We start from the raw sequence: 288,358 nt of genomic DNA on the forward strand, positions 1-288,358 counted from the left end.
CACAGCTACGGAGAGTCAGTCCTGGGATACTGGGAAGGATTTGTGACTGCAGAGCTGCGGACCAGAAATTTATTTGGAAACGGAGTAAAAACAGATGAGCTAGTATCTCAATAAATGCTTTCAATCCTCTGAGAAATAGCTAAGCTCTTTTAAAGGTTATAACCAAATATATGAACATTACTAACCTTGATCAGCCTTTTGGAATTGAGCACATACTATGACTGAAAACTCAGGGTGGCATCCATGCAACCAGAATTATCCCAGCTTTCAATTAACTGCATTCATTTGGAAATTATCTTTTACTTTCAAAACTCATTTGGCTATGCAGTGCCTAAACTAAAGCTTAGAGACTGTGAAAATTAATCAACAGAAATTTCATTTAAAATGGAGTGGAGAGGCCGGAAGAGAAAGTTCTCACGCACATGCCACTCAATGCGCACTACAGACCCCAACAGAAAGAGATGTACCTTGCGTCTTCAACAGGAAGTGATACCACTTTCTACCACAGCAGAAGGAAGAAATTCCTCCTTGTCCAGCAACAGCTCAGCCAATGAGAGACTGCCATAACTCAGCCAATGAAAAGCCGCTACACTTTGAACTCCCAGTCTGCTCCAATGGACTCTTTGTTTACAACAGCACCCCCCACCCCCCCCCCACACACACCCCCTCACCCCACCTCCCACCCCGCCAACTTCTTGAAGGAAGTTTCTCTCCTTTGTTTCTCCAGATTTGCTCGTGGTTGCACTTCTTTGCAGTTAATAAACCCATTCTACTGGTAAAATAACTATTTGTTTTAGGTAAACATTATTCGGTGGCACATACAGGCATCCAGACAAGAACCCCAACAACTCTGAGTTTGGAGGGTAAATAGGTGCGGTACCCACAGAGCCCACTGAGCTCACTGCTTCCTCCTTGACTCTGGAGTTTGAAGTAAGTTTTCTCCTGGATCTTGAGCTCTGCTCTCTTTGCATCTTGAACCTCTCTGGGCCTCATTCCGGACCTGTGCTTTCTATTAAAGGCTTTTGCCATTTGTGCAAGTATTCGTTTGGCCTTTGGTCTGATTCCTCTTGGACAGGGGCTATTCCTACTGGAACTATGCCGTTCAGCCTTTGGCCTGACTTCTTTGGAATCGGGCTGTTCCTGTTGGCACGGTGCTAGCCTTCGGTCCACTTCCTTTGGAGCTGGGCTGTTCCCACGGGCACTGTAGAGGCCTTTGGTTTGATTCCTCTTGGAACTGGCTATTCTGTTGCAACTGTGCTGGTATTTGGCCTATCGGCTATTTAGGAATTTTTCTTTTGCTGTAGAGAAAATGGGATCTCGGTCATCAAAATGTTTTAAAGGCAGATTGCTTCAGAGACCCCAGCTGGTTTTATGTTTACAGACCGTGGTCCCTCCTCATGCACATTTCTAAATAAATGGATTGACTTAACCAAAAATAATTTAGAACACCCATGGCCATTATGGGGAACTTTTGAACTCCCCAAAGTTACTTTCCTTAAAACCAAAGTGGACAGCCATAGCTTTGAAATTGCCCAAACTGAATGGAACACCTATTTTGATGGGTATTTTGAAGCTTCCAAACATTACCAGGAGTCTAATATTGCCTCTCTGCAAAATGAAATTTTAAGATTAACTGAGGCAAACAAACAATTACAGACAAAATGGCTTCCAAATCACCTCATTCCCCTCCCCCATCTCCTTTGTCTCTGGACGGGCATGCTGGGCAGCCACCTCGTGCTCTGGCTCCGCCTCTGGCGTCATCTTCCTCCTTCCCTTTAGTACCGCCTACGCCTCGTCTATACCCTGTGTTTTCCCATTCTAATTCTCTCATCGAATTTCCCTTTTTCCCTTCACTCTCTCATCCTCTGAACCTATCAGAACCTGCTCCTTTGAAGTGAAGTCCTTGGAGGATCAAAACAAACTCAAATCTCTTATGTTCCCTGCACTAAGGCCAAATTCTGAGCCATAGTTAGAGTGTTTCCTAAAGCAACTGAGGACCCCTATCAGTTTGCTGAAGGATTTAATATAGTTACTCAAACTTACCAACCTGGTTTTTCAGACCTGTATCAGCTACTCCACACGCTTGTTGGTGAGGGTCAAGTCAAACATTGGAGGAAACTGGCCTGATGGGAAAATATTGAAAGAGAGTTAGAAAAACAAACCCCTAACTTTTGGCAAGAGGCTAGACCACTCACTGGGAAACTCGACCAAGCAATTACAGTAGCTTTTCCTAAACCTGTTGATAGGAACAAAATTCAGGCTTGCACACAAAAATCTGATAAACCTGTTTATACTGCTATAATCAACTTCAGATTGTTTTCAAAGAAAATTCTGGTCTTCCTTCAGATTTTAAATCTACTTATGTAGGTTTTAACTTTATTAATGGACTGAACCGGGACCTTTCTCTTGTAGTTAAAACGACTAGAGTGGGATGGAAAACTGTGTCTACTCCGGATTTAGCTAATTTTGCAAATGAGCTTCTTGCACCCTAGATGAGTCACCTAAAAGAAAGACTGCCGACAGTCTTAATCTTCACCTTCAGCAAATGAGGTTCCCTACACAAAACCAAAAACTTCCTGGTTTCTGCTAGTGTTGCAAAAAACCATGACCTTGGAAAAGAGATTGTTACCAACTTAAGCACTTCAGGCTCCTTCAGCCCTCTTACCGGCCTTTCCAATGTCCTCCAAATTACCAGTGACAGGGCTCTGAGGAACTACAGGGGCTCTTCCCAATCCTCCCTCTCAGTCTGCTCAGAGAAACAATTCTCCAGATTGGGAATGAACCTCCTACTGTCCTAATTGATCCTGGAGCCCCCTTCTTGGTGCTCAAGCCCACTACTGTAAAGCAGCATTTGCACTGGAGTACCAGAACAGTTCAAATACTGGGCATCTCTAGTAAACCTCAAAAGCTTCCTGTCTCTGAACCTCCTCGCTTTTATTTAGGCCCTTTGAGAGACACATACCCTTTTCTCCTTGCTCTTCCACCCCTATTCATTAACTAGGCTGAAACTTCTTAGAAAAATATCATGCTGGTATCTCTTACTCCCAAAAGGGGGAAATAATTCTAGAATTTGACAGTAACACTCAAAATAGCCAACCAAGTGAATTAAATGACCCTTCAACATCTTTTATTTGGTCTGTCTCTGATGGTAATACACTGATCCCTTGCCCCTATTGAATTAACTACCACCCTTCTTATGGGCAAAATCTTCAACTGATTTTGGTAAAATTCACAGCGCACCTCTCACCAAGATTCAAATCGATCTTTCAAACCCTCTCCCCAGAATTAATCAATGCTTTGTAAGTAAAGAAGCCCTTCAAGGTATAAAGCCCATAATAGGGGATTACAAGGTTCAGGGCCTCATCGTCCCTTGTACCGTCCCTGTAATGCTCCTATTTTACCTGTGAGAAAAGGCAACGGCCAAGGGTGGAGGTTTGTCCCGGACCTCCGAGCAGTAACAACATGGTTATCCCTCAACAGCCTGTTGTTCCTAACCGTCATACGCCACTAACGTCCATTCCCACTGAAAGTCATTTCTTTACTGCAATTGATTTATGCAGTTCATTCTTCAGTATTCCAGCTGAAGAAGTTCGTCAGTACCTTTTGCTTTCACTTGGGAAGGAAAACAATTCACCTGGACAGTAATCTTTCTTATTTCTCACAAACCCTGAAAGCTGATCCGGGTGATATAAAGTTTCCTACGGGCTCTACTTTGTTGCAATATGTGGACGATTTGCTTCTTTGCTCTCCCTCCCAAGCCTCCTCGCAGGAAGACAGCATCCGCTTGCTAAAGTTTTTAGCCTTAAAGGGATGCAAGATCACCAAGGAAAAACGGCAGTTTATGCAAACCCAGGGTTGATATTTAGGGTGTCTGATTATCAGAACAAGGGATACAGCTAGATCCAGATGGGCTTTATGACTTCCTGAGTTTCCCAAAAGCCCAAATTGTGTCAACTGCGAGGTTTTCTTGGGCTAGATTATTCTTCTTGAAAATGGATTCTAAATTTCTTTCTTATGACCAAGCCTCTGTATGTTTTATTAAAGAACAGCAACCTTGACCCAATTTTCTGGGAACAGCAGGAAGTTGTAGCCTTTAAAGCCTTAAAGGAGGGCTAATGAACTCCCCTGCCCTTGGGCATTCCAATTATCAGCTTCCCTTTTTCCTTCTTGTGTATGAAAAGGAAGGGAATGCCCTGGGGGACCACCATCAACTCTTAGGGTATTATAGCCAGCAACTGGCATCTGTGACACAAGGATACCCGCCCCCCTTGCCCTAGAGGCTTTCCTGCCACTGCCCTTTTGGTTAAGGTCACCGAGAAAATCATTGTGGGATCCACTTCAACCATCTTTGTACTTCATGCTAGAAGCCCTCCTGAATTGTCACCACACTCAACATTTGTCAGTCAGCCGCCTCACCTCCTGTGAAATCCTGTTGCTAACTGCTCCACACCTAACTCTTTCACACTGTAGTAACCTTAACCCTGCTACTCTTCTCACCTCCGTTGCCCACACAGCCCCTCATGGCTGCTTGACACCGGCTGATCGCTTCCCAGCCCCTCGTGATGATCCGCAGGGAACTCCTTTGAGTAACATCAGCTTAGCGTGGTTCACTGAAAGGGTAAATTTGGGGCCGGATGTGCAATATCGACACCCTTTCATGTAACCAAAGAGGCACCATTGCCTTTGGCTACTGCAGCCCAACAAACCAAATTAGATGTGTTCAACAGGCCTGCATCCCAACCAAAGGCAAAACTGCCAACATTTATACTGATAGTAGACAGCTTTCAAAGTGGCTCATGATTTTAGAATGTTGTGGAAGCAATGTGGCTTCCTTACATTCAGTGGAGAGAATATTAAAAATGGCCCTTATGTTCAGGAATTATCAGATGCTATATTTTACCTGCTGCTTTAGCTATTATTAAGATCCTGGGGCATTCTAAACACGACTCTCTGGAAGCTAAAGGAAATCACCTCACTGACACTTCCACAAAGAATGTTGCTCTTAAAGGAACCAATAGCAGCCAAACCTCTGTCGTGGTCCACAAGGATATTTCCTCCCGTGATAACTTAGGAAAACTGGCTAGAGAAGCCCAATAATCAGCCTCAGAAAAGGAAAAACAAAGTTGGGAATTCAACAGTTGTTGGTTTGATTAAAAAAAGAAAGTTCTAGATCAGGCCAAATAACAACCAGTCCTACCCAAGACTCTAAAATTCCCACTCCTAACCACTGTGCGTGCATCAAACCATTGGTCCACTGACAAAATTATAGTATTTGTGAATCAATGTTGGTGAGGAAATATTAATAAGGTCACAAAAAGCACCTACCTCACTTGTCCTACCTACGCAAAATACAATCCAGGGAAGCCTGTTCACACCTCACCCAGACATTTTAAATTGCCTAACGGGACGTTCAGGTCTTGGCAAATGGATTTCCTACAGTTGCTCTCATCTCATGGATGTCAACAGGTTTTAGTCACGGTCTGTATGATTTCTCACTGGACTGAAGCCTTCTCTTATAGGCAGGCTACTGCCTCTTCTGCGGCTAACATCTTTTTGGAAAAGATTATCCCCACCTGGGGACTCCTGTCAAACTTCATCGTGATTGAGGAACCCATTTTACTGGTCAGGTGCTCCAACAAGTCTGTGCTGTTTGGCCAGTTTTACACTTTCACTGCACTCACCACCCTCAATCTTCTGGTTTAGCTGAAATGCACTAACAGCATTAGTAAGATTCAACTGGCAAAATTTGTAGAGACCCTTAAATACCTTGGCCAAAAGCACTGCGGTTGTTCCTTCTAAATCTCAGATCCACTCACTTTGGAGCTCACAAACTCTCACCCTTTGAGATAGTCACAGGACACCCAATGCACCTGCCCCCTGCCTCTTTTGGTCTGCAGCTGATAAGAAGAGACATACTTCAATATTGCAAAGGCCTAATTGCTTCTATCAAAAAAACTACATTTTAGTACAGCAATCTTTTCACAGTACGCTCCAGGGAGATGAAAACCTTAATTATCATACCTTGCAACTTAGAGATTTCGTCTGTTGGAAAAGACATCTCCAGGAAGACTTTCTTCAACTTCTCTGGAAAGGCCCATCAGGTGCTGCTAACTAATCCTTGTGCCACCAGACTCCAGGGAATAGACTCTTGGATTCACATGACAGCATCTAAAGAAAGCACCAAATACTGACTGGACCTGCACGTGACCTGGTACCTTGGAGGTAAAGAATTCCAGGAATTGAAGCAGATGACATCTGATGACACAGCTTTCCCAAGATGTCCAGACCAGGCCTAACAGAAGGATACAGAATTAGATGGGAAATACCTGAGAGATCTCCCTCCTACTCCTCCTTGTACTACTCTCATTTGAGTAAGTGAGACTTCAATAGATTTCCAATCTGTTCACTTTCCCTCCAATGTGGACAAGACACCCAGGAAATGTCCTTCCTGGCATCAAGGAACAAAAGGCCACCAAATCTGGAAAAACTTGACTCTTCATCAGCAATGCTTTCAGAGAAAGATCTTGATCAAAAGAGAGAAATGTAAAAATTAATAAAAATAATAAACAGAAATTTCATTCAAAATAGGGTTGGGAGACCAGAAGAGAGAACTTTTGTGCATGTGCCACTCAACACAAGCTACAGATCCCAACAGGAAGAGACTGCCCCCAATAGGAAGTAACATTACTTACAACCCCAGCAGAAGGAAGGAAGAAATTCCTCTTTGCCCAACAACAGCTCAGCCAATGAAAGACTGCTATAACTCAGCCAATGAAAAGCCATTACACTTTGAACTCCCAGTCTCCTCCAATGGACTCTTTGTTTACAACAGCCCCTCCACCAACTTCATAGAAGAACATTTCTCTCCTTTGTTTCTCCAGACTTGCATGTAGTTCACCACAGATCGGGTGTCCTGAGTTGCAATTCTTTGCCATTCCTAAATAAATTCATTCTGCTGGTAAAATAACTGGCTGTTTATTTGTTATAGTCAACAAGACATTTCCCAAGGTTACTCATATAATAAAAAACTCTTGAGTCAAACCATGCCTGACTCCTGAGTCTAGACTCTTAATCATTTTGCAGTATTAACTTTCTATTAAAGAAATCTATTGTTTGTTCATTCAATCACTTCTTTTGATCAGAGAGCCAATGGAGGTTTTAAAGCATGATCAGACTTCTTTTTTAGAAAGTTCACTCTGGCAGTGGAGTGGAGATGACCTATGTGGAGGAAGACACTGGTGGCAGTGATGCAGTTCAGGGTGCTATTGCAGTATTCTGAGCAAGATATTCCAGTTATTTAGAAATCAAACTTAAAATACAGTTTTATAATAACTGTGGATGAAAAACTGAATAGTGAAGGCTGAGGGAGAAAGAGTTGTTGAGGATGACTCTGTCTTCTAGCTTGGACCCTGAGTGATGACATTGATGGAAGAGGAAATACAGGAAGATAAAAAGGCCAACAACAAGTTGATGAGGACAGTAGAGATGATGAATTCAGTTTGAGTTCCTCACTTTATTCAATTAGGTGTGCAGAGCTAAAGATAGCCTTAGGTAGGAGTCATGACCATATAGATAGAGGGTAAAGTCAAGAGAACAGGTGAAATCACTCAGGGAATGTTTATAGAGTTACAAGATTGTAAGATCAATAGCTGGAACCCTGTGAAACAGCAGCATTTAAGCCATGGGTACAAAAAGAGGAAGGGGCACAAGATACCCAGAAACAGAGTGCTGAGTGGTAAGAGAACTGTGGAGAGCTGTATTTAGGAAGCAAAGAAAGGATTTTCAAGAAGAAAATGATATAGGAAAGCCAAGCAAAAGAGGCCCAAATACAGATCTTTGGATTTAGCCATTAAAAAGCTATTACAACAGTATAAATTGAGTAGTGGAAGTCAAGGTCTTTGTAGAGTCATCAGAGCCTGTTTGGGATTAGGAGTAAACTACTTTCCTGGTGGAAGAAGGTTTTGGGAGTCTTATTATGACTTTTAAAAAGTATAGGCCAGGGAGGTTGATGTCAGTGACATGGTATAGTGAGCAGTTTTCTTTGTCTCTCCTCCTTCAAACTACAACTAATTGGACATTCATTGGTCAACAAAGGATATCCACACAGCGTCTCAGGACGCCTGAGAGACCCATGCTGCTATACATCAGAAGGTGGATGAACTTCCCTCTGGGAGGAGGTGGAGACAGATGAAAACGCTCTGACCCCCAGACAGTCTAGTACCTGCAAATGACTTTCTTCTAGCAGACACGCTCATAGCATCACCACGCACCAAGGGAGGGCCTGTGTGCACATGGCGGAGTGACAGTGGAAACAGGTGACTACAACCCTACCTAAGCCCCCCAAGATTGCCCCTAAGCCCAGTGGGAAAATCCACGCTCCCAGAGCAGCTACAGGGAAAGCCTCTATTTGGCATTAGCAGAGAGGCCCTGCCCAGCATTCAGAATGCTGGGAGGCTCTGGGTCAGGAGGATCCCAGGCAATGCAGCAGCCCACCAGCTGCCTCTGACTCATGGACTCCTGCTGTGGCCCTGAGGGGGCAAGGGAGACCAAGTGAGTCCATGTGAGTGGGCAGTGACAGGTTGGAGTCCCAGCAAGTGTGTTTCATGGGCCAGAGGGAAAATCCACAGTCCCACAGCAGCCACAGCAAAAGCATATGTGCAGTGTTAGTGGAGAGGCCCTGCCTGGCAATCACAAGGCTAGAAGGCCCTGAGGCAGAGGTAGGACAGCTGGGTGAGCTGACCACAGACTGCAGTAGATACCCATAGCTCCGCTGTGGCCCATAGTGGATAAGTGAGATCTTGCGGGCCCTGACAGTGACAGAGCTGCAATTCTAGGTGAACCTGCTCCTGGCTGCTGTGAAAGCCCATAATACCACGGCAGACCCTAAGGAGGGAGTGTGTCTAGGTGGTCTGTGGCAGTAGACACCAGCAACCTGAGGCCCTCTTGCTATTGTCCCCACAGCTGACAAGAGACCCCACAGGACCACTGTGACCACGAGGAGGGGCCCAGTTCTGGTCAGCAACAGCTTACAGGAATCCTGGTCAGTGCAGATTAAACAGCTCCCTCCCCCCAACTCCAGTAAAAGCAAGTGGCAGCAGTAACTAAACTCTATCTCTATGCGGAAGCACAAATCCATGCCATTAAGCAGTATGAAAAAATACATTAAATCTCTAGAACAGAAGGAAAATGACAAGTTCCCAGAGACACTGAAATCTATAACCTAAATGACAATGAATTTGAAATAGCCATCATTAAAAAACTCAATGAGTTTAAAGAGAATACAGACACACAACTCAACGAGTTCAGGAGCTATGTCACAAAAGAGCTTGATACTATAAAGAAGAAGTAATCAGAAATACTGGAGATGAAGAACACAGTGGAGGAGATTAAGAAAAATCTAGACTCTCTGAACAGTAGAGTCGATAATCTGGAGGACAGAATTAGCAATTTCAAGGACAGGAATATAGAAATGCTGCAGATAGAGGAGGAGAGAGAACTAAGACTAAAAAGAAATGAAGAAACTCTCCAAGAAATATCCGACTCAATTAGGAAATGCAACATAAGGATTATAGGTATCCCAGAAGGAGAAGAGAAGGAGAAGGAGGCAGTAAGCCTGTTCAAAGAAATAATGGCTGAGAATTTCCCACACCTTGGGAGAGAGATGGAACTCCATGTGACAGGAGCTAATTGATCTCCAAACTTTATCAATGTAAAAAGACCAACCCCAAGGCATATAGTAGTGAAGCTTGCAAAAGTCAATGATAAAGAGAAAATATTAAGGAGAGCAAGGCAGAAGAAACTAACCTACAAAGGAACTCCCATAAGGCTGTCAGAAGATTTCTCAGCAGATACCTTACAGGCTAGAAGAGAGTGGAATGATATATTCAAAACTCTGAAGGACAAAACTTGCAGCCAAGAATGCTCTATCCAATGAAAATATCCTTCAAATATGATGGAGAAATAAAAACTTTCCCAGATAAGCAAAAGTTAAGGGAGTTCATTGCCACAAGACCTCCTCTACAAGAAAAGCTCAGGAAAACCCTCATACCTGAAAAATCAAAAAAAGGAAAGGGGTTACAAAACCCAGAGCAAAGGAGATAAATAGAAAGACAAAATCAGAAAGCTGCGGCTCTCCATCAGAATAGGTTAGGAAAAGTTAAATATAACACTAAAGATAAAAGGAAGGGAAACACCAAGAATAAATATAATCTTGTCATTTTAACCACGAACTCACAACACAAGAAGGAAGAAAAAAAAATCTGACAATAACAACCTAGAAGGGGAAGAGGCAAGGGATGGAACGTCTTAATCTAAGGAAATAAGAGGCTATCAGAAAATGGACTATGTCATCTATGAGATGTTTTATACAAACCACATGGTAGCCACTAAAAAAATAACAAGAATAAAGACACAAATTACAAATAAGAAGAAAGCCAATATAGAAATCTACCTACCTGAATTAGTAGTCCCAAAATCATGGGACGAGAAACAAAGGAAATGCAAGAGAACTGGAAAACAAGTGACAAAATGGCAGCGTTAGGCCCCCCACATTTCAATAATCACTCTAAATGTAAATGGATTGAACTCTCCAATCAAAAGACACAGAGTGGCTAGATGGATTAAAGAACAAGACCCAACAATATGCTGCCTCCAGGAAACACACCTCAGCCCCAAAGACAAACACAGACTCAGAGTGAAGGGATGGAAGACGATACTCTAAGCTAATAATGAACATAAGGAAGCAGGTGTTGTCATGCTTACATAAGACAAAGTAGACTTCAAAGCAAAACAGATAAAGAAAGAGAAAGAGGGACAGTTTATAATGATAAAAGGGAAACTCCACCAAGATGACATAACACTTATATAGGCACCAACACAGGAGCACCAAAATTTGTAAAGGAACTATTAACAGAACTAAAAGGAGACATCAACAACAATACAATAATAGTAAGGGACCTCAACACCCCATTAACACCAATGGATAGATCATCCAGACAGAAAGTCAGCAAGGAAATTATAGAATTAAATGAAAAATTAGACCAGATGGACTTAATAGATATATATAGAACACTCCATCCAAAAACAGCAGGTTACACATTCTTCTCAAGTGTGCATGGGACATTTTCAAGGATAGACCGTATCTTGGGAAACAAAGCAAGCCTCAACAAATTCAAGAGGGTTGAAATAATATCAAGCATATTTTATGACCATAATGCTATGAAACTGGAAGTCAACTACAAGAAAAAGCTGGGAAAGGGGCAAAAATGTGGAGACTAAACAACATGCTACTGAACAAACAATGGATTATTGAAGAAATTAAAGAAGAAATCAAATATTATCTGGAGACAAGTGAAAATGAAAACATGCCATACCAACTCATTTGGGATGCAGCAGAAGCGGTCCTAAGAGGGAAATTCATTGCAATACAGGCTCACCTCAATAAACAAGAAAAATCTCAGATAAGCAGTCTCAAACAACACCTAACAGAATTAGAAAAAGAAGAACAAATAAAGCCCAAAGTCAGCAGAAGGATGGAAATAATAAAAATTAGAGCAGAAATAAATGATATTGAAACAAAAAAGACAGTGGAAAGGATCAATGAAACAAAGAGTTGGTTCTTCGAAAAAATAAACAAAATTGACAAACCCTTAACCAGACTCACTAAGAAAAAAAGAGAGAGGACTCAAATAAATAAAATTAGAAAAGAGAGAGGAGAAATCACAATGGATACCACAGAAATACAAAGGATCATAAGAGAATACTATGAAAAACTATATGCCAACAAATTGGACCACCTAGAAGAAATGGATAAATTCTTAGACTCTTACAACCTCCCAAAACTGAAGCAGGAAGAAATAGAGAATCTGAATAGACAAATCACAAGTAAAGAAATCGAAACAGTGATCAAAAACCTCCCCCAAAATAAAAGTCCAGCACCAGATGACTTATCTGGAGAATTCTACCAAACATTCAAAGAAGATTTAATACCTATCCTTCTCAAACTATTCCAGAAAATTGAGGAAGATGGAGCACTCCCTAGCACATTCTATGAAGCCAACATCACTCTGAATCCCAAAACCTCACAAAGCCAACACAAAGAAGGAAAACTACAGGCCAATATCACTGATGAACGTAGATGCAAAAATCCTCAACAAAATTTTGGCAAACTGAATACAGCAATACATCAAAAAGATTATACACCATGATCAAGTGGGATTTATACAAGGGACGCAGGGATGGTTCCACATCCACAAGTCAATCAACATGATACACTACATTAACAAGATGATAAACAAAAACCACGTGATCATCTCAATAGATGCAGAAAAAGCATTCAACAAGATCCAACATCCATTTATGATAAAAACTCTCAATAAAATGGGTATAGAAGGAAAGTACCTCAACATAATAAAGGCCATATATGACAAACCCACAGCCAACATCATACTCAATGGGCCAAAACTGAAAGCCATCCCTCTGAGAACAGGAACAAGACAAGAGTGTCCACTCTCACCACTCTTTTTCAACATAGTACTGGAGGTTTTGACCAGAGCAATTCAGCAGGAAAAAGAAATAAAAGGAATCCAAATAGGCAAAGAAGAAGTGACACTCTCGCTGTTTGCAGATGACATGATCTTATTTATAGAAAACCCCAGAGAATCCATAGGAAAACTATTAGAAATAATGAACAGCTAAAGCAAAGTTGCAGGGTATAAAATCAACATACATAAATCAATAGCATTTCTATACTCTAACAATGAACTAACAGAAAAAGAACTCAAGAACTCAATACCATTCACAATCACAACAAAAAGAATAAAATACCTTGGGGTAAATTTAACCAAGGAAGTGAAAGACCTATACAACGAAAACTACAAGACTTTCCTGAAAGAAATTGATGACAACATAAAGAGATGGAAAGACATTCCACACACATAGATTGGAAGAATAAACATAGTTAAAATGTCCATACTACCTAAAGCAATCTACAGATTCAATGCAATCCCAATCAGAACCCCAATGACATTCTTTCCAGAAATAGAACAAAGAATCCTAAAATTCATATGGGGCAACAAAAGACCCCAAATAGCTAAAGCAATCCTGAGAAAAAAGAACAAAGCTGGAGGCATCACAATCCCTGACTGCAAAATATACTACAAAGTAATCAAAGTATAGTAATCAAAACAGCATGGTACTGGTACAAAAACAGACACACAGATCAGTGGAAGAGAATTGAGAGCCTGGCAATAAAACCACACATCTATGGACAGATAATCTTCAACAGAGGAGCTAAGAACATACAATGGAGAAAAGAGTCTCTTCAATAAATGGTGTTGGGAAAACTTGACAGCCACATACAAAAGAATGAAGGTAGACCATTATCTTTTGCCACATACAAAAATTAACTCAAAATGGATTAAACACTTGAAGGTAAGACCTGAAACCATAAAAGTCCTAGAAGAAAATATCGGCAGTACACTCTTTGACATTGGTCTTAGAAGGATTTTTTTGAACACCATATATACTTGGGCTGGGGAAATGAAAGAAAAAATAAACAAATGGGACTTCCTCAGACTAAAGCGCTTCTGCACAGCAAAGGAAATTATGAACAAAATGGAAAGACAACCCTCCAACTGGGAGGAAATATTTGCAAATCATATATCTAACAAGGGATCAATATCCCAAATCTATAAAGAACTCACACAACTCAACAACAACAACAAAAAACAACTCGATCAAAAAATGGGCAGAGGATATGAACAGACATTTTTCTAAAGAAGATATAGGGATGGCCAACAGGCACACGAAAAGATGTTCAACATCACTAATCATCAGGGAAATGCAAATCAAAACTACAATGAGATATCACCTTATGCCTACTGGAATGGCTGTAATTACCAAGACAAAAAACAGCAATGTTGGACAGGATGTGGAGAAAAGGGAACCCTCCTACACCGATGGTGGGAATGCAAACTGGTACAGCCACTATGGAAAACAGTATGGAGATTTCTCAAAAAGTTAAAAATAGAAATACCATACAAGCCAGCTATTCTACTACTGGGTATTTATCCAAAAAACTTGAAATCAACAATTCAAAGAGACTTATGCATCCCTATGTTCATTGCAGTATTAGCCAAGATGTGGAAACAACCCACGTGCCCGTCGACTGACGAATGGATAAAGAAGATGTGATATATATACATATGTATACATACATATATATATATATATATATATATATATATATATATATATATATATATACAAGCGAATACTACTCAGCCACAAAAAAAGACAAAATTGTGCCATTTGCAACATGGATGGAACTTGAGGGTATTAGTTTAAGTGAAATAAGCCAGATAGACAAAGAGAAACACCGTATGACTTCACTCATATGTGGAAGATAAACAAACACCTGGACAAAAAGAACACATGAGAGGTTACCAGAGGGGAAGGGAGTTGGGGGGTGGACACAGGGGTTAAAGGGGCACACATATGTGGTGAGTGATGAATAAAATAATGAACAACTGAAATTTCACAATGTTATAAACTATTATGACATCAATAAAAAAAGAATACTTTTATTTTCATGTTGTACTATTTTAATACAGATTATTCAAATTCACATAAAATATGCCCACATTGTTTATATTAAATAACGTTACTTTATATATTAAATACTAAGTGGGCTTTTTAGAAGCTACTATTTGACAAATTTAACTGTGAATACATTTTTACTTGACCATGCTACTTTGTAAACAAGTTCTATACAAATGTAAAGTATACTAGTATTATCTTTAATCAAACATTAAAGTAATTTAATAGCATCTTACTATTTGATATACTTCTTTAAGAAGCTGATGGAATTTGTAAGGTGTTTGTGTCACTTTGAACTAATCTCCACTTTGAGCAGACCGCCTAGCCCAACCCGGTGCTTTATGTGAAGGGCATAAATTATTCTGTTTTACAGTTGAGACACTGGGTCTCTGAGAAAGTAAAGAAAACAACTTGAGTTATGGGCAAGTTGGAGATTAAATCAGACAAAGCATGGTTAGATTTCCGTGCTTCCAGGCCTATCCTTTCCTTCTTTGTTACACCAAGAATAGGCTGCCTCTATACTGATAACCAGCTCCACCAATTCCATGGAACTAATCACATTGTTTGAATTAAAAAAGAAAAAAGTCCTTGTTTTGCCATTTTCTTTTGTAGTAACTGGTAAGATAACAATCCTACAATATCTAGAACTAGAAGTATCTCTTACCCCAAAATTACAAATGCCAATGATAAATAATATATAATAGGTCAGTATTAACACATTAACAAAGTTAACATTGATGTTGGCTGGGAAAGAATGGCCACGAGAAGTATTGTCCAGCTGCAAACATCTCATAGTCACAGAAAATAGGAGGGTCTTTTTGAAGTTGGAAAGCCATTTAGTTTTGGAGGCCCCAGAGGAGTAGACTTTGACAACGGCAGCTGAAACAAAAGAAGAACAAAAACTTTTCATTCAGGACCCAATTCTGCAAAGACTGAATGCTAAGTGATTAGAGGGCATGTGACAGCCAAGTGGGTTTGAACAATGGAACAGAGTGCGGTGGTGAAGGGATTTCAGTTCGGAGCCAGGAAACCGAAGTCTCGAATTTTCTTTAAGGTCTTGCCGATGACTTGCAGGCTGACTTTACCCTGGTTATTTACGATCCCTCTTTCCCTGCACTGTTTCAATCTCTTTGTTTACAGAAGTAATTTGTAGCATGCTTTGTACCATACACGCTGAAGTAACAAAGTGTGGTAAAGAATGCTGCTCAGTCCTAGCTGGAGAGGGCAGCTAGGCTGGACCACCCAGAGAGAGCTCAGAACATGGGTGAATTTTTAAGAAGCAAGTATCTTCTTTCCCTGTTTTACGTTTCAGTGTGAAAAGCATTGCAAAGAACAGAAAAACAAAAATAATTGAAATTCATCCATAAATCCAGAAATCATCACTGTTCACGTTTGGTGTATTTCCTTTCAGTCTTGTGTGCTTGTGACACACTGTTGATACACACACTATTAAAAAGAAACAAATGTTCTTAGTAAATTATAATCATACTATATATAGTGCTTTGTAGCCTGCATTTTTCACTGAATAAATAATATCAATATTTTTTAAAATAATCTTTGAGGAGTTTTGGTGGCTCCCGTATTGTTCTATTGAATGTACTTAATATTACTTAACCAATCCCATCTTGTTAGATATTTATGTTATTTTCAACTTTTTGCCTTTAGAAAACACGCTGCACTAAAGACCTTTAAACATGAATCTTTGTAGCTAACTGATTACATGATTAAGATAAATTTTCAGTATTAAAATCACTGAGTAAAAGGATATGAACACTCAGGGCTTTTGATATGTATTCCCTAGTGGCTTTCCAGAAAGGTTATACTAAATTGCCATTTGTTCAGTATTGTATGAGTGTACATTTATCTGAAATTTTTTTCTTTCATCTTTAATATTTAATCATTTTTAAAAGAGTACTTTGCTTGTTTTAGTTTTTTTGATTATTAATGAGCAATCCTAATTGCATCTCTTATTTTTCAACATAGAGGACACAATCTACCATCTCATCAAAAGAATGTCTAGAAGAGCAAACTTTCAGCTTACGGTCAAGGAGAAAGTAGGAACTGAAAGTTCCAGAGGGTTCTCAGATATCTGCCAATAATCTAGAACAGGGATGGAAAACTTATGCAAATAAGTGGTGCCTTTGTTCTCCCCCTCTCCCTTCCCATTCATTGGCAAACATCACTAATTGACCATGGTACTGTTTTCTCAATGAGCCTAGATATACTCTCAGAGTTCTTCTCAATGCCAACTACTCTCATTCTGAGCTATCATCCTTCTTAACTGATGCTTAAGATGAAACCAATTTGCCTCCATGGGCCAGAATGTAGCCTACAATTCCACTGGAAAAGACAAAGGCAGGGAACCTACGATGTTACATGGCTGCTGGACTTTTCCTCTGCTCTATTCCTCCCCCAAATATAGATCATAGAAATGCAGTATTAGCCACACACAAATTTTCCTGCTGTATATACTCCATTAATACACACAATGCACTTGTGGAAGTTCTCACCCCCCTTTCCATTGTCCTCTTTAGTTTCCAGAACAGTACTCTTTGAATATACTCAATAAATACCTGTTAGCTGTCTAACAATGTAATTGTCAGGATTTTTCCTGGGTCTCTTCAAGCTCAGTATAAATTCATCCTCCAAAGTTTGTCTTCACTGTCCGATATTCAGTTATGCTTCTTCTCCCTTTCTATCCCTTTCTATTTTAATGTCCCTTTTTAATGCAGCTGTTACCATTCCCTAAAGAGACACCATTTCATGGGATCCTGGACAGCCATGTCCATTCAATAAGCATGTAAGAAGGTGACTGCTGTGTGGCATCTTTAGACATCAACAATACCATTCTTATGTAGACCATCCATCTTGGGGAAACGGTTCCCTTTTACTCTGCTGCAAAAGAAGGAAGCAGCTGGTGAAGAGTTGATAATAAGAGCCGTGCTTTCAATGAGCAGCAGGAAGGACCAGGCCAGAGGAAATGATGATGAATGACTAGTCAGCCTTTCCTAGAATGGAGCTTAGGTTGGCTCCCAGTCTCTGCATCTGTCCTCACCAACAGCTTGGGCCACTTGTGACCCATTCTGACCTTAGACAGGAAGGATTTTAAGATGTTCTAGTCCTGTTTGAGATTCAGTTCATTTGGCTCTAACCTCAGGCACAAGAATTGATCATGGAACTTCCTAAATATTCAATCAGTCATTCACTTATTCAACATTTTTGAGCACCTCTTATGTGCCAGACACAGTAGCAAACAAGACAGGCTTGATGACTGCCACAGGCAAGACAAGGAATAGCTTGGGAGGCTTTAGACAACCCACAATCTCCACTAGCCCCGCCGCCCTAAATAAAGTCCTAGTCCTTCTTATAACCAGATTGCCACTCCAATCCTCCCCTGTGGGAATTTTGGAGCCACCACTTGTCTGATCCCTGCCCTCATGGAACTTACATTAGTGGGTCAAAGCACCAGCAAGGAAGCAGCCAATGACAACCCAATACTACAAGTGCTCTGTTGCAGGCACTTACTCTTGCTGTGGACACTCAGGAAGGACATGGAACCCAACAGAAATGACATCCAAGATGAGACCTAAAGCATGATATGACTTAGGTAGCAAAAGAGGCAGAGGAAAGAGTCCCAGGCAGAGGATTCAGTATCTACAGGGGCCAGAGGAAAGAAAACACGACATAGTGTAGGAGCTGTTCATTTTGGAGGGTAGAATGTGAGTGGGGGAAGGGCAAGGGAAACGGTAAGTCACAAGATGTGAGGGTGGGGAAGTGGGCAGGGCCCAATGAGAGAGGGCTGTAAGCCACGGGGTTCAGATTCTATCCCGAAAGAAATGGGGGGCCAACACATTTGAAGCAAGCAAACGAACTGATTGGTTTGTGTTGAGAAAGACCACTCTTGGCCACAGGGTGGAGAATGGAGAGGAGAGAAGCAAAGCTCAAGGGGAGGGCTTCATGCAGGCTCCAGATGGTCAGGTGGCTGCAGCCAGGGTAGCGGCGACAGGAATGGGAAGGAGTGTGAGGGTTGTACAGTTCCTAGGGCTGCTGTAACAAGGTGCCGTGAACTGGGTGGCTCAAAATAACAGAAATGGATTACCTCACAGTTCTGGAGGCCGGGAGTTTGAAATCAAGGCGTTGGCAGGGCCGTGCTTCCTCTGACGCCTCTAGCAGAGAATGCTTCCTCGACTCTGCCAGCTTCCCTGGCTTGTAGATGCACTGCTGCTGTCACATGGCCCTCTCCTCGCTGCGAGTCTTCGCATCGTCTTCCTTCTGTGTGTGTCTGTCTCTGTGTCCAAACTTCCCCTTTCCACAAGAACACCAGCCATGTTGGATTAGGGCCCACCCTAATGACCTCATTTTAACTTGATTGCCTCTGTAAAGACCCTATTTCCAAAAAAGGTCACATTCTGAGCTACTGGGGATTAAGACTTCAACATATCTTTCTTGAGGGACACAATTCAGCCCTAACAGGGGTTTTCTTACTCCAAATCCCAGTCTCCACCTGAAGCCCTGTGTCAGATGGAGGCCTTGTTGCCTGGGCCTGAGCCCTCGTCCTCCAGGGTACAGCACCGCCTAGTTCATAACAGTCCTTCTTCCAAAGGCTAGACACTCGTCTCGGCCTGGGAAATGGAATCTTTGGGACTTTCCTACCATGCTGCTTGCCAGTTCAGCTCTCGGAATATTTTGTGTTCCTAAATTCCTCAGCTGAGGCTCTGTCCATCTTCCACAACATCCCATTCTCAGGATGCAACATTCCTGTTGCCGGTTGCCATGCCTGACTATCATCTGTCACCTATGTTGCAACCCACTAGATCAGTGTTTCTCAAAGTTGGTCTACGGGCCACCTGCAGCAGAATCATTCAGAAGTACTGTTAAAAATATTGTTTATGTTGACCCACCCAACCCCACTGAATCAGAACCTCTAGCTGTGGGGTCCAAGATTCCATGTTTCTTACCAACTGTCCTAGTGGTGTTCACGAACACTCAAATTTGAGGATCACTACTCCAGATCATGCCTTCTGCTTCCCTGGCTCTCCTGCCAGCTCCTGCTGGAGGGTCTGCCTCGCAGTGTTGGCACTATTTCTGCAGGAAGATCTCCTTCCAGGCTCTCCTCCCCTTCCACTCAGCCCCGCACTACCACGGTTAGACCAACCATTCTGAGCCACCAATTCAGATGTCACAGCCAGAGAGGGGAGACTAGTACTGAAATAAGCTATTCTTACGAAGAAAAACACAAGGGTCTGGATTTCACTTAGCCTAGTAAAGGTGTGTAATCACATTGTTGTCATCTGCCACCAGGTCGGCTTCGACTCTCCGTGACACTATGAATGAGAGATATCCACAAGGTCCTGTCCTCAACAGCCCTACTTAGCTTCTGTAGACTCATGCCTATGGCTTCCTTTATGGAATCAATTTATCTCATGTTTGGTCTTCCTCTGTTTTTAAAAAAAATTATTTTATTGAGGTCATATTGGTTTATAACATTGTGTAATTTCAGGTGTACATTATTTTATATCAGTTTCTGTATAGACTGTATCGTACTCACTCCCAATAGTCTAGTTTTTGTCCGTCACCATATATATGCTTCTCTTTACCCCTTTCACCATCCTCCCAACCCCCTACTCCTCTAGTAACCAATAATCTGTTCTCTTTATCCATGTGTTTGTTTATCTTCCACATATGAGTGAAATCATACAGTATTTGTCTTTCTCTGTCTGGCTTATTTTCCTTAACATAATACCCTCAAGGTCTATCCATGTTGTTGCAAATTGGACCATTTTGTCCTTTTTTACGGCTGAATAGTATTCCATTGTGTATATATACACCACATCTTTTTTATCCATTTTTCAGCCAATAGGCACTTGGGTTGCTTCCACATCTTGGCTATTGTGAATAATGCTGCAATGAACATAACAGTGCATAAATATTTCTTTTTTTTTTTTTTTGAGGAAGATTAGCCCTGAGTTAACTACTTACAATTCTCCTCTTTTTGCTGAGGAAGACTGGCCCTGAGCTAACATCCGTGCCCATCTTCCTCTACTTTATATGTGGGACGCCTACCACAGCATGGCTTTTGCCAAGCAGTGCCATGTCTGCACCTGGGATCCAAACCGGCAAACCCCGGGCCACTGAGAAGCGGAACATGCGAACTTAGCCACCACGCCACTAGGCCAGCCCCTGCATAAATCTTTTTCTGCTGCTTTCTACTTTTCCCAGCATTTCTGTCTTTTCCAGAAAATCCTGCCTTCTCGTGAGGTGCCTAAAGTAGAAGAGCCTTGGTTTTATCATTTTTGCTTCCAGCAATTAGATGAGAATAAAAGTATTTATTGAAGGGCTCTAAGAATATCCCCCAAAATTAAAAATCTGATAGATAAACTATCTACAACAGAGTCATCTAAAGATTAATCATATTAAACATATTTATATATGTACACAATGCATATATATATACCTTATCTGTATAGGTATAAAATGGATAGTAGAGGGAGGCTATCCATAGGCCTGATTGCTTCCTTCAAGCCCAAACACTCTTCTCTATTCTAGTCCAGAAAACATTGCCATTCTGAAAGTCCTCAATCACCTGATTTAAACTTTAGTTTAAAAGAGCAAGCCTATTTTATTCTGGTGCTTTTAAGGATTCAGACTTTTGGGGTTTGGCTCCAGTATAAATGAATTATACAATAGACGAAAGTATGTAAAGATATTAATTTTTAGAGCTCAGTTCACGAATGAATTCTTACAATTTTCTTTGAGAGATTGAACTTTCAATTCTATTTAACCACCAGAAAAGAGTGGGCATGGGGCCCAGCACAGAAACAGCCCTCCTGCGGGGACCGAATAAATATTTGATGATGTTGATCATATTCTCGCCCAAGGCTGAGAGATTCTCACCAACACAGGGACAGATGATCATCCCTTAAATGGCTTGTTCTTTTTTGTATATAAAATTCATGTCAGACTTTTACTTGTTAATAATACTGTACGTTATAATGACAGAGGAGTTTTCTATGCACCGATGCCTACCAGTTATTTGAAAATAAATCCTTCAGTATCTAGAACAAGGCTGAGAAACTCCAAAGCAAGGCACAGGTTGACAGAATGATCTCACTGAAGTAAAGAAAGATCTAAAGTGATCATTTAAATAGATTAAAGAAACTCATTTGGATTTCAGTGATATTTCCTGGATATTTCAATCAAATTGTGATATTATTCACTTCATTTGCTCATTTTATAAAGATGAAGCCGCCATAATTATACTAAGTTTAAAGGAAAAGATGCTTCCATTCAATTTTTACAATTCAGCAAATTTGCATTTCTAAGGAACACTTTTCTTGATTTTTTTTTTTTTCTGCCTTCTTGCAGGTATGTTCTTTAAATAGTTGACGCTAGGACAGAAGTGTTGTATAGTAACAGGCCAGGGATTTCACAGTAAAAAGCCAGGAGTGTTGACCCTCTGACACCTCCAGAGACCCGGCACATTTTCCCAGAGTCAGAGGAAGCTGTCTTTGCTGCCTCCTCATCTCCTTTCTGACCTCAGCCCTGCCACCTTCACAGCAGTCTCCGTACTGAGCTTCCCCGAGTTTTCCCCTGTTGTGTAAAGCCTCTTATTAAAATACCACTCAGGTTTCACATCACATCACCCTCACAAAGTACCCCGCAAAAGAAAGAATGCAAATGCTACCATTCTCATTTTCCCCACTCCACTTCTAAGTAGTTTCCTTAGCTACGAATTAAGAAAATTTAGCTGATTAAAGTAGCTCATATTAATCTTACGTTATAAAAGAGGAATATGTCAGGTTAAATGGGGAAAGAAAGAGAATGAAATAGGGTTCTCAGTGGCCCTCACCATGGCTGTCTACTTCTCCATGACAGATAAACAGGAGGAACAACTGGGCACCCCATCTTTGAAGGGGTGCCCCCCCTTCCTGCTTACTGCGTACCTTCTAATCCACTTTTCTCTGACAAGTTAATCTCAGCCCTTCAAATATGAAAACGCCGATGCTTTGATGATCCTATATGCAGACCTCAGAAAGAGTTACTCTTTCATCCACACCCACGAAGTGTTTCTTTTGAACCCCAAACAGAAGGTAAGGAGAAAGCTTTGATTTTTACTTCATTTTTCTTTTCTTTACACAGACTAATCTTTCTGTGTTTAGATACTGTAGGTAATTTGGGAATCCCAAACTATGTAAATGACCCCTCTCTACATTTCAGTTATACATAAATTAAACTACTTCCTCAAAAGACATTTTGGAAAGTAGAGGCCAGCTTTGAAAACGTGTGTCAGTTTTTTATTGAAAACAATTCAAAAGCAGCCCACGGCATGTCGTTAGTATTTGTTTTTCATGTGCAGCTATAAAAGAACCCATCGGGACAAACGTACAGGTGAGTTTTAAAAGGCCAGGGTGGTGGTATCTTTCAGTAGTTGTAGACATTATAAGTTTAAAAACTGTGAACTTGTGTCCTTTCCATTTCTTATTTCTTTTCCAGTGAGACATTGGGTTAAGTTCTAGTTTTTAAATGTATCTGAACCAATAGAAAAGAAAATTAAACAAAGGCCTAGGGTACTGGTTCCAGTCAAACTTTAACCTCCAAGACCAAAACCCGCTAAACTGTCTGAGCTGAGCATCAGAACAAGCTCAGTTTGGGGACAGCGCTGTGACACAGGGCAATAGCTGCGCCAATCACATCTGCAAAGCAGCATTTTGAGTGCAAGTCTGAATTACTATAGGAGGGAAAATTTATGGCATTTTTCTCCTCCATTTTGAGGCTTGTCAACAGTGCTTTACAATAGGGAAATACTACAACTGTCATCTAATAGCAGAATGCATTTGTACAGAAGGGACTATGGGCTTCATCGCGCAGATGACCAATTCAATACATAAGCATGTCAAGCTGATAAAAGGAGCATAGATCAAGGGGAACCCACAGCTAAGCACTAGAGAGACTATAAGTAGGAAGAGAGCCTAATGCAAATGCTGAATAAGGAATAACGTTTGAAGGCAAGCTGACTAGTGACAACAGTCCCACGACTATGCAATACTAGAGGTCTGCAGGAAAACTGGTATAGTAGTGGTTGTGATAGTTAGAATACAGCTCAAGGGACTATAACAAAGAGAGCCAAAAATACAGCCCCTTAAGTAAGACAGGCCTTTGTTTCTTTCATACATTGCTGCCCAGAGGTGGTTGAGCGTTCTGGGGCATGTAGGTGGCTCTGTTCCGAGGCCTGATGGGGAGCCCTGCCTCCTATTAAAGTGTTGCTCTCATCCTCATAATTGGAGGTGGCTCACTAGCACCAGACCGTGTGCTTGCTATCAGAAGCAAGGAATGAGAAAGTAGAGACAACCAACTTCTTTTTCAAGGACATGTCCCAGAAATTATATACATCACATATCTTCCCGCTAGATGCAAAGGAGTCTGGGAAAATCTAAGACTCAATGGCTTTTCCTGCTCGAAAGAGAATGGATACTGGAGTTCAATTAGAATTTTCCCTTAGTAGTTAAATGACAAGCTTCAGAACACATGTGTGTGTATCGTGTGCCGACACACTCTCATACACAAGCATTCTTCAGAGTAATTAGGGCTTATATGGAAGGCAATATTACTTAATGGGTAAGATAGATGAACGGTAAAGTTTGAGACCAGGGAGACCTGAGTTTGAATCCTGGCTCTATCATGGACTAGGTGTGTAGCTCTGCTAAACATTAATTTTCTTCCCTATAAGATGGAGATAATTCTTACCTCATAGAAATGTGACAAGGGGCAAATTAAATAATGTGTATTGTTGGATAATAAAGAATTTTTCTGGTCTTTGCCCTGGGTTCCTGACAGGGAGTTTCTAAAACCATCGGAATTTCCCAAGTGTCTTTGTTATTCATGAACCCTTTGGGTCACCCTTGAGTTTCTGCTAACAAGATCGAGATGGCTTAGGATAACGGCTGGTTATCAGAAAGACCAACTGTGTGATTAGAGGTTTGGGACCCTGGGCCATGTGATATCAGCCCAATCTCCTGACTCTTGGGGAGGAGGGTTGGCTGGAGATTGAGTTCAGTCACATGGCCAGTGATTCAATATGTATTGAAATCCCAATAAAAACTCTGGACACCAAAGCTCAGTGGAACTCCCAGTTGGTGAACACATTGACGCCAGGAGAGTGACACACACTGATTCCACATGGACAAGGCAAAGGAGCTCTGCATTTGGGACCCTCCCAGACCTTGTCCTATGTGTCTGTTCATTTGACTGGTCCTGATTTGTGTCCTTTATAACAAAATTTTAATAACAGGTATAGTGTTTTCCCCAAATCTGTGAGTTATCCTAGTGAATTATCAAACCTGCAGGAGTTGTGGGAACCCCCAAATCTGTAGCTAATCAGTCAGATATGTAGGTGGCATGGGGCCCTGCAAAGTGCAATTGGCATCTGAAGTGAGGGCAGTCTTGTGGAGGACCAAGCCCTTAACTGTGGGGTCTGTGCTGACTTTGGGTGGTTTGTCCCAGAATTGAATTGCAGTACACCAGTTCCTGTCAGAATATGTATAAAATGCTTAGATAGTACCTGGAATATGTGAGAGCTCAATAAAGGCTAAATGATACTATTGCTTTCAATTATTTTTATTTTTAGAGTTATCATTACTTGATTGAGTTACTGGAATCCTAGTGATGTTGAAATAATATTTAACTGCAATCCTTCTCAACAGAGTTAGTGTCTTCCCCAGTATGTGGCTATCTCCAAGCCCCTTTCTATGAATAGAAGGTTGAAATGAGGGCCTTGTGACCATCCCAAGTTAGTGAAGAAAACCAGTACACCACCAGGCCTTGCCTCAGATGTGCAACCAAGACCACCTTCAGGAGCACCCAGTTTCGAGGCTCCTGCATGAGAGCCACTTGTAAACTACACAAGCTTATGAGCCCATCAGAATTTGGAGTTATCTGAAGGAGGCAGAGTTTTATTCAAGCCAGAGGGGACCTCATGCCTATATTCCGAGGGCTGCCACCATGTAGAAGGGGGGATCCCAATTCACAAAGTCTGGCAGAGTCATGTGCTTTATGGCAAAGTGGAATTACCAAGATCCAGGCAAGATGGGGATGATTTTTTATATACGTTTAAGTGTGGTAGAAAAAAAATGTGACTTGCAGTTTGGCAGAATTGTGTTGAAATTTAGTTTTGCCACTAGCAACTATGTGATGTGGGGTAAATTTTTTAATTTCTCTGAATGTTTCCCTCTTATAAAAATGGAATAATAACGCATCACTCACGTGGTTTGGAGCAGAAGCAGTGAGATGGTGCATGTGTTCACCACAGCACCCAGCTCGTGGAAGCCACAGAGCGCGTGTGGGTGCCCATCTCTTCCTTTCCTGGGGCATAGCGGGAGGGAAATCCTTCCACTCACTTACTACTTAAAAAGCCCAGTGCAGAAAGCTTTCTAGGATCAGATTACCAGTTATTCTTTTCCTGAAAGGCAAGTCTTAAGTTACGGTTTTACTGTAAACATCTCCAAAACACTGCAGGCAGAAAGATCAAGGCGATTTGCAGTTCCTGAAAGGATTCATGATATCCCATGAAAGTTCGTGTTTCAAGGCTGATCTGCTGGTTGATGAGATTCTGTCATCAGGAGTTTTCTTTCTCCATGTGGCTTCTTAGAAGATAATCTGCCTTTCACAGTTTATTCCCCACAATTTGTCCCTTTGCACAGATAGTATTTTCCACCACTCTGGCATTTAGAGAACATTTCTATTCAGAATTTGCCATAAGGGATGGAACAGAACTCTTCCACTAATGAAGAATCTTTTCATTTAGACAGAGCTTTCATCTCTTCTCCATCTCTCCTCTCTCCCCGATGCTAAAATCCTGCCTGCCTATCTTGCCAAGGTAGACATGACTACAGAGTTCAAGGTCGCTTTCAACAGATGACTGTGTGGTGTCCCAGGGAGGCAGGATATCGATCCTCCAGAAGGAAGGTGCTTTTATTTTTATTTATTTATTTTTCTTTTTTGAGGAAGATTAGCCCTGAGCTAACATCTGCCGCCAATCCTCCTCTTTTTGCTGAGGAAGACTGGCCCTGAGCTCAGATCCGTGCCCATCTTCCTCCACTTTATATGTGGGAGGCCTGCCACGGCATGGCTTGCCAAGCAGTGCCATGTCCACACCAGGGATCCGAACCAGCAAAGCCGGGCCACCGAAGCGGAATGTGTGCACTTAACTGCTGTGCCACCGGGCCGGCTCCAGAAGGTGCTTTTATTTTATTTTATTTTATTTTTATTTTCATGAGGAAGACTGTCACTGAGCTAACATCTGTGCCAATCTTCCTCTACTTTATGTGGGCCACCGCCACAGTGTGGCTGGAGGAGCTGTGCGTAGGTCTGCACATGGATCCGAAACTGCAAACCCCAGGCCACCAAAGCAGAGTGTGGGAACTTAACCACTATGCCACCAGACCGGCCCCTAGAAGGAACGTACTTTTACAGTGCACGTGATCTATAAGTCATTGCACTTCAAAACATCATTAGACTAATACTAATTAACCAATAATTAAGTGTTTGTAATTAAGGATGTGGGCAAATATTAATTATAAAAATGTTCACCTCAGTGTTTTTCAGTATTTCTACTTCATAAAACAGTAATTCCTAAAAAAGTAGAAACAAAGTGCCCAACCCATAAAGAATTAGTTAACAGTTATGGAATTCTACATAATAGAACACTATTTAGCCATTAAAAATGAAGTTGTAGAAATACTTATTAAAGTTTATATATTAGCAATCTACATGTGCAAAAAAATTATAAAATTACGTATTGTACAGTTCCATTTTGGTAAAAAAAATTACATATTTATGTATTGTTTGTATACTATGAATATGTCAAGGAAAATGTCTATCACTAAAACCCAAGTAATAGAATTACAGGATTTTTATTTTCTTCTTTTTTCTTGAATATAGTCTCAGTTTTTCTATAATGAACAAGCATTACTGGCATACATTTTAAAAGTTATTGTTAAAATACTCATTTTCTGAACACAACACTGGGCTCAGTGAGACGTAAGGAAAGCATAACAAGGCTTCACAGTAAAAAGAGAGTTTATGTGCCAGAAGAGGCAGCAGACTGGAGCACCCAGCCTCAGCTGAACACTGGGATGCCTGCGTCCATAACAGACTCGCCTCTGCACGAGATAACCTTGGGCAAGCCATATCCCTTTTCTGCACGTCACTTTTTTTCCACATAGAAAGCATGGTGACATTCCACACCTTGATACCATATCACTGAGATTGGGTGCGTACCTTTCATGTGCTCGGGGTCACAGGAAAAACCCACACACTGTCAGCACTCTGGATTTCCATTCGTGATGCGAGCTATGGGTTTGTTGGAGTGTTTGTTTAGTATTTCTATTTATTTAGCTATTATTAGATTATGTTCTGGACACTTTTCCATGCATCATGGGGAGCGCGTCTCTGTGGGTCATCTGGGACTCATAATCATTTCCATCAGGAGCAGAGAAGCTGTTTTGCTTTTCGCTTCTCTGATAGGTTGGAGGAGATCTTTGATACGTCTCTGTATTGTTTGGTTTGCAGTGCAGGCTTTACTCAAGCGAAAAGTTCACCAAGAGCATGGCCTCTGACTGCAAAACTGGGTAATTCAGTAAAAGGGACATGAAGAGTTTTTAATGGCTTTTAGACAATGTGCGGTGGCCTGAAGAGAAAATAGATTGTAAAACAGAGAAATATCTTAAAGTTGTGCAGGTTGGTCTTTATAACTCTATGCGAGACTCTATGGTTCATACACTTGAATCTTTGCAGCGACTCATGATGTGGAAAATGCTCAGCTATGCATTTAAGACGAGCAGAGAGAAGGGGGATTGCTATCAATGTTTCTTCAAATTAAACTTAACAGGAAAATCTGAACTTGGGCGTTAAAATCAGGAGACATAACAATGTTGACAAGCCTGAAGATGAGTGTCTGAGACTCTCTTTCTGGCTAGCTCTATAGCATGCACACTTCTACATCTGGCAGAAAACCGGAGCACCCGAAATCTTCCTCTGAGCTTACAGATGACCAACGCCAGGTGGCTAATTATGATTCATTTTTGATTCCAATTTAACCATTAATTGAAGTAGGTATCTTGACTTACCATTCAGTGCAAGAAAAGCTCAAAAAAGAAAACGTGATACTCAATCCTGAAAAACTGCTGCCTGGTTCCATTACCGCCTTTACATCTATTGCTCACGGTCGCTATAGCAACTAGCATTGAAGATGCAAACACACAAAATCAAAGTCCTAGGCTGATGTGACAGCTCTCAAATGGCTTTGTTCCATGTCTAAGATTTCCCTGCCTGGTCTTGCATCACATTTCACCTCCAAAGCCTCGAGTGACTAACTTACTGCTTGGGAATGGGCAGGCTAGTGGGATAAGGGTGGGCTGGAGACAGGCTATGTTAGGGCCACCTGCCCTTTCAGAGAAAAAAGAGTAGACGTCCAGTGCAGTTAGTGAGACTCAGCCCCCTGTGTGTTCTGCTGGGAAAGAAAGAGGCTGGTCTGCGACAGCTGTTGCATTGTTATGAGCGATGCTTGCCCAGCCCCCTCCGGGAGCAAAGATGGGGTCAGGCCCTGCGTTGCCTGGCCACAAACTCACCATAGCCTTGCTTGGGCAGTGGGTGGGGTGGGAGTGTAGCTTCTAATTCTAGACCAAAAAAGGACAGATGATTTTTCAAATGTTGAGTTCAAAGCAAAGAAAGAGGAAGGGAGCCGAGCAGGAGAGGGAAGCTAAGCTAGAATTAATACTCTGACCATTTATGAAAAACAAATTGGGCCAGTGATTTTTATTTGGATTTAAATAAACATTTTGGTTTATTTCATCTATTTTTGTAGCAGACATGGGCAATGTGTAGAAACAGAAAAGTAGTAAATAGAAACTATTCCACTTGGGCATTTATAATTTCAACATATAGAGATGTTGACAATTATGTCCAAGCCTGGCCTTGTATGCTAAAAGCACAATTTTCTGGCGTTCCATTAATTAAGAAAAATTAGGCCATCTTCCAAACAGGGAAAATTGCAGACCCTAAAATATCCCTTTTGGAAAACTACATAAGTCATGACATCGCAGGGCTCATTAACCTTAGTTGGAATATTTTTATACACGTAAATCCTTAACTGAACGACAAACTAATAATTCTCAAGCATTTCTTTAAAGGGAGCTTAATATTTTGGTTGGCACATGTGCCCAGGGGAAGTATTACATTAATACTTGCTTTTTACACAGGTCCTTTTTTTATGTACTCAGAGTGCTTTATGGTGGATTAGATCTACAAATTGAAAAGAGAATGAATACATTTTAGCATTTATGACTTACTTTGTCAAAAGAACACTCTTAAGAAGCACAAAAATAAAGCCCTGTCTCAAGCCTGAAGGAAAGGTTAAATGACTAATGGCTTGAGAAAAATAAAGAAAGCTACAATATATTTAAGGTAATAATCCATTAATCAGATGTGGGAAAAATACACAATACTGCTTTGCTAATGAAGATTATAACTGTGTAATCTGGCCTTGGACCTGCTCAAATCAGGTTGGACCTAAATCCAATGATCTGGGGATAAAAATATAAAAAAGTATGATCCATGACACAAATGCTCCATTTTCTCAGGCCCCTGGGCTCAGTCACATCTGTTGGGCGAGTTCTCTGACACTGTTTAAGTGGAGAAATGGCTTGTGGAAAAGAGTTCTAGAATTTTCCCTATGTCTGAAGTGCTGCATATGACATTTAGGCCTGAAAAGTTCATTTGTTACTTTAGTTCCACTGTCAGTGCCCGTGTAAGGGGTGGCAAGGGGAGGGAGCTAGGAGTCCATTCTGTTTATCTTATCTGCCTTTTTAGCATTAAGCCCAAAAGAAAAGTGGCAGCAGTTAAAAAGGTACAGCTGCTGGAAATGCTTTTTATTTCGGTCAATTGGCAGACAAATATAATGTGATCTTTTAAGGTAAAGGGACAGATGCCATTCGATGCAGCCATTAGCAAAAGAAGGGAATGACTTATTGATTGCGATAGCTAAGCATAGTGCTGATAAACACAAAGCTGACATTTATGAGACATTATGCCCTGGGCAGTTCAGACGTTCAACAGGGTGGACACAGGGAACCAAGTCAGGGGTTTCAGTCTTGAGTGACTTAGTGAGGCTGCTTGCCTGGCTCTTTTGAAAACCTGGGTCCAAAAGCGCAGCAACCTTCTAAATGAAGAGTGCACAGTATAAATGCACAAAGGGCAGGCACAGGGAGTGGATGGGCTGCGGAGGGGCTCATCTCACTGGTGTGCCAAAAGTCCGTCCAAAGCCAGCGCCTCCCTGTGTTGATCTCCCAGGGACAGCCGAGAGTACAGGCTTAGGGAGACCAGAGAGATCTGATTCCAGATCATAGATGTGTGATCGATCTCGGGCAAATGACTTCATCTCTCTGAGCCTCAACTTCTCGTCTGTAAATCAATGGATTGTTTACAAAGTGCTTGCTTCACACATGCCAGGCACATATTAAGACTTCCCTCTCCCTCGTCAATCTCACTCCTTGCCATTGACTTCTCTGCTTTAACCACGTGGCAGTATGAAGGCTGTTCTTTTGCTTACCGATTCTTTCACTTGCTCAGCATTTTATTGGTTGTTGGTCTTTGGCTTTCCTACAACTGAAAAAGAACCATGAAGAAAGCAGAATGGTGTAGAGTTATTACAAGGATAAAAAGAAATAATGCATATGAAGTGCACGTTGGAGGTAGGCATTCACACATTCATTCTTTCCACAGACACTTGCTGTGTGTGACTGCGCCAGGAGTGGGAGCCAGACTTGTCCCCGGTCTATGTGGGTGACGTTGGAGTAACAGAAAGTGTTGGGGGAGGACGGGACACCAAAACCACTTCCAAAAAAGAGGCAATGCTTGAGTTGAATCTTGAAAGAAAAGAGGGAGGCAGCCAGATTGGGAGTTGGGGAGAGCGGGGAGGGTGTTCCAGAAAGGGGGGTTGGGGAAGGAAGAAGGGCCAGGGAAACACAGCACACCCAGAGCTCCCAGGGCACCTTTCAGTTTCCTTCTCCCAAACGTGAGCAGGCAGGGGTGCCACTCTCTGAGGACAGCTCCTAACATGAAAACGAAAGATGGGACCCCAAACTAAAAAAAGCAAGACAATACTTTGAGGAAATAAAAACAATGCAAGGAGAACTCTTTAAAAAAAAGTCATTATTAATATCATCATGGAGAGTAGAGAAAATATCATACCCATGAAATAAGAACAGAATGCTATAAAAATATTAAAGAACAAACAAACAAACAAAGCTTCTGGAAATGAAAATCTTGAAAGTAAGATCAAGGTAGTTGAGCTGTAGAGAAAAAACTAAGGAGATAAAATAATCTGACTTTTAAATGGACAAAGTCGAAGTCTGTTACCATGTTCTAGATGTCCATTTCCTCCAGAAAAGGCTACACACTAGAATTATTCCTCACAACCCAAAACAGCTGACTGTGAGATGGCTGATGACCCCCTAAGGATGAGGGTGCTCTGAGAAGAATGAACAGATTTAATTCTCATTCCTCCACCTAGAGAGGAAAATTGCTGTCTCCCATCCTGGAGCACAGTTGGTCACAAAATGTTGTGGCAAAAAGTGGTGAGACTGTTCCTGGTGTCTCATCTGTTAAAGAATCATTTTTCCAAGAGGATAAAATAATGGCTCTCATACAACTATCAAAGAAACACGTGAAAATTTTTAACTCACTAATAATAAAGGAACCAGTAAGACATTGTAATCGGCTCCAAAGAGAACTCAGAGTACCAAACACTTATAGCGAGGAAAGGAATGCTGAAATGAATTTGAAGGACAAAACTTGAAAGTGAATTTTATTTGCCTTAGCTTTTAATACCTGAGTCTGAAAAAAAGCTGTAAGGTGCATTGAAAATCTTAGTAATATTTGCTGAGTTTTGATGGCCTTGCTTTTTTTTGGTTTACTGATTAATGCCTTTGCCTCCAGCCTGAAGGGCTGTTCTTCCATTGCAATCTGCCTAGTTAGCAAACACTCTGTGCCTCAGCAGAGAAATTTTCTGTGCTCCATGTAGCCTTTATTGTAGCCTTTATTGTTTACACCCAAAACAGTTTCCTTACTTATGATAGAACTAGGGTTCTTTTTAATTGTGCTATATTCTGTGTTTATTTTTAAATGTTTTATTGCTACTTTGATTAAATAGGTAACCGAGTGCTGTTTCACAAACGCTGATGATCTCATCTTAGTCGAATATTCACATCTCCTCTGACAACTTTTTCGGTTTTTGTCTTTCCAGAAAGTGGGCTGGCCCTTGACAGAAGCATTAATTAGGTGAATTCTTCAGCGGCTTCTTTTTACATTCTAATTTCTATTTTTTCTGGTACCACACAGCCCCTTTCAAGGACCCAACACCAGGAAGTAGAACGTGGCCAAATGCAAAGGTCTTCCCTCAACTGGTAAAACCAAAGCTGAAGATGCTCCCTGCTCCTGACTCTTCTATCAGAACCCACCTGTTCCGTGTCTCCTTCCCCAGAATTCCTGTTGTCTTTTAATCTGATGAACTATTCCACGGTAGGGAATTAATCCTGTCCTTTCCCAGACATCATTGGAATTTTAGCAGAAGAAACATTGAGAGACATTTAAATTTTGGAGTCCATATTGAGGACTGTTTTGTTGGGCACTATGCTCTACCTAGATCACCAGACATGGTCAATTCCCAGACTCAGGGAGCTTATCTTCCATTAAATTAAGTCAATGTGGTAAGTGCTATAGTAAAGTTACATTAAAAAAAAGTCCCAGAAGCCCTCACCTTTATGTTCAATTAATTTTTAAGAACGGTGCCAAGATAATTCCGTGGGGCAAAGAGAGTCTTTTCAAGAAATAGTACTGGGACCACTGGGTATTCACACGTAAAAGAATGAAGCTGGACCTTCATCTCACACCATAAACAGAAATTAACGGAAAATGGATCAAAGATCTAAATGTAAGAGCAAACTATAAAACTCAGAAGACAGCGTAGGAATAAATCTTCCTTACCTGGGTTAAGCAATGGTTTCTTAGATATAATACCAACAGCACAAGCAACCAAAGAAAAAATGGACTTTATCAAAATTATTAAAAACTTTCATGCTTCAAAGGACACCATCAAGAAAGTGAAAAGACAACATCCAGAATGGGAGCAAATGTTTGCAAATCATGTATCTGACAAGAGACTTGCATCTAGAATATATAAAGAACTCTTGAATAGACTTTTCTCCAAAGAAGATATACAAATGACTAACAAGCACATGAAAAGATGTTCAATTTGCTTAGTCATTAGGGAAATGCAAGTCAAAATCACAATGACATACCTCATCATGCAAGCTGGGATGGTATAATTAAAAAGACAGACGACAACTGTTGGAGGATGTAGAAAAACTGGAACCTTCATACACTGCTAGTGGGAATGTAAAACGGTGCAGCCACTCTGGAAAACACTTTGGTAGTTCCTCAAAACATTAAACATAGACTTACCATGTGACCCAGAAATTCCACTCCTAGGTATATACCCAAGAGAATTGAAAACATATGTCCACACAAAAACCGTGTACATGAATGTTCATGCCAGCATGGTTCATAATAGGCAAAAAGTGGAAATTACCCAAATGTCCATCAACTGCTGAACAGATAAACAAAATGTGGCATATCTGTATAATGGAATATTATTTGGCCATAAAAAGGAATGAAGTATTGATACATGCCACAAAAACAAACCTGAAAAACATTATACTAAGTGAAAGAAATCAGTCACAAAAGACCACGGATTGTATGATTTCATTTATGTGAAATGTCCAGAAGAGCCAAAACCAGAGAAAAAAAGTGGATTAGTGGTTGCCAGGGGCTGCAAGGAATGGGGAGGGTACAGGGCTTCTTTTAGGGGGTCATGAAATGTTCTAAAATCAGATTGTGGTGATGATTGCATAACCCTGGGAATATTCTAAAAGTCACTGAACTGAACACTTTAAATGAGTGAATTTTATGGTATGTGAAATATATCAATATATCTGTGTATTAAAAACAAGTCTGAGAAAATGGAGTAAGCTTAAATGAGAAGGGAAAAGCTTTATGAAGAAAATGACATTTGATCCATGGATTAAAGGATGAAGAGTAGTTTTCCACACAGAGAAAGGTGAAAGGACTTTTCAGCCAGAGGGAAAAGCAAGGAATTGTGAACTCTCAGGTATTTGGGAAATATGTGGCCAGTGCGTGCCTTGAAAGACGTTAGTGGGAAACAAGACTGGAAGGTAAAAGGAGAGTTTGAATCAGCCAGAGTCTCAGCAGGAAAAAGAAAGAGCCCTCAAAAGCGAGTAATTAAGGAGAATGTGACGAAGAGATTGTCCACAGATGTGTGGGCGGAGTTAAAGGAACTCAGAAGGGAAAATGAAGCTCTCCTGGGACCAATAGCAGCAGGAAGTCATTATGATCCCTCAGCCTAAGGGAAAATGACCAGAACTCAGTGAGAGCTATGGCTATTGGAAAGAACCCAATCGATTTAGACTTTAGGTAGAGGAATGTGGTTACTGCCAAACCTTGGATGAAAGAAGCCCAGGGGGGAACATACTGTGACTTCTCTCTCTTCCCACCCTCCAGTCTCCTGTTAGCCAACCCAGAGGGCACAGAACACAGAACCTGTTGATATGGTACACACAGGTCAGCTTCTCAGGGCTCAGAGCTGGGCCAAGTGTGAAGAGTGAGTCTGGAGAGGAAGCAGCTCAGGGCCATATCATGAAAGATTTGTGTGCCTTGCCAAACAGTCTGGACTTAGTCCTATGACAGGAGGAAACCATACAACGGATTTAAGTAGGGAAGTGACTGCAGTGTGATGGTTTGGAGGGAGAGAGCCTAAAACTGGTTCTCAAAATGTGGTCCCCAGAGCAGCAGCATCCACATCACCTGGGAACTTGTCAGAAATGCAAATTCTTGGGTCCCCTCACAGACCTACTGAGTCAGAAATGATGAGAGTGGGGCCCAGCAATGTGTATTTCAACAAGCACCTTCAGGTGATTCTGATGTGTGCTGAAGGTGTGGAACCACCGGCCTGGAATCTTATCCCAGAATCAGATACTCAGCAGGATTACTGGAAAGTTGCAAATCACACCTGTTTTAAGTAAGAGTGTGGCTTCGCCCAAGCAGGGCCACTGCTAGGACTGTGCGGGTTGGCAGTGCACATTTCTGGAGGGCACCATTCAGATAGACCACCATGGCCCCGCTAACCGAGGACCTGAAGAGGGGAGGGAAATACTGAGGGCCCACACATTGACCTTACTAATGAGGATTTCCGGAGGTAAGCCTGAGCCTAACCGGAAGGAAGTATAATCTTATATACCAAGATGATGTAAATCTTCACTCCTAGAATAAACTGACATCTGTTGGAGGAGCACACTTTCTCCCTTTGGAAAAGGACTGTGTATGAACGATTGCTTGTCCTATGAAAGAACCAGACAGATTCTCTTCTGAAAGTAATCATAACTGGAAGCAATCTAAATATTCAAAAACAAGAGATTGGCTAAATAAATGATGGTACATCCTCAAAAGTAATACTATATGGTATTACATCAAATGTATGTATTACATTGATACATAATTGATGATTCATAAGAATATTTAATGTCATTTACATTTTTTAAATTACAATAGTATGTTCTATGGGATTCTACTTTTTTTAATTACATGACCATTATATATGTGTAGAAATAACCTGGAGGGATATACTTCAGAATATTAATAATTCTTATCTCTAGCTGGTAAAATTACATAGGTTTTACTTTCTTCTTTTAATTGTTTGTATCTTAACAATTTTTCATAGTGAACATGCATTTTCAGATAAGAAAAGTTACTTAAAAGAGAAGGCAGAAAATATAATGGAAATATGTTAATATTTAAATACTTAAAAATTTAAAAAATATGTACGTATAACTAAATGACCATAAGCGAAGTTAAAAGAGATGTCAAATTGGGAAGATATTTATAAATTATATGACAGTGGGTTAATACATAAAAGAATACCCCAATATAAAAATTGGCTAATGTCATAAACTGTGATTTTTAAAAGAAGAAATATGAATGTATTTTAAAAAAAGAAAAAAACATTTAACCTTGCCAGCAATCAAAGAAATGAAAAATGGAAACAAGGTCCACTCCTGCTTGTCTGATTGGCGAAGATTAAAATGAATAATTCAGAGTGTTGTGAGAGTGTAGAAAATGGATATTTTATCATGGTTTGGACAAGAATATAAATAGTCACAAAATTTTTAGATGGAAATTTCAAAATATGTTCTGAAAGCCTTAAAATACGGCCTTTGACCAGATAGAAATTTTCCCTGAGAAAATATTAACCAGATAATTGTATGTAAGTGTATGTTTAGCTAATAAACATTGAAAAGATGCTTAACCTCGCTACTAATCTGGGAAACTCAAATTAAAACAATATGCTATCTTTCATCCATGAGACTGTCAAAATTTAAGAACTTTTCCAACATCAAGCATTGTCAATATTCTGAAAATACAGATATATATTGTTGGTGGAAGCTAACTTGGTATACTCACTTTGAAGACAAATGGATGCTGAGTATTAAAAAAATACTATACTTACTTTGTGACCCAATGATTCTACTCTGTTATCTAACATAGAGAAAATGATACACATCCACAAAGAAAGATACATAAGGATGTGATGTTCACATACTATTTGCAATGAAAAAAAAAAAAAAAGAGGGGGAAGAGCCTAAATTTCCATACACAGGGGACAGATAAATAAGAGAGAGTGAAGTCATAATATGAAGGAATGAAGTAGAATTATGTATAACTACGTGGAACAGATGTCAAAACATATTGCTGAACGAGAAAAGTAAACTGCAGAATGATGTGCAAGACAATATTATTCATGTAAAAAACCACAAGATGTTACTGAATGTTTTTTGATACATATATTGTGTATATGTTTAGATTACAATATGCACCAAACTCATCATACTCATTTCCTCTTAGAGGAGGGAGGGACCAGATTAGAAGCTGGTAGCCAAAGGGAATTTTCATTTTACTTGGAACAGTCTTATCTTTTTTTTAAAAGAAGAATATTTGTATACTTTAAAAATATTTATATACGTGGAAAGGCTGGGAAATAATGTGTTGAAACAGTAATAGTAGTCACTTCTGAGTAGTGGGAAATGGGTGTTAGTTTCTGCTTTCTATGTTTTTATTTATTAAAAAAATTCAAGCTCTTCCCCAAAAGGGATGCACATAAAGAAACTTTATCATAGCTTTGCTAAAAAAAAAAAAAAAAAAAAAAAAGAAAGAAAGAAAAAAGAAGAAGGAGAAAGAAAGAAAAGAAAAAAAAATCTGAAAGGCTACATAGTGCATGATTCCAATTATATGTCATTCTCGAAAAGTTAAAACTATGAAGACAGTGAAAAGGTCAGTGGTTGCTAGGTGTTGGGGGAGGGAGGGATGAAGGGGAGGAGCATAGAGGACTTTTAGGGCAGTGAAATTACTGTCACACTATAATACTGGATAGATATTATTATACAGTTGTTCAAAGCTACAGAATGTACAACACCAAGTGTAAACCCGAATATAAACTGTGGACTTTGGTGATTATGATGTGTCAGTGTAGGTTCATCAATTGTGAGAAATGTACCACTCTGGTGAGGATGTTGATAATGGGAGACTATGTAAGTGTGGGGGCAAGGGGTACAGGGGAAATCTCTGTACCTGTCCCTCAATTTTGCTGTGAACCAAAAGCTGCTCTTAAAAAAAAAATAAAGTCTATTAAAAAGAAAGAACTTAACAGTTCCAACAGAGAGGGTTGATGAAATTATGATATGCTGTAGAATAAGCGTTAAAGAAGAAAATCATTAAAAACAATAATAATATGGAAGAAGACATTTTTAAATTTACAACAAAGTACAAGATTAAAGTTAAAAAAAGCTGGTGCAGGGGCTGGCCCCAGGGCCGAGTGGTTAAGTTCGTATGCTCCGCTGCAGGCAGCCCAGTGTTTCGTTGGTTCGAATGCTGGGTGCGGACATGGCACTGCTCATCAAACCACGCTGAGGCAGTGTCCCACATGCCACAACTAGAAGGACCCACAACGAAGAATATACAACTATGTACCGGGGGGCTTTGGGGAGGACAAGGAAAAAAATTAAATCTTTAAAAAAAAAAAAAAAAAAGCTGGTGCAAACAATTTATGTTGGAATCCATTTTGTGAAAAAGCAGCAAACACTTCTAAATGATAGATCTGTGGGGAACTTTCTTTTTGTTTATCTGTATTTTCACACTTATCTAAAGAGAGCCTTACTAATTAAGTAATAAAGTTGATAAAAGAAAAAAAAGTTTAGTAAGGATAGAGAGGAAAGATGAGTCACTCACATTCTTAGTATTACCCTAGGTGACATTTGATTCTTATTTAGCTTCTATACATCCCTTTTATTACCTTAAAAAAAAAAAACCACCTGTCCAGGGGCCGGCCTGGTGGCGTAGCAGTTAAGTGCACATGTTCTGCTTCAGCAGCCCAGGGTTCACTGGTTTGGATCCCAGGTGTGGACATGGCAAAAAGAGGAGGATTGGCAGCAGTTAGCTCAGGGCTAATCTTCCTCAAAAAAAGAGAAAAAGAAAGAAAAATAAATAAATAAAAATAAAAAAATAAAGTACAAAGAAATAGTGGAAAACAATTTTAATATATTTTATTTAACCAAATATGTCCAAAATATTGTTTCAATGTGTAATCAACATAAAACTTACTAATCAGATAATTTACATTCTTCTTTTCACACTGTCTTCAAAATCAGTGTGTATTTTACACTTAACAGCACATCTAAATTCAGACCAGCCATATTGCAACTGTTCGATAGACACACACAGCCAGCGGCTGTTGTAGGGGACAATGCAGGTCTAGAACGTTCCACTCCGGAGGGTGCTCCATGTGTACCAACGCTCGCATTTACTGAAGAGGGGACACTTCACTTTCTTGTTCTGTCTCCACCTTATAGTCAGAAATTGGTCAGAGGCAGGAAAGGGATGGGACAAACCATTCGTAAAGTTTTCAGGGAGCAAGGAGTCCTGCTTGTTATCATTCTGAGGTACTTAGGGACTGAAGAGGGTGCTTTGTCAAAAGCAGGCTTTTTTGTGATGCCTCAGAAGCATTCCCTGCATTCAAGGGAGTCTGATTTATGTCCTTGCACGCTCATCACCTATGTGATAGGCCTGGGCCTGGCTTTTTGCACAGTCTCTGCTGTGGTTTGGACCGAGAGGAATTCCCTAACCCACACTGTTTTTCCTATCTGGAACCACCGATAGATAATTCACTCTGCAAGGATTTCCTTCTGTCTCTGGCCCTCTAAAATGCCAAGGCTCTGCCTGCGAGGGAGTGTAACTGATAACAATAGCTTCCATCTCTCTGGCATTTGGACTTTGCAAAACAAGCTCAAAGGCGCTATCGTGCCTTATCCTCACTGCAGTTTGTTAGGACCGCTACTTTGATGAAGAATCCAAGTTTCTGAAAAATCAGTGATTTGGTGATTAGTCTCTGGCAAAGGTTTTTGAAGTTTAGCGGGCATAGGAATCTTTGAGGGTGTTGATTACTGCTGGTGGCAGGGCTTCCTGCCCCGAGGGTCAGGCCTTGTGCAAAGCATCATTTTTAACAAGCACTCCAGGTAATTCTGAGTCAGGTGGCCTGGCTCCTTACGGTTTAGAAATACCGCTGTCTTCCTAGAACCCAGGCTCACACACACAGAACTTCTCTCTCTGTGTCCTCAGCTGTCCCAGATTGGGAGGCAACAAAATAAATCACTTGCATTTTTCTATGAAATTATATTTCAAATGCTTTTTGCCCTTCAGAGGTTTCCCTTGGCAGCACGAAATTCTGGGTGTCTTTTTGGGAAAACAAGTTGCTGGACAGGGTTTGTTTGTTTGTTTGTTTGTTTCTTGAGGAAGACTAGCCCTGAGCTAACTGCTGCCAATCCTCCTCTTTTTGCTGAGGAAGACTGGCCCTGAGCTAACATCCCTGCCCATCTTCCTCTACTTTATATGTGGGATGCCTGCCACAGCATGGTTTGCCAAGCTGTGCTATATCTGCACCGGGGATCCAAACTGGCGAACCCCGGGCTGAAGCAGACATCCGCATTTTACCGCTGCGCCACTGCGTGGGCCCCTGTACTTTTTTAATGTGACTACTAGAACGTCTTAAAGTACATATGTGGTTCGTATTATATTTCTGTGAGACAGTGGCACTCTAGAATGAAAAAGCAAGCAGGTGCTGGATAGCAAAAAATATAAGCTAGACGTGGTTACTCTATTGCCTTTCAACCTGGCCCAAATAGAAGCACAGTTTCCATTTTAAAATGCCTCTCTCTGACCTTTGCTCAAATTGCGGAGATTTCTCCCCCTATCTCTGGTGAAGAGATATTCACTCATTTTTACTTTTTTTAATCACTCAGTTCCTCAAGGTTGGGGGCCATGTGGATTCTGTGTTTTTCGTGGCTCCACATCCACTATGAATGAGAAAGAAAGATTTACCCACAATGATCACCATCTGCGCAAACTCCCTTCTACTGTTTATACCTGATGGTGGTTCATCAACGTTTGCGATTGTTCATTACTGTTCAGGCTTATAAATGAACAACTATTGCTAATTGATGAGTATTTATTGCTAATGAGTAAAGGCAGACTGAGAGATGATAATAGAGAGTTCTGGTTACCTGAACAATAGATCAAAAGGCAATTCAAGCACCAAAAGACACCTGTTTTGTGTAAAGCGTAGGGGATTAGGTATACACACACACATCCCCACACACACATGCATGCACACACACATGCATGCACACACACAGTGTACCTCACACCACCCCTCTTCTATGGCCTGAAGCTTCACAGTTCCCATAAAAATCCCTCATGGGAAATGTGAAGCTTTTCAAGTATGAATCTGAAAAAATTGAGAGGATTGTAATGTTTAATCTGGAAACATTTGTTATTCTGGGGCTGCATGTACCAGTGGGCAATTACCAAAACAAGGATTAGCTCAAATCCAACTTTGGCCATTTCAGGAAAATCTGTGGGTCAAAGGGGGAAGTTTGTGAAAATCACAAACACACTTTAAAGGATTAAGCAATTTGCTGGCAGTGTGCTTCCGTGGGACCTGCCCCATTCCTTCCTATTCCAACAGTTTCCCCCAACTCTCCCTCTGCCTTGGTTCTTTGTACCTTTTTGTTTGTTTTTTAAATTTCATAATATACAATTAGAAATGACTTAAGTTTACAGGATCTGACCTGAAAAATTAAAATTATTCTGGAAAATTGGGGCTATTAGTCATTCACACATTTGTGTAAACTTGTTCAATGGCCCCTGAAACCAGCTACATTGGAAAAATGGAAGGATGGGCTATGACTGAGGGGAGAAAGGAGCCAATAATTTTTGGAACTTGGAGCACTTTAGGAATTCGGACAGACCTTTGAAGGTACCATAGCGGAGAATGCAGTGCCATGAGGGAACGGGAGCCTGATGAGAAGGGATACCAGATACTGAGAGAGAAGGCGTAAAGTGAGTCAAGCGGATGGATGTGGACAGACTTCACAGGTTCAGATTTTCCTAGGGCACCATCCATTAGCTCACGGGAAGGAAATGCTATGCCGTTTCCTCTCTTCCACCCTTCTTTATTCCTGCAAAGACTACCCCTTCCCCTTCAACTCAGACTTCAGGCTAACAAAATTAATGCTGTGCCTCAACTGTATTCTGGGGTGTATTTGCTTTTTTGGTCTAGCCTGGGAACATGATCACCATTTATAATATTGATTTTTTTTTTAAGAAAAAACAAATATTCTCTAGCCAACCAGATGAAATGGGCACAGAATGGACTTTGGGGACAAAATAATTAAGATATAAACTACCCATATAGTTTGGATAATAGCTTCATGCTTCTAATAAAGTTGTCTTTATTACTCTTGAGATGATTAACCTACGACCCCAGAATAAAGAACAGTCCTTTTTATGAAAACATTTCATTTCATGAAAAACTCTCTCCATTGTCTTTTTGAGATTATTTTTATCATTATTTTGCAAACTCATGAAAATGTTTTTAAGGACAGCATGTGCATGTGGGGCCCCGTTTGTTGTAAGCTGCTGTGTAGTCCTTCAGGCTCAGTGCTAGTGCAGGTCTTCCAGAATTCTCTCTGCATTCCCTCTGATACATCCAACAGCCAAGCTGATTTCCTTCTCTTTCTGCTTCAAAACCACTACCTGATGCTAACTCTATCCCCACATTCTTTTCTGTGTGAGAAAAATGCCAGCTCCCTGAACCCAGAGAGGAGCCGGGCTCTTCTCTTCTCAGGATCTGATGCCACACTTCTGCCCAAGTTGAACAAAACGACACATGCACCCCAATCCTAGAACCCAGCAGTAGAATGAAGTCACGAGAGAAACATACAGAGCACTGCATAGCAGTTAGTGGAGGGTTGTTCTCTTCAATTACAAATGCAGGGGGAGGAGGATGCCAGCAAATGTTCAAAAACGGGATCTGTCGGGGAAGCCCTAATCTGTAGCATTTGCAGATTTCCGTGATAGAACTCCTTCCACTACAACTGATTTTGAGCTCCCAACGTGATGTCACAGAAGTGGAGCTGGGGAGAGATGTGCAGCGGCACACCACGACACAGTGTTCCCACCATTCACTCGGGGGAACTTCAAGATCACAGATAAAGTAAAACGCAGTGACCATTAACAAGTGATGAGTTTTGAGTATTTATCATCTTTGTGGGTTTTTTTGTTTTTCCTTCTTTTTTCTCCCCAAATTCCCCCAGTACATAGTTGTATATTTTAGTTGTAGGTCCTTCTAGTTGTGGCATGGGGGACGCCACCTCAACGTGGCCTAATGAGCGGTGCCATGTCCGCGCCCAGGATCCGAACCCTGGGCCGCCGAAGCAGAGTGCGCAAACTTAACCACTCGGCCACGGGGCCAGCCCCATCTTTGTTTTTAATATAATGTATGTAACTGTAAGTTTATTTTTGATTTTTTTGCTTTTTCTCCCCAAATCCCCCCAGTAGATAGTTGTATATTTTTAGTTGTGGGTCCTTCTAGTTGCGGCATGTGGAACGCCGCCTCAACATGGCCTGATGAGCGGTGCCATGTCCGTGCCCAGGATCCAAACTGGGGAAACCCTGGGCTGCTGAAGCAGAGTGTGCGAACTTAACCACTCAGCCCTGGGGCCAGCCCCTAACTATGAGTTTGTATAAGTTAAATTTTAATATTAAGTGTGTTTAACAACTGGCTCACAAAATTCCTGAAATTTAACAATGGCTTTTTGTGAGGCAGTGCCATGGGGCTCCAGCATCCTATTGACATAGACCCACCTTGAGCAGGGGACTCTTCACCTGCATATTTTAAGAAGGGATGTGCCTAGTGAGAAGGCCTCCTGAAATGAAGGCTGTAGAGATCTGCCACTAATGCATTAGGGACACAATCAAACTTACTTAAAATCTTATGTTCCTCTCTGAGACGTCTGGGTTTTCTTTGGAGGTTCCCATCCTAGCATTGACCTTACTCAAAGCTACTCAACTTGCAAATTCTAGTGGACTTATAGCCACAAGTGGTAGAGCTTCCAGCATCGTTGACTTACATGCATAAGTCAAGGGAGATGACCCTGTTATTCAGGGCATAGTGGTTAAGTTCATATACTCTACTTCAGCGGCCTGGGGTTTGTGGGCCCAGATCCTGGGTGAGGACCTACACACTGCTCATCAAGCCATGCTGTGGCGGTGTCTCACACACAAAATAGAGGAGGATTGCCACAGATGTTAGCTCATTGGCAATCTTCCTCAAGCAAAAAGAGGAAGATTGGCAACAGATGTTAGCTCATGGCTGATTTTCCTCACCAGAAAAAAAAAAAGAAAAGTAACAGAGTTATATTTTACTTGCTTTAACTATGCTTAGATTTCAATAAGTATAATTTCCTAAAACAATAACATAAATCCCAGAGAAGAAGATCTGTCACTAGCAGAAAAGCAAAGCCAGAATTCCGATATCTCCTGTTCCCCTTTAACTGGGTGGCTAGTTTTCTGACAACCCAAAATATTATTTTAGGAGCTTGAGACACAGGGAGAGGGCACAGACAACCCGAGAGAAAAGGTTACAATCACAGTTTGGTGAAGAGAAAATACTCTCACAAAGATAATATGCCATGACATATTGTACTGGAGTGTGGCTTTCCATGAGAAATTCCACATCACAAGGTTCTCATGTAGTACAGGACTAAAGTCGCCCCTAATCTCCAAATCCAGAGTCTAAGTGCTCGCACGACCTGCTGGGAAATAAGGCTCTTACATAAATCCTGCACGCTGTAATATTTCAGCTACAATGGAGAATTTATCTGCCAGGATAATTCCCAAAAAGGAAAGCTACAAAACCCCAAAGAGTAAACAGAATCCTTTCTCTCCATAGCATGCCCAGCCTATCTTTTACTCGTAGACAAGGTTTTGCCACATGCTGACTGCCCATTTTAGGGTTAAAGAGCCCATGCAGAGATTTGATGTTTAAAGAGAGAAAGAAAATGAAAATTGTATGACACACTCAGTGGGGCATATTTTGAAAGCTAACTTGGGATGGTTTGTCTAAAACGTATGGCCAGGGAATTCTTACCAATGGAAGGTCCGTAGAGTCTTCATCTGAGAATTGCTGATCAAGAGTGACAGGACTGGGTACCTGGAGGCAAGGCTTCGGTCTTCAAAACCAGAGACAGCGTCAAGGCTTCCACAGAACACAGGAGGCACTCTGCATTTTCTGTTTCTGTTATTCTTGAGAAGTTTCGGGTTGCTATCTCCAGTCTTTAGATCCTATCTATATTTCCTAATCAGATGTTCAACTATTTTAAAACTTATGTGAGTGTAACATGCTGGTGTATAAACTGATGCTGAGATCAAGAAAGCCAGTTTTCTCTTATTTGGACTTACCTAGTGTTATGGGTTAAATCGTAATCCCCCCTCCCCCATATTCTTACATTGAAACCCTAGCCCCCAGTACCTTAGTGTGAACTTCTTTGGACACAGAGTCTTTACAGAGGGAGCTAAAGCTAAAGGGCAGGTCATTAGGTTGGGGCCCAATCCAAGATGACTGGTGTCTTTATAAAAATGAGGAATTTGGCCACAGAGACAGACATTTATAGAGGGAAGACGATGTGAAGAGACATGGGGAGGTAATGGTCTTCTCCAAGTCAAGGGGAGGAGCCTGGAACGGATCCTTCCTCATAGCCCTCAGAAGGAACCAACCCTGCCAACATCTTGATCTTGGATTTCTAGCCTCCAGAACTGTGAAGAGTAAATTTTTGCTTTTAAGCCCCCCAATCTGTGGTACTTTGTTCTGCATCCCCAGCAAATGAATACGCCTAGCACATCCTAGAGGGCCAGGTAACTAGCGACAACAGAAGGTGCTTCCCCTTGGACTTCATTGTTACCTGATGGTTCCCTCAACCACCCCATTAGCACTATTAGAATTTGTCTGAAACAGGGTAAGTTGTTTTCAGGACATGATTTAATTCTCTCAGAGAAGATACCAGACCTATGTGGGCTAACAGGAAACATCAACCATAACATCTACAAACAATAAAAACGAGTATCTGGGCAATTTGGCAACATGTATCAAAGTATTAAAAGCCTTTCTATCCTCCTATGCTGTATTTCTACTTCTAAAGACATGCTCATGGGTGAGCACAAAAATCAAACTAGGATGTACATCAGAATTATTGATAATGCCAAAACATTGGAAACGAATTATTCTACAGTAGATAGATTAAACTATAAATTATATAGGTTGATTAAATAAAAAATGGTCACCTTTGCATAATAAAATACCATGTAGCCATTAAAATGCAGATGGAAAAAATTTTGCTGACATAGAAATAAAATAAGCCAATTATAAAATAAAATGATGCCAAGTTTGAAAGAGAAGGAGGGCAGGGGGAAGAAATGTTAATGTTTCTCTCTGGTTTGTAGACTTACGGGGGGTTTTATTGCCTTAAGTAGCGGTATTATCTAAGTTTTCTACAAAGAACATGAATTTCTGTCATAATTAGGAAAAACCAAAAAACTTGGGTACCAGAATTCATAAAATAATTTCTTATGGGTACGATCTTGAGATAATTTGGTCTAATTTTTAATTTATAGAAATATTTTATTTTTGTATAATGCACATATATAAAAGCAGACAAATCATAAGTGTAAGGCATGGTGAATTTTCAAAGTGAAATACCCGTGTAAGCAGCACCCGGATGAAAAATGTGAACAATACCAGCAACGCAGAGGCTTCCTTCATGCTCTCTCCTATCACTATCCCCTGAAGGTAACTGCTCTTCACCATTAGTTTTACCTGTTTTTGAATTTTATGTAAATATAATCATACAATATATACTCTTTCACTCAATGTTGTTTTTGTAAGGTTCATCCATATTTTTACACGTAGACACAATTCATTCATTCTCATTGCTGGACGGCAGGAGTTGGCAAACTATGGCTCACAGGCCAGCCAAGTTTTTTTGTAAATAAAGTTTTACTGAAACACAGCCATGCTCATTCATTTACATCTGTGGCTCCTTTCTTGCTACAATGGCAGAGTTGAGTAGTAGTTGTAACAGAGATCTTACGGCCCACAAAGCCTAAAATATTTATTATGTAGCCCTTTACAGAAAAAGTGGGCCGACTCCTGCTATATACTGTTAATTATGCACCTATGCCACAACCTATTTATGCATTCTACTTTTTTTTTTTTTTTTTGCTGAGGAAGAGCTGCCCTGAGCTAACATCCTTGCCAATCTTCCTCTATTTCTTAGTATGTGGGCTGCCAGCACAGCATGGCTGCTGACAGAGCCGTGTAGATCCATGCTTGGGAACCAAACCCAGGCTGCCAAAGCAGAGTGTGCTGAACTTAACCACTAGGCCACCAGAGCTGGCCCTTATGCATTCTGCTTTTGATGGACAATTGGGTTGTTTCTAGTTTGAGGCTATTATGGGGTTGCCAGATTTATAAATAAAAATAGAGAATGCTCAGTTAAATTTGAATTTCAAACAAACGACAAAGAATATTTTTAGTGTAAGTATGTCCCAAATATTGTATGTCAACTCCAGGCTGAATAGTGTAGCTGTGAACATTCAAATACCAAAATTCAAGGATGCTCAAGTCCCTTTCATAAAATGGGGTAGTATTTGCATATAATCTACGCACATCCTCCCACATAGTTTAAATCATCTCTAGATCACTTACATGTAAGGTCAATGCCATGCAAATAGCTGTTATACTTTATTGTTTAGGGAATAATGACAAAAAAAAGTCTGTACGTGTTCAGGACAGACACAACCATTGTAGGTCTTTCAATCCACGGTTGGTTGAAGGCGTGGTTGTGGAACCCAAGGATACAGAGGGCTAACTGTAGTTGGCTCAGAATTCTGCAAAGTCCTCTCCTTTAGGCAAAAACCACATTTTACCATTAAGACCCTGACCTATTTACCAGCTTTAGCCGACACCTCCTGGGGTGGCTGCCAAGTTCACAACACTTTTTCCTCTCTGGGAAGACTCCCAGACACACAGGGATAGGACTGAGGGATCATATGTGAGCCACATGATCTTGTAATCTTTGCTATAGAAAGTGTCGGAAAACTTTCCTGTGTGTCAGAATCAGCTGGAGGATTTGTTAAGCTGGAGGACTGTGGAATGCAGCCCTGAAGGTTCTTTTCCAGTAAACCTGAGGGTGGGGCCCCAGCACTGGCATTTCTAACAAGCCCTCGGGTGATAATGCTGCTGCTGGTCTGGGGCCCACACTTTTGGAACCAGCGCTGTAGATAAGGAAGTCAGTGATAGTCACCTCGAGATAGGGCAATCTGCTTCGCTCAGGAGTCTGAAATTCAGAAGGAGGAGACCCAGTGACTGAGGGCTATGAGTGCAAAGCTCTGGAGAGAAGGGTCAAAACCCACCACTGTTTAGGTTCCCAGAGCTGGTCTGGTTCCTGCCTGTTATTAGGTGACGCCTTGGTCGTTTAATCCTTTTTTTTTAAGGGTTGGCACCTGGGTTAACAACTGATGCCAATCTTTTTTTTTTTTTTTTTCTGCTTTATCTCCCCAAAACCCCCTGTACTCAGTTGTATATCTTAGTTGCAGGTCCTTCTAGTTGTGGGATGTGGGACGCCGCCTCAACGTAGCCTGACGAGCGGTGCCATGTCCGCGCCCAGGATCCGAACCCTGGGCCGCCGTAGCGGAGCGCGCGAACTTAACAACTTGGCCATGGAGCCAGCCCCTCGTTTAATCCTTTGAGTAAATCCTATTATTTCTTTATTGTGCATAAACTGGCCACAGAAAGTTTCTGTTGCTTGCCCCTAAAAGAACTTGAACTAAATCATGAGGATATCAGTTAACTGTTCTACCACGAAAACAAAAACCATTCTAAGTAATTAAAACAGACATAGGGAGCCAGCCTGGTGGTGCAGCAGTAGGTTCGCACATTCCACTTGGGCAGCCTGGGGTTCACTTGTTCGGATCCTGGGTGAGGACATGGCACTGCTTGGCAAGCCATGCTGTGGCAGGCGTCCCACATATAAAGTAGAGGAAGATGGGTACGGATATTAGCTCAGGGCCAGCCTTCCTCAGCAAAAACAGAGGATTGGCAGCAGATGTTAGTTCAGGGCTAATCTTGCTCACACACACACAAAAAAACCAAAAAAAACCAGACATAGGACAGGGAATCGGTCACATGGGTGATAGAAGTTCTGAAAGCCAGGCAAGCAAGGAGAGCTTAGCAACAGCAGGAAGCCACCTCCACCCCTAGACTGGAGGGACAAAGGGAGAAGTTGGCGTTAACAGAAGCAGAGGTGACCGGGAAGAAGCTGGAACCACGACAGACCAGTCCAACAGGGGATGTGCTATTGCAGCTGCCAGAAACATCACCCAGTGCAACTCTGCCGGCTGCTCCCTTCCACCCCCCCAATCTCCCAGCAGCCTTTACGGGCTGGGAAGCTTGGGGAAGATCACCTGTGATACTGAGGACAGCTTGGGGCACTGCAAGGACAAGGTAGGGATCCGAAAACAAGCCAAGGACCAGCATGGTTCAATCTAGATTTCTCATTGTTTGTTCAAAGTACATTTTGCCTACTTACAAATTACTGAAATAATGCGTGCATGCTGTAAAATTTCTAATAGTTTCTTGTTAAGAATAAGATTTTTTTCTGTTTAAATAGGTTTTTATTAACTTGTTCCATAATTAGGGCTGACATTTGTAAGATAATCTTCAGGGAAAAATTGCAAATGATAAGAAGCACTAGCATTTGTATAGTTCTTTTCAATTTGAAATGTTTTTTGTGTATCTTAGCTAATTTAATCCTGAAAAACCTTGTGAAGTAGGTCTTACTGTTAGTCCTATTTTTAAGATAAGGAACTGAGGCTCAGAGAGAATAAGTAATATAGAACAAGCAAAGTCACATTGCTCAAAAGTGGGTGAAATGGCCTGATCCCAAACCTGGGCTCCACACACCTCAATTGTTGCAAAACACCAAGCTATTGTGTAAAACACATCCAAGGCTGCAAACTTAAATTCTTGCTCTGTGCATGTCTCATTTCCTCTCTTATCTAAACCCCAGTATCTAGAAGTACAGCTTTGTAACCAGAACTGAGAGAGGTTATTTTGAAAGATCAGCAAAATGCCCCATGGCTTCTTTCCCCTCCTCCACCTGTAGATGATCAATTAAGTCTGTTCTCTGCAGTCCCACAGTTCCTAATTAGTAGGCAAGGATTTGGGGACAAGACAAGGCCTTTCATAAGATCACTCCAGAAGAGCAGCAGTCGCTTAAAAAGGAAAGGAGAAAAAAAGTAAAGAAATCCTTTGAGAATATACATTAAGTTAGATGGAGTGGGTGTTTTTTTGTTTAAGATTTTATTTTTCCTTTTTCTCCCCAAAGCTACCCGGTACATAGTTGTGTATTTTCACTTGTGGGTCCTTCTAGTGTGACATGTGGGACACTGCCTCAGCGTGGCCTGATGAGCGGTGCCATATCTGCACTCAGGGTTTGAACCGGCAAAACCCTGGGCCGCTGAAGCGGAGCTTGCGAACTTAACCACTTGGCCATGGGGCCAGCCCCAAGTGGGTGTTATTGATGGCTTCTGAGACTACTTAGTTACCTAGAAAGAATTAAATACAAACACAATGAGCGTGTGTGTGTGCGTGCGTGCGTGCGTGTGTGTGTGTGTGTGAGAGAGAGAGAGAGAGAGAGAGAGATAGTGACAGGAAGAAAGAGAAAGAGAGAGTTCCCTTCTGTCTCCATAGGAGTTGTTACGCTTCCTCTGGTCCCAGGCCCACAGACTGTATTTCTGATGCTGAAGAGCCAACTTTGTGTGCCCTGGTTACCAATGAAACAGTGTGCAGCGATCAGTTCAAATCCGTCACACTTATAGCAAAATGCTTCCAAACACAATATCTTGCTTTTAATACTTATATCTATATCTACTTAATGGGAAGAACAGCTCACACATGCACATCCACACATTTCTGTGCTTATAGTCTATTGTGTATGATGTCCTTTACATATGGAAATGAGCCACGTAACATGACACATCCCTATAATATTAATTGCTATAAAGAATGGAATATTTTTTTTCCAGGCAGACTCTATCCCCTCCTTCATTGCTGAAGACCCAAGAGAACTTGCTGTAACGTGATTTGTCCTATAAAGTTACTCCTCCTCAATAATATACTTATATCTATAAGGATAAGCCCTGCCTTACAGAGAATCTCCACATCCAATGTGACGCAGTAAATTTCAGGCTCACTGATTACACTTCCATCTAAAAGCTTTACACAGTTGTAAAACTGGGAGAGCTTTTAGACTCATCTCAGGTCAAGTTTCTTTTTGAATATTTTTCTGCAATGAACTGCAATACATTAAACCTACCCATTAGCTAGAATATCACTGATTGTGATCTGATGGCCAATGGAACATTTGTATTGTCTGGGTTCCATTTAAGACAATATTTGGAATGGATGGAATAGCTCAGAACAGGAGAGCAATATTCAACGTCATCTTCCTTCGGTGGAGAAAAATGTGTCTGGTCTACAAGGAGTAAGCTTGTTAAAAGAAAGTCAGCATTAAGCACTAAAATCCCTCTCTCAGCAAAACAAAGCATCTCCCTCTTCCTTGAGATCCTCAACTAGTTCATGTATCATTCTCTTGAACCCAGGTTACTGTTGCACAATGAGGTGAGAAAATAAGAGCGACAGGAAGACTTCCACCAACAATTAGGTGGTGAGTTCTTTGAAATCTTCAGTCTTCTAGAGATTTTGCTAGTGGAAATAGGGGTGTGAACCGATCCTCATATGACTGAGACATCGAATGCATTATAATTTACTTTACAACTGGAGTAACTAGATGTATTGATTTTTTTCGTTTAAAAAGACCTGGAGATTTGCTCTCCATGTTAATTTTTCATAATATTTGGTATTCATTAAATAACGAAAAATGCCACGGAAAAATTTTACATATTAGAAATAAAATCTTCCAAAAGGTTCAGAATTCTACTACATACCTTTTTCTTACCTTTAAATACACATTTAGGTGTGTTAAGATCACATCAATTCTTGAACAGCACAGTGTTATGTGGTTTAGGTCATTTAAAAATATTTGAAGAGAAAGGTATGGAAAATGAAGAGAGAGCGTTGTGGACTTAAGAGTATGTGTATACACATATATGTCATTTATTAGAACTTTAGACAAAGATGTCTTCCCGGGAGTTGAGAGCGATGGGAGCGGGAAGCCTGCCGCAAGGAAGAACAAAAGCATGGCTGCGCGATAGCAGCGTCTCTGCAGCACCCCAAGCTCCCTGACGGAGGGCTGCGGCGACTGTCTAGTCTACTACACCGCGTTTTCACTAGTGACAGCCTCCGTTATTCTGTCAGCTCAGCCAACTAAGCTGCTCCCCGCGTTCTGGTTGGTCACCCGGACTCCGTTAACCGGGAGAAGGAAAGAGAAAACAGAAAGCTGATTTGTACCAAGTGGGACACTCGGGGATTTCCCTCCTTCGGGGTCGGCGTCGCCTCACCCTCGGGGACGTGGGGGAATTCCAGGACCGCGCTTAACCCAGAAACCAGCGCGTCCTATTAATTAGGTGCTATGCGTAGGGAAGGCAGTGAAAGGCTTAATCTTCTCTCTCCAGCTGCGGCCAAAAGAGCCGGGGTGGTCAGAACTGCCTGGCCGGTGCGCACTAGCCCTGGACCCCTCGCGGCCCTCAGAGCAAGAACCGGGCCGAGGGGAGGTCAAGTCAAAGGGCACGACCGCAGGGCGCCCCGCCCCCTCCCCGCTCTGTCCGCGGCTGGGCTTCCGAAAGACCACCGCTAACACTGCGAGGCTGGAGGGCGGGGAGGGGGAGGGCCCCGGCGGGGGCGGGACTAGGGGCGGGGACGAAGGGGCCGAGCATTACGTCGGGAAGGGTAGTTCCGCGAACGCCAGTAGCGTAGGTACCCAGGCTCCGCTTGAGAGATCGGGACTACACCTCCCAGGAGTCTGCGGGCTCGGTCGCGGGGTCCATGCGCAGTGGGCGCCACATTGTATCCTATCAGGCGAGGAGAGGGTGATGTCACCTGCGAGTTGGTAACCTACGAGCGGCTGTGAAGGAAACTGTTTAACCGGATCCCATTGTACCCGGAGCGCAGAGCCGCCTTTCCAGCATGCAGGGGCTGCTCAGGTAAGGGGGACGCGCCGCCTCGCCCGCCGCACTCATTCATTGAGTGGCACCGCGCGGTGGCGCGGGGGTGGGCGCGCTTCTTGGCACCGGCGCTGAGTTCCCGGCGCGCCCTCTCGCTGCCTCCCCGGAGCTCCCGGGCCAGTAGGTAAATATTAAACCCGTCCTTCAGGTTGGATCTGGGTGGGAACGGGACCTAGACAGCTCCCGGCTGCCAAGCTGGGTTTGGGAAAATGGCTGCAAGCGCCGCGCAAAGCAGGGCGAGCTCAGAGGAAGGCGCCTCCAAGGACAGGGGTCCCTCCCTCCTTTCTTTCTAAGACGCTCGGGTGCCGAGAGAGCCGGCGGGGTACCACTCGCCGCCTTGCTGCAGACACCCCGGGGCTGGGGCGCTGGGGGTCGTGGCCTCGGGTGGGAACTGCGGGCACTGCTGCTGTCGGGAGCTGCTGGCCCGGGAGCCTCCGAGAGGGAGAATCGTGGACTCGGAGGTGGCGACGAGGAAGGAGGGACTCGTTTACCCGCCAGCGTCGGAGCAGAACCCCCAACATCCTTGGCACCCTCACTTCAAGCCTCATTCGAAAGAAATGGGGTGACTATATTTCAGGCAAAGTTGGAAGCTAAAGATCTAAAAGAGAGAAGGGAAACCCGCGCTGCGGAAGGAGCAAGGTGTTGGTGGACAGCGGCGAGGGGAGGCTGTGCTGCCTTGGGACCGGGTTCAAGGCGTCGCAGAGCGCTCCTGCCTCCCGTCCCTCGGGCGAGGGCGCATTTGGGGCCCCTGCACTGATTGCTCCCTCGACAAAGAGCACCTGAGTTGGGGCGAAGCCTGGAGCCCTGGGATGGGAGGTGGTAAGGCCGTGCGGGGTGTTGAATAATCTGATGATAAGGCGCACTGTGGGGCAAGAGGGCTGGGTAATCGGGTTTTCTCAGCTGAGGCTGAAAATCCAGCTGCTTGTGATCCGCTTGCCCTCGGACTGGAGACGTGCGTGAGGCCCGAGAACTCTAATGTAAAGTCCTCTTTATTTCCTTTCACTGTCGCTAGCACCCTTATTCTTTCGCTTACTCACTCATTCATCAAACCCTGCTAGTGGCTCTGTTCTCAGGTTGCTCACAGCCTGAGGTTGGGGTGTTCTGTCTCTTGCCCCCATAAAATATTTTAGTGGGCCCGGGAATAGATGCTTAGACTCCATCCTCTACCTCCTCATCTCCACCCACGGGAGAGCCTCAAGAGCAAATGCCACCCGTGACCGTTTTGCTCCCATTGAGCTGGTAGTTTCTTGAGGCTGGGGAAGGACCTAGTGAATCGAGTGTAGTTTGTCTGCAAGATGAATCCCGTTGCCATGGCGACTCCTGCCGTCGGAATCTTAACTGCTCGCACTGCTGTTTCGATTCGATGTGGCTCTGCGGGCAGCTGGGAGGGCGTGGCCAGTGGGTGTGGTCAAGTGCTCGCCCTGGGCCCAGCTGCTCTCTCCTCTTTTCAGAGCCCAGAGGCTCTCTCCATTCTCTTGTAACTAGCTTGGACACAGTTCTTGGATCCCTTTCCTTCTCGCGTGTCCATTCCTGTCTCCCCGTCCCTCCCCAGAAATGATTGTTTGGAGCCTTTTTCCTGAGGCAAACTCTCAAAATTACAATTGAAAGATCTCCTTCCCTTTCAGGCTGGCTGCATCATCTTCCTAATAAAGTCTATTACAGCGTTGGAGGCGGCTTTCTCAAGGAGGGAGCTCGCCGCTATTCTGCAGGAAGAGAACTCCCCGGCCGCCAGTAACGGTCCTCAACTGGCACTCGGTGCAAGTCCCGGGAAGTTTTTAGGGACAAGTAAATGACTCAAATTGAATTCTGGTACACAAGGGATTACTGAAAGAAAATAAAATACATTAATACAGCGTATTTAAAACATACAAATTACATATGAATTTTAATTCAAATATCAAAAAAAAAGACTCAAATTTCAACTTGACCCTCTCTTGACACAAGATACTTAGCGTATGGTCAGTATGGTTCTCACAAAATCTGAAAGGCTGCCTAGAGGATGCAGGACCTTGAGAGTGAAGCCGGCTGCGCTGGGATCTAAGAGGCCTGGGTCCTGCTCTGGCTCTGTCATTACTGGCTACCCGTTCTGGGGTTAACCCTTTCCCTCTGGGGGACTTTGGTCATTGGTGACGTGGGAAGAGATATAGAGGGTTTCCTAAGGTTGATTCTAGGTATAAAAGTGTATATAAGACTAGGTATAAAAGACTCTGAAAGGACTTGTTCATTGTCTTTTATTTTTCTCAAAGAAATCTGAAGATAAGAGTTTAAACCCAGCTTCTGACACTGTGGCATTGGGTTCATGTCTCTGAGTCTTACTTGTATGGATGGCAAATAGCCTGGCTCTTGATGGCAATCCTTCAAAGTGGGCAAGGCAGTCGTATTACTGTTTATAACATTGTTTCTAATATTACCACTGTTATCCCAGTATTTGGACTTCTATTTATACTTTTGTGTAAGAATTAATTGTTTAGGTTTTGCCTTGTTATAGATTTTCAATGAATGCAGTTATTTGAAACTTAATTGCATTAAATATAATTGAATTACACAAATACTTTGTTTCTCTTCTGTTTTCATTTCAGACCAAGGTGGATTATCACAGATATTGCAGTTCAGGGAGGAAAAGTGGGTATTTATGAGCATCTATGCATGTGCATTTGTGTGCAGGTCAATGCCTAGGGATGCTGTGTACCAGGTGGTTGACATTCATCATCTCATTTTAAGCAGGTGATTATATCCCCACTAGGAAACAGGATCAGAAGTTGCACTCACTCTTTATGTTTGTCCTAGAACTTATCATTGACTGAAAATCTCCTTCAATTATCTGTTTACTTCTTGGCTTCCTATAATTCTGACACCATTTCCAATGTATGGAGTTTTTTCCCCACTCCCCTAAGGTCTTTGAGAGCAGGGTCTTTGTCTTGTCTATCCTTGTCTCTCCAGCATTTAAAGCAGTGTTTGGCCATTGGTAGGTATTTAATAAATATTTGTTGCATCAGTGTTAAGTTGTAGAGCCATAATTGGAGATCCAAGATCTATATTCTTTCTACCAATAGTTCTGTCATCAGTTGTAATATTCCTCTTAGCTTTCTGTCAAGCGGTTTCATCTCAGCATAAACCAAAACTCGTGTGTAGTATGTGACTTGTGTTTGAAAGAGAGAGATGTATTTCGTAATTATTTGCTTTTGGAATACATTCGCCCACATAGACTTTTTTTTCTAGAATTCTTAACACAATTCTTATTATCCCAAACCAGACATTTCTAGATTTCTCTCTATTGTACTATCCCTGGCCCAGATAACTTTCCCAGGAGGTGAATGACAGGAAAATAGGGAGAAAGACCAAGGCAAAGATGCGTAAGGCTTTTGTCAGGTCACCAGTGGCTCCCGAGGCCCCGTTTGGGTAGAAGAGCTGGACAATAGCTCTCTCATCTGGGCTGGAGTTGTTCTGTGAACAGCGTCCGTGGTTCCAGGCTGGCTGATGTGAGAGAGGAACGGGGGGAGACATTTGTCCAATATTTGTAGCATTCTGTTATAATCCAGTTATCATCCAGATTTTGTGGGTTTTCAGAAGTGTCAATGAGTGAGGAGGTGTGACCGTAAAGAGGGTGCGGTGGGTCGTGTCCTTGGGTGGTGCTTACAGAAGCTCTGTGAGTAGGTGCCAAGGAATTTGAATCCTGGCTTTCTTGCTTTGTGGACACGCTCTGGGTGTTAAGAATGCGAGTGTGTCTGTGTGTGGTTTTATTTGAGCCACTTTGTTTAAGAGGCTGCCTTTAGTGTTGGTATTATGGTCATCAGAACAAATAAGGTGTTTACAAACAAAACATAGTTAAGATCGAAAGTGTTTCATTTTGTAAATATTTTGGGGATGTTAAAGAGTGGCTTTGGCTTGAGAATCTTGAGGTCTTCTGTGAAATCACTTAAAAAGTTACAGCTGTTGGATCAGGGGAAACAAGCTTTTCCAACAAAGCTTGGTACCACTGAGAGCCTTAGTTGTTTGGTTCAGAAAATAATCATGGCTTGTCACTTCTGTGGGGCCCTCCTTGGCTTTGTGTTGTGCTCGTGGTATCTCCAAGTGTTAAATCTATCCTTGTATTGCAGGAAACAAGGCAACTTTGCCAACTTAGGTTAGCAAACTTGTTTAATGAAAATCCTTTTTTGTTTTGTGATTGATTTTTCTTCTTTGGATAAGGAACGTGGACTACTGTCACTTATTTTGGGATTACAATTTCTAACTTGGTAATGTAGGAAATCTTGTAAGTGAGCGTGTATCTTAAACACTCGCAACATCAGTTCTTGGTTTTCCCAAGAGCTCAGTTTAGAGACAACCGATAGCACAGGTGCTATTGAAGAAATCGGCAAGGAGGGCGGTTTCTGTATGTCGGCAGGAGGCTGGGGCTGAGGATACCTCCCTTGAAGTTACATTCGCTCAGCAACTGTCTTCTTGTGTAGATTGTGCTTAGAGTGGCTGAGAGCGGCTGATAGAGATTGGAATTGAAAGATGGATCTGCAGTGCCCTCCCCTTCCTCCAAACCACCACTTAGTACCCCCACTGAAAGAGGGCCGGATGAACATGAGCTGCAAGTTGATCTTGGTGACCTACATTCCACTCTAGCAGACTATTTCTGCCCCGGAAAAAGTGTTTACCTTTTATTTTCTGGTGTCCTTTCCACTGTCCCAGGATCAGAGAAGTGAGCATTTCAGAGTGAGTTTGCATTCGTAGCACATGTGTCTAAAAAGGAATTAAATGTTAAATCCTAGGAGCACAGCAGCAAGCGTACAGAGTGCCCGCCAGCCCCATTAATCCGAGGTTACCAAACACACCCTCAGCTTTGGTGAGCTTATTTTCCTTGTTGATGTTTAAGCGTGCCTGGTTTTCTTCCCTGTCTGTGACTCTGCAGTAGTGGCCTCCCTCACCCGGAAGGTGCACTCTTCTGACGTCTAAATTCTCGTGCTTTCAGATCCAGCTTGAGTACCATAGCTTCCAGGAAGCCTTCCCTGCCTGTCCTTCAGCTTTCACTGCCCCCTCTGCTCCTTCCTCCTGAGAGCCCTTAGCCGGACCTCGCAACTGACCCCTTACAGCTACTAGTCAAGGTATGGGAGGTGCTGACCTTTGGCCAGACCCCTCCTAATACTTTATATGGGCGTAACCATCGACTCCTCACAACAACTCTGTGAGGTGGGTACTACCATCACCGTTTTATAGCTGAGGAAACTGAGGCACGAAGAAGTTTAGGAACTTGCCTGGCTCAGGTCACATAGCTAGTCAGTGGCAGACCAGGTTAGGGACCCAGGCAGCCTAGTTCTTTACACCCTACACTATTGCCTTACCTCTAGTTTCTTACGTGTTACATTCTTTTCTCTCCACCGAGTTGGGAGAATCACAACCTCCTTTGCATCTCTTAATTCTGAAACAGTGCTGCGTCAGTAACTGCTGGATTGATTAAGAGTAAAAATGCTTCTTCATTTAATGGTTTCTTATAGATAGTCTGATTTTCTGGAACTGAAAGTGTTGCACAAGATTAAAAATGTTGCATTTGCGTGTTTGAATGATAACTCGAACTCCCTCCTTTTTGCTATGTGAACAATAAGCAAATTATTTGAAAGAGGAACGGCTCTTATATGCCATCTCTAAATTGATTTGGAGTCTGTCCAGCATGAGACCCTATTTGTTAACTGAGATCACTTTTGAGTAGGTTGAATCTTTTATCTGAAAAGCCCTTCTCCCTGGAGCGGGGCCACGGAAGCGTCCCTCAAGAGTTAAGAGGGCCCATAGCTTCTTAGCTTCCCTCCTCCCTGTTGTGTTTTAACATGAATTGTGAGAGCTCTTTTGAAAAGAAAATAATAAAATAATGAAAACTTGAGCAGTTGTCAAACATGTAATCTAATATTGGGTATCCTTAGATATCAAAATAAGCTTTTTTTTCCCCACCTCAAGAGAGAGATTTTTATTTATTTTTACAGTGGAGCAAATTTGGTGCCAAATATACAATTGCAATTCTTTTAAACCGTAGCCATGCTATTGTGAATTAAATGTGGAAAACTAGGGAAGCAAGTTCAATTTCTAATGTAGTTAGTGTCATTTCCTGACTTACGACAGATCTTTTCCTTTTGGCTTAAAACTGGATATTGTGCCACTTTGATAATATTTAATGAAGACAATTGACTCAAACACAAACCGTGTCATTTAGGGAAATAATAGGAAAGTTATGCCCTAACAGCATATCGTCAGGAAGGGAAAATGAAAACAAAAGTCTTGTTAGCCGTTAGACTACCCAAACATACTATTCATTCAACAGACATTGATTTCAGGAGCTTTTGTTTATTTTTTCCATTCATCTTGTTACACTTCCTATGTATGTCATTCACCTTTAGTAATAACTTGAGCTCTTTCTGCTCTATAAATTGCACCAGGATTTGAGTTGAAGGTTACTTGTGTTTCTGCCAGGTACGCAATTAGGGTCACCTATTAAACTGGTCTTTGTCCTTTTCATTTCTGAAAAAAATATCTTCTGTGCGATTAGCGAACTTTGCCCATCTGATGGACTTTCTGAATTTAGACTTCCAAAAGTACACAGCCCAGATCTGAGCTTTAGGCATTGTCTGCGCAATACAGATGCCCATCTTCTGTTTTCTGAGATGGGTTCTTATATTCTGGCCTGTTGGCTAAGCTCAGTTTTTTGGTGACATGCAAACCAGGTCGGGGTGTGGGTTAGCTTTGCCTTGTTTTGGAGCCGCAACTGCACGTGCAATTCTAGTTGCCCCCCTCTACCCCGCCTTTTTTTTTTTTTAACTCATCATGTTCTTGACCATAAAGGAGACTAGACAGTATGCTGTGAATATATCAGTGCATAGCCATCAACACTTGGGGCAAAAAGATGGTGCCATATTACAAAAGGAACTGATTTCAGACCTCGTGAGTTAGAGGCAAGGCTTTGTCAGCAGTTTGCCAAGGAACTACGTGCTTCTGACAGATGTCCTCCTGTGAAGAGTGGGTCGGGATTAGGGGCAGCTCCCTAAACTTTGCCAAAGCCCCATAGTCTTGGTCTTTTCCCTTCTTGGGGGTGTAACGGAAGCCATTGGTGTGTGTTTTGATGCCACATAAATCTTCTGCAGATTTGCACCCTAGAAGAAGGGTGAGGATGATGGTCAACGTCATTCAGCAAGTGAGTTACATTGTTCATATGTGTATAGGCTTAAATTTGTATTTGTTTCATAGAGATTTGGTAAAACTGAGCAGTGAAATGTCAAGACACAAGTTAAGTTAGTACCTGCAGTTCTGAGACAAGAGGGTTAGACTAGAGACCCTTCTAAATCCTGAGAATTTATTGCAAAACTTATTGTAAAAAGTTAAAGAAAATGAAATGGACAAATTAAACCATTTGAAGGACTGTGCTGCATTCTCTACTTTATTCTTGAAGCTTGGCGAAATTGTGTATACAGAAAATATCATATGGTTCTGTCCAAGGTCAATGATTCATTTTTTCTTGTTTAAAAAATGCATTTACAGTTACCCATGTTAGTGGTTGTTATTTGGTTTAGGATGTTGGTGGCAAAAGAAACAACAGTAACATTTCTCTTTGTTTCCCATTCTGCTTGTTTGTGGCAATCTTGTTTGCCTTAGAGCTACTCCCCCAGCTCCATTCTGCCTTGCTCAGCTCTCAGTGGTAATTCCAAGTCAGAGTCAGAGAGGATGTGGAATGAATGGTGCTGGAATTGAAGGTCATGGCTGAGACTGCATCATGTTCTCAGAAGGTTCAATGAAGGGCCTGCCATTAAGTTTTTGTACTTTTAAAAATCAAGAATAGAGAATTGAATTGGACTAGAAAACCTCTATGACCCATTTAGGGCTTGACATTCTGTGAGTAGGTGACACCTCCAGCTACAGAAGTTCCAGGAACCATGGCAAGATACTGCTTTGCCTGTGACTTTTTCTGCTAAGAGATTGATTTAAAATTAAAAACATATGTATTATTTTTAGTTTGACCCAATTTCTTTCAGGCTGTGACTGAAGCTGCCTTTCTTCCATACTCCGCCTTCTCCTGCTGTACTCCTTGGACTATAACCTGTGTCTGGAGGACCACTAAACTGCTTCCTTGCCACTTCTCTCACGCCTCTCTGTGGCAGAAGGAGGTTGTTCCCAGTCGGCCAGGTTGCATATGAGGGGAGCAATCACTGGCCTTACAGGGACGCATATCTTCCCCTTTAACCTCCTGATTTAGGATGGAGCAGCCGAGAGAGCACAGCTTACATTTTAATTCTCCCAAGCTCAGATTGTTTTTCCGATGAACAAGTTGGGGAAGTAGGTGGAGGGGAGGACAGAGGGAGTTATTGGATTTCACTTATCTTATCATTTGTTTCCCTCCGGATCGCCTTTGTTTATACTGTCTCTTCAGGCCAGGAATTCCTCCAGCAGAAAGCACGCATACACGTGGGGATGTTCAGATCCGGCTTCTTCCTTCTTGTGTTCCCTTTGCTGACTTGGCCTTCCTCTCTGCAGCCTGATCTGAAACGAGGGCTGGAGATATTTAACCTGCTTTTAATTCTTCCATTATGTGGAAAAGAGTTCTTAAGACAGTGACTTGGGGCAAACGTGTTAATGATTTTTCTAATGGGGAAGAAGGATGATGCTGAGTAGGTTTAAATTTAACATCCACTTGTAACCTGTTTATGTCGGTTGAGGGTTTAGTCACAATGTTTGATACCTTGAAAGGAATCCGTTTGCCTTTTGATTGCTCTTGCAATTGCACAGAGGAAAAACAAACACCAGTTGATTTTAGGTTCAGATGTGGCAACTCCTTCAAACTTACTGGACCTCTGTTTCCTCATCTGTGAAATCATGTGAAAATGCCAAAATTTTATGAGAACGATATCACCTTAAAATAACGACCTCGTTTATATGGCATTGTGTAGTATTGATGTACTATCCACTGGGTTCCCCTAGAATGGAGATTGTGAGGGGGAACTCTGTGTTTTTACTTTTAGAGCTTCCAGTGTTGGCCCCTGCTCTTGGCACAGTGTGCCTGAGACCCTGTTCTTGGCTGGAGCCAAAGATCTGATCTCTAGTCTCTTCTCCTTAACTGAACAGCTCTGGTCACATTCCCCAGTCTTGGGGCTCAGGAAGTTCTGTAGGATGTAAGGCATGAGGCTAGCCACAGTGTCTTTGGGGGATCATCCAGTTCTGTTTAAATTGATGATCGCTTTGAACCGGAGTTGGGCCACCGTTGACACACAGGATGGACGGAGCCAGCTGTTGTCTTTGGTTTGGCCGGCACAGTATTATTTTTAAAAATGGAATGATTTTAGTGAACATTTACATTCTGATTTGTCACAGACCTCACCACACACTGATGCCTTATCCACAGCCACTTTGTTTATGTGATATTTCCTTGCCTTCTTGGCCTTTGAGTTTGTTATCTGTATTTGAAACTAAATTATGATGAGAGCCTCTTCAGGCATTTATCCAGCAGTGGGCTGGCAAATACTCTAATCCAGGGTTCCTCAACCCTGTTGGCATTTTGGGTGGGATAGTTCATTGTGGGGAGCTGGGCTGTGCGCTGTAGGATGTTGGGCAGCATCCTTGGCCTGCACACACTAGATGCCAGTAGCACCCTTTTCCCAGTTGTAACAACCAAAAATGTCTCCAGACATTGCCAGATGTCCCCTGGGGAGCAAAATCGCCCTGGTTGAGAGCAAGCTGACAGATTTTGGATACCCTGAGAACTTTAAACATTGCACCAGGTTTGCCTATTCAGGGATAAATTGGGATTCATCTGGGAAACTGAGCCACCCTGCTGTTTTTATTTATTTGGGCAGTTGGTTAGAGCAAAGTAAAGGTCAGTGGATAAGACCTTTCGGGGTCACTTCTCCATTCTTCCATGACCACTGCCTAGGAGGCCTGCCACATTTTAAGGACATGTTCCTGGTCTCAACAGGGGACTCTGTGAGACACTGATGCTGGGTCAGGGCAAGCCCACCACAGCTAGTGGGTAAACAACTTTGAAGCCCGTGGCCTGTGTTGGTAGGTGAGTAATGTTATCTGTGGATAAGGAAGATGAGGCTTAGGGGAAAGTCACCTCTGTCATTATTGTCAAAGGCCAAAATGCTTAAAAAAGGGGGGAGGGCCTTCACCCTTTAAAAATGGCAACTTATCTCAAATCAGCTGTGTGGGAAGAGCTCTGAAAAGGATTAACAGAGTGATATTTTTTTTTTTTCTCTTTCCCACACAAGAATGTCTTTAAAACTTGACTCTCAAACTTGGGCTTTTGGCAACACTCAAACTTGCCTTGCTTTTCAGAAAAACATTGATACGATTTTCAGTAGACAAAGGGAGAATGTTGTGAAGTTTTAATTAGCCAACCCAAGCTCAGTTCTTGAGCGACTAATGCAAAGATAAATGCTTAGAGAAGCATGCAGCTTCAGTTAATATAAACCCAAGTCCCTTCGCAGAGGGTCAGGTGGGCCTTCTGGAGGGCTCCATGCTCTTCCTCAAGGCCGTGTGTTGGTTCTCCACCCTGGATGGGCATCAGAATTCCCCATGGTGGATTTAAAAAGGAGACACTTAGGGACTCTGATTCAGTAGATCTGGGGTTTGGGCCCCATCGCCAGGATTCTTCAAGCTCCACAGGTAATTCTGACATGTAGCCAGGACTGAAAACGAGTGGGAAAGCACAAGATCTTGCATTTGGGCAATGTGGTTAAGTTAAAGATGTGTGCTCGGCCTGGATGGATGGCTGGGTAAATGCCCAGCTTTGTTTGTAAAAATTTTGTGTCTTTTGGTATGAATATTTTTTTACTCCTCTAGAAATTTGAATTTGTAAAATCTTTTATATGTGGTGTAGTATGTATGGTCTAATACATGGAACCTAATGCTTCTCATAATCTTGAAGCTTTATTATATTTTGGCAGATTTTACCGAAAAACTTGGGGAAGTTATCCTCTCCTTTTCAAAATGCTTCCCTGGGAGGATCAATTTGCATATTAACCTATTGTTTAAAGAAAAGGAAACATAAACCACCCAATCACAAATTGCCAACACCATGTGTGCCCTTGAGATAAAGCGGGCGGCAGAGTAGTAGTAAATACTCTTACTAGCTTCCATTCTAGGAAAATCTAGATCCTAGAAAAGATCTGGATATTTCACAGCTAAGTTGAACTCAGTGAGTTTCCCATCAGGCTCTTCTCTGGCTTCACAAAGTGGGGTGAATTTCTTTGTTGTAAGTTTCCTTCCTTGCCCTGTGCCGCCCGCCATGGAGGCCACAAAGCCCCGGGGTTATAACTGCCAAAGGTGGGAAATAGAATAAAATGCCTCCTTTTACTTGGATTTTACTTAGAATTTCAGATCCAGATTTCTATCAAGCATAGCAGGGGCAAGGGAAGAACTAAGTTTTACGTGAAAATATTATACTGGACGTTTCATGGACTATCTCATAAGCCATGGAAGCACCATCTTAAAACATCATTCATTTGGCATGTGAAAAATGTTTTAATGTTGGATTTGAATGTTTCAGAATGCTATTTTAAATCCCACATTTTTAAATTTAAAATACAGAACTTTTGTTTTACTTAAATAAAGCTCAAATCATCTTTTCTCTTCAACTTCTGAAATAAACAAATTACGTTGTGCAATAGATGAAGAGTCTCCCCAGTGAAAGATTCTTCGCTTGCATTGGCAAGTAGTTTCATGTTTTGCTTATTTGGATCATGTCCATGTTTTCAAAGGAATGTTCACAGCATCAGTTATAGGAAGCAATACTCTATAATCCCAAATCACAGTTTTTCTAATATTTGTTGTGCCCTAGATCAAATCTTCCCTCAGTTCTTTTCTTCCCTAAATGCTGATTTTCAGTCTCAGATAGCCAATGTTATGTAGTATTAGAGGAAAATTTGTTAGCATAACATGATAATAGAGAAGAATGACAATTAAAAAGAAAGATAGAGGGGCCAGCCCTGTGGCCTAGTGGTTAAGTTTGGTGTGTTCCACTTTGGTGGCCCAGGTTCAGATCCTGGGTGCAGACCTACACCACTCGTTGGTGGCCATGCTGTGGTGGTGACCCACATACAAAATAGAGGAAGACTGGCACAGATGTTAGCTTAGGGCAAAAAAGTCTTCCTCAAGCAAAAACAAAGAGGAATATTGGCAACAGGTGTTAGTTTAGGGTGCATCTTCCTCAGCAAAAGAAAGAAAGAAGAAAGAAAGAATACAGGATTTCTTTTTAGGGGTGATGAAAATTCTAAAATTAGTGGTAATGGTTACATAGCTTGTAAATATACTAAAACCAATAAACTGTACATTTTAAATGGATGAATATTATACTATGTGAATTATACCTCAATAAAGCTGTGATTTCAAAAAAAGACATGCTAGGGGGCAGCTTGGTGGTGCAGAGGTTAAGTTTGTATGTTATGCTTTGCTGGCCCAGGGTTTGCCAGTTTGGATCCTGGGTGTGGACCTACGCACTGCTTGTTAAGCCATGCTGTGGCAGGTTGTCCTACATATAAAGTGGAGGAAGGTGGGCACGGATGTTAGCTCAGGGCCAGTCTTCCTCAGCAAAAAAGAGAGAGGATGATTGGCGGCAGCTGTTAGCTCAGGGCTAATCTTCCTCAGGAAAAAAAAAGGGCTAAGAAGAATCAGACTAAGTACAACCTTAGAAGCAAAATTTTAGCCCATAAGGACAATATCTATGACTTACTTTTCCATTTATTTTCTACATGCACATTTTAATTTTTCCTCTAAATAAATAGATATATAATATGGATAAAGAATAATTGTGGGGCGGGCCCCATGGCTGAGTGGTTGAGTTCGTGCGCTCTGCTTTGACGGCCCAGGGTTTTGCCAGTTTGAATTCCGGGCGCGCACATGGCACTGCTCATCAGGCCACGCTGAGGCGGTGTTCCACATGCCACAACTAGGAGGACCCACAACTAAAAATACACAACTATGTGCTGGGGGGATTTGGGGAGAAAAAAGCAGAAAAAAAAGAAGATTGGCAACAGTTGTTAGCTCAGGTGCCAATCTTTAAAAAAAAAATGAATAAATAATTGTGATAATTCCTTAATATTTATGGACCAGCTGAGACATGGGAGACTTTGTTATGAAGAAATTTTTGTTGTAATGGAATCAGGCTCGTATTTTTCTCATACCTCCTAATTGTGGACTAGGGCATTAAAGAATGGAAAGCTTCGCACTGTTTTATATCTACTGTGATCATAAACTAAGGTTTTGGTGATACATTTGGCTTAGTCACAATTTGCTTTAAACTTGTTCCATCTGATTATTTTGCAGGATTTTTTCTACTGTAGAAGCCTTCACCCTGTAAAGAGCACTCAAGTATGTAATCTTGCCTGTAAAGCTAACTGTGTCTGTGTTGGATCAGGAATATTTCATTTATAAGGGATTATGTAGCTCAAGGTTTCTCAAATTTGGATTCACGATCCTTTGAGAAACCCTGCATTAAAAGTTAAATTGCTGAATGTTTAGGTACTCATGTGGGCCAATGGGATCGTAAACTCATGCTGCAGAGGTCGGCATTGAGGTACTGCAGTGCTATTCGGGTATAAGATGCTTATCCAGGCATATTAGTTTTATGGCTGCGTAACGGATTACCACAAATTCAGCAGCTTAAAACCTCGCCAGGTCAGAAGTCTGGGTGTGTTGTGGCTGGGTTCTCTGCTCAGGGTCTCACCGAGCTAACACTCACCTGTCAGACCAGGCCGTAGTTCCCATCTGGGGCACAGGGGATTCTTCCAAACTCACTGGTTGTTGGCAGAACTTATTTCCTTGTGACTGTAGGTCTGACAACTGCTAGCTGTTGGCCAGGGACTGCCTTTAGCTCCTAGAGGCCACTCACGTTCCATGCCAGATGGCACACACTGGCAGTTCACAGCGTGGATGTTTGCTTTCTTCCAGGCTAGCTGGAGGACATGTCTCTGCCTCCCTTTTTTGTAATCAGCCAGAGAAAATACTAATTTTAAGTGCTCACCTGATTAGCTCAGGCCCACCCAGGATAATCTCCCTTTGACCATATGGTGTAACATCATTATCATCATATCCATAAGTTCCACTCACACTCAGGGGTAGGGAGGATAGTATGAGGGTCACTGTAATGAGAAGGTCACTTAAAGTTCTGCCTATCATATCAAGTGACCGAACTTATGCTGATATATTGTAGATGATTAAGTCGAAAATACAAAATAAAAAAATGGATGCCCCTCACAGTTAGGCTTCAGGACCCCCTCAGATTTATTGCTTTCCATGCCTACTTTTCTTATTTCATGTAGAGAGAAAATGAAGACTAAAAAGAAGTTATATCATTGAAAATTTCTTACACACACACACACTAATATGAGAATCCTCTGTATACACCCACAGCTTTACCAATTATCAGTTCATGACTAATCTTTCATTTCTACCCTTCACTATTTTCCATCAACTCTGGGATTATTTTAAAGCAAATTCTATAAATCACATAATTTCATCTGTAAATATTTTAGTATTTATGTCCAAAAATATCAGGACTCTCTTTAGAAATGTAACTAGATTGACATTATCATACCTAAAATAATTTAAATTCTGTCTTTAAAATCACCAAACATCCAGTCAGCTTTTAAATTTCCCTGTGACTTTTTAAAAAGTTTGACCAACTCAGGATTCAGATAAGTTTCATACATTGTGGCTTTTTATATGCCCCTTCCACCTCTTTAAATCCTGTGCAGTTTTTTCCCTTGCAGCTTACTTGTGAAAAGAGCTAGATTATTTGTCCTGTAGAATTTCCTACAGTCTGGACCTCATGGGACAGCATCTCTCTCTGTTTCCCGTAAATTAGTTAAAATGAAAATAATTGATACTGTGGACTAATCTGATCACTAGAGGTAGAAAAGCTTATTTGGTAAACAGAATATATAGATATAATTTACTAGATTCATGTGTGTATAGATATTTAGAAAAGTATTTGGGAGTAGAGCAAATATGTTAGGATTTTCAGATTCCTATTATTGAGAGCAGTCTAAGTGTTATATACTTACAGTGCATTATTTAGTTCAATTTAAATTCTTATAGAAAATATGCAGTATATAGATTCATTAAGTGATACTTGGAATTGTTTAGTTCTTTAGCCTAAGCATTTTTGTTAAATCAGATTTTAGCTTCCATAAAAGGAAAAACAAATTCTTTTTTTTCTCTTTGATTGTGGTTGTAATAGCTCATAATGTAGTCAAATTTCAGTTGTACGTTATTATTTGTCATACACCATATAAGTATGCCCCTTCACCCCTTGTGCCCACCCTTCACGCTCCTCCCCCAGTAACCACTAATTTGTTCTCTTTGTCTGTAAGTTTGTTTATATTCTGCACATGAGTGAACTCATACAGTGTTTGTCTTTCTCTGTCTGGCTTATTTTGCTTAACATAATGCCCTCAAAGTCCATCCATGTTGTCATGAATGGGACGATTTCGTCTCTTTTCATGGCTGAGTAGTATTCCATTGTATACATGTACCACATCTTCTTTATCCAGTCATCAGTCAATGGGTACTTGGGTTGCTTCCACATCTTGGCTATTGTGAATAATGCTGCAGTGAACTTAGGGGTGCATAAGTCTCTTTGAATTGTTGATTTCAAGTTCTTTAGGTGAATACCCAATAGTGGGATAGCTGGGTCATATGGTGTTTCTATTTTTAATTTTTTGAGAAATTGCCATACTGTTTTCCACAGTGGCTACACCAGTTTGCATTCCTGCCAGCAGTGTATGAGGGCTCCCTTTTCTCCACAACGTCTCCAACATTTGTTATTTTTTGTCTTAGTGATTATAGCCATTCTAATGGGCGTAAGATGATATCTTAGTGTAGTTTTGATTTGCATCTCCCTGATGATTAGTGATGTTGAGCATCTTTTCATGTGCCTATTGGTCATCTGTATATCTTCTTTGGAAAAATGTCTGTTCATATTCTCAGCCCACTTTTTGATTGGGTGGTTTGTCTTTTGTAGTTCATTTGTGTGAGTTCTTTATATATTATGGAGATTAACTCCTTATCAGATATATGATTTGTAAATATTTTCTCCCAGTTGGTAGGTTGTTTTTTCATCTTGATCTTGGTTTCCTTTGCCTTCCAGAAGCTGTTTAGTCTGATGAAGTACCACTTGGGAAAAACAGATTCTTAAGGAGGAAGTTATTTCAGTTTTGAGTTTTGGAAAATAACCAGATATTTTGTATTGTGAAGATTATGAAATGATTACTTTTTTATAGTAGGGCTTTGCTAGTTATTTCATATCTGTAGGCTCTCCAAAGACGTGTCCTTTGTCCTCAAAGAACAGGATGTATGTTTTAAGTCCTCACCATTAGAATATTCTATTTTAAAAAATGCAACATGTCAATCTTTAAAAAAAAAAAAAAACACAAAAATCGCAACTAGAAGGACCCACAACTAAAATATACAACTATGTACTGGGGGGATTTGGAGAAAAAGCAGAAAGGAAAAAAAATAAAGAAGATTGGCAACAATTGTTGGCTCAGGTGCCAACAATTTAAAAAAAAAAATGCAACACTTAATTTTGTTTTAAGAGAAGAATTTTATATGACTGCCATTGAAAGAAAGTAGAAGAGGTTACCTAATTTAAATTGTGTTTTGGAGGAAAAAATAGCATTGGGTTGAGATAAGTAAAAGCTTAATTAAGATCATAATAACTTAGAATAGGGGACACAGAGCTTTTTCTGTAAAAGCCAGATAGTAAATATTTTAGGCTCTGTAGGCCATGCTGTCCCTGTCAAGTATTCAGTTCTGCGGTTGTTGTAGGAAAAGCAGCCAGAGACCATATGTAAACAAATGGGTGTGGCAAGTTGGGAAGAACCGACATCTTGGCAATGTTGAGTCTTCCTGTTCATGAGCATGGAATCTCTCTCCATTTATTTAGTTCCTTGATTTTGTTCATCAGAGTTTTATAGTTTGCCTCATACAGATCTTGTACATTTAAAAAAAAATTTATAACTAAGTATTTCATTTTGGGGGATGCTAATGTAAATGGTATTGTGTTTTTAATTTCAAATTTGACTCGTTCATTGTTAGTATATTGGAAAGCAATTGACTGTTATATGTTCACCTTGTATCCTGCAACCTAGTTTTTTGTAGCTAGTCTTCATCAAGTTGAGGAAGTTCTTCTCTATTCCTAGTTTACTGAGAGTTTTTATCATGAATGGGCATTGGATTTTGTCAAGTGATTCTTCTGCGTCTATTGATATGGTCATATGATTTGCCTTCCTGGGATAAATCCCTTTGTTTGTGGCATATAATTCTTTTTATACATTGTTGGATTCAATTTGCTAATATTTTATTGAGGATTTTTGCATCTAAGTTCATGAGAGATGTTGGTCTATAGTTTTATTTTTTCCTAATGTCTTTTTCTTGTTTTGCTATTAGTGTAATTCTGGCCTCGTAGAATGAGTTAGGAAGTATTCCCTCTGCTTATATCCTCTGAAAGAGATTGTAAAGAATTGTAAAGATTGTAAAGAATCCTTAAATATTTGGTAGAATTCACCAGTGAACCCATCTGGACCTGGTGCTTTCTGTTTTAGAAGGTTATTAATTATTGAGCTTTCTGTTTTTATTAGTGTTATGGCCTGTATGCAGAAACTGATCTGTTTGTAGGTAGTTGATACTAAAGAATAATTTCCAAAGAGTTTAAAAATAAGATTCTCAAAATTATAAAATAAACATGTCAGCAGTTTTATTTAACTCATTATTTTGTTTTCTTTTTTTTTTTTTTAATAACAGCAAGGCATTTTGTAAATTCTTTTTTTTTTTTTTTAAAGATTGGCACCTGGGCTAATGACTGTTTCCAATCTTTTTTTCTTAAGGATTGGCACCTGGGCTAACAACTGTTGCCAATCTTTTTTTTTTTTTTCTGCTTTATCTCCCCAAACCCCCCAGTACATAGTTGTATATCTTAGTTGCAGGTCCTTCTAGTTGTGGGATGTGGGATGCTGCCTCAGTGTGGCCTGACGAGCAGTGCCGTGTCCGCGCCCAGGGTCCAAACCCTGGGCCACCACAGCGGAGCGTGCAAACTTAACCACTCGGCCACGGAGCCGGCCCCTAGAAAATTTTTTGATTATAGATTATCTACACTCTTTTGCATTCTCCCAATGAAATGTTGTCATAAGTGTTTTTCATGTTATTAAAACTTTTTTTATTGTGGTAAAAAACATAAAATTTACCATCTTAACCATTTTTAAGTGTACAGTTCATAGTGTTAAGTATATTTACGATGTTGTGAAACAAATCTCCAGAACCTTTTCATCTTGTAGAACTAAAACTATACTATTGAAATAATTCCCCTTTGCCCCCTCCTCCCAGCCCCTTGAAACCACTGTTCTAATCTCTTTATCTATGACTTTGACTACTTTAGATACCTTATATAAGTGAAATCATATAGCATTTGACCTTTTATGGCTGGCTTATTTCACTTAGCATCAGGTCCTGGAGGTTCATCCATTTTGTAGTGTGTGTCAGGATTTCCTTCCTTTTTAAAGCTGCATAGTATTCACTGTATGTATACTTCACGTTTTGTTTATCCTTTCACCCACTGATGGACATTTGGTTGCTTCCACCTCTTTGCTATTGTGACTAATGCTGCTGTGAACATGGGGGTGCAAATATCTCTTTGACACCATGCTTTCAGTTCTTTTGGATCTAGACCTAGAGGTGGGATATACCCAGAGGCTGCATCATATGTAGTTCTACTTTTAATATTTTGAGAAACTGCAATACTATTTTTCATAGCAACTGTACCATTTTACATTACCACCAACAAAAGTGCACATTGTTGCCAACATTTATTATTTTATTTTATTTTTTAAAGATTTTACTTATTTCCTTTTTCTCCCCAAAGACCCCCTATACATAGTTGTATATTCTTAGTTGTGGGTCCTTCTAGTTGCGGCATGTGGGACGCCGCCTCAGCATGGCCTGATGAGCGGTGCCATGTCCACGCCCAGGATTCAAACTGGCGAAACCCTGGGCTGCCAAAGCAGAGAGCAGGAACTTAACCACTTGGCCATGGGGCTGGCCCCATATTTTGTGTTTTTTTGATAGTAGCCATCCTAATGGGAGTGAGGTTATTAAAACTCTTAATAAACTTCTTAGATGGCTGCATTTATTTCCATTTTATGTGCAGTATAGGTAATCATTTTCTTAATGTTTTCCCATTAAAATTATTATGAACATCTTTTTCTTGTTTCAGATTATTTTCTTAGGATACGTTCTTAGAAATAAAATAAATGAGTCAGAGTATATAATTTTAAAGTTTTTTGTAAGTACTGCCAAATTATCCTCAAGAAAGGCTTTGCCACTTGACACTGTAACAGGGTATTAAAGCATCTTTCATTTCACCCGTATCTGTGTTGAGTATTATTATCTTACAATTATCTGTGATTGAACCACTGGCAAATGCTATGACATTGTATTTTAATTTGCATTTTAAAAATTTGTTAAATAGAACTTTTTTCTCCAGGCCATTTCCATTTTTCCCTTCTCAGATGGCCTGTTTGCCCATTTAAGTCTCAAAGTTTTACAGGTCATAAAAGAGATTAGTTAGCAATGCAAATATGAAGCTACCAGAACTTTTCATAAATATAGTAAACAATCATGAAAACCATTAGAAGGGAACTTACGAGATCTCCAGGGGTGTTTAAAATGACCTAAAATATTTCTCTGTGATTGAGGGTCTCTGTCTGCAGATTTGCATAATTAATTATCCTAATAAGTCCTTTCTTCATTATCTGGAGGGAAACTTTAGGTCAGTCAGCTCCTGTCATTTTATGACCAGTTTGCATTTCCTGGCGTGCCTCGGTGGCTTCTTGATGTGGCTTTTCCGCTGATAGTGAAATAGCTACAGAGAGGGCATTTCTGAAGGCGGAGAGAACAGGCAGATGATATATAGTTTTTCCATTGGCCCGAACATGTTTGGAAGACTAGGAGGTAGAACAATGAAATAATCCAAATATTATGAGGAGGGAGGCAGAAGTTTACATTAGAGTGGTTTATGTGATAAAAGAAATGTTATACCCAGTACTTTCTGTTTATAAATGATGTCTTAAAACAGATACTCAAATGTTTAGCTAAAATATTTAAAGCATTGCCTATACAGCCCCTACTATTACAAAAATGCCGTACGCATCACAGTCTGATTGTCTTCATGTCACTATGTCATAAGTCAGTATTGGGGGGGAAATGGGTTTTCTCCTACCTTAGTGCTTTAGGTTTTGTTCTAACTTAAACAGAATAATCCTCTTCCAAGCTAGAGAGAGAGGTTCATGTTTTGAAACTAATTTTAGATGGTTATGGTAACACAGTAATAGAATATAATGTAGTGTTTCCCACCACATTTTAGAGAAGACCACTATAATCATGGTTCTGTTCACTGTCTTTTTTTTTCTGGGACTCTGTTTTGAGGTGCTGCAGCTGTCTGTCTTCATTTAAGAAGTAACAAACAAACAAGACGAGAACACATCCTGTGGAGCTTTCTGGTGAGGCAGGTGGCGGCAGCTAGTCCCTGTGCCTTAGTTGAGGAGATGTGGTTCGACACAGGGGCGTAGTGGCTGTTACGAGAGGATTTCAGTGCAAAAGTGACCTTCTTCTTCCTGAGACATCAATTCATGTCTTCCCAGCCTGGAAGAACGGATATTTCTTCCTAGCTCATTTGTTAGTTCCTAGACAGCATTCACATCACAGGTGGTTTGGCTCATTATAAAATTGACTGATATAGCAGAATTTCAAAGAGTACCAAATGCCTTTCCGAGACTCAGATACTTCACACGTTCCATGGACAAATGACACCTCCAATGTAAAAGGGACCATCATATTTTTATCTTAATTTTCTATAATGTTTTCTTGACTTGAAATAGCAAAATCTTTTTAATGAAATGTCCTTAATATGAAACAGAATAGCGATTATAAAGCCTTTTATTCTGTGGCTGGTAAAGTTCTAGACTAAAAGTATTCAAACGTACTTTTCTTGTTAATGATAAGGACTTCCGTACTATTTTATGAATTTACCTAAAAAACTGATTTAAGAAATATAAAAGATTGTCATTTTCAGATTCAGCCATTCCCTTTTAATTCTTATTATAAAAGAGTTAAGTGGTATATATGACTGATGGATTCGTGTTTTATAACTTACTTTTTATGTAGGTTTCATTTTTTTTTAAAGGTGTTGGTCCTAAATGGTCCTACCGAGATTAGCAACAATTATTTGGTTTGTGTTTACTGAGATTCTCAAACATATAATTTATCTTGTTCTGTTCTGCTGAAAAAACACTTTTAATACCCAGGCTTGAAAATGACGAAGTATAGGTCTGTATTATAGCAATACTGCTATAATTTATTTAGAACAATTACCCAGTTGACAGGCATGAACTTTTTTGAAGTGGAATTTTTTTTTATAGTATTAGATGGAAAGCCCTTATATTATCAGTTGTCCCAAGGAGAACTAATACAAGTAATTAAGTCAAAATTTCAAACCACACATTATGGCTCATGTAGAAAACTCTCCAGTGAGGGAACACAGATTCTTTAGCCTGCTATCTACTTGCATGACTTTGGCCCACAATCTCTTGGGCTTCAGTTCCCTCCCATGTAAAATGGAGAGGTTTGGATTAGCTCACCTGTTCTGATGGATTTGTTGTCTCCAGTGGCTTCTAAAGGAGTCTAACATTCACTGTCTGAATTGACCCTGGAAGTTCTGCATCAGAAATTAGGATGACTCCTTAGACCTGGCAAAATGGAAATCTGGAATGAGTGATTCGCCTAATAATAAATTTAGTGGAATGACAGAATCAGAGTTAGAACTCAGCCCTCCACTAACCATCACATCTTAGATGATTGTCTGGCATAGCCCTGGATGTCAGATACGCGTGTCCCTCCCCCACTTCCTATTCCCTCCACAGCTGTGGCAGACAGTGTTTATCTAATGCTTATCTAAGGTGACATTTCTTTCCTACCCAGCCTGGACACGGCCTCAGAATCCTTCTAAAAGCAGCATTCTAATAGCCACAGCTAGTAGAAGGGAACCTAACTAGTTTGATATTGTAGGTAGTAGTGTCTTTAAAATAAAAAAGGGCACTGTCAGTTTTTTTAAAGAAGATTTACCTTTATTGTTTAATTCAAGTGGAATATTGTTGCTTTGTCTTTAGCAGTGGTTCCCAATGTGATGATTCCTTTTTAATTTTAAAAAAATTATAGATTCCCACATGCTCATGAATTCAAGTAGCACTTTAAATGCATTTCAGTTTTATTAATCACAGCATATAAATTCATTTGGAAAAATGGGCAGACATATCTATGTAAGACATTTACATCCTTATGAAAGAAGGACCCCCTGTAATACCTTTGCCACCTCCCCCCCCGCCCCCCCGCCCCCCCGCCCCCCAGCCCCACCTACCAAGAGTCAGGCATTAGAAACCATTACTCTATATACCACTCTGACTTTTTTTTGGTTTCAGTTTGAATTTTTTCAGTAAGATTGAGTTTTAGTTTTAAGAGATGTCATCAGTGGTTTTCATGGTATGTGCTGTTGTGTCCCGATTCCAGGAGGAGCCTCAGGGGAGAGCCCCACCCCCCAACCCCACACCCATTCCAGCTTTCACCAGCCTGTCTGCTTGGAAGTCTTCTATATACTGGGGTTCTCCATGAGAGAACCATCATTTGGATAAAGGGTTCACAAATTTAAAAAGCCCTGAAAACTCATGATACTCCCACTTTCCCATTTTTATACAGTGTTTCGGGGTTACCTTATTAGTTAACAGTGGAGCCAGGATGAAGACCTCGATTGTTTGGTTGCAGGCCACTCTTCACCCCCTACCCGAGCTGCTATTCACAGGACCAGTGGAGGATGTCAGCTCGCCAGCTGGGAGTCAGCACATACTTATATGGAAAGAAAAATTGTTTACATTGTAATACCAAGAGACTCAAATCTCTTTCCACCCTTGAATAAAAGTTTATGTGGTGTCCGTGTTTGCAAATGTTTGCCTCGTTTGGGTGTGGACTTCTCTCACTGCTTGGGGTGGGTGGAGGGATGGTGAAGCTTTTTTTTTAAAACTTAATTTTATTTTAAAACGGTAAAGAGTGATGCCGTGGGCAGAAGACTGTTTCATTTCCCTTTTCTCCCTGTGCTGTGCCACTTCCTATTGTGTTTGTGACATGCTCTGCTTTGTCAATTTAAGCACTGTCCTAGCAGAGTATCCGGTCTCTTTCCTGGATTTTGCTGTCTGATAAGACAACCTCAGGGCTCATTTCTCTGTGGTGGTCACCTATTGTCTGTATTAAATCAATATGCCATCAAGATACCCAAGTAGGATGCTTCATGTACCCTGTCTGGGCTACCTTTTTTTTGCCTGGGGTCTCAGCAAGAAGCCAGATATCCCTCCGAAGCTCGCTGTGATTTCTAGGACTTGCTCACGTTGGTTTACCTTGGGTGTCTGGGCCTGTGAGTGATCCAGGATAGGTGGAGGGATGTCTGGTGCCAGTTTGCGGAGGGTGCTGTGTAGACCTCAGGTCCATCCCTGGGTGTGGGGTGTTAAGTGTTTCCTGTTCAGATTCTTCCTCGTTGGCAGGGCCCAAGCAGTGCTGGCTGCCCCCACAGACCCCTGACAGGCTCTTGCTTCCTCACCTCCTCAGAAAGCTCATCTCCTAGTGTGGGGAGGCTTTTCTGTTAATGCCGAAAAGCCACACACTTCACTTCAGTCAATAGTTTCAACCTGCTTCTTTCTCACATATTTTAACAGATCTGATGATGGGAAACTGGAATGACTTTCTCTGGTCCAGCTCACTTTTTACTAAAGACGAAGAGCCAAAAGTTAGGAAATAAAAGGAAGAAAGAAAAAAAGAACATAGGAGAGTCTTACTTCAGAAAGCTGATTATTAGTGGGGCTGGCCTGGTGGCACAGCAGTTAAGTTCACACATTCTGCTTCCGTGGCCTGGGGTTCGTGGTTTGAATCCCGGGTGCGGACCTACACATCGCTTATTAGCCTGTCCCACATATAAAGTAGAGGAAGATGGACGGGGATGTTAGCTCAGGGCCAGTCTTCCTCAGTAAAAAGAGGAGGATTGGCAGCAGATGTTAGCTCAGGGCTAATCTTCCTCAAAAAAAAAAACAAAACTGATTATTAGACAATTGAGCAATAATTATCTGCCCTCTTTGACAAGAGCTATTTCCCTCTTATCCATCAGCCCTCCAGCAGACCTTGTTTTCTTTCAGAATGAATTAGGATGGCTAATTGCAAGTACTTTGTCCACCTGAGGAAAGACTGTATGGGAGCTTAGTTATCATAGCACATCACCAGCAACACTCTAGAGAAAGACTCACTGAGTCCCCTTCCAGGGGCAAATGTGGTGAGTAACAATGAGTTTGAAGGGCCCTTAAAGTATGTATGAACTTAATGTGCTTTGGTGGGAAATTTCCCTAATGGTAACTTGGTTTCCTTTCCATGGCAAATTAGAAACTGGGAGGTGTTAAAATGTACACCGCTCCTATCTGTGTCACTGGAATCGATTAACTTGCTGTAATCACAACCGGAGTAACTACCTGGTTTAAGTAAAAAGAACAGGAATGTAACCTCAAAGATTATTACCCAGAAGCTGTTTTAAAAGGGCATCCTTAGAAATCTGAGTAAGATCTGTAGTCGAGTTAACTGTGTATGTCCATGTCAATTTCCTAGTTTTGATAATGTGCCTTGTTATGTAAGATATTACAGTGGGGGAAGCAGGGGACTTTTCTGTACTTTTTTTGCAGTGTCTTATGAGTCTATGATTATGGCAAGATAAAAAATTTTAAAAAAAGATACCTGAGAAGAATAATTCTCACTCAGGGTGAGACATTGCAGGTCTGACTTCCTTTGCTCTGTTCTTCCCTGCCTCTCTCCCTCCTTCCCTTCTTTCCTTAGCTTTATTCACATACATTTCACATACGTAAAAGTCACCTATTTTAGAGTACAGCTCATTGTTTTTGTAATAATTCGTTGGCTTATTCACAGAGTTGTGCAACCATCACCACAATCTAATCCTAGAACATTTTCAACTCTTCAAAAAAGGTGCTCCATACCCATTAGCAGTCATCTGTGACCAGCACCCCCCGCCCCCGCCAATGCCTGGCAACCATGAATCTGCTTCCTGTCTACAGGGATTGGCCTATTCTGGATATTTAATATTAATAGAGTTAAACAATACATCAACAGCCTTTTGTGACTGGCTTCTTTCATTCAGTATAATATTTTGTTTTTTTTGGAGGAAGATTAGCCCTCAGCTAACTACTGCCAGTCCTCCTCTTTTTGCTGAGGAAGCCTGGCTCTGAGCTAACATCCGTGCCCATCTTCCTCTAGTTTATACGTGGGACGCCTACCACAGCATGGCTGCCAAGCAGTGCCATGTCTGCACCCGGGATCCGAACCAGCGAATCCCGGGCCGCCGAGAAGCGGAACATGCGAACTTAACCGCTGCGCCACCGGGCCAGCCCCCAGTATAATATTTTTAAAGGTTCATTCATGTCATAGTGTGTATCAGTATTCAATTCTTTTTTATTGCCAAATAGTATTCCATTTTATGGATATACTACATTTTGTTTATTCATGCATATTTAAGGTTGTTTCCACTTTTTGGTTATTATCAATAATGCTGGTGTCAACATTTGCGTACAAGTTTTTGTGTGAACATGTGTTTTCAGTTCTCTTGGGTAAATACCTAAGCGTGGAATTGCTGTGTCATATGGACAGTCTGTGTTTAACGTTCTGAGGAACTGCCAGACTGGTTTTCAAAGAGGCTGCACCATTTTATTCCCACCAGCAATGAATGAGGGTTCCAGTTTCTCCACATCTCGGGTGTTTTTTTTAAACACTGTGTTTTTGTTGTGTTTAGGAAATATTTCCTCATGTCTTGGTGGGTGTGGGAGCAGGGAGCTGAATGATGATTTTGGAGGAAATGAAACAAAATCAAATAAATTATTTTCAGATTGGCTCAGTATAGCTCTGGAAACCTTTCAGCCCTGATCCTACAATCCTTCCTGTTTGACTGGATATGACATTACCAGAATTTTACTTTCCTGGAGAAAAACGAAATATGCCTTTTCCTCAGCTAGATGTGGAGGGTTCAAGCAAAGATAAAGGACCCCTGAGTTACTGATAATTCCACGGGAATGGGTACTTGGTTTGTGCCTAGAACAGTTTCTCTAACATCGTTCTCTTGATGTTTCTCTGGGGCCGTTCTCCACCTAAGTGTAACATAAGAGCTGAATCAAGGTTTGTTTAGTCACTGCTTGGAAAAGAAACGGTGACTGGATACTGGTCAGCTGGCTGGGGGCTGCTGGCAGGCCTGCCACAGACCATGCTTTCTGCAGGCCACGGCCTCTCCGGCTTGTTAAAGGCCTGCACCAGGCAGTGGGGTTTCCATTTGCCCTGCCTGAGCGCAGGATAACAGGGCTTTCATAATCCCCCATGGCAGTGGGCAGGCAAGTCTGGAGGTCTTGGAAGTGGCCCAGGACACCAGGGGAAGGCATGATCCCAGCTCCTTGCCTTGCGTCGCCAGCTTGAGGAGTAGGCTAGGACGAGGGTTGGGGGTAGGTAGGGGAGGGAACACCAAGAAATGTTGTTTCTTAGTTCTGGTACATAGGTATGATAACTCCCACTGTCTTCTCTCCACTACTGTTTATTTTTGGTCATATATTGGCAATCAGATTATTTTGCCTGCAGAAACCACACTATAACAGAAAAGGCCTGCCTCTTATGACAACTTTATGAATGGTGTTTGCAAGTGTAGATTCTCTCCAGATTTTCCTTCACACACTCTCACACCTGCAGCGTGAGCCTCTGTCGCTCCCCTTGTGAGTGGGGCTCTGTAGACACAGGTAGGGTCAGAAGGTGAGTGCTGGTCCCTACGGCCTCTCCAGCCCTGTTTTAGCTGACTTCTCCTTTAGTGCTGTCTAGTCGTACCTCCTCTGACTTCCCAGAGTCTTTCTCTGAAATGCCTTACTTTAATCAGGAGAGGACCCCATATTTCTACCCTGTCTCCATTAAGAACTCCCCATCTCAGGCACATTGTATCAAAGTCAGTGTTATCTCTGTCAAATCAATATCTTCTGTTAAAGTGAGGTTAGAGGTGTGTATGGATAGCTGCCTATTTGTTACACCCGTGCAAATTGTCTACCCATTTTATTAAGCCTGTATTTCATAGATTAGGAAAATCAAGGATTTTTAAGTACATCCATTTCAAGGGTCAATTTCATATCACCATGAAGTACTGAAATCCTTTAAGATTAGAGTAACTGTTGGTGTGTTTTCTGTTGGCCAACCCGTTGTGTTGTTTCTCTAGTAAGTAATGTATTTGGCTTAATGATTTCAATTAGGACTCTAGAATTGAATTCTAAATATATATGTAAAACATACTTACTTCTTTTGACTTGTTTGAGGCCCAGCCATGCTTTGACCAAATTGAGAGTTCATAGTTCCTTCCCAACTTCCCCAAATGGGAATTTCCACAGTTTTCACTTTTGTTAAATGGAGTTTGATACACATTTGTTCATCTGGTATTGTGTTTGACCGGGTCTTGGGAGAAAGAGAACTGTCTGAAAACGCCAGTTCTCGCGTGGATAGGGGGTGGAAAGCTGCTCTTCCTAACCTGCATGCACCTTCTGTATGACTCACCTCAGTGGACTCAGAGAGGCAGCCTGTCTGACCTGCCAGCCTCAGGACCAGCTCCCTGTGAGTGTTTGTGACTGGTTTCTAAGGAGGTAAGGATTTGTCGAGCATCAGTCACCAGGACACCTCATACAGCTACCTTCAACCCGAGTCCTGGAAGTGGATTTATCCCACATACAGCTTACCCGTAGAAAATCGTCCTTTCAGCTCCTTGTGACATTTTCGCCTTTGATGGGCTCCTGATTTTATCCATGGTTTGTAACTGGAGTTATGAGTAAAAGTCTGAGATTTGATTCTTCTAAATAAACATGGACTGTGCTGTCCAGTATGGTAGCGACTAGCCCTGTGTGGCTATTTAGGTTATAATTAATTACAGTTAAATAAAAAATTCAGTTCCTCAGTCACCCTAGCCGCATTTAAGAGCCTCATTAGCTGCTTGGGGCTGGTGGCTGTTCTGTTGGACAGCGCAGAGAGGGAACGTGTCCGTAGTCAGAAAGCTGGCTGACTGTAGACTTCCCTTACGCCAGAAGGTCCAAGCAAGGCACCAATCACAGCAAAGCAAAAGCTTTGCTTAGGTGAATTCAGGTGCTGGAAAGTCGCTGCCGCCTGTCTCTAGTCAAAATGAGAAAAGCAAGTGGACCTGCCATTTGTCCTCTGGTTTTTCTCTGGGCACTGTCTCCTTGCTTCCTTGGTATAGTTTTCTTTCCAAAGGGGTGTGAATGTCCAGTAATCAGACTTGCTCATATTCAAATGCAAGTTAAATATTCTGAAACAGTATATAAATAAGTTATTATCTGCCCTCCCCTTCCATTAGAACCAATACTTCTAGTTCTCTGTCCAGAAGAAAGATGAAGGTAAATTAAAATTTTACCAAGATCCGATTCTCACTGTTGGCCTGTTTTGTAACAGCACACATATGTTTGAGTTTCATCTTATTTGGGCTTTGTGTTTTTAGGGGTTAGATTTCTTTTTGGTTTAAATGTATGTCTATTGGCTTTGAGTTCTTTGGAGATATTTTTAAGACTGGATATTTGTTAACTATATCCACCTTGAAATTTGAATTCACAAGTTATAAATTTGCAAAGAGAAGAATTTGGCACAAATCTCCCCTTCTCTCAGCCCTCCACGTGAGACTTGAAGTTGTTAATGCTTTTGTGTGACCTGATATCCTAGGGTTGAGACTGTATACAAGCCATATGACATAGGCACACAATGTGTTAGCTCTCCAGCAAGCTTCTAGTAAATGGACAGAGGAGTGGCAATTAACTGAAAGACCTTTCCTAGTCAATGTGAGCATTGTTTCTTTAATTTCCATTAATTTAAAAATTCTCAATGGCTTGACAGTATATAACTGTGTTCTTTCTAATGTTGGCATTTAGTGGTGATGGTGTCTACATCAAAGTTACATCTAAATTCCTCTCCAAACTCAGACCAAATGTGTGATGCTGAAAAGGAATTTAACACCCGCTACCCTGCCCCCCCCCCCCCATTACTACCCTATCTCCAGAAACTTTGTAGGTGAGGTTGTGTCTGTGTGTGTGTTTAATAATCTTTTCCTGAGGGCTGGAAAAACTTACTCCACAGCAATTAGCCAGTTCTTGGCATAATCCCCTGGGAAGACCATTGGCTGTGGTGAGTATCCTGGTTCTTATTCTGGGACAGGCAAGAGCACTTTTTTTTTTGCTGAGGAAGATTCGCCCTGAGCTAACATTCACTACCACTCTTCCCTTCTTTTTTTTGTATGTGGGCTGCTACCACAGCATGGCCACTGACAGATGAGTGGTGTAGGTCTGTGCCCAGGAACTGAACCCGGGCTGCCAAAGCAGAGCACGCTGAACTTAACCACTAGGCCTCTGGGGCTGGCCCACAAGAGCACTTTTTATTCTGGTTACAGAACTTCAAGAAGTAGCTTTTACATTCTCTCTTTCTTAGAGGACCACTCATATTTTTTGTTCTTTTGTTATGTTTCACACCTGCGTGTAATTGGTGGCACTTTTTGTTAGTCTATGGTAAATTTGTATTTGACTATTATATAACGCTTTTTCCTCCAAGAGTATAACCCAGGCTAAAGTCTAGAAAACTGGAATTTCTGCTCTGCAGAACCTAATCTTAAATCTAGTCAAGACTTCGTGCCAGTGTCTTTTCTATCTTCATGTACATATAGATGTATAATACTTGGTTTGAACATGAACTTGGCTGTTGTGTTCTGATTCAAGCAGCCCTTACTTACTCGGGCTTCTTGCTCTCAGGTTCCTGGTTTTTAGTATCCCTTTGGGGCCCTCTCCTTTGCCTCAGGAACTGCAGTGCCACATCTAGCCAAGCCTGTATTCATTCTTAACTGTGGCCCAACTTCTTGCTCCAAATGCATACATTTACCTTGTCTGAGTGCTAGCCATAGGTTGTGTTTGGACCCAAGAGTGGTTCCTGCTATGGATATAGCTGTTTGTTTTGAAAACAGAGATTTTCCAGAATGGCATCCATTGATGCCATTGACAAGACAAAAGTATTGTCTTGGCTTCAGTTCTTGATTTTAAGCATTTGACCCAAGTTTCAAGACCTCTCCTCCTGGGATTTTGTTTTACTAGCATCTTCTGGCAGGAGATAGAACGATCCGAGGAAGAGATCCATGAAAGTCGGGGAATTGATGGCTCTATTCTCTAGATGTCAAGGAACTTAACTGAATTTTAAGCTCCTGATCGTCAAGGGCAGTATATTTTACTGTATTAGCTATACTTAACCTATAAGTACTTAAACTGTAGTACTTAACCTCGAGCCATTCCTGATGGTCTAGTGCTTAAGATTCAGCACTCTCATGGCTGCAGCCTGGGTTTGCCTCCTGGTCAGGGAGCCACACCGTTCGTCTGTCAGTTGTCGTACTGTGGCCGCTGCATTGCTGTGATGCTGAAAGCTTTGCCATCAGACAGCAGGTGGAAGAGTCAACTCTGTGCCACTAACAACAACTTAATCTAGTCTGGTGTTTTAATTTTTATTAACAGTTAAAGGTGTTAAAATTGAATATTTCTATATTAAAAATGTTTACCTAGTTTTGAACAACGAACTGGCTTATTACATGGTTTCTTCATTAACCACACTCATTATTGCTTCCAATGAATGAATCTATTAGTGATAATTAATAGCTCTCATGATGAAGCCACAAAATGAATATGGTTAGTGAAGCAAAACTGACGAGAGCGTTTTCCGCCTAACACAAGGTAGGACTGGGCTTCCTCTTTCTTGGCCTGTGCTTTCTCCTCTTCCACCTCACTCCACACATTGGTTTAGCCCCATATCTTCCATTAGGCAGTGAGGACCTCCACGACTAGGTTCACTGTGGCTCCAGGGCTCTGGATTTGTCAGGATGGTGCAGTAGAGTGCTGGGTTTCACGGGCAGAGACCTTGATTTGAGCCTGTCCTGGGGCCAGCCTTGCTACTATTAGCTCTGTAATTCTGGGTAAGATTTGATTCAATTCTGTAAGATGGCATTATGATGCCTGGCTTCCCTGCCTACTTAGAGGGGGCTCGTGAAGATCAAAGGAGGAATAGTACGTGGAATCATTTGCACAGTACTGTAAAATGTAAGATCCTGCTATTAAAAAGAGTAGTAAATTGGGGCTGGCCCAGTGGCGTAGTGGTTAAGTTCACACACTCTGCAGCCCGGGCTCGCAGGTTCGGATCCTGGGCGCAGACCTAGCACGGCTTGTCAAGTCACGCTGTGGCAGCATCCCACATAAAATAGAGGAAGACTGGCACAGATGTTAGCTCAGTAACAATCTTCCTCAAGCAAAAAGAGGAAGATTGGCAACAGATGTTAGCTCAGGGCCAGTCTTCCTCACAAAACGAAACAAACAAACAAAAGTAATAAATTGCCTGTGTATATCTCTGGGTTGATATTTACATTCTTTGAACCCTCTTATTCATGTGTCAAGAAACTCAAGCCTTATGGCATTGGGGCAACTGGGAACAACTGCAAGGAATCCAATGGAACATATGTTCAAAATGTATTTTAGGGCCTGATGATGTTTTTTTTGCATTTGAATGATCAACTTGGTGCCTCCTGTTATTTTCAAGTAGTTTGAGAATGGAACTCAGGACAGTTTTTACTGGAGTCCATTTGGTAGCATGTCCCCTGGGACCTTTGCCTTGATGGAAGGGTTTTGAATTGATACCTCGTTCCTTGGTGTGCTGTTCTCTCTGCTGGCTTGGTTTGTGCTTCTGTAAGAGCATAGAGAAGGCATCAAGTAGCACCAAAGGGGATGTTTCTTTCTTCGTTTCCTTTTAGCTGATGCATCAGGATTATTTTGATTGCGAGCAAGAGAAATCAAACTTAAGCAAAATAATACAAATAATAATACCTGTAAAGAAAGCTGGGAAGCACAGGGGGCTCTGGAGATTTAGGATTCCAGGGAGAAAGTCTCCTTGGCCTATCTTGGGTCTTTGCTCAATACTTACACATTTTGTCAGGGTTGGAGAGAGGAGGAGCGTGACACCAAGAGGTGCAAGGAATGGGGGTGGGTTGTTCCCTGTAACATCAGTATGTTAGGCGGCAAAAACAACAGTAGATTTCAATAGGCTTCTCAGTTCTCTGAACCTTCAGGGGCAGCTTAACATTCTTCTGTCCAAGTATCTGCCAGCGTAGGTTAAGCCCCCTTTCCCTTTTACTAACGAGAAATAGGAGTTGAGAAAGATCGAAGAGAGAAGGATTATTATTGGATTGGGGGCATCTGTCCTGAAAACACAATATGAGGGCCCTTTCCTTGGGATCTGGGAATGGGCCGTGGTACTCAATAGCATTCCTCTATCATTTTAAAGGGTAGCGTGTGGCTGTGTAGACTGGCATTGCCCAACTCCAGTCACAGAAAGTGCAGTGTGAACGGTGCCTCCGGAGTTGTGAAAAGTCATGGTTTCTACTGTCCCGTATCTCTGTCTGTGTTTCTGTCAGATTCTCTTCCCACTTCTGTACTTTAAATAAAGTGTCCGGCACAGGTCTGTGGAATTTCTAGTAAAACAACTAACCACTGTTTTGAGCCAAAATATCCATTTGTCTGTAGTCAAACTAATTAATATATGGTATACCTTTAAAGTAATTTTCTTATGTTCTGATTTTAGCTTCTGATTCTTTATACAGACTCCCTTGCAAACACTGTTGCAAGTATTTCAGAAAGTGAACCACTGTACAGAAATGGGTTTACACGTGTGCAGGAAAGGGGTGGTGTAGGTTTCACTTCCTTCCTCTGTGGGAGGACAGTCTCTGGCACTCCATCACTGACCACCTATGTAGGTCACCTTGTTGTCCTCTTATCCTGTTTAAAACCCAGACGGCTAGCCGTGAGATGTGTTTGTGTGAAGGTCCCGAAGGACTTGTTTGGGATGGCCAGATATCAGAAGTGTGATTTGTAAGTTTAATTTGTTCCAACACTGAACATTCCTCCTGTGTTCATGCCATGCTGCATAAAGTAAGCAGAAAAACAGGAGCGTTCACGTGTGGGCCTGGATTTTCTCCATAGGTTATCTATGACCTCATTCTTGTGCCAGTTTTTCCAGTGACCCAGAGCAGACCTGGTGTTCCTGAGCGTGATTAGGAGAAGTTATTCATACTGTAAGTTCTTCCACTAAACTTGGCTCTTCTTGAGGGCAAGGATGGGATCTTGTTTATTGTCATAGCATCACTGCTGGGCACCCGACGGCACACCCAGGACTAATGAATGCCTGGTACTCACTGCTCCAAAGGCAGGCTGTCACAGTGGGGCACAATGACTTGGTGCTCAGTCATTGCCACCAACCTAAATCTTTGCCTTGTACTGAGATAACTGAGGCAGGACTGTTGTTCCTGTGGGACCAAAAGGACATCCACATTTGCCTCCTCTCTGCTCTTGTATAGTGAAATGTGATCCTTTGGTACTCCATTTTTTCTTTTTTGCACTACCGTTGTAGCTATATAATTTTGAATAGTGTAGCTAAAAGAAGGAAGACTGTCTTTTCTTCCTGCCTTTGGGGAAAAGGTTTACTTCAGCTGGGGGCAGCACGGAGCATAGAACCTGCTTTTTAGTAGATACCCCTAAAGTATTTTTTGAACAAGTGCTGGAATTACCACATATTTCAACCCACAAGTTGTTTTTTTTACCACTTTTTTTTCCAATCTTAATGGAAGGAAAAAAAGACTTTAGGTGGTGATAGTGAAATCTTTTAAATTTGTGGCATGATAGGAAAATGTAATCACAATGTCAACATTCTGTCATCCTCTATTCATCTTTATTTATGGAAAAAAAATAATTATAGTGGTTCTCACTGACACAATTCCAAGGATCTAGTGGTTTCCCATGACATAAGTTACGTATTAAGATGGTTTACCTAGAGATAATATCAGCTTCTCGTAGAATTTAGAAATGACATTCTTGCCCAGTATTGTCCCTGCCCCCATCCCCCCTCATAGGAGAAAACTAAAGGAAGGGGAAATTGCATTTTTACTCTTGGTTGAAAATGGTTCAGAGCATTACTTTACTTTTGATCATATCTGGAAATTCACTTAACTCAAACTGTTTTGTCTTCTCACACATTTTGAACGGATGCTAAAAGGAAAATACCTCTGTTGAAGCAGAAGGGTTATTTTTAGATTGCACTCCTATATTTGGGCTTCATTGCTCAGATTTTTCCCCCAGGGCCAGAGTCATATTTATGTGTGCTGTGCTTGATGGCTTTTCCTTGTTCTTCTCTCTACCCAGAACCACCTGGGGGCCAGCACACTGAGTACACATGTCCGTTTGTAATCTGAATAAATCGTGTGTCTTCCTTGCCTACTTTTTCCCTCAGCACTTCCCCCAAGTGTTGTAGATCCAAAGGTCACTTTGTTTTAGATTTACCTCTGGTTTCAAGTAATTTATTTCTACTGGTTACCAGTGGCAGTCTATTGATAGAACGAATACTCTATTTTCTTTTTTTTCCATGAGTTCTTAAACAAGTTAATCTTCCGTTGATTTTTTTCAAGTTATGTTACATTTAGAAAATGTTAGAGAAGTAGTATAATACATTTTTTTGATGAGGATTTGATTATGAATATTTCTATCTCTGATTAGCCAGCAAATATTGAAATGAAGAAGGATTTGGTGGGCTTATCTGGAAGATTCCTCCCAGAGTGTTTCCTCAGTGTATGCCATTTTACCCAACCTCACAGGTCAGCGGTGGATGTTATTGGTTTAGCGTGTTTACCAAGGACACTCCTGGCTTTCATTGAGCGAATGATGCTTTTTGTAGTTTTTTTTCCATTATGTTTGGAGGAGATCTTTCTGATGCCAGTGTATCCTTTAGCTTTTGATTTTTGTGAGTTTGATTTAGAAACTTCACATGGCTCTTAAAGGGAGGTAAAACCGGGAAAAGAAAACCATGCAAATAAGACTAAAAAGAAGACCCACATTTACTTGTAATCTGTCCCAGCCCTTTGTGTATTCATTCTGTTCTCAATTTTGTTTTTTTTTTTGCTGAGTAGGATTCACCCTACTTCTGCTCTCAATTTTGATGTAAATATAGTAGAACGATTTCTCCATTCATTTCCCTTCTAACAAATGGTCACTTTGTGTAGTCCTAAGTTCTAAAAACTTGGTAAGAGTAAATAAAATTATGTAAAACCTGTTTGATAAACTTTTTGGTCAAAATTCAAAGGAAGGAGGCTTAACCCCACCATGTGGGTCAGCTTCTATTCTAACAAGCCCTCAGAGACAGTGAAGCCAAGGCTCTGGATGGTGGCTTCCATCCTGATGGGTGGCCATGGCTACTCTCCTGCCTATAAATACCTCACTGGGTTGAAATCAATGCCAAATAAGTCGTGCCACCCATTTTAATATTTTATTAGTAGAATGTTTGAGATAGTGGAACCGCGATGGGATAAATTTATCACTGTCAGCTTAGTGGGGTAAACCTTAGTTGGTTTTAAATTTAAGGCTCATTATTAACTCTCTTCCCTTTGCAAATGGAATTTCAGCTGTGATGTAGATTAGGCAAACCATGTGACAAATCTGTTATTTCTCCGTGAAACGGTAGGTATCTGGGTGCTCCTCTTACTGCTTCCCTACAAATGGATCCCCCAGGTGGCCATAGTGGAACAACATAGCCTCTGTCAGCTGGAAGGCTGACTGGGGTAGCACAAAGACTAGCGTAACTGAAAGCAAACACTGTAGCCAAGTAGGGTGGTGGCGTGGTGGGAGTCGGGTGGACATGGGGGCTTAGAGGTCTTTTTCACAAGTTGGGGTCCCCTTACCCAGGGAGGCAGTGGTGTTCCACATGGTTACATGCAGCCTCTTCTTGAGCCTGTGTTTCTTTCTATCCACGCAAATTAAACGCTTAAAAAATAAACATATTAATTAAATTGACTAGAGACTTTTAAGTCATGTGAATTTAAGAAGCAGCATTCTGTAGCATCTGGGACTCCTTCTATCATGCTGTCATCAGAGTTAAAAGTTTTCTCTTGAACCAACCACTGTACATTTGCTGTCAGCATGTCTTTTGCTGGTTACAATGATGCAGAGGTTAAGACAGATCAAATTCAAATGTTTCTAGCAGGTAGGTAATGTAACTGAGCATGGGAAGGAAAGCAGCCATTCATTTTGCATCTTAAACACAAGAATATTCATTCCTGCTTGTCTCCCCTTTTTCTCCGAACATGTGGCATGCTGTCTTGTATTTTCCCACTTTTGCTAAAAACACAAGCCCAAGAATTATTTTACCTTCTTCCTAATACCTCCATAAGAAAAAAAAAGTACAAGCAATAATGATGAAAAATAGCAGCTGACTCCTAGCCTTGGTGTTGGAGAAAGAGTAGGGAGTGGTGGGACCATGGCAAACTGCATCAAATTGTTCCTGCTAAGGAACAAAAGTCCTGTGTTAATAGACTGTCCAACTATTTGGCAATTAATACAACTACGTTTTAAAACAGATTATTTCTTAAGGAGAGTGTTTGGTCTGGTGGTGAAGAGTTTGACTCTGGAGTCAGACAGCCAGCGTTCAAATCTCAGTTGTATCAGTTATTAGCTGTGTGACGTTGGGCAGTATACTTAATCTTTGAGCCTCAGATTCTTGCTGCAAAACAGTGCCAATAATAAAAACCATAACACAGGCCTGTAGTTAGAACTTGATGAGATAATCCATTAGAAGAACTCAGTGCCGGCATGTATTTAGTGCTTAGCCAATATTAGCTGCTATTATGTTATTAGTCAACACCAAATAGGTCTAAGAAAGCCTGATGGTGGACCACCAATGTGCAGCTTCCAATATGCAACTTCTGTTTAAGAGCACAGACTTGGGGGGCTGGCCCGGTGGCACAGTGGTTAAGTTCACACATTCTTTTTCAGCGGCCCGGGGTTTGCCAGTTGGGATCCTGGATGTGGACATGGCACTGCTTGTCAAGCCATGCTGTGGCAGGCATCCCACATATAAAGTAGAGGAAGATGGGCACGGATGTTAGCTCAGGGCCAGTCTTCCTCAGCAAAAAGAGGAGGATTGGCAGCAGATGTTAGCTCAGGGCTAATCTTCCTCAAAAAAAGAGAAAAAAGAGCGAACTTTGGTCTAGCTGGCTTTGAATCTGGGTGCTGCCGTTTACTCGCAGAGTATCTTTGGGTAAGCCATTTAACACTTCTGAGGCTTTATTTCTAATTAATCATAGATGTGGCAAAATAGTACCTACTTCTGGGTTTAATGAAGATTCAGTGAGGTAAGGCATGTGAAGTGATTGACACATTTGAGAAATATATTATTTATTGAGGACTTAGTAACGTGTCCACCAGCCTGAAGGCTGGTCCTATTTTATTCCCACTTTACAGGAGAGGAAACTGATTGCAAGTTGATTCTCCTGGGAAGTAGTACACTGGCTTTTCTCCAGCAGTGCTGCTGTTTGAAGACCGGCACTTCAGCCTGTTTCTCAACATTGTTCTTCTATAGCCTGCTCAAGTCTGGTTGTAAACATCCATCCTGTCCCCGCACAGTGTGCACCATGAGGAGAGCTCGTTCTGCAGGTCCATGCATCGTCAAGTCTTAGGGAAGGCCAGTCGGACGTCATACCTCCAGAAGATCTTGTAACTACTGAGTCTTCCTAAATTTCAGCTCTTTGCTGAGGGTTATGGTTTCATCAGAACACCTGCCTTGGCCTTTCTTCTAAATGCCCTTGATTTCTTATATTCCTGGATCTAAAAATGGAAAAGTCATCTTTTCAGATTTATAAATCCCCTAAAAATTGGAGGGGAAAGGGCATTAACAAGGGAGATTGATTTGGTGGTTGTTTACCAACATATTGAAATTCTCTCCCCTGGAACAGTCTTCCATTTCGTTTGGAGATGGTGAACTAAGCCATACAGTACATCTTAACAGGCTTTCAAGGAATATTGCATTTCGTCCAAACCAGCCAACTCTTTTGAAAGATTTCTAGTGGGACGTGCACACAGCTGGTACACAGAGGTGAAGGGGAGACAGACCTCACTTCATCAAGTGAATAGCCTAGTAGACTTAGGAAAATAGTCTTAATTATGCTTAATAATGGGAAATTCCCTTTCTAAGAAAAAAACAAATCCCATTTGAAAGGGTCACTTTATGTCTTTACAATGAGAAGGGTACTCAGTCTTTCTTTTGGGGGCCGGTAATTACTTCCTTAGTGGAAACTGTTTCTAACAAAGTGTTCTTTCGTGAGCTGCTAAGCATTTGAAGCTTCAGGTAATTTTCAGCAGATCAAAAGGAAAAAGTTTTCTATTTAGTAGTGTTTTTTAATAGCTATGGATCTGAAGACGGAAAATTTGTAGAATCATGATTCTGCTCATTGTTCATCACACATGGTCAGGCCCCTGCTGGCCCTTTGACCTTGCCTTGTGCCTCTTCCTCTTGTCCACTCCGCTTCAGGTACTTCAGTCGCCTTTTTGTTTCTTGAGCGGGTCCAGCATTCCTCCATTCAAGCCTTTGCTGTTCTCTCTGCGTGGAACAATCTTTCTGTAGAGTTTTACATGGCTGGCCTTGTCTCATCATTCAAATATCAGTTCCAGTGGCATCTTCTCAGATGTCACCTTCATGACTTTCTATCTTCTAAAGAATCGCTAACCCCTTCGGAATCTTGGCCACTCTCTCTAAATGCCCTGTTTTGTCTATCTGAAATGAGAGCAGTTATGTTTGTCTGTCTCCTCCCACTAGAGTACGACCTCTATTGAAGACGGGGCCTTGTCTTTCTGGTTCACTGATGGGTCTCCAGCACCTAGAACAGTCCCTAAAGGTGATCAGTATATGCGTGTTAAATGAATGAATGAATTTATTTTTAATAAAACTGTTTTTGAAAACATCCCCAAACACCTCTTGTTTCATGTACTTAATGTAGAGCCGGGGTCAGCAAATGTTTTCTATAAGCTGCTAGATAGTAAATGTTTTAGGTTTTGGGGGCCCCAACATCTCTGTGGCAGCTACTCAGAAAGCAGCCGTAGACAATGCGGAGGGCATGGCTGTGATGCGTTGAAACTTTATTTACAGAAACTGTTGGTGAGGGGAGAGGTGCCGCATTTGGCCTAAGGGCTGTAGTTTGCTCATCCCTAGTGTGGAGTCCATCAGTTTTAACCTGTACTTTCTGGAATATATGTGAAAAGGGTGGGATTTGAAGAGTAGCTGTCTTAATTGGAGGCTCAGTTCACTTGGTTTGCAACCAGGAGAATGTGAACATCGATTCCTGTTGGGGTGGAAGAGAATGTGTAGTGAAAATTATTTGTAGCTTGACAGTAACATTCCAAAAGAGAGACATCCCACTGCGGGTGGAATACACATTAGAGACTATTGGAACAGAAAAATTAAGTGCTGATCTAGAGTTGTAGTGGAAATACCAAGGAGAAATATTTATAGGAATTGAAAGTTGAAAAATTTTATTTTGACCCTCCCCCCCCAGCCAAGCTAAGCTAATATAGGATTTAGTTTAGGCTAAGACAGCACATTTAGGAAATGGAATGATCTGAAATTATGGGGCACTTTATCTGAAGAATAGTAAACTCAGGGATACCTATATGCCATTGGGCATACTTTTGAAAACTTGAATTTCTAGAACGTTTTGTACCAGGATTGATGCAGGCCTCTAGTAAGACACTACCATGGATCTGAGCTTTCCTAGTAGCCAAGGAAACTGGTAGTCCTTGGATCTTCTCCTGTCTTCCCACACCACTCCTGACAGCAGGACCAGCTGGTGAGTGGAAAGAGTCTCTGGTCTTGTTCCTTCAGTTATTTGAAGGGTCACAGATTCACAGATGGGGTGCCACAGAGTTTGCCTCTGGAGTTAGGTTTCTGCCTTTCCTCTTTGACTGAAAGAGTTAAAGAAAATGCAATCAAAGTTAACTTGTTCTACTAAGCAATTAGAATTAGACTGTACAAATCTTGATAAAATTCCAAGTAATGTTTAAAACAGCATCATTATAAACCAAAAACATTCATGTAAGTATTTTTTTTGTTTTACCTACCAATCAATTTTTTAAAGTTGTGGTGAAAAATACATTCATACAGGATTTTGAGAGTCATTTGCTAGGTTAGGCTCCCCACTTGTCAAGAATCTATTTAGAATTGCTCCTTGAGCCTTATTTAATTGCTGTGTCTTCAGATTAGTGAGTGACCTTGAGGAAGTCTTTTAATCTCTCAGAGCCTCAGTTTCCATAAAATGAAGATTATCTTTCAAGTCTCCTTTATGATTTGTGGTGATTTTTAGTTGAGCACGTATGCTAGCTCCAGTTTTGCTGGAAATGGGAAAATCAGTGAAGCCCAGAGATCCCTTTGAAGCTATTTGCATGCTTTTAGATGAGGTATTCATAACTTCCTTTTCCTTCAAAACTAAATGGTCTGTTTAGAATGACTTGGAGGATATAATTGACAGTGTTGAAGAGTAGGATATTGGTTCTTTGCGTTGCAGTCTTTTCATCAGTGGGTACGAAGGCTATTTAGAGAGAAATGTTGGAGGCACAAATAATTCGTGTTCTTAACATTTTGGCTCAGGTCCTAGTAAGATGAGTGTCTTGGATGTCTTTCATCACTTTTGTTGGTTTGTCTGTTTTATGAGATGTCTTTACGATCTTGTGAATGAAAGTGTGAGAGTCCAGCAGCACCCCTGTCCTCAGCTATATGGCTGTCACAGACCCAAATGGAATGCAGAGTCTCTCAGGATGTGTCTCTACAGGGAGCAGGCAGCTGGCTTTTGTAGCCCTTTCCTTTGCTCCACTAAGATATAACAGTTCTCTAAAGCCCCATTCATATTTCATCTTTTTCAAAATATTTCTGAGGTCATCCTCATTGGAAGTGCCCTCTGAACTCTTATGGTACTTAATACCTCTTTTGTGGCATTTGTATCTGTTGCTCTGTCTGTTGCTGTGTTCATGAGTCTCTCCTCTTGTAGACTGTGAGCTCCTTAATGACTGGAACCAAGTTAATTTCTTGTATTGTGTCCCACCCTATTGAGACAATCTTGGATATGGTTAGTTCGTCCTTCCTTTGTGTTCTCATGGCACATTTGCAGGTCAACCTCTCCCTCTTATTGACTTGACTTCTGAAAGGCACAGAGTATGAGTTGTTCAGTTTTGTATTCCTGATCCTTCACATATAGGCCCTGACAAATAGCTGCTTAATTCATGTTTAGATGAATGGAAGAGCAAGTAAAGCTGTAGTTGACCCAGTGAAACACTGGAATATCTACATTTGTATGATTTTTGCTGCTATAGACATCTCCTGGAAGTATGATGTATTGCCCTCTAAACCATCAAATGTGTTGATGACACATAGAAATCGTCTACTTCAAATATTATTTAAATGATGTTCTTCCATCAGAGCCTTTCAGCGAAAGAGCCTCAGGCTACTCTTCGTTAGAAGATTTTAGGATGCGCAGGCTGGCAATGCAGCATATTGTAAGAAGGACGGCTTGAATTCAAGTCTCCCCTCTGCTGCTTAGGAATGATTTGACCCTGTGGAGGTCACTTCAGCACTCAGAGATAGTTTCTCATCTGTAAAGTATGAATAAAAACAATATCTGATTGCCTGTGCCTCTCTCTTCTCCCAGGCTTATTGGGAAAATCAAATGATACCATGCATACACAAATACTTCCAAAACCATAAATCACCTTATGAAGGGAATATACTATTACGTGTTATGAAATAGGGTGACACCCTACGGTTTTAACACTTACATTTTTTGTGGTCATATAAAATAGATAATCCAAACTATAATTAGAACAGTTGGCTATTACCCAAACAGGGGCCTCAGGTTCCACCTGTTACACCCACATCCTGCAAAAAAAAAGGATAGGAATGCCCAGTTAAACACAGTTTCTTTATTGCCACGCTAGTTCTTTTTCTAGATGGAAAATGAATTTTATGCCCAGAGCACACACTACCTTTTATTCGCCATACTCTTGCCTGTTCCAGCTTCTCCATCCCCTTCTTTCTCACCCCCTCACTGGTCCGCATCTTTACCTGTGACACTTTCTTTTGCCGGCTCGATGGTAGAATTTTCAGATTCTTGAGACTTGTCTTAAATTTTGCCTTGTTGTATGCTCTTGCCCCCCACTATGCTCTTTGTATTCCTTTTCGTGCCACGTGGTCTCTCTCTCAAAATCTACTGCTGGGGACAGAGTTAGAGATGAATGGCTAAAATTTTGGATTGTGGCCTGTGTTTAAGAAAGGGGGCTGGTGGTGGTGTTTTCTGAATGCTCCCTACTTAGCAATGATGATGACTTTTATATTCAAGTAACTATGTCTTTTCAGCACCATACATATCAAAACTTGTGTTACTTCCCGGCTTCAAGGAATAAGTCCTCCATAGGTTTATTTAAGATTCCTGGATAGTCAATTTGGCAAAATTTGTGTCCAAAACAGGAACTCTTTGAGAGTTCATATTGATTTGTGAGCAGCAAAATCTTTAGAGCCTTGTCTAAAATGAGACGTTTGTGTTTGGATTTATGACTTGATTGTTAGGTTGACTGTTAGGTTGATTCTTAGAAAATAATAATGCAGGAGCTCGAAAGATAGGAGTTTCTGGTCTGAAAAGGTATGGTGTGTAGAAAGAGAGTGGGCTCTGGGATAAGACGGACAGAGTTTAAATCCTGGCTGACACGTCCTTGTTCTATGGATTTTCTTGGTATCTTTGTTGTTTTACTGTGATATCTGTTTCCCAGCATGACTATAAAAATTGGCTAAAATGGTGCTTCTTGATGCCCCACGTGATCTCTGACACTTGAGAGGCACTCAGTAAGTAGTAGCTTCCATCTCATTTAGTCAAGTGGAGCATGAGTCAGGGTTCTTTGCATTGTTAAGGGAAGTTCAAGGGGTATTTGGCTTGTGGTTCAGCTGGATCTCGTATTTAAATGGTGTCATTAAAGCCTCCTTATCTCCGCATTGCCTTAGTCCCTTCTCTCAGTTCTGCTTTTTTCTATGCTGGCTTCATTCTTGGGCAGTTTCCAACAAATGGTGGAAAAGGCAGCTGTTGTAAACTGCAGGTGTATACCATGAGGTCCTTATATCTTGGATTCCAGGAAAAAGAAAGCAGCTTTCTCATCTGTAGCGTGTGCCCACATAAAGACACCTGGTCTTCTTTGTGTTGTGCGCCCATCCCTGAATCAGTCATTCTATCCAGGGGCTGGAGTGCCCTGATTGGCCAAGCCAATGCCACGTGCCCACGTGTATGGATGGAGAGGCAGGACCACTTGGTTGACTACCCCGATAGAACCATATGGAGAAGAAGGCTAAGTAGTTCCCAAAGGTGTGTGAGGTAGGCAAATAGGTAAAAGACTTGTTCATTAGTGGTAGCGATCAGAGGTCGCAAAGACAGATACAGTGTACCCTGAAATTTTGTTCTCTGTGTGTGTGTGTGCCTGCGAGTGTGCTTTAAGGACTCCTTTGGTGCATTTTGGTTGTGTGTTATTTTAAACTAGAGTTCTTGAGGGGCTAGCTCAGTGGCGTAGTGGTTAAGTTTGTGCCCTCCACTTTGGTGGCCTGGGGTTTGGGGGTTTGGACCTGGGCACGGACTTACACACTGTTCATCAAGCTATGCTGTGGCAGCATCCCACAGACAAAATAGAGGAAGGTTGACACAGATGTTAGCTCAGGGCCAATCTTCCTCTCCAAAAAACCCCCCCAAAAATAAAAAACTAGAGTTCTTGAGCTGAAGCCCACGGTGAACTGTCGGGGATCTGGGAACTTCCTGAAATTGTATACAGCATTTTGTATATATGTATAGAAAAAATAGATTTTCTGAGTTAATGTTGTGCAAATGTGTTCTCCAATAAAGTTAATAGAGACTTTTTACTTTATAAAATTCTGCAAAAGCTTTGGCGTGTCCTCTGCAAAATGTTGGGAAAACGTTCGGAAAGGTCCTTTCACAACTGTTTCGGAAGATCAGCCGTAGATTCTCTTGGAGTTCTGCCACTTCCTATTTCTTCTAGTGGGACCTTTATCTTGAATGACATTTACCAAAAAGGAAAACATTCGTTTTTGAAATGTGGCTAAAATTATCTGTGTTTTGTAAGGTTTGAAGCAATTAATTTTGTGGGAGGTTTTGTGTTTGTAGTTGATAGCTTACCGATTATGGCGCATTCTGGTATGCACAGCTGCCAGGAGAAGCCAGCTGCTGACGTATTTCTTCTTGTTTCTCAGGCGTTGGAGCTGCTACAGTGTCCTGCCATTTTCTTCTCAGTTATAGAATCGTAGACAGAAGAGAGAATTCTGTTTCATCGAAGCCAATTCAAACATTGCAACCAGAAGGAAGGGCTTCCCTGCTTCCTCTAATTATATTCTTTAGCTTCTCAAAGATCAAAAGAATGGTTTACCCAGCAACGGGTAGAAACAATGGGGCTACTACACTCTCCTGTTTTTAGAGGATAAATCAGGTGGTTCTAGGTTTAGGAGTTTCTGCAGACTTTTATGCTATCCTAGGTCGAGAGCTTATTTCTTCAGGTTTCTTAAGTCACAGACTTTCCTTCCTCAAAATTAATTGTTTCCTCTGTGGGGATTTGACATGATGAGGATTAAATTGCTCAAATAAAGACAAGAACAGTGTGCTTCTAGAATGGATCCTCGGGTTCACTTCATTAGATATTAGAACTGGAAAGGATCTCGAAGATTCTTATCCTCCCTCTTTAAAGACAAACTGAGGCTCCAGCAGGCTGAGTAACTTAACCAGAGTCACAGAGCTACATCAGGAGCAGAGCTGGGATTAAGGTGTGGGTCTCCTTTCAAACTAGTGGTTTTTTCCCCAGCTATTCCCACATTTTTCTCAGGCAAAATTTTAACAAATTATCTCCAAAGCATTGTTTTCCTTATCACATAGCACAAATGTAAATGCCGAGGGCAAGAACCAAATTGGCCTTTTCCATCGTCATATGCCTAGTAGGAGCATTAATTAGTAGCAGTAATAGTAGTAATAATAATAATAGTAATAGCAGGAATAATCATCATCATCACGTCCATAAGAGCTTACCATGGCCAGATGTTATTCTTTGTCCTTTACATATATTTACTTATTTAATACAAACAACAACCCTATGGGCTGGGTACTATTATTATTTTCATTTTACAGATGAGGAAACTGAGGTTCAGACATATAGGGCCTAGAAATGTACATAGAAGGCACTTAGTAAATAATTGTTGAATCCTTAAAATTTCTAAAGTGCTTTCATAGTCATTATGTAACGTGATGACCCTTCAAGTGGGGGTATGATTCTGAGGAAATAGTAGCCCAGAGAGCTTAAGAGACTGAGGTTAGGAGGCTAGTCAGTGGCAGAGCGAGGAGCTACTTTGATCGTGACCTTCTGAACCTGTTAGTGTCATCAGTGGATTTCTACAGAAGCACATTCTAAAGGCCCGTGGCTGGGGAAACTCTGAGCCAGTGTCTGGTTTTATATTTACCCACAGGTTGGCCATTTCCAGCGTTCTTCATTGCTTTGCGTAGATCCAAATTTCTGTCTGGTATCAATTTCTTTCTGCCTGAAGGATTTCCTTTAAAGAGTGTTGGCCTTTGTTCTGCCACACAGTTGTTACTTGGGATCAATGAGCTCATTTTGAGGCCGCTTTTAAGCTTTTTCCAGAGTAGCCTGAGCCTAGGACCCTTTTAGAGACTCTGCCTGATGTTTTATGGAGTATGAGTTCTTTCTACTCAGGCTGGTGGGAATGCAGATTATCCCCAGCCCTGTGTGAACCCTAGGTCCACATGCAGAGCAGACTCAGCCGACAATGTGAGGGGACCCGTCTGTGGATTTCCAGAGTGCTAGTTGCCTCAGCCTCCCTGGACTTTTATCTCTTACTCCTCATCTCAGTAAGACCCCTGAACTTGGCTTGGGTTTCCTCGTCCTGCCTGGAGTAAGTTGGGTCAGTAGTGGAGCTCACCTCAAGAATTTCCCTCTTTCAGTTTCATGTATATTGTCCATTTTTCTTGTTATTTGTAGTAGGAAGGTAGTTCCTGTAGTAGTTAATCCTCCATGGATGGAAGTGGAAGTCCATGTCTTGTTTGAAGTTCCAAACATTAGCGTCCCAGGGGTAACTCTGTGTCACCTGTTTCTCAAGAACACAGACGTCACCCTCTGCTTCCTTTTACTTCCTCTCCTGGGTGCTCCATATTCAAGGGAATGTGGAAATTCCTGGTGAACTGAATTGCTTTTTGAAGCAAGCAGAATATTTGCTCTTGCCTGTTGAAAAAGAGGTGAAAAGCCGTTCACCCCCTCTCCTCACTCACGTCTGTCTGCTCACAGAGCTGGATAGAGTCTGTAACGTGGAGGGCTCATGCCAGGGCTCAGTCCCTGGGAAGGATCTGCGCAAGAACAAGGTGCACATGTGTTTTGTTCATCCTTGTGTCCCAAGACTGAACAGGGGAGTGGGGCACATTAGGTCCGTGGATGAACGAATGAATAAAAATGTATAAATTACCACACACACGGAATTGTGAATTTGGGATTCGTGTGTATGTGTGCGGGGAGGGGGTGATTCTTGATTGCCTGTGAATTGCACCAATGAAGAAAAACCAGTTTGACATGTATGTGGGGGATGTGTGTGTGTTCGTGTGTGTGTTTAGGTTGATTACTGTGGGCGTCTCAGTCCTGGTTGCTTTTCCAGTATGAGCAGGTATGGTTGTTAACCAGCATGCTTTTCCACAAAGGAGCTGGCTTTTCCCTTTTACGTGCCACCACCCAGTGAGGTGGGGCAGTGTTTATAAGAGGAGCCAGGAACCAGGTTAGCAAGAGCATTTGCCACAGCTTTGTTTACTGCTGAGGAAGAGGAGGGAGCCCTAAGGAAAACAGACCATCCTGGTTGATTATTCTTGTGGAATGCAAAGTGGTACCTGTAAGGTAAATGGGGATTTTAGGAGGAAAAACAAGAGATGTGGGGACAGGGGAAAGGTGATGGCACGGATGTAGAGATCACGGCTGAGTAAGAGTTCAGTGGTTCCTGTCATGTCTTCAGGTAGATTGAATGCTCCCTTGAAATGCAATGCCTAACTTTCTTGACTTTGTTATTTTGAGTTTTCTTTTACTGTTATACCACCTCTTATTTTGACCTTAATTTTCTTGTCTTTCTTTAAAAAATAGTGACCAATGTTTGCCTTTGTCTGTTGTGATCAGCTGTTGCGCTTCCGTGTGGTGCCCTCTTGTAAGTGATACTCTCCATTACTGTATTTGCGTGCTTATTGAAGGTTGGGTCAGAAGCCGTGAATGTAACAGGATCCACTGAGCTTTAGAGCTGGGCTTTAGGAAGCAGAACCGTGAGATTACTAAGCAGATTCGTTCCTTTTGGGTCAAACTTCCCAATGAATACCTAACAAAACTTCCTTAATTAGACGCTTTTAGTCTTTTACATAGTGTTGCTGGGGCTGCCTCCTGGAAAGTCGATGTCCTGAAGATAAAGATAGTGATATTTACTTCTGTAGCAAAAAATACAGTGGATTGGAGGGGATTCCAAATTGTACTATTTTGAAGAAAGTGAGCAGCTGTGCATTCTGTTGCTATGGTGATGAGATGGAATTGCATTGATATACAGTATTGTCTTTAGTAAATGGTTTGGTAGCTTCCCCTCCACTGCCCCACCTCTCCCATTCTAAATTAATCATGTTTAAAGGAAAAAAGTCTCTGCTCATATTGATGTTTTGCAGTTTAACAGATTGTTTTCATTTTGAGAACTAACAATTGTAGGGTTGGGTGTGGTGAAATGGAAAAGTGCAGAAATGAAAACATTCTGTAAACCAAGGTCAAAGTATATTCATTGACAGTGGACTGTGTTCCTAGGAGGACTAAATGGGACACTTAAGGACTCATTGCTTATTGCTTATCTCTGATTAACTGAGACAACAGATGGTTGTAAAGCACATTGAAAGTGCCTGGCATGTTGAAGAGAGCTGATAAATGAAAGTTAGTTAATTTTTTAAAAAGACTAGTTTACAAACAAATATTGCTAAACCTTTCTAAACTTTTAGAAACAGCTTGATAATTAAGGCAAAAAAATGTGGTCCAAGCCAATGTTAAAAAAAAAATCAGAATGAAAGGGACTAAGATGCAAGCAAGTTCCCTTCCTTCTCCAATCACCATTCTATTCTTCAGAAGGAGCCACTCTTCATGGGTTTTTATGTTATTTTATCACATGCTAGACAATTCTTTGTTTTCATAAGTATATCCTTTTCACATTTAGGATATACCATGTTTATTATGCAACTTGGACCTTTTATGTTATATACTTTAGACCTCTGAACATCAGAAAAGATGTCTCATTCTTTTTAGTGGCCGTATAGTATTTCAGTATACAGAGGTACCCTAAATCATTTAACCAGTCCTGTATCGATGGCTTCCCATATTTGGCCACTTGGTGACTTTTGGCTGTTTGACAATATTCCTTAGAATATGAAGTCCAAATATTAAGCTCAGTCCATCTGCTCCAGTCTTAGTAAATGAGTTGAAGTAACAATTTAAAACAGAGCTTTTCTTGTTATCTCATCTAGATCAAATTTTGCAAGAGAGGCAGTCTCTTCAGTGTCTAGTCTTCTTGATTACCCAATAAAGCAATTACTACTCTCACCTGATTACATAGAAGGTTACAGAGTTGGGTGGAGTGGGCACATTGGAGAGTGTCAGCTTCCCTTCACACTTCCCTTTGGATGACTGTGGAATGACTTTTTCTTTTTTTTTTTTTCGGCCTGGGCTTAAATTAAGTGTGTGGTGATCCATGTGTAGTCGTTAAAATTCAGTAAAGATCTTTCTTCACTATTTGTTTGCTTCTGCAGTTTCAGAACTGTTTGTTAAGCTATGTGAATAATTTCCCAAGGATATTTATCGTGTGGAGGGAAATCATCATTGAGAAAACATACTGTTTATTGTAGCTGCTGGTAACTTTTATTGATTGTCAGCTTTGTTTAATGAAAGAGATGATATTCATCCACTCAGCATATGTGTTCTTGTGTCCTTAGCATGTGCCCACCAGCTCTGACGACTTTCCTCCACCCCTTCTCCCATCTTCAAAGTCTGTGCATTGTTTTGATTGTGTATAAATTAGGCAGTTTTGAAGTGCATATTAAAGGGAAAACACTCTCTGTTTTCCTGAGAGCACGTGCCTCAACTTTCAACTTTCTCACAATATCTTTGTATGGCTTCTTAGCACCCAGAAATGACATCCTTATACAGTTCTTCCCAGGTCATACTGGGATTTCTGGAAGTGACTTGGAACTCAATTGCCAAAGGAGACTGTTAACTCAACAGGTATCAGAACAATTTCCTGGTGTCTCAGTATTTTCCCAAAGCTCGATAGACATATTGCAGAGATGCCAATTTGTTCAGAACTGGTCATCATTGTCCTATGAGCTGTGTGTACTTATGTTCTAGTATCTTGTAACAATCTCAGAAAAACCCATTTTCCTTTTCCTTTTCCAGTGGGCATTTACTTCCAAAGTAATGGTAACTTTATTTCACTGGGGCTGATACCAGCATACTGGTAATCATTTGGCAGTTCTCAGAATTATTGATTTCCTTTCCAGCTGTTTACAATGAATATTTAGTGATGTTTGAAGGAATCAGGTTTCAATTACATAAACTTTTGGGAGGTGTGGGCAGGAAATAATTAGAATCTTATCTCATAGGACTATTGTCAACATTGAGACCTCAATTTCACAAAATTCCTTGATAAAATCTTAACTTGGTCCTGGAAGGACCATTCTTGCCTCTTATAAATTCATACAATCACTGTGTTTTCACATGGTTCTATAAGCAGTGTGGCGACATTTTTATTGATTGATAAGGAGTCCCTGGCGTGTTGAAGAGGGTTGATAAATGGAATATTTCACCTTCTAAAGATGGAAACTCAGGAGCATGTACTTGAGAGAAAATTGCTGGAAACCAACTTTAAAGTTGTTGTAGCCAAACAGCCAGTGTCCAGGCAAGTATGGATTATGCATACTTTTTTTTGTGATGCCCTTATCATTTCTGATCCACAAGAGAAGTATAATTGAAACAGAGCGAAATAAAAGAAAAAAATAATAGAACTTCCCAACTTCTCTTCTTACTGGCGCCGTGACCATTTGAAGAACTTCCAACAGAATGGCTTTAGCAAACCAGAAATTCTCCAAAAATCGCTACTTGGGACATGTAGAATTTAAAACAAAACAAAATATTTTTGTAAAGTTTATCACCTTTGTCATCCCAATAGCTGGTGCCTGCGGCCTTGGGAATATTCTCCCTCTCTGTTTCATCAAGGTTACATCTAACATTACATTGAAGTTTTTAGATTTGTTGGTTGACATAGAACAACTTTTAAATGGGCCATTTTGGTGGGTCTACAAATCAATATAATATTGACAGTGAAGCAGTCGGCGTGGGTTTCAAGTATGCACAAAGTGAGCTGTAATTTTAAATAAAAGAATCATTACAGTGACTAATGGGTTATTCAGGTGCATACTTAGAGTTTTAATAGGGCTGTTGAGAAGGCTTGTAGACTTTCTAGTTTCAATAAAATACTGATATCTGCATGATGCACTTGTGAAAGTTCAGTATCCATGTGAAACTTCCTATAGGCTCCCAAAACTTGGATGCACGTGGAAATAATAGCCACCATTTATTGAGCATCTTCCATGTGCTGAGCATTTGGCTAAATACTTTAGCGACTTTACAGTTACTACTTCCAATTCTGGAAGGATTTCTGTGCATTCACGTATATAGGGGTGTGTGTGTGTCTAGCTACAAATACAGTTTTTAATTTTAACATAAATGGTGATACATATTTATTGTTATACAACTTGATTTCTTTCTTTCTTTTCTTTTTTCCTCTGAATATGTTAGATCTTTCCATGTCACTATCCATGGACCTAGCCCATTTTTTGAACCTGGGCATAGGTTTCTGTAGCACTAGTTCTCAGACTTAGCTACACATTGGAATCAGCTGCGGAGTTTGAAAAAATACCCATGCCTGGGCCCCTAACACCAGAGATTGTGATATAATTGGTATGGGATAAGGCCTGGGCATGGGAGTCTGAGAACCTGTGTTTTATACTTTGGGTGCACCTACATTTGTTAAAACATTTCCCTGTTGAAGGACACTTAGACATTCTCTATTATGAATAAGGAATCCTGTTTTCTTTCTGTTACAGCATTGTAGTGAACATCCTTGTTAATATATCTCTGTGCCTGTGTGTGAGGATATCTGTAGGTTAATCCCTCGATATGGAATCTAAGAATTTTTAGGTGTGGATTAAAGGGCCAGTCCATTAAAAACAACAATAGACACTGCAGGATGGCCCTCCGCTGAGCTGATACAATTGACTTTCCCATCCACAGCTTATTAGATTGCCCGTTGTGGGGCTGAGGTTTTTTTCTTTTTTCTGGTCTTCTCCGCCACCCCTTTTCTTTCATCCCCTCTCTCCCCCCAGTGTTAAAAATAAAAGTTTGTTCTGACTTTGGAGGGTTGTGTATCTAAGTGCTCATGGAGGTTCCCAACATGAAGGGAGACTGAGGAAATTCCATGTCAAAGTTTTATTTCTATAGGTCATTGTAGTGCAGTCTTTGGAAATTAGTTTTATAGGCTGCCCTGACAAAGCAATGCCTCCACTTCTAATCATTAGAGGGAGTGTGCCTCTCTCATCAAGGGCTGGGGCAGTGCTGACTGCAGAGCAGCACCACGAGAGCCACACAACGCCTGAAGCAGGTGGAGGCTGGAGTGCCTCTTTACCGCCTCTTTCTGCACCTGAGCTTGCATTCCGCCGAAGCTTCTACTGTCTTCCCATAAACCTCTCTTGAAGATTTATGATGTAAAATTTGTAGGTAGGATTTTTATGAAGGTCAGGGTGCTTCTTTTGAAGGGAGTTCCAGCTTTCATAATGTGACTCCATCATCTGTCCTTATTGTTTCTGGGTGGCTTCTTCCTGCTTCGTCATGAGCAGAACTCAATGGGAACAGCCCGAGCATAGGTGTGGTGCTGGCCTTGCCCAAAGTGAGCCCCTCTGAGCAGCCAGCGTTGTGGGGAGACTCAAAATCTAGTAAACAACTCACCACACTGTAATTTTAAACCCAGGAATCACTGTGTACTTAGCTTTCTATGAAGATTTTTTCCATTTTTAATGGCAAATGTTGGCTGTGTGCACACGTGTTCAGAATGATCTTTCTGAGGCAGAAGTGTGAAAGCCAGTGGCCCCAGGGGCTTGCAGTAGGTTTTCTGTCTTGGTGACCAATTCACACTTTCCTGGGCAGGCCAGATGCCTCTGATGTAAGAAGTAGAATCATAAGTAGATGAGATCAGTGACTGAGGAAAATGTGAAGGGGAATTGGGTCAGTCTCGCAAATGTCAGCGTCCTTGTAGTGACTAAGTTGGGTGTGCTGTGTGGTAGTTCTTGTATAAGTGGTTGGATTGAAATATTAAACCTGTTGAGTGTTTCAAAATATATGGGAAAGCGAAGATTTCTTTTAATCTGAGAGAATTTAATCTGAGATTAAATCTAATTTAATCTGAGAGAATTTAAACCCTGAGAGAATTTCCCACAGTTTGCAGCTAAGCTGACTAACCTGCAGAGCCCTGGATTTAGTGATGACAACGGCCTCACAGAGATTAACCAGCCTCATTCCAGGAATTTGTTCTGCTGATACACACAGGAATGTCAGAGAGAGGAATCTGGTTAACAGAATTCTAGCAAACAGTAGTTAACAAATATAAATCGCCCCTCCAACTTTTTAGTGTGGTTTTCACTTCCCTTTGTAATGTCCTTAAATCCATCAGACGTTTGGAGAGGACTTGAGGATGCTGAAGTCTTTCCTAAAGTCACCCCGGGAAAGAAGTGGTTGAGCTGGTATTTGAACCCGGGTCGCGACTCCACCATTGCCTGTATCATATTGTGTCTGTTCATCGGTTTTTCCCCAACTGAAAAGCAGAGACATTTGCTGTGAGAAAGACGGGGGTTTCTTAACAGTTACCAGAGAGCGAGGCTAATTTTAACCAAGAATGTTTGTTCTACGTGGTGTTTCATTTTCTCCTGTTGCAGTTGGATTAAAGTAATCTTGGTATAAGAGTGGTCAGAAGAACATGAAAAGAAGAAGGTAATTAGTGAGTTTTAAAATTTGCTTTCAGTAAACGTGAACATACAAAACCCCTAGGCGAGCTTGTATTTCTTTATTTTCAGTCTGGAGAACTGTAGTTTCCCTGGGATGCCAGCAGACGTTATTCTCTGGGTACAAATAAAAATTACATCTACTTGGCAATAAAATGCCTCGATGATAGAATGTAGTGGTAATATTTGAGAAGGAAGAAGATTGAACAGCATCTGGTATGTGGGCTGTGAGGGCGGTAGCTGTGCTCGCTTTTCCAGGGGACCACGTCTTATGGCCTCACTGAGGAGAGGGACTTAACCTAACCGTGAGGACGGTGGTGTGCGTGAATCCTTGGCCCAGCGTGCTTCCAGTTTAGCTTCTCTAACCCATACTGAACTTTGCTTGAAGATCTGGAAAACATAGTTGTTCAACCTAAGTATATATCTATTCAACCTTTTCTCTCTCAGGGTTTGCCAGAATTATTTCAGTTGTGAGAATTTTCAAATAAATGCGTAACAATATATTTCTTTTTAGGCAATGTCTTTTAACGTCATTTGCATTTTCTGTGTGGATGGCACCAAAGGGTTGGCAGCTTGTGAGGGAGATCTGAAATCTAAAGTATCTGAAGGTGGGCATTGCGGTGGGGAGACATTTTAAGAGGCACCACGTTTACCTGTAGTGGTGACGACTCTGACTACAGGCGTTACTGCAGTGGGGTCAGCAGAGGACCGGAGCAGATGGAGTGCAGGTGATTGCTGGTGTCTTGCAATGTACAACTGTTCTTTTCCAGTGACTGTGATGTCTTACTCTCTTATCCTTTGTGAAAGAGCTGCTGGGTGACTCAAGAAAGTTGCATTATTTTACATGTTTGTTTAAAGAACAAAACTTGGCCTCTTGGAAGAGTGAGAGCTTTGATGTGACAAAGCTGGCCATTGAGTCCTAGCTTCCTGTGTAACCCCGTCATTTAAATATGTCTTTGTACAATCTGAGTGGATCCCTTAAGAGGCAGTGAAGACAGAAACCCAAAGGGGGAAAATGATTTGCATTTCTTTCAGCTTCAGCTTAAAATTGTTTATTGTCTTAACTCAGACCAGCAACAGGTCAGCAGGCCCAAGGGCACAGGCGCTCTGGCAAGGCTCTGCTTTCTTTGGTGGGGAGCTCCAATGACACTTTAGGTTTGGCTCTTCTCCCAGATGATCGAGACGAGATGTCCTGGCTTCCAGACTGGTTTCTGTCACGTGAACAGCACAAATTTCCTAACTCGAGAACTGTGTTGTATTGGCTTTAAGGATTTATGCCCTAAACCCATGGTTAAAGTTTTGAGTCATGACAGAGCAGTCATTGCAAGTTTTTTAGGGTGAAATCTGGAGGTCTCCTCCTTTGCCCTTTCCCTGAGGAGGGGGTGTTTTCTGGGGGGAGTCTGACTTGGGCTTGGAGAAAGACTGTTAATTATGTGTTGGTTGAGGCCTGGTCTGGCTTGAGGGTGTGCTTGGGCTTCACTTGTTTCCTTCCTCTCTTATCTAGGGAGGAAGTGGGGAAGGAAGAGGCCTGGTTCTGGCTTCCACTTTGCCCACCCCCACCTACACTGATGCAGGGCGGACAGAGGAGGGAGTGGGCTTTGCTTCTGCTGGCCTGCTTTAGGCAGTGGAGCAGAAAGTGTTTTCAGAGTGCCAGCGGCTTTTTTGAATGTTTGGGTTTGGGTTTCCCCATCGATGGTGGGGTGCCCAGATTGTTCAGAAAAGTCACTGGGCTGAGAGGACTGACTGCTGGGTGAATTTCCAGGAGACACTCCAAGAAGTGCCCTATTAGAACATGCTTTGGGGACCAAGTGTGTGGGAAGGGCTGTCCCTCCACTGGACACACTCACTGAGAAACGCCCTTTCCGTTTCCTGGTGGAGAGGATGCTGAAACTTGCGGAGAAAACACATCCCCTTTCAAACGTTTCTCCTACAACCTTTAGGCTGTATCCCATGATTTTTTAAAGCTCCAAATAGTATTTGGCATCTGGTGTACTTGGGAAATGAAACCAGACATGAGGAATGTGAGAGGGGAGAGAGATGGCCAAGGAAAGATGCAAAGCAATTTTTTCCTTTCACATTCTTCTTGATAAGAGAATTTGGATTAGCATTATCGTGTTGTTGAAACCCAAATTGCATGTCAGGGCCCTTTGGAAAATTGCAGACTGTGGGGTAAACTGCAGCCCTGAAAACAATAGGCATGGCAATTAAAATGAGGGCTCTCCCAACCGTTCTCTTTAAAGTTACTCTCATGGTGTAAATTTTTTTTCTTGTTCCTCTTTTTATGCCTGTGACATTGTTTCAGAAATTCCAGGGACTATTTATAATAAACAATGACAGTATTTTAGTGTTGAAATTATAATTGGAGAATTCAATGTGAAATACTGTCTGTCTTGATTAAAATAATAGAAGTGGGGCACGCCGTGTGTGGTCCGCACTGCACTTTGCACTACGTGCAGAAACTCTCAGCTGTTCAACCCACTTGGTGGCTGGCAGGAACTCATTGTCTCTCCGTCTCTCCCTTCCTCCAGCATCTAAGCTGTTGTTTCCCCATAACCGCTTTGGTTAGAGAAAAACCTTGGAAACTTAGCCAGCGAGCTTCTCTCTCTGTCTTATAGAGGCAGAAGTCCCTGATGCCACGCGCTGAAATGATGTGTGTATCGTACACATCTATTTTGTCAACATGACCTTCAGGTTTCCCCATATATCAGGTACTATTGTGTGTTGCTTTGCGGAAAATAGACTTTACATATCACGTATATGTTGCAACTTGGTATTATCAAAGGAAGAGTGTTAGGGAGGGTTTTCTTGTGGACTATAAGTTGTTCTCCAATGTTTTTATCATCATGATGATCACCATCTATATTCTTTAAAATTTGGCCGTCATTTTTTTACTGTAACCACATTGAGAGTCTTGTTTGTTTTGTTGAAGAGCAGTACAAATGACTCTGACTTCCAGATAGGCCAGAGATGGATTAAATTTCTTACTCTTTGCTAAGCAAAATGCACCTGCTCCAGAATCTTAAGTAGCTTTTTAATTGCTTCCTTGTGCACAGCATAGCAATAGTCATCTGTAATGTTATAGATGGATTGCATTTTGGATGTCCCAGAAGTGACTTCTTTCCCTCTGCAACGATGCCAGAAGCTGAGATTAGAAGATGTGTTCTGGTTGGGGGCCCAGCTGTCATGCTGGAATTAGTCCTTTCCCTTAGGATGATCTGATTAAAAAGGGGCCAAGATGTGGAAACACAGGCCCCTGGTTTCAGTAACTTTGCATTCCCTCCTCATTGGACAGAAAGACCAACTTCACTGCTCCCTAAATATCCTCACTAGGCTGTGACCTCCCTGAATCTGTGGATTTTCTTTCTCTGCATCTCTAGCACCTAACACTGTGTCTGGCCTATTGAGGAATCTTGGCTATGATAGCTGAGTAAGTGAATACTTTCTTGGGCAAAGTGTTCACTGAATGTAGGGAATGGGGAAAAGTCTGAAAGATTCTATCAATGTGTCTATTCTAATGGAACTTACTTGAGGATGGGTATAAAAATCAGGCACCAGCTAGTTCAGCCAGAAGGAACCCCCTTCTCCAGGGAAGCTGCAGGTACCCAGAGGGTGAAGTCTGTGGGCAAGGCTACTGTCAGCATCCAAAAGCTTGACAAGTGACTCAGGAGCACTTGGCGACCTGATTGACTTCAAATGTTTGGGCAGTTGTGAAAAACAGATCTGCAGGCAACTGTGGGAAGAACACCCACTTACGTACCCCGAAGGTCAGAGATGAGACCATCTGGTCACTTAGGCATTTCTGCTTCGGCATTCAACAAATATTTATTGAGATTATACTGTGTGCCACGGACTGAATGAAACTTAGTCCCTGTCTTCAGGATCTCATGGTGTAGTGGAGGAAATGGACATGAGTTTACAAAAAATAACGCAGAGAAGCAAAAAAATATTCAACTATGTAGCTGGTGCTAGGGGTGTGGAAAGAAATGTGTGACCATCTCTGGGAAACTTAAGGCTCATGAAAGCAGCCGTATTTGAGCAGATCTTGAATGGTGAGTGGCAGATGGTCAGGTAAAGAAGGACAAGAGCACCCTGGGCTGAGAGGACTGCAGGATGTGGGCTCAGAAGTGTGATTCCTGTCAAGGTCTGGTGACTGTGTGCGCAAGTGTGAGGTGGGCACATGGGTGCGCAGTCTTCAGGGTGTTGGGAGATGAGGGTAGAAAATAGACAGGGGCCAGGCCGTGGAGGGTCTTGTAGTCCAGGCCAGAAAGTTGGACTGTATCCAGAAGACACTGCAGAGCTGAGTGACAGAATCAGATTTATGACGTGCTGAGAATAAATCCCAGACTCCTCACTCTGGCCTACAAGGCCCTGGGGTCTGGGCCCCTGTCCTCTGTAGCCTCGTCTCTCTCAACCTCCCGTTACTCACATTGCTCCAGCCGCACTGGTTTCCCTCCCTGACTCAAGCAGGCCAAGCTCGCCACCTGTTCTGGGCTTCTGCACACACTCCCGCTGCCTGGAGTCCTCTTCCCCGACACTTTGCAGGGCTAGTCCCATGGATCCATTAGGACTCAGCTTAAACGCCCCGTCTCTGGAGAGGCCTTCCCTGATCACACTGCCTGAAGTAGCTGTCCCCTCCCACCACCACTACCATCACCACCGTTTTCTTTCACTTTCTTCTGGCATCCCCTATAACACTAACCAAAATCAATAATTTTGTTTTAGTTGACTTGATTTTTTTCTGTCTTTTCCAGAGCAAATAAGCTCCCTACGGGTACACCGAAATGGGAATTTTCATCCCTCTTTCCTTAGTGCCTAGCACAGTGTTTGGCACATGGTCAGTAATCGATAAACATTTGACTTAGTGAATTAAGCGAATGAATGTGGACTAGAGCAGCTGATGGCGGCCTTCAACCCTTTGGCCAACATGGGCACACCATCTATTTTCGTATGGTCCAGGAGCTAAGAATGATTTTCACATTTTTAAGTGATAAAACAAAAAAGAATAATACTTTGTGACATGAGAAAGTTATATGAAATTCAAATTTTGGTGTTTATAAATAAAGTTTTATTGGCACACAGGCATCCATGTTCACAGATGTCTGTGACTGCTTTCGTGATAAAACAGCAGCGTTGAGGAGTTGTGACAGAGGCTTAGTAGCCCAGAAAGCCTAAGGTATTTACTATCGGGCCCTTTACAGAAAAGATCTGTCAACCCCTCGACTGGGGTATCAAGGTCAGGGAGAAGAGTAAGAAACTGTTGTAGTCGTTCAGATGAGAGATAGGGGAGGCTGAACGAAGGCTGTGGCCCTGAGGTTGGAGAGGGTGGGGACTGGATTCCAGCGGGATTAAGCAAGCAGGTCCCCTGACCTCTGCCAAGCTTCCCCGCCCCACTCCCAACCAATTAAGCTCCTCTGAATCAACATCTCTTTACCTTTACCAGCAAATCAAGTATCTCCCAAACTTCTCTCTGCCTAAGTGCCCTGCTGCCTCTCAAGTCTCCTAAGTCTCGCTGTGAAATGAGGATGATGGAATGAAATGATGGGTGTGAATGGGATTACTAAAATCATGCACACCGGCAGTTGTTGGAATCACTCATTAGTGAAGTGCTAGGGCGGTTAGGGGGGCTGGGCAGAGTGTCAACTGCCACTGAGGGGTCAAGTGGGATGCTTACTTTTGCTTCCTATTCTGTTCTATCTCTAGGGGACTAGGCTCTGAACACTGAAGTTCCAAATATGTGTATTAAAAATGGTTGCTTGTGGGGGCCGGCCCCATGGCCTAGTGGTTAAATTTGGCGTGTCTCGCTTTGGTGGCCCAGGTTCACAGGTTTGGATCCCAGGTGTGGACCTACACCACTCGTCAGCCATCCTGTGGTGGCAACGCACGTGTAAATAGAGGAAGATTGGCACAGATGTTAGCTCAGGGTGAATCTTCCTCACCAAAGAAAAAGAGATTGCTTGTTGGAGATCTCAAAGCTTTGCCATCGTCTACAGTTTAAGGATGGGTTTAATGGAAGACCTTGTATTTGGGGTTCCACGGAGGAGCCAGCGTCAAAACTTGGCCTATGGGCTTTACTGAGGCTTTTAAACACAAATCACCTGTCAAAGGCAATATTTTGTCTTTATTAAAATGGTTTCAATTAGGTTCTTAAATGTAATAGGCTCTGTCTCTTATTACTCATCTTAGAAACTAGACAAGACCTTCATATTCTTTTGTTTATAGAACTGTGGCGTTTTTTTTTAAGACTTGAAAGATACTTTCAACTGATTTTTTAGATCTTAACATGTCTTCTGCACCCCTCCTTGATACAGCCAGAATGTAATATAAGTTGGGTTTAAGTGAAGCAATTTGTAAAATGCAAAAGTAAAGCCATCGCTCTCTTTATTCGTTTCCCAAATACTTTGGTCATACTCCTATATGTGCACGGCACCAAGTGACACATGTTATGAGCACTTTTCCTCCTGGAGTTGACTCTTGAATGGGGGAAGGAAGACCCAGACCACAAATTACTGTAACTGTTGGCTGTGCCACATGGGGGTCCCAAAACGCTAAGAGGGCCCAGACCACATTCAGCTGGGTAGGTTAGCAAGACTGCCTGCGAGTGAGCTAGAAGGCTGAGCTTGGACCCAAGGACCTTCCAGGAGCTGGCCCGTGCCCCCATCTCCCAGCAGCCTGAACACTGCCTCCCTGTTAGACCTTGACAGTGGTCCCTGAACAGTCTCTCTTCACTTTCCTGATGGTCGAGTGACAGGATATGCAGGACGCTGGCCTGGCTACTGAGTGGGATATGGTTCCTGCCCTCAGGACACGCACTGGAGACAAACCTTAACGGTTATGTTTTAATGAGCTAAATCTTAACTCCCATCTGCTGGTGCACATCAGTGCTGTTGCTGCCTGCCCGTGCTGGTTAACAAAGTGTGCAAGAACTGTACACTTAGAGAAATTCCTACAGCAGTTTGACATTGCCGAGATGTTTGCACTGTATTTTACAAAAGTAGTTTATAACAGGTTGGAGGGAGAGCAACTTCACCACGGAGAGTTTGAGAAGCTGGTGTATAGATCACCATAACTTGGATGTTTTTGATAGGAACAGTTTTACATACACATTCCCCCCCCGTCATATAAACAAAAATCATATAAAGTGTTTTTTAAAATCTCATCTCATGTTATTAACTGTGAAAGTAGTATATCTTTATTGTGATAACAACTTGGAAAGTACAGAAGAGTTTTTCGTTTTTTCTTTTAAGTGATCCGTACGTCTGACATGAGCTAACTGCTGCTCACATTTTGGTGCATTTCTCTTGTCCTTTTTCCTGCTCATAGATGTAAATTTTTTCTTACATAAATGGGACATTGTACACATATTCTTTGTTTTATATATCATAAGTATTTGCATGTCATTAACATCTTTTACAAAGGACCGCTCAGGAGTCTGTCATCTAGTTGTGCCATGATTTATTTACCCTTTTCCTTTAGTCCTCTGTTACTAGCACTTGTTTTATGCCTTTGTTTGCTATTATAGTTAATGCTCTGAAAACTTTTGTTACAACGTCTTTGATAGTATCTCTGAATATTTCTTTAGAATGTATTTCCAGAAGTAGAAATACTTGGTCAAAAGATATGGCTATTTTAAGACTTTGATAAATTGCCCTTTAGAAATGTCAAAGCACATTTCAGCTACCACCAGCAGTGGGTCGGCTCCCCACACTGAGGACTCTCAGGATCAGTACTGTCAGCGTGGGGAGAATGTTGACAAAGACAAGGGCAGAAGGAATGAGTGGACCACTTGGATGGATGATGAGAGGAGAGAAGATGGTCATGGGGCATGGAAAATGGTCTGTTGGCTAAAGTATAGGATATTTTTAAGGAAATAGAAAAGACGAAAAAGTTGAGTTGGATCTGATTTGGTGGGACACTGAAAGCCAATTTAGAATGGTATTGGGGAGACTTTGTGGGTTCTGAGCAGGGAGATGAGTGCCCCAAGGCTCTGCTAGGGGAAGATGGTGGTATCCGCACAACCCATGTCATATCACCACTCATTCCCTATATGCTCCATGTCCCTTCCCACCTCCTGCCTTTGCTTGCACTGTTCCCTCTGCCTAAATGTCCTCTTTCCATAATCTATCAAAGCTCCACTCATCCATCAAAAACCATTCCCAGATTTTCTACTACGTACTTCTTGCTCCATTATGTAGAACTTACTGATGTGATATGCTGTATTACCTCTGTTATAACTATTTGGTGCACTGTTCTCTCCCACCGTATTGTAAGCTTCTAGTGACCCATTCTTTCTGTATCCTTAGGAGCTTACTGTTGTGCCTGGAATATAGTAGGTATTAATACACACTTGCCAAGGGAATTCCAAGTACTACATATGTCTCCTGTGACCTTGCACAAGTGCCCCCTAGGCCAGGAGATGTGTGCTTCAACATAATGGGATAGTGGATGTCTCAAATCATCATGTAGGGCTCCCTGAGGGCACCCTGCTGTTAACATTTCCCCTCCTTGCTCCTCCCAAAGACTTCCAGTTGCCAGCTTTCAGAGGCCACTATCCCTTAGAGTGAGTGGAGACCTTGACTCTGGAAGTGTTTGCAAATCATAGTTACTTATGAGAACTTTTACCTGAGTTTGCATCATTGTGTTAATTACAAAATCAAGAAATTTGTGACAGATTTTGGAATTGGATTCTCTGATTTGGAAGAGAGGCTGTAAGTTGTTGAGTTTTACTTTTAAAACTTAAGAACAAAACCGAAGTTCAAAGAAGACATCCATTTCCTCACTGTGCAGAACTAACCATTGTTATATGTGGGCACACTTGCTTCTAGTCTCTCTTCTGTGCGTATACTTTTATTTTTAATTGTATAAATAATATATGAATACATTGTTCTTTAGAATTATAAAATCTTACAGATAAAGCTTAAGGCTCCCTTGACTTTCATCCCCACCTCCCATAGTTTTAAGTTTTTTTGAAGTAAAGTCCTTGGTTTAAGTGAGATTTTATGTAGAAGTCCAATATCCCTCCAGTAAATATGTGAGCATCCCACGTCCATGTGTCCCATGTACTATCATGTGCTGGGGACAGCGATGAATAATGTATGTGGGGCCCCTGCCACCATGAAATAATCATATAGGATAATTTCAGACAGTGATGACTACCATGAAGAATGTCACACAGGGTGAAGGGATAGAGAGTGACTGGAGTGGGAAAGAGGACTGCTGCAGACACGCTTTTGGGGATGACCTCTCTGAGAAAGTGAAATTCAAGCTCAGGCCTTAATGAAGAGGAAAAATCAGCCATTCACAGATGTGGGCCAGAACATGCCAGTCAAGGACAAAGCTGATGCAAAGGCCCTGAGGTGGGAGCCGGCATGATCTGTGTAGCTGAAGTACAGTGACTGATACAAAGAGTGCTACATGCTGAGGTGGAGAGGCAGGTAGGGGCCAGATGGTGGAGACCCTTGGAAGCTGTTGGAGGGCCTTTGCATATTCTTGTAATTGCAGTGAGTAGCCACCGGAAGTTTCTATAAATAAGATTGATACCTAATATTTCAACATCCAAAACAGATAAAAGCAGAGCTGCTGGGTGGCTGGTCCGGTGGCGCAGCAGTTAAGTTCACATGTTCCGCTTCGGTGGCCTGGGGTTTGCGGTTTGGATCCCTGGTGCGGACATACACACTGCTTATCAAGCTATGCAGTGGCAGTCGTCCCACATATAAAGTAGAGGAAGATGGGCACAGATGTTACCTCAGGGCCAGTCTTCCTCAGCAAAAAGAGGAGGACTGGTGGCAGACATTAGCTCAGGGCTAATCTTCCTCAAAAAAAAAAAAACAAAACAAAAGCAGAGCTGCTGGAATTGAACCTGGAGTGAGAAGCTCAAATCAGCACATACTGAAAAATCTCTGATCTCTCCCCCATGTCCCATCTCACAGTAGCTGCACCTTATACCTTAGGCATTTCTAACAGGTGACACTAGTCTGAAGAAAACAGAACCAGGGACTCCTCACCTCCATCCTATCCCAATTGCAGACGTTCAAAAGTTTGTCCTTAGGTCTCCTTAGAGCTTCCACCCCTTGGTTTTAAATTCAGCGTGGAGGGTGACACAGCTCTGCTCCTGCTTCTAGGTAGCGGCCCTGAGAGCAGTTCAAGGATAGTTGCAGGCCTCGGCCCCACCCTGGGCCTCCTCTTCCTCTCAGGAAGCTTCTGCTCTGGTCTTAGCCCTGTCTCTCAGCACACGCTGCGTTTGTCAGGATGGTGACATTCATTACATCGTCTGCTGATCTGCAATCTACTCTCTGTGAGGGTGCTCAGCAGTCACTGTAGCTTCTCCAGCAAGGTCACCTGCCCACAGCTCTGAAAAAGGAGAGTCAGGGCCGGCCCGGTGGCACAGCAGTTAAGTGCGCATGTTCTGCTTCTCGGTGGTCCGGGGTTCGCCTGTTCAGATCCTGGGTGCAGACATGGGACTGCTTGGCAAGCCATGCTGTGGTAGGCGTCCCACATATAAAGTAGAGGAAGATGGGCACCCATGTTAGCTCAGGGTCAGTCTTCCTCAGCAAAAAGAGGAGAATTGGCAGTAGTTAACTCAGCGCTAATCTTCCTCAAAAAAAAAAGAAGAGTCATCAAGACCCAACCACATCTGCTTGCTTGCTTGCATTTTTCGAGAGAAGAGTAGGGGAGGCTTCTCGATGTGAGTCCCAGTTGCCAGTGGGATAAATGCAGACTCTGCAGGCTGATTGCAGCTCCTCCACCCCAGCCCGTCTCTCGTCTGACTCCTGGTGACCCCTCCTCGAATTCACGCCTTTGTCCCACCATCGTCCCCATGCATTTCTCCTCCTCCGCCCTTCCCATTCATGAAGGGCCAATTCACATCCCAGCATTTTTTTTTTTCTTTCAACCCTATCTCTTTTCAAAAATTGAAAATCTACAAAAGTTATTCACAAATATGTGCTCATTATAAAAAATATAGCACTAAAAGAACATTTTCTTTTTTGCCTTTTCCTAGTCTCCTTCCTCTCTCAGAGTTAGGAATTTGTGGTGGATCTTTCCGGGCCTTTGGCTATGTATTTACATGTAAACGAATTTAGGTTTTTGTGTGAGATTGTTTTAAAAAGACATTGTGGTATCATGCTATACACATTATTCTTTGACTTGCTTTTTTCACTTGACAGTATGAGTTGGAAAATTTTCTGAGGCAATGCATATACTGTAACTTAAAAAAACTATATAATCATAAAAAATGTATTTTTATGGTACGAATTCAAATTCAAAAAGATGTAAAGTGAAAAGGAATAGTTCTCCAATCCCCTGTGTTTATTTTGGACGTCACTGCTATTAACCCTTTCTTACATATATTCATAAATACATACACAGTCATGCGTCACTTAACCACGTTCTGAGAAATGCGGCTTCAGGCTGGGCTTGTACCGTTTGCTCAGTAGTTGGTCATAGGAAGCATCCAACAAGTGACAAGACATGTACTCTCTGCCCCACTGGCTTCCAGACCCTCTTGGGGTTGTCCTCTCTATGCCCTGCAGGGTACTGACATTGCCTTCAGCATAGGGCGCTTTTTTTTGAATTGATGTGACTTAAAAAAAATTCTTTTAATCGTTTTTGCACACTTAACCATGTCATGTTCTCTTTCTGCAGACTTTAGTCACTCCAAGAAATAGAACAGAGTTCAGCCATGGCCCCAAGGAAGAGAGGTGGACGGGGGATTTCATTCATCTTTTGCTGTTTCCGAAATAATGATCACCCAGAAATCACATATCGGCTGCGAAACGATAGCAACTTTGCGCTTCAGACCATGGAGCCAGCATTGCCCATGCCCCCTGTGGAGGAGCTGGACGTCATGTTCAGTGAGCTGGTGGTGAGTCCCAGACTTCCATCCTGGTGGTGCTTGGGGGCCGGGAGGGAGAGGGGAGGACGTGGATGATTTGCTTTGGTCAGCCGTGGGCTTGTCCTTCTTCAGTGAGATGGCCCCATCTGTCCCTTATACCTGCCCCCCCACTGTCAGCACCGAGCTGGGGAGAAGGAGACGGAAGAGCGTAGGGTAGCATTACGATGTCACAGGGCTTTGCTGGTGCTCTAAGTGGAGGGATTCAGACCTTTAGGTCTTCAAATGTGGCAGTCCTGCACCGAAGCTGCCCTTTCTAATTTCTCCCCATCCCAACCTGACTTTATGCCCGTGTGCATAGATGATTCCCTCATCTGCTTCACACCTCCTGGGATTCCCCACTGCTTCCTCCACCCCTGGGCCCAGTGTAGTCTTTTTAAAAATTAGTCACACTGCCCTTTCTGTCCTTGATTCTTTGATGAAAGACATTATTACTTCAGTACAGTATAATTATTTATCCTAATGATAGGATTGCAATAATAATGTTGTGGGAAACTTTTTATAGATGCTATCATACTTTAGATTCCACTATACTGAAGTGAGAGAGAGATCTGGTGTAGGACCCAGTCATCAGGAGATGTAAGTGCTCTCTTCAACTTAGCTTTTCAATCCTCTCCGAAGTAGTGTTTCTTTCCATTCTTAGGCTGTTACAGCATAGTTTAAAGGACACTGGCATGGGGATTAGGAAGACTTTAGTTCAAATTACTGTTCTGTCTTTATTATCTATGTAGATAGGGGAAAAGTATATGGCTTTTCTGAGCCTGTTTTCTGGAAAGGGGAGAAAAAATAATTCCTCCTCCTAGTTTGATGTAATGTTCAAATGAGAATAATACATACCGAGAATGGCCCAATGCCTGGCCCTTATTAGGTGCTCATTAAGTGTTCCATGAGTACTCTGTCCTCCCTTGATCACCACTGGCATTTTCTAATGGAGTCAGTTCTAATCAGACCATTTCTGTAGCTCAACAGATACTAGAGAGTGCTATCGTTTTGCATGACTCTCAGGTCAAGAAAGTAATGTAGGCTGTGTCACCCTCCAAGGGTAACATCTGAACTGATGGTGTCACTCCAGCTCTGCTAGACCAGAAGTCACTTGTAAGCCTATCTTATAAGATAAGCCAGTATGACAGAGTACTATGAAGCTGATATTTGAGTTCTGGTCTCCTGAGTGGATTAATGGGCCTGTTACCAAGCAGAATTAGTTAGGAAAAAGAAGAGGTGACTCTTGGCGCAATGATTATGCTTTATGATGTTGAATATTGTCAGTGTTTAAGGAATCGTTACCCTCTTCCATCTCCACTGCATGCAGAACTCTGTTCTAAGCATTAATGAGGAGATTCGGAATAGCAAACTAGAACCTGCTCCCAAAGAGCTGACAGCTTCAGTAGCAAAAGGGGACCGATAAAGGGATAATGCCACCACAGGAAGAAGCACAGGCCGCCTCTGCAGAGACTGTGTGTAAATGTGTTGTGGGGCGTAGGACACAGCCATGAGGAGGGTGGCCAGGGAAGACTTTCTGGAGACGGTGAGTTGTGAGGAGCAACTGAAGGTGAGAAAAGAACTGGAGGGGATCCACGTTAATGGCCATCTCAGTCATCTGAAGCTAGTTTATCCTACGATAGCAAAACCTCAGTGGTTACAACAGCAGAGTGACCTTTTGCAAATGCTGTATGTCCACTATGGGTCAGTTGTCGTTCTGCTCCTTGCCTTCTATCTAAGACTCAGGCCTGATGGAAGAGGAGAGTCATGGCGAACTGCCAGCAGGCTCTAAGCTTCTGCTTGGAAATGTCACTTCTGGCCACATTTCATTGGCCAATGCAAGTCACATGGCCACTCCTGAATTCACAGGGTAAGGATGTATCATTCTTCTGTAGAGACTGGCAGCACAAGTCACCTGACCAAGCCTGAGGTCATTGGAGGGGGTAGAAGACCTCTCCCAGGGAGGGGCAGTGAATCATCTTCCATGATGGTTTCAGGAAGGGCAATAGTCATGCTTTGACAGGCTTCATTTTATTTCCCACTTAAGTATTTTAAAACCAAAAGTCAACCTAAGGAGACAGATATTGCTGATAAGTGAAGGCCTCCTTGGTGGTAGTGGTGCTGACGGGCAGAGCTGTACCCTCAAAGCATCCACATCCACTGTCCTTTCAGTTGTGTTCTGTCAGACTCCCCACATGGGATCTAAGCCAGAGCCTGTGTGGTGGCAGCTCTGTGTACATCTTGAAGACAGCTCATTGTTCTGGATTCATAAGGGAGAAAATTCCACTCTGCCTTCTTGATGTCTTTATTCTGTGTGAAAATTGCCTGCAGCTGTTAGTTGTTAAAACACTGATGCCAAACCAGAACTTTAAGCTGAAACCATTGGAAAACAAATTACGTTGAGGTTTCTATCTGTCCTGGTGAGTAACGGATGGATTTCTGTCTACTCCTGACTTCGGGGACTTGGACCACAAATCCACCCAACTGTCAGGGATGTCCTGGGGCAAGGGAGGTGGGCTCAGAGCCACTGGAAACCTCTGCCCTGGTTCTCTTGAGGAGTCACAGAAGCAGTTCTGCCTCTGCCTGCACACAGGAGAGGGAGGCCACATGGGAGGCGGAGAGGGCGTGGCCTCCAGAGTCAGACCACTTTGAAACCTAGGATAACTTCCTTTAAGATGGTTTCTGTTGGAATTTGAGTTTATTTCCTTGCCTATAAAATAGAAATCATACTGTCTCTCTGAATGGCTTCTTTAAAAAGGCTGGCACCTAGTAGGTGCTTTACACCGCACATCCCAGTGCAGTGAGAAGGATGGTAGATAATTCAGGTGTTTTCTGGGCACAACACCCTAAGCAGATATCCTAGCTTTTTTCGTTTTCTTGAAAGCTAATCTGCCTGCTGTGAGTGAGCCAGTGTGGGTCCTCACCTGCAGCTTGTTTTACCTCCGTATCTGTTGGAAAGCATCTCATCAGAGCCGGTTGTTGTAGGCCGGTTTCCTTGGCCTCTCCGGATGACTCACTCATTTGATGTTTTTAGAAGTGATACCAAATAGGTTTCTTGCAGAACTGCTTACTGCAGACTTACCATCTCATAAATAAAGCAAGCCCGGATGGGAGGTCAGCCGCGTGAGTCTTTAAAGAAGGTGGGCGCAATGTATGCCTTGTTCTCCAACAGGCTCCCTGCCACCGGCAGTGGAATCAGACTCATTCCAGTTTCAGGATGTAGTGGTTTCTGGGGGTCCTAGTTCCACACCCAGCCTATTTTTTTTGTTTAATAGCAGCTTTATTGAGATACTGTTCCATACCGTATAATCCACTATTTAAAGTATACCAACCAGTGGCTTTTAGTATATTCACAGAGTTGTGTAACCATCACTGCAATAAATTTTAGAACATTTTCATCACCCCCAAAGGCAACTCCCTTACCCATTAACTGTGACTCCTCATTTCTTCCCAACCCTCCCATCCCTTGGCAACCACTAATCTACTCTCTGTTTCTGTGAATTTGCCTATTCTGGGCATTTCATATAAATGGAATCATATAATATGTAGTCCTTTGTGACTGGCTTCTTAGCATAATCTTTTCAAGGTTTTATCCATATTGTAGCAGGTATCAGTACTTCATTTCTTTTTTTGCTGAATAATATTCCATTGTATGGACATACCACTTTTTGTTTATCCATTGATCATTGATGGACATTTGGGTTGTTGCGAGTCTTTAGCTATTATGAATAATGCTGCTATAAGCATTCATATACAAGTTTTTGCACGGAAATATATTTTCAGTTCTCATGGGTATACCTAAGAGTTGCACGTCTGGGTCATACAGTGACACTATATTTAACATTTGAGGAATTGCCAGACTGTTTTCCAAAGTGGCACCATTTTAGATTCCCACCAGCAGTGTGTGATGGTTCCAGTTTCACCACATCTTTGCCAACACTTGTTATTATTTACTCCCTACTGATTGACCAGCTGCTTTTAAAGCTGTTCTATAGCTCCTGGAGAACTGAAGACATGTAACTTGAGATTTTTTTTTTTTTTTTTGTGAATTACCAAATAGAGTCTCCCTGCTAACAATTTTTAACTGATTTGGGACACTTAAAAATAAAATATTAAGTTGAGAGTTTGTGTAATCTCTGCTAACCAGATATTTTATGCCTTTTGAGCCTCTATCCTTTTTCTTATATTATCTCCCCCACCTCCCCTCTCCACTTCTTCTGCTTTGTCCTCTGCCTCAGCCACAAATCAAGAACATAACCAATCTGAGGCTTAGCACGTTCCCATAAAATAAGATTCAGCTGTAGTCTTGTCTTTTCTACAGGCTTTTAAAGGTCTTAGATTATCCCCACCGACCTACTTGAAGAGGAGGCATGACAACTCTCTAAGTTGTCCTTGTCCAAGTAACTTTTCCATCTCAGTGTTAGCAGTGGAAGGTTTCCTTTGAGATGAACAGAGGAATGCGTCATTAATTGACTAATTCTTTCAAGGTGTGTGCGTATGTGGTAGGTGCCTGCTCTGTGCCCTGAGGTCACTGGTGAGCAAAACAGCCACGGTCCTTAATGACTGTGGGGCGGAAGGTCTGGCGGGGGAAACAGGCAGCTAGCACGCCGTATTACGCAGTGTGACCGAGGGCTGCTCCAGCAGTACATTGTGTTGGGGAAGATCCTTTATTGCCCTTTTTTCACCAGGAGGGAGTTCCATTCAGAGGTTCCATTTATGTCGCCCTTAGCTCTCTTGCCCAGTAGTGACATTCCCGGCTTCTCTTCCCATTCCTCTTTGGGATATGCAAAGCTCAATCTCTCTCCCTTTCTCTATTTCTCTGCAAATCAACCTGCTTTCAGAAAACGCACATTCTGTGACCCTTGGTGCTATAAATTTCATAGGAATGAGCCCTCTTGGGGAGTTCTGCACCTGTCCAGCTGTCTCTGACTGATGGGTAGGTATCTAATTCAGCTCTGAAATCTCAGCAAGCCCTCTTGTCTGCAGATGAAAGTGCACTTCTCCAACTCGGCTTCCGTGAGTGAAAAGGAAGGTATTTTGCTTTCCATTTGTTTGATTCCTTAACTTAGCTCTCAGTTAAATCCAAACTTGCTGGGGAAGAAGGGTGCTATTTCCTGACACCTCCCCCAAACCCCACAGATACCTAACCTAGTGTAGAAGGATCTTGGAAAGCTTCCTGAAGGAAGTGACATTTACTGCAAGACTTGAAAAACAAGAAGGAAGATCCCAGCAAAGAGGAGAGAAAAGGCTATTACAGTGAGACAGCATAGATAGAGTTGGGAGCTAAGAGAGAAAGTGTGGAAGGCTCAAAGAATTAAGAGTTCAGTATAGATGGAGTATGAAATAGGAGACTTGGAGGATTGGGGGTTCTGAAAGGTGAGCCTGGAAATGGGGATGGGGATGGTTGTATTATTGATTTACTTATATATCTCAGATTCTGATTTGAACCAGAGGAAAGTACCTCTGCTTTCTTACAGTTTCTCAGTGGACCAAATGTACCAAAGCACTCAAAATATTTTGCTATGTGGTTGCATTTACAAAAATAACCATTGCTCTTTGCATCCTCTAGAGGTGTCAGTAACTTTAGCAGAAGTTGTCATTTCTCCTTGGGTAGATTATGAGTATATTTTCCTTTGAGTCCAGTTGTTGAGGTGAGATGCCTTCTTGTTATGTACCTCCTCTGGCTACTTTAATTCTGAAATAGGAAAGAGAGAATTACTAAGAGCTCCCTTCCACTTTTCTACCCAATGCATAGATTCCTGCATATGCCAAGAGTTGATGGGCTAAGGGTTTCCTACAGAACATTTCACAGCAACACTACTATTGGAATTGGCATCTCCTCACAGATTCCCTTAGCTCTCTTGCCTTGTGAAACCTGCAAAATATCCAACTGCTTTTCCTGGGTGAGATTTTAGGTGAGAAATCAGGTTTAAGACAACTCTGGTTATTATTTTTGAAGTGTATTGTAGTAAATCTCACCTCTTATAGTACTTATATTGTTTGTGTATTTGGAAGCAGTTTCATAGACTTACTAGAGGAAAGCTTTCATTTCTAATACAGTATATCACTGTGAATTTATAGCTGGTTGAAAATAATATGCAGTGTGGACCCAAGTTTTTCTAAGCCTGAAATGTTACCAATTCCATTTTCCACTCTTTTCTGGTTAATCTGCCTTCCTTCAAATCCAGTGCTTAGTCTTCCATTTATTTGGCCAATGAGTCTAATGTTTTGGGAGAATACACTATAGAGTGCTGTGCCTTCCAGGACATGTAAAATATTTTAAAGGAACTTACTATGAAATTCATTACTGATCGCGAAACTACCATTTATACTATTGAGGATTGTAAATGAAAGTTAAAATCTCTATGGGGAAGGTAATGATGGTGGATACCAGAGGATGGTGGGAAGATTTGTATCTTCATAAATATAATTACTTATTATAGGGTCAGTTTTATTATTATTAAGTACTGAGGACATTCTCAACATTAGTAACCAGCACAGAATTTGAGAAATGAAGATAGCAGGGATGAGACAATTTAGTTGATAAAGCAGAGTTAGTTGAATTCACAGTCAAGGTCAGCTGTGCCAAATGAATTCATTTGGGAACCTACATCAGTAATCTCTTCATTTTTCAATATATTCTGAAGTCACTTGGGTATGAAAGGAGCTATAGGAATCCAAGTTAGTCTTAGGGATTTACCAGGGTACAACTTTTGTTCTTTTACTAGCTATGTGAATTGTTACCCATCTTCTCAGGCTGTCAACGTAATTTCTTTATTACTTGGGCTATTTTAAGCTCTCTTTAATAATGAAATTCTTCCATTATCCCCAGAATCGATGAAAAGTTTCAACACTTTTTATCTCTTTATTTTTAAAACTCGCCTTTTACACTAAGATCATGACTAGGAATAGAAAGTTTCCTGCACGAGCTATTCAGTTCCTGTCTCCAAGAAAGATGCAAAAATTGGGTAGCAAGAACATTTTAATCTGATTGAAAAAAAGAACTGGTTGTAGGGAGTCATAGTTTTAATCTATTGTTTCTTAATTAGAGTGTAAAGGATTGCTCAGTAATTAAGTAGAGGAAGTAAGACTATGTAAAGACTTCAAGGGAATATCTAGAATAGTCTCAAAGTGTTCGGTTGTCTGGAAGCCAAAAATCAGAATCTAATAAGGGAATTGATATTAAAATTGTCTATATCTGTGAGGTTAAAGTTTCTTTTCATTTGACACATCTGTAAAGGTCAAAAGAGAAAATTCTGTTTAGCTAAAGGACATGATTAGTTGACAAAGAAGGAAAAAAATATTGAGTACATCTGCCCCTGACTCTGTGGCATTTTTGGATAAATCAACTTGATGAGTTCTTAGAAAAATGTTGAGAACACTATGAAAGTATGCAATACATCACAGAGGGAAGTGGGAATGTAGATATGGGTTTAAATGTGATCAGTGCTCAAATTCCTATGTAGTAGATGTGAACTGCTGCCAATATATGACAAAGAATGATCCCAAACCCAGAACTTTATAAACAAATTATTTTGGCCTGGAGAACAACTGGTGGTGTGTGACACAGGGTGATGGTGTAGGTGGTTCTGCTTGCTTATATCTGTTGTACTTTTGGATGGAATATTGCATTACTTCTAAGAGTCAAAGCGTGTTGGCAGTAGATTGTCATCCATGGACAGCATTCATTTCTTTGTACTGGTTGAGGTCCTGTCAGCTTAGCGACAGTAAGTTGGTCAAGACGGCTTCTTAAGTTTCCTTCTTGTCCTCTGATTCGCTAAACGAATTCAGTAAAGCTTAAGGTAAACCACAAAACCGTTTTATTCCTTCTAGTCTTAAATTTATATTTTATCTCACCAAGATCATTCTAAATGTCCTTTTCTACAGGCTGTTAAATTTAGATTTTGACTTCATGTTAGGTACTTTGTTATTAATCAATACATTTATTTCTGGGTGCTTCTTAATTTAGATCCCTGGGACTGATTTGGGGGGGATGCAGAGAAATAAAGGAAAGAAACATGAAAAAATTTTTTTTTTAGATATAAATACTGTGAAACAATCTCTGAACTAATGTTATTGAGAAATTGGTTATGAGTCCCCTTGGCCTTGATGATTTTCATTACTACGAATCCTAAAGAGACTCTGAGTAGCATGTTCCTATTTAGCTTTTGGCTCCAATTTAAAATCTGATTATTTAACTTAATCCTCAGGCTACCATGTGTAAATTACACAAAGTCAACATACTATACTGACTTGCCAACTCTCTCTGTGTCCCCATATACGCCAATATAGGTTTTAAAAGACTGGGAGAATAATTTGATCTCCATAAGTAGTGTGGTTTAGATAAGCTTTCAAGTGTAATTTCGAAAATGTGTTTCAGTAATGGCTAGGACAATCTGGTAGTTTGTATCAATAACTGCACATAGAATATATATTGATGCCCTGGGAATCATCTGAACACAATTTGCTCTCACAAAACATATGTCACATGGCCTGTGGGAAGTAAATATGTGATACGTGGATGGTTTATTTCAGTCCTAAACCGTCCTTGAATATTTTTACACACTGTGCTTGGAACCCTCCCCTCCCCCGTCTTCAATTCCCAGAATTCTGCTGGAATTTCAAACTGTTTCTTGATGCATGTTATAGGAGCTCAGTACCAGCTACATCTTCTAGTTATGATTTTCTGGCTCATGGATGGAGAACTGTATTTACTATTTTTTTTGAAAACCAGATCCCTAAAAAAGTTTCAATTTTTTCTCTCGTGTCCAATTTTAAATGAATCCGCAGGAAACATCCCACAGCTGCTAACTGTTTATTTCAATATACAATGTAATATTTAAGAAATAAACTAAATCAATGGCTGATAGCTCACTTAGAATATATATATATATGGGTTGTTTTCAGGAAAGATGGACTTTTCTTAGATGTAGAAGAAAAAATCCGTAAGTCCTTTGCCATCTTTTAAACAATCAGACAGTTTGAGTTTACTCCGGTAAGGAACACTCATTATGTGAAATGCACTATGAATAGGCACCTTTGCGACCCCGGGAGCAGACTGGCACACAGGCGTCCTATCTGGCTTTTTCACCCTCAGGATCCCCAGCACCTAGAGCAGCGCCAGGCCCAGAGTAGTGCTCAGTAAATGCATGTGGCCTGGATGAATAGCTAATTACTGCAGGATGATACTTGAGATGCTCAGCAAGTATTTGAGTGCATGCATGCGTGTGTGCATGAATTAATGACTGTTGAATGCCCCAGCAGTTCGGTTTGTACTTTGAATTGTTCTCGAAGTAGTAGTGATAGATTTGGGCTGATCCCTGCACTCTTCCTGCACCCTGTCCGCCGGTTGTCATTCTCTTTACTCATCTCCTTCATTTGGATGTCAGTTACTATGGGATCACCCAAGTGGCTGGGATGAACGGTAGCAGATTGAGAGGATGAGGGGGATAATGTTTAAAAAATATTTTCTGTCCTTAACAGTCTCTCTGCCATATATTACATGGTAAAATAAATAAATAGCTGCAGTTTGGAAGAGACTCATTGTGCTAGATATCCTTTGACCCAATTAAAACTTAAAAGTGTCAGGTGAGCTCTCAGCAAGTCTCTGGAGGGCGTGCTGGGCAGGTGTGGGGGACCTGGGCTGGCAAGAGCAGCGCTGTGTCGTTGGGCGAGGGGGATGTGGGTGGAACTTGGCTTCACAGTTGCCGACAGGGCTTTAGGGTGCCTTTCTTGTCTGTCACTTTACAGCTGGTTCTGTGTCCCAGGAGACAAAGTCCCTCCATTCAATTAGGAAAACACTGCTTAGAAATTCTCTCAATTAAGCCTTGTCAACAGGAGTTGTACTAGATTATAGATGCAAAAACTGGAAATTTGAGTGGCTGGAAGGAATTGGGAGATGATTTTAACATACGTTTAGAACAGAGTTATTTATTTTAGATTCCTGGAAAACTGCTGAGGATGCAGACTAACTAAAAGTTAGTGACTCTAATGAGTTTCTAGTTGAAATAAGTCAAAGAAGCTAAATAAGAAGCCTACAGGTTTGGCAGCGACTTTGTCTAGCAAACTGGATATAGTTTGCATTGCTTACTATTACAGGGTGGAAGGGAAATAGTATGAAACATTTAACCATAGGTACTAAGAAACCAAAAATTATTTTAGTCAGCTTTGCTTGTGGGATTTCTCACTTATTTTTATGTATCGAATGAAAACACATCTAATAGACAGAGAGCATTACTGTGCGGGTGGTGGTGAGTCATACTGTGGTATTTCGTGTACTGACTTAGAATGTTGGCAGGAACCTTACCAGCTGAAAACCTTCATGTTTGTTCTCTGTGTGTACACATCCCTTTGGGATTTAAAGCTCTCTGTTGTTTCCTCACTGGTTAGAAGCAGGTAATAATTGACTGAATGGACCTCTAAATAGACAAAACCAACAAAAATCTTATCTGACTTTCAGATTTCAAACCATCCCTATGAAAATAAAATACCATTCTCAGGGTCATTGTTAAATTTTAAGAGCTGTATTGGCTATTGAGGGTCAGTTCGTGAGTCCTGGATGTAATGGTCATTTCCTGAGGATGGGATGGTTGTTCATAAAATTAACGAGTTATCTCAGCCTCATAGTACATTCTGTCCAGACATGTATGAAAGTGTCAGTTTTTGGCTGCCAAAGTGTCACCCTTCAGTCTTCCACCTGCCTTGTCTGGCTTTTTCCTCTGTGATGTTGTACTTATCACTGTGACATATGACTTAAGGCCAGGTCACTTGTCCCTCCACGGGTTTGACTTATTTCTGGTAGTGTTGAGTTGTGGGGTGGGAGGAGAGGGTTAAATCCAGAGAAGGCACTGCTAATGCTGGGTGTCTGTGAGGCGAGCCTGAGGGTTGCTGCCTGTGGGGCATGTGGGAAACCTTTGCTGGGTGGGGTCTGGATGGGTGAGTTGGGCCTGCTTGCTGTGGGCAGATACCTGAAGTATATAATTTGAAAGAGAAAGGTTAGCCTTGTCTGAGTAATAATGGTTAGAAATTCTGTGTGCTTCGTGCATGGAGTGAGGTGGATGGTTACCTTGTCAAGGACCATTAAAAAGCCAAAAACCAAAACAAAACAATCAAACACACACACACACACACACACACACACACACACCCCGAGTTGATTAGCAGGGTGACCCCAGGGACCTGTCTTCATTTCCCCTTCTCATTTTTTAATTCTCCATTCCCCGCTACATTAATTGCATGTCCTCCTACCTCTATGTGAATATATATTAGTATGTATATAAAGAGTTAGCTTAACTAATTAGAAATAGAAATCCTGAATTCCTCTATTAGAGATTTCTTTGTTAGCCAGAAACTTATTTGTTGGCTCACTGAAATCTGTCGATTTGGTAGATTTTCAAAAAATAAATGCTTTCAATGTTGCTGTGGAGGTTTTATAAATAACCCCATATTTCAATTTAGCTCACATCTCTGGAAAAAGCTTTTTCAACTCATTCAAGACCCTTATTGTATATTATTTCAGAATTCCTTCCCTTGCTTTATCTAGCACATCAATCCATTTCCTTAGATTTATTTGTACTGTGCCAGTTTTATGTGGATTTCCTTATAGAGCTAGCTAGCTGCCTGCTTACTCTGGAGTGCAGGGCTGGGGAGATTCTTTGTCCAGAATCTTTTAGAAGTGGGGCTTAATAACATGCTTTGTTAGGGTGAAACCTAGAACTTCAGTTCCCACAGCTGGGCTTCTCTCAGAGGTCCTTTCTTCTTACAAAAATATATAATTTTACCTGTTCTCCAGGGTATTATAAGTATGTAAAATATATATTCTATAAAGATGTAAACAATATAATTAATATCTTCTCCGAGAAAGCCTTAGGTTTTGTTTGTTGGTTTCAGTTTTTGAGAAACCTGAGCTTGGTGCAAATGTTTCTCCTTTATTACTCACTAAATCATTTTCCTTTAATTAAGTTTAAAAACTCTAAGAAAGAATAATATGAAAAAATAATTTAGGGGCCAATGAAAGGAGCTGGCTGGCCATCCAAGTCTAAGATGAACAGCAGGAACTAAATTTGTTCTGTTCATCTTTGCATTAACTGCCAGTCCTCAAAACGGTATCTGATGTAGCCCAGTTGCAAAAAAACGGTGCTTGAGAAGCAGCCAGGATGCTTCCCGGGGTTGGACTAATTACATTTGTTTGTTAATCTTAGTGGAAAACTTGGCGATTAACTCAGAGAGGAGCCAGTACTCTTCTGTGGTGCCGCCACTAGGGAAAAGGAGAAAACAGCACAGAAAAGTTTCCTAAGGACTTAGCGCTGATATGAACCTATCACTTAATTTAACGTTAAGGGACCTGGAGAGAAACATTGCCTCTCTTGGCCTAAATGGAATGTATACTAATAGAATCTAGGTAATTTTCAAGCAATGGATAAGGATATTTCATGGAAGAGATCTTTGGTTTCAAGCATAAGTTGTGCCTGAAATTGTAACATTTCCCAGATAGAGCTGCTTACTCTAAAGGGGTCCGCATTTTTCCTTTCCCTCCCCTTTGTACATTTCTTCCCAACCAGTTTCTCTTCTAAACTGACTCCTTGGTTTATCTAATGTTCAACCAGAAATTTCTTTCCTTACTGTGTACATAAGGCTATATTTTCTCTACTCTGAATGTTTTGTTTTCCTGGGGCTCTAACAACAAGGCTTGATTTTTTTTTTTTTTTTTAGCAACTTTGAGATATAATTTACGTGCCGTAGAATTCACCCAGTATAAGTGTATAGTTCAGTGAGTTTTAGTGAGTTTATACGGTTGTGCCACCATTGCCACAATCCAGTTTTAGAACATTTCTGTCCCCCTGTCCATTTGCAGCCAGTCCCTGTCCTGCCCTGAGTCCTGGGTGACCACCAATCTACTTTCTGCCTCTACAGATGTTCTTTTCTAAAAAAATCATGTAAATAGATGCTATCTGAGATACAGAAATCCTAATTGCCTTGTTTTCCTTGATTGCCTTTTTCAATATTTCAATTAAGTATCAAAATGAAAAATTTCCTGTGATATTACTTTGAGGTAATGTCAGAGCTTGAAGAAACTATTGTGTCAAGAGGATTTTCAAATTAGTCTGTATTCCATTCTTCTTCCTCCTGCCGTCAGCTGTGCTTCGGTTCACCTCCTTGGCCAGCAGTGTATCTAAATGAGTGCAAGTACTGGAAAGGAGAGACGACACAAGCAGTCCAGCCGTGTTGTAACTGAGAAGGACACCAGGAGTGGGGTCTCTGAGACGGGAGTGTAGATTCAAACAGAAAAGCTAAAACTGAAACTAGACAGCTTCCGTAAGAAAGCATAGAATGCTTTTTTTTGAGGAAGGTAGCCCTGAGCTAACTGCTGCCAATCCTCCTCTTTTTGCTGAGGAAGACTGGCCCAGAGCTAACATCCATGCCCATCTTCCTCTACTTTATATGTGGGATGCCTACCACAGCATGGCTTTTCCCAAGCGGTACCATGTCCGCACCCGGGATCCGAACCAGCGAACCCCGGGCTGCCGAGAAGCAGAATGCGCAAACTTAACCACTGTGCCACCGGGCCGGGCCCTAGAATGCTTTTTTGACCTGCAAGTTGCAAAAATTTCTTGAGAAGACAAAAAGCACTAACTCTAAAAGAAGAAAGATTAATAAATTAGACTTCATCGAAATCAAAACACCTTGTGATCAACATAGACGTATCAACAAAATGAAAAGGCAAGGCACAGGCTAGGAGAAATAGACTCGGTACAGTTGTCCTCGGTGTCCATGAGGGATTGGTTTGGGATACCAAAGTCCTTGGTTGCTCCACTCCCTTAGTCGGCTCTCTGTATCCGTGGATGCAGAGGGTCAACTGTATAAATCTGACAAAGGACATGTTTCCAGAATATGTAAAAAAGTCTTTAACTCAATAAGACAACAGGCAACTCAATAAAAATGGGCAAAAGATTTGAGTAGATACTTCACAAAAGACACATACGAATGGCTAATAAATGTGGAAAAGCATATTCAGCATCAGTTGTCGAGAAAATGCAAATGAAAACTACATTGAGATACCACTTCATGTAAACGAGATGGCTAAAATTAAAATGACAGCACCAAGTGTTGGTGAGAACGTGGAGTAATTGGACCCACCATACATTGCTAACGGAAGAGTAAAGTGCTACAGCCCCTTCAGGGTATACCTTTGCCAAACTCAACATTGTGTACTTGGATCTGTACATTCACTCTATGTACATTTAAAGAATGGGTTTTAATCTTTGAAATGAGTTGATCATCACTATATCCTTCAATAATCCCCTGTCTTCTTCCCTCCTTCCCCCCTCCCTCCCTGCTTCTCCAACTTCCTCCACCTTATTTTTTCATTTATTTTTTTGGCAATCCAGCTATGTCAGATATTGCTTTGGGGACATAATTAAATTAATTTGGCAATTAATGCAAGGTGAATAGAAAAATTTAGTTCCTGCACTCTGGGACTCCAGAATGGGAGTCAGACATGCCAATGAGATAACAGTAGCAATGTGCTAAATGCCCTAAGGACAAGGGAGCACAGAGGAGCTGCCCACTCCAGGAAAGTCAGGATAGGCTGCCTGGAGGGAATAGTTGATGCCTTGTAAAAGCTTAGATGAATAGGATTGATCCTTAGACCTGGTGGGAAGGGCTCTCTGAGAAAAGGGAACAGCATGTGCAAAAGTTTCAGAAGTGGGCAGCTTGTGATCAGAAGTGCTAAAAAGTGGCTGCTGGTGGAGGAAGAGGAGGGGAGAGGGACCAAGTTGGCAAAGGCCACATCATGAAGGGCCTCTACCTACCAGCTGAGGAATTTGGACTTTATCTTGGAAGGGAACTGTTGAAGTCTTCTATCATCTTATCTTCCTAACTAGATTTAAGTTCCGTGACATCAGGGTCTGTTATTCATCTCTGTAGTCTTTGTAATATCTGGCTGTGGTCCTGGAATGGGTATGACAGCGAGTGAGTGTTGATTGATCCCTGAGGCTGTGATGGTCTCGAGTCTTGAATGCTTGGTTCAGCCACATTATTAACATGGAATGAGTCAGAGCAGAGGCACTTTTGGAATGGAGGCGTCGGGGTCTTGTTACACTCTGGGCATTGTGCCTAGGCACTCCCAGTTATTATCTAACTTAATCCATGTCACTCTCCTTGCTCAGAATCTGCCGGTGACCTCTGCTTGCTCTTAGGAGAAAGACCAAAATTCATGTTGTCCTTCAAAGCTGCTGCTCACTGGCTGCAGTGCTTTTCACCTATTGAATTCCCATGCAGCTCTCAGCTCTCACTTCACTGCCCCCGGAAGCCTCCGCCCCCCCCCCCCCCCCCCCCCCCGCCCTTCCCCACACCAAGGGGGCTCCCAGAGCTCGGCTTCCTGTGTGGCCATCCTCAGTATACAGGTTCACTTGACTTCTCCTGCCCACCAGAGAATATGAGCTCTGTGATGTCTTTCTGTACCCCGCACCTCACATAATGCCTGGCATTTAACAGACATCAAAAACATTTTTTGGTTGCATGAATGAATCCTTGAGAGAACGCGATCAGATATATATTATCATTCTCACTTTCCAGGTGAAGAAATGGAAGTTCAGAGGTTAAGTCACTTGTCCAGGGTTGCATACCCCATGGGAGCCAGGCCTGGGCCTCGTGGGCGGTGAGTGCGGCGGAGGGGTGTGTCCCGCTTTCACCTTTGAACGTGGGCTCTGTAACCAGACAGCCTAGACTCAAGTTCCTCCTCCAGCATTTACTAGCTTTATTACCTTGAGCAAGCTGTTTAATCTGTGATTCAGTTTCCTGGAAAATGGGGTAACATTATCCACTTTATAGGATTGTTGTGAAGATAAACTAAATTAATTCATACAATACATTAGAACAAGCACACAGAAAGTGCTCAATAATTTTTAACTGTCACTATTACCAGTATCCATTTATTCCTCCCATTTTCTTACTGTAATCCGAAATTACATCCAGAGACCCTATAGCAATTTTTTATTTCTTTATTTTGTGGAAATTCTATTCTTGCATGAACCCATCTGCCCTTACGGCCTGCTTCAACTGTGTTCTCTCAATTCAAAATTGGTCATTTCTGTGTCTCAGCAGAAGCAGAAGTTTCCTATCCCTAACAGCAAAATATGTTGATATTCATACCCTTTGCTGTGAATTTCTAGGTTTTAGGATTCACACATTTCTTAACACTTCCGCTCAGTTAGCAAAAACACAGTGTTGTAATGTATTAAAGGATGCAACATTAATAGCCCCGTTCTCTCTCACAAATCACAGACCTTTTCCCCAAACTATTCAGCATGTTATCGAGCTGTTTGAATAACTGAGCTGACCCCTCTCCCCTCTAAAAACCCTGATTGTTGAGAAGTGATTTATGTCACATTATTTTCCCCATTCATCAATAGGTGAAAGCAGGTGTGACTTACAGGAAATTAAAACAGGAAGAAAAATAATTGCTTCACATGTATAATAGTTGCATGCCAAAATTTTAGCATGTTCCCTCATAATAGAATTTTTTGTAAATATCTTTAGTTCCTTCCCTGGTTGTTCATTGTTGAAAGTCTTAACTAGTTTCATGTGATTAGGGTGTAATAGTGTGTGGGTGTATGGGTGTATGTTTTAGTGACTTAACTGTTTACCTTTTTCTTAAAAGAAAATAGCACCTGATTTGTGTTTAAATAATGAGAGAAATGACAACAGTACAGTTGCCTTCCCTGTGCCAGGCATTACTGCATGCTTACTTGATGTCACTAATCTTCACAGCAGCCCTGCAAGAGGAATGATATGCCCATGATTTGAGGTGAGGAAGCAGGGGCTTATGGGATTAAGAACTTCCCTGGGAAGCTAGCATGTATCAGGCCCTGAGTGGCCAGGCCCTGGAGGTGTAGGTGTTAACAAGATAGGGCATAAGGGGATAACCAGAAGTGCACCTGGCAAAGTCAGCTGGGTGATAAATGGAAGACCTCAAAGGCAGAGTGAGGAACTTATAGTTAATTTTGTAGGCAATGTGGAACTAATGAAGCTTTTTGAACTGGGAGCGCAAAACAGCACAGGTGTTCTATTTTTAAGGCAAAGGTTTTAAAGCTTGGTCCCTGGACCAGCAGTATCAGCAACACTTGGAAACTTCCTAGAAATGCAAATTCTTGCACTTTCTCCCACCTGCTCCATCCTAAACGCTGGGTACTCCGTGGTTTAGGGCGTCCTCCTGCTGATTCTGGTGCACACTGAAGTTTGAGAATCATTGCCTTAATGCATTCTGGCCGTGCCGTAGGAAGGGCTGGAAGGGTGAAGAGGAACAGTGTGGAGGCTCTTGCCAGAAGCCAAGGGAGAGGGTGTTCAGGCATAAGTTTGGGTGGTTTCATTGGGAATGAAACAAGAGGAAAATCATGAACTTCTCAAGGAAGAGATAATAGGACTTGCTGACTAAACGGAGGTAGGGGGCTAAGATGCGAAGCCAGTGTCCACGAGGGGCAGAATTGCAGATGAACACTGAAGGTATTCAGACGGGGGCTCGTTTGTGCTCCTCAGGGGTCTAAACCTTATTGTGCCTTAATTCATAGCATCTTTTATATGTCTGTCTTACATCCACCAATCTGCCACCCTCAACTAAATCACTTTCCCTGTAGGGATAAAAGTGTACCAAACACTCAATACCAGTAATAATACTGACCATAGATTGAGGTATTAAATGCCAAGGACTTTTCTCTAAGGACTTTGTATTCGTTATCCCATTGTTGTTAATCACTAGTTATGGATGCTTGTAAGTTGCCTTCCCTTAGTGTCCAATCTAAGTTGTACCAGTGTAAATTAATGTTTCCAGACAGTGATCTGAGAGGGTGAGTCTGGGCTCTGCAGTCAGACAGCTCTGGGCTGAAAACCCAGCCCCATCATTTGCCAGGTGTGTGGTCTTGAGCAAGTTACCCAATCTTACGCCTAAATTTCCCCCAGCTGTATTACAACAGGAGTTATTATTACAGCGAGGATGTAATAACGAGTGGAACTCTTAGGGTTGTTTTGAGAACCAAATGCAAAAATGCATGATGCTTGGCACATCAAGTGCTGAGTAAATCTTAGTGGAGTTCATGGTGATGAAGATGTCTCCCTTGCTCAGAACCTCATTGGTGCCTTTGTCCAGAGAATAAACACCTTAGTCTGGCATTTAAGACTTTCCACAAACTGGTCACTGCCTGCCTCTCAAAGCTTTAACGTGATGATTCGTTGCACAATCCTAGTGCTTCAGCCAAGCTGGTCGGTGTCCCCCACACTCACTGAGTCTGTTACCACATCCCGGCCTTTGGGTCTGTCCCTCGCTCCTCTCCTCGCGTCCAGGGCCTTCAGGGCCCAGGCTGATATTCGGTGTTTGTGGAGGTGGCCCCAGCAAAGCCTTGTCTCTAATGCAGTTAATCCTTCCAAACTCAAGAGGCCTGATGGCCTTTACTGCTCAGTGGGCCCTCTGCCGCAGTCCCCGTGCTCAGGATAGCTCTGTCCGTGCTCCGCCCCCTACCTGAAGCTTCATTCGGTGCAGGGCCTGCTTCTCGCCGGGCTGTGCCTTCTGAGTGGTGGTAACATGCACCTTAAGTTCGCTTCTTGCTCTTTCCCCAGTTCGTTGAAATACGTGCTCGTGGTTTTGTCTCTCCCTGATGATGCTGATAACTTCCCCTATGGGAATAACATTTAATCTATGAAATACTAATTATTATTTTTCTTCTCAGGATGAACTTGACCTCACAGACAAACACAGGGAGGCCATGTTTGCGCTTCCAGCTGAGAAAAAATGGCAGATATATTGTAGCAAGAAAAAGGTAAGATATTCATTATGTTTATTGTTAACTGGAAAATTGTCTCTTTTTTTTTTTTGTGAGGAAGATTGGCCCTGAGCTAACATCTGTTGCCAATCTTCCTCTTTTTGCTTGAGGAGGATTGTCCCTGAGCTAATATCCGTGCCCATCTTCCTCTGTTTTATATGTGGGATGCCTCCACAGCATGGCTTGATGAGTGGCGTGTAGGTCCACACCTGGGATCTGAACCTGTGAATCTTGGGCCACAGAAACAGAGTGCACGAACTTAACCACTAGGCAACCGGGCCAGCCCCTGGAAAATTATCATTTTTGATTCCCTTTGCCCTCCCATTTCACCAGCAGAAGTCAGGCAGCTCTTTATAACCTACGAACCAGATTGGATGTGTCCCCTTGTGGCCTTGGTGCTATGTGTGGCAAAGTGCTGACCTCTGATGTTGTTTTTCTCAGCACTTCATTGGACGCTCCGCAGCCCTATAGTCCTGTGCAGCTGAGCCCCAAAGTAACGCTGGCCCACATGAAGATCAAAGTTTTTTTTCTGCTCTTAAGAGTTTGTATATAGGTAGGTTAGGATTAGTGTTGTGAGGTCACAGTCCTCTGTGACCACCATCTAACAACTTTCCGTTTCACCATGTCTAAGGTGCGGTCCTGTCCTTGTGATCCGAGGTGGTTCTCCAGCCATTTCACATTCCAAACTAAGGATGCAGGATAGGGAAAGAAGGCACGAATGTGCTCCCCCCCTCCACTGTTAGGGACATGTCTGGAAGTTATACACCTGACTTCCCCTCACATCCCACTGTTAGCTACACGGCCACACCTTGCTGCAAGGAATGCAGTCTTTATTCTGCGCGGCCACCCCCACTTAAAAGCTGGGGGTTCTGTTACCTTCGGATAGGAGAGAGTGGACATCAGGAGCAGCAGAAACACCGAGGCTCTGTTCCTAGCACCCGCAGCACTAGGTGTCACCCCGTGGACTGTATCTCCTGCAATACAGTTCACGCTCCATCTTTTAAACCCTGTGGCAAGTTCTTAGACTGTTCCCATCCCATTTTTGGAACCAATCCTGTTCATGGCCATCTTTTGCCACTTTGCTTCTGTTCCATTATGTACTTGAATTCAGACGGGATAAGCGGGAAAGGCAGGGCTGGCACCTAAGAGAAATACCATCTCTCTTCGACAGGCAGTGGACACTCCGATTACTCACTCTTGGCCTCAGAGCACAGGAACAAACTATAGCAATCCAGTATCTATTCAAGACATGGCATCAGTCAGGGAACCCTTTTCTTGGGTGACTAGCATGCATTTGGGGCCCCCACTTGCCCACATGGCTGTCTCTTGGCATGCTGCCTTGTGTCAATGCTGTGGCCCCTCCGTGGAGCATCTCTTCAGTGGTGAGCCTGCATGGGCCCCTCTCCAAACAGACTTTATGCCTCTGGGTATGAGGCGCCATGTCTCACTCATCTTTGTAACTCCAGCATCTGGTACTTTGAAATGAATGTATGATGAGTCAACCACTGAGTTAACGTTAGTGTCATACTGAACTGTCAAAAAATTTAAAGTGCATTTAATTTTCCACCTGAGCAGTTATAATTGATGAAACTATATGTGGAGTTCGGTTCCAGGAGCCTTTGCTGAGAGACGTGTCTAGCTGTAACCTCTGAGTGTGATTTCCAAGCCGATTGCTATCAGATCAGACCAAGTTGGAGTCTTAAGTGTTGCTAACCCAGTAGTACCCAGTAGGAAGTGTCTGAGAATGAATATGTCCTCTTCTCCTCTTTCTCTTTGTACACATCTTAACTGGAAAACCTCTCTTTTGTTGAACTGATTGTCCTGGCTCAGGAAACAGATAAAATACTCTGGGAAAGAATTTTAAAATGAAGCTAAAACGTGTCCAGTTCTGAAAGTGCTGGTATTATATGGTCTTTGAAAACGAGGGAACTTTTCCTGCAGCCGTCTTAAAGACCTGGGCCCCAGAGCTGAGAAAGAAAAGTCCTCAAGTGCCCGTGCACACAGAGGAAATTGTCTATTTTGGCTCATCCAAGTGCACATTTTTTTCTCAAAATTAGGAAACAATGTGAAGTGGGATTGGGAATATGCAGTGGAGGAAAGGAAAGGGCAGGAAAATGGGAGCAGCTTACCGAGGGGAAAGTTTCTTCTTTCCCAGATTTTATTACACCCTTGACAGCAATTGAAAGTTAATCATGGAAACTACTGCCCCTTAGATTAGAAAAGGCAAACCCTGGAGGATAGCAGTGACCTCGGGCTCGCAGCTGCTGCTCGTTTTTCAATTTCCAGGCCTATCAAATCCCCTTGCAAACCTTGTCTCCTGTGCACGTGGTGGGGTTGGCTCTTTGTGGGAGGATGGATACAGATATGGCCACTGGCCTCAGAATCCCATTTCTGGATGGATGGGCCCTTCCTGCTAGTACCTGGCCAGATCGCACAGATCTGTGGCAATGCAGTTCTGCTTCACTCCAGCAGCTGGGATTCCTTATGTGACTTAGCAGTGGCGTGGCTGAGTGGGAAAACCATTTTAGCTCTTTGGAGAATCCCCTGGGCTTATCGATCTGCCTCATTTTAAAGTGAATGGTAGCATTGCTTGACTAAAGGTTGTCTGATTAGAGCTTCTCAGACTGTTAAAACCATACTATGCCTTTGGTCTGAAACTGACCTTTTTGGGCACTGTAATGAATTGGGAAATAATACAATAAGTAAGAGAACACAAAAACCTAAACAGGAAAGGAGCATGCTGTTTACTTCTCTTCAGAGAATGTGATCTCCTAAGGAACAGGTTGCCCATTCTCAGAATGGAGCCCGTGGTGGCCATCCTTAATACTAAGAGCAGATTATTTTCCTTGAACCCTATCTTGTGTAGCCTTTTCAAATCAGACTTGTCACCAGCAAGCCAAACCATATGCATTTCTCAGCCCGAGGGAAACCTACACACCCATGGCTCCTTCAGATTTTCCTTTTTTCAAGATTAGAACCCAGGACACTACAGCATTCTCCCACATAGTGAAGCCGCAGCGTAAGGGCCCGCACAGCCCACAGAAGCAGATGCAGGAGTTGGTGACAAGCAGGCTTTCTGTGGAAAAGCGCACAGCAGTCGTGGAGGCAAATGAGACTGGGAACTCAAGACAGAGCCAGGCCTTTCTCAGCCAAGTGGCTCTTTCCATCCAGCGGTGACTTTGAATGCCAGCAGTGGCTGTCTGCTTATCAAGCTCTGCGTTCATTTCTCAAACTTCTCTATCTAAGTCTCTGGTTGAAAACTCATTTCCAGAGCCAAAATGAAAGCAGCAAAAGTGTTTCTGGACTCAAAGAAATGGAAAGAAATTAATTGGAATTTTGCCTAATTGAGTAATCTGAGGGAGAGAAGAGATGGATGTTGTGGCCATGCTGGAAGTCCAGACAAATCTGTAAAAATGACCAGACTGGTTGGTCAGCCATGGTTTCATGTATGCAGCAATCCACTGTCAAATTTTTCGACTTTCATGAAAGGTCCACAGAAAGGTTTTGTTGGTGGGGCTGGGGGTATTTTCAAATAGGAAATGTTTGTGCTTCTTATCTTTAAAGGTAATTCCCTTTTTAGTTCCAATCACAACATACTCTTTTGTTTAAGTGAGGTTTTTCCCAGTCCCCAGCCAGAAACTGCATCTGTTAACAATCTTTTGGATTTTAAACTGAAGCTTTTTAAACAATGAACCATCTGACCACGAAAGGCATCTGGCCATGCTGTATTTGCTTATTGTTAACATGATTTTTAAACCCTGGGAAAAGTAAGGAGCTGGTCTTCAGAGAGGAGAAAATGAAGCGGTGTAAAGGCTGTATTGTGGCGACAGCCATCTTAGCGGCACGGGCAGAAGCCTTCCTCAATTGCAGTTCTTCATCGGAGCAATTGTGCTGGTTGTAGCACTTAACCCGTCCATATAAGTACCCAGAGAATACTGTTTCCTTCTCCCTGAGCTTCAGAGTTCACGCAGTGAGTGAATGGGGCTGACACTGTTGGCTGTAGTGCCGTCAGATGTTGGAGGCAAAGATCAGGATTTGACCACTGCGCCTAAGTTTCCCTGCTTCCATTTCTGATCTCTGAAGCCAAGGCTTACGTCCATGGCTCTGGATTCTTCAATTTACTTTTCTGTATCTTTTGAGGTCTACTTTGGGAAAGGTGAATTTTACTCTGTTGCTGAGTTGTGTTTAACTCTAGCTGAATTAAATCATTCAAGCATCTTGCCTAGCTGGCTGCAGCTGTCGTGGCTTGTGCAGAGTCCTGATCCAGTGCCGGGCACCTTTGGAGACATCTAGGAAAAGTGGCTGAAAATTCAGCTGATACTTTTCATTCAGTCCCTTTCTTTGGTTTGTGTATCCTAATTGGATCACTCCGCCACCGCTCTCCACAAAAGGAATCCTCCTTTCACCACACACACAAAGATTAAAACTGCGTTGTGTCTGGTCGTCAGCATGCTGTTCTTTCCCTTCCCTGAGAGTGGAGGCCCCCTGTGTTTGGAGTGCAGGGAGGGAGTGGTTTGATGAAAACAGGGATTTAAAGGAACATATGCTAACGTAGTGGCATTAAAGACAAAAGGAACCATCAGTTTTCTACACAGTTCTCAAACAAAGCAGCTGGAAAACGAGGAGGTGAGGCTACAGGTTAGTCCTCTAGTTGTTCCCAGTGTCCTACTGAGAAGCTGCTATGGGTAGACTGACAGGAGAAGCAACGGGTGGACACTCGACCTGGCGGAGCTGAGAGGGAAGAGAAGTCAGACGTCCTCTTCTTTCTTTACTGTAGTTGTTTCAATGTGCAGTAGAGTGAGCTTTGGGTTTTCAGGGGCCCACTTTGCTAGATGTCAAGATTTGAGAGAGGGAGCCAGTGGAACTGGATTTCAGCATCTGAGTTTCTAGACTTCTTTAGAAGTACCCGGTCTGGTCTCCTGCCATTGAGATTTCACCCCGATAATGGATTCCAGTCATCATTTGTGCCTCTAAGTGCCACGGGGTTAAACAAGTGGCAGAAGCTGTAATGATTAGAAATAGGATTGGCGGTCCTTTCATTCTGCTTCTCTAAAGAATAGATGAGGGCAGCACGGTAGCTGGAGGACAGCGGGTGTCTCCGGGCGCTGCAGGCTCTAAAACGCCCTGCTATGTCTGCATATTCCCTGGGTATGGGAGATGAGGATTTGTGTACCAGACTGAAACAGTGAGAAACAATAAGCTTTGAGTATCTGGTGCTTCACTCAATGAAGCAATGCGACTGGTGAAGGGAATGTTGGTGTGTCTCACCTGACATGCTGAGTACCTTCTCTGGGGTGGACTTTTGCCTATATTTTGAGGATGATTAAATGAGTAAGTCAAACTTACTGGAGTGGATGGTCCTGGTAGCAGAAGCAGATGAAGTCAAATAATTGCCCTATCTTGTCATAAGCTTCATGATAGGGTAAGCAGACAGGCTCTGGAGCACAGAGGAAGGAGCCCCCGTGCTCTGGGGGAGTTTGCGTGACTGAGATGACGGTTCCTTCCCTGTGCTGACCCATCCAGTGGTTATACCAGTGGGAGAGCTGGTGTTGTCATGCTTTCATCTCGTCTTCTAGAAACTGGCTCCTTTCTCAACAGCTGAGCTGTGTTCACATGCACTGTACACTTTCCCTCTGGATTTGCACTTTGTTCTGTGTCCCTTTTGCCACTGCTTAAAAGGTCAAGTTCAGACTGTTGGCCTAATCTGATCTTTACTAAACAATTTATAGGGCTTGTTAGGAAATCTATAAAGAGGCTTAAACTTTTGAAAAGTGAAGACACTGGGGGGAAGACTGCAATAACTGAGGTTTGTTCAGTCGGGAGAAGAGGAAGTCAGGTGGCAACTCCAGCACAGGCTGATGTTCACTGGGTATTCCCCAGTGAAACTGTAGTATCTGTCAAAACATTGCCAACTTCCAGTTGGTAAAGAGCAGCTGCCTCCATCCTCCCAATAAAAACCGCCCTGACAGCCTGACCCTTCCCCCAAGGGCCCGCCAGTCTTCCCCCATGATTCAGGCACTCAAGGGTCAGCTCCCGGCACAGCACAGCGGGGGACTCCAGGAGGCTGCTCCCACATTGCAGCATTGGTCCTGATCATTGATGCCTGCGCTATATTGGTTGGTAAAGATTTCTAACATTGGCCTAAGTATGAGATGCTGATTGACTGAAGATGGTGACCAAAACCATTTGATAATATGTGTCCAGAGACTGAAACATTCCTCTTCTAGGAGTTGATTCCAAGGAAGTGATCAGAGATGCAGGCAAAGAACTCTGCATGAGGGTGTTTTTGCAATATTGTCTCTGAAAGCCAATGATTGTAAACAGCTTAAAGGAGGATGGTTATAATATGGTACACAACCATAACGTAACAGAGTATCTTGCAGCCATTGAAAAGCCCTGTTTTTAAAGAAATTTTAATGACATAGGAGACTGCTCAGCATGTAATGATATAGTTTAAAAAAAGATATAAAACTGTAATCAGTTTTGATGAAAAGTTTGCAATAAAGTGTATATAAAGGTAGGCAGACAGAAACAGTTGTTTGGTGGGATTGTGGGTGATTTACTTTTCTCTTTATATAAATATTTCCTAAATTTTCCATAGTTCATTGTTATCCCTCCTACCTTGGAATATTTTTCCTGGTTGTCAAAATAAAATTGCGCTTTTTAAAAAAATGCATACAATATATTTTGTATCAGTCAGCTTTCAGTCAGAGAAGCAGGACTATTGGCGGGACACACACACAGAGCACAGAGATTGTCTCTCACATAATCGGGGAAGCTGGCTAGGCTCTCTCTTTACAGCTCTGGTCTTTACATCTGCTGCTGGAGCTTCATGTCCATGGAGCCAGGAATTGGGAGGGAAGGTGGATATGAACTGAGAGAGAGCAAGGAGAGCTGGAGGCCGCAGGGACAGACTGAAGCGTGCGTCAGTTCTCGCTGCCTCTGATCTGATGTCGGTGTCCTGCAGAAGCCTGAGCCGTCGGTCATGCAGCTCAACACACACACACACCTGGCCCGGGAGAAGCTGAAGGAGGATCAGGGGAAGGTGGAGCAGAGGCACACCTGGCTGCCGCTTCACTTCCTCCCTCCACGTCTCCCAGGAGAGTCTCTCTTGTGGCTCACCCTACCTGGAAACCTGCAAAAAAGGATGTTGTTCAGCCTAGCCAGCTTGAACGTTACAAAGCAACCACATATTTCTATTGAAATTAGGGGGAAAAATATTATTTAAAATGCAACCAGTACTCATGTTGCCAAGACAACCCTGGCATTTTTTCTTTGTCTAGTTCAGGGACCCTTTTCACCCTCTCTCTCTTTTTTTTTGACTCTTCCCTGGGGGAATTAAAACAAAGATGAATCTGTAAAGCACCCAGAGTTTCTCAGTACCATTTATCAGTTTAGGCAGTGGCTGAAAACACAACGACCTCGGCCCTGATGAGATTTCCTCAGTTTTCTGCCCAGAAACCTGCTGAAGGCTTGTTTCTCATTACCCTTCTTCCCCCCAAGTAGTGTACTGTCAAAGCTAGTGACCCATTTTCTTTTTCTTTTTATTACAAAAGCCAGTGCTATCAAAAAGAACACCAAATTTTAGATTTGGAGTCCAAAATTCACAGACTCTCTGCCTCTGGCAGCTCTTGAACTGAAGTTGTATTCTAATAAAGAGCGGTTGGCTCACGAGTAGTCATTTGCCTCCTCTCCCTGGAATCTCTTTGTTCAGTGATACCAGCTTTGCATATTTTTTCCTCCTAGTGTTATCAATTCTGTCATTCCAGCTGTGTCTACTACCACCCCTGCCTTGTAGTGTCTGGAATGGTCCTGAGCTCACAGTTCCTGTTTTCATAAATGTTGACGCCCGCTAGGTGCCCAGCTTCATTAACGAAGAAGCAGTAAGCACACTGGCCCATAGGATGAACCCAAACATACCTGTCTTCTTTGGTGCTTGGAGAAGTGAAGAATCTAAAATATTGTGGACAACTTCTGGCAAGGTATTCTGTTGGAGTGTTGCGTTCTGGTTCTGTAGAATCCTCTGTTTCAGGCTTGAGATACTGCCAGTGAAAGGACCTCCCTTGGGGTGGATTATCTCCAAAAGCCTTTCAATTGAGGGCTCTGCCTGCAAGTTTCCTGAATTACATTTGTCCCTCATATTTGTTCCAAACTATAGTGTTTTGTGTTTGTGACACTCTTTTTTCTAAGATAAATAGAAGCCAACTAATAGCTGTGAGAAATACATTGCATAGTTAAAGGCCATCCAGAAGGTAACCTGAGAAGGCAGGATACCACCTATGAGTTGTACCACCTGGGGCGTATTTCTTAACCCCTCTAATTTCTCTCTCCTCCTCTGTCCAGTGGGATCAACTTCATAGGGCTGTTGTGAAAAGTAAGATAATATGATTTCGTAGTTATCAGAGAGCTGGGGGGCATGGTAATGTTAACTGTTGTCACCATCAATGTCAGTGATGGCAAGTATGATCAAAACAGTAGTGTGGACTGAGTTTCTGCTTGTTCACACTCATCCTAGCTTGGGATTCATCTCTGTGTTCTTAACTACTGATGCCTGGTTTTCTCAGAACAGTAGCGAGAATTTCAAAAGCAGCTCTCCCTTAGTTAAACCACAGGACATTTCAGAAGCGGAGATGGTAAGGTAGGAGGATATATTGTAGATAAGGGAAGAGACCAAGAAAGTCTGTACTGTTAGCACCAGAAATTGGTAAAAGGAGGCCCCATTTATGTCAAAAATGGTAGGGCAATGGTGATCAATGTGCACTCCATTCGTTTCTGGGTGGAGCCCTGAATCTGAAATCAGGAGCATCCTTAATTTATGTTTGGGGAGACTGAGGCCCAGGGAAACTCAAATTCCACTCCACTCTGTCTTCCTCTCGTCCACATGCCCACCGAGTGCATTAGTCCCTGCAGGCCAGGTATGGCCCATGGAGATGCTCACTTCACTGGGCTTGCCTAGTGAACACCTACTCAACTCTGGGAAGTGGGCATGTGTGGGTCAAGCTAGTTTTCAACTAAAATTAAAATTTCTACTTTGCTGCCTGGAAAAGGCAAGTGATTGATAAATATCTTCAGTTTTTGAAATAAGAGGACTAAAGAATATTTTTAGATGAAAACATTGCTACTACTCTTGTTTGCAGTGGGGGGAAAAACCCTTTATAGGACACAACACCAAGAGGTTCCATTAAACAAGTCAGTTTTCACAAATAAGTAACTTACTAGGTCGAAGTGAGCCAGATTTACAAGTGCTATTCAGCAGCAAAATTTGTTCAGAGTTGCAGCATTATAATTCAATTGTGCATTCTAATTGTGTGACTTAGGAAGTTAAGCTAACAAAATAAAACTTCAGTGTTGAGGAGATATAATGTTTCAGCATGGTTGCGGATACCATTATTGTTAGAAGTCTTAAACCTCATTGCTAGAGCATTCTGGGTTCTGGTAAGTTGGATTCTCTAAAATTTCTAAAAATAGAAAACTAACAAACCTCTGATAACTTTCCCCTAAAGTCATGAGATAAACTGTTATTTCCTGGTTGATTATTTTTGTTGTTGTTGTGAAATTTTTAAATATACAAAAAAGTACAGAATGTAATAAAGCCCATGTTTAACGAATGATAACATCTTACCATATTCCTCTGGGATTTTTAAAAAAAGAAATAAAATTTTATAAATACAGTTGAAGCCCAAAGTTGACCTCTATTCTGAAGGTGGGATGTGGGTTTTTCCTTGCTCATGTATTTATAACCTTACTTTGCATGAATATATTCATAAACAATGGGTGGCATTTCTTCGTTTTAACTGTGGTATAATATTCCATTATATGAACATGCCACCGTTTATTTTTCTCTTCCTTTGGATAATGCTTATTTCCAATTTTTCATTATTTAAAAAAATTTTGCAATGAACATCTTGTGCATGTATTCAAGAATTCCTGAGGATAGACACCTAGACATGTAATCACTGAGTTGTTTGGTATGAATATTTTCACCCTTAGTTGCTCTCCAAGTGATTGTAACAGTTTATACCCGCAGTGCTTTAGTTGCCACTCATCTGAGGAGCTGGTACTGTCTGAGGGGAGGGAACTAGTATCTCGTTGCCCTGATCAAACATTTTACATAAGTCTGGATGTTTCAGATACAAGAAACTGTCATTAAAGTTCTTCGATTTTCTCCCACATGTCTTAGCAAATCAATTGAAGTAAAAATTACTTCAATAGAAAGTGCTCATTTAAAAAAGAAAAACCTAAAGTTTAGAAAATGAAAGCATTCCATACAAATACCCATAAAGGCATACAAAAGTACAAAATGTTAGAGTATATAAAAATGGACAGTTCACTCAGCATTGTGTTTCTTTGTTTTGACTGCAAAGGAAGCTGCTCTCTGTGTGGTTCACCCTTCCTCTCCTCTGGACCTCTTTACTCTCAGTCCCAGACGCACGCAGATCGCATTTCCATCCTTAGCAAGCTCTTGACTGGATACGTGCCGTCACCAAATGCAGGAAGTTCCTCTGAGACGTTCGCCATGTCCCTGATGGGTCACTCCGGCGCAGGTGCAGAATCAGCGCATCTATACAAATAGGCAGATTGGCAGTGGCTGGAAATCACACAGTTGGTGTCTTTCTCCTTCTCTAACCAGAGTGTCTTTATCCTGAGCATCTCTTTATAAAAATTATGAAAGCGTTTCCCCTTTCCTGTGCTCCTTGATTCCTTCGGATGTTAAGAAGTTGATATGTGTAACTTGCCGTCTGTTATCTCTCGTGCCAAAATTCGGAGCTAGTTTCTCTGTACGAGTCAATTCATGGATTTGGGGATCATTGATTCTTTGGTCTCTAATACTTTACTCTGCTTTGCTCTTTACAGCATTGTGAAAACAGTGAATGTGTATCTGCTTTGGGGATACCATCTCACTTTTGTGCTTCCTCATTGTGGCGTTTCTTCAACGAGTGACACTGTTTATCCAAGGCCTTGCTTTCCCTGTGTTTAGGGAATACCCAGCTGGAAGAGGGTGGGAGAGTGACCCTGTGTTTGCGTTCACTTAGAATCATTCAAGCAACAATAAAAATAAGTGAGCAGTATACAGCTGAGAAAAGTAAGATATCTTAGTTGGACAAACCAATTAGTATGGCTTCATGGGGAACATGGGGGCTGTGTGTCCTGTTGATCTCTATTTTCCGTCCTGGAATGGGGACTAGAGAATCAGCTCCCACAGCTTTCACTCTGTGCTTGCCGCTCATGCCTGCAGTGGTACTGCACTGTGGCGAGAACACTCCTGCCTCGGCTCCAGTCATTGGAAGAGACTTGGAGCTTTGGGTTTCAATGGAAGCCCTGGGAGGACGGCATTTCTCAGCCACCATGAAGCAACTACCCTTGGCTTCCAAATCTTAATTCTTAAGCAGGTTCCTTTCGACAGTTCCCTTCTGACAGCTTGGGTACAGGACAAATTCCATCATGTGTTAGTTGCAGAGTTAGGAGTACATGACTGTCTTGGAGCTCTCAGTCTTTGCCACGGAGTACTTGTCAACAGTGCTGTTGTGGAACCAGCGTTCTAAATGTGACTGTGAGGCCCTTTGAGCCCCTTGCTTGTGTGCATTGAAACACATAGGCACAGCTCCATTTCACTTCCAAAATCCTGCTATCTGCAGGTGTAGAATTGCATATTGAGTGAGTGGTCAGCGATGGCTGTATCTCTGAAGGAAAGGGATATCTATATCTCACATCCAAGATAGCTGCCCTTTCTGATTATCACCAGCCCAATGGAACCCTGAGGGACATGGAGCACAGGAGACACTCCAGACCAATGCACATCTTTTGTTTCAGTATTCCGTAGGGCTGTGGCTTCCTTCCCTGGTTAACTGAGTGCACTATGAATAACCTCAAGCAGAACTGACAAAAAGGATTACCTTGATTACTAATTCTGAACAATTTGGGGTTAAAGCCTGTAGCGCTTTGAGAAAAGCGTTCAGAGGTTACGAATGGTCTCAGTAAGAATAGTGTGGTGATTGATTAACAATGTCTGCCGTGAAACATGATGGGAGAATGTGGCATATGTAGCAAGTATTTGCCATTCTTGCCCTTGAGGGCTCCTCTTGCTCCTAGATTATGGTTGTATGGAAGTATCACATTCCATGCTTCTTGTCCCTTGGGTCTCTCCCTGGTTCTCTGCAGACACTCTAAGTGCTATGGCACCTGCTTTCATAGAAAGAATGCCTCAAGCCTGCCTGACTTTATCTCCAGGAGACAGGTTCATGAAAGACCTCAGTGGAAGGAAGTATCCACTTTGGAAGAGAGATCAAAGAAAAACGAAAACCTCTTCTCCTGAGTTTTTCCTATATATATTTATTTTATTCTTTTCACTAATAGCTCTAGCATGCCTAATACTATTAAATCCATGTTATTCTTGGTGCATTTCAGAGCTTCTCCCCCTTGGGAAGTAGGAAGCAGCTTTGAGTTTCCAGTGTCAGAATGTACCACTAATTCTAATTTTGGGTTCTCCAAATTTCTTACACTCCAGGAACCTAAGTCATTTGTGGAACTAGAAATGGCTTATAGTAGAAAGTCTGCTGAAGAATACCAACTTTAACTTACAGTGTCCTACATTCTCAGTGCGGTACAGAGCAACATTTGACTGAGCAGTCTTAAGATGGTATCCTTTTATCTGTCCCCACATATAAGGAAGAGCATTTTTTGTTTTCTCAGTTTCTAAGATGAACTTCCCCACGTCCTCACATTTAGACATTTCTGATATAGTGACATTTTCCAACTGGTGCTTTTCTTTTGTATTTCTTTTGCCAAAAATGCTGTCATTAATTCAATGATGGCTCAACATTGGAAATACAGTTAGGACTTTCCTTCTAGGGGACATTTAACCCTGTCATAGCACTTTTCACAGTCATCCTGAGAATGCTTCCCTGAAAGGAATATGCCTTTATGGGCTCACTGTTTCCCCTGATTCTCTCCCTAGTTTAATTACTATTTTCAAAAGTCCTTTCTTTATAGCCTCGTGTTAAGCATTATATTGCAAATCATAAACACACTTTGATTGTTTTCCCAAGAGCAGGTTACAGAACATCAAAACCTGCTTTACGACATTCTGAAAGGCGGGTCTGGTAGCAGCAAGTCTGGTAGCAAGATGTGAGGCAACAAAGGCCATTGACACCACTGATTGGATTTCCACACTGCATAAGGGTTTAGTGATGTGTATCCAAACATGTTAATTTACCAACCAGCTGGACTAAATTGTACCTGGGTCTGTAGCATTCCATGGTGACATGTGGGTCAAAGACTTGACTGGTAACAAGCTACATAGAAGTAATTTGTTTTATGTCATTGTACACCTTTGTGTCATAGGCAACAGGAGAATGTGAGTTTATATCGTTCCTGAAAATAATAATTGGAGTATGTTTCTTTTTCTTTGCCATGAAAATGAGGGGGGATTGTCATCTAAAATTGGCTTCAGATGTGGGAGTTACACTGATTGAGATTTTTAGTCATATTCCGTGCTGTGAAGTGCTTTGCCAGAGAAATGACTTGTTAAAATAAATAAAATAAATGTCTCATAGTTTGGGAAGTGGACTGGCAAGTCTCGCCTTTTAGTTCTAGGTAAGGATTGTGGCTATTTTCTTAGATATATCAGCAAATGAAATGCATTTTCCCCCAGGATCCTGTAGCATATGACTTGTAAGATTTCAATTCTGTAAAGTCAGCCAAGGCTTTTTCAGGGAAGAAGAGGGTGTTGGAACAGACTGGGCCCCTGTGCTGTTTCAGAAATGCACTTGGTTTCTTTACTCTTGGAACGCTGTTGTCACTCTTCTTTTTGTTTCATTGCTGCTGATCCCATAGAGAGCCTTAACTGTTTAAGGTGGCCCTCTTTTCTTGATTTTCTAGGGTATCTGATTTTGGGGAGAGCAACAGAAATGATAGCTGGCTGAGGAGTAGCACAAGCCTGATTTTTGATGTACTATGTTTCATTTCTGGTCATTCAGAAATTTTTGATGACTTTTACTAGTGTAAATAAGTTTGTGACATAAAAATTATTAAGGTAACATTTTGTGCTATCGAGGAAATGTTTCAAAGCAGTTTTCCCAGTGGAGCTTAGGAATGCTTATGCTTGATTTTTATTTTGAAATTAGAAGATAAAGTTGTTAAAGTTAGTTAGGTAAAGAAGTTAGTTGATAAAGATTGGAGTTTAGTAAAAACGCAGGAGAGTTAATAATACTTGACTATTTCTTTTTATCATGATGAGAAAAGGGAGTGGAATCTATAAATGGGTACAGTTCTTTGTGCCTATACTTGGAAAGACTGAGAACCTGTTGTCAAAATAAGTTTGTGATCTAAGAAGCTCTCAACACTAAAGTTTGGAAACATATTCTCATGTGTCTCAATTCATGGATGACTAACAAGGAAGTTAGAGAGCTTTGTTCTTTTATTTATGTATTTGAACACCTAGAACAGTGCCTAGGCCATTAACAACTCAACAAATATTTGTTGAATGAGTAAATGAATGAGAAGGAAAGGAAATGACTTTTTAGGTTCAGTGCGAATCTTGAACATGATGGGCAGAGGGACCCTGTTCCAATCCTGCCCTTGAGAAGCCGTCAGTTCAGCAGCATATTGTTAATGCTGCTCCCAAGTTAGGCTCTGTGTTCCTCTTATGTGGCGTCAGGCTCCAGCCCAAACTGTTAGGGAACAGTTGCCAAGCATAGCTTTCTTTCTGGCTGGGGGTACACAGGTGGGGAATGGGTCTAAACTTACTGAACTCACCCCTTTTTTTGATGAGCAGCGCAAGAGGTCTTAGAAGTACCCCAACTATTTGACCCATAGATTTCTGGAGAGGATAGAGAATCAGGTTCAGCGGGGGGCCTAAGGGGGCTAGAGTGGAATAGTGTCAGTGGTTTCAAGTCAGAGACTCAGGGATGCACAAACAGAAACCATGCCACACAGCCTAGACAAGGCAGCGGAAACGGGCGGAACTGAGGTGAAGTGGTCAGGATGGGGTAGGAGTTCTTGAGCAAGAGCTTTGGGCAAGCCTGAGTATTTGGCTAATTTAGGTCTAAGGAGCCTGGAGCAAAGGGTTAGTCATACAACCTGGTGTTCACGTTACACCTTTATAGATTGTGTCCCCTTCAACCAGGAGGCACTAGTCATGCGTCTCTTATTCTACTAAACTAGTTATATTGAAATAGGAAAAAAAAATTTGCTGAATGTTCTGTTTGTAGCACTCATCAGAGTGATCTCCACCTTTTACTATCTTTGAACTATCTAATAAATCCAAAAATTGTTTAAAAAAAAAACTGCAGTGCAAAAAAAAAGCACAATTCTTGTCCATTAAAATGCAAATTGTGTCTAATGCAGTTGATTATTGACCTCTTGCCCAGTTTTGCATCTATTTATAGATAGATGCTTATGTATGTCTTTGCCCTTTGGATTCTCTTTTGAGTGCATTGTAACTTCTTACGAGTTCCCTCATATATCAGTGAGTTCAGCCAGATCTTTGACATGAGTTCACACAGTGATTTTACCTTTTTAAAAATTATCCTTCATCAATATAGAATTTTAAACTTAGAGAATTGATAAAGAGGGGCCAACTTATTCTGAAAAGTCTGAGATCTTTAATAACATTTTATGTTGGAGTATATGATATGATAGTGGGAGGCTCTCTGTGGGAAAACATGCATTGTATATCAGCTCTGCTGAGACTGATACCTGCATATATAGGTATAAAGAACCAGCACTTGGGAGGCATAGACCAGAGACAGGGAAGAAGGAAAACTCAGGGTCAGAAGAGGTGTCAGACTTCACGTGCATACATGAGAGAAGGTCCTGTGATGGTAGAGGGGACAGATGTACAGGAGAGAGCAGGAACAGCAGACGTGTAATCCAAGAGACCTGAAAAACAGTGCTCCAAAGGGCTTAACTCCCCATAAAAGTTCTTGACAGCTAGTGAGCCTGCATCCTATTCACCCATTTTTAGTTCTGTTAACTTGTATTAATGTTTGAGAGGTAAAGCATCTCAGTCTTTAATAAGAAAACCAATTTTACTATTGAGTTTATGGCCACTTTGTTAAAATATGTATACTTAATCAAACAAGGACTATATGTGTTACCTCTGCTTCATGTGACGTGCATCTTTTATTCTAAATCGTAAATACATATGTCGTGGACCATCAGGAGAGCAAGAACGTGTTCTGTTTCCTCTTGGAGAGAGATTTCCTCAGACATCCTGCCCCCTCAGTGAGACTGCCTAGAGTTGTGTATCACTGAGAAACGTGTGAGAAGAGCTCTTTCATAAGAATGTAGACGTATCTGTGGGAGTTATTGTTCCAAATAGTGGACATGAGGGTGTGATGAACTTATAGAAAACTTGAGATTTATTTATGAATTGAGGAAGATAAACTTGTGTTGCACAGCCAGTGGAGAATTTTTGGCTTGGTAAAGAGACAACTTTGGGAGGACATAATAGCTTTATTCAAATTGTTTAAATATTTGCCAGGTTATTGTTCATAGGAGAAATTAGACTTATTCCATGCAGTTCCCAAGGGCAAAACTAAGGCCAATGAGCACTTGAAGTTACAAGGAGACATCTGTCAATTCAGTATGGGTGAATTCTCGAAAAATTAGAGTACTGGTTCAAAACAATTGTGGACCCTTTGAAGCCTTCTCTCAGAGAGCACGTGATCGCTCACCTGCTGGTGACCTTACATCAGAGACCCCTACGAGGGAAAGCTTGGAGTAGGGTGTCTGTAGGGGGAAAGACCTAGCTATATAATCATGTGATGGCATTCCTTAAAAACATACAGATGTTTTGTAGCATTAGGAAAAGTGAGGAAAGAGGTTTGCTCTTCTTTCATGATTCTAAATGCTAAATATGAAAGCCATTGTTATTGCAAGTCACTCTCCAGTCTTTCCAGAAATGACTGACATTCTGAGGCTTAGGAGGAGGTGTTGGGTTTCCTGGCAGATGAAGAAGCTGCTGTCTGTAATCATTCCTTGTGTGGGCCCAACCGGATTTTGGCAACAGATGCGCTTGATGTGTAATTGTGGCAGTGGCCAAAAAATGTAACCAGGATTGGCAGTCTCAGGGACCACATGAAATGTGACAACACAGGAATTATTTTTTGAAACCAACTGCCTCCCTTTGGCAAGCTTAGGATATGGGAATATAGTTTTAGCCCACTGCTAGGGGTTGGGGTGGGTGTTGGAAGGACTCAGGAATCTAGGTTTGTGGACCTGTGAGTTCTTCTTTTCCCAGTGAAAGAAGAACAAGATAGAAGGAGTTGGAGGCAAACATCAGGATTTAAAGGACATAATGATGCTATGCTATTTTGAAAAGTAGGATTAAACTATTTTCAGGGAGTAGTGAGCTTGGTAAGAAGGTAGACTTTTCAGGCATAGTAGGTCTTGCTTCTTCTCCAGAAAAAGTAAAGATTACTGAGCAAACATTTTATGAGCTGGTCCTAACTTATAGCTGGGGTTTACTGGAGATAGAATGGCTTCGAGAAGAGGAGAAAGAATGGAAAATAATTGATGACAAGTTAGAATTTTCATATACTCCTACCCTCTTGAGAGCCAAGCTTGATCTAGCACAGGGGTTGACAAACTATGGCCCGTGGCCACATTTGGCCAGTTACTTGTTTTCGTAAATAAAGGTTTATTGAAACACGGCAGTGCTCATTCATTTAAGAGTTATCTGTAGCTGCTTTTGCACTGTACAATGGTAGAGTTGAATAGGTACGACAGACTGTATGGTCTACAAAGCCTAAAGTATTTATTATCTGGCCCGTTATAGAAAAAGTTTGCCAACCCCTGGTCTATCAGGCTGTTCCACACTTCATCATAGTCGTCTTTTGAAAAGATGCTACTTAGGGTTTTATTGAACCAGAAGGGAAAGTTAGCAGAAGTTCTTAGCAAAGCTTTCCACTAAATATTTTTCCGTCTTCCTTGCTCTTCCTTCCCTGTTCCTTGGGCCTGGTCTCCTCGACAGTGGCACCTGTTTCCTATCGTTCATTTGAGCTTATTAGATGCCACATAGGTCATGGAGACATACCTAATAAAATAAAATATTTTGATCTGTCTGCCACTTTCTGCATAGTATTCTGCAAAAATTCTAGATATAAAGTGAATTTATTTAACATCTGTTGTATTCATTAGTATATGGGGCTGGGCCCATGAAATCCAGATTAGTAATAACAATTTAATGCAACAAGTGACTATTTTGATCATTAACAAGGGGTGAAATTTCTTGATCCTATGTATGATCACAGTTAACATGTTTTCTAATTGCATTTTTTCACAATACCTGAAACAGGTTTTTACTAGTGTTTAGTTGCCTTTGTCCTGTAATGAAAACTATCAGAATGCAATTTACTTTGTATCATACTGCAACAATATCTTTCTGCTGTTGAAATTTATTTAGTTAAACTTTAATATGTCCGTACTATTTTTGAGTTGATGGTACTGTTAGACATTGCTAGAGCACTTTTAGCTCATGTAGACGGTGAAAGAGTGTGTCTTTCTTTCCTAACAAGTATTATCTAAGAACCTCATGGGTTTCTAACAGTGAGAGTGGAGATTTATGGCTTTAGTTGGCCAAGTGCATGTTGCTCCAGCCTGTGATTTGTGGTCTGGTGAACAACCGCAGAGCATGTCCTTTACAATTGATTGATCTTTGTACAGCCTATTTTGGGCCTCGCTAAGAGCATCTTAAACTGAAGAAAAACTCTACCAGTTCTGACATGTTATTGCTTGGGAAATAATCCTAATAAAAATTTGTCCTGTGGTAATTTCAAAATAAGTGATCCTTACTTAAAGACTTAATTTTTAAACTGTACTTTGAGTCCCACTTACATCACTGAGAGACTTCAGCTGCTACCAAGAAATTGTTTGCCACACAAATACATAAATGTGGAAACTTAGGAAGTTTTAGCATGCTGCAAGTACATAAATCTTAGCCCAAATCCTACAGTTTCTTTATCTGCATAAACAGTTGATGTTAGGGTTATAGTGTGTTTTAGAAATAGAAAATCCGGTGAGAGAAAACAATTAGAGAAATGTTTTTAAATCTTTGCTGTGGGGAGCAGAGAGATGCCCCAGAGGTGGCGAAAGGGGCATCCCAAATGTGGCAGGTCTTGACTTGGCGCGTTTCACGTTACACAGAACATCAGAAGAAGCAACTTGTGTCTTAACAGCGCATGTAGTACTTTAGAACTTACTTCTGTTTTAATTGTGAAAATAGTGCATGTTCTTGGTAAAATAAGAGTTCGAGTTCTACAAAAGTTTATAAGTAAAAGACCTTTCTTACTGCTACCCAGAGGTAGCTACTGTTAAATTTTGTTGTATATATTTCCAGAAAGGTTTGTGTGTAAAAATGGACATAGTTTTCTTTTTTGCTTTTTTTACAGATGGGAAATAATATTCTGAAGCATTTTTTCTTCAGTAATATATTTGGTCATTTTTAATATCATTATGTAAATCTACTTCATTCTTTGTTACTGCTACAAAGTAATTTATTCAACTATCCCCCTTTCCATGTATTTAATGTTATTATTTGCTAATTCAGACAACACTGCAGTGAAGAAAGTCTTTGTAATATACATCTGTGCAAGTGTAAATATGTAATTATGGGCTGAATTCCTGAAAGTCGACTTACAGGCTCAAAAGCCATGTGTGTTGTAAATTTGAACAATGACTGCCAAAATTTACCTCCAAACTGATTTCTCCAATTTCTGCTGTCCTAGTAACAAGGACTTAGAATGGCCGTAGCTGGAGATTCTGGAACAGTATCGTTATCATCCTAGCTGACGTTCATCGAGCATGTTCTGTGCCTGCTGTTCCCATGTTTCTTTACTTGTATTAACTTATCAAATCCTCACAATGACCCTATGAGGCAGGCACCCCTTTCACAGATAAGGAAACTAAACCTGAGTCACGCAGAGAGGTTACTAACTTGCCTGCCTGTATCCTCAGGGTAGTGAGTGGCTGAGGATCCAGGAGCATGTCTGTTGATGGTGGTGGAAGCAGTGGAACAGTCAGCTTGGATTGGTAGAAAGAGATGATAATGAAGCGAGAGACAGAAGTCTGGGACATAGCTGTGAATGTTTACTCCAGAAAGAGGGCAAAGAAATAACGTACAATTTATTCTTATGGGCAAAGTGATGTTCAGAAAAACAAATGCCACTGTTGTGTATTTAAAGAGGATGGGGGAGGATCTCCTGGAATTTTTTTATTAGCCACCAACCAGAGATTTGGGATGAAAAATGTGCCAGTTAGAAATGAAGCGAGGTTAGAAAGACTGTATTTCTTTACCTTCTAAATGAATTGGTTGATTAAAGCCTGATTTAAAAAAAAAAAAGTGTTCTTGAAGGTCCCTTGTAATGTACAAGTTCCCTTCTCTTTCTAAAAAAGGAGGTTTTGTTTTGTTTTTTGTTTTTTCAGAGTTTGAGATAGTGGGAACAAAGTAGACAACCAAGAAAAGAGGTTGAAATTGTAGTCAGTGCTGGCTGAAAGCAAAGGCCGCGTCGAGTGTCCATCAGCAGAAGTTTCGTCTGTGAATCTTCTACCGATGGCTCTCAACCTACTAAGGAAACAGGATGAGCCGGATCAGAGAGAGAATAAAATAATTAATGTTGAGATTTTGTTCCCCTTCAATTACCTGGTTAAGGACATAGCTATTGAAAGTTAGGGGTTTTATAACTGAGTCATTGAACAACATAAATTTTAAAAAATTATTGATTTTAGAAATTGGTCCCTCACACTAAGTGCGGTCCACACTGCGCATTCCATGACAGCTCACCCCGAGCCCTGTGCAAAGTCTTAGGGCTTGCAGGGATGTAGAAGCGGTCTGCTCTCGCCCTCTTATTTTGGAGAGAAGGAAAATGAGGCCCAGAGATATTCACACTTAGCAAAAAATTCCAATTGAGTAAATCAAAAAGTAAGTTCTGGAATCTGATCTTTAGATGGCCTATCTGGTCGTCTTTCCAACGTATCATCTCTCTGAAAATAAGTGATGTTTGAAAATATTCTCAAAAACCAATAATCAGTGGAGAATTCAATAACATAAAATGTTTCTATCAATTCTAGTTCTCTAAGAGACCTTCTGAAGATGGGCAGATAAACTTAAATGCTTATAACATTTTCAAGAGGGAACAAAACTAGATTTTAATCTGAATTATCCATTCTGTGGGTAGAATAAAAAGAACATTTAATGTGATTTCTAGAATTTGTATTCCCTTAGGGCAGCCTTCTCTAGGTGTCATTAAGTTTACCAAGAATCTGTTTTAAAAGGGAAGGGGAACCCAACTTTTTAAAAGAATAGAATTAAGCCAACATTCTTGCTTATTAGAGAAAAGTTCTGGTGGAGTCAGTGACAGAAGGAGACAAAAGTAGGGTGAGATCTTTATGGTTTAGGGAGCGATTTGTTTACCCCGTTCCAGTGTCCAGAACCACTCAATGCTCTCAGGTCATCTGCAAGTGCTCTTGAGAAATCCCATGAGGATGGCCTTGAGACTGAGCTGTAGAACAGAGCAGAATGGGGTGGGAAGAGCTTCTGAAGTGCTGTCCTTCTGCATGTGTATAAAGATAGGCAGAAAAGTTCCCGCAGGAAGAGTCTAGAGGGGGGATCAGAGGTAACCCCGGGAAGACACCAGACCTTAGAATAATATTCAGAAATGTCGAACATAGCAAAAATAACAAGAAGAGTTAGGGAAAGGCAAACTCATTTTTGGCCACTAGCCATGTTTGAGTTTCTTATAGTGAAGTGGTTAAGAGTAAAAGGCTAGCTTTGCACTTAATATTTATTGCTTGTGATTAATCTGAGGTCTAGTCTTAGCAAGAGATTGCCCTGATTCTTTCCCATTGACTCTCAGTTTCCAGCAACATGACTGTTGGCAACTCACCATCCTCTCTTTGCCTCTCATTTCCCATTTAGTAAAATGAGTATAATAACAGCACCTGTCTCACAGGGTAGATTAAATGAAGAGCACAGAGCTTGACACATAGTAAGCTATTTATGTGTTGGAAATGTTGTTGCTTCCATTGCAACTAGGCTGATAATACATAGGACCTAGTTACCTTCCAGGAAATTATACACATTGCACTTCCATCAGCAGTTTCTTTCATGGACTTCCTAGGAGAGAGTCTCCCCCTTGCCATGTCTCAGTGTCCAGTACTCTTTAGGGGACCAGCGGAGAACAATTGTCTTCATCTCTTTTGTCCTATGCCTCTGCAGAACCACAGACTCTAGCAGCCACACAAGGTAGGAGCAGAGAGTTGGCTCACAGATGTGAGTTTCACTTCGCTGCCATAGCACACGTCTGTATAGGAGGACCAGGAGTGCCCTAGGGAATCTGGAGATGCACTTGCAAAATGCAGACCTCTGAAAATCACCCCCAGGAATATAGTGATAACACTTAGGACATTTACGAGAAGCTTTCACATATGTTACCTCATTTGATTTTCTCAGCACTGAAGCATGTGAAAGAAAAATGAAGCTTTCTTCCCCTTGTTTTGACTTCAGTATCTAGGTCTTCTCTTCATCTGTTTACATTATTAAAGCACTTCCAAAGTGTAAAGATTTCTCTCTATATACTAATCTTCAGTTTCTAAAACAATCTCTCATCTGTAACCATGACTTTTTAGCTAACAACAGACAGGCTCTCATGGGACCCTACACATGGGGCATGATTTTGTTTTAGTTTTGGAAATTTGCCCTAGTTTAGGGGAATAGAAAGATCTGGCACCTTCTATTTCATTTTATAGGTTCAAACACCAATGAATATCACTGTGGGTTTTGGCTCGCTGAATACATTGGTAACACTGGGCTTTTGCTAACTTTAACACTCCATTTTAAGAGGAGAGAATGGTTCAGCATTTACACTACTGTTATAGCTATTTTATTAATGTGTTAAATAATAATCAAGAGCTGTTCTAAGAACTCATCAGATTTCCTAAGCTTTTTAAAACCATGTAAGTGTAATCCAGTCCAACTTCAAAGCCACTGCTGTAGCCTTTGTCCCCATCATCTGGCTTGTTCAGTCTCCAGATGAAATTGATGCAACGGCCAGAGTTATCAGAAGCTGAGATATCACTTACTGCCAGCTTTTAAGGCACCGTAAGTAATAGTTACTTTGCTCTCCTTTTGTGACTACTTAAAGAATAGTTTTGAAATCATGTTTCTTTTATCTTAGCCTAGTATATCTGCTTGGAAAGATTAGATTGGCTTAGAGAAAGTATTTTTTTGAGGTAAAGTATAGGACTGAAATTAAAAGCCACACCTTGAAACCGCTGTCGCAAGGATTGGGATTCTGACACCAGGCAGTAGGGGGTAACTACTTCATTGTCCAGTAGCAGATATGTGTACCTGGCCCAGCATCTTCTCCAAGGAGACAGGGGATGTCATTTATACTAAGATGCTCTCTGAATATGACACTGGAGAATAGCTGAAATTTCCCTCTTCGAGTCTGTCTGATTGCACATATGACTTACAGCCGCATAGGTTTGCAAACATGCCTGGAAATCCCAGGCCACGATGCCATCTTCTGATAGACTCGATGCTCTGATGGAGCAGAGGCCATGGCCGCCTGATTTTTTTGGAGGTGTGGGTTTAGTCTGGCACAGATCTCCAATCCACAGAGGCCCTGGGGGCTCTGGTGCTGGCTTCCAGTCACACTAGTGTGTAAGATGCAAGACTGGCTGGAGCGGTTTAGGAAGGGGTTCCCAAATTCCTTGGGTTTCAGTTCTTGTCAGCTCAGATGAGTTACGTTTTCTCAAACTCACAAGCTGCCCCAGCATAAGGACTGGGCCTGGGACTAGTGATGTGTGTTCATTCCATTCTTTCCATTCACCGTCAGGCCACCCCTCATCTGAAGCAGTAACTGGTTTTGGTCACATCAATGAAACCCTTCCTTAAAATGTCTACTGTTGGGACCGGCCCGGTGGTGCAGCAGTTAAGTGCGCACGTTCTGCTTCGGCAGCCCGGGGTTCACCAGTTTGGATCCTGGGTGCGGACATGGCACCACTTGGCAAGCCATGCTGTGGTAGGCGTCCCACACATAAAGTAGAGGAAGATGGGCACAGATGTTAGCTCAGGGCCAGCCTTCCTCAGCAAAAAGAGGAGGATTGGCGGCAGATGTTAACTCAGGGATAATCTTCCTCAAAAAAAAAAAAAAAAAGTCTACCGTCTGCTACAGTCTGAATAAACTAACTGAAAAAGTCTAGTTAACAACTGACTGAACCTCGTGGCTATTTTTTAAGACAACTTTCCCTCTTCTGCGGATTTCCCCCAGATGTGTAGTCCAGCAGTACCGTCCTCAGTGTGACACAGGCCAGAGATCCTTTGTCCTTGCAACAGACTCAGTGCCCTTCCCAATGCTCTTGTGCCCCCAAGGGAAAATAACATCACACCATGGTATGGCTAAGTTCCCATCTAAATTCCCCCTTGATCCATGGTTTGTGTCACGCCTTACTCAGGCTTACATGCTCTCTGTGCAAACTGGATCGGGAAGACCACCCTAGTCAAGTGGACAGTCTGATGATTTAAAGCCAACATTTAAAGACAAATATCATCTATCACTCAGTGTCTTCTACTGGTTTGTGTGGGCCATTGTCTAGATGCTCTGGAAGTCAGATGTGCTTATGGCCGTTGTGTGTATACATCTGGTGGTATATCACTTTTTTTTTTCTTTCTCTTTAGGACCAAGAAGAAAACAAGGGAGCAACAAGTTGGCCTGAATTCTACATCGATCAGCTCAACTCCATGGCTGCTGTAGGTGACTTTCTGTCCTACCACACACAGTTTAAAATGCAAGTCTAGTACAAAGCACACAGTTGCACAATAAATCCACTGGAATAAGAACTACCAAATGTCATTATCTTTCCAAACACTCAACGTTGTGGGGGAAAGAGGGGGCAGGAATGGTACTTGGCAAAGTGATTTTTTCTAGTATGTTTTAAATAAAATCAACACACACTAAAATATAAGTGGTTTTAATGTTATAAGAGGAAATGTAATCTTAAATCTGGCTTATGTTCAACTTTAACTTTTAATTGCTCATACCAATCATTGGGAGCTTTGTTATGGCAGTATTATTCTCAACAGGCTTCGCTGTTCTCCTCCCACTCTTTTTTTTACTGGGGACTTGCTTAGTTCTTGGGTTCTTGATTTCACAGGGCACCAAGGTACTCTTTCACTCTCATAAATAAGAAAAAGGAATTCATGGAATAAGTGATTTAATGAAAAGGTATAATAATAATTATGCTGAGATGTCCTTAGGAAATCTTTGGTACATGGGTGTTTCCTTCAGTTATTGCTTAAAATGCATTCTCAATGTCTAAAATGTGCATTCTGGTCATGTGGTTGTCTCTGTGATGTCAGTGTTCCAAGCAGCTGGAGGAGAACCTATTGATCCCAGCTAAAATATGCAACAGAAAACACATCGTCAACCTTTGAGCCTTAGTAGCTTGAATCCTTTGTGTTGATAAAATTGGAGATTGCCCACGGAGAACACAGTCTTGGCCTCAGTGGGCACACTCACAATTTTAAAAGTCAGTCTGTTACATTCAACTCTGAGCTTATGATATCCAAGCATATTGTGATATGATAGCTTCCATAATACTTTTCTTTACCTCTTTCTTTCCTGGCTTCCCCCGAGTCCTTATGGAGAATTAGTTTCTTATCAGTTAAAGCAAACATTTTAGATTGTCAAATATTTTGCTGCTGCTGCAAAAGTTAAAAACTGACTAGAATATGTGAATCATTCACACTTTTGCTAAACTTTCAGAGGCCTTGACTTTGAGTAACTTCCTCTTTTCTCGCTTTTTCTTTGAAGATGCTTCTTCTGCTATCACACATTGAATAATAAATAGCCTGGTAAATGTAAACAGGGCTGTATAAATTATAGAAGAAACTGCACAAGCTTTTGCCCCATGGGTTTCTAGTCTAAAAGCACAGCAGAAAAGAATAGAAAATAACCACCAAATCCTCCTTTAACAAGACATCCTACACAATGACAGACATGCAAAAAGGGTGATCTCAGCATTTGTATGAATGTGTTAGCAGAATGGGAGGCTTGTGATGAGCATCAGGGATTTTCTCTGCATCCACCTAAGCAATAATGATTTAGAGCCATTTTACATTTCCTGCATGTGAAGGTTATTTTCTGAATTCTGGTTGCTGGCTGTTAGGGAACAGAAGAGCTGTCGGGCAGGCCATCTCTCTCTCTAATTAAGTCACCGTTGTTTGATGTCTAACAAGGGAAGTTGCATCTTTGCTAATGAGTTCACGTCTATGAATGGTGAAGTACTGAGCCCTATGGATTTTTTCATCAAATTTTGGGCTAGTTAGGTTATTTTGCCCTTTAAAGACTTAATCCAGGCCTTGGCTGGAGTCAGCCTGGCTCCTTTCCTGCAGTGGAGGGTCCATGACGTGGCCCTTCTTCAGAAGCCTCCTTTGTCCAGCTCCTTGGACAACTCTTGGCTGCTTTCATGAGTTGTCTACATTTTAATTATTTGCTTCCCAATCCAAAGTCCCTTCCAAGAGCACCTCAAGGCTATTAAATTGTCATATTGTTATGACAATATTAAATTTGTAAACTTGCTATTCTTTATGTATTAAACACCTAACAAAGCTTTCTAATGCTTCTTTAAGGACTGAGCCAGCAATTTCCAGAGTTAAAGGTAAAGGGCATCAATAGTTCATGAATTAAGGAGGCCTCAGAACTCCTGCAAACATGGAGGAAGGAGGGGACCTCTGGGACCAGAGACTTTATGCTGAGTTTTCTGTTTTTCTTACCATATTTGTTGCCACTACCTCCTCCCATAGTTTTGGCTCAACCCTGAGAACTGTATTGGAGAATTCTCGACAACACACAGCAGAAGTCCTGAGATGTTGTCCCTGGGGACTAGAAAGGCACACAATTCCTCCAAATCCTTTCGTGGCCTGGCAGCGAGACTCTTTGGCTCTCTGCTTAGGGAATTGTTGAAGGGGCATTTATTCACCTTGTCATCAGCCACTGTCTTCAGCATCAGTAGCAACTACTGCTCTTGAGTGGGCATCATGCGACAGGCCATAGAGCAGGCACTTTCCATGTTGGTTTCAACCCTTACAAGCACCCTATGCTCTAAGTGCTATTACCGATAAGGAGTCTGGGACAGAGAGAGGTTACCTTGCCCAAGGTCATCTAACTAGGAAGTAGTGGAGCTGGAATTGAAACCTATCAGTCTGAGCTCAAAGATGCCTTTCCAGTTTGCCTCTGACTCACTCAGTTTTTAAAACCGTTTGGCATGTAAAAGGATACTCCCACCCCAGCCCACCCCTCCTCCCAAAAAGGCATCTGTTTTCTTTAATGCCTGGGAGTCTAGTAAACGGTCTAGGTTGAGAACTTCAGCGCTTACTGGCCTGTGAAGCTCTTTGTGGAACAAGTTCAGTTACTTCACATAAGCTTCATAACAAGATTCTTTGTTCTTTAAAGGACCCCTGAGTGATCTACTGGCTTTTAAAGAGTGAAAAACAGTGTGATAAAAGAGTGCAGCCCAGCAGATTCGGGAAGGACCTGGGCTGGCTGGCTATGTGGCTTCTCTGTGCCCTCTGAAGGAGGAAGGATGTAAGGTGAAGTTCAGTGGGCTCAGTGGCCTGCCTTATTGATCTCACACCAAGGAAATGTTTCCCGCAAGAACTTAGTGCCAGACTCCCAGCCAGGAATGATGTCTGAGGCTCGTTTGTGCCTCTGTCTTGGACCTGCCTGTTCTGGTGTATACCTTAGCCGCTTGACCGGAAGACCCTCTGCCAGGATGTGCTTTCTCCGTTCCCCACTTCTCATGTGAGCAGGGATTTAGTAAGTGCATAAAGCACTCACAGAGGCTGCCGCAGGCCTGTCCTGTGTATGTCAAGGTGGATGCTGGATGTTTGGTGTCGCAGCTAGCTTCAGAAGTGTAGGTATAGCCCCCTTTTCTACCAAAAGTTGAAAATTAAGCCTTTTTTCTAAATGGGAAGCTGGAAAACTTGAGATTTTATGTAAATTATTTTGTTTTGAAAAGTCATAGTAGAATATCAATTTCCTCCTCATACCCTCAATACGATAAACGCAATCTTAGATTCAAATCTAATTGTATCACATACAGAAAAAAGCACATTGTCTTCTGTTTTGAGAGGAATAAAATGCTCCTTATATTGGGAAAGGAAATTGCAATTTAATTTTCTTGACATTTCATAAATCTCCCAACTCTACTAGGGAGAGACGTAATGTAGTCTGCTTTTATTCAGATGTTCCACCCTCTCCAGGATCGTTAAAAGGATGAATCCATGCATCTTTATTCAGTATTAGGGAACCACAACAAGAAATCTGTGTCGTCTAATTTGGAGATCATTTTGTGTGGTTAAACTTAGGAACAAGGAGTGATATTCATAAAAGGCTTGATTCTGAGCTGCAGATTCAAAGTGACTGCTTACGAGTCTAAACGAGTTCAGCTGTGCCATAGGAGATTAAATGGCTTTGGCTGGATCTGTGCTGAATTTTCCAGGAACTGGGTCTCATGGAGCCGTGAAGAAATTCGTTGTCTATTTCTGCACGCAGCTTCTTCCCCTACTGTCCTCTGGTGACAGCTGTCCAGGCACATCACCAGCAAGACAACAGCTTTAGCAGAAACAGTAACAAGTTTAAAAAACAAGGCTTTACTGATTTATATTTTAGTTGCCATCAGTGATGCTGATACGTTTGCTTGCTTTGGGTTTTACCCTCCTAATTGCGGAGTCAAATTTAGGCTGTAGTTAACATTTGGTTACTTAGTGCTGATACTGTTGACTTGACAAAATTAAGTAAAGTTATCCCTTGATGATTTGTGGTCCTGAAAGAGTGGGAGAGACTGGACCGTTGAGACACACGGATAGGACTCTTTTTCCCAATACCCCAGTCTGTTTCCAAACCATGCATTTTATCAGAATTGGTAACAGGTAAACAGACTGAGCCTAGATAAGCACATGTTCAGAGTAGGGTGAAGGCAAGGGACCAGTGGTTCCGTGGGTGGAGGCACCTGGGGCCGTCCAACTTGGGGATACTTTTAGTACAACTAGGTGATCAGGGGGTGAAAGGAGTGCAAAAGGCTTTTAAACAAGTCTATAAACCTTACTAGCGTTCCCCACTTTATAACATCAGCTGAGATCTGCTTCCCTAGAGCCTCGTTCTTCAAAGTGAGGTCTACGGCCTGCAGCATCAGCATTGCATGGAAACTCGTGAGAAATGCGGCATCTTAGGCTTCACGCAAACATAGCAAATCAGAACTCGCATTTTAACAAGATCCCCTGGTGATTCGTATCCACATTTAAGTTGGAGAAGCATGGCTCTGGCGGATCCCTGAGCAGGGAGAGTGTACACACACACACAAACACCCACGTCCACATTCCATGTCCTGATTTCCAGATGATGTTGAACCATTTCTAAAACTTAGACATTTACTCTAAAGGAATTGTCCATCTTAGTACCAGGTCCAGCTTAATTTTTCTCTTAAAAAAAATTTTCATGTAATAGAAAGTATAAAAGATTACACTTTTCAGTGTGAGGAATGGGAGAGAGAGCTTGGGAAGATTGCTGCCCACCTCTGTTTGATAGTGTGATAATGTTATTTAATTGCTAGAATGTTGTATTTAACTGCCGGTCCAGTCTTCTTTCTAGCAAATATAAATAGTAGTAACTTCATCAAAGTGTAGTTGTACAAACAAACATTTGGACAACTTAATCTCTACTAACATTTCTAAACATTTCCTTAAAGCTTTATTTAGAGTTTGAAAGAACTAACTTGTATTCTTGGTGCTTCTGCTCTATATTTTGGCTTGTAGTAAATCTTAGTCATAGATTTGTTGACTGATTATTTGTATTAAAAGTGAGAGTAGCTCGTCATCTTTGGACTTGTCTTGCTTGTGCTTTAATTAAAACACAGAATTTAAAGAAGTAACTTCAGTATTCTTTGCATAGAGAAAATCTCTGCTGGCTTTGGAAAAGGAAGAGGAAGAGGAGAGAAGTAAAACTATAGAGAGTTTGAAGACAGCACTGAGGACAAAACCAATGAGGTAATGTTTTCCTGGGTAGCGTGCGCTACTTGTCTCTTCTTTTTCTTCTTCTCTTCTACGCTTTCTTCCCTCCTTCTTTTCTTCCTTCCTTCCTTCTTTTTTCTGCAATAGCCAAACTTTTGAGGAAGTCTTAAATTAAAAGCATGCAATTGAACCATGAGTGAAATACTTTAATGATTGAACATTCAGTAAATTGATTTTCTTCAAATCAAAGATGTGCAGACAGCCATTAAGGTGGCTAAATAAAAAAGACAGAGACTGACAATTGTTGGTGAGGATGTGGAGAAATTGCAACGCTCATTCAGTGCTGGTGGGAATGTAAAATGGTGCAGCCACTTCGGAAAACAGTTGGACAGCTCCTCAGAATGTTAAATATAGTGTTGCCATATGACCCAACAATTCTACTCCTTGATATATAGCCAAGGGAAATGAAAACGTGTCTCCCAAACAACTTGTATGTGAATGTTCATATCAGCATTATTCATAATAACCAAAAAGTGAAAGCAACCCGAATTCTACCAACTGATGAATGGATAAAGAAAATGTGATGTATCAAATGGAATATTATTCAGCCATGAAAAGGAATGGAATGCTGATACATGCTGTAACATTGATGATCCTTGAAAATATTTATGGAAAGTGAAAGAAGCCAGATAGAAAGGAGCACATATTGTATGATTCCATTTATAGGAAATATCAGAAAAGGATAATCCATAGAGACATAAAGAATAGTGGTTGCCTGAGGTTGGGGAGAGGGGGAAATGATCTTTGGGGGATGATTAAAGTATTCTAAAATCACATAGTGGCAGTGGCTACACGACTCTGTGAATATGTTAAAAATCCCTGAATTATACATTTGAAAATGTGGATTTTTTGGCATGTGAGTTATATCTTAATAAAACTGCTATAAAGAAAAAGATGGCAGTCAACTTCCACTGTGTGTGGGCCACACCTGCATTTCCCATTAATGCCTCTCAAGTCTGGTGGGGTGTTGGATGCTTCCAGGTACAGTTCATTAGTACAGGTGCTATGAATGAAGCCAACTGGTTTAACCAGCTTGGCTATATCTGGGTCATCTGGTTGGGTGAAATGGTTGGAAAATAAAGACTTCCTTCCTTTTTTTGACTATAAAATGCTAACTGAGAAAAACTATTGATTTATCAAAAAGCCTATGCAGTTGTGTGACAGAGTCCTTCTAGCCTATTCCTAATATATCAATGTTTCCCTCTGTGTTCTGCATTCTCTGTTGTTAGTGGGTATTCAAGGCTAAATAAGTTTGGAAATTTCTGGAGTGGTCAGATACTTCTGAACTTTTCAGAGGCTTAACATGCACATGTCCATTATGAATTTTTCTCATTGGTTGACTTTACAGTAAGTGCTATAAATATCAGTAAAATTACAGTAATAAAGTATCATTTATTTATTTTATATATTGGGATGCCGTGTAGTATTTCATACAAAGAAGGGGTTTCTACACAACCTTAGGGATATAGACTATCATTTATTTGACACGCAAATATCCTGGACTTTAAGGATGTTCTTTGACTTTCATTGATATGAGCCCTGCCTGGGTCAGTGGTCAGTAGACAAAAGTGCATAGGGCTGGATGTTATAACCACGCGGATCAGCAGATGACTTTAACCTAAGACACGTATTCTGAGTGTCTTCTTAATCCTGATTTTCTGGGGTTATATCACGTGTTAATTGGTTCTTTGTATCAATTAAGATCTCTTTACCTCAAATGGAGGTTTTTTTCACACTTGTGGTTAGCCCTGACCATTGGATCTGTGCCAAGGAAGAGGCCAGGAATTAAGAAGACTTCATCAATGTAAGCCTTTTGGTATTTTAGGAACTACATCTTGCTTTCTTTCTCCAGCCCCCCAAACTTTTTCCTTAAGTGCTATCACAAAATTCCAAGGAGACTTGGGTCTGATACGTTTTAACCTTCTCCTCGTGACAGGTTTGTAACCAGATTCATCGACTTGGATGGCCTGTCATGTATTCTCAACTTTCTAAAGACCATGGACTATGAGACCTCAGAGTCTCGGATACATACCTCTCTCATTGGATGTATAAAGGCGCTAATGAACAACTCTCAAGGTCGGGCTCACGTCCTGGCTCATTCTGAGAGTATTAACGTAATTGCTCAGAGTCTGAGCACAGAGAACATTAAAACAAAGGTGGCCGTACTGGAAATCTTGGGCGCCGTGTGCCTGGTTCCCGGGGGCCACAAGAAGGTTCTGCAGGCCATGCTGCACTACCAGAAGTATGCCAGTGAAAGGACCCGCTTTCAGGTGGGTGCTCCCTCACTGCTCTTCGTTCACCCTTCTGACAGGTACCTTTCCTGGCCTGAAGGGGGAGCCTAACCTGAGATTTCCCCCATGGTGATGGCTCACACCATGACTTCAAGCATTTCCTTCCTCTCAGGTGTTAGTACCAGAGACTGGAATATACTTTCTATACATGATCAAGCTGGGGTTTGGGATTTACTGAATTAAAAATGTGGCCCTGCTTCCTACCCATGATATAGCATACATCTTTTTTTTTTTTCTTTTGGTGAGGAATATTGTCCCTGAGCTCACATCTGTGCCAGCCTTCCTCCATTTTGTATGTGGGACACCGCCACAGCATGGCTTGATGAGCAGTGTGTGGGTCCACCCCTGGGATACCCAAACCCCTGAACCTAGGCCAGCAAAGTGAAGCATGCACACTTAACTACTACGCCACCCGGCCAGCCCGTATATAGCACACATCTTTTGACTCCACTGAATGGAGTGTCCCTGAAAACTTTACAGTTGCTATCCTTGATTTAGGATCGACATAAACAGTGAGATTATGTCATCATATTTATACTCAAATATAAAAAGCAAGCCGAGTTAACGAAGCACAGTCTTTTGTACTTTGTATGTGTGTATATATGAACATATATGAGGTAACAATTTTGAAAGTAGAATTTTTAGACCTAATCTTAAGAAAAAAAGGTGGCTTTTTATAGGTCCATATAATTCTGACTAAATACAGGATTTAAAAAATTAACTTCTGAGTAAAAAATTAATAAAATGAGTGTATGGTTAGTAATGACTCTGTCCTTTGTTTTTGTGTTTGAATCCTTGGTAGACGTTAATCAATGATTTGGATAAAAGCACAGGGCGGTATCGAGATGAAGTGAGTCTCAAGACAGCTATCATGTCCTTCATCAATGCAGTGCTCAGCCAAGGCGCAGGAGTGGTAAGAACCCCCTGGACCACAATTTAAAACATATTATTAAAGAATAGTAATAATAAAAGATTACTGACTATGGAGTCTAAAAAGCTTAAATGTGTATTTTATCACCCTTGTACTTTCAGGAAAGTTTGGACTTTAGACTTCATCTTCGCTATGAGTTTCTGATGCTAGGAATTCAACCTGTAATAGATAAATTGAGGGAACATGAGAATTCAACCTTAGATAGGTAAGTCAGACTGCTGTGATCTGAGACATACTTTTTCCATATGTGTAGCGCCAGCCTGTGAACTCCTTGTGACCTGTCTGTAACAGCGGGAGCTTGCCCCAGAATGCGGTCCAACCAATGATGTTTCTGTAGGCAGACTTTCTCAATGAAAGAAGCAGCACCCTGTGAAGAGAACCTAGCATGGGTTTTGGCATTAGACCTGAATCCATATCCTAGTCCTGCCTCTTATTTACTATGTATTCTGGTCAACTTACTCAATTTTTCTGAACCTTACTGTTTTTCTACCTGCAAGAAATAGTGATGACGATAACAACAACTATCTTCAGGTCTCTTATGAAAATTGACTATAAAACGTGTGGAATCCCTTGGTACTTTTGATAGACCTTCTGTGGATGTTAATTTCCACCTTCCTGTTCATTTGCTCTTGTATGCAATCATTTTACTACTTCTGACATATCCCTCTAGCTCTCAGATCTGTTCTGCCACTCTTCTCCCTCATTCAGGCACTCCAGCATGCTCTTCTCCTTGATTGTTCTAGGAACATGTCTAAATATTCTTGCCTCAGGGCCTTTGCACTTGCTATTTCCTCAGCATTCAAAGATCTTCCCACAGATGTCCAAATTGCTTGTTCCCTTGTTCCCTGCAGAGAGACCTTTTCCAACCACTGTGTGTACATTACTCACCTCACCTCCCATCATTCTCTATTCCCTTTACCCTCGTGTATTTGTATTCATAGAACTTATCATCCCCAGTGTCTGAAATACATAGTAGGGACTCAATAAATATGTGAATGACAAAGTGAATGGCATGGGCATTTCTTTTGTGATCTTTAATTCAGTGGTCAGTCAAGTGTAGGTTTATAGGCTTGTTTTTCCATAAAGGGAGTGTGAGAGCAGGATCTGGACTTGATTGCTTTTGGATTTAGTGAACATTTATTAATTATCTACTATATATTAGGCATCCTTGACCTTTAAATTTGTCTGTTATTGTGATCTCATTTCACTCAGATGATGTCTTTTTCCTTAGACAGGGTGTAGTTAAGCAAAGGCATTTAAATTTTGTTGTCTTATTTCTTTCAAAGATATCTCTCAAGAAGTTTAGGCTTTATTATTAATGTCCTGATTCGTATGTGCCTGTGCTTAAAGGACATTCTACTTTTATTAGCTTTTCTTTAATTGTCTTTCAGGCACTTAGATTTTTTTGAAATGCTCCGAAATGAAGATGAATTAGAATTTGCCAAAAGATTTGAACTGGTAGGTATGCTTACAATTATTTTGATTGGACTCATCAGCTCACAGAATTTCCTTATGTAAAGTGTGTGGTAGAGTTGACATGGACCAGTGTAACCTAAGAGCTAAATCACAGTTCTGTTTGCTTCCTAAGTGGCAAGGTTAGCTTCTGTTTGCCTTGGATTTGCTTACCTTGTGTGGCAGGAATTGAGGAACTTGGATGTTTGACTTAGATTTCTTTTCCATACGAAATAGGTGCATATAGACACAAAAAGTGCAACTCAGATGTTTGAGCTGACCAGGAAGAGGCTGACCCATAGTGAAGCTTACCCTCACTTCATGTCCATCCTGCACCACTGCCTCCAAATGCCTTGTGAGTGTGTTTGTGATGTACACATGTGTTTCTTCAAGTTTGGACATCATCGAAAGGGCTGTCTCCTCAACACTGCTCGTTAGGTTGGGTGCACATCAGGGATTCTGCACCTTGGCTTTGTGTCAGCCCAGTGTGTCTACATAGCTTAAGGGGTATTGTGAAGTTCTTAAAATGAAATGAGTTATAACTTTGATTTTCAAATAAATATATGCCTTACAACACATTTAGAAAGGGATAGCAAGTGCCTCTCAATCAAGTAAATAATCATCACATATCAGAATTCCAGAGACTTTGGGAAGCATTGGTGCGGATGTTGTAAGCATCTCCCTGGTTCTGTGGCTCTGGTGGGTGACCGCTGTTGAAAAATATTTGTCCTAGTTTAGAAACAACTCGAAGTATTTTTCCACCATTCTTTTCTTTTCTAGACAAGAGAAGTGGCAACACTGTTCAGTACTGGCTACTCCTGGATAGAATTATACAGCAAATAGTTATCCAAAATGACAAAGGACAGGACCCTGACTCCACACCTTTGGAAAACTTTAATATTAAGAATGTCGTACGAATGTAAGTTTTTTCTTATTTTGTTGCCTATGAGATAATAGTGACAATGTAAAACATTTATTTTATCTTACATCAAAATAGCAGCTAGGAGAAATGAAACGTGCTAGAAGGCAAGTATGAGTTCCTATACTAAATACGCATGTAATACATCTAAGTAATGTCGGGGTTTAAGAGGGTTTTAGGCATGCTGAGGATTTTCTCTGCAGTAGACTATTTTTGTAACTAGAGAGCATGCATTTAACAGTGTGCCTTCTATGTTTTTTGTAATGAATGCTTCTTTATTGTACAGGTTAGTTAATGAAAATGAAGTTAAGCAGTGGAAAGAACAAGCAGAAAAAATGAGAAAAGGTAAATGATGAGGCTCTGACAAGAGAAGAGACCATGTTACTGGTTATTGGACAACTCTGCTTTCTGTATATTTTAGAAATTTGCATTGATGCTTCTTATTAACTTTGGTGTATCAACAGCCTTTCTTTTTCCATGTGTTAAGGGCATTTTGCACTTTTTTTCTTGAATTGAGCTATTTTAGTTGTTATACTGACTCCCAAATATTTTATCCTTTTATTATAGTCATGTAAATTTTTTTGAAAAGCTTGTAGCATTTGCTGTTCAGTATTCATTAATAAAAATTTTCTTAACTGGCAATCATTCCAACCCTCACCGCAACCCTATAACTGCTCTTTAAAGCAAACTGGATTTTAAGAAATATAAGGGACAATAGGAATTACACAGAATTTTAAAAGAGAAGCACAGGCCACTTGGTTTCAGCAGCCAACTCTCCACATGACTTTAATTTGGCACCAGTTATATAAAGAGAAATCATGCAGAAAATTAGTGACCATTGTAGATATAGGTGTTATGAAACGTTAGCACACCAGCTGTTGGTGAGTATTTGAATGTCTTTGATATTAACACTCAGCACTGAGTGACAGGAGGGTCATTTGTGCCCATCACTATGCCAACCACTCACAAAATAGATATAACTTTTCCCCCTCCTTCAAAATATTAGCAAATCAAAGTTGGTCTCTTTGAGCAAACAGTCATACCCTCAGCCACTACTCTTTCAGTATGCTGCTTAATTGACTTCCTTTTCCTTTTCCAAGTTATTCAGTCACCGCCAGTGAAATACAATAGCACTCACCCCAATATTTAGTGTGTTGACAGGAAGATCCGAGCAATGCCGAAGCGTTTCCTTTCCTCTCATCACATTTGTCGTTTCCATTGAGCAGAAAAGCAGAGCCACCACCGATACCAAATGTGGAGTCCTGTTATGTTATGGGTTCGTCATATAAATTCAGATTGTTCTCGAATAAGTAAGGTTGCATAGACATTTTTATAAAGAAATTCCAGAAACTGCTATAGAAAGAATAGAAACACAGACTAAAAGTTAGGGTAAGGAGAGATTATACCAAACAGAAAGTGTTCAATGAGTGGTATTTTAGGGGTACACTCTGGAGCATGGAGGCTGAGTTGTGCAAGTTGAAGAGAGTACTGAGGACATAAGCTTTGGAACCCTTCATTCATTCATTCAGTGGATACTTATTGAAGGCCTTTGTGTGTCAGGCACTGTGCTAGGCTCTGGGTCGGAGTCACAACTCTGCCCCTGACTGACTGTGTGGGTAGGCTAAGTCATAACCTCTTTTCTTCCAGTGTCCTCCTCTGTAAAATGAAGATTAAACCTAACTCTCAGGCTTGTTGTGGAGATTAAATGACAAAACAAATATAAGAACTTTAGCATTGTGCTGGCACATACTGCTTGCACAATCAGTGGTGAGGACTTCTGTAGGATTTGGGTGGCTGAGGTGGTTCAAGAGAAAATGGGAAACGTCAGTAGGAGGAACAGCATCGTTTGAAGTGGGGTCATGGGTAGACTCCAAAAAATGAGAAACTATAGATAAAATCAATTCTTTTCTGGAAGTTTGAAGTAGCAAAGTTGTATTTAAGAAGGCACATGGTGATGAGTTAGTTAGAGGGTGGAGGCTGTGAAGAGACAGAAAGTTCTGTGGACCTGAACGCTGGAGAATTCTCTTTCGTGCAGCGCACCCAGTCAGTGCTGAAGAAAAGCTTAATGAAGGGAGGTCATTGGTGGAGAGAATCCCTTAGGCTGGAGCGTCCCGAACATCTAAGGAGCATTTGAAAACCACCCAGCCCCTGGCCTGTGGAGAAGGCTCCCTGGACCAGGTCTGCGGGTCCTGAATGTTCAAATCCCTCAGGTGGTTCTGAGGCTTGGCCAGATTTGTCAAAGGCTCATGACTGGTGATAGGAAGTTAAGTCTTGCAGTTGGCGAAGAGGAATGAAATGGAGAAAGAGGAAAGAAAATGGGGCACAGTAGTTTCCCATGAGGTCATTTGTAAATGTCTCTGAAGCAGTCAGGGAAGCATTCATGGAGTGGTGGAAGTGGGTTGATGGTTACTGACTCCAAGGCTGGTGAAATCCAAAGATTTTAATGGCTTGAACCGTGTTCTGAAAACTCCAATTTTGGAGGACTCAGAAGAGGGAAAATAAGAGACAGAGAAAGCAAGGATTTAAATGTGTTATCAAATTCAGAAATAGAGACCAAATCTGTGTAGCTCTGCCCCAGTGGGTTATATCTCTAGTGGGTTTATTGATATAAAAAGAATAGGAATTGGGGCCAAGTATTTGAAATAAAAATCTACAGCCTAAACTTCATTAGTCCTCTTTTCCACAGATCATCACTCTGTCAGTGCCAGAGTCGGCCAGCGTATTGGCAGTGTAAATAGGCATTACACTAAATTGGATGCCTTGTTTCATCATAGCAGGATTGGGGAAGCCAGGAAAACTACAGCTGAGAACTAGTATTTTTCTTCCCATATTATGCTGATTCTCCTGCTCAGCCAGTACTACTGCCCTGAAGTATTTAATTCTGAGATGATAACATCTGCTTTCACAAGTTTTAGGAATTGTTTGCCAAAAGCATAAAATACTTCCAGTCCCAATGGCCTTCTGAGGGGAGTGGGAGCAATGACTGTGCTGGGACAACACTGGGTTTGGCAGCAGCATTTCCACAGCGCAAGAGCCTCCCTTTCAGCCCCTCTGCTAGTCGGACACGAGCCGGCAAACCTAGCTAATAAACACTGGACTTTTCTCATTCTCATTTCTAATTTGTGAAAAGAGCCCCTTTTAATATTCATTTTCTCTAGTGTGTCTACAGGGCCCTTTCTATGACAGGATTCTGAATTAAATACTAAACAGGCAGCATTCTCCTCCACAAATAGTTGCTCACACTTGTGTTCCATCTTTAGAACTGGGACTTTAGGGTCTCTTCTTCCGTCTTTTACCAAGTGTAGTTTATAAAGTTGTTCATCTGAAGCCCCCTCTAAGTACGAACACCCGTGAGCCCGCGGGTTGCTGCCTCTGACGGAGACGAGGAATAATACTTACCTAATAAACAGCCTTGCAATCATCCTCAGTCAGTTTTCTATTTAGAGAGAATGCTTCTTCAGCTTTGAAGAGTCCCTTGTTTTCATGTGCAATTGTGTTCCTGCATAGAGCACAATGAGTTACAACAGAAATTGGAGAAGAAAGAGCGAGAATGTGACGCCAAGACCCAAGAGAAGGAAGAGATGATGCAGACCCTAAATAAAATGAAAGAGAAACTTGAAAAGGAGACTACTGAGCACAAGCAAGTCAAGCAGCAGGTGGCGGATCTCACGGCACAGCTCCACGAGCTCAGCAGGGTGAGGCCTGAGGGCCGCGGGCCACGTCTTCTGTTTCTGGGCAGCTGCTAAGGCCTCAGTTATTCTGGAGCCCTAGTCCTTAAGTAGGTGGCTCCTGACGGGTGAATAAAACCTGAACCATCTTGTGATTTCTCAAGGTGGATGTGAGACTTCCTCCCTCTATTTAGCGTGTGGACGAGGCAGCAGAGGGGGTTAGGGTATGCGTTTTTCAATACAGAGCCTCTAATAAGAGCAAGTGAAATCACATTAGCTTCTTAAAATGAAAACCAATTTCATGAAAACCAAACCGCACGGTGGTGCAAGAAGTGAGAGACGTGAACACTTTGCAAACAAGCGCTAGAGTGCCAATGCAAAGGGCTGACCCAGTAGAGGCCATGAAGGCCCTAAAAAGTCCGTTTGACTTGCTGCCCCTTTAAACCCATGTTATCCGAAGCATGGGTTTCTCTATAATATAGATTTTAGGGAAAGTTTCAGACTCTCTAAATCATCCGATGAGTTTACGTCTTCCACCGACCCTCTTTTTCCTGTTTTGTCTTTTCAGAGGGCTGTCTGTGCTTCAGTCCCTGGCGGACCCTCCCCTGGAGCCCCAGGGGGGCCCTTTCCTTCCTCTGTGCTGGGGTCTCTGCTTCCTCCCCCACCGCCCCCAGCTCTACCAGGTGGAACACTTCCTCCTCCACCCCCACCCCTCCCTCCGGGTGGCCCGCCTCCTCCCCCAGGACCTCCTCCCTTAGGGGGAGTCATGCCACCTCCTGGCGCTCCTCTCGGTCTGGCACTTAAGAAGAAAAACATTCCTCAGCCCACAAATGCCCTGAAATCCTTCAACTGGTCTAAGCTGCCTGAGGTAAGTCATTTGTTCCAATGCCCTCTGATGGACAGCATTAGCAGCTTACAGCCTTGTCCCCAAAGGGAAATAGCCCTGTCTGTTAAATGATCTCATTTTCTAGAATGAACTTGGGATTCTCACCAGCTGAGATATTTAAGTGTTAAAGCTTCTGAAATAAATGACAGGTTGTTTGAGCCAACTCACTTTGAGCATCTGGTAGGCTGAAAAATTGGGGATAGCAGCACTTTTTAAAAAATAACCACGTATGTTCTTTTTGTGTATAATATAAATCCTGGCACTTATTAACTTAATGTTTGCAGAACAAACTGGAAGGAACAGTATGGACTGATATTGATGATACAAAAGTCTTCAAAATTCTAGATCTTGAAGACCTGGAAAGAACTTTCTCAGCTTACCAAAGACAGCAGGTAATAGCATGTGCCCTCCAGATGCTGGAAAAGTAAAAAATCATGTCCTCATGCATTTTCCCTGAGCCAGAGGCCGTAACCACGATACGATAAACTTCTTAGTTCTAGGCTGTTTGGTCTCCTCTGGCGTGTTCCTGCAAAGCAGCATGGTGCGTGTGTGTCCCCATGTGTGTCTAGGTGCCCATCAGTGTGTGTGTGTGAACACTCTGAAGGTAAATAAGCTCCTTATTAGGGAGCTTCAAACCCCGATTAGAGTCCAAGACCTTGTCTCCATTGGTAGAAGTTCTGTGTCTTATTATCACTTGTGCTTAGTCAAAATGGGTCACCAGGAGAAAATATTAGTTGGTGAGTTACCTAACTTGTATTGCCACCTCATGGTGTTTCTGAAGCCATCTTCCTTTGTCTGACTTTTAAATGTAAGTGTATATATATCAAATGGTATTATCAGAAGTAGACTGGTTTTTGAAATAGATTGAACCTTTAGAATTGTATGGGGGTTGGTAGATGACTATAATTTGGTGGCTAGATACAACCTAGAGAGAAGTTTTTACTGTGTGTCATGAATACCATCAACTCAGAAGTGGGGCTTCAAAGTCTAAGCAAGTCTGGGGATGGCAGTGAATCAAATAGGACCAGGGGAGCTTCTGAAAAGTGAGCAAAGCTTTCATGATAGTAGTGAGAACATGATTTGGTGCTTGCTGACGTGGCCAAGTAGTCAGCGTCACTTTGTGAGCCCTGGAGTGCGGTCCCAATCAGTCAGTTAGAGACCTGGGAATGGAAACACCGAGTCGTGGAGTATTGAGGAGAAAGATTCTTAAGGAAGACTGAGGGAGTAATGACAAAGAGAGCAGAGTGCATCTTAATCGGACACATGAATGCTGGGCATCTGCGCAGGGGCTTTCCATGGGCTTTTCTGGGAGGCCCTTAACTACCGTGTGAATCAGCCCAGGGTGGAGCATCCTCAGACAAGCAGCAGACTTCCTAGTCTGCCTAGGTTTGGCCTGGTTCCCAAGAAAGAGTGTCTCAGAACAGACCTGCCAAGCACTGAGAGAGAAGACGGACTGAGGCTCGGGGAACAAAAGCTGAGGGTTGTTATTTTCAAACTGGCCTCTGATGCATCTGCAATTGAAAAGAAAAAGTGGTATTCCTTTAGCCGGAATATTTTCTCTTAGAGGAAATCTGCTCTGCAGTGCATTTTATGCTATTTTAGTAAAGTACAAAAATGCAGGGGATTGCCTGCCATGGCAGCATGACCCTAAACAGGACCCCTCACCTGGGGCTCGCTATAATTATGAAGGCAAACTTGTGCAATATCATACACACCAAGTAAAGAAAAATGAAGAAAAGATGATAGGACACTGTTGGGTAGAAAGCAAAACACTTTATCTTTCAAAGGACAAACAAAAGATGTGTTTAGAGCCCTTATACTACAGGCGCTCGGACCAGACTCATTCATGATTAGCTACAACAGGCCTTTCTCTCTCTGCTGTCCCAGGAAGATGTCTGCTGGGCCTTGACATGAACTCTTAGTACATTTTAGTAAATTTCCTGGCAGATTCAAATAATCTTCTGACTTCAGTACACATCCCATTGATTCTCACTTCAGTTTCCATCAATAATACTGGTCCATTCTGGTTGCTTAAGATGAATGTTTGGGAACTTAAAGAAGTAAACTAATAGAAGGAAAACAACAGTTATTCAAAATGCTGCTGTTCAAGTCTGAGCATGTGGGTTGTATTTATTATGAAGGCAGGTGGTTGAAAGATCCAAGTTTACAAGATTCTTAATTAACTGGCTTTCAGCACAAGGTGCAGAAGGATGCTGCCAAAATGCTCTGGGAAAATATGTGGACAGTTCTCAAGAGCTCTGGGAGACAGGGTTGCAGGAAGCGTAGCAATTGGGTAATTGTCTCCTAGCAACCAATCACTGTTTAAGTAATCAGTAGTCATTCCTATCAGGGTAGACCAGAACATTTCAGTTGTACTTAACACTAAGTAGACTGGTAAGTGGAATCATTTGTGACATTTTCAGTAGCACTTTCTAGAGAAAAATTTCAACACACCTGCTCAGCTAGATTCAAGTATGTTTCTCCTCTTGGTGCAAGAATTTGAGATGAGAATTTTTAAACCATAAATATGTTTCCCAAATGAAGGTAATTTGAGCCATTTTATTGAATTTACTGAATGTTGGGAGAGAGATGCTATCAACATCGAAAGATGCTTATATTCTAGTAGGAATATGTAGGAGAGAATAAAGGAAATGGAGTGCCTGTCATTGAATGTCACCTTGTCTCACTACTAATGGCAATGTCAAAGACTGTGCATTTTCATTTTAGCCCTGGCAGTGCACTATATAATTACCATCACACTTGAACTGCTCTCTTTTCCACTCCCAAATGAATACTGGGAACCTATTTTTTCTATGGTATGTCCTCTTCTTCCAAGGTTATAAAACCCTGCTCAAACTCTCTGGACTTCAGCTGCTTATTTAGCCAAGTAAGTTTCTCAGAGAGGCAAAGGAACACATGAATACTATTATCTGCATGCATGCAACAGGAACGCTACACAGAGTAAGAGTTTGAAAAAATCTCAAGTATTAGATTAGTATAATTTAGGTGAACACTGATTAATGACATTTAGGAAAGATTTTATATAATTGTATTTACATACGTACATACAAGATATGCCCCGTTGATTTGAGAATTATTGTATCATTAAAATCAGAATAGATATTTATACTGTCTGCTTTGTATATGAAGTACTTCACAGGATGTAAATATATTAAACTGTGGTACAGGCCTACAATGCAACTTAGAGTATAAAAGCTAAGATGAGGAAAATCTGTAAATAGCTATAAGATAGACTGAAAGATGATAGTCAATATTAAGTATCCATATATTTTTTGTGCTGGGTATGATATACACAGTTCCCAATCTCATCAACCCTAAAATTGGGTTCTCAAGGAGCTCTTATACTTATTTTTTATTTATTTATTTATTTATTTATTTATTTATTTTTAAAGATTTTATTTTTTTCCTTTTTCTCCCCAAAGCCCCCCGGTACATAGTTGCATATTCTTCGTTGTGGGTCCTTCTAGTTGTGGCATGTGGGATGCTGCCTCAGCGTGGTTTGATAACAGTGCCATGTCTGCGCCCAGGATTCGAACCAACGAAACACTGGGCCGCCTGCAGCGGAGCGCGCGAACTTAACCACTCAGCCACGGGGCCAGCCCCTCTTATACTTATTTTTTAATCTCATTCCAACTCTGTGAGGTGGGTGTTATTCCTATTTCACAGATAATAAAATTATAGCTTAGTGTGTATTCATTGTCCGAATAGGTGGCACAGTCAGGGCTACAAGTGGCGTAATTCTCAGTTTCACTTTGTTGTTAAGCCGTGGTTTTATTCATTATGAAGTTCAGGCTTTGCAAGGATTTTCTTTAACTCCAGTTTTAAGAACAAGAGCATTCCTATTCAGGATTTTTTTTTCCATGTGGCTATCAACGGTGTGCAGAGCTGATCGTGTAAGCTTAGGTGCCACATGGAATGGAATTTAATAGCGTGCGCTTATTCCCCTGCTCACATTCCAAAAGTTCATTTGAAAGTCAATTTCTTGAATCTCAGAACCTCTTTTTCTCATTGAAACTATATTATACATGATTTCCAGGCCAGCCACAAAAGACTTATTTTAGTATGTAACGTAGAGCATTGCAGAGTAGTACTATTTCAGATACAATTAAACAACATTCATCCTGTTTTTGTGGGAAATTTTCGTCTTGAGATATTATAAATTCATTCTCCCTATCCATGCAGTTGGACAGAGGAAATGGACTTTACATTTACCTGAAGGGAGTCATATCTTTGTAGCAATAAATTAACAGCTCACTATCTCCGCTCCTCCTCCCTCCTCTTTGCCTGAGGACACCTCTTCTTTAGGGCAAATGGTCTAACATTTCCAAGCCTCTCAGCTCTGGTCTAAGAAACAAAGGGTCTCTGCTCTCCCAGGCTCCAGAATCTGACCTCTCCTGCTAATGTGTAACATACAAGTCATTCTTGGGTCCCATTTGGAACAGTCATTGGTATTTTCTCATTTTTCATAAATGGTCAAAGAATTTTCCTTTTTTATTCTTTTTATATTTTTCATTATTCTGTATATCTAGTTTTCACATTGAAAAATTGTTATGATTTGGGACATTTATTTCAGTCATCTTGGTCCTTAGCCGTGGCACATGAAGGCAGAAGAGAAAATTGTGAGTGATGGTTTTCCTTAGGACCGCAGTATAAGGTAGAGGTTCTATAACTGGACTCCACGGTAAGAGTTAATCAACGCAGGGTTTTATATGAATATTAATGTATGCATTTTTCTGGAGAGGGATCCCCAGCTTTTATAGATTTACAAAGGGATCACAACCTCAAAAAGATTAGGAACCATTCATGTAAGGGTTATAATTATCCATGAAGTGTTAAGTCATTGTTTCATTATGGAACCCTATCTGTAGGAATCTATCAGCACTGGTTCCCGAAAATCCAAGTTCCAACTTCCTATTTATCTCCCAAGCCCTAAACCCTATAGCAAAAGTCGTCTGGAAAAATCAGACATCCTGTGAGGTGGAGCCAAATATAGACGATTCTATCATGTTTGGCCCAAGCTAATTAGTAAATAATTTAAGATTTCAAAAAGAATATTAACCTATTTGAAATAGGCCTGGAGGAATCATTATTTTTAACATACCCCATCTAATAAGCTTGTGATTTTATTTAAGATGTGATAATTAAAGGACTCCTAAAGCAGGGAATCTTAGGCTAATAATTAACCAAACTCTCCCATCGCATTCCTTCTCCTTACCTCCTGAAAGATAAGATACATTACTTAGCTACTAACTGTTAAACTTATTGCTGCCACTGGTTACAAATGGGAGATCTTGACCAGCTGTTCTTGAACTCAGCTGAAAGCAGAGTAATAGGAGAAAAAATGGGCTTGATCATCAGCTTGAAAGATAATTGAATTGAATGATAGTTTCCAAGTATTGAGCTCATAATTATGTGTCAGGTACTGTACAAAATGCTTTACGTGCATTATCGCATTGATTCCTCACAATAAGAATCCAGTTGTCAACCCCATTTTACAGATAGCGAGACTGAGCCCCAAGCCACACCACTAGCTAGTGACAGTTGCCTGATTCCATACCCCACTACAGTAGAGGTCAGAAGTCTTAATTTCCTGACAGTGTGAACTTAGGGAGAATGAGTTGCTGGAGAACTTCGTAGAAGTTTCTTCTTTGAAGGCCAGACCGTGAGAGCAGGGTCTAAATTCAACTAGCAACTTGTCTCTTTAACAGAGAAAGGTAGGGTAAGATAATCTCATGGAGTTCACTTCACTGTGGTTTTTTCTGCCCCTGAAAAGAGAAACTGCTTTTACAGAGAAAGAGTCCTAAGGAGCTTCAGAGTAGAAAACTTGATCGTCACAACAGGGACAAAAGAAAACTGTGACATCAGGAGAGAAGAAAGGTTTCTTGTGGTTATCAATTTATTTTTTAAATGCCATTCTAGAAAAGCAATCTCCTTGTGTGGGTGGAGCAAGGGAAGGACGCATTTTGTTTCCCACCAGAAGAATGATGTGAAACAGCTCATCTGTGTAAAATTGGCCTTGGCAGTACTGCCAGGGCCAACGAGGCCTTAAGGAATCTGCTGAGCAAATGCTGGTTGTGCAAGCAGTTGGCCCGAAAGCTGAAGTGTATTTTGCACACCGAAGCTTTATTCATGCTAGCATGGCAAAAATATGCACAGAAAGCTCTAACTTTCTCATAACATGTCGATTACTTCTTCCTCTTTCCCTTCTTTACTGCAAGTCTTTCCTATGAACTATTTCAAGAAGAGGCAGTTGACTTTGTGTGCTTGAACAGCCCCGAGTTCTTTGGGACAGGGCCACCAATGGCTGCACACCACATGAATCACTTATTGTCTCTTAATTACACATCCTGTCTTCTTCCTCATACCTACCATAGCAACCACAGGCATTGTTTGGACTCTCGGAGGGCGTTGAGGGTTAATATTACTGACCTATGTCGTTGAACTTGTCTTTTATCTTTTCTTAATCCTTCCTATGACACAAAAAGACAGGAGATTATTTCCACCCAAAAACATTTTGCTGGTAGTACGTGACAATGGGAGTAGTTTCCTCAAGTTGATGGAATTGATTGATATTTTCCTGCTTCAAGTAAAAATTGTCATGTTGAGTAAATGAAGCCCAGTGCACCTTTCAAAGAGGACTTGTCCCTTTGCTAACTTGGGTCTCTCTGGGGTGTTTTAAGTGCTTTTTTTTCTGAGTTTGACTTGCCACCATTGGAAATTGTGTACAGCATGTGCCGTCTTCTCTCTCTACCCTGAATGCTTAGGACTGGGCTCTTCATTGTATCTTCAGCCAGGCACTCTCATCTCCATCAGCTCTCGTTGCTGCTCCTAGGGGCATAAATCATCTCTTACCCTGTGTCACTGATTTCCTTCACTGCTTTGACTTTCCCCCGTTTTTTGCTGTAATTTCTGAACAGCATGTATCTGATTTGCCTTTTCCATGCCTCTGCCATGGCTGTAGGATTTCTTTGTGAACAGTAACTCCAAGCAGGTAAGTGAGCTACTACCCAAACCTTGCTTAGTGTAACTCCTTGGCTCACTATAAGTTCAAAATGTCCTGGTTATCCCGTTTTTTTCAGTTAGTGTAATGCAATGTCTGGGTAATTCCATGTTGAGTTTTAACTCTTAACTGAATATTTAGAGGTATGCCTGAAATCGCGACATGACAAGAGACAGTTGAAGTTTGGTTACATGGTGCCTCTTATTATAAACTCCATGTCATCTTTGTTTCTTAAACCGTTAATACAGTTCCAGAGCTCTTTGGTTTCCTTACATTTTTAAAGTGCCATCATCTATTGTTTAAATTAATCATGACCTCTAATAAAATCAAACTTGGTATTTACCAAGTTAGTCTATGTTTTTACCTTGATTTTACATATAATTGTTGTATGCCTCTCCCACCATTATGACTGGCCATTATTGCTCACAGCTTTCTGTCTGGCAGCAGAGTACACAAGTAGTCTTTTATTGTTAATTTAAGTAATTGAACTAATGCCTTGAACCGCCCCCTCCACGTTGTCCATCAGGCTCCAGGGTAACGAAAGGTACCATCTGGGCTAGGGAGCTTCCTGTGGTACATGAAGAAGTTTGGGAAGTTTTATTGTTTAGCTTTTTGAGTGCCCAGGATGCAAATGGTTCTGGGTTGAATGGGCCCTGCAAATGGCTGGACCAGCGATGGCAAGCCTCAGCTGAGCTTGATTCATAGTGACAGTTCTTCTGTCTGCAAGCCATAGGGATTTGGGGGACAAAGGGAGGGCTCCACTCGCTGATAATTTATGCGGGCTTAGCATCTTCAACTTAGAAGCGCTTTGTTCTTCCAAACAATGTATTTTCAAATGTGGGTGGCCAGATTTTCTTATTTCCCTTTATCAACTAGATTTTAGCCTTTGTTTCAGTTCCACCACCTCCCTACGCTCCCCTCCTCACCATCTCAGCTTTGTCTCTGTGTGTGTGTGTGTGTGTGTGTGTGTGTAAACAGAAAACATAAAGTGTGTGTCTGAAGATGGAATGTCCCTATTTGACTTTGATGGATTTCTTTCATGCTCTTTATAGAAAGAAGCAGATGCCATTGATGACACACTGAGTTCCAAACTGAAGGTCAAAGAGCTTTCGGTGATTGATGGTCGGAGAGCTCAGAACTGCAACATCCTTCTATCGAGGTACTGTTGATACTGAATAAACATTTCTGGTAGGACCAACCTTTCCACCATCTGGCTGCAAACCTCATGTTTCTACTTGTTCTTTTCACTGGGCTCTGCTGAGGGCCAGTTCATTAGACCCTCTTCTGTTTAAGGTGAGGAGAACCTTGGTGCTCACTTTCCCTAGGTGAATGTATCAGAGCCGGATGTCTACTTTCTTAGAATTTCCACAGACTCCTAAATGTAAACAGCAGAACATCCCAAATCAATGTTTGTTTGTTTGTTTGTATTTCCCAGAGAGCCTGTAAAATGCATTTTACTTGTACTTCTTGGCTGTAGAGGTATTTTGGCCATTGAGGAACAGGGTCATAGAATCGGCACCCACCATGAAGCTTTGTATTATTTTGCTTTTAAAGTCATCTTTTTTGTACTTCAAGGTTATATGATTTCATGCTTTTTTTGAACACTTTTATTCAACTAAAGAGATACGTAAATCTCAAACCTCAGTGAAATGCTAATTTATCCAGTTCAGCCCCTGTTCAGCAATCTTTCTCATAATTAGTGAACCATCACGGCCTTGGCACTTGAAAAGAAGAAAGGAAATTGGGAGCCTGGAATCTGATTGTAGCTTCAAGCAATGTGTTAGGTCATCCTGGGCATTTTAAGTAGCTTTTCTAGATCTGCTTTCTTTTCTCTGAAAGGGACTTTCACATTAGGCAGATACTGAATGCTTAGGAGGTGAATGAAGATGAAAAGAATCCTGAACTTTGGGGCATTATGTATGTCACGTTGGTTACATTCTGGAAAGAATGTTGTATATGCATTGAGGCTGGTGTAAGGTGTCTTCTCTTTCAGGGAGAATAAAGAGGGAAAGTAGTTGTCCTTATTTTTTAGATGGTCTTAGAGTGAGTTTCTTTTAACACAAAGAGCCACTGTCTGGTTTTCTGCAGGAAGCTTGATTGTTAGCCAGGTAGATGTTACTTTAGGGAGCAAATGGTGCTTTTAGTGAAAGAGAAATTGAAGCTGAGTGAGATCACTGAATTTTAACATAACTAGTCAGGTAACATGAGCCATCTTGTTAGCATGTCATTTCTGTGTGCAGCTGGAAGCTGTGTAAATGCCCAGGCCCTTTAGTTACCGCACTTTTCTCCCTGAACACATGCCCAGAGAGACACCATCAAAAGTAATTTGAAGGCCTACTAATTTTTCTTCTGTGGTGTGTACAATTTGTGTTGTTACAATTTCTTTTTACAAATAACATTTACTTAATAGCAAAATTAATTGAAAATTTGAGGAAAGTTCCCTTTTAATCCTAGAATTTCTCCCTATATTTTGTGCTTTCACAGTGTAGATGAACACTTTAACTTGACAATAGGAGCTATCACTCTGAATTTCGGTAGTATTTCAGTGCTCGTAGGAGTAGAAACTGTGTCCCAGTTCCTCATAGACGGATTACTCTCGGTACCAGGTGCCAACCAGGGTAATTAGATTAGTTATAGATAAGGTTACAACTCTTTCTGGCAAATTTATCATCCCATTGTTGAAAGAATTATTTTATATTTGTGGTATGTAATTCCCTTGTTACTGCAAAAGCGTCAGAGCCTAAGATGACTTAGAACCTGAATGTGTCTCAGCTCTCTCTAGAAGACAATTTTAGGGACTTGCTTCGTAGCTGTTGATTGTCTATTAAAATCCAATTTAATAAATATGTGTTATTATGATGAGCATAATTAAAAAGTGTATTGTGCATAACAAAGTGAGTCCCAGTTGAGCTTATGGTAATTGAGCCTTATTGATCAGGTGCGAGAACCTTCTCTCCCACAGAGGCTTTAGTCGCACATGCTTTTCTGCCCCATGATCAATAGTTTCATTCTCTCATCAGGAGAGCACAGGGCTGACCTGTTACATGTGCTGTGATAAGGTAAAAGAAATGAAGTAGACTTAATTTTAATTTGTTTTTCATTTAGTTGTTTAATCAGTCAGAGGTTTACCTCACTTTCATTCTCCCCTTTTGGTTGGCACTGCGTTACTACAGACAGAAGGAGCCAGAGCTTAAAGGAGGGACGGGAGATGTGAAAGTGTGTTTGATACTCTTTTCTTAGAGAGTTCTCACTTTGGAGCATTTATTTGCCTGACACTCTGCCAGGTGTCATAGGCTGTACCAAGACTTAAGACAGCACTGCTGCCATTGGAAGCTCATGGCTAATTGGAGGAGAAACATGACACAGGCGAAATGACTTGTGAACAGTTCAGGGCTTAGACTGGTCTGACTGGAAGGAGACGGGAGCTCAGCTGAGTGAGGTGGGCACTGGCAGGGCTTACCAGAGACAGAGGGTCTCGAAGGGCGCTAACAGTCACGTGGGCAGGAGGGTGGGAGGCAGTGCCTAGGAGGCGAGCCGCCGGAGTGCAGGCCCCAGAGGGCCGTAAGCACAGCTAGTGAAGAAAGCCCTGCATTACAGCGGTTGCCGATTGGATGGCGTGAGACCAGGCAGGAGAGCCTGAGACCCATGCCTGCAGCCTTTGTGAGAGCAGGGGCAGCCCAGGGGCAGCCGTGCCTTTCTCGTCTGAAATGGAGGTGATGAAGTGGTAGCCTTGCAGTGGGCCTGGGAGAATTAGACCAAGTGCATGGAAGCCCCTGGCAGGTTGCCTGCATGTGGTGGCTACTTAGCTAGTGGCCTGTGTATATACTCATGGGATCAGGAGTTGGTGCAGATTGTTTGGGAGCTTTGTTTTAATAAGGTGCAGGTTTGATCTCTCCAGGATTAGCAGGATAGGTTGGAAGTCATTGAGAGCTGGAGGCAAGGGCAGCCACCAGATAGGAGGCTCTTTCCGCTGTCCAGGTGAGACCTCATGAGGGGCAGACTCAAGAGAGGTGAGGAAGCCCTCAGCAGGACTCGGGAGACTGATTTTATGCATGGGGACAATGAACAGGAATGTTTCCAAGCTGATGTCAAGATTTCCTCTCTTTCCACACTTTTATCTTTCTTCCTTTCTGCTTATTTCACCCCCAAGGCTGGCGCCCCTCTCTAGTTCCTAGCATTGCAGTCATTACACCAGATTGCAGCACAGGAAAAGCCTGCGGCATGTGCTGTGGGCTATATTTCAATGACTGCATGTGTCTGCAGTGATCGCTTATCCTTTCAGGCTCTTCCTTACCCCACACTGAAAAAGTTAGTGGACCATTTGGTCAAGGGCACCTGCCACGGGCCCGCCTGGAGCTGAGGAGGTGGTCAGAAGGAAAGCCTGTCCCATCCCAGGGGCCAAGCAGAGGAAGAAGTGCAGGTTCATTGCATGGGGCTCACAGGGTGAGGGGCCAGGGTCACTCACAGCCCCTGGAAGGAGACTGCCTGGAAGGTATGTGTTTGAATCAGAAACTCCAGGCCACAGGGGACCCTGCCTTTCGCAGACTGGAGACGAGAGGGGAACGGACACAATGTACCTCAGAATGGGAAATCCATGCCTCAGGCCCTAGGCAGAGCAAGCAATAACTTTTCTACGGCATGTGTATATGTGACATGTGGCAATTTGAAATTTACTGTGCTTTATTTCCTAAAACAGACCTCTCCTTTCCGAAAAAAAAAAAAGATAAGACAGAAAAACTTGGAAGCTGGTTTATATTGCAAAATGAACCCACGTAAAATCCACTTTTATGAAGTGTTCTGCCATACTTTTTTTCCAGATGCTCCCTTAACATGGTAGCCAGGGTATAGTAACCCACAAAAAGCTACTTTAAAGTAGGGGATTTGGCTTAAATCCACTGAGGCAGAGCTAAGGCTGATGTAGCCATTCATCCTTAACTTATTTTAATTACGCCTGGATGTTCGAATTCTCTTGGCAAATTTTTGACATACTTGAGTAGAGCAAGGTAGAGTTAAATACTGTTTTAAAATGGCCCGTTTGTTTCCTGCCTTGTAAAGAGAGTTGAAGTGGATGTCTCAAAAGTTGTCACCCTCCAGCACACCAAAACACTGCCAAGCTTTAAAAGCAATTAAAAGGTTAGAATTGGGAGGGTCCTTAAATTACAGAGATTAGCAACTCATTTTGTGGATGACAGATGATACTAAGAGCTCGGCAACCTATGGAAGCGTCCTGGAGCGCAGCCTGCCCTTCTCCTCTGTCCCCAAAGGTGCGGTGTCTTTGTCTGCTCCAATAGCCACGTGCAAGGCAGTATGTTGACAGGTAGATTTTCTTGAGTACCATCCATTAAAGTCTCAAGTCTCTTTGTGGGCCACATTAAGAGAAACCAAAATTGTTACGAATTAGAGCTAATGTTTAGTCCAGACAGCCTCTGGGGGTTGAAGAGCATAAATATATACAATTTCAAAAGCAAGAAGTTCTGTGCTCCATATGGGCAGCTGATGAAATGCAAATCTGATACTTCAAGTATTGTACTCACTCTGATTTTCAACTCCTTTTCTTTTAAATGCAAAACAGAAGGACGCAGCAGGTCTACACCATAAAGTGGTTTCTTCAGCTCGGTGTGAAAGGACACAGAAATAATTTATTTTTTTCTTATAAGCAGAGCTTTTCTCCTGATGACTGTAGATGTTTCCACAGCCAGTTGGTTCTCATTAGCGGCAGTCTCAGCCCTCCCTGATGTTCCTCTTCCCTGGCCTTGCATGGCCGCCGTGTGGCCTTTGCCCCTAACTGACTCGAGAGCCGTTTGTGTCGGGAATCTCGGGCTACCCAGGGCCCCGCACAGGGAGATCTTGATACAGGCTTTCCCCTCTCAGATGTTTTACCCATGCCAACTTGGCTAAATTGTTCCAGTTAAATTTGGGGATTTCCATCATGATGTTCTTGTGAACATGTTGATGAAGCAATGATTGTCCCAAGAATGACCAAAACAATCTGGAGAAGTCTGCCCAGGTCCAGGGTTGCTGTCCAGAGCCTGGCAGTTCTGATGGCCCCGCAACTCAGACTAGGTGATGGAATGGGTCTTGTTTTAGAACGTGGACAATTTGGCATTTTGCCTAGATATTATATTTAGATTTGAAACCACGAAATAAAAAAGAATGCTATTAGTTCACTAGGATTCCCAAATTTGTTCCTTCCCTTCCCTACTTATTGGCACATGAAACAGTACTCAGTTTCAATGGCAGGATGGATGATGTTAACAAGATCCTGTCAAAATCTAGAGAATCGGACAAGCCAGAGGTGTCCAGAGTGCCATGTGTCTCATCCAGCTCCACCCCAGTTCTTTTCTCCTTACATGGCCTTATGTCCACACCTGCACGCATCAGCCCCACTTCCCTGTGACAGCACAGGTGACTGAGTATGCTTTACCTACCCTTGTGTCTTGAGTGTTGCAGCTTATCATTTGATTCTCCAAAACATCACCACCTTTAAAATAAGGACCCCGTTTTCTAATTCTTTTTTAATACACCCAGCCTAATGGGTGTTGTATAAAAAAAGGAGAAACTCAGGTGAAATGGTGGGTACAAGGTACTTTGTGAAGTGTTCACAATAACCCTACTAAGCACCGTTTAATGATGAAAGAGCTGCATGTGAAGATTCAAGTTATATAAGCACTGCTGTTTTCTGTTCTGCTGTAGAAAAGTCTGTCTTGCAGAATATACATACAGTTTACTGAGCCCTTTCTGGGGCCAGGCACTGTGCTAAGCACTTCACCTGCCCTATTTCACTTATTCACACACACACACGCTTGCCTTTTTTTGATGTAGTTGTTACTATTCCTGTTTTATAGATGACAAAACTGAGGCTTAAAGAGTTTTTCCAAGTTTACACCGGCAAGAAAGTGCCAGAGTCAGGGCTGGGGTCCAGCCTTTCTAATGCCAAAGCCCCTTCCTTCAGACACTACGTGTGAAGGCTGCACGTCTTGCTCTGCGTGTGTGTTTATGCCTTTTTGTCCAGCCCTAAAGGTGGTTCTTCTTTAAGATCATAGACTAGAAGAACAGATCAAATGGTATTAGTGTGTTCATATAAATAGTGTTATAAGCTAGTGGTAGCTTTTAAGGAAGTAAGATTTTTTAGATAAGTCGAGGTCTAATGAGTGCAAATAGAACAGAAGAATGACTCCATTATCACAGCTAATAATCTGATTAAGATGTTTTGCCCTGGTTAAGACTATTGGTTGTACCTAACAAAAACACATTTTTGTAAGTATGTTTTAATTTCATGACTCTTTTTATAGTCAACACTTTGTTTTCGTGACATAATCAAGACATAAATCCTTGATTAAATTAGTAAATCATATGAATTTATGGTAGACAGAAAATAGATTTGTGTTTTTGCTTAAGTCCTTATCTATGAGATATTAACTAGATAAACAATATTTATAAAAAGAATTTGGGATTAGCAATCAAGAGTCTTGGGTTTGTGTTCAGTGCTGCCACTTTCTCTGTTTGACCTTGGGCAAATCACTTGGGCATTCTGAGCTTCAGTTTCTGCCTCTTTTAAAAAAGACCATCATAATTATTTTGAAGCTCAAATGAAATAGCGTATGTGAAAACTCCTTAACTGTGAAGTACTCATACATTTTATTTTTTATATTAACTATTTAATTTTTTAACAGTAACATAGATTCTAACCTTAAAATCCATTTTTAGTATGACAGCAAACTTTAAACACTCCTGACATGTAATCAAACTAAGAATTTAGTTCTCCTTTCACCTGCCGTTCATGGGTAGTGTAAGATAAAGCAGTTGTGTATGGGTGTTGTCCGTATTTCTCATCTTCCAATTCCTTGCTTAAAGAAACTAAACAGTAGAACATCATAACTTTGTTCTCTGTGTCAGCAGAGCATTACAAAGCCCTGAAAGAATGTTAAAGCAGTTTCAAAATACTATTTTTAGGTGCAACATTGTCAGGAAATAAGCCTTCACTGAGAGATTTTGAGAAAAACAGTGCTTGAAAATCAGCAGCTGGAGTAGCAAAAGGAATGATCTTGCATAAAATTTTAATACACAAGCCAATATTGTTAACAACCAAAAATATTCTTTCTGCAGGTTGAAATTATCCAATGATGAAATCAAACGAGCAATTCTAACAATGGACGAGCAGGAAGATCTGCCCAAGGACATGTTGGAGCAGGTGAGCCAGAAGAGTGACAGCTGACTTTCAGCAGGACGTGGGATATTGAGAAAACCTGCTTGTTGCTGGTAGACGATTTCCTCTCCTCTGAATTGAGGAGATTGAACCAAGGTTCCATGGGGCTCTGTTAGGAGACTTTATGACGTTATCGTGTCATTCCTCCTCAAAATGATGGATGAGAAGGAAGGTGACAAGTTTTTTAAATGCCTGAGATGCACGATGCCAGATTTTGGCCCTCATGCTGCAGTTATTATGCTTTAGTAGGTCATATAAATCTACTAGCTTTCGTGGAAAATCTGTCTTTCACAGGAATATGGAGAATCTCTTAGTGCTCTGAGATTACGGACTGGACTATGTAAACTGATTCATTTCCAGATCCTTAACACAATTTGTGTCTTGATCTTGGCTCACCATTCCCACAATCACAGAAGCCACTGTTAACCCCTGGCACTGTCATCTACTTCGGAATACTCGTACGTGTCATAAGGTGGGGCAGAAATTTCTTGGGGCTGAGTCTTGTCTCCATTACTTGTGTGGCACTCTTTTTGTGCTGTAATGGCAGGGAATTCAAATGCCAGGGCTAGCAAGTGTGCAATAGGTTTACACACAGTCAGCACACAGCCTTGTCCGTGGTATTTGGAGATAATTTGTATTTCCCATGGCCAGGCAGCAAGTCGAACGTGGTGCACCAGCCTGTCTTCACGCGGTGTTTCTGTGACATGCTCGGTGTAGCCGCTCCAACCGTGTTCTGTGTGGTTCAGCAGAATCATTGAGTTGTCCCCAAATGACAGAGTTGTTGAACCAGCAGGTATTCCAGGCCAGGGATTATCTTCTCCCTTTGTCTGGGCCGTATCTGTCTATGCTTCACGCAGATCGTTTCGAAAAGCTTTAGGACTGTTCTGTCTGTTCGTCTCATTGTCCTTGGGATGGAATCATATTTTGAGAGATTTTGGTCAAGAGTTCCATGTTTGTTAGAGCCAGGTCCACCTAAGGTCAACTGTGGACACAAGCAATCATGATTCTGGGCTGAACTTGAGGTCTTGTCTGTAGGCATGCTCAGCTCCCAAGAGCAGAGGAAAAGGACATTTTGTGCCACTAACTGTGATCCTGGGTGGTGAGTTGGCTCAGGGTAGAGGGCCTGTTTGTCTGCAGGTGCATTTTCCATGGTTCTCACTGATGTCCCAAGAGGCCTCAGACACAAAGCAGGGGGGAGCGATGTGTGCAGTGTCACCACTGCCCCTTGCCTTGCCCTGGTGTGGACTTGCCCCTCCCCAAAGCCTCTGCATGGGCAGTGGTCCTTACACTTAGCAGTGGAAACACTTTTCATGCTCTCCTTTTAAGGGGAGCTTTAGTTATCAAAATTGTTAATGACTATGTTTCCAAGTCTGTTAGGATGCTCTGTGTATGAATAGTTTAAAAGTAATTCCTAAAATTCATTTTTTAGAGCGTTTTACAGCTCCTCTGCACACTCTTTCCTCCCTCTCTGAACATCAGTCAAAACAGAGCCCCTGTCCCGAGAGCCGGCAGCCCAGGCCCCCTCTGCCCCTCCTGGCCCCCAGGCGACCCTGCACTCTAGTCGCCTGCGTCAGAAGTTGCCCACGCACAGTGAAGAAGCACGCAAAAAGCTGCTCTAGTCCTTAGGCCTTCAGCTTCTATCGACAAGGTTGTATGTTTAAAATTCCACAAGATCTGTTTACTGTGAAATTGCATCCAGCAAAATTCCTCCTTGAGGGGAAGGGATTTCAGAATCTTGCCAAAAGGGCTTGCAGTACAAATAGAATGTACTTCAAATAAATACAAGTAAGAAAATCGGTCTACTGAAGCAGAATCTGGCCAAGCATCTCCAGATAATTCTGTGTGCCTCGCTCTCTGCCCATCTCCCGTGCTCATTCTCTTCCTCCATCTTCGCCCATTTTCCTCTGCTTCCTTGTCCTTCATATAGCACTTGCCCCAGACTAGCGCTGGAGCCAGCATCTCTTCACTATTTGTGATATGCATTTGAGCCACGTTTGTTCCCTCCTCTCCTGCTGCTTTTAGCTGCTGAGCTCAGGTCTCAGATGAGATCAATACTTGCCTCTTTCTTGGAATGCATACCTTTCTCTTATTCCCAGGCATTTGTCTAACTCCACATTCCTCCCCAGAGTATCCATACACAGCCCGTTACTCAGCCCTGCTTTGAGAAGGACTGAACCGTTAGCATGTGACTCTTACTGTGCTCTTGTAAGTGACAGAAGAGAGAGACTGGTTGTGTTATCCTGAGCAGGGGCCTGTGGGCTCAGCACAGCTAGTGGGAGTGGCAATCCCCGAGATGAGGACTGAATTTCCTTGCCCAGTAGGTAAAAATCCAAACCAAGGTGGAAAAACGAGCCTTTTCCTCTCCCTCCTCCTCGCTTCTCCTTGTCCTTCTACCCATGCGCCCCCCACCCCCCCCCGACCCCTGCACTGAGGAACAGCGAGAAGACACTTGTCATGTCTAGTGTCACCATTTGGACATGGAACATAAATGCATAGAAGCTATCAGGCCACCAGACCTGTGAACTCCCTGGCATCTCTCCATCTTTCTCCCCTCTCCTCGCATTAGAAAAGAGGGCTGCCCCTGGCTCCGCTCTGGCCCATCCCTTCCTTCTGCTCTGGGACCCAGCCGGATCCAAGGACTCTGCTCCTCCCCTCCAGGTCTTCCAGCTCTCCCTCTCCACGTGTATCTTGCCCAAGTCCCAGCTGTCCCCACACACCCCCCTCAAGACTGCGAATCCCCATCCAGCTGCTGTCCTCTGTCTTTTTTCATGCAGCCAGTTCGTGAAAGCTTGTCCACACTCGCCTCCTATTCGCTCTTCTTCAACTCACTGCAGTCTGTCTTCCTCACCTCCCTAAAGCTCTTCTCGCTAAGGTCACACACCTTCCTTGTTGCCAAAGCCAGGGGACACTTTGCAGTCCTTATCTTCCTTGATTTCTGGGTGGGGTGTGACACTGATGGCCACTTGTTCCATGATGATATGCCTTCTTCCTTTGGCCCTGTGATACCACATTTGCCTCTCTCTTGTCTCCTCTGAAGGTTCCTCTTCTTGTCCTCATCCCTTCAATGCTGGCTTCTCTCCAGCCCTGCTTTTTTTTTCTTGATGGTTCCCTTGGTTACCTCACTCCCATCATCACTGCATTCAGTACCCTACCTGTTACAACAAACACCACTGCTTTGTCTTCCAAACAGAACTCTTTAGAATTCCAGACCCATTTGTCCACCTGCCTCCTAGAAATCACCACTTGGTTTTCTTGTCAGGATTTCAAACACTAAACTCACCTTCTCTCCACCCGCCCTCCTCCCATCTTCTCTTTGTGGGTTCTTTGTTACACTCTGTGTATCTTTGTTGCCTAAGCCAGAAGCCCGGACCTCATCCTTTTGACTCTCATCTACCACAATCCCTCCATCCATCAATAGAGCAGGCTGGTTCTATTAAAACCCCCTGAATAACTCTAGAATCTAGGATAAATCTAGAATAACTCCAGACTGCCCAGACTAGGCCACCATCCTCTCTCACCTGGATTACTGCGCCAACTATCTAAGCACAACCCCTAATACTTTTGATCCCTTCTAATTCTTTCTCCATTCTGCAAGCACAGTGATCTTTTTAAAATGCAAACTTATTCCCCTACTTAAGATTTTTAAGTTACATCCTGTGCCCTCCAAATAAAGAATGAACTTCTCATAAGGCCCTTGCTACTCCCAGGCCTTGCCCCCTACTGCTCTCCCCCCTGCTGTTACAGCCACTCTTCCACCTGCATAAATGCTGCACTGCCCGTTCCAGACCACAGCACGTGATATGCGCTCTGCCTGGAATGTATTTCCAACCTCACACCATTCACCTCCTTCCCTGTAATTCCAATTCTCTGTCTCTGCTGGTGGCTCCTAGACTGACTGCCTTTGCTGAGGGCCCTTAGTTAAATCCTACAAATATTTGAAAAGCTACTAAATGGACCACCCAATGCCAGCATCAAATTATGGGGAGGATCTCAGGGTACAGAGGGTCAGTGTAATTAAAAATATATATATCCAAGGGTACTTGATGGGCAAAATAACACACAAGCACAGGCCTGTGCATACACTTGCTGATGTTTGTGCCTTTAAAGAAAATCAGAAATACACAGAAGTGCTTTTTCGACTTTAAATATTGTTGCCATTTCTTCCACATTCCATGCTCATTTCTTCTTCCAAAATAAAATATGGAATCAAAAACTTCAAGTCCCACTGTGTTCCTTTCATCCAACTCTACATGGAGCAAAAACTGAGATGGAATTAGATAAGCCAAAGAAATCAGCAAATGAATGGAAAATGTACATAGAATTACTCACTCAAGCATGAAGTCATAGGAAAAAGCATAGAGCTGAGAGTCAAGAGACTAGGTTCCATTTCTGATGATTACATGCACTTGCTTTGTAATCCTGGGTGAGAGGCTTAATCTCTCTTGACTCAGTTGTATCCTCTTCTCATGAGAGGGTTGACATCTCCAGGCTCCCTCTAACAGTCTGTGCAAAGTGGGTCCTGGAAGAGAGCTTCCTTCCACAGTTCTGACTTGAGAGGCAGAATAGAGCAGAAAGGTGCCAGGAAGGAATCTTATACCAATTTAACTACTTTCAAGTAAAAATGGAAAGATTTATTCATTTCTATTGTATCTTAAGAATCACCTGTGAGCAGAGTTTACAAATTAACAAAAAGTTAAAATTTCATCTTGGGACAGATTAACTGAAAGGGTGAAAAATTGCTACAAGAATTTAGATTATAAACCTCAGTTTGAATATTTGTGTGTACTTTTTAGCTCTTGAAATTTGTTCCTGAAAAGAGTGACATTGACCTGTTGGAGGAACATAAGCATGAACTGGATCGGATGGCCAAGGCTGATAGGTTCCTTTTTGAGATGAGCCGGTGAGTTTGAAAATGCTTCAAAAGTAAAGATGCCCCCATCTTTCTAAGGAAGTTAAACTTTTGATCCATGTTGAATTGTTGGGGACAGTTAACCTGGTTTAACTTGAAGCCTTTTGAATTCCAGAACCTTCTCAAGGCTGAGCTGTGAGGAATTGGATTGTTTTGTTTATGTGAGCTCTCGCTCCTGGGAGCCAGGGTCAGGGTCAGGGCCAGGGTCAGAGGCAGGGTCAGGGTCAGGGTTGCTTCACAGTTATTTCTGGGCCTCATGGACTCATGTGCTTTGACCTAGTCAAGTCATAAGTTTTCCTGGTTCCAGTCAGTGTTGTTCTCCTCACCACTTTGATTTCTTGAGATTGTACCTCACTCTTGTACCTCAGCATATCAAGGTGGTTGTAAAACAGAAAAAAAAATGGGCAGACTTGGCAATGTCAACCTGGAGCCCACTGACTGAACAGCCAGGGTCTGGATGTCAAGTCGTGACACATGCAGACATCACTAATCGATCGTGGCACTCTTCCCACGGAGCCTTGGCAAGCTTTCTCAACCTTTCTCCAGAAAGGCCTGAGGCAGCCACTGCTTTGTAATTGAGTTTGGCATGCGAGCTGAGTCTGTTTGCCATCCCAGGCCTAGCGAATTGATTCTGTGTTAGACAAGGACCAGTGGTCCTGAAACTCGCCATCAGCTGCAGGGCAGAACTCTTCCCCTGAGTGCCAAAGTCTGACAAACGTAGCTAAGGGGGACATGCCTCTCGCTCTACATTTCAGCCATATCCAGAGTTATTTGTGTTGTTGTTCCATCTTAACTCATCATTTTGTACACTACTGTAAGACAAAGGATTGTTTTGAAATTTGGAGGAAGGGCTGGGCTGATCCCTGGTCCTACTGGACTGAAGTTTCCACTATGGAGCAGGTTAAGCAGTGATTTCAGAGGCCTGAGCAAAAGTGCTCACCCTCGCCCCCTCAGCAGCACAGAGAGCTTACCTTGGAGGTAATCAGAGGCCAGCGTTCATTGCTGTTGTCTCTAGTGCTAGCGCTATCTTGGAAGGCAGAGCATGCCAGCCCTGAGGGGAGCAGATGCAGGGCTAACTGTGAAGAGAGGGGAAGGTGTGGGTATGGATGAGGAGACAATGCTGTAGACAGGTTACTCTACAGTTTTGCCAAATGCAAACGTTGTGGGCCATGAAGCAGCGTGGGCAAAGTGCGGGTAACAGCCTTTGCTGGCAGCAGAACGGACAGTCTTCACCCTTTCATTCCTTTTTCTCTCTTCTCTGCTCACAAGGGCTACTGGGACTCTGAGGAAGGGAAGGGACTTGCTTTCCTCGACGGCAGCCAGCTCTCACTTTCTTTTAGCAGTTGCCTAGTCTGATTGGGGCTAAGGACCCTGCTGCAATTGCCACAATACCCACTGTAGGTCAGAGAGAAAGGGGCTCTCCAGGAGAAGATGGCCTCGCGCCCTGTGCTCCTGTCCAGGAGAGGAACTGTGCACGTGTGTGTGTCTGTGTGTTTGGGGGGTACTCTAGGGTACCTCCACCTCCTTTTCCATTGAGTGGACACAGATGTATTAAGTAAATGTTCGTTAATCCATGCTTGCTCTTACAGAATTAACCATTATCAGCAAAGACTGCAGTCGCTGTACTTCAAAAAGAAGTTTGCAGAGCGTGTGGCAGAAGTGAAACCGAAGGTAGAAGGTAAAGTCAGGCCACCCAGGCTGGAAATGACGTTTGTCTTAAGTGCCCCTTTACACGTGCGATCCAGGTGCATATGGTGAACAGGATCGCTTTGGTGATTTTCTTGTTCACAATCTTCTGGAATTCTGATGGGTCATTACTTAAGGTCCATGCTTGGCTCGCTGGCCCAGCCTGGGTTCTGGAGCTCCCAGCACGCCGCCTGGGCTCCTTTGCAGGCTCGGGCTTTGGACATCCTGGATGTTGGTGAGGAATTTATTTGATCACTGCTGGCATTAAGCCTATAATTAGCTTTCTTGCAATGGGGTCTTACTAGATTTTTCTAAGGGAAGAGCCGAGGCTCTTATATGGTTTGATTTTGAGGCTGTTAGATTTTTAGATGTTTGAAATATGGGCAAGGCAACTAAAGAGCACAGCCACAGAACGTGAGCTGGGACTTAGGAGCCTGCTCGAGCTCTGATCCCTGGTGATACCTGCAAGCTATAACATGTAACGCAGTTTTTCTATCAATGGAAGTGATCAGTAATCCTGTTGATCTGACTCATACCAGGCAGGAAAGTGTTTGCAAAGGAATGTGGGAAATGCAGTTGCTGTTCTGTGTGTTCCTAACTGCTTGTAGTTGATGAGTCAGGCGAGAAAAGGACTGGCAAAGAGTGGCATTGTGCGGCTGTCTGGCTCTCCATGTCCCTGAGTTCTTTGCCTCTGGTTGAAATGTTTTGAAAGCGCTCCCTGGTAGCCTAGCAACCCAATCTTACATCTTCAGTATCCACTGTTAGGTGTGCAGGTTTAGGATGGATATCACTGGAAAGTCTGGATTGTAATAGTAGTGTTTTTGTGTGTTTTGAAGCGATTCGTTCTGGCTCAGAAGAGGTGTTCAGGAGTGGTGCCCTGAAGCAGTTGCTAGAGGTGGTTTTGGCCTTTGGGAATTACATGAATAAAGGCCAAAGAGGCAATGCATATGGATTCAAGATATCCAGCCTGAACAAGATTGCTGACACAAAATCCAGCATTGACAAGTAAGTGTGGATCTTCCGTCCTGGAGGATCTGGCTGCTCGGCTCAGGGCTTACACTTGTCCCTTGCTCCTCTAGGCCTCACAATGCTGCAGTCTCTGGCTTGCACTGCTCTTTCCTTGTCTGACTTGAGCCCTCTCTGACCTCTCGCACAACCACAAGTACCCCAAGTTCCTGTTGGGCCAATTATCCTTCATCCGTTTTCAGTCCACAGGGATATGATCTAGTCCAAATTTGTTGTTTTTTGGGTTTTCTTGGATAAACTTTTTATTATAATATAATGCACTAAAGACAAGTTCACTCATCGTAAACATGCAGCTCGATGAATTTTCACAAATTGAACACATTAGCATAACTAGTGCCTAGATGCAGAAAGAGAATCTTACCAGCACTTTGGTGGTCTCCTGCTGTCCTGTGCCAGTCACTATGCCTCCACAGAGAACCATGTTCCAGGGAAAAGAAAGAAAACCGACAGCTGATGACAGAATGTGAAGCTTGTTGGGTTTTTAAGTTGTGTTCTCCTTTATACATTGAAGCCAGCAGATATATGAAAAATATGTGTAAATGTGTTTTGGCTGTTGGTATTCAGCTGCTCATCCCAAGACTCATTAAAATGCTTCCTAGAAAGTGCATTTTAAGTGAACAGATTCTCCTTAGAGACACCGAGATGTGAAAATGCTCTGCTGCCATTAACAGGTAGGGTCATTGGGCACATTAACTCTAGCTGCCCTGAGAGCTGTGTTTCTCTAAGGTTCTCACTGACTTCAAAGGAACTTGCACAATTGTTTCTAAGGTAAACTGCTTTGTACCCAAATTCCTTTTAGAAATATGCACTGTTCACTCTAATTATGCCTAACGAGTGAGGCTTTTTACTCTATATTTTCTATAGGGTTAGCGAAGCATAGCATTATGGCAACCCTGAATCCGTCCTATAAGAAATAAGCAGTGTGTTAAGTTGTTGGCCTAACCTTATCTTTGCATCATGTAGAGATAGATTAAGGAAGGGCAGCTGTTATGTTATGTCACTGCCACCTGATTTTTAATATAAGCACTTGATCCTTTTCAGAGCAGTTTCACATGTGATCGTCGCAACAGCCTGTATTGTACACAGGCCAAGTGCTATGTCGCCTGTTAGCAGATAAAGAAACTAAGCCAGGGTCAGGTGGCTCGTGTAACTTGCCTAAGGTCACAACAAGCAAGGTATGTGGCCCTACAGGTGTTTGACACCTGTCCTAGTCGTCTGTCCACAGCTCTTATTTGTAGGCGGTAGTAGGCAATTGTAGCATCTTACTTGCATACAAAGAGCAGCCACCTCTTGAAGGAAGAGTGTTCTCTTCAACTGGGCTTGCAGGTCAAAGGAAGGGAACCCTCACTACCAGTCAGTCCTGTTCTCTCTCTCTCAAAGAGAAACACACACCCACAAGTCCTTGATACTCTTTGCCTCCCTCAAACTTAATGATAACCTGGCACTTACTACGTGATTATCTGCTTATTAAAGTTACTACAGAATTTATCTAATGGACAATCTTTTTCAAAACAGTAGAGACACTCTGATCTCTTTTTTTCTGCCTGTGAATCTTTGTTCCTCAAAAGTGTCTTATAAACCCATAGTGCCAGCAGAGTGCCTTGCTTATAAGCACTCACTCGTTAAATGTTCAAGTGAATCTAATCAAACTGCAAGGCTGTCGGCATGAAGGGTACATGCATTCTGCATTGAAGACTTGTCTAGGTAACCAGAATTATTAGCCAGTGTTTGACTTTGCTGAGCAATTGTTTTCTAATTATTGAGAGCAAGGACAATTTTTTTTACATGTGGGCCAGTTGACTCAGAGGAATAGGATTGCATTGACTTCTGTGAAGCTGCTAGGGTAACCAGAAATGGTTTTCATTATTATGGAAAAGAAAACTCGGGCTGGCCTGGTGGCAGAGCGGTGAAGTTCACAGGTCCTGCCTCGGCTGCCCGGGATTCACCGGTTTGGATCCCGGGTGCGGACATGGCACAGCTTGGCAAGCCATGCTGTGGCAGGCGTCCCACATATAAAGTAGAGGAAGATGGGCACGGGTGTTAGCTCAGGGCCAGTCTTCCTCAGCAAAAAGAGGAGGATTGGCAGCAGTTAGCTCAGTGCTAATCTTCCTCAAAGAAAAGAAAAGAAAAAAGAAAATTGTTTGACAGCTCTGCTTCACTTTAGTTGGAGGTGGGTGGGACTGATGTGACAGCATTGTGAAATAGCAAACTGCCTAAAAATTAGGGATGTGTTTTTAAAGACACACATTTGTGTCTTCCTGATTAGAGTAACTTTCAATAGACCAGTGGTTCTCGATCTTACCTGTTAGAATCACTGGGGAGTTTTTAAAAATACCCACACCTGGCCTCACCTCGTTCCAATTAAGTGAATCTCAGGTTGGCGCCCCGGCATCTGGTGTCCAGGTGATTGTAACATGCATTGCGGATGGTGGGGGCACTGGGACCAGACTACCACAGCTTTGCCTAGTAGATAGTTTTATCAGACGCCTGCCTTTTCAACCTGGGTCAGTCAGGGTGCAGCCCTGTCACCACCAAAGAGGGAGCTGGGGTATGGCAGTTAGAAGGTGAAGTGTTGCTAAAATTAGGAATTGGATTCTCAGCCGAAAGGATACCATATCTGTGACGGCACAGTCTTGGCCCACTTCCAGGCTGGGCCCCGAAATCGGTGGCTTTCTAACTTTCTGACCACCGTTTGCTGCAACATGAAAACAAATAGAGTGAAAGAAATATTAAATGAGAATTATCCATAATCCTCATCAGTGAGTCGCTGCTCTGTTCCTTTAGACTGAAAATGGCTGTCCCTTGTTAGTGGCTTAAACACCCCTGCCTCCCCACCCCACGCCGCCCTGCTTTGTGTGAATAAATGGTGGATGCACTATGAAGGTGTGTCCCCACTGCCGATAGTTCCTATTCCTTTCCATCACCTGTAGCATTACCCAGATTTTCAAGGATGCTCGTTATGGGCCAAAGAAGTATAACTTTTATCCCCTGCCCTACCTTTTTAGAAGACGTATGCTTCCTTCTGATATATATTTCTGTAAATCTCATGTAGGCTCTCCCCATATCACCTTCTCTTGAGAATTCTTGCCTTACAGGAACCTCCAAATTTTGAAATTAATGCAGAAATATAGCATTCTTGTGGATCCAACCACTTGAATGTTTAAATCATATGCAGATATTAACCATGTTTGATGCTCTTTCCTTCTTTAATTATAGGAACATTACACTTTTGCACTATCTCATAACTATTGTGGAAAATAAATACCCCAAGGTTCTCAATCTCCATGAAGAACTGCGGGACATTCCTCAAGCAGCAAAAGTAAAGTAAGTACCTACAGTGGGTCGTGTTAGTTTTTTAATTAGGTGGGCTGTGCTTTAGCCGTTGAGATAGGTGGTCAGCACTGCGTGAAGAGGGTCCTGTCCTCTGTTTGCTTTCCCATGAGTAGAATGGGGAATAAAGTTTGAATCGTATCCCAATCACTCAAATGTTTGGAATATATATTTGTTCTAGCTCCTCTGGAATACCCCTGCCTGCAGTTTTTAACTTCCACAAAACCTAATTCTGTGGGTTATTAAAAGGAAAGGAAAGGAATGTGGTTTCACTAGGACTTTTAAATGGTAGTTGTATTAACATACAGGTAGGAGCACCCTTGGTGAAATGAGGATACGTGGTTAAGGAAATAGGAGACCTAAATGTCAGATTGGTGCTTGTAATTTTCACGTGTGCGCATACTCCCAGAAACCAAGGCAAGCTTTTAATGGAAAGCAGTCTTTATGCAAATGAAGAAACTAAAAACAAAATGGAAAGTTGCCAAACTTTCACCACAAACTTCACACCGCTTTTCAGAGACTGAGGAACCGACAGTTTTCCTTGTGTTCATCCCTCCCCCTTTTGGCCCCCCCACCTTTTTTTAAACACATTTAAACTGCATCTTTTTGCAATGAATTTGAAAAATGTGATGAGCAGGCTAATTTTTTCCCTCTTTTTGTAGAATTTGGTAGAAATGTACCATATAAGGCATAAAATTAAAATGTTAAAGTAAATGAAATATTGGTGAATTTGTTTACATTTGAATTATCTGCAAGAATTAAGTTTTAATCTCTAATGTTTAAAAGCCATCACATATAAAGCATTATGAGAGAAGCCCAGGACACTTTCTCTATTAAAAAAAAAAGCAATGGAAATGAAAACTAGTTAGTACAACTTTAAGAAAAATCATTCTTAGTTGAAATTTAAGACATCACCTTGTATTATTCATGGTACCAGAGCTTTAGCGAATAGCAGAGCACTGAGTATGAAGGGCACAGCGTGAGTGTGATTGTGGATAAGCCGGTTTCCTTTCCTTGTTCAAAGGGAACCACGTACAGCAAGGAATTTATTTCCATATATAGTAATTTGCTTAAGTGAGATTTTTGTGAGATTGAAACATGAAATATTTTTGTCCAGATGGGAGATATTTCTATTCTGCTATTTTTAACCTATAAAATATACCTGCTGGCTGTGGAAAACAAAAAACCTAATTCCATAAGTTCAAAACGTTGTTGTCTTTCTGTGAGATCTGAACATTGAAGGGAATTTTAGACATTTCAAATAAACAAGTGTGGACTGCCAAGCATGAAATATTTAAACATATCATATATTTAATAGGTATCAGTCACATGTTGGTTACTAAAATGTTGTTATTTACAACAGCATGACTGAGCTGGACAAAGAGATAAATACATTGAGAAGTGGCCTGAAAGCAGTAGAGACGGTGAGTTTTGTTTCTTTCCTAATTCCCAGTCTTTGCACCATCCCTAGTGCTGGCGATGTCCAGAAGAGGAGTCGCCAGTTGTTTTGGCATGTGGTATGCCCCGGGGGAAACGTTTATTAAGAAAAAAGCAAAGGTAGGCTGAATTTAGCCTGATGACTCAATTGCGGGCAGGAGAACGTCACGGAGGGGTCTCTGGAGCAGGAGCTGGGAAACTGGACCCAGAATTCCACCCATTTCCTACCTGCGAGGCAGAACTCACTAAAGTGGACTGGCCTAGGTGATCCTCAAGGACCTGTGGCTGAGAAGGAGGGTGGAGTAAGCTTAGGTATGTAGAAGGGAGGTCATCCGAGGTTGTACGAGACAAGCTCTGCCCAGGCCTCAGTGGAAGGAAAGTGGGTCAGGCAGCCAGAGGCAGAGGAGTCTGTGGAATTAAACCTGACTGTGCAGGCACAGTGCCACGTGGGTATTGCACAAATGCCGCCAGCAGTAAGGAGGCAGGTCAGGGGATGAGAAACCTCGCTCAGGAGAGTGGACATAGCTCTGATCTGGCACTTAGTGAAGGAGACTGGTTCCCAGCAGCTTGCGAAGGTGCCCTTCTCTTAAATATCTTTCAGATCATTTATCAGTTATGCCCTGAGGACCCTCCTTTTCTTTTTTTATTGCAAAACTATGCCATAGAAAGTAGTTAATCTCATTAAAGACACACCTCTAATAAAAATCACAATTGTAATGTCTAATCTTTTCTGTTTGTTTTTAATAAACTAAGGAGCATGTAAGGTTTTATTTCTTTCCTTTTTGGAGGGGAAGGAGAGGGGCTGTTTAAAAAGAAAATGAGATGAACTAATTGAGTGAAGTCTTTTTCTCCCAGTCCCAGCGGGCCGAGAGACTGGGAGTGAGCATGTAGGACGGTCCTCGGCTTTCAGAGGCCAGACTGGATCAGGGCAGTTTGGGACGAGGCTAGTTTTATAGCCTTCACTCTGTTGCCATTTCCTGCCAGTGGAAGGCTTTCTTGAGACTAGCCTGGCAGTTGTGACAGCCCTAAAGCCTGATAATGGATGCTCTGACCCTTGAGTCCGAGCCCGTTGACAGCAAGCATGAGAGGGGGCTCAAGGAAATTATGTGTTTGGGGTTTATTAAAGGTAGTTTTGCTGAAATCTCTCCATCCCCGGGGGCGTGTACGCTGTAACACATTCTTCATAGGAAAGGGGAGCTTAAGTGTCAAGCTGTAGCCTTGGGAGGAAATGTTGGGTGGCAGACCTTGGCCTATCTAAATATTCATGTCTCCTAATTGTGCTTTGCACAAATTGATTAAAAGTACTAGAACTGTGACTATTTCTTCCAATCAGAGCAAGCTCCATAATTTATAAGCATTTCCACTTCTGTTATTTCATTTGATTCTTATGCTGACGTGGATCTGCCCTCTTACGAGTGCAGAAACTGAGACCCAGGACTCTTGTCATAGATAAGTCAGTGGTGGAGCTGAATCAGCACCCGTAGCCTGGGACCTGTACACTCCCGCTTGTTGGTACCTCTGCCAAAGTGGGTGCCAAAGAAAACAGAGAGATCCAGATTAAGTCAGTTGGTACACAGCATAGTTGTTGCTGAAATTCTGGAGTCACACAGGCTGGAGTTCAAACTCGGGCTCTATCACATATCAGCTACTCGACTTTGAGCAAAGAATTTAATCCCGCTCGACTTCAATTTATATCTCTGTAAAATGGGGATAATAATGTTTCACTTATAGAGGTATTGTGGGATTAAATAAGAAAGTGCCTGCGGCAATGGTTGAAATTAATTATTGAAGTTAGATTTGAATAATATGTATGTTCATCACCATGGTAATGGAGAATGTGGATAATTAACAAGACACTAATACTCCTACCTGCCTGTTCACAAAAACCAAATGGTGTGGACAAGAAGAAAAATGGCAGACAATTATGATGCCAAATGTTACAGTTGAAATTCTCCTGATCCAGATAGCATGGTGTAGGAAGTAAGTAGACTTGGCCAAGAGGGAAAGAAGGAATAATCAGGAAAACAGAATTCTGAGCACAGAATATCAACAGATTTTCTTGCTTTCAGTCACACACTCTTTGAATCCAGTTTGCTCTCCATTATTTGTTTAACGTCTATTAATTTTCTCCAAATGTGAATCTGCTGACTTCTACAGCTGGCGTAAGAAATCACACTGATAAAGTACTCAGATGATTGGTGGAGTTGCCGTTCGCAGATGCGTGTATGCACATGGGCATGGCTCTGGCACAGTGGGCGGAAGGGCAGGGGAGCTAGAGTATCACACAGTGTTTCAGAGCAGGCTTTGATGTGTTTGCCATTCTGACTTACTAAATTTGAGGCATATGGAAAATGAGACAAGGTGTGTCTGCATTTGAAGCCTATGTTGACGTTACCCACTTCCTGTGTTTAAGGAGCTGGAATATCAGAAGTCTCAGCCTCTGCAGCCTGGAGATAAGTTTGTGTCTGTCGTCAGCCAGTTCATCACAGTAGCCAGCTTCAGCTTCTCTGATGTCGAAGATCTTCTAGCAGAAGCTAAAGACCTGGTAAATTGCCCTCTTGCACACTGAGTGTTGTTTGACAGGGCTGGTACTTTCAGATGTTATACTATAAGTATATTGTCATTTCTAGGACTGTGATCAATTGAGACACACCTTTTTTGTATAACTGGCCTATGCTGCCTTTAGGTTAGCAAGATCTTGCAATATCCGAATGGTTAAAACCAGTAAATACTTTGACAATTGTCTCTTGGTTGATATTGGATCAAAATACTTATCTCTGGAAACCAGAAAAGAGTAGGTTATGAAAAGCAGAGGTAGATGAAATCTGCAGTCAGGTGTGACCAAGGCCCTGTGCCTGGGGACCTGTGAGTAATATGTTCTCCTGAGGCAGGGACCTGAGAGGACAGAATACTCCCTCTTGAAATCTCCAGCAGAACTTACTCAATGAGATGCACTTTGACTCATAGCTTCATTGCAAGAGGCATATATATATATTTTTAAGACATTTCTTTTTGTGACTTTTGCTATTTCAAAATTTTGTTTTCTTACAAAGGAAAAATTTTTGTTGGCTAATAACCAAGACCTTAAATCCCCCTGGCTCTCCTCTCCCTCCCTCCCTCCCTCCCTCTCTCTCTCTCTCTCTCTCTCTCTCTCTCTCCCTCTCCCCCTCTCTCCCTCTCTCCCTCTCTCCCTCTCTCCCTCTCTCCCTCTCTCTGTCTCTAATTTTTCCATGGTCACTTGTTGAGTTATAGATATGGATGATTGTGTGTGTAAGTCTACACACACTGTGGTTTAAGTTCCGAAGTAGACTGTGTGGAGATACATTTGCTAGTCTGCACCTTAAACCCCACCTCCAACATTATTAAATCAACTAGCAGATGATATATGCTCAGATGACTGCTGTTAGAGTTCTAGCCTCTGATATCCATGATTGAAATCAGTCAGCAGCCTCCACTGGGGTAGCCCCGCCACGTCTTGTGTACGCCACACCACTTGGAGTATACACTCCGGAAAGGAAGGGACCACTTCCCAAACTAGGCAATATAGTACTTATTTCCTCAAGGGGTCGAACATTTTTATAACAATCAACTGGATAATTTTTGATTTAAAAACACACACACCCACCAAACCTCCTTTTTTTATCTTAGTTTGAGAACTTCAGTCTGGGACTAGTTTTCGTCAGATTTCTAAGAGTAGAATATACATGACTTCATCATCACTAGAATTCCTAGATAAAAAGATCATTCAGGATGGCTTGGAGTGTGTGAACTTGAATGTTTTAGAAACTCAATTTTAGGCTGTCTGTTGCTGTTTTGTTTATAGCAGACCTTTTAGAAATTAGCTTATAAAACCATGAAGCTAGCTAGAGTGCTGTATGTGGCGTGTGAAAAATGTTATATTTTTCTCTAAAGAGCGCTAGTTTCTAATAGAATATTTCCAAATAAGTAAAACATTGAGAACAGCTCCTCAGCAAAGAAAAAGATGGTAAAAGAACGTATTTATTATCTATATAAAGATATGAAATAATTATAAAATGTTGTATGTATACACACAGACACATATACACACACAACATAATCAAAAATTGTTTTATTTAAGAATAAATATTGAGGAGGAATTGGATGAAAGTAGTCAAAAGGTTCAAACTTCCAGTTAGAAGATTGATAAGTCCTGGGGATGTAATGTATGATATGGTGACTATAGTTAACACTGCTGGATGCTATATTTGAAAATTGTTAACAGAGTAGACCCAACAGTTCTCATTGCAAGGAAAAAAACCCATTTTTTTTTTTTTGTATCTATATGAGATGATGGATATTAACTTGTTGTGGAATCACTTTACAATATATATGTCAAGTCATTATGCTGTACATCTTAAACTTATGCAGTGCTGTATGTCAATTATATCTCAATAAAACTGGGGGAGAGGGGGCCAAAAAAATAAAAGGGAATCAATACTGAAAATATCTCCTTTAGGTAGATAATATTACTTGAAATATCAGAAAAACTTAATATAATAAAGGCAGGTAATGCAAGAAAAATAAAAGCAATTAGCAACTTTTGGGTTGGGGGACTGCATACACATGTCACAGGCTAAACCTGAAGAAAATTAAAGATCTGGAAAATTTTAAGTAGTTGGTTAGGCATAGAGAATGAGAATTCATTTGACTTTGAAGCTAGAAATACCATCCTTAGTGGCTTAGGAATAACAGCATTAGATCATTAGATCCTTAGAGAAGGAAGAAAAATTCTAACAAGCCGTCTGACCTGCACTGAACATAATTTGGATAGTCATAATAATACTAAGACTCCTAAAAGCATGCGGTCTCAGGTTATGAAGGTAATTGCCGGAAGAACTAGAATTAGCAACAATGAAAACTAAAAAGACTGGAAATACTGTTTTGTTACTATATATAGATATCTATAGATATCTACATATATACACTTTCATTTAACTTTTTAAAATTCTCCCTTAATATTTTACATTTTATCTCTTTTAAAAAGATTTGCATTGAAAGGGGTTCTAAAACAAAGGATTTGGAATAAAATTGTATTCTTAGTCATAAATTTTGGGTTGCATTAATGATTCCATAATCAGTTATTGTTTCCTAATTAAGGCTCAGGAAGTATCATAACACCAGCATTATTTATAATTAGGAAAAGCATCTAGGAAGCACGGGATCCCATTTGCTTTTGATATTAACCATATGGCACCAATAAATGATATTAAACTACTTGAAAGAAAAGTTGAAAGTGCAAGTCTCCGTGCCCCTTTAGAGTTGCTATTACCTTTATGTCTTGAGTGCTCTGCGCCACGATATTTTGCTTTTTTGTTTTTACTGCTGTTTAGTTAATAAAAAGTCATGGTAGGTGATCATGGATGTTAAGCTGAAATGAGGTGGACAAGAATGAATGGTTTCAAATGTGGAGGAGTATTACATTTTTGACTTTAGCAGTGATTGATAGACATGTTCAGCAGCCAAAGATAAATACAGGCTCACTAAAATCCAGCAAGTCATATGTGACTCAATTTGACCTTTGGTCATTCTACAGAGCTTTGATTATGGAATTCTCTTGGAACACTGAACTCCCTAAAACCTTCTTTTTTTCCAGTTTACTAAAGCAGTGAAACACTTTGGGGAAGAGGCTGGCAAAATACAGCCAGATGAGTTCTTTGGCATTTTTGATCAGTTTCTTCAAGCTGTGTCAGAAGCCAAACAAGAGAACGAAAACATGAGAAAGAAGAAGGAGGAGGAAGAGCGCCGAGCTCGCATGGAAGCTCAGGTGAGAGAGGGGTAATCAGCCAACTCCACCTCCTGCAAGTTCTCTTGCTGCAACTCCGTGGTTTTTAGACAGCATTCCGAGGTGCTGGCGAGAAGGAGGGCATCGAAGAACTCTCTAGAATACTGCTGGGAGTTTAAATTGGTATAAAGTTTCTCTTGGACAATTTGGCAGTAGATGTCCAAAGCCTGAAAAAATATACCCACATCCTTTGATCTGGAATTCCATTTCCTAGAAATGATTCTAAAGAAATAATCATAAATTTGCACAAAGAGAGCAGCAATCTTTATAATAGCCCCGAGCTGGTAACAACCTAAATGTTTACAAACCGGGCATTAGTTCTAAATGATGTAAGAGCTACATAATGGAATATACAGTCATGTCTTCAAACAATATTTGCTGATGCAAGAAAGTTTACAAAATGATTTCTCTATGATAGCTCTCTTTTTTTTTATTTTGGTAAAATAGGTGTTAATACAGAAAATAATGGTGGTGGGATGTACCCCCAAAAGGTTCACAATGGTTATCCTTGATGTAGAATAAAGGATGATTTTCCCCTTTTGTTTACCTGAATTATCTAAATTTTCTATAATGTATGTGTATTACTTGCCTTCAGTAATGGTAACTCTCTCGTAGCAGGTTCCAGGCATCCAGAGTAGATACAGGCTGAGCCTTTGATGTAGGGAGAGTGGCCTGATGAGCGTTCCTTGTAGTCTTTCTATGCCATCAAAGAAACCAATATTTGAGTCCATTTAATAGTGATAACTTTCTCATTCCATTATAGAAGTATGAATTGCCCCAACTGCTCTTTTTTTTTAACTCGAATATCATGGGGATCACCTAGATGCTGGATGGTTACAGTCTAATCACAAGGTAGTGATCCTTTTTCTTCCTTGTTCGTTGCTTCTACAGTGAGACCTCATGTCCCAGTTACCCCTCTCTTGTGACATCCAGGGGCGTTGGCAGCTAAGGATGGACCTGGCTTGGTGTGGCTGAAGCTCTGCCATATTTCACAGAATCCATCTCTACTGCAAACAAAAGACAACATTTTTACACTTCTCTAAGAGGTTGCTTTCTCTTTGCAGCTCAAAGAGCAACGTGAAAGGGAACGTAAAATGAGGAAAGCAAAAGAGAACAGTGAAGAAGGCGGAGAGTTCGATGACCTGGTTTCAGCTTTACGCTCAGGAGAAGTGTTCGACAAAGACCTTTCTAAACTGAAGCGGAATCGCAAGCGCGTTACCAACCAGATGACGGACAGCAGCCGAGAGAGACCAGTCACGAAACTTAATTTCTAATTTTCCTTGAATACTTTTTTAGAAAGCTCATTAGCAGCCCTTTGAAGTGACTAGAACTTTTCATTACACTGCCTTGCAATCCAAACAGTGGCAATTTCTTCTTTCATCTGTGAGAGAATGTGTGAATGTGTGTGTATGTAAATGTATGTGTATATATATTAAAAAAAATGTATATAGAAGTCTGAGTGTTGTCTGAAGACCTATATGTATGGTTAAAAAAAATCTATGTTAATGTATGTGCTCAGAAACCCTTTGTGTATGCATTCATATTGAGTGTGGCTCATTTTCTTCCCCTAAACACCACAACTGTTCAGAAGCACAATACTATCTCCTGAAAGAGATGACAGAGACATTCCCTAGAGTAAAAAGAAAAGCAAAAGCAAAAAAAAAAAGCTTGAGAAATATTTTATAGTTTCCAAGCTTAGTATACTTGGAAATTATTTTCATTGGTAAAACTAGTGTTGGAAAAATATAGATTTAAAATGGTTTTTGATAGTTGACAATGTGATGCTGGTGCATTGCATCAGTATTTGGTCGGACCAGCTTCGAATCTCTGACTTTGGTGTGGGGATGCAGTCTGTAAATGTTTATTGAGAACATCTTGCACACAATCTGAATTATGTAGAATGTCAGAATTTTTTTTTTATATATTTAAAACTTGGACATCAATTCTTTTCCCTAATTTCATCGAGTTCTCTGCCAAGCGCTCTTGATGATTTCTTTACATTGCTTTTGGAAAGAACACTATTTATCTAAATGCAATCCATGCTTTTGTTAAAGAACAAGATTGCCAGAATGTGCTTGTTGTCCTAACAACATAGATATATGAACTAAAAATAAAATTTCCCACCCAAGACCTAAAAGGAGGAATTGTCTGAAGGGTTGAAAGTTATTTAAAAAAATTTTTTATGGGGGTGCCTTTTTTTTTTTTTTGTATTTTCTGTTTTGTAGGACAAGCTGCATCTTCTGTAACTATAGGTCTGGACTAAAGGACACTTAATGAATGCACAAAATGTCAACAGCACTAACAGAGATGCCAAGATCTATTTATCTCTAAGTATGTTTGAAGTGGTTTGCTGTTTATATGTTGTCATTTTAAATTGTGTGTCAGTAAAGCTACCTGTAAAATTTCAGTCCAAAAGATAAAGCTCTCAGGGAGAAATGAATAGAAACAATGAACATTAGAAAATAAAATATAGATGCTTACCATTAACCTACCAACTCTTAATATCCTTAAGTTATATATAAAGAGGACTGTTACTTTCTTTTTTTTTGGCTTTGCTTTATTTATTTGTAGTGGGGGAGGGGGGCTAAGGTTCTCTTTGCTTTCCATCGATCCTGTTGCGGTTGGGTTTCCTGTGGAGAGAGTAGTTTGTCCTGTTGCACTAGAACATTATTTACTCCCTAAATTGAGTTTTTCAGTCAATTAACAAATATTTATTAAAGACCTACTGTGTGCCAGGCATAGTAGGGCTACAGTGGTAAGCAAGACAGAGCCTCTGCCCCAAGGAGCTTATGTTCTAACGGGGATAGTAAGGGGTGGATAGAATACCAATGTGTGCACTGTACAGGAATCGAACTATTTAAAAATAATTATAATGCTTAGCGCAGATAGGTCTGCGCTATGTGAAAGCTGTGAAATAGTGCTCTAAGAGTTGTCAAGAGCTGTGGTTTTACATTTTTTCCCCCTCATTGCAAACTTAGTGACTTTCTACACATTATGTGGAAGTAAGTGACTCTAGCAAATACAACGGTCATAAATACACAGCAGGGTTATGCTGCCCCAACTCCTAGTCCCCAAGGTCTGCAAGTACACCGTGTTAAAGCTGCAGGTGGAGACTGTGCTCAAAAAAGGCATGGAGGTGAGGAGGAGTGGGATGTGCTGACGGATTTGTCTATTCCTTAACTAAAGTGCCTCTATGTATATTCTTCTCTATTTCTAGCAGGAGAAACTTGGTCTGGCTCAGTTTTGAGACTGTACTTTGAAAACGGCTTTGTCTTACAGTTTAAGGAGTGGACAGTAGAAGGAGAGTCACATAAAGGAGCAAGCTTGTGTAGCGTGTCCCTCTTGCCCTTTTTATCCTCATTTTGATGTGGCCATCCTGGTAGGCCTCCTCTGCCATTTCCATTTTTGGTTTCTTTCCCCAAAAGCTGTGTGCAGGTAATTCCATGTGCCATTGTTGGAAAAAACCTACTTTTTAGATTGGTGCTGGTGTAAGTAGCCACTTTTCTCTCTCGGGTGTGTATTTTAAAAGTTTTTTCTTTGTTTTTTTAAATTAATGCCAAAAATAAAAAGCATTATAATTTGTAAACTTAATTATATGTCTTGTATCTTATTAGCTTAGTAGTTGGAACCGCTTAGTCTTTAGGTGCAAGACTGTTGTCATAGTACCGAGAAAAAACTGTTGTGTGTTATGAGACTGTACATTTTTTTAAATAGCAATATGCAATAAAGAGATGAATTCATTGGATGTGTGCATATGCTTTCTATGAGTTATTAAAATAGCATTATCCAACTTCCTTGCACGTAATGGACGGCAGCGTTCCCTCTGCCCGCAGAGTACCCTATGCTGCCTCTTTCTGTAACTCCGCAACTTCTTTGTACACCTCTAGTAAGTATTACAGTTTCGTGGTGGGGCTACTGATGAAGTTATTCAACTGAGGGTGTAGAAAAGAATCTCTGCTCTCTAGAATCAAAACCTTTTTCATTTTGATGCATTTCCTCTTCAAAAATTAATGTATGGTATAGGTCAATATGGGAAGTGTTACCTGTATAGAACAAGGAATGTGTATTTTATCTTCCAAAAATAGGGCTTTCTCTTGGCACCACGTCACTTGGGCTGCCTGGCCGTCCTCAACCCAACCTGAAGTCAAGCTGAAATTGTCCTGGTGGCTGGTAGAGGACCGAAGCCTCTCTGGTCTTTGGCGTGGACTCAGGATGTTCTTAGAATTGCTGGCCATCTTGTTTTCCTCCCGTCGCTGGACACTGCAGAGCGTCCACAGCTACTTTGTTCTCTTACGCTGGCGTTCACATGGGAGAGATCCTTCTGCATGTTACACGAACATTAGATTCCATCCCACAAACTCAACGTACTGCTGTGTTATTTGTACGGTTTGAGTGTGGAGCTACATAAAGAACCATCACAATGCCCTTAGTGTATTGATAGAAATAGGGAAAAACCTGAAAGTTTCAGATCATTACATTTACTTTTATGTCCTCAGTTTCCCCAAAAAAATCACTGAGGAAGATGTGCTTCTGCTGGGAGGGTGAAGCTACTCGATCCTTCCGGGACTTTGCCCCTTTTTTGTAATCTAACATAGGTTTATGTGAGGCAAAAGGATGATCTTTATTAAAATAGTTTGAACACAATTATTCAAAAGACTGAGTTCTGAAAGGGAGGGAGAATTTTTTGTGAGACTTTTTTTTTTACATCAGCTATTTCCTATCAAATGGAAAGCCTAAATTAAGAGTTCTCAAGGTTTAACATCTATTGTATACCATTTGGTTCCATAAACACTGGCTTCGAGAACCATGGACCGTGTATAGAGATTTAAAGGCAGGGTTCTAAGCTGCTTGCATCAGGGTCATTTGTGGACCATCGCTGTGTTACATGCTCATTTTGTCCATGTGGTGTATACATTGGTTTACATCTCTAAATTCCTGTTCCCCTATTAATACAAACTCTACTGATGTCTAAAACCCTGCTGAGTCCATAATTAAGAGATGGCTTAAAAATCTTTAAATTCTTTATCTTGGAGAAAGTTTGGAAGCCCTAGAGGAAAGAATTCCTTGTTTATAAGAATTTTCATGTTTTCCACAGCAAAGACCGGTCAAAACTACTTTTTATGCATTTTGTAGGGAAAACATCAGATCTAACCTTTGGTCTCTTCTCTGATATGCTTTTGTCTACTGCAATCAACTGTATGTTTCCATGGTTTCAAACAAGCAACATGAACACAACATTGCACGCTAGGGGTTTGTGACAATGGAGATCCTTATTTTAATCAAAACTTGTTTTTGCTTTTCACGGGAAAGAGAGTTTCCTAAATATAATTTTCCCAAGTCACTTAAAGCATTTGTTCTCTCTGCTCCTATATAGGCCTGTGGTTCTTTCACTGGGCAGAGAAAGGAGCAGTTCTTTACTGATTTTCATACCATCTCCCACTTCATTTATGCCCATTATGGTCACAGAGAAACATTTCTGTAGCAAAAAATCTGCAGGTCCCCATGCAATGGTGAGCATCTCTTGTTGGTGTCCTTGTTAGTGTCCCCCCACCCTGACTCTGGTGTAGAGAAACTTTCCCAAGTCTGTTGAGATTTGGGGGGGCCACTCTGACTCTCCTAGGATGGGAAGGGTGTCCAGAAAGGAGGTGATTGTGATGCTGAGCAATGACTCACGAAGACCGGCATAGAGGAGAGAAGGAGTTGCCTTCACCAGCTGCTTAAAAAGAGAAGAGTCCCTGTACACATGGCCCAGAAACTTCCCTACCTCAGGTCAAGTTGCCCTCCTCCCTTGCACATACCCCTTTCAGCTTAATTCCCTTTGATGACTTTTTTTTTTTTTTTTGCTTGAGGAAGATTGTCCCTGAGCTAACATCTGCCAATCTTCCTCTATTTTGCATGGGAGATGCCGCCACAGCGTGGCTTGATGAGCAGTGTGTAGGTGTGCTTCCAGGATCCGAACCCTCAAATCCCAAGCCACTGAAATGTAGCACCAGAGCTTAACCACTACACCATCGACCAGCCCCTCCCTTTGATAACTTTTCATGCCCTTTACTTCCCCAGTTTATTCACATCTGGGTATATCTCAAAAAAATGACCCAACAGGGTAGCTTCTCATCATACTTCCCTCTGGACTTCCATTCAGACTGCCACCCTTTGCGACTTCAGCCCAGTCTCTAAAACTTCCCATTCTTAGACCCATAGGACCTTGCTGTCCATTCCAGAGCTCTTGACTGTAGAAGCCAGGGGGCAGAGAAGCAAGGAAGGGCTGGTCACTGGTGAGCTAATCCTGCGTAGGCAGTTCACATTCCAAGCCCTTAGGATTTCCAGTTTAAGACAGTTTCTGCAAGTTGACTGTCATTAGAAGGCTCAGAAGAAGAGCCTGTCCTTCTTCCCTCCCTTTCTTCCTTCTCTCAAATCAGCTTTATTAGTTGCCCCACCATCATAAAGTCCTCGTTATTAGGAATTCTCTTAAAATGCCTTTTGCAGAAAACAGTCCTCTCCTACCACCTTGAAAGTGAGACACTTGACCCTGAGATGCAGCAGCTGCTTAGTGACCTGACGTTTTTATGGCTGGTGAGTTCACACTAAGAGCCTGGCTTTCCACTGTCTGCTAGAGGCCCAGGGTGGAGTGGAGTCGTTCAGGCCCTGTCTCACTGGAGCGCTGCTGGAGGATTAATGCAATGGGGAAAGGAGCCTCCAACACGTGACCTGGAGAAATGCTTGGGGCATTGGCAATTGCCTTTCCCTCACTAGAGTGTGGCAAGAGTGCCCCTGATGACAGCCGGAACTACCTACAGTCATTACGGTGCTCCTCACAGAAGGCTGCTCTCAATTCTTTTGAGCCGACTTCTAAGCAGCACACTAGAACCTGAGAGCTCTGAGTTCCAGAGCTGTCTGTTGCCCTCAGACAGGAGCCGTGCCCTAGGCAAGTCTCCTAAACCCCTTCTTTGGAAGCTGGGCAGAGCAGTTCTAAAACTTCCCTTTGCAGAATTCCTTAGTCCTGCCTCTGAGGCCCCGGGTCCCTGGGTGCTGGGATTTACTGCAGCCAATTTACCAACTAGAATTAAACGGACTTGCTGATTACACACTGTTTATCAGCCGCAGCCCAGAAACCCAGCCTCTGGGTTTCTCATTAACCCATGTTGAGGTGGCGTCCCACATGCCACAACTAAAAGGACCTACAACTAAATATACAACTATGTACTGGGAGGATGTGGGGAGAAAAAGCAGAAAAAAAAAAAGATTGGCAACAGTTGTTAGCTCAGGTGCCAATCTTTAAAAAGAAAAAAAAAAAAGAGGCTCATTCTAGGGTTTTCTTTTGTTTTGCCAGCTCACTGCAGTAACAGTGATCATCAGGGCTGCACCAAAACCACGTGCATTGATTCAGTCATAAAACGTATATCATTAACATGGCTTTCCCTGCAGAGGTTGTGGCGACCTAGGAAATACGGTTGGAAGAGGAGGAAGGAACAAATCAAACTAAATGGATGGGCCCACTGCTCTCTTCACTGGAGTGGCCACAGCTGGAGTGCCGTGTTCTCACAGATTCCGCATTTTAAAAGCGACACCAATGAACGAAAGTGCATCCCAATAAAGAGGTTTAAAACTGACTCTAAACCACCTACTGACAGGAAACTTTTAGCCTGCAAAGTGAACTACGAAGGAGATATGACAGCTGGCCTCAAAGGTTTGAAGACTTACCCCAATCTCACCAGAAGGCACAGCTACAACCAACGGGTGAAAGACACCAACAAATTGATTTCATTTTTTCTAGCCTGTAGAGAACTTTCAAACTCCTTTAACTAACGAGCAGTTGGACAGGCTGCCTCACAAGATACTGAGTATGCCCATCATAGAGGCATTCAAGCCTCCAGACTGGAGACCCAGAGCCTGGATGGCCGTCACATCAGGGATATTGTCGGAAGTTTGGGACTAAGTGACAGGTTGGATAGATGATTCTTTAGACCTCCTTATTCGGAAATAATCTCAAATTTACAAAAAAAATGAAAAATAAAAATAGCATAAGGAGTACCCTCTGCCTTTTCCCAGATTCACTTGTTAGCATTTTGCCCCGTTTGCTTCCTCATTAGTTCTCTTGCTCTCTCTTTGTATCTGTGTATGTGGATACATACTGCTTTTCTGAACCATGTGAGAGTAGGTTGCATACCTCATGGCCCTTAATTCCTAAATGCTCCAGTGTGCATTTCCTAAGAGTAGGGAGATACTCTCACACACTTCAGTACATTTACCGACTTCATAAATTTATATTGCTACCTTTATCTAATCAACCATCCGTGTTCTAGTTTTGTTGGTTGATACAACAATGAATGTCCTTTATAGCATTTCCCCCTCCAGAAAAGGATCTAGTCCAAGATCAGCTATTGCATTTAGTTGTCATATCTCTTTAGCCTCTTTGTCTTTATGACATTGACATTTTGACTAGTCCTGTGGTAGGCAGAGTAACAGCCCCCACAGCTGTCCATGTCGCAATCCCCAGAACCTGTGATGTGTCACTATGCATGGAAGGTGGGCTCTGCAGATGTGATTACACTGAGGACCTTGAGATGGGAAGTTTATCCTGGATCAGCCAGGTGGGCCCAATGAGATCACAAGGGTCCTTACAAGACGGAGGCAGGAGGTCAGGGTAGGAGAAGGAGATGTGAAGAGGGAAGCAGAGGTTGGAGTGATGTGATTGCTGGCTTTGAAGATGGAAGGGACCACAAGCCAAGGAATACAAGTCTCCCTGCCTCCTTTTTTTTTTAATCTATAATTTTCCTTTTGTTGTGTATGTCTGACATTTCATTTTGTTAAGTTGAGCTTATGCACTTTTGGCTGGAATACAGTACAGGTGGTATCAGCGAATCACATCTGGAGGCACGCAGTGTTTGTCCCTCACAGGTGACATAAATTTTGATCACTCAGTCTAGGTGTCACCCAATTTCTTCTCTGTATAATTATAGGGTTTTGTTCACTCTTTCAATTAATAAGCAGTCTGCTTCTCATCAAAATGTCCTCCTGGGTTTAGCATACACTGATGATTCTTGGCTGAACCACTCCTTCCTGTGATGGTTGCAAAATGGTGACAGAGTTTAGCTCCGCATTTCCCAGTTGGCCTCGGCCTTCTGCTGTGCGCAAGCTCCCTCCCACCTCCTCCGTTGTTAATTTACCTGTGATCAGTATGCACTCGCGAATTTCTCTTTTTTCCAGTGGTTTATAATTGATTACTGTACTTAATTATTTTTACGCTCCAAATTTGTTCCAGACTTGACCCAGGGGAGCCCCATCAAGCTTGCTCCTGTATCCTTGTAACACGTCCCATTTTTTAAAGCATTTCCTAATTTTCTGGAATAACAAAAAGTTCCAGGTTTATTTTGTACCTACCCTGTCTTAGGCTCGGAGTGGCCATTTCTTCAAGGGACTCTGATGCGTTTCAGTGGGAATAGTATTAGGGACTGAGATTAATTTTGTTTCTTGACCCTTTCCACAGACAGAGTGAGGGAATGTATACATGTACATCCACATGTAACAAACGTGCACACAAATATACATTTTGACATAAACACGCATATGCATACATATGTTTTAGAAGTGATGACTTCAGACCAATACCTCAAATTCTCCTGCATCCCACAGGGTACCCCCTCACCTCCTCCGTTCTGTACTGGTACGCCCCTTCTTCCACAGGGAGAAGCCCTATCAACACACTCACTCATTTGCTCAACTCTATATTGAATCTAAAAGAGTTTCAAAATTACTCCTTACAGAACACGACAGAAAACGAACTCCTGAAGAGCACAGAGTTTGTCTGCACTTCTTCCCTCTTCCACTTCCCCTCCCCACATCCCGCTGTTCCAGACTGAGAGGCGTCATTAAAAACTGTGTTCGTACATTACTCGGATTGATTCTTTCTCTTTTTCTCCCTTCAGTATGGTTATAGTAATCATTTGAAATACACTCGGATTCACTTTTTCCATTTTCTTTCAGTTTTAGCTAAGTTTTGTCTCCTCATTCTTATTGATTTAATTTTATTTTTTGAATATGTAGACTACTAACATACTTTCAAAGTTGAAACTATATGAAAAGCTATACTCAGAGAAGTTTCACTCTCTCCTATATCCCTTTGACTCCACTCTCCCAACCCCCACCCTACCTTGTAAGTATCCAACTTTAATGTTTTCTGCTTTACCTTTCTTTTGTAATGATAAACAGATATATGTATGTTTACTTATTTTTCCTTCTTTTTTGCACAAAAGGAAGCATACTGCATACTCCTTTGCAGGGAGCCTTTTACAGTTAATATCTGCTGGAAATTACCCATATAATTCATACAGATCTTCAAGCTCATTCTTTTTTATAGCTGAATAGTACTCCATTGTATACAGGTAACATAGCTTATTCAACCAATCTCCAATATTTTCCAATTACATATAACATTGCAGTAAATAATCTTCTGTATCTCTATTTATTATTGTTGGAGATATATTTCCAGTATAAATTTCTAGAAGTGGGATCATGGAGTGGAAGATTAGGCACATAGGTCATTTGGTTAAAGATTGCTAAATTCTCCTCATAGGAATTGTGCCATTCTGCATTCCCACCAGCAATGTGAAAGGGCACCTAATGAATCCAACCAGTTCTCAGAGTCCACTGCCACCACCCTGGACAAAGTACCATCTTCTATGCTGGATTATGCCAAGGCCTCCTAATTGGTGTCTGCTTCAGCCTTTTCCCCAAAGTCTATTCTCAACACAACAGCCAAAGTGATGCTTTCAAAATGTAGGTAAAATCCTATCACTCTGCTTCAACTCTCCAGAGGCTTCCTATCTCACATAGAAGTAAACATGATAGTTCTCTCAATGGCCCCCTCGACCCTAAGTGATTTGGACAGCAGCCCAGTGTCATCACCCCTCTCACCTCATCCATCCGCACCACTTTCCTTCTTCCTCCCTTTGCCCCAGATCCACTGGATTGCTCTTCTTCCTTGATCTACCAGGCACCCCTACACAGAGCCTTTGCACTTCCATTTCCTTTGCCTAAACACTCTTCTCTTAGACACCCTGTCACTTTCTCTGTCCCTTCCTCCAGGTCTTTCTTCCAATGGAAACATCTCAGTAACGACATCCTTGTCACTCAATGTGCAGTTACAACCCACCCTCCTCCCATCACCCATCCCAATTCTCTGCTCTGTTTTTCTTCATAAAACGTATCATGGTATATTTTGCACATCATTTGTTTATTATGTCTCCTGATCCGACCCCACCCATTAGAATAAAAGCTCCATGAAGTCAGAGATGTTTGTTTTGTTTACTGAGGATTCCCAGCACCTGGAACAAGGTCTGACATTCTGGAGGATCTCAATAAATATTTGTTAATTTGAATGAATGACTTCAATATATCACTCTCTTTGATAGATGAAATAAGCAGAATGATAGAGATGTGAATAATGCAATCAATGAAGTTGATTTGATATATTTTAAGCAAAGATATATTTCAGAAAATAAGTCCCTCTTTTAAAATGTTTATGACAGTGTTTCTGACAGCAATTATTACATTTTGTGCCAAATAATCATTGTGGGGGCTGTCATGTACTTTGTAGGATGTTTAGCAGCATCCCTGGCCTCTACCCACTAGCACACCTCCCCAAGTTGTGACGACCAAAAGTCTCCAGACATCACCAGATGTCCCCCGGGAGTAAAACCTACCCCTGTTCAGACTCACTCACCTATGGTTACATTCTCAAAATTAAGCCACACATACACAAAAAGAACAGAATTTTATCAAAGCTTAAACAACAAAAACCACAATCATTTGAGGAGACAATCTTCCAAGAAATATTGGGTCAAAGGTTAACCAGATCTTATCAAGACGGCAGCCTAGGCAGACTCTGAACTCACTTCCTTCCATGAATACAACCAGGTTACAACTATTTTTGAAGAAATTACCCTGAAGAGAAAACTGGAAACTGGATAAAAAGAACCTCCAACACAAGAGACTGAAGAGGCAGAAATTCCATCTGGAGAGAAAGAAAGCCATCTTTGTGAGCTGTGGAGCTTCACTGCCAGCCGGGCAGGAGCCACGCTAAGGTATGCAGCCCTCCCTGGAGGAGTGAGATCCTGAGTGGATGCCTGTTACCCCTAGAAGCATCCTCCAGACTCAGCATGACTGAGACAAGTGTCCTACTTTCTGGCTTCTCTGGCTATTAATTGCAATGGGGAATACCCCCCGAAAAGTTATTGACCGAAAGCTGAAGAAACTCAGCTCTCAAAGGGTCCATACACAAATTCACCTGTCTCAGGGAGCAACCTAAAATCACCATAAAGAAGGCTGCACAGTTCTTTGGTGAAATGAGGCTCATCTGGTAGGCTCTGGGTGTATCTCAGTGAGAGGTGATGGTGGCCATTGTTGTGACCTAGTCCAGGCATGCTGACACAGACACTGGCAGATGCCATTGAAGCTGTTCCCCTGGTTTGTTAGCCCTGGGGTCTGCCACACTCACTAGAACACAGGTTTAATCCAGTTCAGCCAGGGCAGGCAAACCCCCTAGGGACCGGCCCCACCCAACAGCAAGCCCTCAGGTTATTTGTTGGCCTGCATAGACTGGGCACCTTGATCCTCTACAGGCAGGTGAATGTGTCCACCTCTGTGGGGCAGGGCCTGTGTGAGGACCAGGTGAACTGTGGGGGATGTTGGTGGAAAAATGGGGGCCTCAGCAGTGGGTACTGGATACGCTTCAGGGGGTCAGGAAGTGTGCATGGACCAGGACTGTGTTGATGGTGTGTGTGGACCTGTGGGGGGTAGGGCTTATCAGTGGCAGAAGACCATGGCTTCACAAACAGCCACAAAGAGAATTGACTCCACCTTCCAAAGCCTGAAACAACTGGGTGCTCCCATGCCTAGGACCAGTCCCACACAGCTGCACTCCTAAGAGACCTAACAAACAGCCTTGCAGGTATGAGGCCTACAGCAACTGTAAGGCCCTGCATCTAACAACCAGCTACAATGGGTACCTACCCAATTAACAGGAAAACTGCAACAGGAGTGTGCTGTTAGACCTTGTAGCCAACAGAGCTGGGGATCCCCAAACCCGATTTACAAACAGCTGACCAGGGAGGGAAAGACTAAGCTCCCTGGGTAGGTGCAGTGCGAGCAACCCTGCCGCAGCAGAAGGACACAAGTAGCCCACAGAGGGGTCACTCCTGGATCATTTGGACTGGTGACAAGAGGGAAGCACACTGCTGGGCCTCAAAAGGCACCTCTTACATAAGGCTACTTTTCCAAGATCAGGAGACATAGCTGGCTCACCTAATACATAGATATAAGCACACAGAAAGAGGCATAATAGGAGGCAAAGGAATACATTCCAAGCAAGGGAACAGGACAAAACCCCAGAAAAAAGAACTAAATAAAACAAAAATAAGCAATCTACCTGACAAAGAGTTCAAACAAAAACTCATAAGGATGCTCACTGATATTGGGAGAAGACTGGATGAATAAAGTGAGAACATCAACAAAGAATTGGAAAGTATAAAAAAGAACCAATCAGAAATGAAGAATACAATACTGGAAATGAAAAATTCACTAGAGGGACTCAATAGCAGAGTAGATGATATAGAAGAACGAATCAGTGAGCTTGATGAAAGACTAGAAGAAATCACCCAAGCTGAACAGATAAAAGAAAAAAGAATTAAAAAGAATGAGAACAGTCTAAGGGAACTCTGGGACAATATCAAGCGAAATAACATTCGTATTATATCTATCCCAGAAGGAGAAGAGAGAGACAAAGGGGCAGAGAATCTATTTGAGGAAATAATAGCTGAAAAGTTTCCTAACCTAAGGAAGGAAACAGACATCCAAGTACGAGAAGCACAGAAAGCATCAAACAAGATAAGCCCAAAAGGCCCACACCAAGATACATTATAATTAAAATGTCCAAAATTAAAGATAAAGAGAGAATCCTAAAAGTGGCAAGAGAAAGGCAATAAGTGACATATAAAGGAAAGCCCATATAGCTATCAGCAGACTTCTCAGCTGAAACCCTACAGGCTAGAAGAGAGTGTCATGACATATTTAAAGTGCTGAAAGGGAAAAACCTACAGCCAAGAATACTTTATCCAGCAAAGTCATAATTCAGAATGGAAGGAGAGATAAAGAGCTTCCCAGATAAGCAAAGATTAAAGGAGTTTATCACCAAGTAGTCAGTTCTACAAGAAATGCTGAAGAGACTTATTTAAGTGGGAAAGAGAAGACCACAAATAGGGATAAGAAAATTATCCAAAACAAACAAACAAACAAAACCAGGCAATAAAATCACTGGTAAAGGCAAAAATATAGTAAAGGTAGCAGATCAACCACCTATGAAGATAATATGAAAGTTAAAAGACAAAAGTACTGAAATTACCTATTTCAATGATAAAAGGGTAATGGATAGACACACACAATACAAGAGATTAGATATGACTTCAAAAACATAAAATGTAGGAGAAGGGGAGTAAAAGAGTAGAGCTTTTAGAAAGAGGTCAATCTAAAGAGACTATCAACTCAATATAGATTGCTATATACATAGAAGATTACATAGGAACCTCATGGTAATCACAAACCAGAAACCTGTAATAAACAAACAAAGAAGTAAGAGGAAAGAAATCAAACATATTAGTAAAGAAAGCCATGAAACCACAAGGGAAGAGAGCAAGAGAGGAAGAAAGGAACAGAGAAGTAACTAAACACTAAAACATCCAGGAAAAAAGTAACAAAATAGCAATAAATACATATTTATCAATAGCTACTTTAAATATCAATGGACTAAACGCTCCAATCAAAAGGCATAAGGTGGCCAATTAGATTTTTTTAAAAAGACCCCTATATACGCTGCATACAAGAGACACACTTCAGACATAAGACACTCACAAACTGAAAGTGAAAGGATGGAAAAAGATACTCCATACAAATGACAAAGAAAAGAAAGCTAGGGTAGCAATACTTATATCAGGCAAAATAGACTTTAAGACAAAAACTGTAATAAGAGACAAAGAAGAGCACTGTATAATGATAAAGGGAATAATCATCCAACAAGACGATATAACACTTGTAAATATCTATGCACCCAACATAGGAGCACCTAAATATATAAAGCGGTTATATACCAGACATAAAAAGAGAAATAGACAGTAACACAATAATAGTAGGGGAATTTAACACTTCACTTACACAAATGGATAGATCATCCAAACAAATCAATAAGGAAACATTGGCCTTAAACGACACATTAGACCAGGTGGACTTAGTAGATATATATAGAACATTCCATCCAAAAACCACAGAATACACATTCTTTTCTAATGCACATGGAACATTCTCCAGGATTGATCACATATTAGGCCACAAAGTAAGTCTCATCAAATTTAGGAAGATCGAAATAATACCAAGCATCTTTTCTGACCACAAAGGTATGAAACTAGAAATCAACTATAAGAAGAAAATCAGAAAAGCCACAAAAATGTGGTGATTAAACAAAATGCTACTGAACAATGATTGGGTCCATGAAGAAATCAAAGGAGAAATAAAAAATTACCTGAAGACAAAAGAAAATGAAAATACGACATGCCATTATCTATGGGCTACAGCAAAAGCAGTTCTAAGAGGGAAGTTTATAGCAATACAGGCCTACCTCAACAAACAATTAAAATCCCAAATAAACAATCTAACAGTGCACCTAGAGGAACTGGAAAAAGAAAAACAAATGAAGCCCCAAATCAGCAGAAGGAAGGAAATAATAAAAACCAGAGCAGAAATAAATGAAATAGAGACTAAAAGATAATAGAAAAAATTAATGAAACCAAGAGCTGGTTCTTTGAAAAGATAAACAAAATTTAAAAACCTTTAGCTAGATTCACAAAGAATAAAAAGAGAAGCCTCAAATAAATAAAATCAGAAATGAAAGAGGAGAAATTACAATGGACACCTCAGAAATACAAAAGATTATAAAAGAATACTATGAAAAACTATATGCCAACAAATTGGATAATCTAGAAGAAATAAACAGATTCTTAGAATGATACAACTTTCCAAAACTGGATCAAGAAGAAATAGAGAATTTGAAAGGACAAATCATCAGTACGGAGATCAAAACAGAAATCAAAAACCTCCCCCATGAAAAAAGTCCAGGACCAGATGGCTTCCCTGGTGAATTCTACCAAACATTCAAAGAAGACTTAATACCTATCCTTCTCAAACTCTTCCAAAAAGTTGAAGAGGAGGGAAGTCTTCCTAACTCATTCTACAAAGCCAGCCTTATCCTGATACCAAAACCAGACAAGGGCAACACAAAAAAGAAAACTACAGGCCAATATCATTGATGAACATCGATGCAAAAATCCTCAACAAAATACCAGCAAATCAAGTACAACAATACATTTAAAAGATCATACACCATGATCAAGTAGGTTTTATTCCAGAGATGCAGGGATGGTTCAACATCTGAAAATCAATCGTGATATGCCACATTAACAAAATGAAGAATAAAAACCACATGATCATCTCAATAGATGCAGAGAAAGCATTTGACAAGATACAGCATCCATTTGTGATAAAAACTCTAAATACAATGGGTGTAGAAGGAAAATACCTCAACATAATAAAGGCCCTATATGAAAAACCCACAGCTAACATCATTCTCAGTGGAGAAAAACTGAAAACTATTATTCTAAGAACAGGAACCAGAGAAGGATGCCCACTTTCACCACTCTTATTTAACATAGTACTGAAAGTCCTAGCCAGAGCAATCAGGCAAGAAAAAGAAATAAAAGGGATCCAAATTGGAAAAGAAGTGAAACTGTCACTATTTGCAGATGACATGATTTTATATATAGAAACCCCTAAAGAATCCACTAAAAAACTTTCAGAAATAATAAATGAATACAGTCAAGTCACAGGACACAAAATCAACATACACAAATCAGTTGTGTTTCTGCACTCTAACAACGAAGTGGCAGAAAGAGAAATTAAGATTTAAATTCCATTTACAATTGCAATAAAAAGAATAAAATACCTAGGAATAAACTTAACCAAAGAGGTGAAAGATCTGTATACCAAAAACTATGACATTGTTGAAAGAAATTGAGGAAGACACAAAGAAATGGAAAGATGTTCCGTGCTCCTGGATTGGAAGAATTAACATCATTAAAATGTCCATACTTCCTATAACAATCTATAGATTCAACACAATGCCTATTAAAGCTCCAACAATATTTTTCACAGAAATAGAACAAAGAATCCTAAAATTTATATGGAACAACAAAAGACCCCAAATAGCCAAAGTAATCCTGAGGAAAAGAACAAAGCTGGAGGTATCATACTCCCTGATTTCAAAATATACTACAAAGCTATAGAAACCAAAACAGCATGGTACTGGCACAAAAACATAGACACTGATCAATGGAACAGAATCAAGAGCCCAGAAATAAACCCACACATATATGGACAGCTAATCTTCAACAAGGGAACCAAGAGCGTACAATAGAGAAGGGAGAGTCTCTTCAATAAATGGTGCTGGGAAAACTGGACAGACACATGCAAAAGAATGAAAGTACACCATTATCTTACACCATGCACAAAAATTAACTCAAAATGGATTAAAGATTTGAATGTAAGACCTGAAACCATGAAACTTCTAGAAGAAAACATAGGCAATACGGTCTTTGACATCGGTCTTAGCAGCATATTTTCTAGTACCATGTCTGACCGCGCAAGAGAAACAAAAGAAAAAATAAATAAATGGGGCTGCATCAAACTAAAAAGCTTCTGCACAGCAAAGGTAAACATCAACAAAACGAAAAGACAACCTAAAAACTGGGAGAAGATATTTGCAAACCATATATCAGATAAAGGGTTAATATCCAAAATATACAAAGAACACATAAGTATCAACAACAAAAAAACCAACCACCCAATTAAAAAATGGGCAAAAGATCTGAACAGAGATTTCTCCAAAGAAGATCTCTGGACGGCCAACAGGCACATGAAAAGATGCTCAACATCATTAGCTATCAGGGAAATGCAAATCAAAGCTACAATGAGATATCACCTCACTCCAGTCAGAACGGCTATAATTAACAAGACAGGAAACAACAATTTTTGGAGAGGATGTGGCGAGAAGGGAACCCTTGTACAATGCCGGTGGGAGTGCAAACTGGTGCAGCCACTATGGAAAATAGATGGAGTTTCGTCAGAAAATTAAGAATAGATCTACCATATGATCCAGCTATTCCACTGCTGGTTATTTATCCAAAGAACTTGAAAGCACAAATGCATAAAGATACATGCACCCCTATGTTCATCACAGCATTATTCACAATAGCCAAGACTTGGAAGCAACCTAGGTGCCCATCAAGGGATGAATGGATGAAGAAGATGTGGTATATGTACACAATGGAATACTACTCAGCCATGAGAAATGATGAAGTCCAGCCATTTGTGACAACATGGGTCGATCTTGAGGATATTATGCTAAGTGACATAAGTCATAGGAGGAAAGTCCAATACCGTATGATCTCACTCATAAGTAGAAGATAAAAACAACCACAAAAAAACACATAGCAGCAGAGATTGGGTTGGTGGTCACTAGAGGGGAAGGCGGGAGCGGGGAGGCGAAAGGGGGTGATTAGGCACAAATGTGTGGTGATGGATTGTAACACCACCTTTCGTGGTGAACATGATGTAATCTACACAGAATTCGAAATACATTACAATGCATACCTGAAAGTTATATAATGTTATAATCCAATGTTACTGCAATAAAAAATTTTTTAAAAAATGACAGGGATGGAGGGATTTCATCTTTATTTTCATATGAATAACTGGATAGATGTAATAAACTTATTTTGTTCAATTTTTTAAAAAATAAATAAATAATTTAAAAATTTAAAAAATGTTAACCAAAACTACATCTAAGATCTATTTATGAGTTACCAGATAAATTATAATTTAAATTATAATTTCAGATAAATCATTTTTTAGTTTACATATGTTCCATGCAATATTTGGAACATACTTACGCCCAAAATTTATCTTGTTGTTTATCTGAAATTAAAATTTAACTAGGGATCTTATATTCTTATTTGCTAAATACGGCAACTTTAAAAATTATGAATGTAACATTGCTACATACAAAAATATGGCTACTACACGCAGAATACAGCCCAAACTGTACTCAAAGGCATAGTCCCTTCGTGTATACCTGTAGCAAAGCTATGTTTGCCGATGCCTTCATTTCTTAAAAGGAGAAATGACCAAAAGTGAACTAAAAGTTTAACTTAAAAATGAGAAAACAACAAAATAAATAAAAAGCCCACAAAGTAAGTAACCTAAAGGAATGTCTCACAGCTAAGTTAAAGGAGGAAGCTTTGCCCACTCTAGTTATAGCCTTGCCCATTGGCCTGCAAGGCTCCAAGACCTTTGATTCCTTGATTCTGAGTCCATTCTAATGATGTTCTGCACCTGTTCACCCCTCTTCTAGGTGCTCTGTCTATATCTTCGTAGATATCTTTTTCCTTTAGATACATTACCACACATCTTTGTCATGCTGTGTAATGTTCATCAGATTTTGTCTACAGCGCTTGATCTTATGACTGGAGGGAGCTCTTTAGTCACAAGTACACACATTATCGTTTAAACTGGTGACTTCAGAAGGAGCCTACTTTATGTCCGTTTAGTTGATTTAGTTAGATTAACTGAGACCTAGAGAATCTCACTGTCCCTCTCACACATTATCCTCCAGCATCTTTACAGATGATTCCAGCGTTTTCAACCATTTCTCGCACGTGCTCTTTTAGACATTTTCAGGGAGATGGTGATGCCTCCCTCAAACCATCGGTACCCGAGACATGAACCTGTGAGTAACTGGACTCCCTGAAGGAAGGGATTCTATCCACCAGCTTTGAGAACCAGGATGGGAGCAAAGAAGCAAGGCCTATTGTGTGTGATCAACTGTCACTGTATTGTCATTTCCTGAGCAACTGACTTATCAGCAGTGGCTCTGTCGCCAAATTTCAATTCGAAAGAGCATTACAAGGGGGAAAAAATCTGAATCTTTATGTAGTATTTCCTAGGTAGTAAACACAGGATTTCCTGCATCCGAAATGACTTCAACAAATTGCCTGTTCCTTCAAACATGGCCTAGTGACCAATGTGGACAGTGTTCCCTTAGGCGCAGATACGCTTGCTGATTGACATCTGCTGCGCTGAGCAAGGGTTTTTGCTAAGGGTGCAGCCAAGTTCAAAAAGCTGCCCAGCCCCACTGGCCTGTGAGCTGCAGAAATGTGTTTTCCTGTCACACCGATTTCTCCTTGGTCTTCGTATTTCACGTGGTTACACATCTCCCCAAGTAGCATCTAGAAATGTTAGATCACCCTTTTCTTCTGAGGGCTCAAGGCAGCACGGCGAGGAGTAAAAAGGTCGCTAGGTGGTCAACAAATGCTTTTGGTTCACTGGTTTTAGAAATAATGACATGAGGGAAGTCTGAGGATTGTCACTGAGTTTTTGAACACCGGCGCTTTTTTCTGGGACAGAAAGGTAAACTAGCCAACTCTCAGTCTCCAGGGGACGGAAGTGTGCTCAACAGAGGGGCAGGAATCTCGCCCTCTCAGACATAATTCTGGTTACACCAGGGATATTTGTAAATCTGCATTAGAAACAGTTCCTTCCTCCATTTCCCATTCCTAATAAGGTGCTTGTGATGAACAAAGTCAGTGGAATTCTCCCGCCTGACTTCAGCCCCTCTTTGTTTTAAAATCCTTCTTTAGTGAACTGCTTCCGGAAGCATGTGGTTTCACAATTCCCAGTACGTACAGTTGGCCTGAAACTCATTTGTACTTCAGTCATCGCGATGACATACCAGAGAGTCACAGCAACCACTCCGGTTTTTCAAAGGACCAAGGACATACAGGATTTTGATTATATATCAAAATTCTACAGAAATATGATATCCATGCCATTATGTGGAAGTCACTAGGGAGGACATTTTTTCAGGAAAAGCCAGGGTAAATCTTCAGAGTGAGCATGTGTAATATTTGTAATATTTCTACCACATTGCCCCAGTTGCTGTGAAATACAAATACCAGCTAAGTACCTGGGCACAATCCCAAGGATACGCCTGTATTTACGGGATGCAAATCTGCAGCTTCAGTGACTTGCCACTCTTCATTTTGCTAGTCCCCTGGGCTTGGTTGCTGAGAGTCCAAGAATATCTATCTGTTCACCGTGTCTCCAAGCTTTAATGAATTTATGAAAATGAATTCACTAAAATATGACCGTATAAATTTCCATAATTAACATTTGAGACGAATTCCCTTTTAGAATAATAATAACTACCATCTACAGGCCCTGTAATAACCATTTTCCATAAAACAACCCAATAGAAACCCAACGACATATTTTACAGAGGAGGAAACAGGCTCAGAAAAATTAAGACATTTGCCCAAGGGTGCACAAAATTCAACCATAATGTGATCAAAAAGTCTGAGCCCTTAACAAATATTCCGTAAAGAAGAAATTGCAAAAGACACTGACATTATCCTCTTATTTTATTTTATTTTTTACTTCTACGCTGACGCTGCTATTCTCTGAGATTAAAATGTGAAATCAGACCAGAGCCTGCAGCTAGTTCTCTGGGGTCATTTCGGCTCACTATTGCAAGTGTGAATTTTCTAATAATGGAACAGTAGTCATAGATTCCTGGGATTGGAGGGGACCTCGAGGACTGTAGTGGTCACATGTTTTAGTTCCTTACTATCAACATCTCCTTCTTTTGCTAGCTGTCATTGCCCACCAGATGTCAATCAAAAGGTTCCCACCTCCTAGATCAAGGGGTGGACACGTGACCCAAGCAAGTCAATCAGAGCTGAAGAGCACCACGCCTGGTTCCAGTGACAACCCCTGCGGAGACTGCCCCTTAGTCCTTACTACTCAGAAATCAGGAGCTTCTCTGGACCCAGGGAAGCTTGGTTCTTCCGTTCTCCTTGCAAAATTTTTCCCAGCAATTCTGAAAATTGGCCAAAGTCAGATTCTGCTGCTTGGAACTGGAGAATCTTAACTGATGCAGATATCTAACCTGGGGTGCTCGAGGGACCCAGGGGCAGGACCGCCACTTCTGCTTCAGCAAAAGTTTGAACCAAGGGTTTTGTTTTATTAAAGTTTGAAACCACAAATCTAGTCCAAGCACCCTTCGTCCTGGGTAGCTCAAACTTGACCAGCTAGCTTAGCTCTTGGGGCCTTTAATTTTGGTTTTTATATTCATTTGTTTTGCAAATGAATTAAAATGTGAGGAGAAGGTGGTGCCTTAGGAGCCCCTTTAATCTCACCACAATTTTTACATCAGTTAGGACAGATGTGGAAACAGCTGCCATCCCAACTCATCTTCTGTTGACATTTCCAAACCTGGTTTCAAATCACATCTGACCTTTCCTCTAAACAACTTATTATTACCATCAAATTGTAAATGGACAAGACAATCGTGGACGTATTCAGCATTGTAGTTTTTATTATTTCCTACTCTGTGCCTGTCAAAAGAGATTTGTTCAAAAATTTATTCTTGATTGAATTTGAAATTTATAAAATTATAAGGGACCATTCCAAATTCAAAACTAAACCTAACGAACCTCATCAGAACTTTCAAGCTCCATTCCCCATTTCCCACACTATCCTCTCCAAAAAGATGAGAATCCAAAGCTCTTTGTGAAGAAAAAAAATAGAGACCCACATCTGACTTGTAGCGTTTTGGTTTGAGACTGAATGTAATCTTATCCTTGACAGCAGATATCTCTCCTTTTCTCTCAAAGATAGGTTTATCTTTTTCTATTTTGATAAATGAGCTAAAATCCATGGGAAAAATTGAAGGGCATCTGAATAGCTCTATCAGGGTTGGGGCGGTCTTCCAAATTCGGGTTGGGAGGCTTACGGCATGGAGCTTGTAACACAGTTGTGAGGCTAGAACAAATTGAATTCCAAAAGTTCAAGTGGGAATTAGTTTTTAAAACTGGAAACGTATTTTCCATTGGAAATCACATATAAAATTATAGCCCTGTCCTCAAGTTTAGCCTACAAAGGGCTTTCAGATTGTTCTGACAGTCCTAGCACTTAGTAAATAGTCCTTATTTATATGGAAAAGAAAGGAACCTTGTTAAAATTTGACAGCTCTTTCTTTGCCCCTCCCCCTCGCTCCCCAATGCCCTTTGCTTCCCTAGGTCTCCCCTGGGGTTCTCCCTCTGACTTGTACTTCCCCCAGTGCCACTACCCTCAGGTTACCTGCAGCAAAATTACATCATGGGCTTATTAAAATGAAGATTACTAAGCCCCATCTCCTACATAGAAATTTCTAGAAGTGGGATCAAGGGACCTGCATTTCAACCAGCTCCCAGGTGATCCTTTTACACACTGAGGTTTGAGAACCACTGCCCCAAGTGTTTAGGTTTCTAATTGCCTACTTCCATCTCCGCCCCAAATCCAAATTTCTAGTCACACAAGCTGGCTGATCTCAGTTCGAGTGAAGATGAAGGCAGTAGAATAATGTATTTGCTGAAGATTTGGGGGGTGGCGTCTTCAGGGTTCCTGCCCTTTTCTCTCCCTGACCTAAAGATAGTCATTTTTAACATCTAGGTATATTTCTTTTCAGATAGAGACAGAAATTTATGGGGAGAAAATTGGAATTATTATGGAGAGATATTTTCATCCTACTTTTTAAAAAACGTAATAATGTATTTTCCCACCTGTTAGGTATTTTGGGACAGCAGAATTTTAAATGACTATCTAACATTTTAATTTTATGAATTTGACAAGTTCCCTACCTATTGAACATTTACCCGTATTATAAACAAGGCTCTGATGAATACTCTTGAATATAAGTCTTTGACAGAATCTCTACTTTTTCCCTTGGGGTTCATTTCTGGAAATAGAATTCGGGGTTTTGCATTACAGATTGCTGAAGTTCCCTTGGGAAAGGACTGAGCCAGGTCACACTCCCTAAGGCTGGGTGCCAGTGTTCCCTTCTCTAACCACACCATCATCAACATTGAGTAAGAGCAGGATTAGAAAACTTTTAGGCACTTTTTTTTTACGTTATGGATGATTCAAGCTATGTCTTTAAAGAACAAAGGGGTAGGGAAGAGAAAGAAGTTGGAGGTGTGGGCAGAGCCCTGGAGTGTGAATCAGGAGCTGGGTCCATGGACGTCATGACTGTGAGTCTCTCTGAGTCTCTGGGTGAGCCACACCCATGGGGAGGCTGGTGCATCATGAGGCCATAGGCCAGGCAGAACCACTCACCTGGTGGTGCCTCTCCTACATTTCTAGGCAGAATTACTAAATCAGTGGTTCGTACATGTTAGTTTGGATAAGAATTACACAAGGCAAGAATTGCAGCTCAGTTTCCCAGGTCCACCCAGAGATCCTGATTCAGTTGGCACAAGGTAGGGTCAAGGAACTTACCCAATGTGAGTCCAACATCTGTGGCCTAGGACCTTCCCTGAAGAAATATTAAACTAAAGGAGGGGAAGAACACCTCTGGAGTGCCAACCCTCTAAACTCAAACTTATTTTATCTCAAGAAGTGATTCCAGTATTGCTCTTTCCAAGAGAAAGCCACTCTCAATAATTTCATGGTATTATAATGATTCTTTTGTTCTGTTCTGAAATGGACATCTGCCCTTGGAGGCAGAACTACTTGAGTGATGTATCACTAGGACTGGCTGTCTTTAGTGATACACGGTGCTAGTTTATAAGGATAGTAAGAGGCCTCAGCTGATCATCTTTCCCTCTCCAGCTTCATGCATGAGCACTAACCTGGTTTGGTGTTGGGTGGCACTAACCAGACAGCAATGGTAGCAGATGTTGGCATAGACTTTTTGATAGCACGTTCTTCTGTGGTATACAGGCAACTGGTGGAATACAGGCTGTTGTGCATGGAGTCAGAGACCATGTGCTTCTTGACATCTGGTGAAAGGGTCACCAGGCCAGGTCTCCCCAGCCCACAGTGAAGTACTGAGAAGAGGGGGAAGAGAATCTGCATTAGCATCCAGGCTCCACATCTGCCACTTCCAATTACCATCTAAATGTGTACTCAAAGGGTCTCTGTCAACATTGCTTAGATCTGAAGATCAAGTTCAAGGAAAATAAAAAGAGTTTGCAGAACTAATGTACAAGGCAAGCCTTAACCTCAGGAAAAAATGTGGTTACTCACTGTAATGGATTGAATTACATCCCCTCAAAATTCATGTTGAGGTCCCAACCCCTAGAACCCCAGACTATGACTGTATTTGGAGACAGGGTCTTTAAAGAGGTAATTAAGGTTAAGTGAGGTCACTATGGTGGGCCTAATCCAAAACGATTGGTAACAAGAGGAGATTAGGACACAGACGCACACAGAGGAAGGACCATGTGAAGACAGAGGGAGACGTCAGCTGCCTAGAAGCCAAAAAGAGGACATAGAATGAAACCAACCCTGCTGACACCTGGATCTCAGAATTCTAGTCTCTAGAATCATGAGACAATAAATTTCTCTTGTTTAAGCCACCCAGTCTGTAGTACTTTATCATGGCAGCCCTAGAAAACTAATATGCTCATGGTAGTATGATTTGAACCAGTCTCTCTCCCCTTGGTGCCTGGAATACTCCCATTAAAGACAGTCAGTCCTTTGGCTTTGGCTATTTGGTTTAACAACCTCATACTTAATAACACACACACACACACACAGATTCTTGTTGCTCCTTCTGGGTCAGGCAGCTGCTTACTTATCTCTGTGTTCCCAGTCCACATATCAGGATCTCAATCTAGTGGAATTCAACAAACATTTATTAAGTACTTACTATATGCCAGACATGCTAAGTGATAGAGATTTTAAAATATAGATGTAATGCTTATATTTGAGACGCTCACTGTCTAGGGAGGGAGAACAAAGCAATTTTAAGGGCTGGGGTGGAGATAGCTTTAGGAGGACAGAGGTGGAAATGACTAATTTTGCCAGAGGGACCTGGGGAGTCTTCACCGAAAAAGTGAGTTTGAAAGGATGAGTAGGACATTTCCAGAAGAACAGGGAAATTCTGACATACTAAAAGGAATAGTATGTACCAAAACACAGAAGTATCAAACAATATTTGGAAATGATGAGAACCTCAGTGGAGTTGGAGTAGAAGGTTGTTGGGAGAAACTCAAGTGGCCACATGCACCATCCTAGGATGGCAGGGCAGGACAAAACCTTTCTGCTTAGCGCACATTGGTCAGGAGGGCCCTCCAGCTTCGCCAGACTCTTTGAGCATCTCTGAAGCAAGCGGATGGTCCCTGCCAACGCCATTCCTGTGCGTTGGCTTTTAAGAGCACAGAGAACCCTGCACAAGAGCCAAGGCCCACATCTCACTCTCTCGCATTTGATATTCCCAGGCTCAGCTTTCCCCTTCTGGAAACCTGGAAAGTAACCAAAGTAAGAGATGAGGTCTAAGAAAGCCCCTAACATACACTCAGGAGAACATAATATCTTTATTGCTGTCTTTGTATCCAAGGTTCATTCAACTTGTCAGAAATCCTGATGGCGTTCCTCCTCCTTTCTGTGTGGTCACACCAGAGTCTGTGTGTTTTGGCGAATAACTGATATTCTTGCTATTTATAGACTGTTTCCCATGTTGCTCACTTATAGGGTTTCTGTAATCCAATGTTCTGTCAAGTCCCAGCTGGCTGGGAGTGCGTAATAGTCATTAACACTACAGCTGCTTTTTTTTATAGTCTCCACGTACAGCTCAGTTGTTAAATGCTCTTAGATAAATTTAAAACTGTTTGTGTTAAAACACATATATCTAGCTGGGTAAAAATGCTCGTTTGTGTTAAGTGCCTTTTAAAATTAATGTCAAAGCTAAAGATAGATTTCCCCATTATCCAAGTGATAAAATATTCATTTTTGCCTTTTCAAGATATAGAAGAGTAAAAAATGTTTTTGGAAAAATGTTTCCTGATTGATCTAAACCAAAGCATAACCTTTGATTAAGGTCAAATGTCCCAGGGGACTGAGCAGAGACCCAAATGCCTTTCTCTTTTCCTCTCTTCTGCTTGCTTATAATCTGCTTTGAGAAGGAGAAAGTTTGGTAGGTGCCTATTCAAATGCTGAATTTCCTCTTTCAAACAGAATTTTTAACAGCTTATGTAACCATTCACCAGCATATCCTCTCATGCCTTAATAGTTCTTGATATTATTTTGATGGTTTTTTAAAATAAAAAATTATTGAGAGATAATTCACATGCCCTATAATTCGCTCACTTGAACTGTATAACTCAATGGCTTCTAGTATATTCACAAAATTGTGCAACCACCACCACTATCCATTTTAGAACATTTCCATCACTCCAAAAATGAACCTCACGCCTTTTGGCAATCACTTCCCTTCCCCTGTTCCTCTCTCCTCTAGCCCTAGGCAACCGCTAGTCTACTTTCTATCTCTATAGATTTGCCTATTCTGGATATTTCATATAAAAAGAATTACACAACATACTGTCTTTTGTGACTAGCTTCTTTTACTTAGCATGACATTTTCGCCGTTCACCCATGTTGTAGAATGTATCAGTATTTCATTCCTTTTTATTGCTGAATAATAGTTGTATGTATATACCATTTTGTTTATCCATTCATCAGTTGATGGGCATTGGGTTGTTAGCCACTTTTTGGCTGTTATGAATAATGCTGCACAAGTTTTTTTGTGGACATGTGTTCTCATATATTTCCAATGGAGAGGAATTGCTAGGTCATATCATTTTGACTACTTTTCAGTGTTGAACACGGACACCCCCAGATTTCATAACTGATGAACCCAGGGGAAGGTATTGGTTAATGTTGTTCCCATAGACATAGAAATGAGTCCATTTTTTTTGCCGACTTCACTACCTGATTCCCTGGCCAAAACAACAGCTGGCTGATAACTCATCTCTGACTTACAGAAGAAGAATCAGCTGGTCAGCAACTGTGTTCAGTGATTATCTAAGGAAGTGTCTATGTTATTCAGATGTACAAACACACAAATCAGGTATTTAATGTCAAAAGCCAACCTTTCATTAAGATATCCTCTCTTCCTTTGTGTCATATTTAAATGCTTGGCTGCTAGAAAGAGCACCATGAAGAAGAAGACACAGGGCCTATAATGTAGGAACTACTTGCTATTATTTTGCCAACACTAATGTTGCATATTTTCTGTTTATTTGTGGGACAATTCATTTCAACACTGAGCATCTGGAATGTGCCATGACTTGAGTTCAGTGCAGGGAGTAAAAATGTGACTAAGACGTGGCCACTGTCCTCACAAAGCTCCCAGCTCCAGCAGTGGGGGTGAGACTGGACAAGCTCACCAATCGCTAATGGCAGGCATGTATTAATGACTGCCCATTTAGATGAAAGACAAAGCACCACCAGTTGGGGACAATGGGAGGGACCCCCGAAGAAGAAGTAGCATTCGACATGTGTCTTGGAGGATGAGTAAGATTTTGATATGTACATGCATGTGGTGAAGACACTACAGCATTGCATATGAAGAAAAACATGTGAATAAAGGCAGACAAGCAAAAAAGCCTAGGGTCTATTTGGGGAGCTTAGATTTAAATGTTCTCAATGCTGCTTACTAACCACGATACTTTGGGCAATTTGCCTGAATTCTCCAAGTGTCAGTTTCCTCATTTGTAAAATGGGCAAAATAATACATGCTATTGGATGTTGTAAGGATTAAATGATGTATTTAAAATGTTCATCACGGTGGCTAAAATATAGTAAGTGCTCAGGAAGAAGTTGGTTTCAAGGGGTTTCTTTGAAATATAGGTAGATCCAAGAGGGCAGAAGGCAGGTTGGACCCATAATGCAGAGAGCTGTGATGTGGGATGAGAAGGTGGAACTTGGACCCCTAGGAAGTGAGGAACTGCAAGGATTTTGGAGTAGGGACGCAGCAGCATTAGAGCTTTGCTTGGGCAGGAGCATGTAGGATGGGACAAAATTAGGCTGCTCTTTAGAAGGCTATTGCACTAGTCCTAGAGAAAGGCATTGGGGACCTGAGATCAGACAGAAAGTAGAGAAATTTAAATGAGGAGTCAATTTGAAAGTCTTTATAAAGGCAGACTGCATAGAACATAGCAATTGCTTAAATTCTGGAGGCAAAAGAGAAGCCAAGCTTTTGAGCCTATGTCCCTGAGGGAAGAGCAATGTCGTTAGCCAGGAAGAATGAGTTAAGAGGAAAGATAATGAGTTCAGCTTTGGCTCTGAGGAGTTTGAAGTACCTGTGAGACACTAGTGTGAAGGTATCTAGCAGATAAGTCGAAACGGGGACCAGAGCATTAGAAACAGGGACCAGAGCATGGGAGAGCAGTCCAGGTTAGAGAAGCTGGAGCTACCTGCCAAGAACTATTGGTGAAAGTGGGGGCATGCATAACACAGATCTTCACAGGAAAGTTGAGACTGCTATAAAGAAGAAGAGAAACAGGACATGAGGAGAGGTCAAGGAAACTAGTCCTGCGTGCCTAAGGAGGTTACCAACAGGAACATCCTTCACTAGCTGTCAAGTGCTGCAAAGACTCCAATTGATGAGAAACAGAAGAATGAACAGCTACTGTGAAAAAGGTCACAGGGAGTCCTCTCCTGAACCAATGGTACGACAGTGATTTTTTTGATGGTTCTGATAAACAGTCAAATGAAATAATCACACTGCTAGTCCTTGGATAGGGTGTGATAGCAAAGGAGTCATTAAGCCAAACTGTTTTTTTCAAGGGAATTGCTCTTGTATGTTTCAAATAACTGCATTGATCGTTCCAACTTTCTTGACTATTCCTGCTGCTTTTTGAGTAGGCACTTTGAGCCGTGTTTCCAAATTAAGTAACGATGCATTGGGGTTTCTATGACATTGGTATAGGTATCAGTGGCACCATCCACTGTCCCCTTCTTTGATGGAGACAACTTCCAGAACAAACTTGTTTTCTCCACCACACATTTCACATCAAGTCTTCAAAGTATAAACAGTTCCGCATTTTAAAGTCTGTAATCACACAAAGGATGATGGCTTGTTGGTGGCAACTGCCCTTTAAGTTCTAGCAAAATCTTAGTTGATGTGTCCCTCGATGGTCATTTGGGAGGTCAGAACCTGAGGCTGGAGGAAGTCAGGGACCATAAAGGCGGGAGGCTACTGAGCACCAGCCTTCCCAGATGCCGGCACTCAACACCTGTAATCACAATGGTTTCTCACAAAGGACGTTCAGGGTAATTACTTTATCGCCAATCTTCAGACAAGGAAACGGTGACTAAGAAAACTTAAAGTTGACCCAGGTCAAAAGCTAGTAAGTGGCTGAGTTAGAAGTTGAAACTATATTTGTCTGACTCAAGTGTTTTACAATGGTCACCACAGCAGTCCCCGACACAGCCAGACTCAGACTGCCCAGGTGACGGTGCAGCTGCGGTTCAAGGCACTGGGTTTTTCCCCCTTAAACCATTTAGCATTTCACTTTTTTATGCTACATTCACCATTCTATATATTTTTCTGGTACATTTTGTTTTCAAATATCTCTATAATTGAATTAAAGAAAACTATACCTGTTTCAACTTAACTATTTTTCCTATGCCCTTCTTAGATAAATCTGTGATGAGAGAAGGGTTAAAATAAATTCCGTGTCAATGAAAAGGTGAGTCTTAGGTATAACTTCTTATATAAATGCCTTTTCATAATCACGATTATAAAAGTGAAAAAGATAAATTTGAAAATATTTAGCAACAATAAAGCTCCGTTCTAAAAAGGTAAGAATTGCTAATAGTTGTATATTTTAGTCGCTTATGGATAATGCAAATGTAACAACCATTTTGTGCAAAATATGTGACAAATCAGAGTACAATAAGAATTCATCTGTAAATTAACTTGTGAATTTAATAGGTTTTATGCTTCTCCCGAACAAAATGCTAAAAAAGTCTCACGCGCCCTGGGGAGGTACAGACAAGTAAAGCAGGCCTGGAGAGATCTGCAATTTTACTAAAATAAATCCCGGCTTGCCAACATTAAGGGGAAACAGTAATTTATAGGGCTGCAGTGAATACAAGTTTTTAAAATTATGGTCTGTCCTCAGGGAAACTACCCCTATACAAATGCATTTACAGGAAAATAATTGGAAAAGTTCGGAAGCTTGGGCACTTAGAATACTTTGCAGTGGCCTAATATTTTATTACCGCCATTATCTGCCTAAATTAAAGTGCTTATTAGACTTGATCTCAGCCCTACGAAATTTTAAGGTAGTAAAAAAAAAAAAAGTGATATTCAAAGCAGGACTCCCTCACTCTAGCAACATCCCTGATTCTTCATATTTGAGGTGTTCTGAAGTTGGTTAAGCTCTTTATCACACTGCTTCTCAAAAACGGCTCCATACCTAGAATAGATAAGGAATTAGAGTAGTGCCCCCTTATCCGAGATTTTGCTTTCTGCAGTTTCAGTTACCCGCGGCCGACCTGGGTCAGAAAATATTAAGTGGAAAATTCCAGAAATAAACCATTCATAAGCTCTAAATTCTACACCATTCTGACTAGCACGATGAAATAACACACTGTCCACTCTGTCCCGCCCGGGACGTGAATCATCCCTTTGTCCGTGGATCCACGCTGTCTACACTACCCACCCGTTAGCCATGTAGACATTATCAGACGACTGTGTGGCACAGCAGTGCTTGTGTTCAAGTAGCACTATTTTACTGACAGATGGCCTCAAAGCACAGGAGTAGTGATGCCAAAGAGAAGGCGTACAGTGCCTCCTTTAAGTGAAGAGGTGAAAGTTCTCAACTTAATAAGGAAAGAAAAAAAAATTGCTAACCTTGCTAACATCGACAGTAAGAATGAATCTTCTATCCATGAAATTGTGAAGAGGAAAAAGAAATTTGTGCTAGTTTTGCTGTCCCAACTCAAATACGTATGTATAGGAAAAAACATGGTATACACAAGGTTCAGTACCATCTGTGGTTTCAGGCATCCACTGGGGGTCTTAGAACCTATCCCCCGTGCGTGAGGGAGGACGACTGTAAAATATACAGATTTGTAAGCCGTTTGACAAGAGTAATTTGTAAATTAGGTTGGACCTAAGAATGAACCACCCCCCCATCAGCTTCGCTTCATTTTCTAGCCAACCTAGGCCCAAGGTCCTCCATGTTAATCCCCCTCTTGCTGGTACACACATCTCTTACGAGCACCTGCAAGCTCCTTCCCTGAATTAATCCCACTGTCTGACTTTTCAATGCCCCACAAAGGGCTGTTATGCCCTAATAGCATAAAAAGGCAAAGAACACACCCAGCCATGTGGATTGGAGCCACCTCAAATTCAAGTTCTCCTACTGTTGCCCGCCCTGCCCTCGCCTCTCAGCACTGTCCCACGGGATGCCCTTGGCCAGCCTTCTCTTCCGCCCTCTTCAGAGGCTGCTGCAAACCTCCTCTTCCTCCTCCCTCAGACCCTGCTGCTTCCCACGTCTCCTCCTCTTGGTTGATGACCTCCCCATTCCAAAGCTCACTAGTCCTCATCCACTTTCATTCCTTTCCTTTCATTTCAAGGAACAAGGCTACTTGCACCACCTGCTCAGGAATTTTGGTCCATTAATAATTATCACTGTGGTCTGAAGTTCTCTCTCTCCTTCTTGGTTGATTCTTTCCCTTAGCAGACACAGACTCCTCCAGGTTCCCCAGCGCCTCTCTGGCCCACTCTTTGGACTGACAGCCCTTAAAATGTAGGTGGCCCCAGGGTTCTTTTCAAAGCTCTCTTCTTCATTACTCTCTATACTTTCCTTGGGTGCTCCCGCATTCACCCGACAACAGTCAGAGTCCAGTCAGGAGACAGAACCGTTGTCGATTATTTTAACCAAGGGAGGTTAATACATAGAATTCTTAACTGGCATAAACTGTTAACCAGATAATGGAAAGGGTGAAAGGAGAACTCTAGGATGTGGCAGAAGTAGTCCCTGCAGGAAGCAACTCCACTCCTAGGGCTGAAGGAACAAAGGAAGAGGTCGGAATTATTAGACCTAGAACTTACAGAAGAGTTCCCATGGGTGGCGCCCAGACCTTGAGGGAGGGGTGAGGCTGGGTGCTGAAGTGCCTCAGGTACGGGCAAGAGGAAGCTGGATCTGCAGGTGTTAGAAAAGCTACGGCTAGACCCAAGGCTGCTGCTGAATGAACTACATTTGCTGGAATGAGGGAGCATGCCTGGAGGGGACTGGCACTAGTCTCCCTGGTCCAGCCCTGCAGCCTCCCTCCACTGGCGGCATTTAAGAAGGAGCCAACTGGCAAAGCAGCAATGTGGTTTGTGGAGTCCCAGCTCCAGCATCTAAAAGTGAGCATAGAGAGTGAATTTGGATTGAGAGAGAAAATTGACACAACCTCACAGCCTCAAATACCATGGGAGGACTTAAAAGCCTATCTCCCCAGCCTAAGCCTCTCTCTTAAGCCCCAGACTCATTTAGCCAAGCTCCTGTTGGAATATTTCTTTGGATGCTCCATTGTTACTTCAAACTCACTAGGTTCTAAATTGCTCTCATTCTTCTCCTTCCCATCCCTGTCCCCTCCTTCCACCCTGCTTTCCCCAGCTGAATGAATACCACCATCAAGCATGTAGGAAATGCATAAATGTTACTTCATCATTGACTCTCGGTGTCCCTTACTTTTCCAATTCACTCAGCCATCAGAGTCCTTCCACTCCCCTTAACAGCTCTCAAGTCATTTCCCTCCTCTCCAGCCCCTCTGCCACTCAGTCCATATCCTCCTCGTTTCTTACCGGGTTAAGGCGTTATCTCCTAACTCGTCTCACTGTCTCACACTTGACTCTGCTGCTGCACCCTGGGCTCTAATTTCCCGCTAGTGATTCCCCACAACCAGAGTGAGCTTTCTAAAATGCAAATCTTGTCACCCTGATCTCTGCTCAAAATCCTTTACTGGCTACCCTTAAGCTTCAAAATTACATTCTCTTTGGCGTGACTTAGAAAGCACTCCAGTCTTAATTCTTACCTCTACTTCTGCCCCCACCCCCTTGCTCAGTTCATCCCAAATTCAACGATCCGAGCGCACCACACCGCTTAGCTTTCCCTCAGCCTTGCCATGTTCCCCCTCACCCTTGTACCTTTGTACATCCCATTCCCCTTTCTGGGTTAACCTTGCCATTCCCTACCTCTGACCTTTCTTCCCCTTTCTAAATCCTTCCCATCCCTCAGGAGTGAGCACAAGATTTGACTCCTGGGAGCATTCTCAGTCCAGCCTCCACGCCCACCCCCAGTCTGTCAGTGTCTCTCCCATGAGCCCCCATAACTCTTTGTGGTGAGTCTTCTTGGTGGTATTGCTGACTGGTTAAATGGGAGAGCTCTGGAGCCAAACTCTCTGTTCAGTTCCTAGCACTTCATCTTGCTGTCTGTGTGACTTTGGGAAAGTTGTTTAGCCTTACCTTGGCTCCCATGTGCATAAACTGGGGCTTATCATAGTACTTTCCTGAAGATGGTTATGAAGATTAAATGAGATAACTTTTGTAAAAGCCCAATCCCAATTTTTAATCATTCTTTTCAAAGTGTCTCACTTGCTTTTCTGGCTGTTGGTCCATGTGGACTACTTTAAAGCCAGGACATAAATTGATATACTGCTTTAGAATAACACTGCTCTTCTGCTGAAACTCACAAACACGTTTATTTTGGAAAGGCCAGGACCAGATGGATACTATAATTGCCTTGATTCCATAATTATTTGGGGATGGGCTTGTGTCTTACATTTTCTTAGGCACCAAGGCCTTCTACTTCCTCGAGGAAAAAGGGTGAATGCTTGGCCAGCTTTGGATCCTCTGGCTGTTGTTAAAGGGAGTTTGGTGGGAATGCCATTAACTTTTTCATGGGAAAGATGGAATTGGCCAGCCTGCTGTTTCTGCCTTCCAGTTTTGCTGGGGTTTTGACTGGGCCTTCGGAGGGGAATCCAATGAAGCATGAGTGGAGGTAGCAAGCTCTTCCCCCACGTCTAGTGGGCCAGCAGGCCTCTGTTCTACCTTGATGCAAACATTCCTTCTAAACATTTACTTGTGCTTTCAAACCCAATGTCCAATGGGACCGTAAAATACATTACTCTAAAAGAGATCACCCCCGACTAATTCCTTCTACCACACACAGAGAAAAAGAAAACCTCACACAAGCCAACAGCATGGAACTTCTCCAGAGAACCTTCTGACCACCATGTATGAAGGCCTCAAATATAGCCATGGGGATCACAGTGTTTAGGGAAGGTACATGGGCAGAATGAAGAGACATGAATGTGTTGTTTTGATTTTCTTTCCACCAGACCTATCCTTGACTTTTCCCAAATTTCCCAGCAAAAGAATCAGGATAGATGATAACATGGGAGAAAAATGTTCCACTGTGGCCAGTTCGTGTTCCTCTGGAGAGTCGTTTGCATGCACGTGGATGAGCAACTGAGAGCCCCAGCTGGCTCGCGCAGTGGGTGGGGAGGTCATGCTGCTCCCTGGGAGCTGGGATGGAGTGACCTCTGTCTTGTAATCCCCTGGGAGGATGAGGCTCACACTGGCTTATGTCCTGCAGCAAGCTGTCACCTCAGATGGCCTCAGCGAAGCAAACTGAGTTACTGGTAAGTTAGCATCAACCTGGCTACGTAATGCCCTCTTGCGTCTTCCCTCCAGGAGCGCTGACTCTGACGCTCCCACCATGGGGCCATGACAATTAGTAGGAAAAGTGTATTTGGGATATAGTTTTTTTAACATGACAAGGTTTTTGGGCTTGCTCAAAAAACATCTCTCCTTGATGAAAAAGCAAGAGGGCCTACATATGGGAGGAAAAGCCGAAAATACTCGCATCTCTAGGCTAACTTTCCTCCAGAGGAATATAAGATGGCAGTGTGACTCATGCTCCTTGAGAATGGTTTATTTTCTAATCATGAATCTATAGAATCACAAAATCAGACTGTATGCAGGCGTTTTGCACATATTCGTCATCATTGTTAGATGTTACAAATATATTATATTTATATCTAAGGTATTACAACCAAATTATGAGAGCCTTTACTTACTTTGCATTCTTCCACACTGGTGCCCTCCCGCCTGACCTGTGGAACGATCATCTGTGTGTTGGTCCTGCATGAAAGGGAACTGTGCTCCAGACTATTGATGAGAGATGTTTCAGCCATTTCTAAATTAGTGAGACAGAGACATTTCTGTTTAAATGACATTTGTTTTTAAAGTTAGAGTCAGTTTGCAATCATTTGCTGTAAAGAAATAACAAAGTTAAAAAAGAGTATATATTCGCTTAAATAGTTGATTTTTGAATATATTTTTTATGTAAATATATTTGAGTGTATTTATATCTGATTCAGAATTTAGTTTTTGTCTAGGATGTAGGAAGTCAAATCATTTCCTAGAAAACAATCTGTAAAATGGATGAAGTAAGTTGATTTCACACTTTTTTTTCCTTTAGCAAAGGAAACCTTGTTGAAATGAAATCTTACTTAGAAGCCCAATGTGTAAAATGGGTAAAAAAAAAAAGAGAGAGAGAGAGAGAGAACAGCTTTGGCAGAAGCAGAGATGACAGGCCGTGAGCCTCAATCTCTGGGCTGTCTTGTGCACCTCATAGTGCAGCAAGGGCGGAAATGAGCAAATGAGCACATGCAAGGATGTTCGCTATCATTAGCCACTACAGAAAGTCAAATACAACCACAATGAGGCATCACTACACACCCATCAGAAGAGCTAAACTAAAAGAGCGACAATACCAAATACTGGCAAGGACAGGAAGAAACTGGTCCCTCATGCATTCCTGGTGCGAATGTAAAAGGTGCAGCCACTCTGGAGTATGACTTGGCAGTTTCTTAAAAAATTAAACATGCATCTGCCATACAACCCAACAGCTGCACCCCTGGGCATTTACCACAGAGAAACGACAACTCATGGTCACACAAATGTTCATAGGAGCTCTATTTGTAATAGCCCTCAAATGGAAACAGCCTAGATGTCTTTCAACAAATGAATGGTTAACCAAACTGTGGTGCATCCATACTGCAGAATACAACTCAGCAATAAAAGGAACCAGTTATTATTAATATATGCAACAATTTGGGTCAATCTCTGGAGAATTATGCTGTGAGAATAAAGCAAATCCCAAAAGGTTACATACTCTATGATTCTATTTATATAACACTATAAAAATGATGAGACTATAGAAATGGAGATTAGTGGTTGCCAGGAGTTAAGGATGTGAGAGGGAAATGGATGTGACTACAGAAGGACAACACAAAAGATTCTTATGGTGATGAAAATGTCCTGTATCTTGTCTGTTATCAGCATCAATATACTGGCTGTAATATTGTACTATACTTTTATAAGATGTTGCTATTGGGAAAAACTAGGTAAAATTACAAGGGATCTGTCTATTATTTCTTACAACTGCATGGGAATCTATAATTAGAGTAAAAAGTTTAATAATGAATTTGTAAACTATCGAAAAACTTGATCTCTCTAAATCCTGTGCCTATGATTCTGAGTAACCCCACACAGCTACAACTTGGCTGTCACATGCCCACAGTTGTACCCTTTTCTGAACTGATCCACATGTCACCCTAGAGATGGTCATGATGCTCTCTCAGACAAATGCCGGGCTCCAGGGTAAGCTCAACTCTCCTCCTTTCCAATCCAGTCAAAAGCACTTTCTTGAGTAGATGTCATGGATCAACACAAGATTCAGTGATGGAAACAAACTTGCTGTTTTTTAAGTTCATATCTTCTCTTAACTGGGTAGGTATTTAGGTGACAAGGCAGCGAAAGTAAGCAAGAGAGAAGTAATATCAACAAGAGACAATTGGTTGTCTGGTTGGTTGGTGGGGCATGTACCTACTTAAATTTCAAAAAAGATTTAGGATGCATTATTTTAAAAAACACGTATTATATACTGTGGTAGATTGAATTATGGTCCCCCAAAGAGGTTCACGTCCTAATCCCCGGAACTTATGAATATGTTACCTTACATGGCAAAAGGGACTTTGCAGATGTGATTAATTTAAGGGTTTTGAGACAGAGAGATGATCCTGGATTATCTAGGTGGGCCCAATGTAAACACAAGAGTTTTTACAAAAGGGAGGAAAGAGGTCAGAGAGAGAATGAAATGTAGTGATGGAAGCAGAGATTGGAATGATGATGGCCAAGGAATGCTGGAAGCCTCTAGAAGCTGGAAGACACAAGAAATGGACTCTCCTCTGCAGACTCCAAAAGGAATCACCCCTGCCAACACCCTGATTTTAGCCCTCTGCAACTCATTTCAGATTTCTGACTGCCAAATTAGAAGAGAAGAATAACTGATGTTGTCTTAAGCCACTAAGTTTGTGGTAATTTGTTACAGCCGCAATAGGGAATTAATACATATACCATAAAGCTATTAAATTAAAAGAAGAGGAAAATAGAAATAAGATAAAACAAGAGCTTACTCAGTCTTTTAATTTTATTGAAATATTAAGTTGAAAGCAGGATTTACTTCTTATAAACTGTATATAGACAGTTTACTTTAAAGCTTCCGCAAAAAACTGTCAACTCTCACATCAAGACATTAGATGATCTCTAATAATTAATTTTTGGGGGCTCTGCTAGTAAAAAAGCCCATTTTAGGAATCCTTTAAAAAATTTCATTAAGCATTTCTATAATTTGTTTTAGCCTCAGTAAGAGTTCAGCTCAATATTCTCCATTTTCTGCTCTTCTATTTTGGAAAACCATGAGTCAAGTAAATTACAGTAAAATTATTTAGAGTTGTCCATGCACGTCTCTATTCTTTCTCTGTTTCGTAGTTTGGAGGCAGCTTTATGTTCTCTGGCATCACTCCTTTTTCATTAAATCACCACCATCCATTCATTCATTCAACAGGTAATTATTGAGATATATAGATACACACACACACACAAATACATATGCATACATATATACAATAGGAATTAAATTATTACTCGTATTTATAGTAAATGTGTCAGAACAGTGAAGATTCTGATTTTCAGAACGGTGAATCTCAGAACATGATATCATGCCCTAGAAAGATCCTTTAGGACATTATGCAACAGTGGTTTGAGAACGTTTACAAAGGTGTCGTGATCCTTAGGAATCAGCGAAGTGGTTTTCTGGCGGCTTCAAGCGTGACCAGTCCAGGTGGAGTAGGCGTTCACCTAATACAGGGGCACCTGAAAAGCGTCTGTCGTCCCAATGTACCCCACACCCCACAGGCTCCAAGTGGTGTAAGGCTCTGTCTTCCAGAGTACCTGTTCATATGTGAATGACTTGATCAGAAACAACGTTCTTGCCAAGTTTATATATGCAGGCTTAAAAATAATCATGATATACTTTGTAAGTTTGCCTCACAGGTTTACAAACCACAGCATATCAGAGTAGCCCTACAGAATCCTTCTATAGCATCTACTTAAACATCCCTAGGGGATGGAAACATACCCCCTCCCTGTTCAAGCTGTTCGTTAGACATTTTGTTGACAGAGAGCTGATCCCTGCCTCTATTTAACATCGACTCTTTGTTATCTATAAATAACATAAACTTCTGTCCCGGTATTCCAACACTGAAAGACATCTATCAGGCCCTCCTGCCAAAATCTTCCTTTTTTCCCCAAGTTCAACATCCGTTTTTTCACTATCCTTCACAGGACAGTTATTAGTCATTAGGGAAATGCAAATTAAAACCACAACAAGATAGCGCTCACAGCTATCAGGATGACTAACATTCAAAACAAAGCAAAACAAAAATCCATAACAAGTGTTGATGAAGATGTGGAGAGATTGGAACCCTCGTACATTGCTGCTGGAAATAAAAAATGATGCAGCCACTTTGGAAACCTCAAAAAGTGTTGACACTTCCTGAAAAGGTTAAACAAAGAGTTACCATATGACCCAACCTTTCACTTCAGGGTATATACCCAAGAAAAACTGAAACACATATCTGCACATAACTTATACATAATGTTCATAGCAGCTTATTCATAGTAGCTAAAAAGTGGAAACAATCCAAAAAACAACCTGTTCATTAACTGATGAATGAATAAACAAAATGTGGTATATCCATACAACGGAATATTACCCAGCAATAAAAGGAAGAAAAAAGAATAAAGTGGGGCTGGCCCAGTGGCCTAGTGGTTAAGTTCGCTTGCTCCACTTCAGTGGCCCGGGATTCACAGGTTTGGATCCCAGGCAAGGATCTACACAGCACTCATCAAGCCATGCTGTGGTGGCGTCCCACATACAAAATGGAGGAAGACTGGCACAGATGTTAGCTCAGGGCCAATCTTCCTCACCAAAAATAATGAATGAATTAATTAATTAAAGAAATAAAAAGAATGCACGTGGATAAACCTTGAAAACAAAGTTTGTTAATATGCTAAATGAAAGAAGCCAGTCACAAAAAAACATATATATTGTAAATCCATTTATGTGGAACGTCCACAATAGGCCAATCCCTAGAGCCGGAAAGGAGGGCAGTGGTAGCCAGAGGCTGGGAGGACAGGGGACGGGGAGTGACTGCTTACGGGGATGGGGTTTCTTTTTAGGGTGTTAGAGAAGTTCTGGAGTCAGATAGCGGTAATGGTTGCACAATTCTGTGAATATACTAAAATCCACTGAATTGCATACTTTAGAGGCTGAATCACATGGAACGTGAATGATATCTCAAGAAAGCTGTTATAAAAACCAAAGCTGCCCTGCAGCTTTTATCATTTTGCTGTATCGTTTACTGTCTCTCAGGCTTTGTTAACATCTATGTGGTTGTGAAATGAACTTTTCAAGACGTCTAATGTGGAATCTCTCATTTAGAGAAATGAAATTTCAGCAAAATAATTTTTAATGAATTCTGAAAATTGTCATATTAGACCAAAGCAAACCAAACTATTGAAAGCATGAGGTTTAAAAATAACAAACCTTAGGCTTAAAAATGTGTTTCATGACTACAAAGCTCAGTTAAAAATGTTTTTGATAAATTAAAAACATGGAAAAATGAAAGTATATCATCATTGGTGTTTATTTTATTAACCTCAAATGTTATGAAAAGAACTAAGGCAGTTTATTTGATTTGGCTGAACATACATTTACTTAAAAATAAAGCACAGCCTTAAAATATCATGTTTAGAAAGACTGTCTAGTGATTTAGAACTAATTACCAAATATTATTCTGTTGCTACATCTTTACATTTGTTTTCCTGAGGTTTGCTAAGTTAGTTAACGTAAACTCAAGCATAGCACATTTCTAGCATACTTTTGATAGAATGTGCCACAAACATACACTCTTCCACATCTGTTTAAAATAGTTAATAGGAAACTCTCTTCCATCATGTTTTCCAGGAAAGAAATTAGTATACGGAAGTTTATTGTAGAGTGGTCTCAGGAATAAAATTGTAAGGAGTTAAGTAGATTGGGCAAAATAAATTGAACTGTGATGAAATTTCAAAAAAGGCCTAGGCAGATCCCGTAGGAGCTTGGGAGCTGAGATGGTCCTTCAGAGCTGTTCCAAATTAAGGTAAGTGGACGGGATTTTTGTACCCGCACATTGAACTGTCATTGGATATGACTGTCCCTGGGAAGTAGTCATAATCTTGGGTGAAGCAATTTCATCTGACGGCAGTTCTTGAAGAGGAATTAGCTATGAGCCATCAACAGATAACACTTCTGTCAGCTAGAGAAATGAGTGCCTTGGTCTGGAAGTGGGTATCTGGACAGAAGCTCACGGCATCCACCACAGTGCACCCCTTGCACTGCTTGGATTCTCTTGCTTTGTATAAACCATTCATTCCATTTGGGTACAGCTTCCCTGGGATTCTGGTTGGTCTCTTTTTCTTAGGAAATTTACAGAAGAAAAGTTAGTGGGATGAAGGATAACTCCCACTACTGCAGTTGATCTCAGGGATGCTACTAATATTCAGCATCTTCCTTCTCTATTACTCACCCTAAATTCTCCTCACCCTTGGCTAGAACTTCTGCTAGTCTAGGTGGCTTATCTGCTCAGGTGACCCAGACCCTCATTACTGTGTAATCCAAACCTTGCTCACTATGCCCTCTGCAGGGCCAGGGACTGCACTACTTTCCTTCCTGTCAAATGAGGCAGGAGAATACTGAAAGATGTCCAGGAGGTCAAATGGAACCAAACCTATTCTCTCCTTCCCCACTGTGTAACTGCAGTGCTGCCTCGTACAGAACCTGTGGTTGTATGCAGCGCAGTCCAGAAGCATAGTTGGGTTCTCCCATCTGGGGAAGCCAGCACGTAGAGAGTCTTCCTGCTTTGACCTCTTTCTCTGAGTGTCTCACTGTACGAGTATTGATGTTTCAATGTATACTAAACGGACTAACATGTGCTTTCAAATTTCATCCTCTACATCTTTTCAACAAAGTGTTGACAACCAGAATGCCAACACATGGTTTTAGAAATGTTGAGAAGTTCTCCCAAAGTGGAGAATCTGTTCAGGGGGAATGTCCTCTCCCCTTTTCCCATGTTAGCTAGGCTATTTGAGGATGAAGTTGGGCATACTACCTCTTTCTTCCAAGGGAGTAACTTAATTTTTAATGGACAAAGGGGGCAATTTCATTCCATGCAAACTGCTTACCAGATTCCCCATAATTAGGATGGATATTCATTCAGCCAGGATGCATCAAAAAAAAAAAAAAACACACATTTTAACGTGTACGGTCAGTGTCTATCTCCATGCCGTACTGGTTGTTAAGTATTTTGTTCATCACACCTGCAGTTTGATAATTTAAGGGTAAGCTGTGGATACACAAAGTTGATTAGTCTTTTTGGCACCAAAGACAAGGAACCAATCTGGAATCTATTTAGAACTTATTTGACAGCATTGACCTCAAGTTCACCTCTGTTATCAACTTCAATGCTTTGGTACACAAGAGTATTTGACTTTTTTTTGATAGGCTGTCAGGTTATCCACTTTATGTTAAATTCAACATTCTGTGTTTAATTTCAGATTATTTTTGTCCTGCATCTATCCCAATTATTGATTTAAACAAAATCCACTCTTGACTCTGACGTTTTTCCTCTACATATTTCTCAGAAAAAGTTTTGCAAATAAGCTGATCAAGTAGATCATATGGGAATGACCGAATATATTTTTATCAGCTCCTTTAAAATATGTAGACAAGCAGAAATACAAAAATGTTATCTGAATTAAGAAAGTAAAAGGAAAAATGAAGTTAAATTGGAAAATTTTTTATGGATAACCTTACAGAGGATGAGAGGAATTGTGTAAAAATAGAATGAACTAAGAATTGATCAGCCGCATAATTTATTTTACTTAACAAATTTTCTGCTTCCCTCAATCTATGCACTCCATAAGACAAAACAACCATCTGATTCTCTGCTTCCCGCCAGGATCTGATGGAGAGCCTGGCACATGGTAGATGTTCAGTAAGTATCTGCCAAACTAACACGTGTTCAAAGTTTCTCTTGCTCTCTGACACCCCATCCTTGCAGCCAACTTCTCTCCTTCTCTCTTTCCTTCCTTAACATTTTCTTCATCCCCTTCGCTGCCTCATCCGCCCCCTCTTCTTCCCGTCCTCTCTTTAGGAAGGGATTTCTTCCCCTCCCCTTCCTTCTTCTCCGTTCAACGTAGGTCACAGGAAAAAGTTTAGAAGACACTCATTAGAGAATGTTCAGAAGGCATACGAGTCAGAAAGTTTACACGTGATCACATTTTTCTATTCCTCCTCCCTATTTTTGTATTTTTACCAAATTCAGGAAAGTCTGAATTTACATGACTTTATTCAATGTTTAAAGGGGGTGTTGTCCTGTTGCATAGGTGTTTCATGTAATTAAGACCAGGAATCCACAACTGAAAAACATTCCCATCCAGTCCTTTTCTTACTGTGCATGATTTCTAAGAGAATCTGGCCATTCTCAGGTCCAGAGACAGTCTTTGTGGTGAATAATCTATCAGTGTTGGCCTCAGTGTAAGACTGTTTGTAAGACTAACTTCCCATTTCCAAAGACAGAAGTAGGAGAAGCTTTTCTTTCCTCTAAAAAGGTGGGTATGTACACAAGTTAAAAGTAATCAAAGCAGGTTCTAACGCAGTCTCCTGCCCTTCCTGTGGGGCGGCGGGAGAGACTCCCCAGCTGTGCAGGGAACAGAGGTTGCAGGTCTGCACCACTGTGGGCAGGATGGGTGGTGTGCTGACAGAGGGAAGGGGGTGGAGTTGTTCAGGCAGCGTGCACATCCCCAAGGAAACCAGGTTCCTAGAGGTGCACAGGCAGTATCACTGTCAGTGAGCTCTTGACCACTTGGCTCAAGCTGCCCTGAGACATGGCCACCAGGTCTACTCTATTAGCGAGGCCAACTGGGTGAGATCCTGACCTTCAGGAAGTGGGACCAGATATCCAAGATCTCCATTCTCTATAGAAGATTAAAATCTTGGAAGACTGAAAATCCCAAATTACAAGCCTAATTTCTACTTTCTTTTCTTTTGCCTCTAGGCTGCAAAAATTTTTAAATTTTTTATATTTTATTGAGGTCACATTGGTTTACAACATTGCATAAATTTCAGGTGTACGTCATTATATTTTCCCTCTGTATAGACTGCATCTTGTTCCCCATCAAAAGTCTAGTTGCCGTCTATCGTCGTACACATGTGACCCTTTGCCCCTTTCACCTCCACACCTCTATTCCTCTATTCCCCTCTGGTAACCACCAATATGTATCTATGTGTTTGTTTGTTTATCTTCCACATATGAGTGAAATCATACAGTAAATCGAAATCTTGTCCATCTGACATTTCACTTAGCACTCCCTTCAAGGTCCATCCATGTTGTCAAAAATGGCAAGATTTCATCTTCTTTATGGCTGAGAAGTATTCCAGTGTATATATATACCACTATCTTCTTTATCCTTTCATCTCTTGATAAGTACTTAGGTTGTTTCCAAGCTTTGGCTATTGTGAACAATGTTGCAATGAACATAGGGGTGCATATATCTTTCCAAATCATTGTTTTTGTGTTCTTTGGATAAATATCCAGAGGTGGTATTGCTGGATCATGTGGTATTTCTATTTTTAATTTTGTGAGGAATCTCCATACTGTTTTCCATAGTGCCTATACGAATTTACATTCCCACCAGCAGTGTACGAGTGTTCCCTTTTCTCCACATCCTCTCCAACCCTTGTTATTTCCTGTCTTTTTAACAATAGCCAGTCTGATGGGCTTGAGGTGATATCTCATTGTGGTTTTGATTTGCATTTCCTTGATGATTAGCGATGTTGAACATCTTTTCATGTGCTTGTTGGCCACCTGTATATCTTTGGAAAAATGTCTGTCCAGATCCTCTATCCATTTTTTGACTGAGTTGTTGGTGGTTTTTTTTTTTATATTGAATAGTATCAGTTCTTTATATATTTTGGATATTAACCCCTTATCAGACATATGCTTTGCAAATATCATCTCCCAATCAGCAGGTTGTCTTTTCATTTTGTTGATGGTTTCCTCTGCTGTGCAGAAGCTTTCTAGTTTGAAGTAGTCCATTTGTTTATTTTTCTTTTGTTTCCCTTGCCCGAGGAGACATAGTCCAAAAGATACTGCTAAGACCGATGTCAAAGAGCATGTTGCCTATGTTTTCTTCTAGGAGTTTTATGGTTTCAAGTCTTACATTCAAATCTTTAATCCATTTTGAGTTAATTTTTGTGTGGTATAAAATAGTGGTCTATTTTCATTCTTTTGCACATGGCTGTCCAGTTTTCCCAATACCATTTATTGAAGAGAATTTCCTTTCTCCATTGTATGTTCTTGGGTCCTCTGCTGAAAACTTGCTGTCCAAAAATATGTGGGTTTATTTCTGGACTCTCAATTCTATTCCATTGATCTGTGTCTGTTTTTCTGCCAGGACTATGCTCTTTTGATTACTACAGCTTTATAGTATATTCTGAATCATATAGTGTGATACCTCTAGCTTTGTTCTTTTTTCTCAGGATTGCTCTGGCTATTCGAGGTCTTCTATTGTTCCATATACATTTTAGGATTCTTTGTTCTATTTTCGTGAAAAATGTTATTGGGATTTTGATAGTGATTGCATTGAACCTATAGATTGCTTTTGGTAATATGGACATTTTAACTGTATTAATTCTTCTAATCCATAAGTACGGAATATCTTTCAATTTCTTTGTACCTTCTTTGATTTCTTTCTCACAGCTTTCAGTGTATAGGTCTTTCACCTTCTTGGTTAAGTTTATTCCTAAGTATTTTATTCTTTTTGTTGTGATTATAAATAGGATTGTATTCTTGATTTCTTTTTCTGCTAGTTCATTGTTAGTATATAAAAATACAACTGATTTTTGTATGTTGATTTTATACCCTGCAACTTTACTGTATTCATTTATTATTTCTAGTAGGGTTTTTTTTTGGTGAATTCTTTTGGGTTTTCTACATATCAAATCATGTCATCTGCTAATAGTGATAGTTTTACTCTTCCTTTACAGTTTGTATAGCTTTTATTTCTTTGTTTTGCCTAATTCGTCTGGCTAGGACTTTCAGTCCTATATTGAATGAGGGTGGCAAGAGGGGGCATAGGAATCCTTGTCTTGCTCCTGTTCTTAGGGGGCAGCTTTCAGTTTTTCACCATTGAGTATGATGTTGGCTGTGGGGTTGTCATATATGGCCTTTATCATATTGAGGTACTTTCCTTCAGTAGCGATTTTCTTGAGAGTTTTTGTTATAAATGGATGCTGAATCTTGTCAAATACTTTCTCTGTATCTATTGAGATGACCACGTGATTTTTATACTTCATTTTGTTAATGTGGTGTATCACGTTGATTGATTTGTATCCTTGAATCCCTGGAACAAATTCCACTTGATTGTGGTGTACAATCCTTTTAATGTGTTGTTGTGTTCAATTTGCTAATATCTTGTTGAGGATTTTTCTATGTTCATCAGCAATATTAGCGTGTAATTTTCTTTTTTTGTATTGTCCTTGCTGGTTTTGGTATCAGGGTAATGTTGGCCTCATAAAATGAGTTAGAAAGCCTCCCCTCCTCTTCAATTTTTCACAAGAATTTGAGAAGGATAGGTGTTAGATCTTCTTTAAATGTAGAATTCAGCAGAGAAGCTATCTGGTCCTGAATTTTTGTCCTTTGGTAGGTTTTTTAAAATTATTTTTACTTTTTCAATCTCCTTACAAGTGATCAGTCTGTTTGGATTTTATATTTCTTCTTGATTCAGTTTTGGAAGGTTGTACAATTTTAGGAATTTATCCATTTCTTCTAGGTCATCCAATTTGTTGGCATATACTTTTTCATAATATTCTCCTATAATCCTTTGTATTTCTGTGCTATCTGTTGGAATTTCTCCTCTTTCATTTCTGATTTTGTTTATTTGAGCTTTCTCTCTTTTCTTAGTGAGTCTAGCTAAAGATTTGTCAATCTTGTTTATCTTTTCAGAGGACCAGCTCTTAGTTTCATTGAGCCTTTCTATTGTGCTTTTAGTCCCTATTTCATTTATTTCTGCTCTGATTTTTTATTATTTTCTTCCTTCTACTGATTTTGGGCTTCACTCATCTTTTTGAGTTCTTTTAACTGTAATGTTAGGTTGTTTATTTGAGATTTTTCTTATTTCTTAAGGTAGGCCTGTATTGCTGTAAATTTTCCTCTTAGTACTCCTTTTGCTGCATCCCATAGATTTTAGTATATTGTGTTTTATTTTCATTTGTCTCCTGGTATTTTTTTGGTTTATCCTTTGATTTCTTCATTGATCCAATAGTTGTTCAGTAGCGTGTTGTGTAGTCTCCAGGTATTTGTGACTTTTCCAGCTTTTTTCTTGCAATTGATTTCTAGTTTCATACTATTGTGTTCAGAAATGATGCTTGATATGATTTCAGTCTTCTTAAATTTATTGAGACTTGTTTTGTTTCCCAGTATATGGTCTATCTTTGAGAATGTTCTGTGTGCTCTTGAGAAGAATGTGTATTCTGCTGCTTTTGGATGAAATTCTCTCTCTCTATATATATATCTCTATTGAGTTCTTCTAGCCTAAAGTTTCATTTAAGGCTGGTGTCCCCTTGTTGACTTTCTGTCTGGATGATCTGTCCATTGATGTGAGTAGGGTATCAAAGTTCCTTACTATTACTGTGTTGCTGTCAATTTCTCCCTTTAGATCTGTTAATAATTGCTTCATATACTTTGGTGCTCCTGTGTTAGGTGCATATATATCAATAAATCTTATGTCTTCTTGATGGATTCCCCTTCATCATTGTGTAATGTTCATTTTTGTCCCTTGTTGTATTTTTTGCTTGAAGTCTATCTTGTCTAAATATGGCTACACCTGCTTTCTCTTGGTTGCCATTTGCTTGGAGTATCATCTTCCATCCCTTCACTCTGAACCTATGTCTTTAGAGCTAAGATGGGTCTCCTGGAGGCAGCATATTGTTGGGTCTTGTTTTTTAATCCATCTAGACACTCTATGTCTTTTGATTGGTGAATTAAATCCATTTACATTTAGGGTGATTATTGACATATGAGGGCTTAATGCTGCCATTTTATCTTTTGTCTTCTGGTTGTTCTATATTTCCATTGTTTCTTTTTCCTTGTGCTTCTTTCTGCCATTTCAGTTTGGTGTTTTTCTGTGACATGTTTCTGTTTCTTCTTTTTATATGTTTTCTGACAGTGCTCTGAATCTTTGTTTAGCTGTTTCTAGGAGGTTTGTATAAAAGATCTCATAGATGAGATCGTCCTTTTTCTGCTGATAGAATCTTTTATCCATTTGCCTATGCAGGTTCTGTCCTTTTTCTCTTCCCTTTCTATGTTTTTATGTCACATATTATCCCTTTTTTATTGTTAGTTTGTTACCAAATTGAAGTGGTTATAGTTATTATTAATGCTTCCATCACCTTTAATTTGTATGTAATAACTAAGTGTATACTATCCTATTCTGATACAGAGCTGCAATTTTCTGATTCTGTTTAGCTATTTGTCACTTTGCTCAAAGCTTTGTATACTTTCCCATTCTTGTTTCAGGTAGGAGAGCTCCTTTCAACATTTCTTGTAGGGCAGGTATAGTGGCTATGAACTCCCTCAACTTTTGTTTGTCTGGAAAAGCATTTATTTCTCCTTCATATCTGAAAGATAACTTTGCTGGGCAGGGTATTATTAGCTGAAAGTTTCCATCTTTCAATATTTTGAATATATCTCCCTACTTGCTTCTAGCCTGTAGGATTTCTGCTGAGAAATCTGTCGGTGTCGCAATCCAATGTACACATCAGGATAGATGCGGAGAGGGCTGATGGCTACTCTGAGTTTATTATAATCAGCATTTCAATATATACATAGCTTACATCTGTTAAACATACACAGGTGTTTTGGATGAAGTAATTAGCGAATGCCAAGAATTCTTAGTGATTTCTCAAGGAGCCCTCCCTAGGCCTCTGTTTTGATATTATCACGTTATTGCTGTGCTCGTATATTTTTATCTCAGAGCAGGCAAGGTCTCCTAGGTAATGGCCCCTCCTGCTCCCGATATCGATATCCTGTCTCCCTCTGTGCCCCCAGGCGACCACGCCTGTCTTAGGTTGCCTATCCCTGAAGGTCTTACCCATCATTGGCTGACCAGCCTTCTCATCTCTGGGTCACAGTTTGTTGGCAAGACTTTTCCAGTGATTATTAACCCTTCTGCACCAGGGGCGGCTACAAAATCCACTGAAAGCCTGATGAGAATTCCCTTGTAGGTTATTTTCTGTTTCTCTCTCGCTACTTTTAATATTCTTTCTTTGTCATTGATTTTTGACAGTTTGATATGTCTTAGAGAAGGCCTTTTTGCATTGAGATAATTGAGTGTTCTTTTAGCTTCATGAATTTGTATATCCAGTTTCTTCCCCAGGTTTGGGAAGTTCTCAGCTATTATTTCTTTAAATAAGCTTTCTACTCCCTTCCCTTTTCTGTCTCTTCTCCTTCAGGGATACCCATTGACATTACATTGCCCTTTCTAATAGAGTCAGGTAATTCTTGCAGATTTCTATGTTTTCTTTTAAGTCTTAGTTCTCTCTCCTCTTCTATATCCATCATTTCTAGGTTTCTATCATCGAGCTTGCTAATTCTCTCTTCCACATGATCTGCTCTGTTTCCAATACTTTCTAATGCATTCTTCATCTTATTTGTTGAGTTCTTCATCTCCAAAATTTCTTTTTGGTCTCTTTTAGAGTTTCAATCTCTTTGGTAAAGTATTCCTTCTGTTCATTGATTTTAATCCTAAGCTCATTGAACTGCCTTTCTGAGTTTTCTTATAGCTCATTGAGTTTTTTCATGACAGTTATTTTGAATTCTTTATTGGTTAGATCAAGTCTTCCCTGATTTTATGTTTGGTTTCTGGAGAATTGTTTTCCTTCTGTAATGCCATGGTACCATGGCTTTTTGTGGTGCTTGCTGAGTTATTCCTCTGCCTGTGGTTTGTTGTACCAAACACATTTTTTGTTTTTTGTTTTTGTTTTAATTGAGTTCATAATAGTTTACATCAATGTGAAATTTCAGTTGTACATTACTTCTTGACTGTCATCACATAAGTGCTCCTCTTCATCCCCTGTGCCCACCCCAACCCCTTCCCCTGATAACTACTGAACTCTTTTCTTTGTCCATGTGTTTGTTTATATTCCACATATGAGTGAAATCATATGGTGCTTGTCTTTCTCAGTTTGGCTTATCTTGCTTAGCATAATTCCCTCCAGGTCCATCCATGTTGTTGCAAATGGGACGATTTTGTCTTTTTAATGGCTGAGTAGTATTCCATTGTATATATATACCACATCTTCTTTATCCAGTCATCAGTTCATAGGCACTTGAATTGTTTCCATGTCTTGGCTATTGTGAATAGCTCTGCAATGAACATAGGGGTACATACATTACTTTGGATTGTTGATTTCAAATTGTTTGGGTAGATACCCAGTAATGGGATAGCTGGGTTGTATGGTAGTTCTATGTTTAGTTTTTTGAGGAATCTCCATACTGTTTTCCAAAGTGGCTGCACCAGTTTGCATTCCCAACATCAGTGTATGAGGGTTCCCTTTTCTTCACACCCCCTCCAACATTTGTTATTTTTAGTCTTAGTAATTATAGCCATTTTAACAGGCGTGAGGTGGGATCTTAGCGTAGCTTTAATTTGCATTTCCCTGATGATTAGTGATGTTGAACATCTTTTCATGTGTTTATTGGCCATCTGTATATCTTCTTTGGAAAACCGTCTGTTCGTATCCTCTGCCTATTTTTTGATTAGGCTGTTTGTTTCTTAATTGTTCAGTTGTGTGAGTTCCTTATATATTATGGATATTAACCCCTTGTCAGATATATGATTTGCAAATATTTTCTCCCAATTGGTGGGTTGTCTCTTTGTTTTGATCTTAGTTTCTTTTGCCTTGCAGAAGCTCTTTAATCTGATGAACTCCCACTTGTTTATTGTTTCTTTTGTTTCCCTTGTCCGAGAAGACATTGTAATTGAAAAGATCATTTTAAGCTCTATGTCAAAGAGTGTACTACCTATATTATCTTCCAGGATTTTTATAGTTTCAGGACTTATCTTCAAGTCTTTGATCCATTTTGAGTTTATTTTTGTGTGTGGCATGAGATAATGGTCTACTTTCATTCTTTTGCATGTGGCTGTCCAGTTTTCCCAACATCATTTATTGAAGAGACTATCTTGTCTCCATTGTATGTTTTTGGCACCTTTGTTGAAGATTAACTGTCCACAGATGCGCAGTTTTATTTCTGGGCTTTCAGTTCTGTTCTATTTATCTGTGCGCCTGTTTTTGTACCAGCACCATGCTGTTTTGATTACTATAGCTTTGAAGTACTTTTTTTTAAAGGAAGATTAGCTCTGAGCTAACATCTGCCACCAATCCTCCTCCTTTTTGCTGATGAAAACTGTCCCTGAGCTAACATCTGTGTCCATCTTCCTGTACTTTATATGTGGGATGCCTACCACAGCATGGCTTGACAAGTGGTGCATAGGTCTGCACCCGGGATCCAAACCAGCGAACCTCAGGCTGCTGAAGCAGAACGTGCAAACTTAACCATTGTGCCACTGGGCTGGGCCCCGCTTTGTAGTACATTTTGAAGTCAGGGATTGTGATGCCTCCAGCTTTGTTCTTTTTTCTCAGTATTGGGTTTGCAATTCAGGCTCTCTGGTTGCCCAATATGAATTTTAGGATTCTTTGTTCTAATTCCATGAAGAATGTCATTGGGATTCTGATTGGGATTGCATTGAATCTGTAGACTGCTTTGGGTAGTATGGACATTTTAACTATGTATATTCTTCCAATCCATGTGCATGAAATCTCTTTCCATCTCTTTATGTCATTTTGTACTTCTTTCAGTAATGTCTTATAGTTTTCATTGTATACGTCCTTCACCTCCTTGGTTAAATTTATTCCTAGGTACTTTATTCTTTTAGTTGCGATTGTAAATGGAATTGTGTTCTTGAGTTCTCTTTGTATAAGTTCGTTATCAGAATATAGAAATGCGACTTATTTTTGTAAGTTGATTTTGTACTCCGCAACTTTACTGTAGTTGTTAATTACTTCTAATAGTTTTCTGATGGATTCTTTAGGGTTTTCTATATATAAGATCATGTCATCTGCATACAGTGAGAGTTTCACTTCTTCACTCCCTATTTGGATTCCTTTTATTCCTTTCTCTTGCCTTATTGCTCTGGCCAAAACCTCAAGTACTATGTTGAATAAGAGTGATGATAGTGGGCATCCTTGCCTTGTTCCTGTTCTCAGAAGGATGACATTCAGATTTTGCCCATTGAGTATGACGTTTGCTGTGGGTTTGTCATATATGGCCTTTATTATGTTGGGGTAATTTCCTTCCCTCCCCATTTTGTTAAGAGTTTTTGTCATAAATGGCTGTTGGATCTTGTCAAATGCTTTCTCTTTGTCTGTTGAGATGATCATGTGGATTTTATTCATCAATTTGTTGATGTTGTGTATCACATTGATTTGAAAATGTTTTTTTTTTAAAGATTGTCACCTGAGCTAGCAACTGTTGCCAATCTTTTTTTTTCTGCTTTGTCTCCCCAAATCCCCCCAGTACATAGTTATATATCTTAGTTGCAGGTCCTTCTAGTTGTGGCATGTGGGACACTTCCTCAACGTGGCCTGATGAGTGGTGCCATGTCTGCACCCAGGATCCGAACCGGCGAAATCCTGGGCCGCTGCAGTGGAGCACGCGAACTTAACCACTTGGCCACGGGGCTGGCCCTGAAAATGTTGAACCATCCCTGTGTCCCTGGTACAAATCCCACTTGATCATGATGTATGATCCTTTTGATGTATTGCTGTATTCGGGTTGCCAATATTTGTTGAGGATTTTTGCATCTATGTTCATCAGCGATATTGGCTTGTAGTTTTCCTTTTTTGTGTTGTCCTTGTCAGGCTTTGGTATCAGAGTGATGTTGGCCTCATAAAATGTTTTAGGAAATGTTCCATCTTCCCTCATTTTTTTGGAATAGCTTGAGAAAGATAGGTATTAAATCCTCTCTGAAAGTTTGGTAGAATTCCCCAAGGAAGCTGTCTGATCCTGGACTTTTATTCTTTGGGATGCTTTTGATGTTTCAATCTCTTTCCTTGTGATTGGTCTATTCAGATTATCTATTTCTTCTTGATTCAGCTTTGGGAGGTTGTAAGAATCTAAGAATTTATCCATTTCCTCTAGATTAATCATTTTGTTGGCATGTAGTTTTTTGTAGTATTCTCTTATAATCTATTGTATTTCTGTGGTATCCATTGTTATTCCTCCTCTTTCATTTCTAATTTTGCTTATCTAAGCTTTCTCTCTTTTTTATTTGTAAATCTGGCTAGGGGTTTGTCAATTTTATTTATCTTCCCGAAGAACCAGCTCTTTGTTTCATTCATCCTTTCTACTGCCTTTTTTTGTTTCAATAGCATTAATTTCTGCTTTGATTTTTATTGTTTCTCTCCTTCTGCTGACTTTGGGCTTTTTTTGTTCTTCTTTTTCTAATTCAATTAAGTGTAGTTTGAGATTGCTTATTTGGGCTTTTTCTTGTTTGTTAAGGTGTGCCTGTATTGTGATGAATTTCCCTCTTACTTTGGCTTTTGCTGCATCCCATTGAGTTGGTATGGTATGTTTTCATTTTCATTTGTCTCTAGATATTTTTCGATTTCTCCTTTAATTTCTTCAATGATCCATTGCTTGTTCAATAGCACATTGTTTAGTCTCAACATCTTTGTCCCTTTCTCAGCATTTTTCTTGTAATTAATTTCTAGCTTTATAGCATTGTGATCGGAAAAGAAGCTTGTTGTTATTTCAATTTTCTTAAATTTATTGAGGCTTGCCTTGTTTCCCAGCATATGATCCATCCTTGAGAATGTTCCATGTGCAGTTGAGAAGAATGCATATTCTGCTCTTTTTGGATGTAGTGTTCTATATATGTCTATTAAGTACAACTGGTTTAGCTTTTCATTTAGCTACACTGTTTCCTTGTTGATTTTCTGTCTGGATGATCTGCCCATTGATGTGAGTGGGGTGTTGAGGTTCCCTACTATTTTTGTGTTATTATTAATATCTTCTTTTAGGTTTGTTAATAGTTGCTTTATGAACTTTGGTGCTCCTGTGTTGGGTGTATAGATATTTAAAAGTGTTATTTCTTCTCGATGGAGTGTCCCTTTGATCATTATATACATCCCCTCTTTGTCTCTCTTTACCTGCCTTATTTTAAAGTCTACTTTGTCTGATATAAGTATTGTGACACCTACTGTCTTTCATTTGCCATTAGCTTGAAGTATCATCTCCCATGCCTTCACTCTGAGCCTGTATTGGTCATTGGAGCTGGGATGTGTTTCCCATAGGCAGCATATTATTAGGTCTTATCCTTTAATCCATCTTGCCAGTCTGTGTCTTTTTTTGGAGAATTCAACCCGTTTACGTTTAGGGTGATTATCAATGTATGAGGGCTTAGTGCTGCAATTTTATCACTCGTTTTCTGGCTCTCCTGCATTTCCTTTGTTTCTCGTCATGTGTGTTTTGGTCTAACCATTGAGTTATGTAGTTTTTCTGTGATGTGTTTCTTTGTTGTCTCATTCTTTATTATTTGTGTCTGTGCTTTTTTGTTTAGCAGTTACCATGAGGTTTGTATTCAAAATCTCGTGGATAAGATAGTCCATTTTCTGATGGCCTCTTATTTCCTTAGACTAAACCAATTCAGTTCCTTTCCTCCTCCCCTCCTAAGTTGTTTTTCTCACATATTATTCCATCTTGTGTTTTGAGCTTGTGGTTAAAATGACAAGATCATCTTTGTTTTTGGTGTTTTCCTTCTACGTTTAATGCTATACTTGAGTATTTGCTATCCTATTCTGATTCTGTCTACCTATTTATCTCCTTACTCCATGCTTTGTAACCCCTTTCTCCCTGTTTGGTTTTTTTTTCAGGTATGAGGTTCTTTTTGAGATTTCTTGGGGGGAGGGGATCTTGTGGCTACAAACTCCCTTAGCTTTTGTTTATCTGGGAAAGTTTTTACTTCTCCATCATATCTGAAAGTTATTTTTGCTGGATAGAGGATTCTTGGGTGAAAATTTTTGTCTTTCAAAGGTTTGAATATGTCATTCCATTCTCTCCTAGCCTGTAAGGTTTCTGCAGAGAAATCTGCTGAAAGTCTGATAGGCATTCCTTTGTAGGTTATTTTCTTCTACCTTACCACCCTTAGTATTCTTTCTTTGTCATTCATTTTTGCCAGTTTTACTTCTATATGCCTTGCAGTAGGTCTTTTTACACTGATATATCTAGGAGATCTGGAAGCCTCTTCCAAATGGATATCCATCTCTTTCCCTAGGTTTGGGAAGTTCCTTGCTATTATTTCTTTGAACATGCTTTCTACTCCATTCTCATTCTCTTCTCTTTCTTGAACACCTATAATTTTTATGTAGCGTTTCGTAATTGAGTCATATATTTCTCAGAGACTTTCTTCATTTCTTTTTAGTCTTAGTTCTCTCTCCTCCTCTGTCTGGAGCATTTCAACATGTCAATCGTCGATTATGCTGATACGCTCCTCTATGATGTCCACTCGAGGATTCAGGGGCTCCGTATTTTGTTTTATTTCTTCCATTGCATCTTTCATCTCTAATATTTCTGACTGATTCTTCTTTATAGTTTCATCTCTTTTGTGAAGTAGCTCCTGAACTTGTTGAATTGTTTCTCTACATTCTCTTTTACCTCGTTGAGTTTTTTCATGATAGCTATTTTGAATTCATTGCCATTTAGATTACATATTTCTGTGTCCTCGGGACTGAATTCTGGATACTTGTCGTTTTCTCTCTTGTCTGGAGATTTGACATAATGTTTGATATTGCTAGAGGGGGTGGCTCTGTTTTTACACATCCTGGTATTATTTGTTTGCAGTTACCACCTATCACCACTGGGTGGGGGTCAAGAGCTGCATATTCTGAGCCCTCTGCTCTTAGCTGAAATCCCAGGTGCTGGAGCCATGCTGGGAGGGTGGCAGAAAGGGCACTTTTTCCTGTGTGCTCTCGGGGTTTTCTTCCTCTGCTTTTGCTATGTGCTCTCCTGGGGTGTTGGCTTGATGAGGTCACCCCTCCCCCTACAAAAACTCTCCCCCTGTAGAGGTCTTCTGTCTAGGCTGCATGGGCCCTCCAGGGTCATTGATGTTCCCCAGAACAAACATCTCCTCCCCCATTCTTTCCCTCTTGGATGCTGCCAGTGGTCCCAGGTCGCAGTCTTTGGGGGGTGAAATTTTCTCTTACACTGTTCCACCTCCTCCAAGCAGGGCTCCAGGCTCTCCGCCCTCTGTTGTACGGCTGCGTGCCTCTCCAATGCTATTTGTGCTGTGTTTGGATGTCTTCTGTTGGAGTATGGATGTTTTTTCATTGTGTGTTGGAGGGGAAAGATTACTGGGAAAGTTTACTCCACCATGATGCTGACTCTGCAAACACGTTTTTGAATTTAGGTCTAGCTTTGATTGATTCAAACTTTCCAACTGCTTGGACATTAGAAGGCTTTCTTTTGCTTTTTAGTAGGTGGCACTATAGCACTAGCTTTTGCTTTCTCTTACCTGAACTCCCTCTGGCTATATTTAAGGATCTGCATATTCCACTTTCCACTGCCTCAATTTGGGGTCTTGCTGGTACTCTTGTTGTCTCCACTTACCCTTCTAGGGGTCATTGATGCCTTTCTGTTGCTGGTGTCTTTGCAGTCACTGGCTTTGCCACCAGGGGCACGGGGATGGCTGATGCCTCAGCTGGATCCAGGATCACCCGGGTTGGAAGCTCCACTGCCATGGTGGGAAGAGGGGGAGGGTAAGGGGAGAGCCAGGAATGTGTGGCATTGTCTCAGCAGTTGCCTGTTACCTTGCATAGGTGCCACTGTGGTTGGGATGCTGGAGTTCTGTGCACAACTCTGCTGCTGCTACCAGGCTCTAGGCAAGGCCAGGGGCCCAGGATCTTGAGGCTCTGCCTCTGCTTTTGTTCCATTTCCCATGGCTGCAGTTGCCACTGCGGCTGGCTCGCTGGAGTTGCACACAAGCCTCTGCTGCTCCCCCTGACTTCTCTGGGGCTGGGGGCAGCTGGCTCAGCTGTGCAGCTGAGATCCAGGATCCTGGGCTCTGCCTCTGCTGTTCCCCTGTTTATCCTCCTCTATGTGCTCCAATTCACCCACCTTTGCATACACTAATGTATGGCTCTTTCCAGGGTGTTGGTGTGTTGTGCAATGTAGCTTTTGTTGGGTTATGGATGTTTTACTCACTGTCTATTGAAGGGGAGAGACCAAGAGTTCCGCTCACACTGTCATGATGATGACTTCCTCCTACATGCTAATTCTATTTTCCATATAAGGAAACACATTATTTCTTAGTTGCTCTGACATATTTTATATACATATCATGTATTATGAAATAAATTAAACACAAAGTTACTCGAACATTTATAGCACTAGTCATATTTATTCTAACTTGTTTTTTTCAGAGAATTAAGGAGGCAAAAGAAAAAGCTAGTTTTAACATCATACATTGAAAAAGATCTTAATTGTACAAATTATTTATGTATGTAATTAGTCTATATTTTCTGTTTAAATATTTCAAATAAATTTTCGTCCATTTAGAAATGTTATTACATGTATTACTTTAAATAGTTAAAATATTACAATGTACTATTTCAAGATATTACATCATCCAATAAGAAGATTCACTACTTTAATTTTAAAGTGTGATATTAAAATAATGCCATGGTCATATGTGTTATTGATTAGACAAAGAGCCACTAAACAGATAATAATGTTTTGCCTTATAAAGGGTAAACATTTTAGCCAAAGGTTAATCTCCTTTCTTATTTGACTTGGAAAGTCAAAGATGAATCTATGTGACAACTCTTTGATTAAGTATAATAATTGAAGCATAAGAAATTTCTTTTAAATATCATTTTATTATATTTATCAATCTTCCACCTTCTCTCTCCCCCCATAAAGACCCTCTGTCTTGTTCTGTATACTCAGCTTAATTTAAATTATGGGTTTAACACATGATACATTTGCCTTAGCTTTGCATAGCACTGAGATGATAGATTACTTTTTATATGACAATGAAAGCTAAACTGTAATCACTAAGAATGTTGGAGTGTTTAGTGTTTATGCAAGTTTAATGCACCACGACGTGCTGCTTTTAAGATGATTCATACTTTTCCCTCTTTGCAAATTGTTGTACTTGATAATGGAGCCTCCTTGTGGGGGATTAATAGTACTTCAGGCTTTCAAATTGCAGGTAAAATGCTGTTTTAATTTTTTCCCCTTCAGAGTGGGAGCACATGTAGCAGTGCTAACAAGAAAATACATACTTGCCTGTGGACTGCTGACATCCAGAAATCGGCAGGCACCTAGTGACCACCAGACATTGGTGAACTCTGTGCCATCTCCCCTCTGGTTTGTCTGTGGTCCTTATAGCTAAAGGTAAAGCAGGGTTAAAATCTTTTTCAGTTAAATTGATTGTTAGGTTCTTTGGAGAGAGAACAAGCTGACTGACAATTGTTTACTTTTAAACTGGCCCATGTGGTGGGGCCTTGGAGAACATATTGAATGAGGCAGGTGCATGTTTTGCCTTAATCTAGGCGAGATACTTTGTATCTTTGACCAGAGAGCACATTCCTCTGAGAGGAAAAGTAACTGTACTCCACAAAGCCCAATGTGCTGGGGGAGATGCTGGCCATCCAGCTCAGCCAGCTCAGCCTTGGGAAGGAACAGGACAGCCATCGTTAGAATCTGGGGTGGGCGGGGTGGGGGGGGGGGGTCGTGTTCTCCTAACCAAGGATACAGGGAGATCCAGCTGCAGCTGCAGGAGGGATGGTCAGGACCAAGGGAGAAGCCATATGACAAATTGTCCTCTAAACAAATAAAACAGGGTATTAGATGTGAAAATGATCTGAATCCAAGGGGGGCGGTAATATAATAGTATGATTAAAAGTAAAAAGGTAAGACTGGCTTACAGCTTAACTGGATTTTTTTTAAGACTACTTAAACACACAACTCAGAACTGTTCCTATGGTAGTCTATTTTCAGGGGTTCAGGCCGGTAACTCAGGCCTCACTCAGAGGGTACTGGGCAGAAAAGGCAGGACCTCTGGCCAACACGCCTGAAAGAGCTGAGGGCCCATTGCAGCAAATCCAAAAGTGACTTCACTCCCTTCAAGGCCAAGTGGAGGACTTGCCCCCTCCTCTTCAACACAGACCCCTCGAACTCCTCTTTTGTTATTTATTTTTATCATTCATTTTTTAAGTAATATATGCTTATAAAAACTACAATGGGGTAAATTATTAATAACTGAAGAGCACCTATAATTACACTGTTTGGTAAAAATATTATTTGGTAGTAATAATAATATTTGGTACATATCCTTCCAGATTTATTTCAATGCAAGTTGGCTTTCCAAAAATGAGATCACTCTAAATGTACTATTTTATAACAGACTTTTTTCCTTTAATAAAATATTATCGATATCATTTCATTTTAAGAAATATCAATTTCATAATAAAATCAGCATGTATTGCCCATTTACTCTGTGTAGGCATCATGCTAAGTGCCTTCTGTGCACATGCATTACATAAATTACTCCACCTTTTGCCTAGGGGTATTTTTCAGACTTTGGCACTGTAAGGTGGAGCCCAAGTAGAAAATGGTGGTCCTCCCAAGCTGAGAATGTAGAAATCAGAGTTCAAGGCAGCTGAAGGGACTGGAATTTGTGGACCAGAAGTATCACAGAAAAGGGAGTTATGTGATGCAGGGAGACAGAAATCTGTGGGGGTCCTCCCATAGATCTTTGGTATAGAACTGGGCTGTACATATATAGAAAAAATCACCTTGAGGCCTGAGAAAGAGTAGCTACTCTAAGACCAGGTGATGAAGACAGATACCTGATATTATACTGGACTGGATGATGTCGGAGTTATAGTCCAGCCAGAGTGCAGAGATTTCATTGAGCACCTTGGACATTCATTTAAGACAACAAAAAGACTACACTTTGGCAGTGAAAATCATGCTGTAAAAGAAGAGCCATATCCTAGGACTATGGACAAAACTAAAATAGATTGGTTTGAACAAAGATTAAAACCAAGTCTGAAAGGATCTAGAGTACCCATGAGTAATTTAAGTCAACAACCCTTTAAAAGAAGACACAAAATCCAGATTCTCTACAATATATTATCTTCAATGTCAAATATATAATCAAAGATAAATAGACAAGAAAAAAGAAAAGTAAATATGACTCATAATCAAGGAAAAGAAAGCAGTAAACAGAAACAGACCTTTATATAACCCAGATGCTTGAAATAGCAGACAAGGACTTTAAAAACACTTGTTATAAATATGTTTGAGAGCTTAAAGGAAAAGATGCACATAGTGAATGAACACGTGGGGACTCTCAGCAGAGAATTTCTATTTATTTCCACCATACATTTATTTTCCTTATTCCAGAGCTTCATATGGAATCATATAGTGTGTACTCTTTTGTATTCAGATTTTTCTCTTGGCAAAATGTCTAGCATTCACCTATGTTATTGTGTGACCATTTTGTGTTGCAGAATAAACAAAGTGAAGTAGTTAGATGCTTACACCTAAATGTGGAATCACAGTGATTGCAATAACTACAAATGCAGACTGATACAAGTATTTTCTTTGCAACCTGTTACCTCAAGAAGTGTAGCAAATTACACTATGATTCATAGATTTGTCAACTATTTCAATGTCTGATGGGACTTCTGAAAACTGTATGGGATGAGAGACAATTCTGCACTGGGTGTTCTCTTAAGCTTTACAGGACATCTAGCATTTCTGGACACCACTAAGTGCCAGTGACATTGTGACACCAAAAATGCTCCCACAAATTTCCAAAATGCTCCTTAGGGAGGAGTCATACTCCTATTGATAAGAACGAGTCTGTCTTTTCATCACAGGCTTATCAACTGTCAAATTCATGTATTTTATTTTTTTAAATGTTGAAAGGTCAAGATAATGAGAAGACAAACCACAAACTGGGAGAAAATATTTGCAAAGGATAAAGAACTATTATCCAAAATATACAAAGAACTTTTAAAACTCAATAATATGGAAACGTTCTTCATAGCTCCCTCTCCCTGATTTTCTCTGGTAAACTAGATGGCCAATGGTTTACCTTGTATCTCTCATGAAGCTATCAGCCTTAATTTGTTACCACCAAAACTCCATTATTCTTGAGGATGCCCTTAGCCTTGAACTTCTCGACACTCTGTTTCAAATAAAATTAATCGCTTTGGGAAGAGCCTCAGCACTCTCTGTTTAAAGACCTGTCTGTACCCCTGGTCAAAATATCAGAGCCACAGCTCTGAAGCTGGGGGCAGGGAGAGTGGCCAGCTTCTTTCAGAGTCATACCTTACTTTAGGAGCGGGGCTCTGGGTGGGGGCAGTAGCCTCTGGCCTTCTCAGCTTGTCTCTCCTAACATGGAGTCTCTATCCTATAAATGAGCTGGGGTGAGGACAATCATGGCCCCAGTATTACCAGCATGCCATACCTGAGGTCAAACATCTGCCCTACAAATTGGGGCTAGGTGGAAGAAGAGAACTCCCAACCTCCTGGCTGCACTCATCTGGAATTGAGCCTCTGCAACATGAGGCTGGAAAGATGAGAACTTCTCGTGGCCTGCTCCTCCCAGGAAGATGCCATCGTTCTTGACTGGAAGCTGGGAAAAGAGGCAGCACTGTGTTCTTAGCTGTACTCACCTGAAGCGGAGTCTGTCACGGCTAGGAGCAGAGAGAGGAAGTAGGTTATAATTCAAATGCCACAGACTCTTGCTGCTCTTACCGAATTAGAGCACACTTTCTTGACTAGTTGTTTCTTCCTTTGCTGTATGCTCTTAGGACAATTTCCTGAGACTTTGAATGGTTGCTTTTTAGGTAATTTTCAACAGTTATACTTATTTTACTGGGTAGTGGGTCCTCAGAGCTCCTCACTGCCATTCCATAAGTGGAACTCCTAATGTATACTTGATATGTCATTTTGATTTATTGACTCAACAATATGAAAGAGTATCAAATAATTAAAAATATTTTATAATAATTTAAAAACAGCCAGTGTTATGAGTGTGGCCACAGCCCCCTCCGTGGTACTGAGATGGGGTAATAATCTTTCTGTGTCCGAAGAGGAGTTCTAAAGTGGTCTCAAGTTAAAACTGGGTCCTCTTGGACTGAGTGGGGGATAATCACGCAGAAGGTGTGGATGTGACTGGATGCAGATTGCTGGATGCCTCAGTGGATGCCAGTCCAGATGGATGACCACTGCAGACTGACGCTCAACAACACCTTGGTGCTAAGTCAGCCCTTAGAACCTAGATGCTGCCATCTTACGTTTCTACCATCAGGCAGAATAGGGGATTGGGGGAAAACTGAGTTGCATAAAAATGATGACTTTCTTGCATCATTAAAATTGTGGACTAGGATTTAGATAGGCTGTAAAAATTCAGGCAATTTTTTGGGAACAAGTTTAGCTGAAGGGAGGGAGCGGAGGGAGAGAAAAGCTGAGGAGGAATAGGAGAGGCCTTTTTTTTCTTTTAAGTGAGAGTTTACCAGCTCATGGGAGGAATCTGGTTCCGTGGGAAGGGCCAAGCATACCGGGGAAAGGAAATACTTTATAGCATGAGATTCCTGAGGCTGAAGAAGGGACCACGTTCTTTACTATTGGAAAGACAGAGCCAAGGACTGGTATAAATCCAGTTTAGTTTGTAACGTTTGGTGGCTAAAATATGAAGGGATATGCATCTGATGGCTTCTATTTTCTTGGTGAAGTAGGAGCAAAAGTCATCTTTCCAGAAGGGAGGGTTAGTTAAAAGTTTGAGTGGGCAAAGTTTGCAGGGTCACTAAAGTGGGCAGAAAGTGAGCTGACAAGCGAAAAGTTTCAAACTGCTGGGCAGGATGGAGGGGGCAGGAGAGGCTCTGGCTTCTAGGTGCAGAGGGTCCTGTTGCTCTGACTCTAACCTTTCTCCAGCTGTGCTCAGCTGCCCTGGAGCAGGAGGCAGAAGAGGGATGATCGGGGTCATCTGGGGCTGGGATTATACCAGAGAATAACTGCTCAGAATCTCTTCATGTATTTTGAAAACACACATCTTATGTAGCTCTTCTCCAAATTAAACAAATCTTTGTTTTTAAATTTTATGATGTCAATTTTCTCATCCCTTTGATAAATATCTTTACCTTCTCTGGCTCTTTTCTAGGTTTCCCTTCCAGGTTTACAAATTAGAAAGGCAGTACGGTACATGATTAAGACAGGACTTCTGGCACCAACCTGCTAGGTACGAATCTTACGTCTAGCACTTAGTTCCTGTGTGACTTTAGGCAAACTGCATAGCACCTCTGTGCCTGTTTTCTCATCTGTAAAATGGAGGGAGTGATGATAATAGTACCCCCTGTACTGCGATTTCTACCTTTCAGTAGCCTTGGCACCCAGGAAGTTGCCCTCTATAGAGCAGTAAAAACAGTAGATGAGGATTATGATGGTGATGATGACGATGATAATGATGTAGATGATGATGATGGTGGTGGTGGTGGTGATGCTGATGATGACGGTGGCAGTACCACAACTTCTTATCCTTAGTTTCCCTATCCATTGACCTTTGTGGGGGCAACAGAGGGCAGAGAAGGGAAGATAGGGTTCTGAGTCCAGAAAGACTGAGGTTCAAATCCTAGTTCTAGCACTGACTAGTTGTATAGCCTCAAATTAAAAAACAAACACTGCAAATTGTTCAGTAACTTATTAGCACTTTTCCCTCTTTCCCCTCTCATTCTTGCCAACCATAACTCTTAGAGGCACTAACAGAATGGTCTCTTCCCCAAGCCATCCCTTTCCTAAAACTGCCTACTGCTACCTACCAAGAGTTAGGGTAGGAATTTATTTTCTGCCTTAAAGTCCTTCATGCCACCATCTTCTTGTTTCCAGTCTCTCAGGATTTCTCTTCACTCACCAGGGAGGTTCATTCCATGCCATGTTTATTTATTAAACAGCTTCCTGCAATCTTTCTTTACAGGCAATACCCTATTTTGCAATATGCTCGCCTCCTTCCCCTAAGATCTCTCTTTCTCTGCCTTTTTTCACAGTTGCCAAATTCCTATTCTATGACACCTTTCACCACTGGAAAACTTTATCTTTCTCTCTAAATTCCAGACATGACTTCCATTTTCTCACAATGCCAAAAAAATCACAACTTTTTTGCCTTTAACAGGCAAATACTTCAGCTATCTGTTCAATGTTCATTGAGCTGCATTGTCTGTACATGTTTTATAATAAGCACTACCAAGAGGAGATTACCTCAGCTACTTTGTACCACAGGGAGTGTAATGATATATACAGATAATTTATTAACTTCTGATTGTGATAATGCTTGGAGGAGGGGAAAAATTAAAACATCTCTAGCTCTGACATGAATCATATATTTCCATCTTTCCTTACAAAATAATGACATACACCCACTATTACACAAAAATTAAGGTACAAAAAACATCTTCAAATACTTTACAAGAAAAAGGTGACTATTTCACATTGAATCTTTATATGATGGCTGATATAATTTCATATCTAGGTTAAAGTATTTATTCATTTAAGGCTGTGAAAAATTGAAGACAAGAGGGGCAAGATGGAGGAAAGGAAAGAAAGAGGAAGAAAACACAAAAACATCTTATAAAATTCTGAGCAAATGATTCTGTGTACAGTGGGATTTAATGTGAGAAATTTCACACACACAAATCCTAACTCGTGCTTTTAAATGTTTTTTAAAAAGCATCTTTGTTTTGCACATTTCTGAAGATATTTCCAGCTTGATCGAAGCACCTCTCTCACTTTATGCTTAGGTCATTAATACCTTATTACATATAATCCCACCCCATTCTCTCTTTCCAATAAACACTACATTATTTTAGGCAAGTCATGTCCATAAAGCAACAATCCATTGTTTTAAAAAAACAAATGTACCCAAATTTCCAAATGCAGGAGAGGATAATCCTCTTGGAAAGCTCTATGCTTATTCCAAGAATGCAGCCACTTCTCAAAATATTTCTAGAATTCCTCTTTAGAATCATCTTTAGTATTTAAAAACCACATAGGAAAGCCAATCTTCTTACTTTATAGAGCTCTCATTTTTTATATATAAAAAAGTGGCATTACTCACCTGAGTCAATCAACTTGACTTCAAATTACATTTTTGGCCGTGTCCAAAAATCAGCTTACCTCAAAAGACGAAGACTTTCTACTACGAAAGCTCTCTTTTTAAAAAATCTGAAAGCATTCTGCGAGTGGCATCCCAGATCGTTAGAAACAGAGCAGCCGGTTAGAGTAAGAGCAAAGCCTCAAAGCTCCCTAGGCAGATAATTTTGGGGGTAAGATGAGGGACATTTTTAAGTATAATCTTGGAATACTTTTCTAAACAGCCACATTTCTTTCCATTCATACTTCTATTTGCCTTTCAGATGGCTGAGTTTTATAGCAGTAAGCCACCTTTTCAAAATCCTAAAATGTCTTTAAATGGGATATGAGTTTTAAATTTCCCACAAAGCTTATTGTGGGGGAGGGGGCGGGCCACCAAGGCTTGTAAGGCCAGGAATCACCCCCTTCCAGCCTAAGCACCCACAGCACGTGTCGGAGGGGCAAGTTCTGGAAATCTGAAGTTTTGCTGAATGCTGGTGATTTAGAGGGGCTTCAAGCAATTCTCAGGGTCTCCATTCTTTCCTAAAACACTATGTACAGTGTATTTGAACAAGTACAGGTTGCATTCAAATAATTTTTTTTTGTTTGTTTCACAGTGTGATTCCAGTAGTATGAGCTTTTCAGTAATTGTGATTTTTATTTTTGTCATTTTTGGCACTTACAGTTCACAACGCATGGTTGTGTGGTTCAATATTGTTTTAATTTTTGCATCTTACAGTCCTTTTGGCACTTTTGAAGATGCAGACATTGTCCTGTATGTTGTTAGAGGAAGTGGCAAGCCTCCGCCTTTGTCTCTTTTTTAGGTGTTTGGCTTTATGAAATACACGATTCTCCGCGGAATTCGGTGTCATTAAACAAAGCGGGTGAAAATTTGCCTTCACAAGCGGGGCATTCCAACCCTTCTCAGAGGCTGGTATCCACGGCTTCGGATTTAGTCTGTTTGGCCACTGCTGTTACAGGCTCTGGCGGCCCCTCCCGGCAGAAAAGCACAACTGGATTTTTGCGAGCCCACATGGCCACGTCCCCTCCGCCCCCGCTGGCCGGGTTGGAAGAGGACATCCTGCTGCCGGCCCCCAGCCGGTTGGCATAGCGGTTTCGAAGGCGATTGCGGCTTCTGGCTTGCAGACCCGAGCCCTGGTTGGGCAGGAAAACGTCCACATTCCTAGTCCGGTAGCCCTCTTCCCGGTTGCGCCCTAGGAGCATCGAAATGTTGGGGTTGCGGATGGCATAGATGACAGGGTTGATGGCCCCATTGGCCCAGGTCAGCCAGACAGCCACCACGTTGAGGAGCGAGGGGGCCTGCGCGGCCTGGGCCTGCCGGGCTGCGGCCAGCAGCACCAAGAAGCAGTAGGGCCCCCAGCAGCAGATGACGAAGACGATCATGACGAGCACGGTGGTGGCCGTGCGCACCTCGCTGAAGAAGCGCAGCACGCGCGCGTAGGTGGTCACGGGCCGCACGCGCACGTCCGACAGGCGCACGGTCTTGCAGATGTGGTAGTGGCAGAAGCACATGAGCAGGAAGGGCAACAGGTAGCAGGCCACCACCAGCCCCACGCTGTAGGCCGCGCCCAGCTGCGTAGGGTCCGGGAAGGTCCGGTACAGGCAGCCGTGGAAGCTCTGCGCCGCCGGCGGCTCCCGGGGCGCGCGGAGCAGCTCCCAGGGCAGGGAGAAGCCCAGCGCCGCCAGCCAGGCGCCCGCCAGCAGCTGCAGCGCGCGGCGGCGCCCGATCTTCTCCCGGGGCGGCCGCACGATGGCGCAGTAGCGGTCCAGCGAGATGAGGGCCACGCTGAGCGTGGACACGATGCCGAAGCACGAGCTGAAGAAGCGGCTGGCCGCGCAGAAGCCGCGCCAGGGCCCCGCGGCAGCGGCGGCGGCGGGCGCCGAGCCCCCGGGCGGCGAGAAGAGGTCCAGGAAGGCGACGGGCAGGCAGAGCAGCGCCGTGAGCAGGTCCGACAGGGACAGGGACAGGATGAAGGCGTTGGTGACGGTGCGGAGCTGCCGGTGCTTCACGATCACCCCCATCACGGCGCAGTTGCCCAGACTAGACAGCAGGAAGATGAGCAGGAGGACGAGCGCCTGGGCCGCCACCGCCGCCCCATGCGACAGCAGCGGCGCCGCCTCGGGGCCCAGAGGGGGCCTCCCCGCCGCCGCCGCCGCCCCCGCCCCGTGCCCTCCGGGGCCGCCGCCAGCCGGGGCGCCAACGCTGCCGGCCCCGCTCCCGTCGCTCTGGTTCCCCAGCGCCGCGGCCGCCGCGGTCGCCACGGTGCTGAAGGAGAGCACGGCCGCCGCCGGCGCCGTGGACGAAGAGCCACCAGGGCCGCCGGCCGGGGAGGGGGCGCCGGGGGCTGGGCTGCCCGGCCAGGCCGGGCTCACCGGCGGGCGGGGCGGCGGCGGCTCCTCCATCAGGCCCCGCCGCGGCGGCGGGTCTGCTCATCCCGCTCCGGGGGTGGCCGCCAGCTGCAGGGGCTCAGGCCGGGCGAGGGCGCTGCTGGCAGTCGGGCTCGCCGGAGCGGGTGGCCGTAGCCTGGGACCCCGCGAAGCCTTTGACGTGGGTTCCAGGCGTTGCCGAGGGAACCGCGTGTTTACGCAGGAGCGCGGGGCGGGACGCCCGGACAGCGCCCTCGCCTCTGCCCCAGGTCACCCAGCCCGGGGCTGCGCTTCGGGGAGGCCTCCTCCGTGACCCGCACCGGCCCCAGAGCGGGGCGGGGCTCCCGCGCAGAAACGCCCGCCTGCCCCGGGTGCGCACGCTCGAGAGCTCGCTTGTTGGACGCAACGGCCCTACGGGAGGCCTTTGTGGGGGGCGCTTTGCTCGCTGTGGGTGTTACTGGCATATGCAGGTAGGAAAGGAATCTAGACCCTGAAGTGAAAAATAGTCTAAATTTCGATAGCTTAAGCTTGAGGGGCAGAATAATTTAAACCAGGTGTTCGCAAACTTGAGCGTGCAACAGAGTCACCTAGGGCCTTGTTAAAACACAAGTGACTGGGCCCAACCCCGGAGTTTCAGGTCTGGGGGCCTGTCGGAGAATCTGCCTCTCTAACAAGTTCGCAGGTGGTGATGATGTTGCTGGTCCGAGGACCACACTGAGAGCCGCTGCTGTGGGCTTGTTAAAAGGCAGATTCACTGGCCCACTCCCAGGATTACTGAGGGTGGGCCCATGAATCTAAACCCAATAGGTGATTCTGATACAGGTGCTCTGAGGAGCTGGATATGCATCTTGGAGGCAGGACGTCACCTTGTTTTCAAGGGCCAAGACCTCAGGACCATAATTGGCTCACCTATGTGTGTAGGGGGAGAAGGCTGCTGGCAGCCTTCATTAATTCTCTGGAACGTAGTGTATTTTGAGTCTAAGGTGCTGCCAGCCAGGCAGATGCAGCTCCAGGTATCCGGCTGGAATCTACTAGAACAGGAAGGGCCTGGCTGTCCAGGGAAGCTGCATCTCAAGTTTCTGGGCATGGCCTCTAATGGAAGAAAGTGTGATAAACCCTCAGGTTCTCTAAAGCAGTGGTTTGCATACCGTGGGCCCTGGACCAACAGGATCAGCATGACCTGGGAACTTGTAGACATGCAGATTCTCAGGCCCTTCCCCAAATCTACTGAATCTGAAACTCTGGGGGTGGGGCCCAGCCATATGCCCTGCAAGTGATTCTGATGCACAGTCAAGTGTGGGAAACACTGCTCTAAAGAATGACTAGTACACTCGCAGGTCTTAGAGTCAATGATATTAGTGGTTGGGTGCTTATTTCAACTGAGGAAAAGCATCCTACCGGACATTTACAGCATAAATAGAAGTTCATTTAACTTAGTGATAAACTAAGCACTATAACATTTTGAGCCAGATAAATCTTTCCTGTGGGGGCTACCCTATGCATTGTGGATGGTTAGCAGCATCCCTAGGCATTGTGGGATGGTTAGCAGCATCCCTAGCCTCTACCCACGAGATGCCAGTGGTGACAATGAAAAATGTCTCCAGAGGTTGCCAAATGTCCCTGGGGGTAGGAGTGGGAAACAACCTCAGCTGAGAACCACTGAATTAAGACAAAAACATATAGTAGATTAATTTATTTAGCAAATCTTCCTCATGCTAGATTTTCAGAAACAACAAAAACAACAGAGGATTCCAGCTCAAAGAACCTTACAGTTTTAGGCAAACACAAATATATTGCAATGTCATAAGTGTTGTTAAAAAATATTGAATGAAATTCTATGGAGGTAACTAACTTTTCCTAGGGTAGCTGATGAAGATTTCTCACAAGAGCTGACATTGGACTCTCCAAAAAAAGAAGAAAAGGAAGGATATTTGTTGCATGTGCAAAGTCTAAAGGTTAGCATCTAAGTACTTGACTCTCTTGTATCGGTGAGAAGTGTCTGTATTCTACGGTACAGGGTAGGGAGTGAAGAGGGAAATAAATGGTAAAAGTTGATTGGGGCTCTCTCAGAGAGGACTGGCATGCTGTGTTATGGAGATTGAACTTCGTCAGGGGAAGATGGGGTAATGACATTAGCCCTTGAAGGGGTTTAAGCAAGGGAGGGTGATGATCTGGTGCAATTCAGAAAGATAAGAGTGACCTCACGCTCTCCTGGTGTTCTTCCTTCCTTGTTTGCCTCAGTGTCTTCTGCCAGGTTATCTTCTACCTGCCTTTAAATGCCGGAGTCCATCAAGGCTTAGTCCTCGCCTCCTCCGGACTTCCTCTCTCATCTCACTAACACCTGGAGCTTTGAAAACTACCTATATATTCATAACTCCAAATTATATCTCCAGCCTCAAACTGTATATCTTGCTACTTGGCATTTCTTCTTGGTGTGAAAAACACCTCAAACTCAACGTAACCAAAATGGAATTCATGATCTTCCCTCCACTTTTCCTAAAAACCTTGGTCCTCAATATTTTCTGTCTCAGAAAATGGCACCATCTTCCATCTAGCTTACAAGCCAAAAACTTAGGATTCTTTCTACATAAATTCCTCTTCCTCACCACCAGCCCATGTCCAATCCGTTGAGACATCCTGGGGGTTCTACTTGTTAAATATCTTTGTATCCACTCACTTCCTCCATCACTTTGTCCTCCACCTGAATCTTAGCTCTCGCCCTCTCTTCTTTGGACTACTCCTGTCACCTCCTAACTGGTCTCCCCACATCCACCCCCTATTCCCCCCTGGAGGCAGAATGCTCTTTTAAATAAAATAAATTCGATCATTCCATTCACTTATTTAAACTCCTCTAATGGCTTTCTCTGTTGAATTTATGATAAGGACCCCAATCCTTAATTTTTCCTACAAGGCACTGCATGAGATGACATCTGCTTCCTTTCTAGGCTCATTTGGGGCCACTTTCCGTTTTTGCTCCCCTCTAGTGACACTGGCCTTTTGTGAGTTCCTTAAACCCCCATCTTAGAGCATTTGCACTTGCTGTCCCCTCTGCCTGAGAGCTTCATTCCCCGCTTCCCCCAGTTCCCTTGAATCCCCGTGTCTGCGTGAGAGTTAGTCTCTCGAGGGAAGCCTTCCTTGGCTTCTTGCACAGAACCAGTCTGTAATTGATTTTTTTTTCTTTTTTTAAGATTGGCACCTGAGCTAACATCTGTTGCCAATCTTCCTTTTTTTTTTCTTTTCTTTTCTTTCTCCCTGAAGCACCCCAGTACATAGTTGCATATTCTAGTTGTAGGTCCTTCTGGCTCTGGGGGATGCCACCTCAGTGTGGCCTGACAAGCGGTGCCGTGTCCAAGCCCAGGATCTGAACCGGCAAAACCCTGGGCCGCCGAAGCGGAGCGCGTGAACTTAACCGCTCGGGCCACAGGGCTGGCCCCTGTAATTATCTTTTTTGGTAAAGTATTGCCTGCCTCTCATTGTAGTCTCTGTGAAGACCAGGACTTTGTCTGTTTGGCTTTTTATTAGATTCTGAGCACTCAGCACTCTGGAAAACTACTAGGTACACACAAAAAAATATTTTTTGAGTGACTGTAGGGGGAGAATCTGGCAACTGGGAGACCAGTTTAGAAAAGGGATTGTAATGGCCCAGAGGAGAAATGAAAGAGTCTGAACTAGGGCATTTACAGTGAGGAAGAGATTTTAAGGAGGTAGTGTATGGCTTAGGGTCTTTGGATATAAGCAGTACAAACAGTGAGGGCACTGTCTCATTTAAGCAAAAGAATTTACTGGAAGGACAGGAGGAGTTCAAATTACAAAAAGGTAGCCTAACAGCCAGCCCCAAGAACAAGAGAAGTCAGGGCAGCTCTGTGGGTAGAGTGAGCAGAAACTAACTGGGGGTGACCTCTTTAGGGCACTATCAGAATAAGTGGCCTTCAACCATTTCTCAGACCTTTGTCATTTCTCTCAGGTCCTGGGGGAGAGAGTCTGATTGGCATAGCCCTTGCCTGGCGCTCCCAGCAAGGTTCCATGCAGGGGATGGATAGTTTCCCAAAGGAAAAGGAGAGTGTTGTTAAGAGAAGGGGAAAGGAATGATGCCAGCCAAATCCACAGACATCCCCCTCAGGAGCATCAACATATAGGATGGCAGGCTGTGAACAAGGAGCCAAGGATGAATCCCAAGTTCTTGGCTCGATGAATGGTGGTACCATTAACCAAGTGAGGGCGTGCAGGAGGAGGGGCACGTTCTGGGAAGCTGATGAGTTTGGTTTGCCCACTAAGTGGTGATCTGCAGTATGGCTCTGCTTCTCAGGATTTAGAGATTTGGGAGATGTCAGCCTGTCTACACGGGAGAAAACCACAGGCATGAGTGTGACGACTTAGGGAGAGGGTATTGAGTGAAGACAGAAAAGAACCATGGATGGAATGTGAGTAGTAGAAATTAAAATGCAGGTAGAGGGAGAAAAGCGAGGTGGGTGAGTGAAATATTTAATGAGGTATATTTGGCTAACTGGGAAATCAGCTGTCCTGTGGTTTTGGTTTTGTTTTGCTTTTCAGAAAAGAGGACAAGGTAATTGTCTCAGCCTCTTCTCAGGAAAGTTGCACTAATGATGATGTCAGTGCTCTCCTTTTCCTCCAGGTGGGGACCTAACAGGCCTTTCATGTATTTCAGAGCTCAGAGAAGTTGCCAGGTAGAGGAGACTCACCTGTTAAGCGTGGGCCCAGGCAGGTAATTAAAATAGATTGGTTAACAAGTTTTGCTAATCACACTGCAGTCCTCCTGCCAGCAGCATCAGCATCACCTGAGAGCTTGTCAGAACTGCCCCATCCCACACCCAATAAATGAGACTGCAGATTAAGATCCCCAGGTAATTCATACCCACATTGACATACAAGAAGCACTGCCGTAAGGAGGGATGGTATGGAACTTGCGAGTTCTGAGGGTTGAAAAGAAGGATACTCCAATTCTTATGGAGTCTAGAGGACTTGGAGCAAAAATCATTGTGCAATTCACGTGCAGACCAGATGGATTCGGGCCCACACATTTATAGCACCTGGTGGGTACTAATGGGGACTGGGTACTAACCTATGGCCTGGAAAGCCTCAGTGAGTGGCTCTGTGGCTGAACTCAGCACCAAGGGAGTGGAGTTCCTGCTCTAAAATGCACCATACTTGCCTGCCAGGAGCAAGCAGCAGCGTCCACCATGGCTTGTATAAACCCTTGGGTGACCGTTCGATCTGGCAGTTAGGTCAAGCATGGTTTCCAATGAGTCATGAGCTGGAAACCAGATTGCAATAGTTGAATAGCAAATGGGAGGCGAGAAAATGTTCCCAGTGAGCAGAGTCAGGAATCTGGACGCTTGACTACAAAGGCAAGGAAATCAGGGTGACAGCAAGCTAGAGAGGGAAAGTGGACAAGGAATGTTTGTTTCACTTTGTTTATGATGAGCACATTTCAGTACTTAGAGGAGGAACCAGTGAGGGGAAGGAGGTTGCTTGAAAGAGTTAATTGATGAGGCAAGACCTTTACTCAGATGGGAAGGGACAGAGGTGGGCAGTATTGAGAAGGGAAAATAGGGCTCTGTGACTGATTAGACATGTGCAGGCGAGAGGAGTCAATTTCCCTACTGTTTTTGACTCTAAGGGAGACGGGCTGAAGTGCAGATGGAATGAATATTATTGCAAGGATTTGGCTCTGGTTTGGATTAGAATTTAGGGAGATTTAGGCAATATTTATTTTTTAATGTTCAAGAAATCTAAGAGTTTTGTTAAGGTACCAGATCTTGGAACAAGTGCAGGAGGGAATACTGGACTCGGGGCCGGAGGTCCTAGAGTCACGGCCTCTAAGGTGACCTTGGGACAGTTATTTAACAGGTCCGACTTGCGTTTCCCTCAGATACATATATAAATGGGGTAAACACCCCGCATGCTGTTGGTGGGGCAGGGGGTGCAGTGGATACGGGGGTGCGCTGTCTCTAGAGAATTTTAAAACAATAATAAAACCGACTAAAAGTCAGTCTGCTTTTTCTTCTCACCACGTGCTGACAATTCTAAAGAATGTTAGTGATAAAATCTCCCCACTCTTGGTCGCCATGGGAGAATAACACCCATTTCATGGTGTATGTCATTAAAGTGGAGGAGATGTGTGTGGCAGTTACAAAATGCTATAAAATGTAACTTTTAAACAATGTATGTATCTTTTTTTCAAATTAATGTGACGTGAAATTTGAAGAGAAAATAGTGGTTCTGTTTTTGTTTTTTTTAAAAAAAAGTACAGCACATCTCCCTAATCTGTAGGAATCTTCCTGGTCATATTGACTTAGTGTCATTTTTTGTAAGTCTGGCTAGGGGTGTGTCAATTTTGTTTATCTTCTCAAAGAACGAGCTCTTTGTTTCACTGGTCCTTTCTACTGTGTTTGTTTCCATTGCATTTATTTCTGCTCTGATTTTTATTATTTGCCTCATTCTGCTGACTTTGGGCTTATGTTCTTCTTTTCCTAATTCAGTTAGGTGTAGTTTGAGATTACTTATTTGGGGATTTTTCGTGTTTGTTAGGAATAATGTCATTTTTTGGAAGTAAGTGATTTCTTTACCACAAAATTTTATAGAAAATGAGTGGAAAACATCTTAAGTGTTTTTGTGTAATAAGGAAATCAAGCACATTAACTTTATAGCCCTCACGTTGGTCAGGTAATTCAGTCCCAGACCTAACACCTGGGTCTATACAGACTTGCTGGATGACAAAGCCAGTTCAAATGAATTAATTACTTCAGTTTCTGTATGCTGAGAAAAAAATACTATCACTTACCTCACAAAAGAGTCTACTGAATATTGAGAGCACCACATGTGGAATAATTTTTTAATACTTCATTTTATAATGACTGATAATGATCAAATTTTATTTTTAACAGGCTCACAGACAATTAACTAGCAAGAATGTCAACAGTTAACATTTCTTTCATGTTTTAAATCTACCTGGCACGTAGCTGGGAGAGGATGAGACTCACCCCACGGTAGTGATTCATTGATTGATATTTCCTGTGTACCTGTATTTCAATAATGCAATAAACAATCTCTATTGTAAAAGCCTTAAAGACACAGCAAAAGTCTAATGATTAGTTGGTGTTCTCATGTCAGTTTATCAGGCTTCAGTTACCTGGGTGTAGGATCTGGGCTGTGCACCACAGAGAGCATCCCAGCAGCAGCTAGAACAACATTGACCCAAAGAAGCTGACCCGCCCCCACTCTCTTCCACGCTATACTCACTAAGGGTAGAGTACCTTATAATAATCCGTCTAACTTACATGCTGCTCAGAGAAGACGCCATTATTTTGCTCGAACCTGGAAGACTAAAGTAATGAACTTCTTGTGAGGGCTACAATTCAAGCTATTATTCAAGCATTTGAACAATATTCAAGCAATCTTTAACATATTTTAGTAATTACCATAGAGTATTATTTTAAAAGTAACAATTAAGGTTTTAGTTTTACCTGACATATAATAACAAGAAAAATATTCTGAATTTTTGGCATTTTGTTTGCTACATATACCAATACACATGTGCAAATATGAGGTATAATGACATTTAGCCACAGCATACTATTTTAAAAAGAATGGAAGTTGGCTTACATTTACAATTTGGATAGCTTTCCACATAATTCAGAGAAAAATTAATTACAATTATTGCTTTAAGAAGGAAGCCTTTAAAAGCCATAGAAGTCACTTGAGAAGAAATCCATCCCTCAGTGGGTCATCGTCTTCGATTGTAAAACTTGCTGTACCTGTGTAGTGGGCTTGTCCAGATACTTCCACTATAACAGCTTTAAAATCACCACATTTTGCTTCCTGAAAAAAGATGAAAGGAGTATAGTATCAAAATACTTCACTCTTGTTGTATGTGGCCTAAAAGCTGTATTCTTGATTTTTATCATTTTATTATTGTTGTTTATTGTGGTAACATTGGTTTATAACATTATATAAATTTCAGGTGTACATCATTACATTTCAGTTTCTGTGTAGATTACATCATGTTCACCACCCAAAGACTAATTACCATCCATCACCACACATTTGTGCCTAATCACCCCTTTTACCCTCTTCCCTCCCAGCTTCCCCTCTGGGAACCACCAGTCCAATCTCTGTTTTTATGTGTTGTTGTTTTCATCTTCTACTTATGAGTGAGATCATATGGTATTTGACTTTCTCCCTCTGACTTATGTCTCTTAGCATAATACCCTCAAGTTCCATCCATGTTGTCACAAATGGCTGGATTTCATCATTTCTCATGGCTGAGTAGTATTCCATTGTGTATATATATATATATATATATATATATATATATATATACACATATACACACAATATATACATCTTCTTTATCCATTCGTCCCTTGATGGGCACCTAGGTTGCTTCCAAGTCTTGGCTATTGTGAATAGTGCTGCAGTGAATATAGAGGTGCATGTATCTTTATGCATTTGTGTTTTCATGTTCTTTGGATAAGTACCCAGCAGTGGAGTAGCTGGATCCTATGGTAGTTCCCCTCAATTTTTTGAGGAATCTCCATACTGTTTTTCATAGTGGCTGCACCAGTTTGCACTGCCACCAGCAGTGTAGAGAGTTCCCTTTTCTCTGCATCCTCTCCAACACTTATTATTTCCTGTCTTGTTAATTATAGCCATTCTGACAGGCATGAGGTGATATCTCATTGTAGGTTTGATTTACATTTGCCTGATAATTAGTGATGTTGAACATCTTTTCATGTGCCTGATCCGTATATCTTCTTTGGAGAAATGTCTGTTCAGATCTTTAGCCCATTTTTTAATTAGGTTGTTGGTCTTTTTATTGGGAAGTACGAGTTATTTATATATTTCAGATATTAACCCCTTATCAGATATATGCTTTACAAATATCTTCTCCCAATTGTTAGGTTGTCTTTTCATTTTGTTGATTGTTCCCTTTGCTGTGCAGAAGCTTTTTAGTTTGATGTAGTCCCATTTGTTTACTTTTTCTATTGTTTCTCTTGTCTAGTCAGACATGGTACTTGCAAATATGCTGCTAAGACTGATGTTGAAGACCGTACTTTTCTTCTAGAAGTTTCTTGGTTTCAGATCTTACATTCAAGTCTTTAATTCTTTTTGAGTTTATTTTTGTGAATGGGGTAAGAGAATGGTCTACTTTCATTCTTTTGCACGTGGCTGTCCAGTTTTCCCAACACCGTTTATCGACGAGACTTTCCTTTCTCTATTGTATGTTCTTGGCTCCTGTGTGGAAAATTAGCTGTCCAAAGATGTGTGGGTTTATTTCTGGGCTCTCGATTTTGATGCATTGATCTTTGTGTCTGTTTTTCTACCAGTACCACGCTGTTCTGGTTACTATAGCTTTGTAGTATATTTTGAAATCAGGGAGTGTGATACCTCCAGCTTTGT

The 288,358-nt window shown here is 41.6% G+C and overlaps 3 protein-coding genes and 5 long non-coding RNA genes across 17 annotated transcripts in view; 3 read left to right on the top strand and 5 right to left on the bottom strand.

Moving 5' to 3' along the window:
• The window catches only part of LOC138920526 (uncharacterized), a 9,306-nt gene extending 8,522 nt beyond the window's left edge, over positions 1 to 784 (top strand). Inside the window, exon 4 of the long non-coding RNA XR_011431866.1 lies at positions 1 to 784. This exon is cut by the window's left edge and continues 1,556 nt beyond it. This is a non-coding gene — a long non-coding RNA (uncharacterized lncRNA).
• Positions 785 to 52,957: 52,173 nt separating this feature from the next.
• Positions 52,958 to 214,607, top strand: DAAM1 (dishevelled associated activator of morphogenesis 1). 8 transcript variants are annotated; one of them, XM_023627822.2, is made up of 27 exons: positions 52,970 to 53,331; positions 66,634 to 66,678; positions 118,190 to 118,409; positions 137,135 to 137,224; positions 161,907 to 161,978; positions 167,179 to 167,273; positions 169,234 to 169,567; positions 170,391 to 170,501; positions 170,621 to 170,724; positions 171,911 to 171,977; positions 172,209 to 172,326; positions 172,752 to 172,890; positions 173,177 to 173,235; positions 176,398 to 176,585; positions 177,127 to 177,426; positions 177,729 to 177,836; positions 184,427 to 184,456; positions 185,518 to 185,624; positions 192,572 to 192,656; positions 197,465 to 197,571; positions 199,170 to 199,258; positions 200,103 to 200,271; positions 203,509 to 203,616; positions 204,986 to 205,046; positions 207,473 to 207,604; positions 210,674 to 210,844; positions 211,927 to 214,607. In XM_023627822.2, the coding sequence occupies exons 3-27, from the start codon at positions 118,227 to 118,229 to the stop codon at positions 212,134 to 212,136; spliced, it is 3,237 nt and encodes a 1,078-aa protein (XP_023483590.1). In that variant the 5' UTR covers positions 52,970 to 53,331; positions 66,634 to 66,678; positions 118,190 to 118,226; the 3' UTR covers positions 212,137 to 214,607. The 8 variants fall into 8 exon arrangements, with proteins under 8 accessions (XP_001497328.1, XP_001497307.1, XP_023483590.1 ...); XM_001497278.7 differs by lacking the exon at positions 66,634 to 66,678 and having other exon boundaries at positions 52,958 to 53,331; XM_070249707.1 differs by lacking the exon at positions 184,427 to 184,456.
• LOC138920617 (uncharacterized) lies at positions 55,053 to 58,814 on the bottom strand. The gene is made up of 3 exons (XR_011432079.1): positions 58,680 to 58,814; positions 57,996 to 58,080; positions 55,053 to 55,176 (listed from the first exon to the last, which is right to left on the bottom strand). It is a non-coding gene; the product is annotated as an uncharacterized lncRNA (long non-coding RNA).
• Positions 60,733 to 76,344, bottom strand: LOC102149308 (uncharacterized). Its single transcript, XR_002803462.2, has 3 exons — positions 76,125 to 76,344; positions 75,000 to 75,107; positions 60,733 to 61,854 (listed from the first exon to the last, which is right to left on the bottom strand). It is a non-coding gene; the product is annotated as an uncharacterized lncRNA (long non-coding RNA).
• On the bottom strand, positions 170,756 to 176,503 carry LOC138920618 (uncharacterized). The gene is made up of 3 exons (XR_011432080.1): positions 176,290 to 176,503; positions 174,029 to 174,152; positions 170,756 to 170,886 (listed from the first exon to the last, which is right to left on the bottom strand). It is a non-coding gene; the product is annotated as an uncharacterized lncRNA (long non-coding RNA).
• Positions 214,608 to 275,716: 61,109 nt separating the features above from the next.
• On the bottom strand, positions 275,717 to 279,107 carry GPR135 (G protein-coupled receptor 135). The gene has a single exon (XM_023627823.2). It carries the CDS (start codon positions 278,972 to 278,974, stop codon positions 277,475 to 277,477), a length of 1,500 nt encoding a protein of 499 aa, XP_023483591.1. The 5' UTR covers positions 278,975 to 279,107; the 3' UTR covers positions 275,717 to 277,474.
• Positions 279,108 to 279,200: 93 nt separating this feature from the next.
• LOC111770289 (uncharacterized) overlaps positions 279,201 to 288,358 on the top strand; it is a 17,202-nt gene continuing 8,044 nt past the window's right edge. Inside the window, exons 1-2 of one of the 2 annotated variants that reach the window (XR_011432154.1) lie at positions 279,201 to 279,408; positions 280,800 to 284,948. This is a non-coding gene — a long non-coding RNA (uncharacterized lncRNA). Of the gene's footprint in view, positions 279,409 to 280,799; positions 284,949 to 288,358 lie in introns of those variants that run through there. The other variant, XR_011432155.1, reaches the window with a different exon arrangement.
• Positions 285,778 to 288,358, bottom strand: part of L3HYPDH (trans-L-3-hydroxyproline dehydratase) — a 14,219-nt gene continuing 11,638 nt past the window's right edge. For both annotated transcript variants that reach the window (XM_014735623.3, XM_023627824.2), the window contains exon 5: positions 285,778 to 286,777. In XM_014735623.3, coding sequence (XP_014591109.2) covers positions 286,652 to 286,777 — 126 coding nt within the window. In that variant the 3' untranslated portion in view covers positions 285,778 to 286,651. The remainder of the gene's footprint in view (positions 286,778 to 288,358) is intronic.

The sequence above is a fragment of the Equus caballus genome, chromosome 24, assembly GCF_041296265.1.
Source record: "Equus caballus isolate H_3958 breed thoroughbred chromosome 24, TB-T2T, whole genome shotgun sequence".
Taxonomy (NCBI): Eukaryota; Metazoa; Chordata; class Mammalia; order Perissodactyla; family Equidae; genus Equus; species Equus caballus.

What these genes read in the sequence shown, in the direction of transcription:
- DAAM1 (XM_001497278.7), top strand. Translation starts at nt 118,227, where the DNA reads ATGGCCCCAAGGAAGAGAGGTGGACGGGGGATTTCATTCATCTTTTGC. An exon ending in ACAAAATCCAGCATTGACAA is followed by an intron (nt 200,272 to 203,508) that starts GTAAGTGTGGAT and finishes CTTTAATTATAG; the next exon opens with GAACATTACACTTTTGCACT. An exon ending in GAGCTCGCATGGAAGCTCAG is followed by an intron (nt 210,845 to 211,926) that starts GTGAGAGAGGGG and finishes TTCTCTTTGCAG; the next exon opens with CTCAAAGAGCAACGTGAAAG.
- GPR135 (XM_023627823.2), bottom strand. Translation starts at nt 278,974, where the DNA reads ATGGAGGAGCCGCCGCCGCCCCGCCCGCCGGTGAGCCCGGCCTGGCCG.